Source organism: Budorcas taxicolor, chromosome 1, assembly GCF_023091745.1.
Source record: "Budorcas taxicolor isolate Tak-1 chromosome 1, Takin1.1, whole genome shotgun sequence".
Classification (NCBI taxonomy): domain Eukaryota; kingdom Metazoa; phylum Chordata; class Mammalia; order Artiodactyla; family Bovidae; genus Budorcas; species Budorcas taxicolor.
In genome coordinates, this window is record NC_068910.1 from 142,473,597 (window position 1) to 142,761,954 (window position 288,358).

General features: G+C 41.2%; 1 protein-coding gene across 2 annotated transcripts; it reads right to left on the reverse strand.

The window, feature by feature from the left end:
* Positions 1-6,344: 6,344 nt before the first annotated feature.
* TPRG1 (tumor protein p63 regulated 1) lies at positions 6,345-212,343 on the reverse strand. 2 transcript variants are annotated; one of them, XM_052647359.1, is made up of 6 exons: positions 212,227-212,343; positions 129,761-129,994; positions 119,263-119,354; positions 94,627-94,803; positions 26,416-26,569; positions 6,345-6,705 (listed from the first exon to the last, which is right to left on the reverse strand). In XM_052647359.1, the coding sequence occupies exons 2-6, from the start codon at positions 129,983-129,985 to the stop codon at positions 6,511-6,513; spliced, it is 843 nt and encodes a 280-aa protein (XP_052503319.1). In that variant the 5' UTR covers positions 129,986-129,994; positions 212,227-212,343; the 3' UTR covers positions 6,345-6,510. The 2 variants fall into 2 exon arrangements, with proteins under 2 accessions (XP_052503319.1, XP_052503323.1); XM_052647363.1 differs by lacking the exon at positions 212,227-212,343 and adding an exon at positions 130,107-130,172.
* Between the last annotated feature and the right edge of the window lie 76,015 nt (positions 212,344-288,358).

Genomic DNA, 288,358 nt, shown 5'->3' on the forward strand with positions numbered 1-288,358 from the left:
CTCCAAACTCACCATCTGCTTTCCGAGAAATTTCTTGCAAATTCCATTTAGCTTCACTGAAGAGGAGATTTGTGAGATGTTTACTAAGAACTTTCAAAAACTGAGTGTAAGATAGCTCATCAGATACAAGATCTAGGCTCAGAAGCAACCTGATGACTTCACCTCTCATATTTCACATGGCAGGCCTGAAATGAAATAGAGCTAACATTTTTTTTATTTTTTTGTCTTGACTTTTGAGGCTAAAGGGAGGATTTTGGAGAAGATATCATAATTCATCCCTGTGACTGTAGAATTATCTGAAGAAGTGGCTACATTGGAATGGAATAAGGTAAGAATTGATCAAATCTCAGTCACTCCCAAGGCCTTAAACTGAGTTTTTTGTTAGCGTCTGAAGATGCAGTGTCTGCAGAGAAATCAGGAGGCCTGGCCCCGCTAACTGCCTTCGGGTCACGTTGTGGGGGGTGCAGACCAAAGGTGAGTTTACACATCAGTGACTAAAGTTTCCTGCCACTAAGCATAAGAAGTCACTCATGAGCAGCGTCCCAAAACCACAGCTACAGGATGTGGGCACAAGCCCTTGTATAATTGTTGGCCAAGAGCCAATGAGCATTCATCCCTGCGCAAATACTTGGGCTTTTTTGTTGTTGTTAACCTTTGAAAACCACAGGCATTAGTCTCTCTCTTTCTTTCCCTTTGGCACAAGTCATATTCTTTTCTCCACCTTGGTCTCTTGTGTGTAAAGAATTTCTGGGGGAGCTTTTAAGCCTGAATTTAATACGTTTGCACTCCCCTCTCTTGCCCCACAAAATGCCAGGCAGAAGTAAAGCTGCCTTACAAAATATCTGCTGGCTTCCGCAGCTTTGTTTGGTCTTTTTAATCAGATAGGACATCAGAGAGTTCCATGAGTGACCTTAGCCTTTTAAGAAAATACAAGTAATTTCTGGAAATTCCCCCTAAACAACGGTGACCTATTGTTTTCTCATGTCAGAATTAACCCAGAAGCTATGATACACTGATTTAGATGACATGCCTTTTTCTGGGAATGGAGATATGTAGAAGGACAGTGGGGCTGGAATAGGAGACTGAAAGCTTTAGAGTTTAATTCCATATCGCCAAAAAGCCACCATCTGTTTTTGAGCAATTTCTTTCCAATTTCTAGGCTTTTGCTTTGTGTTCTGTGAAATGAAAGCAATGGATTAGATGGTTTCTATGTTTCCTTAACCCCAGGGCTCTGAATTGGCTTCCTTAAGAATGCTTCAGCAAAGGGACAACGAGAGGAGGGCTCAAAGCAAAAGATCCTCATAAATTGGCTTCTCTTTTCTGCCTTAGAGGATGGCCAAGGGGCAGCCTCTGAAAAAGCCCAAGTGCCCACTGGAAGCCTAGGTGTGGTGATTTTTGGCAGTTTCTCTTTTTGTAAGTGTTAAAGAATGCATTAGTTTTGCTTCTGTAACCCCAATTCCCCATATTCAGATATGGAAACAAGTTGAATCTACTCCAGCATGGGAATTTTATTTTTAAATAAAAGAGATAGCAGATCACTTTTACTTAAAGAGACAGAAGAAGAAATTTCTAACCATCAAAACTGCCCAAGATACATCAGAAGACTATGAACAATCTGTCAATTGTTCAAATAGTTTCTGAATGGAGATTTACTGGAAATTTTTTAGTGGAATTTCTTGAATGGATAAAGAACAGATAGAGAAGATGGCCAACCATGACATTTTTATGATGATATGCTTTATACTTAAGGCCCCTTGTATCTAATCTTATTCCCAATCAGACCTATGTTGCCCCTTTGGGAAAATTTACTAGTATAGTTCAGATAATAGCCTGAAGGAAAAGCCCAGGGATACATATAGGTCTCTTGGTTTGTGGGTTGTGGCTGGTTGTCCATCTTATGGACAAGAAACCCAACTGTCCACTGGGAATACCACACAGCAAATGGTAAAAAAATAGTAAGTTCATGCATGTTTGCGTGCTAAGTCACTTCAGTAGTGTCTGATTCTTGTGACTGTAGCCCACTAGGGTCCTCTGTCCATGGGATTCCCCAGGGAAGAATACCGGAGTGGGTTGCCATGCCCTCCTCCAGGCGATCTTTCCCACCCAGAGATCGAACCCACATGTCTTATGTCTCCTGCATTGACAAGTGTGTTCTTCACCATTAGTGCCATGTAGGAAAGCCCCAGAAGGCCCATAGTGACCAGAAAAACAATTCCCAGAAGAACTGAATTTAGTTCCCTTGGATGTTGTCTGAGGTTCTACACCAAAGTGGCATTGCTCTACAGGCAGACACTCAATGGTTTTTATTTAATAAAATAATTTGACTTCATTTCTTTGAATCCTCCCAAGATCTTTATGAAGTAGGCAAAAGAGATAGCATCATCTCCATTTTACAGATGAGGAAATTAACCCTTAGGAAAATTAAGGTAATTTTACAGGGTCTTACATGACTGATTCAACTCTTTCCAGACAAAAAAGGGTGTTTTACCTAATGATCGGGGCTTCCCTGATGGCCCAGAGGGTAAAGGGTCTGCCCGCAATACAGGAGACATGGGTTTGACCCCTGGCTTGGAAAGATCCCTTGGAAAAGGGAATTGATATCCACTCCAGTATTCTTGAGTGGAGAATTCCATGGACAGAGGAGCCTGGCAGGCTACACAGTCCAGAAAGTTAGAGAGTCAGATGCAACTGAGCAACTATCACTACTTAATGATTAACAACAATTATTTAAAGAATTATAAGGTCTCTGGTTTTAAAAGATTTTATCAATCATCCCTTTAGCAATCCCTTTCACAATATTCACTTTAGTCCCTCCTCTTGCTGCTGCTGCTGCTGTGTCGCTTCAGTCGTGTCCGACTCTGTGCGACCCCATAGATGGCAGCCCACCAGGCTCCCCCGTCCCTGGGATTCTCCAGGCAAGAACACTGGAGTGGGTTGCCATTTCCTTCTCCAATGCATGAAAGTGAAAAGTGAAAGTGAAGTTCCTCAGTCGTGTCCAACTCTTAGTGACCCCATTGACTGCAGCCCACCAGGCTCCTCCATCCATGGGATTTTCCAGGCAAGAGCACTGGAGTGGGGTGCCACTGCCTTCTCCTTTAGTCCCTCCCAGTACATGTCAAAGAGCAATGCTTCCCATCCTTGGGCATTTTTAAGTATAAGGAGTTCTTTCTTATCTTAAACTGCCATCCAAATCCCTGAAACCTCTTATCCTCTGGTCATAATTCTGCTTCCCAGGTCCCACTTACCAGTTTCTAGAATATCCCACAAGACGGTCTGTATGAAATATGAAGACAGTTCTTATGTCATCTCTGAGATCACTCTTCTCACACTAAACAGCTTTGGTACCCTATTGTTACAGACTGGACCTCAGGGTTAAGAGATATCATTCTCCTCTCATCTTTTCTGATTTGCACTATATCCTTTCAAAGGTCATTTGGGAACAGTCCAACTTAGAAAATTCAAAGGGAATGAATATGCAGAAAGAAGTCAATTGTCAGACTCATCCTTAAATGGTAAATAAAGAGAATGTGCTGGACCTTTCATAGACCTCTGCCAACAAATGCCACTATCTTGAGGCAAATGGGGATTTTCGGGCAGCACTGTTAATAATAATTTGCCAATTGTGCCTGCTTCAGAACCACTGCCAAAGCAATCCAACGACTTTTCATTCCACTACTGTTGACAGGACAGCTAAGGATTTCAACATTTCCTTTTACAGTCTGAATAGAAGTTTCCTGCCTTGGGGACTGTAACAATATTTGCCATCATGAGGGGAAAAAAAAATGTGGGTCCTGGGAAGTGGAAAGAGAGGGAGAGAGGTACTAATGGAAGTAAACAAAGATAAAGACAAAATCAAACGAGAGTTATTCAAGGTTTGGATTTTGAATGCCTCCATAAAATTGATGTTTGTGAAACATCAGAGGACAAATCTTTGAAACTGAGGAAGTAAGGAGGTTGAGGAAAAGACTTTAAAGTTAGACTTCACATAATCATCCTCTCCCCCACCAAAAGCTGGAATTTTTAAATTGAATACCAGCCAAGGTGTCTCAACTTTGGGTCTTAGGACAAGCAAAAAGCTGATTATGTTAATAATATATAGAATTCAGCATTAAAAGTCTTTTTTCAAAATAATTTAAAAATACAATAAAATTGAAAAAAAGTTTAGAGATGAAAACAGATGAGATAATCTCCTGAGTTGTTTACAATTAGACATAAGTCAAGGAGAGACAAAGAGGAAATATGAGAGAAAAGAAAATGTAAACAGAATGAATTACAACAGTGTTTTTAAAGAACATGCTTCTTATCCCCTCTAGAATCCATAGACATTCCACAGAAGGCACTTCTAAGACCCAAAAGACAGGAGGTCAGTGGCATTCTCATCTGTCTCAACCACAGTGGTCTTACTTCTACCTGTTTTACATATTGGGCATCTGAAACAGATTCATTACAAGGAAAGATCTGCTATTGAAAAATAATACATAAGAACAATCAATCAAAAAAGAAAAAAAAAAGCAAAAAGGAAATGAGCCACTGAAAGTTATTGATCATGGAATAATATGATCAAATTGTGTTTTTGGAATCTGGCAACAATGCAAAATGAATTAGAAGAGGCTCAGCCCTGGAAATGATACAAACTAAAAGTTATAGCAATAATCCAGCTAAACAGAATTTAAAATGTGATCTAATAATATACCTGTGAGAATGAAAAGGAGAAGAGAATATGAAAAATTTTGAAAGAATAAACTTTAGTTTGACATCTCGGCATAGGGCTTAATGCTAAATATGGTCTGTTTGTCCCATCTCCCTTAATTTATATGGTGAAATCCCAATGTGATGCTATTAAGAGGTGGGGCCTTAGCTTATGAGAGCAAACCCCAAATAAATGAGATTTTGTTGTTGATGTTCAGTCACTTAGTCATGACCAACTCTTAAACCTCATGAAATGGGGAGCACACCAGGCTCCCCTGTCCTTCACTATTTCCTAAAGTTTGCTCAGATTCATGTCCATTGAGTCAGTGAAGGTATCTAACCATCTCATCCTCTGCCAATCCCTTCTCCTTTTTCCTTCAACCTTTCCCAGCATCAGGATTCAGTTCAGTTCAGTTCAGTTCAGTTCAGTCGCTCAGTTGTGTCCGACTCTTTGCGACCCCATGAATCGCAGCACACCAGGCCTCCCTGTCCATCACCAACTCCCAGAGTTCACTCAGACTCACGTCCATTGAGTCCGTGATGCCATCCAGCCATCTCATCCTCTGTCATCCCCTTCATCCTCCTGCCCCCAATCCCTCCCAGCATCAGAGTCTTTGCCAATGAGTCAACTCTTTGCATGAGGTGGCCAAAGTACTGGAGTTTCAGCTTTAGCATCATTCCTTCCAAAGAAATCCCAGGGCTGATCTCCTTCAGAATGGACTAGTTGGATCTCCTTGCAGTCCAAGGGACTCTCAAGAGTCTTCTCCAACACCACAGTTCAAAAGCATCAATGCTTCGGCGCTCAGCCTTCTTCACAGTCCAACTCTCACATCCATACATGACCACAGGAAAAACCATAGCCTTGACTAGATGGACCTTAGTTGGCAAAGTAATGTCTCTGCTTTTGAATATGCTATCTAGGTTGGTCATAACTTTTCTTCCAAGGAGTAAGCATCTTTTAATTTCATGGCTGCAATCACCATCTGCAGTGATTTTGGATTAGTGCCCTTATAAAGGAAGCACAAGAAAACTCTCTTGCCTCTTTGCCTATAACGGTATAGCAAGAAATCCGAGCCCCAGAAGAGGGCCCACACCTGACCAGGTTGGTACCCTAATCTCAGAATTCCAACCTCCAGAACTGTAAGAAATAAATTTATGTTATTATCCACCCAGTCTGTAGTAATTTTGTTATAGCAACCCAGACAGACTAAAAGAGATACTATATGGAATGTATTTGGCAAGAAGATTAAAGACATCAAAACTGATAACTGTGACTATTAAAATCTCATAGAGAAATCCAGAATTTTGAAGAAGCTGAATATAAGTGGCTACTGATATAGATGATCAGCAGACAGAAATGCAAAATTGAATCTTAAAGAAATACCAGGGATGGGACTATGAATTTGGAAGTCATCCTCATAAAAAGGAAACTGAAATAATACAGATTGAGTTCCCAGTGAGAGAGAAGATCAGGATCCAAGGGCTGAAAATAAAGACCCAGAATGTGCCCACATTTGGAGGACTGAGAAATAAGAACCCAGAGGGTCTGCCCTGAGTGTATGATCAGGTATTTATTTGATAATGTTATCAATATACTTAAGTGAATTTATTTTCTGATTTTTAGAAATTTCATAAAAGATCTGAAGTGTGCATTTATCAGTCTAATCAAAGTTTTTGATCTCCTAAGATACTAAATATTTAAAATCATGTGATACCATTTAAAAGTAGTTGATTATTTCAATCTAAAAATATGGTGAGCTGAAACAGAATCTTCAATAATCATGTAGCTATGGATGATTTCTTTATCCACCAAAAAGAGTATCAAAAACCAATACTCCCCCGGGCAAGGGAATAGCCAAGTTTGTTTCGGTTTCCAATGAATGACATTAGCCCAGTGTAGGTCTCAATCAAAATGGGTTCAGTGAGCACCATCAATCCCTTTCCTCTTTCAGATTCAGTGGAATTCTTGTGGGTATTCTGGATAGCTGGAACAAGCTTAGATGTGAACGCAGACAACTGAAGAGGAAAAGAAGACACAGAATTAGTGAGTGCAAAGTAGATCCAGAGACACACCCTCCCCAGCCAGTCCTCACAAAAGTTGACTGCTCTCCTGGAGCTGCACTTATTCTTACTACTTAAACAGAAATCATTTCTTGGAATTGTTAATATTGCTTCTGTTAGTCTTTTAATAGATTGATCTGTTAATAAATTTTGTACATAATAAAATTAACTGCTGCATCTTATTTATTTTTCATCATTCATAACTTGTACAACATTAAGAAGTCAGTTTAACAAATATTTGCTGATAGTCTAGTATGGATCAGACACCTGTCATGTACTGCTGAAGATTCAGACAAGTGAGATATAGCCTCTGCCCTCATAGTGTGTGTGTCCCTTCAGCTGTGTCTGACTCTTTGTGACCCTCTGGAATGTAGCCCTCCAGGCTTCTCTATCCATGGGATTCTCCAGGCGAGAATACTGGAGTGGGTTGCCATGCCCTCCTCCAGGAGATCTTCTCAACCCAGGGGTTGAAACTGTGACTCTCACATCTCCTATATTGGCAGGTGGGTTCTTTCTTTTTTGCCACTTTATCTATTTTTTAATTGAAGGATAATTGTTTTATAGAATTTTGTTCTTTTCTGTCAAACATCAATAAGAATCAGCCATAGGTACACCATGGCTGATCTCTCCCAAACCCCCTTCCCATTCCACTTCCCATCCCACCCTTCTAGATTGTCACAGAGCCCCTCTTTGAGTTCCCTGAGTCGTACAGCAAATTCCCATTGGCTATCTATTTTACATATGGTATTGTAAGTTTCCATGTTACTCTTTCCATGCGTCTCACCCTCTCTTCCTTCTCTCCCCAGGTCCATAAGTCTGTTCTCTATGTCTGTTTCTCCATTGCTGCCCTGCAGATAAATTCATCAGTATCATCTTTCTAGATTCCATATATATGTGTCAGAATATGACATTTATATTTCTCTTACTTCACTCTGTATAATAGGCTCTAGGTTTGTACACCTCATTAGAATGACTCAAACGTGTTCCTTTTTATGGCTGAATAATATTCCATTGTATATATGTGCCACAGCTTATTTATCCATTCATCTGTTGATGGATAGGTGAATGTACTTATTATATGCAGGGTACATCACGAGAAACGCTGGGCTGGATGAACCACAAGTCAGAATCAAGATTGCCAGGAGAAATATCAATAACCTCAGATACACAGATGACACCATCCTTACGGCAGAAAGAGAAGAAGAACTAAAGAGCCTCTTGATGAAAGTGAAAGAGGAGAGTGAAAAAGTTGGCTTAACGCTCAACATTCAGAAAACTAAGATCATGGCATCCAGCCCCATCACTTCATAGCAAATAGATGGGAAAGCAGTGGAAACAGTGGCAGAGTTTATTTTGGGGGGCTCCAAAATTACTTCAGGTGGTGACTGCAGCCATGAAATCAAAAGATGCTTACTCCGTGGAAAGAAAGTTATGACCAACCTAGACAGCATATTAAAAAGCAGAGATATTACATTGTCAACAAAGGTCCATCTAGTCAAGGCTATGGTTTTTCCAGTAGTCATGTATGGAAGTGAGAGTTGGACTATAAAGAAAGCTGAGCACAGAAGAATTGATGCTTTTGAACTGTGGTGTTGGAGAAGACTCTTGAGAGTCCCTTGGACTGCCAGGAGATCCAACCAGTCCATCCTAAAGGAGACCAGTCCTGGGTGTTCATTGGAAGGACTGATGTTAAAGTCGAAACTCCAATATTTTGGCCACCTGATGCAAAGAGCTGACTCATTTGAAAATACCCTGATGCTGGGAAAGATTGAAGGCGGGAGGAGAAGGGGACAACAGAGGATGAGATGGTTGGATGGCATCACCAACTCAGTGGACATAAGTTTGGGTAAATTCCGGAAATTGGTGATGGACAGGGAGGTCGGGTGTGCTGCAGTCCATGGGGGTCACAAAGAGTTGGACACAATGAGCGACTGAACTGAACTGCACTGAACTGTTGATAGACGTCTAGGTTGCTTCCATATTCTAGATGTTGTAAATAGTGCTGCAATGGACATTGTGGTACATGTATCTTTTTCAATTTTGGTTTCCTCAGGGTATATGCCTAGGAGTGGGAGTGCTGGGTTGTAAGGTGGTTTTAGTCCTAGTTTTTTAAGGAATCTCCATACCATCTTCCATAGTGGCTGTATAAGTTTGATGAGTGGGTTATTTACCACTGAGCCATCGGGGAAGCCCACACAGCAGTGGCACTATAATAATATAAAAGAAATGAACTTGTAATGATCATACAAAGTCCATGAAAATAAACAGCAAAAACAGGCACAAGACATTAAAAAACAAAAAACAAAAGAAATCATATATGGTTAGAGGATCAAAAATGACTTCCAAAGAAGACATTTGAGACAATCCTCTAAGGGGTGATAGAGTTTCAGCAAGTGAAATGAGGTTAAAGAGGGTCTAGCTGACTGCTGCTGTTTTTCTAACCCAACATCCTTCTCTCCATTTGAGATTCTTCTACAGATAAGAGTGCTTCAGGGCTTCCCTGGTGGTCCAGTGGATATGAATCTGCCTGCCAATGCAAGAGACACAGATTTGATCCCTGATCCAGGAAGATCATGTATGCCACAGAGCAACTAAGCCCGTGCACCACAACTATTGAGCCTGTGCTCTAGAGCCCAGAAGTCACAACTACTGAAGCCATCACACCTAGACCTAGTGCTTCACAGCACAAGCTATCTAACCATCTCATCCTCTGCCACCCCCATCTCTTTTCTTTCTCATTGCACAGAAGCCACTGCAATAAGAAGCCTGCCCACCACAACTAGAGAATAGCCCCCACTTCCCACAACTAGAGAAAAGCCTGCACAGCGACGAAGATCCAGCACAGCCCATAAATAACTAATTTTTAAAAGATTAAAAAAGAATGCCTCTATTTTCCTTTGGAGAGCCACGTTCTTCCATTTAGTGCAAATAGCTTAAGTGGAGCTGGCTTTAGTACATGACTCAGTTCTAACCAATCAGAGGAATCCATAGGAGATTGGTTTAGGTGTGGGCACATGACCAATGCGGCTGTGAGACATATCATCCAAGTCCAGAGGTATTCATGGTCATTTTGGCCACACAGTGAAAGCCTGACTGAGACTGAAAACAATAAAAGTGAAAGACCTAAGACGTGAAGACAAGAAAAATTCTTCACAAAGCCATCCGAGTTACTAGATCAGCCTACCCTGAATGTTAAGTTAAATGAGTTAAAAAAAAAAAAAAATTCACTCTTTTGGTCAAATCAGGTTGAACTGGGTTGACAGGAAGGTAATTCAGGGAGCACTGCAAACAAAGATATAAAGAAGGGAATGAATTAGGAAAGCCCAGATCTTTGTATTTCCAATTAGCTCATTTATATCCATTAACTCATTCCAGTATAAGCCACTAAGATAAGCAAACGAAGGTATCATTATTTCCATGTTAGAAATCAAGGCTCAGAGAAAGTAAATGATTTTGTCCAGAGTTACTCCATTTTCTGCACAATGGTAAAAAGGAATATTAGGAACAGGAAACTATTCACAGTGTGATCCAAATATGCTTTCTAGTCAACTGGCTTGCAAGTCTAAATTAAAACTTTCAAAGTATATTCCAATATCCATATAAGTCATTATACATATTCAACCAAGTGACCAATGTTTTTCCTTTTCTCCATGAGGAGGGCCAATCTTTGCTTTGAGGGACTAATACAGAGTGATGACTCAATGAAGAAAGAGAAGCCTGTAGTTGTTACCCATAATCACATTTTCAATATACGTTTTATCCTGGACTGTTAATTTTATACCAAATTGCCCTTGGGCAAACCACTTCTCCACTGTAGCCTTAGTTTCCTTGTTAGTAAGAAAACAATCTAAAATTTAGAATATATCCATCATGACTATTTGACCTAGTCTATAATGGACAAGGGACTTCCCTGATAGCTCAGCTGGTAAAGAAACTGCCTGCAATGCAGGAGACCCTGGTTCGATTTCTGGGTTGGAAAGATTCCCCTGGAGAAAAGATAGACTAACCACTCCAGTATTCATGGACTCCCCTGGTGGCTCAGATAGTAAGGGACCTACCTGCAATGCAGGAGACCTGGGTTTGATTACTGGGCTGGGAAGATCCCCTGAAGGAGGGCATGGCAACCCACTCCAGTATTCTTACCTGGACAGAGGAACCTGAAGGGCTACAGTCCACAGGTCTACAAAGAGCTGGATAAGACTGGAATGACTTAGCACAACACAGCACAGCACAAAAGGAACAAAAAATAGGAAAGAAAGAAAAGCCATGCAAATAAAACTTGTGTGATTTACTTGTTCTTGTACCTTATCATAAATTCACTTCTCCTTCATGAGCCTCAGCTTACTCTTTTGGAAAGAGGCATTGGAATCTATGGTTTGGGGCTAATTTTGTTGTTTAGTTGCTAAGTCATGTCTGACTCTTTGTGACCCCATGGACTGCAGTACGCCAGGCTTCCCTGTCCTTCACTATATCCCACAGTTTGCTCAAATTCATGTCCACTGAATTGTTGAGGCTATCTAACCTACTCATCCTCTGACCCCTACCTATCTCCTTTTGTATTCAATTTTTCCCACCATCAGGGTCTTTTCCAATGAGTTGACTCTTCACATCAGGTGGCCAAAGTATTGGAACTTCAACAACTCAGAAGTTAAAAAAATAGTGACCTTATGATACATAATATAAAGTTTGCTAGAGTGCATTGATATCTGTGGGTTTTCAATAAAGTAATAGTTACCTAATTAGATAATGTCAAACCTCAATTTAAACTCACTTCCCTGACTAAAGAATCTAATAAATAAGTAAGGTTTTTCTTGTTTACCATTAATATCAGGCTATAGTGACAAAGACAGACAGAAGTTACCTCTTATTATTACTCCCAGCACCCTCTTTAAGACCTTAGAATGGATTTAAATATTACGTGTTACTGAATGAAACGAACTGTAGTCATATAGCCTGGAAATTCTAGAAAGGAGGACATCATTCCTCACAGAACACTCCACCAGTGCTTTGGTGACTGGATAAGAAAAACAGCAAGTGTTCTTTCTTAAGCTTCCAAAGAGAAAAGCAACATGGGAAGAATGAATTAATTCCAATAACAGGAGAATTTAATTTAATTGCTATGTTTAAAATCACAAAGTAACCAAGGTCAGAAGCGATCTTAAGTGTACAGATTCCAGTCATTCATCTATTGTTTTATTTGCCTTGCCTCATACTCTCTAAGAACCTACATTCCTCTACATGGACATACCCACCTCACAGCAATCTAACCATGTCCCCGCCATCACTGAGTATAGTCGGGGAAAAAAGTATATTTCCTTGCCCAAAACTAATGGTTAGATTTTGGAAGAATCATTTAATCTCCCTGGATCTTAGTTTACGTATCTTAAAATGGGAAAATAATAATGATGGTAAATACCAACTTCATCAGACTATTGTATGAATCCCAGTGAATTGCTCAAAAATATTTTAAAGCATACTATTTATAGCTGTAAATATTATCTCAGGCAAGAAAGAGTTTAGATTCCTTAGTCCTACTCCTTTCGATTCCAGACTTTGAATGCCAGTTTCCTTAATATGCATCATAGGCTTGAGAAAGTATTTTTTTTAATCTTGTGATATGCCCTATTTTAAAGCAATAAAAATTCCCTGGATGCCAAAGGATATATATTAAATTCTATTCAGAAACCATGATTTCAAAAGACATGGGTTGAGCATCAAAGTATCTCTTCCAAGGTATTTATCAATTATAAAGAAAAATACTAAATTTACAAAGGAGCGATCTGGCATACACCATCTTAGACAAATGATTCGGGTTAATATCTGTAACAAGGCATACAGGGACAGTGAACCTGCAATACGATGCAGTGAAAGGTCACAGCATCACTGCTGCAGTATTTGTGCCCTTAAAAAAGTAGACTTCAATCTAATCATGAGAAAACATCAGCCAAACCCACCATGAAAACATTCTATCAAAAGCCCCGAGGTCATGGGGAAAAAAGGGAAAAGAAAGACTGAGAGACTGCCACAGTTTGGAGGAGAATAAAGAAACAGAATAATAAAATATAACATGGAATCTTGGATTGAATCCTGGAGTACACAGAAGACATTAGGAAAAACAAAACAAAAAGCTGATGAAATTTGGATAAGGTCTGGATTTTAGTTAATTGTACTATGAAAGTGAAAGTGTAGTCACTCAGTCATGTCTGACTCTTTGTGACCATGAACCAGGCTCCTCTGTCCATAGGATTCTCCAGGCAAGAAGAGTAGAGTGGGTTGCCATTTCCTTCTCCAGGGGATGTCCTGACGCAGGGATAGAACCTGGGTCTCTTGCGTTACAGGCAGACTCTTTACCATCTGAGCCATCAAGGAAGCCTTGCTACAGTATAGTATTGTACTGTTGTTTTACTTCTAGGTTTTGATACCTAGAAGTATTTTGTATTATAGTTATGTAAGTTTCTAGAAGAGTTTGAATGAAATTCTAATATTTAGGAAAGAATTCATGTTCTTAATTTTCTAAAGGGATATAGAAAAAAATCAGTCTCGATACTTTTTGAAACTTGTTTCTTAGAACACTACATTCCTTTATAGTTTGGGTCACCATATCATACATTATTCAAATCAGAAGTCTTTCGAAAAGCAAGAAAATGCTATTATTAATAGTATTAAAAAACCACACATGGCTGAAGTCTTAGGGAAAAGTTAGGGAAGAAAAGCTACAATCACATCAATCATAGCTGCTTTATTTTTATCAGTTTTATATATTTGGGTTCTGAGAAAGGTTTTCTTTGTAGAAAACTTTTCCTTTAAAAAAAAAAAAACTCCACTGTATTAAGCTTGCCCAAGAAACTCCACAAGGAGTTATAATGCCCATGCTCTTATTCATCTTTCACAACCAAGCTCAAATCCTTTCTCTTCCACAATGCCTTCCCAAATAGTCAAGGCAAAAAATACTTTTTATTCCATCACATTTCATATATGCATCTCAAACATTTCATCCAGTTTTCTGAGAATCAGAGTCACAAGTATGGCTATTCATCTATACAACTAATCTAATATTTCTCTACCTTGGAATTATTGCTATTTGGGGCTAGGACATTATTTCCAGCAGGAGAGTATGTCCTCCAGATTTTAGAAAGCTAAGCAGTAGCACCTCAACCCCAGGGGTGACAATCAAAAGTGTTATCCACATATTGCCAATGTCCCCTAGGGATAAAATCGTCTCCTGCTGAGAACCACTGAACTAAAGGAAGTATGCTGCTGCTGCTAAGTCGCTTCAGTTGTGTCCGACTCTGTGCGATCCCATAGACGGCAGCCCACCAGGCTCCACCGTTCCTGGGATTCTCCAGGCAAGAACACTGGAGTGGGTTGCCATTTCCTTCTCCAATGCATGAAAGTGAAAAGTGAAAGGGAAGTCACTCAGTCGTGTCTGACTCTTCACGACCCCATGGACTGCAGACTACCAGGCTCCTCCGTCCATGGGATTTTCCAGGCAAGAGTACTGGAGTGGGGTGCCATTGCCATCTCCGAAGTATAGAACATGATATATCATGAGTATTCAGATCAAACAGATCTGGTCTTACATTGCTAATGTGGTTCTCACTAGCTGTGTGATCTTGGGCAAGTCTAACCTCTCTGAATTTTATAGTTCGTCTTCTATAAAATAAAGATATTAATAGCATCAAGCACCTTCCAAGGAGTGGTGGCTGCATGGGCACAGGAGGGCTGAGAGGAGCTACTCCATGTTCAAGGTCAGGAGGGGCAGTGGTGAGGAGATAACCCCTTGTCCAAGGTAAGGAGCAGCAGCTGTGCTTTGCTGGAGCAGCCGGTAAGAGATACCCCACGTCCAAGGTGAGAGAAACCCAAGTAAGATGATAGATGTTGCAAGAGGGCATCAGAAGGCAGACATACTGAAACTATAATCACAGGAGGCTAGTCAATCTAATCACATGGACCACAGCCTTGTCTAACTCAATGAAACTAAAGCCATGCCCTGTGGGGCCACCCAAGACAGGCAGGTCATGGTGGAGAGGTCTGACAGAATGTGGTCCAGTGGGGAAGGGAATGGCAAACCACTTCAGTATTCTTGCCTTGAGAACCCCATGAACAGTACAAAAAGGCAAAATGATAGGATACTGAAAGAGGAACTCCCCAGGTCAGTAGGTGCCCAATATGCTACTGGATATCAGTGGAGAAATAACTCCAGAAAGAATGAAGGGATGGAGCCAAAGCAAAAACAATATACAGTTGTGGATGTGACTGGTGACAGAAGCAAGGTCTGATGCTGTAAAGAGCAATATTGCATATGAATCTGGAACGTTAGGACCATGAATCAAGGCAAATTGGAAGTGGTCAAACAGGGGATGGCAAGAGTGATGAACATCGACATTCTAGGAATCAGCGAACTAAATGGACTGGAAAGGATGAATTCAGCAAACTAAATGGACCGGAAAGGATGAATTTAACTCGGATGACCATTATATCTACTACTGTGGGCAGGAATCCCTTAGAAGAAATGGAGTAGCCATCATGGACAACAAAGAGTCTGAAATGCAGTACTTGGATGCAATCTCAAAAACTACAGAATGATCTCTGTTCGTTTCCAAGGCAAACCATTCAGTATCATGGTAATCTAAGTCTATGCGCCAACCAGTAAGAAGCTGAAGTTGAACGGTTCTATGAAGACCTATGGAGAAGACAATGGCACCCCACTCCAGTACTCTTGCCTGGAAACTCCCATGGACAGAGGAGCCTGGTAGGCTGCAGTCCATGGGGTCTCTGAGAGTTGGACATGACTCAGTGACTTCACTTTCACTTTTCACTTTCATGCATTGGGGAAGGAAATGGCAACCCACTCCAGTGTTCTTGCCTGGAGACTCCCAGGAACGGTGGAGCCTGGTGGGCTGCCGTCTATGGGGTCACGCAGAGTCGGACACGACTGAAGCGACTTAGCAGCAGCAAAATGAAGACCTACAAGACCTTTTAGAACTAACAGCCAAAAAAGATGCCCTTTTCATTATAGGGGACTGGAATGCAAAAGTAGGAAGTAAGAAACACCTGGAGTAACAGGCAAATTTGGCCTTGGAGTACGGAATGAAGCAGGGCAAAGGCTAATAGAGTTTTGCCAAGAAAATGCACTGGTCATAGCAAACACCCTCTTCCAACAACAAAAGAGAAGACTCTATACATGGACATCACCGGATGGTCAATACCGAAATCAGATTGACTATATTCTTTGCAGCCGAAGATGGAAAAGCTCTATACAGTCAACAAAAACAAGACCAGGAGCTAACTGTGGTTCAGATCTTGAACTCCTTATTACCAAATTCAGACTCAAATTGAAGAAAGTGGGGAAAACCACTAGACCATTCAGGTATGACCTAAATCAAATCCCTTATGATTATACAGTGGAAGTGAGAAATAGATTTAAGGGACTAGATCTGATAGAGAGTCTGATGAACTATGGACTGAGGTTCGTGACACTGTACAAGAGACAGTGATCAAGACCATCCCCATGGAAAAGAAATGCAAAAAAGCAAAATAGCTGTCTGGGGAGGCCTTACAAATAGCTGTGAAAAGAAGAGAAGCGAAAAGCAAAGGAGAAAAGGAAAGATATAAACATCTGAATGTAGAGTTCCAAAGAATAGCAAAAAGAGATAAGAAAGCCTTCCTCAGAGATCAATGCAAAGAAATAGAGGAAAAAAACAGAATGGGAAAGACTAGAGATCCTTTCAAGAAAATTAGAGACAACAAGGGAAGATTTCATGCAAAGATGGGCTCAATAAAGGACAGAAATGGTATGGACCTAACAGAAGCAGAAGATATTAAGAAGAGGTGGCAAGAATACACAGAAGAACTGTACAAAAAAGATCTTCACAACCTGGATAAACATGATGGTGTCATCACTCATCTAGAGCCAGACATCCTGGAATGTGAAGTCAAGTGGGCCTTAGAAAGCATCACTACGAACAAAGCTAGTGGAGGTGATGGAATTCTAGTGGAGCTATTTCAAATCCTGAAAGATAATGCTGTGAAAGTGCTGCACTCAATATGCCAGCAAATTTGGAAAACTCAGCAGTGGCCACAGGACTGGAAAAGGTCAGTTTTCATTCCAATCTCAAAGAAAGACAATTCCAAAGAATGCTCAAATTACTTCACAATTGACTCATTTCACACACTAGTAAAGTAATGCTCAAAATTCTCCAAGCCAGGCTTCAGCAATACATGAACCGTGAACTTCCAGATGTTCAAGCTGGCTTTAGAAAAGGCAGAGGAACCAGAGATCCAACTGCCAACATCCATGGGATCATGGGAAAAGCAAGAGAGTTCCAGAAAAACATCTATTTCTGCTTCGTTGACTATGCCAAAGCCTTCGACTGTGTGTATCACAATAAACTGTGGAAAATTCTGAAAGAGATGGGAATACCAGACCACCTGACCTGCCTCTTGAGATACCTATATGCAGGTCAGGAAGCAACAGTTAGAACTGGACATGGAACAACAGACTGATTTCAAATAGGAAAAAGAGTACTTCAAGGCTGTATATTGTCACCCTGCTTATTTAACTTCTATGCAGAGTACATCATGAGAAATGCTGGGCTGGAAGAAACACAAGCTGGAATCAAGATTGCCAGGAGAAATATCAATAACCTCAGATATGCAGATGACACCACCCTTATGCCAGAAAGTGAAGAGGAACTAAACAGCCTCTTGATGAAAGTGAAAGTGCAGAGTTAAAAAGTTGCCTTAAAGCTCAACATTCAGAAAACGAAGATCATGGTATCTGGTCCCATCACTTCATGGTAAATAGATGGGGAAACAGTGGAAATAGTGTCAGACTTTGCTTTTAGGGGCTCCAAAATCACTGCAGATGGTGATTGCAGCCATGAAATTAAAAGACGCTTACTCTTTGGAAGGAAAGTTATGACCAACCTAGATAGCATATTCAAAAGCAGAGACATTACTTTGCCAACTAAGGTCCATCTAGTCAAGGCTATGGTTTTTCCAGTAGTCATGTATGGATGTGAGAGTTGGACTGTGAAGAAAGCTGAGGGCCGAAGAATTGATGCTTTTGAACTGTGGTGTTGGAGAAGACTCTGGAGAGTCCCTTGGACTGCAAGGAGATCCAACCAGTCCATTCTAAAGAAGATCAGTCCTGGGTGTTCATTGGAAGGAATGATGCTAAAGCTGAAATCCAGTACTTTGGCCACCTCGTGCAAAGTGTTGACTCATTGGAAAAGACTCTGATGCTGGGAGGGATTGGGGGCAGGAGGAGAAGGGGATGACAGAGGATGAGATGGCTGGATGGCATCACTAACTCGATGGATGTGAGTTTGAGTGAACTCCAGGAGTTGGTGATGGACAGGGAGGCCTGGTGTGCTGCAATTCATAGGGTCACAAAGAGTCGGACACCAAGCGACTGAACTGAACTGAATAGCATCAAATTCATAAGTTGTCTACAAAGATTAAACTAACTTTAATAAATAAGGATTTGTAAAAGCTCTATGCACATGTGCTCACCTGCTAATGTCTTCCAGGAATGTTTGGGGAAGAATATAAGATTAATCTGAAACTTGGAGTCATATTGCAAAGACATTAAAGGAAGCCTCTTGCCAATAATCAGTGTTGTCAATAAATAATTAACTACATCATCATCTAACTATGATTTCTTAAAGTCCAAAGCTCAGTTCACCTCAGCTTTTCCATGGGTAGTACCTTCTTGGTTGTCAGGATGCCTTTCCACAGATTATATATATATATATATGAAACTGGGTTACAGAATTTCTCCCCAGTCCTCATCGTAAGTTTTATTTCATGAGAATTCTCTGTGGCCTCAGAATCAAAATGCTGGAAGGAAAAAGTTGACACTATTTTACATTCAGTGAACTTGGCATTTCACTCAAGTAAGATGCCCTTCATTTCTAATCATTTCTGTGAGCTCTTTAAGAAGAAGATGGACCGTGAAGACAGAGGGACAAGATGGGCATGGAGGAGAGGCAGACAAAAGGCCAAGTCCCCAGGCTGGCTCTTGAGCATTTCAAACACCTGAACTTAATCTGTGTGACAGAAACGTGGTGTCATTTGATATGAATGCCACCAGCCACATACTTTTCTTTAAAAGCTTTTATACGCCCACCCCTGGCTCCCTCTTTTATTCCAGCCTCAAAAGCCGAGGGTCAAGTTTTAACATCTCCGATTACAGAAGGCCTGTGTGCTGGTTAGGGTAAAGGATAGGTGTGTGGTGTGTGTGTGCGTGTGTGTGTGTGTGTATGTGTGTGTGTGTGTGTGTAATATTCTTGACTTTACAGTGATTATTTACCAGCTGAGTGACTGGGCCCCTGGTTTGCTTCAGGTGCTGTCTGCCAGCAGTTCACTGCCCAGAGTCTCAGTTTTCCTTATTACAACCATCTCTTGCTTCCTGTTTACACTGGGTAAAGAGACCAGGTTTCATGCCTGCAGGCCCACATTCCTTTGCTGAGCAGGTTTTCTAAGCCTCAGGCTACAGGTTTCACCCTCCCATTGTAGCAAGTGAAGCTTGTTGAAATAAAAAGTAAGTCCATCCAACACCCAACAATGGAAACCACTTGGGAAGTCGCACAACTGAACACAATGTTTATATCATCCTTGCACGATTATTTGGAATTATCTTTATAGATACACTGTGACTGTGAGTATGTTCAGGAGTATAGAGCAAAAAAGGAGAATGAGGCAGAAGCTTTTTTCCCTACAAATTCTAATTTCTTTCCTCATCCTATTCCATTTCCCCAATCCTCCCCATGCATATATGCACATGCACGCACACACACATACACCCACACACTTTAGCTTAAGTAAATGACTCTTTGTCCAAGAACATTTTATACATGTTTGTAATTTGCAGCTTCTAATCATGTATTTTTTTACTTAAAATGTCTTTCTGCATCTGCTTTTATGGCTAAATCACTCTTGAGTTTCACATCAAATGTTTCCACATTTGTTAACTTCTGGACTTATCTATTCTTTTTGCTGGGCTCTAATAGAATGCTTTGATTATATCAACAGTATTTGCACATTAAATTATAATTTGTTAAGTACCATTTTTGCATTCTCCCTCTAGACTATAAATGTCTTGAGGGCAAAATCTGTTTTACTCTTCTTGCTATCCCAACAATGAGGGCTTCCCTGGTGGCTCAGCAGTAAAGAATCTGCCTGCCAATGCAGGAGACACAAGTTTGATCCCTGGGTTCCAAAGAGCCCCTGGAGAAGGAAATGGTAACCTATTCTAACATTCTTGCCTGGGAAATCCCATAGATAGAGGAGCCTGGCAGAATACAGTCCATGGGGTCACAAAAGAGTAGGACACAACTCAGCAACTAAACAGACAACAAAATCCCATTGATTATCCACTGCATTGCTCTGCATATATTAACAGTATGCCAGGTGGACACTTAACAAATATTTGCTAAGGAATGCCATGGCAATTCAATGGTTAGGACTCAGTGCTTTCATTGTCAAGACCAATGAAATTAGTCATTCAATTTAGGTTCAATCCTAAGTCAGGGAATGAAGACTCCAAAAGCCGAGCAGCCAAACAATTAAAATAACAAAAATTAACAACTAAATAAATATTTGTTCAGTCTATGTGGTGGGAAACCAAGGGGTTAAGAATATAAAGTTACATTTGATTACTAAAACATTGGTTCAGTTTCATAATTCCCTCAAAAATAAGAAGAAAGATGCCAGACAAAAGTAAAAAAGCGTTGTCTGTAGCTCACTTTGATTAGGCAATAGAGCATTCATGATCTATTCACTATTATTCTAAAGCTCTGGACGCAATCACTAGTTCCTCTCAACAAGACTCTCCACACAATCAAAGAATCCATTAAGACAATGTGAAATCAAGCACAGTTATCAGTTAGATCCTTGATCTATAATTTGCTTAATAAATACCACTCTGTAACCTGTCTTCACTGATTAAACTCACTTTAATTGTTCCTGCAAATTGCAAGCCCACCAAGCTTCATATAGATTAGAGAATATAACACAAGATTCCTTTAACTGCCCCTTATCAATCATGCCTCTAATTATGGGTAGCCATAGCGATGGTGACTTAAGTTGATTTTCAAAACATGGAGATAGTCTTGACGGTTCAAATTGGTCAAGATTCTGACCATTTAATTGGGCCTACGTAAGTGTCCAAAAAATGACTTCTTGATGTCAGAGGGCCAAAAACTCCACCCTCAGATCATGCTGATGCTGCCATTTTCTGAATATGCTTCCGAAGAAGAAGTAGTTAACTCAGGTATTCCTGCATGGAACACGGATCACCTCAGCTTTTTCTTGCCTCCAATCACCTTTCTCCATGCCTCAGACCACCCTGCTTCTTTATCTCATAAATATCTCAAGCCTCTTGCATTTGGGGAGGGCAGATTAGAGATCTGTTCTCCTTTCTTCTTTTTGGTTTCCTTGTGAAGAAATCCTTTCTCCACAGAAAACCTCAGCATCTAAGCATTTGGCTTGCTGTGCACTGGGCAAATGAAACTAATTCCGTAACAAATGGTTAAAAGAAGAAAGACACAGCTAGAAGTTGCAAATATAAAGTGGATGAAACAATTAAGAATAACTGACCTTGGTTGTAAAAATATGATATCATATCCTACCCTATCATGTATCATAGCAGCGACTATGAATATGCACACACAGAGATGTCTTTCTGGTTTTTAGGCATTTCCTTGAGTATTAACAAATTATTTGAATGTGGAAATACAGTTATTATTATAATACCTCAGTCAATTCACTTAACCACTCTAAGAACCTTCACTTTTAAAGTGGAGATAGCATTCTGACCTCAAAGAGTTTTTGTTAGTTGAATTCCATGAAAACATGCAGACTGTAATTAATAAATATCATGTAATTACAAAATTCATATGAAATTATGTCCTGTAATAATAAAAGCAATACCAAAAATGTTATTTTCTATTTTCACAACTGTTTTATACGAGTAATGCAAAGTATGTGAATGCACAGATTGAAAAAGTAAGGCTTGGAGGTAAGCAAGAATCTGGAAAGAGGCCACTTGACTATCATACTTATCAGATGTAGAAATGATGTCGAGTTAGTGAGATAGGTAAAAGAAGTAACGAATTTTGACATAGTATTTCATAAATTGATGGGGATTTTTTAGATCAGTGCTGAAGGACTTAGAGACAGTATAAATTTGAATTTGAATGCAATTTACCCATTAATGCTCCTTCCTCAGGGACCTTTCAGCCCAATCCATCCCATGACTCAGTTTTGCCCCAGTGTTGAATGATCTGACACCTATATTACTAGTTCAACTTTCTCTCCTGAGCTTCAAACAGACCTAAATTTCTAACTTCCTGGCAACCAGCTCAACTCCACATGCCATGAACATGTCAAACTCAACATGTCCTAAACAGAATCCCCACACCTACTCTTCTTTTAGTTTTCTCCATTTAAATTAATGGACTCACCAGCTACCAAAACAGACTACCATCTCTGACTTCTTCTCATTCACCTACCATATTCTATCAGTTATCTTTTTCCACTGATATCCTGAATATCTCAAGATTTCTTCATCTCTCTCCATTCCTAGCACCCCTAATGTAGGGTAGGTACTTGTCTGTACCATATGAGCCAATACAATTACGGTGAGAAATACACAAGATTCAACTCCAGCTAAGCTGTCTGTGTCTAATACACTCCATGCACTTTCAACTGTCTGCACATCTTTGCATCTGATCCAAAATTCTTTTTCAGTTCTTTAATACTTATTTTAAGATCTTTGTATTTTTATCTGCTTCCTCTTATTAAACAATGCCTTCCACAAAGGCAAGAATCTTGTCTCATTTATATTTGTATTCTTAATCACAATCATAATAACCACAACTTGTAGGTACTAGAAAACAATTGTCAAATAAAGAAATTCCAAGTGCTGTAGAGTAAAAGACTCTGAGTAAAAATTTAAAGAAAAAAAATGAATTTTATAAATGTACTTTTAAAAATAAATTATTCCATTAGATAGTAAATCATTTGAAAATTTTGACTGTGGAGGGCTCAGTTCCACATAATTTCCTCTCTTCTGCCATTGTGGGTTTCCTAAATTGAATTAGGAAATTCAATTAGCTTTGAGCTTCCCTCAAAGCTCAGTTGGTAAAAAATCCACCTGCAATGCAGGAGGCCCTGGTTCGATCCCTGGATTGGGAAGATCCCCTAGAGAAAGAATAGGCTACCCATTCCAGTATTCTTGGGCTTCCCTTGTGGATCAGCTGGTAAAGAATCTGCCTGCAATGTGGGAGACCTGGGCTCGATCCCTGGGTTAGGAAGATCCCCTGGAGAAGGCTACCCACTCCAGTATTCTGGCCTGAAGAAAGAGTCAGACAAAGAGTCAGACATGACTGAGTGACCTTCATTTTCAAATTGAATTAAATTGTTTCAGGTATTTCATTTAGTTATGCACTTTCACCATATTCTTTTACTTTTTCCTATTTCATTCACAAGAGAAATTAAAAAAAAAAATTAGTTTAAATCACCCTTCAAAAATTGTATTATACCAAAATATTCATATAAAAGGAATTCTATATCCCCAGAATTACTATTCTTATTTATACTTTTGCATTAACATAACTGAGAATTAATCAAAGCCAATTTTGGAAAAAGTCCTAAACACAAATAACTTTTTGACATAAAAACCAACAACAAAAGAGAAACCAAGACACAAAGAACTGGATCAGAGCAGTCATCATCTCATATCCCAGACTGAGATCACTTGTTTTCTTAGAGATCTGGGACTCAGGGTGGCCTTTGACTAAGAAATGGTTTGGCAAATGAAGGTTCCAGACTGTTTATAGGAAGAAAAGGAGACTTTGAAAGAATAGTTGAATGAGAAAATCCTTAAAGAAAATACACTTAACAGATTCACAAAGTAGTTTGATTGACTGAAAACCAACCAATCAATTAACCAACCACTCGCCCTGTTCATACTCATGTATGCATATGTGCACATGCACGCACACACACACACACACAGACACACACACACACACACACACACACACACACACACACACACACACACACACCCGCTATTCTTACTGCTATCTAAGGAGAGCTATTTGAACCTCAAGTTTCCCTTGGCTGATAGAAAGTCTTGGGCAAAATGTAATGTTCCAGTCTACTAGCTGCATTCATGTATATTTACTGTTACTGTTAAGTCACTTCAGTCGTGTCCGACTCTGTGCAACCCCATAGATGGCAGCCCACCAGGCTCCCCCGTCCCTGGGATTCTCCAGGCAAGAATACTGGAGTGGGTTGCCATTTCCTTCTCCAGTGCATGAAAGCGAAAAGTGAAAGTGAAGTCGCTCAGTCGTGTCCAACTCTTAGCGACCCCATGGACTGCAGCCCACCAGGCTCCTCCGTCCATGGGATTTTCCAGGCAAGAGTACTGGAGTGGGGTGCCATTGCCTTCTCCACATGTATATTTAGGAGGTAGTTATTCTACCACAACCCCTTTTTAAAACTTTCTATTTTATATTGGAGTATAGCCAATTAACAAAGTTGTGACAGTTTCAAGTGAATAGTAAACGGACTTAGCCATATGTATACATGTATCCATTCTCCCCTAAGCTCCCCTCCTATCCAGGCTGCCACTTAACATTGAGCAGAGTTCCCTGTACTATACAGTAGGACCTTGTTTTCACTCCCTCTTGATATTTTATTTTTCATCTTCCTTTTAAAGTATTCAATTTTATTTCTATATGGCAGAAAAAAATAAAGCACTATCAAGTATTACAGCCATGCAGTGGTATTTCTCTGAAGGTAACAGAACTTGTTTTTTAGTCCTTTACCCTGAATTTCTTCCAGCAAAGAACACTCAGAGAATAAGTTCTTAAACATACCAGGTATGAGAAATAAGAGAAGACTTGGCCCAGGAAGTGATGGATGCCATAACCAAAGCAGGTGGTATTTATTTTTGACTTGTAATAAAAAAGAGTGACTACTACCTCAAAATATATATTATATTAATTATTAGAACCAGATTCCCTTTAAAGGCAGGAAATGGCTTTGGAAACATACATTATTAAGCTCTTTCAGTGGGATTAACATGTATAAAAAAAAGAGAAACATAAATGACTGCATTTTAATAAGGAAGAGGGAAAGAACAGGAGTTTGGGGAAGAACAAGAGCAGGAAAGAGAAGACGAGATTCTGAAGCAATGCATCTGTGCCTTATTGTTAATAATGTCTTTTAAAAATAAGAAGATCCAATATTCCATCTGAAGTTCTGGGCATTATTGTGATGCAAATTTCTGTTGTATCTCCCAGAAGTTCTCAGTGAGTCTTCTCTCATGTATATGTCTTTGTGACAGTGTTATGTTGTTCTATATGACTTTGGGTGGTTAAGAGTCAGACTAGGGGCTGATGTTGATGCTTGCGTTGAGGTATGGTGAATTAGGAGAGTGACATAATCCACACAATAAACTAATTTAGTGCCTTCAAGTGATTGACATCAGAAGCAAACCTTGAGACCATAAACCCCTGAAGACATCTACATAAATCTTAAAAAGACCCTTGCCTTTTGCTGAGAGCAGAATGGGATTCTAGCCAACTTCACTTACGTGTTAGAGGGAAAGAAGACCCCCTCTAGCCTCTAATCACATACATTTTGCCTCAGATCCTTTTTGTAAAATAATGGTTTTATCCATTAAAATTGTTTGTTTATACACATACATACTTGCTTACATGAAGAAGTGTGTTTAAAATAAAACATGAAATGGAATATAAGCCATCCAACCATAGAAGGACTTAAATGCAGATTGCCATATTTTAAATTTATAGCAAATAAAAAATTATGATATTCTAAAATGATGGACAGCCTATAAAGATAAAATAGAAAGGACAGAGAAGGCAAGAATTTCGAAGCCCTTATGTATATTCTTATATATATCTGGTTTTGTTGAAAATATAAAGGCTGATTTTTCACTGCATTTATAGCTCTGTTTTACTTTCTGACTATTCAGAGTGTCCAAGGACAGCTTAAGTCTCCCTAGGAAAGTTGAAATAATAGTAGAAGGGGACCTCTCAGTCATCTGAGACAAATATAAAATCTACTTGGGAAGATGAGATTGAAAGATATAAAAATACTCTTAATTTCTTTATAATTTAACCTTACAATGGCCCAGTGAAGTTCAGAGGAAAGGCAGTTATTCATTGTGTCCATTTTAGAGATAACACTACCAAGGCCTGGAGGAAAAAAGTGATTAAACATGATCACCGAGATATATCTGACTTCCTACTTTACACTATTGTACAATCCTTCTCTGAATAAAATAATTATAAGTTAATTATACACAGAAAAATCTATATATACTATAAGCAATAAACATAGATGAACACAAGTATTGCAATTTTTCAACAATATTACACTATAATTTTTGCTAAGAAATTAGCAAGAGGAAATCGCATCATATGGTTAATATAAATACTATGCATTTTTTCTAATATAAAACAGCTCCACTATTTACTAAAAAAATTCTATAAATCTATCATAGCTTTTGTCTATATAAAACCCACGTTGCATCTTACCATTTTTTTTAACAGTACATGTTTTTAAAGCACATAGATTCTCCACAAAAACTAATTTAAGAGTGATGCCCAAGCTGCCTCCTACCTTGCAAATTTCGAGAAACTTCTCACTTGTGTCTTTCATAGGGTGCTCAGTGAAGGTAGCAAAAGGCATCTCAGTGGACCACGGATTCCAGCGGACTAACAGTGACTGTTGCTCAGGACTCCCCCAGTAGATCCTGAGGCCTTCTCCTTGTCTCCTGCAAGAAAGAAGCTTTCCCTTAGATTAGTCATCTTCATTGCTACTGCTAAGTCGCTTCAGTCCTGTCCGACTCTGTGCGACCCTGTAGACGGCAGCCCACCAGGCTCCCCCGTCCCTGGGATTCTCCAGGCAAGAACACTGGAGTGGGTTGCCATTTCATCTTCATTAGATTAAACCAAAAAGAAAAGGATGCAAAGGAAATGTACTACCCCAGTCAGCCTTTGTATTGATGCTGAGATAAGAGGCTGACCTACCAACTAGCTGAATTCTTCCAAGGAATTTAAGAGGGAAGAAAAGGATGGATTTAGTCTCAAACATGATGAGTGAGGGACAGAGAGGCCTGGTATGCTGCAGTCCATGGGGTCATAAAGAGACGACTTGGCAACTGAACAGCAGCAACATGATGAGTTCAAGGTGTTGTTGAGAATTCTGTAGGTTAATGCTTGATTGGAAACGTTACTCTGGTGTTCTGGACAGAAACCAAGGCTGGAAATAAGCATACTGAAGCTATGCCAATATTCTGATGGTCAAAGTTAAAAGAGAAAGGAAGAAAGAGTCAAGGTGGCAGGACAGGAACTGAAACATGGAAGACATAGTCAACATGGGAGATGGTTTCAAGGAGAAGGAAGATAATAACAACTAAGGAATCTACCACGCAGTAAAACCAGGCAAGAAATGACTGAGAAAAGACACTGGGACTTCGGCAGTAGAAGGGTATGTTTGATCTTTAAGAGAATTGATGGCCAATTCAAAATGCCCTGTGACCTCAGCTTTTATGTCTCCTGGTTCTTTATTTTCTGCACACATTTCATCCACCAGAATTGCAGCAACAAACATGCCAGAGCTCTGCCTGGTCACAGTTCTGATCCACAGTATGTGGGAGGCACCACTATCTTTTAGAGGCCAAGCCCATTTAGTAAACCCAAGCGCAGAGTAAGAGAAAGTAGGTTTGGGAGCGATGATAGGAGGGGAGTTGTGGGAGTGGAATGTGGTCTCATTGAATAACAAGTCTATAATCTCTGTGGCCTCTTCTTTTTGCCTGTACCCTTCAGAATTTTCTGTTGTGGTTTTAGACATTTCTGAATGCAAAGAGGTCCCTGGAGGTTAAGCCAATCTCAGGTGCTTTGCATTCGACAAGCTTTAAAACTAAGTTACCTATAATTCTAAGCAGCCCCATGGAACATCACAGAGCTCTCATTTCTTCTAGAAATTAAATCCTCGGATCTAGAAGGAAAAACCAGAGCTCAACTGTGATGCCTTCACAAAGCTGTCACTTCCTGTATTAAGGATAGATTCCTTTGGGAATGTCATTGTGGTTTCCAAATGTTTATCCATGTAGAGATGTGTATAAACACAATCTCACACCTACATATAAAACACCCCGACTGGCCTCAGCTTCTTTTTACAAAAGGGAAGTAAGAAAACAGCCTGAAACATTCTGTTGCCCAATTCTCAGATTTTTGATGATTCTATCTGAAGGCTGATATCCAGCCTTTTTTTTTTTTTTTTGTCCTTAATCCTTTGCCTGGGAAGGAGAAAAAAAAGAAAGAAAGAAAAAGAAGAGAGAGAAAAATTAAAATATCATTGAATATCGCTAAAGTTCCCTTTTTGCTGGTTCATTTTCTTAGCTGCTATACTGGCTTCCTTGATAGCTCAGAGGGTAAAGAATCTGCCTGCAATGCAGGAGACACAGCAGATGGGGTTCGACCCCTGGATACAACAGATCCTCTGGAGGAGGAAATGGCTACCCACTCCAGTATACTTGCGTGAAACCTCTCATGGTCAGAGAAGCCTTGCGGGATTCAGTCTATGGGGCTGCAGAAGAGTCAGACACGACTGAGTATACACACTGATATTTATCTCCCCACCCCACACCCTCCCGTACTTTACTTCATTCCTTTTTTTCCCCGGCCTGATAATAAGCCTTAACCTCAATGAATATTCTATGCATGCTGGTTAATGAAGCATTCTGGCTTGAGTCCATTAAAACAACTTGCATGATACAATTATTTACTACTTCATATGTCAATTTATGTACTAGGTGCAATTTTCCTTTTATCCAAAGGGGATGAAAATTTGCCAAGATAGCTTTCCCAGTAAACATAGTCTATATTCTTTCACTTCAGGGAAACCGCCAAAGGAAGTTTACTAGCATGAAATTCAAAAGGGACTCTATTTCTAAGCAACTGATCAATTTGAGTGTGGCAATGCCTTTCAGACATGTAGCATACTACTTCTAAATAGATAAGTTCAGCCAACCTTCTCTCCTGAGCTCCAGATGTGGTAGCTGGGAAGAGAAATCTACAACTGAGCAGTTTCTTTAAAGGTAAAACTAGATGGTATTTCTCAGCAAATCTTTTAGAACTAGAGTTCCATAAAAATCTATCATATTCTGTCAAATATCATTAAGGCAACTGTGGAGAATACAACCAGGAATGCTTTATTAAACAGTTATATGTGGTACCATGGGAGTGGTCATCCAAGGGGAGAGAATAGAATAAAAAATGCTATGAACAGGAAGTCAGGGAGTGCTGTGGAAGAGTCTTGATTTTGACACTTAATACTACGTCACTATACCAGTTCAGTTCAGTTCAGGGGCTCAGTCATGTCCAACTCTTTGCAGCCCCATGAATCGCAGCACGCCAGGCTTCCCTGTCCATCACCAACTCCCGGAGTTCACTCAGACTCACGTCCATTGAGTCCGTGATGCCATTCAGCCATCTCATCCTCTGTCGTCCCCTTCTCCTCCTGCCCCCAATCCCTCCCAGCATCAGAGTCTTTTCCAATGAGTCAACTCTTTGCATGAGGTGGCCAGAGTACTGGAGTTTCAGCTTTAGCATCATTCCTTCCAAAGAAATCCCAGGGCTGATCTCCTTCAGAATGGACTGGTTGGATCTCCTTGCAGTCCAAGGGACTCTCAAGAGTCTTCTCCAACACCACAGTTCAAAAGCATCAATTCTTCGGCGCTCAGCCTTCTTCACAGTCCAACTCTCAAGCTCATTTCTCTTTCTGAATCTCAATTTCCCCATCTTTCCTTTAGGGTGTCTCCATGTGGTGATATTTTATGACCTCAGTAACTCAGTGTAAATGGTGTAACAGCTATTGTCATGATGCTACTAGCATTACCCTGTCAAGGACATACAGGATCTACAAGAAACCTATGGATCGTGGCTTCTTAGTTTAGGAGCATCACCTTAGCCCCACTGAGAACACATCTTCTGCTGCAAAACCCTCACCCAGTATTGTTCCCTCACTCCTCAGGAACTTTAGCACCTACCACAATGCTTTACAAACATGGAAAAGAACAAATCAGGCACCATGCGGTGGGACAATAGTTTAACGTTTATGAACTGTAGAATCTCAGAGCCAGAAGGGCTTTTGGAAGATAGAACTGAGTGCCTTCTTCCTGGAGATGAGAAAACTGAGTCTCAGAAAGGACTAAAGCTTGCCTGAAGCATCACTACACACAGTGGTGACCTGGTGAGAGCCCTGGTCTCTCAAGATTCCATTTAGGGGTCTTTTCACCATCCTGGGCTATAGTTACAAAATACATCCCAAGTTAAGCTCCTGCCATTACACAATGCAGCATCATTTCCAACAGACACAGAGGTAAAAGAATTGCCTGAAGGAGCCAGCCATAATCTGTGGGCACAAAGCCTGCCCAGAGATCCCAGTTAAAGGTCAGAAAGCCCTGTCTCAAAAGGAGCCATAAACTTTTATATACCATTAACATTAGCAATTATGAGATTATAGGAAAATAAGTTAGCCCTAGAAGTATAGGGGGAATTTATAAAAATGTTATGTCACCAGGGTGAGAAGACTGGGTCTTTCTCACTGAGCTGCTCTGTTCAAATTAATCAACATGGGAGCATAGTCCCAGATAAATAATGCCAAAATCAAATTATTTAGCAAAGAAAATTTGATAGCCTTTTCAAAATCATACTCTAAGGGTAAACCTTGGCTTTCACTAGTTCTATGCCTTTGGACATTTCACACTACCTTTCTGATATTTCAGTTCACTTCAGTCACTCAGTCATGTCCGACTCTTTGCGACCCCATGAATCACAGCACACCAGGCCTCCCTGTCCATCACCAACTCCTGGAGTTCACCCAAACCCATGTCAGTGATGACATCCAGCCATCTCATCCTCTGTCATCCCCTTTTTCTCCTTCCCCCAATCTCTCCCAGCATCAGGGTCTTTTCCAATGAGTCAGCTCTTCACATGAGGTGGCAAAGTATTGGAGTCTCACCCTCAGCATCACTCCTTCCAACGAACACCCAGGACTGGTGTCCTTTAGGATGGACAGGTTGGATCTACATGCAGTCCAAGGGACTCTCCAGAGTCTTCTCCAACACCACAGTTCAAAAGTATCAATTCTTTGGTGCTCAGCTTTCTTCACAGTCCAATTCTCACATCCATACATGACCACTGGAAAAACTATAGCCTTGACTAGACGGACCTTTGTTGGCAAAGTAACGTCTCTGCTTTTGAATATGCTATCTAGGTTGGTCATAACTTTCCTTCCAAGGGATAAGCATCTTTTAATTTCATGGCTGCAATCACCATCTGCAGTGATTTTGGAGCACCAAAAAATAAAATCTGACACTGTTTCTACTGTTTCCCCATCTATTTCCCATGAAGTGATGGGACCAGATGCCATGATCTTCGTTTTCTGAATGTTGAGCTTTAAGCCAACTTTATCACTCTCCTCTTTCACTTTCATCAAGAGGCTTTTGAGTTGCTCTTCACTTTCTGCCATAGGGTGGTGTCATCTGCATATCTGAGGTTATTGATATTTCTCCCGGCAATATTGATTCCAGCTTGTGCTTCTTCCAGCCCAGTGTTTCTCATGATGTACTCTGCATAGAAGTTAAATAAGCAGGGTGACAATATATAGCCTTGAAGTACTCCTTTTCCTATTTGGAACCAGTCTGTTTCATGTCCAGGTCTAACTGTTGCTTCCTGACCTGCATACAGGTTTCTCAAGAGTCAGGTCAGGTGGCCTGGTATTCCCATCTCTCTCAGAATTGTCCACAGTTTATTGTGATCCACACAGTCAAAGGCTTTGGCATAGTCAATAAAGCAGAAATAGATGTTTTTCTGGAACTCTGTTGCTTTTTCCATGATCCAGCAGATGTTGGCAATTTGATCTCTGGTTCCTTGCCTTTTCTAAAACCAGCTTGAGCGTTTGGAAGTTCACAGTTCACGTATTGCTGAAGCCTGGCTTGGAGAATTTTGAGCATTACTTTACTAGAGTGTGAGATGAGTGCAATTGTGCAGTAGTTTGAGCATTCTTTGGCATTGCCTTTCTTTAGGATTGGAAGGAAAACTGACCTTTTCCAGTCCTGTACCCACTGCTGAGTTTTCCAAATTTGCTGGCATATTTAGGTAACCACAATTTCATGAGGGACAAGAAGATAATAGATGAAAAAATATTTTGTATGCTGGAAGGTTCTGTCCAACTAGCAAATATTAAATTCCTATCATGTACCATAATGCTTACTGGGTACTGTTAGAGGCATTCTTTCTTTTTTTTCTTTTTTTGTTTATTGACCCTTATAAGCAATTTTTAAAAAATATTTTGATAGAAACAGGTGAAGTTCACCTCAAAGGAAATAAGATAAAAAATATGACCAGGTTTAATCAGAACATTATCTGAGTCTTCAGCACAGAGGAGGTGCTAAAGTCTTCTATGTGTTACTTCACCTATTAATCCCTTTTCCTCCATCTGATTCTGAGTCCCAGGGTATTTCTTATGTGTTCAGCTTCTGCTTCCTATAAGTGTATTGATGTATAATTTCCTGTGCATGCTCAGTCACTTCAGTTGTGTCTGACTCTTTTCAACTTCATGGACTGTAGCCCACCAGGCTCTTCTGTCCATGGGATTCTCCAGGCAAGAATACTGCAGTGGGTAGCCATGCCCTCCTCCAGGGGATCTTCCCAACCCAGCAATGACGGAACCCACGTCTCTTATGTCTCCTGCATCGGCAGGCAGGTTCTTTACCATTAGCACTACCTGGGAAGCTCATATGATTTTCTACTTAGACTTAAAATCCATCAGAAAGACTCTCATTCACCTTATGACAACTTTTCAATTCTGTTCTTCAGACTGAATAAGCACAGTTCTGTAAAACTTTTCTAATAGACTAAAAATTATCTTTTAAATCACCTTAGAGATGGTTCTCTGCAACATTCCTAAGTTGTCTATCTTCAATTCCACGATTTAATCAGCAAATTCTCTCTGCGGTATATTATCAGGAGTAGAGAAATGGATAGGGTTCAATCCCTGAACTCTAGTGAAAGTGAAAGTGTTAGTCACTCAGTTAAGTCCAACTCTTTGTGACCCCATGGACTGTAGCCCGCGAGGCTCCTCTGTCCATGGGATTCTCCAGACAAGAATACTGGAGTGGGTTGCGATTTCCTTCTCCAGGGGATCTTCCTGACCCAGATATCGAATCCAGATCTCGTGCATTGCAGGAGGATTCTTTATCACCTGAGCCACTAGGGAAAGTCTGAACTCTAGAAGCCCATGATCTTTTACTTTCGTCTGCTTCCCAGGCCTAAACAGGCACAGAAACCTGAATGTCCCATTACAGAAGCACAGAAGTTCACCTATCACAACTTTTTGTGTTACCGCTTTTTGTCCTCAAAGAAACCAGCTGGATCTGGCCTCCATTACCCCAGAAGTGGAAACAAGAAGGTTAATATATATTTCACTTCTGGTAAATTTCAAAACCTCACAGAAAGGTACAGAAGTAGAAGAAAAAACCTATTAGGACTCAAAAGAACTTGGTGGAGGAAGAGGGTATATAACAGCTAAGGATTGTTAGGATCCTAGTATGACTGAGTTGGAAGGCTCTTTAGAGGTGTGTTTCTAGTCCTTGCATTTTATAGACATAAAAACTGAGGGCCAGAATTTTCAAAGACCAGAGTTCTTCCTTTAGTCATGTTAATTACATGTTTGACTCAGTGACTCAGACGCAGAATTCTACTCAAATACAGTTGCAGGCAGGGTGGAAGGCCCAAGCAATTACTGCTTTAAATCATCACAGCAGCCCAACAGATTTTCCTCCTCCACCAAAAAAAGCAAAGGCATATTGAATAGAGGAGGCTTATACAGGAGAAGCTATCCTACAAGGTCCAAATGACCAATCATAGAAAACAAATATGGTTTAACAACACAAAAAGGAGTTCAAGTTCAATGGAGGGAAACCTTGCTTCAGTTACAAGCTTTTTGAGACACGACTTATTTTTGTCAGAAAGACTCCTCTCCTTGAAGTCATTTTTAGCTGAGCTAGAAAAACATGCCAACCAGTCTGGGTTAATTTGCTCATTCCACACATTTTTTCTGTCCTCGGAGAAAACTGTGCATCCTTTTACACAATGTGATACAGTTAACATCCTTCCCCAGGACGCCCCCACCCTTGCAGCTTCTATCCAGGCTTTCACAGATGCTGTGCTGAGGTATAAAGTATCTGTTCAAAGCACCGAATGAGGAGGCCAGTCCTCAGGAGAGACATGGCGGCTTCCATGACTACCTCGTCAGCCGCCCCTCCTTCCTACTCATCTCCAATCTCAAAGCTCCACCACAGAATTAAAAACATAGCTCCAGGCAGCAAACCGAGATTTATGAGGAAGCGCAGACGTTAACTCTTGCTCTAAACGCAGGGCGTGTGCTTGTAAGTAGGGGTGAGCAAACAGAGGGAGGCCGCGCAGGAGGAGCGGGGAGGGCGGGCAGCCAGGGGATGAGGGTAGTTCAGAACAACACAGTGTGTTTCCTAAATGGCTCCTTTTCCCTACCTCCCCGTCTGTATTGTTACAAGGCAGGCTTCTAGGCCCCTGAAACGTTAGTCCCTTGCTTATTCAATCTGCACAAAAGCAGGCGGCCGGGGTTGGCACCCTGGAGGGTATTCAGTGCTCCTCTGTTCAATGAATGACCTCAGACGAAATATTTTCCATGACAAGAACCCAAAAGACGCTGGCACAGAGTCAGACAATAAGATCTGCAGAACGTGTTTACATTCTCTCCGTGTCCCCAGGCTGTTCCAAACCCATAGGCAGGTGCTGCCTTTATCTGCTCTCTTTGCTCACCTGGCTCCCTCCCACAAGTTTCCAGAGCCTTGGGCTCAGGGAGATTAACCATTTATTGGCATGGGGAATCAAGAAAGTTTGTTTCATGACAGAGAGGTCAATGATAAAGCAATAAACAGACTAACAGTGTCTATAAAGACAGAACTCAGGAGTAGGGGGGTGCTGGGATAGTAGTTCTGAGTACAGTTAGGAGGCCTGCATTCAAAAGATGGATCTATTTGCTGAATAACTTAAAACATTTTCTTTTGTCTGGGCTCCAAGGGTCCTCCGTGAAACCAGATAGTTGAACTAGATCATTTCTGAGGTTCTTTTAAAGCCCAATAAATTATATCTGTGCAGAAAGACCAAAACAATATTTATTACAGTTAGGGCTTCCCTGATGGCTCAGCAGGTAAAGAATACACCTGCAGTGCAGGAGACACAGGTGATGCCGCTTGGATCCCCAGGTCAGGAAGATCCCCTGGAGGAGGAAATGGCAACCCACTCCACTATTCTTGTTTAGAAAATTCCATGGACAGAGGTGCCTGGTGGGCTGTAGTCTACGTGGTCACAAAGAGTTGGACATGGCTGAGTCCAACCATACCACACTTTCTGAATGCTTGTATCCCCACAGAAAAGTGAAAGTCGCTCAGTTGTGTCTGACTCTTTGTGACCTCATAGACTATACTGTCCAGGGAATTCTTCAGGCCAGAATACTGGAGTGGATAGCATTTCCTTTCTCTAGGGGATCTTCGCAACCCAGGTCCCCCGCATTGTGAGCAGATTCTTTACCAGCTGAGCCACAAGGGAAACCCCTTGCATCCTCCCAGAACGTCTGTGTTAAAATCCTAAGCCCAAGACGATGAAATTAGGGACTGAAGCCTTTGGGAGGTTAGGTCATGAGGGCAGAGGTCTCAGGAATAGGATTAGTGCTTTTATAAAAGAGGCTCCAGAGAGGACCTTCATCCTTCTGTTACATGAGGACACAGAGAGAAGGCATCATGTATGAGTCAGAAAGCAAGCCCTCACTGGATGCTCAATCTGCTGGCACCTTGATCTTGGACTTCCCAGGTTCCAGGATTATGAAATAAATTTGGGTTGTTTACAAGCTACTCAGCCTTTGGTGTTTTGTTATAATAACCTCAAAAGACTGACACTCTTATTATCAAACAATAAAGGCATTGGATTAGATACCCTCTAGAAGACACTCCAACAATGCACATGTCTAGCATTTCTGACCAGAAAGAGACGAGGATTATCTCCTTGTAGGTTTCACTTAAATGACATACAGAAATATTTTACTTTCCAGAACTGATATGAATGGATTATTTGGATGGATATCATTTTAAAACATACATTCTTATTTTCTTACACAGTTTATATTAAAAATATCTAATTCTTTTATGGCTTAATAAAAATCATCATGAACCCTAGATTTTAAGACATAAAAGGGATTTAATATTTGTGTGTGTCCTATGTCCTTCACTGCTTAATTTTGCCAGAACAGAGACTGAAGTATAGAAGGGTACCTAGGCGAATATTCAGACCTCCATAATACTTTACTATCCTCTAATGTTTTCCTTTAAAAGGTCAATTGTTATATATGAATAATAAGGCTCTTACTCAAGCTCTAAAAGAGTCTGGACTGCTAAGTTTATTAGTTCTTATATCAGCTGTCTCTTCTCTCACCAGCAGGCAGTCATTTCTTGCTGCTATCAATATTCCTGACTCCAGCAGTTCTTTCTAATTTGCTATTTCTATACTTCTATTGACAGGCTAACTAGGAATGCATTCCTATTGAAGTCACAGGTAAATAATTAAACAAACAAAAAACCCTCTTTCTCAGGCCTTTTCCTAAAGGGAAATGTGCCCATTTTATAACAGAAGGTTTGGTTTCACAGATGCCACTTAAATGGAAAGTTAATCCCATAAAGTAGAGAGTAAATTAGTTTTAGATAAAGGAGAAGAAACTGGCTCTTTTAGGCTTGGACACCTAAATGCTCATGTTTTAGAAGTTCCATTTGGTGCTCCATGCTTGTCAGGGTGAAACAAATTGTGATCCTAGGATTCAAAATGATAACCTGCTTGCCACTGATGAAAATGACATGAAATTTGTCATCCTTAGAGACATACTCTGGTTGACTGGTGTTATATTCTTTACTAGGAGCCTCATATGCTGATTCTTCCTTCAAACCTTTTAGACTATAACTCCCACAATATTTAACAGTTGCTCTGAATGTCAACTTTATCAGCAAATCCCCATTAACATTCCTCTATAATGTTCAGAGAAATTATTCTGGATAAATTTGTAAGTAAGACTGAGTTAGGAACAGTCCCTAAGAGTTGAATCAAAGAAGTTTTCATTTGTTTAATACATGTTTACTGATCTTCAACCTTGTGCCAAGTACCATGCAAAGAATTTGAAGAACACATAACAAGTCTTCAAGAAACTCTAGAACAGCTTTGTAAAGTAGGTGGTCTTTAAGCTGGGGTTTGATGGATGTGAGGACTTTGATAAGTCAAGAAGGTGATTGAAAAAGAATAGCATTAAGTACACTGAAGACAGAGGAAATCCTAAGAGCTAAGATCCAGTTGGGCTGAGAGTAGAGGAGAGAATCAGAGAAACAGAAAATTTAATGTATGTGTCATGATTTGTATTTTTATAGTGTTCTTATTTCCAGATGTGCTACATATAAGTCATATGAGTAATGGAATATCACTAAACCATGAAAAATAATGAAATAATGTCATTTGCAGCAACATGGATGGACCTAGACATTACCACACTCAGTGAAGCAAGTCATAGAGAGAAAGACAAATACCTTTGATATCACTTGTATGTGGAATCTAAAAGGAAATGATACAAACAAATTCATTTAAAATAGAAACAGACTCACAGACAGAGAAAATATACTTATGATTACTAGAGGGCAAAGGGTGGGGATAAATTAGGAGTTTAGGATTAACAGATACATACTACCATATATAAAATAGATAAACAGTAAAGACCCACTACATAGTGTAGGAAACTATCAGTATCTCGTAATAACTGATAATGGAAAATAACCTGAAAAAGAATACATTTGTGTATATATATATAACTGAATCACTTTCCTGTACAGCAGAAACTAACACACTTTTATAATATTAAAATGTTATGCTATAGATAACAGCCATACCTCTATCAATTAAAAAAAAAAGAGGCATTTATCCCAACCAGTATTAATTCTTCAGTGCTTTGATGCTTTTGAATTGTGGTGCTGGAGAAGACTCTTGAGAGTCTCTTGGACTTCAAGGAGATCAAACCAGTCAATCCTAAAGGAAATCAATCCTGAATATTCATTGGGAGGACTGATGCTGAAGCTCCAATACTTTGGCTACTTGATAGGAAAAGCCAACTCATTGGAAAAGACACTGACGCTGGGCAAGACGGAAGGCAGGAGGAGAAGGGGGAGGCAGAGGATGAGATGGTTGGATGGCATCACCAACTCAATGGACATGAATTTGAGCAAACTTGGGGAGATAGTGAAGGACAGAAGAGCCTCTCTCATGCTGCAGGCCATGGGATCACAATGAGTAGCACATGACTTAGTGACTGAAAAACAGCTGTTCATTCCCCCATAAGCCAATGTAAAGACAGCCATTTTGGAGCTCACATTTTCATCTGTACTCTCTCTTTATCTGAATTAAGTTACCCTCTGCTTTTCACCACAGTGCTCACACAACCAGCTCAGAAAGTTAAAGGGACTTCCCGATGCCTCTCAAATATAGAAATACTTTCCCAGCCTGACATTCAAGGCCTCAAACAGTACAATATTGGAAATGAAACAGCATTCATTTCCGGTACTTAAAGTCAGACCTCCTCAAGTCTCTAACCAAACAATTCAGCTTGCTGAGCCAATCTTACAGCATTTGTGGTAATTTCACCAATATGAAGTGATTCTGTATCCTTGTCTTATATTTATCATCAAATGAATTGGGATCTGTTCAAAAAATAGAGTTGTATGTCCAAACCATGGCGATTGCCTTCACCATATCCATCTCATAATACATGGCCAACCAGTTGTGAAATGAATAGACCCATGGTCTTCACTGTTAAAAATACCAATCACAGCACAGTAGAAATATTCATGCCTCAGGCCAGATTGATCTGGCTGCTGCTTCTTTTTCCTTTCATTACTTTAGATTTCTGAATTTCGTAGTTCAAAAATAAGCTCTTAAATTGGTCTCTGTTTGTTTAAAGAAGATGGGGAAATCTACCCATTTTGAGATGTACATAAAATGAGATTTTTTTAGAGGGATGCCCAGGACAGAAGGACTTGTATTTTTGCTTACAGACTGTCTGTCTGTGATCCTGATCTGAAAGCAGTGTACTGCAGATGCTGGCCTGCCAGCTCCTTATCGGGCCTCTTCTGTGCCAAGAAGCAGCCATGTGTACAGAGGAGAGGTAACTCTTACAAAGTTACCAAGGAAAATGCCACGCAATAAAGGAAACAATTTTGAGTCAACTCCTTCTCTTATCAATTGGGATATTTGGCAAATTGTGTTTCCCTCAGGTTTGTGTAAGTTTTTGTCTCCTTTCTAAAAAGGAAGTTACTTTTGAGTGCCCCAAATAACCAAGTTTCAACAAGCACAGAGCTAAGTAAAAAAAAAAAAAAAAGGTTTCTGAGAAAAACAGTTCCTGAATCTTATCTGTTTCCATTTGCTCTCAAGAGAGATTGAAAGTAGATGGTCTGGAATATATAAAAGAGCAATTAGAGAGACCAGTTATTACAAACTTCCGGCCCAGCTGTCCGTGTGCTATCGCCGTGCTTGGTCGTTGTTGTGTCTGACTTTTTGCGACCCTTTGGATTGTAGCCCTCCAGGCTCCTCTGTCCGTGAAATGTTTCAGGCAAGAATACTGGAGGAGGTTTCCATGTTCTCCTCCAGGGGATCTTCCCATCCCAGGGATCAAACCTGTGTTCCCTGCATCTCTTGCATTGCAGGCATATTCTTTACAGCTGAGGAATTGGGGAGGCCAGCTTTCCATGGTCCTTTGGGAAACAACCACAACCAGGGCTTCCCAAGAAGTCAGCAGGCACATGAGACTCTGACAGAACACAGAAACCCAGATTCTCTCCTAACGCTGCTCCTTGGCTCATGCTCCAGTGGCTGCAAACACTTTGCCTTCTCCACTTCGGAGGAATTGAAATAGAATAATTTCAAGACATCTTATTAATATGTCATATACTTATTTTTCCCTTTAAGTTGATGAAAACACTTTCTGGGGAAGTTTATTTATGGTGTTTAATACAGTATGTTTTGTGGACAAAGCAAAATGTCCATCCCTAATTTCCATACACAAATGTAGTCCACAATTAACATCACATTCCCTCTTGGTTACAGTGAGCTATTTAAACTGTTCAGCAAGAACTGGGTGGTCAATGACCCCTTCCATCCCTGCCCCAAAGGCACATATTCTACCTATCACAAGTGAAACAGACAACAACAACAAACCCATGGTATTTAATGAAGCACTTTGACATAATAAAAGAAGTCACAAAGTTTAGAGAATGAAGTCCTGGGTTCAAACTTCAGCACCTTGATTTACTACATAGTTTAAGGAAGTCACTTGAATCCTCATGTCTATTGTCTGGTTTGCGGAATAGAGGCTAAGAATGCCTACTTGGCAGAACAATTATAGGGCTATATGTCGAGTATCTGGTGCCTCTCTACACGGGTTTAAAGAACAAGCTCTGAAAATTAAATCAAAAGAAAATATATTTCTGAATTCTCCTGTACTCCTGCTAGTTTCTTTTGTAATTTTGTAAAATCTACCAAATCATAATTTGATGGGGGAGGGTGTGTGACAAAGAAGGAACATGGTGTAAAATACTGAGCTATGTACAAAGTTGAGAAATTCTAGACATTTCCTGAAATATGACTGATTTCCCCACATTCCACAGTGTATATTTGCTCTGAGGTCAGTGAGGTAAGGTTTACTTGGGGTTTCTGATTTATCTTCATGTTGCAATAACACTTCACATACATGTGAGCTTGGGGTTTATGATTTTATTTTTATTTAAGATTCACCTCAGCCACATAACTTAATATTTCCACCCAGGCCCAGAGCAACGGTACAGATAGAACCCTGAGATCCTCCTTATTTCAGTCCTGGTGTTCTGTCCTCAACAGGGCGGCTTTGCATACATGAGAACGATTGGCCCATCTTCCCAAATTCCATCTACAGGTGTGCACCCCAGATGGTCATCTCTTGGTCCCTGCTCAGGCACAAGCCCACATCCATTGGCAGCATTGCTCTTAGGAGGACAAACCCATTGAAGAGTCCACACAGGCCCTGAATGCAGATGCCAGGCTGTTTGGGCCAAGAATTCTGGCACCTCAGGTATACAGAGCAGAGTCTAAAACAATACTTGACAAACTTCAATATTTATTTGAGTCATCTAGGGACCTTGTTAAAACAGGATTCTGATTCAGTGAGTGGAATGGGTTGTGAGGGTCTAGGCTGTATTACTAATAAGCTCTCAGGTGATCCTAACACCACTGGTCCTAGTAACAAGTTACTGGGAGGGAGGGACATGGGCTATGGGTAGACCTATTCCTTTGGCCCTGAAGGCTCCTCACCCTGTAGGGATGGGCCCAACTAGATAAGGATCAAAGAAGAGCTGACCATAGTGAGGACCTAGGACAGGAGTCTGGGTTGGCTAGTGGAAGACGCAATGATTTGTCCATAACTGCAAGGCAGGAATAGAAGAGAAGAGGGTCCGTTCTGTTGGTAATCTATTTTTGTCTTTTTGCTTCTTTAGCCCCTAATCGTTTCCAGCTCTTGCGGCCCCATGGACTCTAGCCCGCAAGGCTCCTCTACCCATGGATTTTCCAAATGAGAATACTGAAGTGGGGTGCCATTTCCTCCTCCAGGAGACCTTTCAACCTAGGGGGTTGAATCTGAGTCTCCTGCATTGCAAATGGATTCTTTTTACTGCTGAGCCACTGGGGACGCCCTTGGTAATCTACAGGTCAAAGGAAAATCCAAAGGCGACAATGCAGACAGTTTTCTTAATCATATAATGGAATTATCGAACAGAAGTCTGCAAGAAAGTTCATTTTTTCAACAATAGAGTTGAATTAGATTTACTTGCTTCTAATTTGAGGCTTCCCTCGTGGCTCAGATGGTAAAGAATCCACCTGCAATGTGGGAGATCTGGGTTCGATCCTTGGGTTGGGAAGATCCCCTGGAGGAGGTCATGGTAACCCACACCCATATTCTTGCCTCGAGAATACCCATGGACAGAGAAGCCTGGTGGGCTACAGTCCACAGGGTTGCAAAGAGTCAGACATGACTGAGTGATTAACCACAGCACAGATCTGCTTGAAGATTATTCAGATGTTTACAGTGATACAACCTCATATAACAGAAGGTCCTTAATGTGTGTCTGTGTGTGTGTGTGTTTTCTAAAACAACAGCAATGACAACAAATGCCTCATTCTTTCAACTGTTCCTCATTTGACAAGGTCAAAATTCCCTGACCACCCCAGCTGCCCTCCTTTGAATGCATTTTCAGTTTTCCAATGTCCTTATTAAAGTATGAGACCAAGAAAGGAAAACAATACACCAACAGTGATTTAATCACTGTGGTATACACTGTGACAGCCCTCTACATTTTTCTAGAGGCTGTATATCTGCTAACTTAGCCAACAACGACATTAGCTGTGCTGGTGACTTATCACATGGCTGACTTATTACCTGGAGTTTACCATCAAATAGAGTTTCTAATTTCTGAGTCTTTTTCACACCTGCTGCTGCTAAAATATTTTGTGAAGAGTTGATTTTTCAAACTGACTTTGGAGAAAGTAGACATGGAAAATACAGCTCATAGTTGAATTCCTCCTTTGGCACCTGATCTTTCATAAAGAAGCTTTTGATCAGAAATTATAAGGCAGAACAAATAAACACTTCTGATGACTTATTTAGGCTTAAAGCTCAAGGCAAAAGCAAAAGGAATTCAATGTGCTACATTATGGTAAGAAAAATATTGAATTACCAGCTTATCATAAATGTACATCCATTTTAGAAATAATGCTTGAAATAGGGGAAATAGAGCCCCAAACAGGTGAGGGAAAGAGAAAGAGAGAGAGAGAGCAATCTCCTATCCTGACCAGAGTTTGAGAAATGGCTTAGGTATAAAAAAAGAGATAGTTTAAAAATGAAACCAAATAAATCATCTTCCCACAACATAATTAGGAGGTGGCAGAACATTTCAGTGCCTGACAAATTAATTCCATTTGCATTATGAGTCTTATTCAAAATGCTATAAGAGCCACAAAGACAAAGTTGAAGCATGGTCTTTAATTAATCCTGCATCATGCCTAATACAGTAGTGTACTCCCTTGGGAACTTCTAATCATTGAAATTAAAATCTGCACGTACATGCAATCTCTTAAATACGCTTCCAGTCTAACTACAGCTGCCTTCTACCATATTTCCACATATTTCTACAGAGAGCAAAGAAGAAATGAGTCTCAAAACTCAAAGTAGCTTCTTCATAATAATTTAAAGGTCAGACAGACCAAGGCTCTTTTAGTAATCAGAGTGATGCCCAACAGAGTTTATGTTAACTAAGTACTGAATATTAAACAAAAATGAATTTTCATTTAAAGCCACAGAGACAACGGAGTTTTAAAGATGTAAAGGGTTGAATTCTATCTTAGCAATAGTATTGTTCATTCAGTAAATGTGAGCTCAGTTCAGTTCAGTTCACTCACTCAGTCGTGTCTGACTCTTTGCAACCTCATAGACTGCAGCACACCAGTCTTCCCTGTCTATCAGCAACTCCTGGAGCCGGCTCAAACTCATGTCCATTGAGTTGGTGATGCCATCCAACCATCTCATTCTCTGTTGTCCCCTTCTCCTCCTGCCTTTAATCTTCCCCAGCATCAGGGTCTTTTCCAATGAGTCAGTTTTTCGCATCATGTGGCCAAAGTATTGGAGCTTAAGCGTCAGCATCAGTCCTTCTAATGAATATTCAGGACTGATTTCCTTTAGGATGGACTGGTTGGATCTCCTTGCAGTCCAAGGGACTCTCAAGAGTCTTCTCCAACACCACAGTTCAAAAGCATGAATTCTTTGGCGCTCAGCTTTATTTATAGTCCAACTCTCACATCCATACATGACTACTGGAAAATCCATAGCTTTGACTAAATGGACCTTTGTCAGCAAAGTAATGTTTCTGCTTTTTAATATGCTGTTGGTCATAGCTTTTCTTCCAAGGAGCAGGTGTCTTTTAATTTCATGGCTGCAGTCACCATCTGCAGTGATTTTAAAGCCCAAGATAATAAACTCTGTCACTGTTTCCACTGTTTCCCCATCTATTTTCCATGAAGTGATGGGACTGGATGCCATGATCTTTTTGAATGTTGAGTTTTAAGCCAGCTTTGAGCTCAGCGGGACCAAATATTGCCCAGCAGCATTCACTGCATATAAGCCATGGAAATCCTCTGCATTAGGTTGTTCATAGTCTACTGGGAAAGATGTATGTGGTCTAAGAAAGAAAGGAAGAGAGCCACAAAAAGAAAAGCAGAGAGTGAGATTATACTTAAGTATCAGTGAATCCTGAAAGAATAATTGGAATATGAATGTATAATAAGAAGTGGGTACCCATAGATGAGAAAGTTTATTCCAAATAGAAGGGTATGATATAAGGGCATGAATGTGGGAAAGTATTGGACTTTTTCTACTTCTCACTCCAGGCCGGATGAATATTGAGAATTGTCCTTGCACTTAAGTCTTTAACCAGTTGCTCCCTGCTCTAAAATAAGCAATAAACTCTCTCTCCCCACTGCCTCCATTGTGTACCTGTGTGTGTGTGTTGAAAGATTGAGGGCAGCACAGAAAAGGGAAACATTCATGTTCTGCATGGAGGCACATACTATGTACATGGCAAACTCTCTCTGGTTAAGTCATGGCCTGTTATAATCGGAAACATGGCTGCTATTTATGCACCAGACAGTTTACACTCACTGCCTACACATCTTATGGCAGTCTCTCAAAGCAGATATCACTTTCTATATTTATGAGGAAATTGAAATGCAAATAATTCACAAAACCTAGTTGAAAGTTGTGAATTATCATCTTTGGTCTATTTGACCTCAAGGCCTATGTGCCTCCCCCACAGCTCACTCTCCACCTCTACAAAAGTGGTAGAGGGAGGCTGGCAGTAGGTTTTACCCAGCCAAATTCCCCACAAAAATCATGTAACATGCAGAGGTTTTCAATAATATTAGCTTGTCAGAATAATTCTGCCTTTGCTCAGTCTCTCCAACTCAAGAAGTTACAATGGATCCCAAGCACAAATTTTACTACCTTGTATGGTGATGTTGGGGCCTCTCTGATGGCTCAGACGAATAAAGAATCCGCATGCAAAGTGGAAAGCCTGGGTTCTATCCCTGGGTCAGGAAGATCCCCTGGAGAAGGGAATGGCTACCCACTCCAATATTCTTGCCTGGAGAATTCCATGGATGGAGGAGCCAGGTGGGCTACAGTCCATAGGTTGCAAAGAGTTGGACACAACTGAGTGACTAACACTTTCATGGTGATGTGGCAGACTTCCCATGTGGCACTAATGGTAAAGACTCTGCCTGCCAGTGTTGGAGATGTAAGAGATCCATATTCCATCCTTGAGTCAGGAAGATCCCCTAGAGGAGGAAATGGCGCACACTCCAGTATTCTTGCTTGGGAAGCCTGGTGGGCTACAGTCCATGGGGTCACAAAAAGTCAGACACGACTGAACATCTGATCATATATAATAATGTTACATCATCAATCTGGCTATTCCATAATTTAGAATTAATTCCAAGAAAGAATTTGCTTTTTCTTTTTTTGTTTTTCTTGCTTCTTGTTTTTCCCATCTGTAGGATCTCATATATCCCTGCAGAGGCAACACAATCTGAACACTGAATCCCAAATCTCCTCCACTCTTATTCTTCTCTAGAAACTTAAACTTCAGTTAAAATCACCAGTTAATCCTCCATGGACAGAACCAGCTGGTGGGAAGGTTAAACTGATAATGAGACATTCACACATGTATATCATTCATTTGATATAGTATAGTTTGGGCTGAGGCAGAAAGAGGAAAGATGACCTCAACAGAAGTAGGTTACCTTTATTCAGGCAAGGAGGGGCGACAGTCGGCCTAACGACCGGGCTGAGCGCGGAGAGGGATCAGGGAGGCTCCATTTTTATAGGGAGGTTTGTGGAAGCGATATGACAAACATTAATCAGGTGGGATGTTTTTGGTATTCTTTAGTTGAGATGGCATTTGTACTTGGGCAGGGGATGATAAGTCTTCTGTGCAGGTGTGGGGGTGGAAGTTTTCTGGACAGGGGGTGATAAGTCCCAGATAGATGCAACCGGCCTGGAGCATCAGGGTGGGAGCTAAAGTTCTGTTTTGTTTTCTCCGAAGATAGATGATCAGCAAGGGCCTTTGAAACCGTTGTTTTCTTTTCTAGGCCCAAAAGACTCCATATATATATATATATATATATATATATCTCCAGCTATCCCTTGTTTTTAGATCATTGCATCATATTCCCAAAAGAAATTATAAAACATTGCATGGAAAAAGTTGTATGTTCCAGTTTGACCTAAGCCTACTACATATGGCTGAAGAAATCAACTGAGAAGTTGGACTAGAATCAAGTAAAAGAAGGTATTGAAAACTACACAAATGAGTTTATCCTTATCCTATAAGACATGATCTGATAAACAACTAGAAGCCGGGGAAAGCTTTCCATAAGGGTCGAGATATGAACTTGACCACGGTATTAAAGATTAAGTGGTCCAAACTTGAGAAGTAGGATGGATTTGAGAGACTAACAAGTAAGAGAGATCAGTTACAAGTGTCTACATGAAGAAATCATGAAACCTGGATCAAGGCAGTAGCAAAAGAAAAAATTAAAAAATTGTTTTTTTTTTTAAAGTACACTTCAGAGTCAAAGGTAATAGATTTGTGACCTCAAGTCGGAAACATCCTTGAAAAATCGTTTAGTTCACCCTTCTCTCAACTTTCTGATGGTCCTGAGGTTTTCATCTTCAGGGAGTAAGGAGATGGTGATGCCCTTAACCGTAACAGCCAGCGCAGGTCTGGGGAGAGACGCAGACTCTGTTAAGTTTGCAGAGTCCGTGGTGAAGCAGGCCTAACCTTGACATCCCTTTGTTTCTTTTCCTGTTACATCTTTCCCCACTCCTTCAGCCAAACCCGCTCCAGGAGTGAAAAGGCTCTTCACCTATCTGTGCCCCCGATCTGAAGGCCCTCAATTTCCAATGCATAAGAGAAAAAGGAAGGTGGCTGGTTCCTGCACACACAATGCCACCAGGGCCCTTCCGTGTGTGGGAAAATAGAGGTGGGTGATGAAGGCTTTCCATCCACACAGTCCAGCTTCCAGCTCTGTGGAAACTGGGAGCCAGTCTAGCTAGGGACACTGCCAGAGGAGCCCCACATCACCTCATTTATAACCCGGGGAACAGCAAAACAGATATGGGTGGTACGGAATCTCTTCTCACAATCTGGCTTCAAGTCGCCAACTTTAAAGAAAAGAAATTCCTCATGAATGACATAAACCAATTACAGAGCTGCCTAAACCAAGCCCAAGTTCTGAAACGGAGGCCACAGTTTCCTATTAGGCAGGGGGATCTGAACAAGGGCCAAAACAAGCACCTTTGGTACCCTAGGATGCCCAAATTCTGGGCGCTCTCATAGGACAGTCCAGCACTCCACCCTGAGGTCGCGACTGCCATCATCTCCTCAAGCTGAGGGTGTCTGCGTGCAGCGCTTTGCAGCCTCCCTTCTATAGTAACCTGACGGGTTTCTTTGCTCATTGCCATGTTGCTGGACTGTCTTGTCTACTATCTTGCCCATCACCAAAGGACATGTGAGAAAGGACTGAGATTTGGATACTCAGTCACCTTAGAGCATTCTCTCCGTTTTTGTAAATGTGTATGTTTTATTTGACATAAAATTTTTTTCCAGCCTAAAACCATTATAAGTTTGAAGAATAGGGAATAAGAAATTAAGGTGGTGGTAGATATATATTAACTGATCACCTATAATGTGCCATGATCTTTATGTTGTTTCTTTTAATGCCTCACAACTTGGTGAGCCATGTATGATTATTCTGGTATTTCATAGATAAGGAAATTGAGCATCAGGGAGGTGAAGGAAGTTTTCCAATGTCACCCAGGTAGCAAGTGGGAGGAGATACATACCAGCTCCAAAGTGTGGTGCTGCTGCCAACCTAATATAATTGCTATTTTTACATAAAATTTAATGGGGGAGTGAAAAACAACTAGCAAGTAGAGAGAAGCAAAAAAGCAAAGAATAAGGAAAATTACATCTAATCCCACCACCCAGAGATAATCACTCTTAATATTCTGTTGTAAATCCTGCAATTGCAGAAGTTTTAACTCCCATTTTGGAGCTCTTGCACTGATGCTGCAGAAAGCTTTCAAACAAATTACATCTTTTTGTTATATTCAGAATCATCAAGAAAAATACAAAAGAGATATCTTCAGAGTTTTTAAAAAGTGAATTTGAGAAGTAGTCAACAAGGCCTACAGTATCTTTGAATGCTGCTGGAATCTGGAGAATTAAAAGCATCGGTGTTCTTTGAGTATCTGTCTTCTAGAAACTCCCATGAAAGGGAAGCCATGAGTATGTAGAGTTCACTGGGAGGTCTCTGAAACAGCGGCAGATGGGTCCAGTGTGTCTTGCAGAAGCTTGTTTTGTGACTATGGCCAAGAAACAATGCCCCAGGCTACAATTTGTCCATCTCCCAATTGGTGTTTATCACTTACCCTGCTTAATGATCAAGGTTGTTTTCAGGAGTTCATGAGATAAATATTTATGAAAGCCCTTTGAAATAAACAAAGCACTATGCAAATGAGAGGTAATTGTCAAAATCGCTAATAATTAAGCACTTGACTTCTGAAATGAAGATTTTGCCAAGGGGTTAAGGGAGCCATGATACTAGCCCTTTAAAACCTTAAACCATAAATTAAGTGGCAAAACTGTAATCACAATGCTACCATAATAAAATCATACCTTTTTGTAGGTACAGAATATGGATAGTAATAATAATGATCCTGATAATAATGATGACTCATACCTATTCCCTTTGGCATCATTTTTCAAACACTTTGTAAATGATTTGCATGGCTCTCTCAATTAATCCTCAGAATAACCTTTGTCAATGTACATTGAAAATGAAAGTGTTAGTCGGTTGGTCATGTGTGACTCTTTGTGACCCCATGGACTGTAGCCTGTTAGGCTCCTCTGTCCATGGAATTCTCCAGGCAAGAATATTGGAGTGGGTAGCCATTCCCTTCTCCAGGGGATCTTCACGACACAGGGATCAAATTCGGGTCTCCTGCATTTCAGGAAGTTTCTTTACCAACTGAGCCACCAAAGAAGCAAAATCATCTCATGAAAGTGACAGTGGCTCAGTCGTGTCCAACTCTTTGCGACCCCTTGGACTATACACTCCATGGACTTCTCCAGGCCAGAATACTGGATTGGGTAGCCTTTTCTTCTCCAGGGGATCTTCCCAACCCAGGGATTGAACCCAGGTCTTCCTCATTGCAGGCAGATTCTTTACCAGCTGAGCCACAAGGGAAGCCTAAGAATACTGGAGTAGATAGCCTATCCCTTCTCCAGCAGATCTTCCCGACAAGAATCGAACCAGGGTCTCCTGCATTGCAGGTGGATTCTTTACCAACTGAGTTATCAGGGAAGCCCAATTATCTCATAGTACTTCATATGTATTCAGTGCTGTATTAGACATTTAAATAGTCTCAATTAATCCTTACAATTCTATGAAATACAAAATAGCATCATCTTCATTTTACAGATGAAGAAACCAAAAGAAAGAGAATATCAAAGACATTCTGAAGACTGTATAGTTAATAATAACGAATGTGAACGTAAACCAACTCTCCCAGAAGGTTGGGAGTCCAGGCTCTTAATCAACATTGAAGCACAATCAGGAAAGAGTCATAATCATTAAAATGAAAGGTGATAAAGACCCAAAAGAGGACTCAACAGTGGAAATGGAAAGGGTTAGGTTTAAGAAATGCAGCAAAAATAAACTTGACAGAATTTTAACAACCTGATTAGATTGGCAGGAATAAGGAGAAAAAGTTAAGATGAGTGGTTTTTCAAGCCTGGATAATTGGGAAGATAATGAGGCCATCCTCATAAATAAAGACCTGCAGAAGAGAAGCAGATTTGCTGGGGGAGCATAAGACTGGGGGAAGATGATGTGCTGAGTTTGAGATGCCCATGGGGTACACAGGTGGAGACAGCCCAGGGGAAGAAACGCAGGTGCGAGTGCCTCCCATCACTGGGCCCCTACACTTGCTGAAGGTCCAATCAGCTATTTTCAGCCTAGGTTTTCAGTCTTAGTCTTACCGTGCACTTTGGTGAGTGACATGGGATAAAATTTTCCATAAATGCTTAGAGCTGGAAAAAGAAAAAAAACTCACACAGACACAGGCACCCAGAAATTCAGCCACTGCATAATAAGCCAGAGACTTTTCCAAAACCGCCTTAAACTGCTTATTTTCAAAACTCAAAATATTAGGCACAAAAATCGGTGGCTTGATGCAGTGACATCTGAGTAATTCCTTCCTTCCCTGCAGCAAGCTGCCCTTGTAAAGATGAATTTGCTCCTGCATGGTAATGAAATCTGTTTAGGAATTCTGAACGTACAAGTTGGCTCAAAGTTATTTCCACTGCTCAGGGTTTAGCCCAAGAGGGCCCCTGACCTGTTTGAGGTAGAAAGAGAAAAGAAAGTCAAAAGAGGATGATGGAGAATAGTCCAAGGTGGGCAGAAAAAAGAAGAGGTGAGATACAGAAGCCTCAGAGTCCTTTACACAGCTGGTTCTGTGTGTCAGTTACTAGGGATTTATGGTCATGGAGTAGACTGTGTTTACTCTTCCTAAAAATAAGGATAAGCCCAAAACTATATGGTAGAGAGTATGTAACTTTTCGTATTAGTTCTTTATACTATATTAACCTCTCCTTGCCTCCTGCAATGTGTGTTGACCTTTGAAATTTTGTTGTTACTTCTAGCTGCCATCTCATTACAGATTCCAAAAAGAACTAAACAAAATGTCAGTTTTTCACAAACAGCAACATCTGCTTGTTACATACAATGTATTACTCACTTAAAAAAAAAAAAAAAGTGTACCAGTATACAGCTACACAACATTGTAAGCCAGTTATCCTCCAATTTTTAAAAAACATTATTGGTTCAAATTCAAAAAATTTGAAAACTAATTTTACTATTTAGCTGAACTTTGGACATGTACACACATGTACACACACATTTTGCACAGCAATCTCTCTTTTTCTGTCTCTTCTCCATCTCTTTTTCTGATATAAACTTTTTGTTAAAATCAAAATGCTCATTTCCTTGAGTATAGAGTTAGGTGTTAAAGTCCTATTTCGTCATTGTATACTCAGTTCTCTAAATTAATTTCCCCATCCTCCCACTTAATTCTTTTTCTTTAAAAATCATACCTCAAGTTGGGGAAAATTTTATAGAGATGGAGTTAAGTTTTCAAGATTTGACTTATCATTGAAAATGCTATATCTTAAACACTCATTAGAAACCCCTGGTGATTTTTTGGGGCAAGGTTAACTCAGTATCTTCAACCAAACTGACAGTGATACTGAGCGATAACTATGATACCCGTAGCACTTAGAACAACAGTGAAGCAGACCAGCAGCTCAGAACACTTCCCCTTCTGAAATCATCAGTACCCAGAGCAAACTGCTCAGATATTAGAAATGCTTTCTTGGAAAAATCACAGTCATAATAATACACTTTGGACTTCTTGGGCGGGGGCAGCGGGAGGAGTGGGTCCTAAAATATTTGTTTCGTTTCTCATGCTATCTTCTGCCTTCCACTTTCCTTCTCATTTGTGCCGATAGCCAAAGTCTATCATCACAGTATTAGCTGAAGACCACTTAAAACAAGCATTTTAATCACTTTCAGCAAAGTTTATAGTCATGTTCCTTTTATAGAATCTTAAGAATTTGGTGATATCTATTTGGAAGGAATGATGCTAAAGCTGAAACTCGAGTACTTTGGCCACCTCATGCGAAGAGTTGACTCATTGGAAAAGACTCTGATGCTGGGAGGGATTGGGAGCAGGAGGAGAAGGGGACGACAGAGGATGAGATGGCTGGATGGCATCACTGACTCAATGGACGTGAGTCTGAGTGAACTCCGGAAGATGGTGATGGACAGGGAGGCCTGGCGTGCTGCGTTTTCATGGGGTTGCAAAGAGTCAGACACGACTGAGTGACTGAACTGAAGTGAACTGATAGGCAAATTATTATTTATTTATTACTAAAACCACATAAAATATTACTTTCATTTGAATTCTAGAAAAAATATACAAATAAGTTAAATGGTACCAAAAATGAGTAAATAATTGACCTTCTGGCACAGAGAGTTCTAAGATCTGGTACTCAGTGACATGTATATTCACAAATAAATTCACTGAGCTCTGTCCATGAAGATAGCTTGTTGCTGCTGCTGCTGCTAAGTCGCTTCAGTCATGTCCAACTCTGTGCGACTCCAGAGATGGCAGCCCACCAGGCTCCCCTGTCCCTGGGATTCTCTAGGCAAGAACAGTGGAGTGGGTTGCCATTTCCTTCTCCAATGCATGAAAGTGAAAAGTGAAAGTGAAGTCACTCAGTCGTGTTAGATGTGTATAAAAGAAAGTTAAGGCTCAGCCCATCAGCAAGTGCTCACAATGGAGCTATAGAATAGTTAAGACATAAAGTTAGACAAGGAATACTGATGGAGTCAGAGAAGATAGAAGTTAATATGGTTGGAGTTGAACCTTCCCTCATGGAAAATATGATTCTCAGACCAAATTAAAACCTATGATAACACTTGCATACGAATACATGTTCGTCCAGCAGTATAGGATGTGCTCTGAAGGCCACAGAAGAACCACTAGGTATGTTTCTTCTCTCAATGCCTTGCATTTAAATTAGATGTAGAAAACAATTGAGAACAATTAAGGTTCAACTCTGGAGAAGGCAATGGCAACCCACTCCAGTACTATTTCCTGGAGAATCCCATGGTCAAAGGAGCCTGGTAGGCTGCAGTCCATGAGGTCGCTGAGTAAGACACGACTGAATGACTTCACTTTCACTTTTCACTTTCATGCATTGGAGAAAGAAATGGCAACCCACTCCAGTGTTCTTGCCTGGAGAATCCCAGGGACTGGGGAGCCTGGTGGGCTGCCGTCTCTGGGGTCGCACAAAGTCGGACAAGACTGAAGCAACTTAGCAGCAGCAGCAGCAGCAAGGTTCAACTCTGTGATACACAGCAGGTTCTTTGGGCTCCTGTTTGTGTCAGGGTCTGTTGATTAGTGAACCAAAAGTCATTTGCAACCTTTTCCTTTAATATCTAAATCGAAAAGTTAAAATACTTGATTTTTCTGCTCAGGAATGGGACACACTTCTAGACAACGAGATTTAAGTTGAATTCCCCTAGGACAACTTTCTCTTCAAAACGAAAAGGCAAACGTTCACCAGGAAAACATTCTTTGCCTCTTCTTCCTTCCCCTTTCTTCCTGTCTAATGTGCAGAAGTGAGACCAGGAGGTCGAGCACCATCTTGCCCATGAGGTGACAAGCAGGGATACTGTGGTCTTCAGGTAAAGGACAACAGAATGGGAAGATGAAAGGAGGTTGAATTCTTGATGGCTTCAGGGAGCCATCATAGGTGCAAGCCCTGAATGTTTAAGTGTTAAAGCCACTGTTAATCTTAATAACTACAAACAGTCCCTACAACTAAACCATTCAAGTTCATCTGAGGGAAAATAAAGAATATATTATAAGGATGCAGAGGTCTTTTCCCAAACCTGGTAGAGAAATGCAGCCTGGTTTCCTAAGAAATAGAGAAGAGAAAATAGAAAGCTGCCCAGGAACCCAGACGACTAGTCCATCTCCCTCTGTCCCAGAATATATAGTGTTTTATGATTAAACTTCCCTCTTTGCAGCCTCCTCATTATTCTCTCTTTGGAAAAAGACCAGAAATTTTGCTCTACACCCATACACATGGCTGGCTTCCAGTTCTAAGTTTACATGTATTTTCTCATCCTACACCCAATGCAGTTCTCAATCCCTACCTAGTGTCTCTCAGTCCCAATTCTAAAGAGAGGGAGAATATGATTGGTTCTTTCTTGGAAGAAGTATCTGCTCCCATGGCCTGGGTGTGGGGAAACACAGAATAAAAATGTATTCACTTAGTTACAGTCAACTAAGGCTGGCACTGTTCTACATGCTGGGGATACAGCCATGAATCAAAACAAGTCTTAGCTATTGAGGAGTTCACCTTCTGGCTCATGCAGATGGGAGAGAAGAAAACACATATGTAATATGTGGTGGAAATATGTGGTTTAAAGCAATATAAATCAGAGTAACGCAAAAGATCAATAGGACAGGGGGAAAAATTTTTTTTTCCCTATAGGATGATCTGAGTACTGGGAAGGTGACATTTAGGCCGAAAGTTGAAGAAAATGAGGGACTGGAGCATGTGCTATCTGGAGAATGGTGTTCCCAGCAGAGAAGAGCAAATGCGAAGAATCTGAAATCAGAGCATTTGTTTGATGTTTTTTAAGAAGAACCAAGGAAGCCAGTGTATCTCCAGCAGAAAGAAGTAGGAGGAAAATTGCAGCAGAGAAGTCCAGTGAGGGGTCAGACCATGACTTCTGGAAGCCCGCCTTGGAGAGCGGGGCCCCCACACGAGCGAGGCTGATATGGACTAGACCATAGCTCTACTGTTGAGCCATTTCAGGCACGTCCGACTCTGAACCATCCCATAGGCTGCAGCCCGCCAGGCTCCTCTGTCCCTGGGATTCTCCAGGCAAGAATACTGGAGTGGGTTGCCATGCCCTCCTCCAGGGGCTCTTCCCGACCCAGGGATCGAACCCATGTCTCTTCAGTCTTATGTACTGGCAGGAAAGTCTTTACCACTAGCGCCACCTGGGAAACTCAGACAATAGCCTTCAGAAGTATACAAAATGGCATTAATGGAGGAGAGTACTTAAGAAAGGCAAATCATGTGTGGAAAGTCAGGGAAGTCTCTATGGAGAAAGTACAGGCAGAACTGAATAAGGGACAGATCAGGGGCTGCATGTGCTTCCCAGGTGGCGCTAGTGGTGAAGAGCCCACCTGCCAATGCAGGTGACTTAAGAGATGTGGGTTTGATCCCTGGGTTGGGAAGATCCCCTGGAGGAGGGCATGGCAACTCACTCTAGTATTCTTGCCTGGAGAATTCTATAGACAGAGGAGCCTAGTGGGCTGTAGTCCATAGGGTTGCAAAGAGTTGGACATGACTGAAGAGACTTAGCGCAGCACAAATGGGCTGCAGAATCAGAAAGATCTGAGTTCAAATCCTGTCTGGACCACTAAAACTGTAGGACCTTGGGCAAGTGAATTATCCTCTTTGACCCTCAGGTAAAATACGTTAAAGGATTGATGTTTCAATGAAATAAGTTAAATTATGCATAGCGCCTGTGATATTTACATGCAGAGAGTCTATGAAGAAAGAGTTCAATGATCAGAGAACTTTGGAGAACACTTCTCTCTTTTAGACTTTCTCAGTGAATATTAGTCTAATAACATTCTGGATGGGTATCAAGAAAATATCTTCGACTTTATTTAGGCTGCTATGTCAATTTACTTGGAGCACCAAACTCATCTCTTATGTGTGTGATTCCATGGAACACATCAGGCCTGATATTGTGGAAGGGCCCTTCCCTCTCTGACTCCTTCAGTGACTCACTAAGGAGCCCTGCAGCACCATGGACTCACCTTCCACAGATCTGCTGGGTTCTGGCAGGTATCGGAGAAAAATGTTCACAAGTCAAGCCCGCCAACCTTTTCCAAACTACTTGTAACACCTTTCTTCTCCTAACAACATGACAACCAGTATTACAGAAGAATAATAAAGACCATCCTTAACAAAAAGTGGGGAATTTGAAAGGGAAAAAAATGAGAACAGAGGATAAGGAGAACATTTTCTTCCTAAAATTAACGGGACAACATTGATCCAAAACTTGGGAACACAAGTGGGACCATGTCGGATACCTGTCCTTGTAATATCTATGCATGCATCGTTTTTCTGTAAAATGCCCTTGATCTGCCCTGCTTTTAATACAGCTCTGGTCACAGGATAAGGAAGAAAGTCTCCAGGCATCTTGTCTGTTGCAAAACATAAAAAATGGCAAAGTGTCAAGCATCAATTCCTCTGTCCAGATATTTTATTTATTTTTAACAAAAGCCAGATTTAGATCCTGGGTCTGCTAGTTTCTAGCTCTGTGATTTAGATGAGTCACTTAATCTCCCCACACCTTACTTTTCCTGTTTTTAGTAAGAAGAAAATAATTTTTATCTTCCATAGCTAACATGAGGATTAAACAAAACGGTTAGTGGTGGGGTAGGAGCAGAGTGACAATTCCTGGCCATGTTCAGTTTTAACAGATGTTTATGGAACGAGTGACTGACTGGTCACTGCTAACCATTCCCCATCATGAAAATACCTTCCCTCTTGGTTTTCATGACTCCATCCAATACTGTTTTTAAGGATATTGTTGAGAACATCAATTTCACAGTCAGTGAACTGCATCCCATTACTCTCTAGTAAAACATTTAAAATAAATAAATAAAGCACTCTAATTTCATAGCATTAAAATTGCCACACAAAAAAATAAAATTGCCAAGTCATGTTATAAGAAAATAATACTTTGTTTATTAATTTTCATTATTGGTGTAAAAGAATGATTTATTGTCTTTTTGAGAGAAAAGACAGAATAAAACCTGAGTCATATAGGCGGCATTCCCAGTCTTAAACTCTGAAAGAAACTGAATACCTATTTAATGGATCTGAAATGATTAGCAGTCCATCAGATCTAAGATGTCCCATTACTCTAAAAATAAAAATAGGAACAAACATGAGGCACAAATAATTGAGGTATGATATAAAAATGGAAATGAATGGTTGAGGAACTCCAAAGGTTTTAATAATTAATACATAAACCTGGCAATTTAAATTATGGGCAAGGTAACTTAGACCCAGTATATTAATTCAACTTGAGAGTGGGTTGACTTAAAGTTTCCTTTTTAGATATGCATGATTTACTCAGTAATAATAATAAAAGACAACCACAAAATTCCACATACACAGCATCACTCCCTCTGAACCAGCCCTAGCATGCCAGGTTGCAGAGCTCTTAAACCCACACACCAAGAGTTTAACTTGAGCTTGGCTGGGGGACTTGGACGAGACTTTCACTATTCAGACACAGAAAATATTAATTATCATCAAATCTGTCATTATCTTCCCATCCCCTCCTCCACATCCTCATCTCACCTATCTGATACTTTTTCCCTCCAGCCAGCAAAATGAAAAGCAGTGATTTGCTGAGTGGATTGTGGTTTCACTCAAAAAGAAAAGGGGCCAGCTGTGTATACCTATTCAAAGTAATCAAAACAAGGAGATGGGAAAGATATCCTTGAAGAGCCCTAAGGCAATTTTTGTTGAAAATCCAGAAAGTATGATTTCTTTAGAGCAGCTACGAAAAAAAGATAGAAAGAGGGTAAAAAGAGTGTGTGTGTGTGTGTGTGTGTGTGTGTGTGGCGGCGGGGCGGGGGGGTGGGGGTTGGGTAGTGGCAACAAGGGACTAAAACAGAAAGACGGAGGGAGGAAAGGAGAGAGAGAGAGCAGAAGTTAGAGAGGAGATGATGGGGGGTGGGGCAGAGAACAGACCAGGGAGAACTAAAGAAGAAGAGTAAGAGAGAGGAAAGAAATCGGAGAAAGGAAGCAAAAGCAAAATGAGGCTCAAAACCACGTGTCTTATGCCCTCTCCCCTACTCTCTGTGACTTCTGAACTACGTGTCCAGGCAGATAGAAGTGTCCAGAAGCAGCAGTCAGAGTTGGCCTGGCATCCTGAAAGAATACACAAACGCCTACAAGATATGATTTCAGGAGCGCCTGGGTGACCCACTGCCCAAAATAACACCATTCATCCACTGGCTGATGCCTAAAATTCCACTGCTCATGCTTCATTTATTTTGGAAAGCGCTGTGATGAACACTGACATTGCCCTGGGTTAGGGAACTCTTTCAGCCTATTTGCAACCCCTTCTAATCTCCTTGTGAGTGACTTTCAGAACTTTTTCTGGATGCTGGTTTGGACCCAGGGATAAGGAGAAAAAATATGAAGCTAATAGATACATGAACAGGAAAAAGAGTCAAACCAGAAAGCTGAAGTCATGGAGGACAAAAATTTGCCTACTCAACTAGCGTTCAATCCTTATGACGCCTATACAGTAATCATTTAGTTGTATGGCCATTCCCTTCTCCAGGGGACCCTCCCGACCCAGGGATGGAACCCAGGTCTCATACATTGCAGGCAGATTCTCTACCATCTGAGCCACCAGGGAAGCCCATTTAGAAATTAAGGAAGATGAAGAAAATACCAATTAAATTTTGATTTTACATTTATAAAGTTATATATGGTCCTTACAGGCTTTTATTAGGTAAGAAGCAGTATTCCTTAGTGTTTAGGAATAAAGACTTTGGGGCCAGACTCCTAGGTTTGAACCCAGATCTACAGCTTATTAACTGGGCTGCCTTGGACCAGTTACTTAACTTCTCTGATGATCAATTTCCTTATTCATAAAATTAGGTTAATTAGCAGTATTTACCTCATAGGATATACGTAAATGTATGTGAGGACTTTGTAACAGCATCTGGTTCATAGAAAGTCCTATTACATGTTAGCTATTGTGTCTGAATTGGGTCATACACTGATTCCTGAAGACTTGACTGACAAAAGGAGCTTACTCATCACTCATCTCAAGGGCTGGAGATCACTTTCTCTAAATCACATGACTTCTCAGAAGAAAATGGATACTTAATAAAACTGGTTCTGACTAGAATGGGAGAAGCGGAAAGTGGTTGCTGGATGGGCAATAACAGTGGCTGCTGCATGTGTTATACCCATTCATCCTATTATAACCCTATAATGCTGACCACATCATCCCCATATTACAGAGAAGCTATGGCTCAGAGGGGTTAACTGACCAAAGGTAATGGAAAGAGCAATGATAGGCTCAGTACTTTAAACCAGGCTGTTTGCCAGTCCTATGTTCTCTCCATCATGACCATCAGCTCCTCTTTAATGGAAGGTCCAAGGCTTTTCCTCCCCATTGGTGTAACTTTTCCTTAGCCCCAAGGAGGTACATGAGGGAAGTTTTTATGTCCTTGTTTCTATGCTACAACTTAGGAGAGTGCAAAAAGGGAGAAAGTGGATATGCAGGACATAAAATGGAGCCACAAGTTCTTCAGTTCTTATTACTAATATATTTATTCAATAAATCAAGCCTCGTCTCACTAAAGCCATTCATATTGTTTTTTCTAATAGCTTAAAAAGCATTATAGGTATCTTAAGTGCTTATGAACAAGGAAGAAATGCTATAAGTTTTGATGCACATTTGACAGCCCTTGACTCATTTTTCTAATACTTTCCATGAAAATAGGTGTTGTTGAGTTTTCTTCTTCCTGAATTAATTTTACATTTTACCAAGAAATCATTAGTTTCCTTTCAGATGTCAAATATTTTCCCATGGAGTTGTTTGTAGTGTTCCCTTACCATTCTCTTAACCTTTTCTCCAGAAGTGGTTGTACTCTTTTCTCGCTTCTAATTTTATCTATTTCTGTCTAACATTAGTGATTTTAGTGCCTAATACTCTGCTTTCATATTCGTGATAGCTTTATCATCCTTGTTTGACTTAAAATGAATCAGGTTCTAGACAATTTGTATGTTTATTCCGCTAACTTCTAGTGTTATTTTTTCAATTTCTGGTTTCTCAGTCCTTTTCATTTTACTTTAATGTTCTTTCTCTGTTTTATAAAAATGAGAATGAGGTGATTTTTAGATAGTTTCTCTTCTGTAATGAACATAAGCAAAGCTTTGCTGACTAGACCACATTTCCCTTTAGAATTTACTGTATCTCATAGGCTATGGTGTATTTTTTCCTAACTAATTTTTCATTTAAAGTATGATTCTCATCATATATATATATATATATATATATATATATATATATATACATACTTTCTCTTATACTCTGCTAGTCTAGAGCAACACAAAACTAAGTAGAACCCAGTTCACAATCTAAAATATCTTCAAGTCCAGCATGGCAATACTCCTGTAAACAGCTGATAACAATATAGGGTTTATATTAAAAGCAAAACCCCTAAGTAGCAAAAGAGAAGATGTGCTAATATCACTATTCCTTCTTATCCTCTGCGATAGGAGTCCCACCCAACCATACAGATCGCAGAAAATGACTGCAGATTCAGGTCAGAGATTTTCCTAAGAAAACCCTGTGGTTTAATAGAAGATTCAGAATAGTCTAACTCCCTGTTTCGAAACTTCCTCTTCTAATTGCTCAGCCTATGTGAAGGACTGGACCCAGTCTACCCTTTTATTCGCAAGTTGCCCCCTCTGTAACTTTTCTTAAACACTTGGCTAAAAAGGAATCACTTCTCTGCACTGTTCAAAGTCAGGTTGATAATGTCCCTAGACACAATATGAAGTAGCAGTCAGGTGATCCTGCCTCAGTGTGATGAATTAGCCTACGTGAGTTCTCCTCCAGACCAGACAGTTTCCTTTGTTTCTGTAACTGATTCAGTGAGGTTACTCATACTACCTTTCATTGAGGGTTTACTATATGTCAGATATTGTATTCAATACTCTATATACATCCTCTAATTTAATCCTTACATCTACCCTTTAAACACATAAAAATATGCCTATTTTATAAATGAGGAAAATAAAACTCAAAGAGGATGAATAACTTACACAAGTTAGTAGAAATTCCTCTAAATAGAAAGTACCAGAGTTACAATTTAAATGTAGGTCCACCTAACTCAATGGCAGTGCTCTTAGCCACTAAACTATCATTCCTCTCTCTGCACCCTAGTCATGTTGCAAAATATATTAGAGAACATTCTGGATTTCCTGAAATCTGCAGATTAACCAGGTGTGCCCTCTGCCTTGAACTGAATCACCCAGAGGAATGCTGGACAGGACAGAACAGGGCCTTGCTAGAAGCTGCCAAGGACTATGGCTCCACTATACTAACTGTCTGCCTTCTAGGTCAGGGATTGACAAACTAGGGCCTGTGGCTGAATATGGCCCACTGCCTGTTATAATTTTATAAAAGCTTTATTGGAGCATGGTCATATCCATTCATTTATATATTGCCTATGGTTCCTTTTATTCCATAACAGCAAAGTTGAGTAGTGTAATAGACACTGTATGGTCCACAAAGTCCTATATATTTATTATCTATTCCTTTAAGTAAGAGGACAAGCTTGCTGACTTCTAGCCTAGAACATATTTGACCTCAGTTACATCCTGAAAGGTTTGACTTCTGGAATTCCATTATTTTATATTATGTACACAGTTCCTAAGACCCTGAACAATGCTTGGCACTTTTCTCCTTTCACAGTGCCGTATTCAACCTGATGGAATGACCACATGGACTATAATGAGATGGATGGAGACAGGCATTCCTCATAGCATCATTTACCACGTTATTGAAATGGGACATCATGGGCCTGGATGAGCCATCTTCTCAGTCTGTAAGTCAGTCCACTTCCCAGCATCAGCTTCTGGACCCCATGCTGGACTGGAAGACCCAAGACGCCTCCTGACCTCCAGGCCCCTGCTGCCCTCCTCCCCACCTGGAGGAGTGGTGACCACTACCCAAACGCTCACCTTGGAAACACTCTCTCTGATGACACAGATGATAAGTTGGTTGCCCTTTGAGGCTCTTGAGCCTCAGTGCCACAGCATCATTTTAACTCCATACAGATAACCATCACAGAAAGAAAAGACACCAAGCCTAAATCAAGCAAGTAGAGATAAGAGGGAGGGCATAGCGATAGAGGTCTTTGATATAAAGGTAAGTCCTGTGTCAAACAGCCTGAAGACACAAAACCTGAAAAATAATATGTTCACAAATCAGAAGCGTGTTTATGAAGAACTAAAAGCTTCCATTTGGCTACAGGGGCAAAAGAAGCAATGACAGGACAAATCTGGCAAAACAGAAGAAGGCTGTCAGAATTATAGCTGATTAAACAATGAGGGAAGCTGCCTGAAGATGTAATGAGTTCCCCATTTCTGAGCATGTCAGAGCAGATAACAATTTCCCTTTGCCAACTAGCAGCAATTCCCAAATGGACTATGGAACTGGACTAGGAAAGCTGGAAATTACACTCTAATTCATTGGTCCGTGAGACCCATGCTTCCCAGTGCATTTGTTTTGATGTTGCCAATATATAGTTTTCCAACAGTTGGTCTCCCTGATTGATAACTGGCTTTCCGCACTCGAAACTATAAATTTTCATATAGTCTTCTATATTCTGCCCATTGGTTAAACATGTGCTAACTGCAGAGCCCTAGTAAGTGACACATTCTGATTTGGGGAAGCTTGAGTTACAAAAGGACTTCCCAGGTGGTGCAGTGGTAAAGAATCCACCACTAATGCAGGAGGAGCAAGAGACTTGGGTTCAAACCCACTCCAGTATTCTTGCCTGGGAAATCCCATAGACAGAGGAGCCTGGAGAGCTACAGTCCATGGGATCTCAAAGAGTTGGATAAGACTGAGCTACTGAACATAGCACAGAGTCACCAAAAAAAAAAAAAAAAAAAAAAAAAAAAAATTAAGGAAAAAAAGCTTGCTTCTAACAGAATAGAGCTATAGTGTATTCCTATTTTTAACTTCATCCTACTCTCTGCATTTTTTCTTCCACCAAACTATCAGACAACCCAAATCAATTTGTCTCCTTACTTTGAATGAACTCTTTCTGAAACGTGCATGTGGTTTTGAAATTCCCCAAAGATCTGAGTATGAGGTGTTGTGTGTGCATAGATCTGTGTTGAAGGTGTCCCTTCATAGCCAGATAACGATATTGAGAAAGAACAAAAGCAACATATAACCTGGCCCCCATCTCACATTCAGTGTCTTGAAAGCCCTAAGAGGGCTGGGAACTGTAAGAGAAACTGCCCTGGTTGGGCAGAAAGCCACAAGGCTACATGTTTCACACAGACCTCCTGTTCCATGTTATTTCCTCTCTACCTTTCTGTTGCCAAACCACCACAGTTCAGCTAATTCCTCCTTCAGCAGCGTCTCACCCAGCGCTGCAATTACAGTGGAGACAGAAATGGAGTTGGAAATGAAGTAATAAGGAGGCAAAGAGAGGAGGCCACCATGATTCATCTCTAAAGCATCTGGGGTCATTAAATATATGTATGCGGTCCAGGAATCACTAATTTTACCTACTAAGTGAAAAAAAAAAGAGGTGGGGGGGGGGATGAAAATTAGGTGTTTGGAAAAAACCCTGCCTCTGTTGGTCTCCTCCCAAGGAAGCAGTTTGCTTAAGGGGGCAGGTATATGTTCCAAGAAGAACTCCAAACCTGTCATCATAAATAATCCCAAGGTATTATTTAGAACATCCATAAGCCAAGCCAAAGAATTGTTAACAATATCTGGTTTTTACACTTTACAGTGAATACACAAGATCTTTTTGCCCTAGACAACAACACTTTAGAATGTGCTTGAAGCTGTATTTGACCACTTGTCCTTTGGCCTGAAATTTTCCAGGAGGGAAGGAGGAGGAACTATGACATCATAACCCCAAAATTTTGCTCATGGCCCAGTTTTACAGAGTTTGCTTATTTTGCTTTTCAGTAGTTACTCAACACTGAATTCCATGCACTTCCCCTGACCAGCTTCTCCTGACTGCTGTATTCCCTAACAAAAGTGGCATCATCTTCCTCACTGCTCAGACTTCCAATCGTTGCTATTTTTAACCCCTTTTCTCATTCTCTTCCACTTCTGCAATTTCTATCCCAGCTCCCACTTCCAGCATCAAATCAAGGTCCACTGCGGTGGCTTCTTCATAGCTGTCACCCTCTCTTCATCCTCACAGCCATTCAAAGGTCCAGGCTCATCCTCTCTTACCTATTCTATTGCAGCAGCCTCCTAACTAGCAGCCCCCCGCCCCCATCCTTCTCTCCCCATTCCTCCCACTCAGATCTCTCTTCCCAGTGTTCCCTGGATTAACAATCATATAAACTTCTCCAGGGGTCTTACTCGAGTAGAATTTCTTTTTCCCACTTAAATGACTCCCATCCAATCCTTAAGGTTTATTGCCTTTAAGAAACTTTCCATAACCCCTTAGTTACATGAACAAGATATGCCTCTCAGTACTGATACCTGCATTAAATTAATTGTATTTGCTTCTCCTTCTTGCTGAAGATTTTGAGGTTTGAGATTGTCTATTTCTTTTCCTTTGAATTCTCAGTAGTTTATATACTGCCTGACCTACACAGGGCACTTCAGAAAAGTTTTGTTAAATGGATGCACTTCCTCATTTATAATTCAATAGTAGCTCCATTGCCACCAAGAAAGCACAAATACTTTATGCTGGTATCCTGATCCTCCCTTTTTTATCTGGCCTCATCTCTAGGCTTGTCATTCCCTATGTCTTCATTATACTTAATAAAACTGCATCCACTCACTCTTCTCTGTATTTCCTTGCTCTTTCCTGACCATGTGACTTTATTTTTGTTGTACCTTCCACCTGGACCACCCTCTTCTCCTAATCCTCTCTTTACATCCCAGTTCCCCACCAGTATCCTAGCTCCCTCCTTCAAAGTCATGTCATAAACCACTTCCTTTATGTTCCCCAGATAGAGCCACAACCCTGTGAATTCTCTCTGGTGTCAACTCTGCTCCAACAGCATAAGCTAACCACACCTTAAAGCATAGCTGGCCATTTGCTCAAATTGTGTGCCTCTGTGCTCAGTCACTCAGATCTGTCAGACCCTTGCGACCTCATGGACTGTAGCCCGCCAGGTTCCACTGTCCATGGGGTTTTCCAGGCAGGAATACTGGAGCGGGTTGCCATTTCGTACTCCAGAGAATCTTCCCAACTCAGGGATCAAACCCCAGCCTCTCATTTCCTGCATTGGCAGGCGGATTCTTTACCACTGCACCAACTGGGAAGCCTTATATTCAAATTAACTATTGCAAAACACACCCTTTATAGCAGGACTGTGCTACTTAGCTCTATGTCACTACACCAGACATATTGATATGCACATATTCATGTCCAATGCATGTTTATTCTATTTAAACAAATCACTTGAACCTGGCTTGAAATATTACTTTTGTGCATGCTGCTTGGTGTCTGAGCCAAGTTATCAAGTAGAAGCTTGATTTGGAGTAGTTCAGTCAAAAGAGAAAAGGCCTCGGGACTCCCTATAGTTGATGCATTTTCTATTCTCTTCTTAGAACAATCAAATGGTATAAATATGTACAGTGCCTTAACTTCAGTAAACTTTTGATAAATGAATGGTTTTGTGGGTTAAAATTATTACAGTCAATAATAAACTTCACTTTTGTACATATATAAAAATTTACTACATTTCCAAGATATGCTCTTAGGAAAACTTACTGGCTTCTATTTGTTTTAGAAGAAGTATAGATTAAAATTAAATGGAAGGTAGGAATTGATAGCTATTCATATGTTCTTAAATATGATTTAAAAAATTAGTCAACTCTCTCCAAATATATTAAAATTGATGAGAAACACTTACTGCCAAGGGGAGGGACGAGCCTTATTCCTTAAAAAAAAAAAAAAAAAAAGAGGATATAGCAAATCCTGGGGATTCTTTTGCAAAAATTTGGACCAATGGTGAAAGCTTACAGAAATTGCATTAGAAAATATATATTCTGTTAACATGGTTTTAGAGAATTCTCGATGCTACTACCTAAGTCCCACACCTTAATTACTACTCTCCCCACCACACACGTGAGAGGCATTCAAAATCCAAAATTCAGTGAGTCCACCATCTCTTTGTGTCCATGTTCTAAGTTCTGCATAATATGAAAAGCTCCAAGAAAGATTGGCATTGACCATGAAATTTACCCAGACACTCCAAAAATATGACAATTATATTTTTTTCCTATTTCAAAGAAAATAGTATTTTATGTAATGGGACTTAGAGACTGGATTCCATATTCATTGTTAAGACATTTCCCTCTAGTGATTATGTGATGTCTCATTCACCCAATATCTTCACTTCACATTAGTTACCAAAAAATTATCAGAGCTTGGCAGAAACAGGTGAGAGTAATGGCCCTCTCAGACTCCTGAGTTGGTCAACTAGCCCTTTCTCTAAACATCCCTCCAAAGATCAGAAAAAAAAAATAGAGTGGAAAAAATTTTTAAATAAATGATTTGAGATATAAAGGCATTTGGGGTACAAAATAATCTGTCATCAGGCCATCTTCGGCTTACATCTTTTTTTTCACTGGCTTTCAGACAAATGCAACATTATTTCCACATATGAGTAGGCAGACATAGCCTGAGTCATCTTTTTTTGTGCTGGTCAATGGAAAGATCCCAGGGGCAACTTCTAATATGCCTGGGCACGTTTAAAAATTCTGTGGGTGTCTCTAAGTGTGCTTTTAATTCAATGCTTTTTAATTTTTGAAAGATTTTTGGACCATTTTTAAGGTCTTTGTTGAATTTGTTACATTATTGCTTCTGTTTTATGTTTTAGATTTTTGGCCACCAGGCATGTGAGATCTGAACTTCCCAAATGGAGATCAAATCTGAACCCCTTCATTGGAAGGCAAAGTCTTAACCACTGGACCATCAGGGAAGTCCCCAGTGCTTTTTAATTTAATGCTGAGAACAGTTCAGACCCAAGCTAAGGGTCACCCCAATGCAAACACAAGGTGTGAGAGAGGGGGGCTCAGGGAAACTTGAAAAGGCCCAGACACAGGGAGAATTCAGTTCAGTCCAGTTCAGTTGCTCAGTCGTGTCCGACTCTTTGTGACCCCATGAATCACAGAATGCCAGGCCTCCCCGACCATCACCAGCTCCTGGAGTTCACTCAAACTCATGTCCATCGAGTCTGTGATGCCATCCAGCCATCTCATCCTCTGTCGTCCCCTTCTCCTCCTGCCCCCTATCCCTCCCAGCATCAGAGTCTTTGCCAATGAATCAACTCTTGGCATGAGGTGGCCAAAGTATTGGAGTTTCAGCTTCAGCATCAGTCCTTCCAATGAACACTCAGGACTGATCTCCTTTAGAATGGACTGGTTGGATCTCCTTGCAATCCAAGGGACTCTCAAGAGTCTTCTTCAACACCACAGTTCAAAAGCTGATTTTCTATTCTAGGCGGACTAGTGAGGAACAGAAGTAAAGAGGAGGGAAGTACTGGGAGATTCAGCAGATGAGTGTATCAACTGTTTATTTTAAAATATCCAGGACTAGAAACCTGAAATGGCACTATTTGCAGCCTCTACTACTGGAAATGTAGCTCAGCTGGTAAAGAATCCACCTGCAATGCAGGAGACCCTGGTAGGATTCCTGGGTTGGTAAGATCCCCTGGAGAAGGGAATGGCTACCCACTCCAGTATTCTTGCCTGGAGAATTCCATGGACAGAAGAGCCTGGTGGGCTACAATCCATGAGGTCACAAAGAGTCAGACACAACTGAGCAACTTTCACTTTCACTACTGGAAATGGACTGACTGACATGTTCCATGTCTCACTGGGACAATGGTAGCAAAACTGGGTTTAGAACTCAAGTCTCCCAAGTCTTTCTGTGACTTCCAAAATTACACTGCCTATTACATCCTAGAAGTGCAGTTACCCTGCAGAGAATGGAGATGAAGGAGGATATAGGAAACACTTGATTTTCAAACTCTTTGGTATATCTTTCCTCATTTAAATAAGATGTGCTTCCCACAGGATCTAAACCCCTTGTTTTCATGTAGCAGCAACTGCTTCATTATACTGCAGCTGACACTGTACTTGTCTAGCTCTTTAGCCACACTATAAGCCCCTTGGGGCGGGGCGGGGGGGTTGGGTGGTGTGGAGATATATTTTGCCTATCCACAGCTCAGCACAGTGTTTAACATATAATAGGAACTCAATAGTTGTTGAATTAATGAACTGATTCTTCATTTTGTATAGCTACAGAGAGGTTCATTTTGTGTAGCTACAGAGAGCTATGGCCAACAGGTGACAGCTTCAAGAGGAGTTTATTTCAGGAAAGATAAAGAAAGATCTTTTGATCTTTCCAATACAGGAAATGATCATTTGAACCAGAGCTTCTCAGAGTGGGAGAGGCAAAATGAGACGTTGTGAATTCTCTTTTACCAGAAGCCTGCAAACAGAGACTGGATAACCACCTATCCAGTTTGCTGGAAAGAAGGTATCTGCTTTGGGTGGTCTCCAATTTAGTGATTCTGTGATTCTATTCCATTCCAGATCCCAGGCCTCATCATTTTTCTAAGACAAGAATCTCTAGTGCCATCTTCCTGTAACCTGGGGTACTTGGTAAAGGTCCATCCTTGCCTAAGCTGACTAGTGAACTTGCTGATCTTAGTTAGTATTGAGGCTCTGCAATTAATACCAAAACAACAACGAAAAGTAACTAAAACCCTACTCAATTTATCAATAGAGGTATAAGGTTGGGAAGCCACTAAATCTTGCACAATTAACTTGATTTGAGTTAGAAGAATGACACTTGCTCATACCCCATTAGAGGCACAATGCAGACATAATAAACAGAGGTCTCAATATATATCAGTGGAAGAAAATATAGACCAATCAAATCTGAAAACTTAACAGAACCTTACAGATCACCTGAACTAAAATCCTCATACATAGAAAAGGAGGCATTTATAATCACACAGCTAGTGCCTGGTAGAATTGGCACAGAATCCCGCTGATTACAAGGGCAGAGTTCTTTTCATTACCCAGTGCTGTGAAGCCCACTATAATATAACACTTAATTATACAGGTTCAGAAATACAAGTCAAAGCAGATCCCAGTGTAATAATAGATGCTAAAACTACATATGGGGAAAGCATGCTATAACATGGTTAACTTATGATGTAAATAAATTATAAAGGGATTGATTGCACTGTATTTTTCCCATCAAGGACTGAGCTGTGCTCCAGTATCGTGTAGCTCATTTGTGCTATAAACTCCAAAACACATGATCTCGTTAAGAATCCAAACCAAATGAAAGACGTGGGGCATCAGGGTAGATAAGAAAGACGGAGTACACAAGCACCAGGCTTTGAATATACTAGCTTATTTAGACTGACCAACTACATTACAAAGTAGTTATAATTATTTCTATTTTTAAAGATGAGACTGGGACTGAGAGACATCAACAGTTTAACTTCTGGTCTTACTACCAGTCAATAATAGAGTCAGGATTCAAATTCACATTTATTTGGCTCTCAAGACCAGGCTCCATCCCAAGGGATCAGGACACCCGTCACCCATGACTTTGTAAAGGAGTTTGACTTAAATAAATAGCTTCCCCACTTTTGGACTTAGATAATCTCTAAGGCTCATTCTAGTTCTAGAAGTTCTCTGATACAGCCTCCAATATTCAAGATTCAAAAGAAGTTCTTATGTATATTCTACCCCAAAATAAATAATGTATCACATAAGCATGCACTATAACCAAGATATCTAGATTACTTTCTTTTCTATTTCCTGCAGGGACGCATTTAGCGAAGTTTATCTGAAAGTTGGCACCAATAGAGGGTCTTCAGTAAAGAAGCAACATATTCACAGTTTCTTTACTTGCATGATGGGCAAGCTTAAGTGAAACATCTACCCTGTGCTGAACTTTGGAAGCTGCTGCAGCTTACATAGACATCATCATACATGCAGGCTGGAGTCAGCTAGTGTCGAAAGACAGAGGCCATCAAATGGATGGAGAACATCTCAATTCTATACATTAAGGCCCAAGACTGTTCCTCTACTTTTGGTCGAACTTATCTGGGGGGCATGTGTTCATCTATTTCTCTGTGACTGTGCTGGGTCTTCGTTGATGTGCTCTGGCTTTCTCTAGTTGTGTTTAGCAGGGGCTACTCTTCAGTTGCAGTTCGCAGGCTTCTCATTGAGGTAGCTTCTCTTGTTGCAGAGAATGGGTTCTAGCGCAAGCAGGCTTCAGTAGTTATAGCCCAGGGGCTCTAGAGTGCAGACTCAGTGATTGTGGCACACAGGTTAGTTGCCCCAAGCCCTGTGGAATCTTCATGGACCAGGAATCGAACCTGCATACCCTGAATTGGCAGGTGGGTGCTTAACCACTAGGCAACCAGGGAAGTCCGGGTTGAACTGATCTTAGAGGATAGCCCATGTAGAGAAAACAGCCCATCTCTTCAAGGCAGTGTAGTTTAGTGAAAATATCCCAGCCTAGAGGTCAGGAGACCCAACTCTTCGGTTTACTGAGGACTTCACCAAGACAACTTCTCTTTCAAGTGAGCCTCAGTTTCTTCATTTAAAAAATTAAAAATTAATCAGCCCTACTACATTTATTATGACATTCTCTGTGTGTGTGTGTGTGTACATGTGTGTGTGAATGCAAATATTGAGTATACAAAGGTCTTGCAGATTCCAGGACACTAAAATATCGGAAACAGACATTCTCTCTCTAGTCAAAATTTTCCCTGACTCATTGATTAATTCAACTCAAAAACAGAGATGAGATTTCTTTTGTTGGCTTTATCTTTATTTCTTCAGCATCCCCATGATAAGAAAAGTCTAGGTTTTGGTGTCATAGGGATCCTGTGTTTCATCCCAGATAAAACACTGGCTGGCTTTGTGGCCTCAAGGATGGTTCAGATAATCTTTCCCTTCTTCAGTTTCCTCATCTGTAAAATGGGAATAATATCACCTTGCTAATGGTGATATTTGAATTCACAATGACATATCTAGAGAGCCTAAAGCAGTGCCTGGCCCACAGTGGCTGTTTAATAAACTGTAGCAGCTACCGTAATTATTTACCACCCTCTTCAAAGGACTGGTGACAAACAATGAGAAAGGAAAATTCCTCCCTCCTGTACCAGTCCCAGCCCTATGAGCCCTTACAGCTGTGTCATCCACTGGCCATGAGGACTAGGGCATACACTCAGCACTCAGTGGGCCTTGAAGCCCTTCTGCCATTCCTCCTCCATAGGCCACCACTTCAGCACTTCTGCTGCCACCCAGCAACTGCCCAGAGGAACTGCATGGATATCAGAAAACTAGAATTTAAAGAGATTGTTATTTGAAAATTTTATGATACAATGAAAGGAAAACTTTGTTAAAGGGCTCTTCCCTAGCAATAACACTAGACAAACGTATGAGGGATTAAATGCTGGGATCATGTCAAATTTAAAACTCTTGATATCCAAGCACATTCCCTTCAATATGGTATGACTGCTGTAAAACCACCTGATCCTTTTCTGTTTTTGCTTCAGTATATCATTATTATTATTTTTAAAGGATACTCAGTTAACAATTTCAAATTATAGAATTTTAGTTTGGAAAGACACCTGGAAGATTACAGACTGTTCTCTTTGCTCTCCAGATGTTTGAGGAATAGTCCAGAGAAGAGAGAATATATTATACTAGTGTCAGGGAGCTCATTTATGAAAAGTCAAAACTCTAATTCTACATCTATCTTCACAGCCAATGTGTCTGTCATTCCCTAGATGCTTCTAAAAAGCAGAGTCCCTGTTTTCTGATGACATACAGAGAAGAAAGCCTAAAATGCTAGAATTTACAGGCATACATCAGTGAAAAACCTTTTTGGTTATTTCTCCTTCTTTAGGTTCTGCTCTCAGCTTTGCCACTGGGGGTCTGGGATACAGTCTCCTAAGACCACAGTTTACATCTATAAAATGAGGAAGATTGAACCAGATATTCTAAATTACTTTCCAACTCCAAAAACCTATATTTCTTATCACTCATGTATTGAATTATGATAATGGCACGTTGAAAGAATTTAAATACATCATAATTAGCAGGTTCTTCTGCATCAGAAGAAACAAATCTTGAACTTTGACCTGGCCGAGTGTCCCCAAGTCCCCATCTCAAGTCATTCCTCCAGACGGATTTTCACCAAAACAGACCCTACATAGCCTGGCGGATCAGCCCAATCTGCTGGACAAGGCTCTTCTCACCTGTATTTAAGCTAGTACACATCGGTAACATTTCTTCTTTTTTATGGGATCTGTTTCAGTGGATATCCTAATGAAAAATGGCATCCAAAGTGGTAAAAACAAAACAAAAAAATAATACATTGCTGGTGATTAAGAGATGATTCAGAAAATCATGAGGAGAGTCGCAGCATGTGACCTGTGCCACATGCTGTTAAGAAGAATGTGTTTTTAAGATGGATCTTGATAGGAGGACCAAAAACAGTGAACCTTGACCTGGAACCTTAGAGTGATAGCCTTTTTATTTGTGTTTGTGCTTATACCTTGTTTTTCGCTATGTGTTCTCCTTTGTGCTTTGTTTTGAGTGCTTAAAAAAACTAAGGACGTTAATGAAGAATTCCTAAAGACAGATGATTCCCCGAAAAAGTTATAAGATTTAATTGCTGAATCCTAATACTCTCATTCAGTGAAAATGGAAAGAAAATACATAAAATAAAAGGATTCTCCCCATAGAGAGATCTTAGGAGAAGACCATAGGAAAAAAATTGGTGGGGCCTGAAAAACCAACATTCACACATTGATTATGAGTAGCAAGATTAAAGTCAAGAATGTCTTATGTCTGAAAGATCCAAATTCTCTACCTTCCCAGACTCTGCAGTTAGATTCCAGAAAGAACCAAGCTCTTTTTCAGAGAACTGATTTTTTTCTTTAAAGCCAAATCCCTAACTCAGATTCTGTTTGTGCTTCAGATTTCTGCCACTGTGACACTGAAGACCAGAAGCATTTCCCTTGAAGAAATGCAGTGTCTATAACACTGATAGGTTTTCTTTCTCGCCGAGCAACAGAATTTAGAGAACCTCAGGCTGGATGCCCCACACTAAGTGTGTAGTGAGTACAGTGTAGGTTTTGGGGTGGTTCTCAAACATTTCCCAGAAGGGATGGGATCCTGCCCTCTGCAGGAATTACTAGGCAATAACTTCCTAAGGAGTTATTTCTCATTTAAATATAACCTCCTGGCAACCAAATATTTACCTAGAAGAAATTGGGAGTGGCCTTGTCCAATCAGGCACCTGGGTTCAGTCCATTTCTCAAAAATAACAGTATTGTGGCATTTGGGGAACGCCTTCACCCAGAAGTTTGCCAAGAAATAGTTCAGCAAAACCCCACCATCCACCCATCCTTGTCAACACGCCTCCCAGGGCATTATGAGTGAGTGGACAGCACCGCACCCAAGATCAAATCCAGAGCATTCTTGGCATAGGTCCCCAAAGGCAAAGTCAAGAGCATGTGTGACAAAATCCTTGTCTGCTGCCCAGTTCATCATAGTATGCGATGTAACTTGATACTTGGTGAGGATAGTAGGTCCAGAAACCCCAAGCAATTCTGCTTTCAGACTTCATCTCCATTTAAGTGAATCTCAAGTGGCTTTGCTCCACTGGAGTCTGAGGCCACTGATCAGTGTTGCCTGCAGAGTATGCTACTCAGATTCTCATTTAAGACTTCTCCTTTCCACACCTAGGCCAAGCATGCAACCCCTCTCACCAGGACTGAGTCAAGGATCTGATCATATGTTTCCAGTGTTCCAATCCATCCCACACACAACTGCCTGGTCTGGCCACGTACTCACCATTCACTGAGTACACAGTGATGTCCCTGCCACACTAATGTTCCACAGGCTGTAGAGACGCAGATATACAGAAAACCTCTCCTGCAATGAGAACTTTTAGACTCCCACTAGCCAAACAAAGGGCTTCCCTGGTGGCTCAGAGGGTAAACTGTCTGCCTGCAATGCAGGAGACCCAGGTTCAATCCCTGGGTTGGGAAGATTCCCTGGAGAAGGAAATGGCAACCCACTCCAGCACTCTTGTCTGGAAAATCCCACTTCTCCTTTCCCCTTCCTTTCTCCCACCTCTCTCCTTACCCTTCAGCCACCTAAGAGACTAGTCATGGTTTCTGAAACAATGTTTTAGACTTGCATCATCCTGCCTTTTGATAATACTCTCCCCCCTGTCTATCAGCACTGTTCTCTAACCAAATTCATCTGTCTCTTGAGCAAAAATTGCAACCTTAAAGAAAAAAAAAAGCCTTAGAATTGCTTCAATAATACATTGCTTCTGTCTTTCACTTAGGGTTTATTGTGTCAAGTGTCCTGTGAAAATTAGTTTTCTATATAATTACTCTCCTTTCCCTAAGGATTCATGATCATTTTTCAGATATGTATTTGCTGTCTCTATATCTTTAGTGGAATGTTTATATTTGCCGCCTACTCTATGAGTTTGGGCTCTTTTCTTCCTTTCACAAAAGAACAATGAAACAGCCAAGTCATACTGGAATTTCACTCATTTTGTGACTTTTTAATTTATGGAGTATTTTAATAATGGAATAATGTGTTCTATTTTTTTCAGTTTTTTTATGCTATGTGCACTGTAATGGACATGTATATCATTCACTTTTAATCTGTGTTACTAATGTACTCTTCATCACTTTCTAAAGTCCAAGCATTTAATAAAACCACAAACCCTTGCCTTAAAAAAAATAATTACTCTCCCCGTTCCTAGTTAGAGCTCAGGCCATCTGAGGGCAAGACCAATATATAATTCATCTTTCTTACCCTACAGAGACTACTAGGCACTGTCTTTCATTTGTTGAATCATTACATTAAAACTACTACAGTTAAAGCTTGTTTCCTGAATCTAGATGTAGCAATATCCAAATTACATGAAAGAGGAGGGGAAAAAAATGCAAGGGAAACACATCAAGTCTGTGTGCGAGTGCTGCCTCACTTCAGCCATGTCAGACTTTTTGAGATTCTATGGACTATAGCCTGCCAGGCTCCTCTGTCCATGGGATTTTCCAGGCAAGAATACTGGAGAGGGTTGCCATGCTGTCCTCCAGGGGATCTCCTCCAAGGATCAAACCCGATCTCTTATGTCTCCTGCATTGGCAGGTGGGTTCTTTACCATCAGTGCCATCTGGAAAGCCCACAAAGTCTGTAACTACGTTCAATAGCTGAAATGACTTTTTAACTAAAAAATCCAAGACTATTAATTACTTAATGTTCTTAATTATAATTCAGGTTTTATGTTAAAGCTGGTTTCCTCTGCCTGCTGCCCCATTACCAAATGGTATTATAAAGAATATAATACTAGGTGTTTCAGATGACCAGGCATTGCATTTAAGGTCACTTCTCTATGCAAACCTATAGAGTCATCCCTTCTTATACATGCCTCCTGCTTGGTTTGAATGGGGGTCAGGTGGCCAGGAGTACTGTCTTGTTCCTAAGAGCATTTTAACATGTGCTTTCCCTGCTTCCAGAAATAAACCTGAATCACCTGTTAACAGGGCTTAGGTGTTTTGAAACCAACTCATCAAGTTCCTATTTCCATCAGAAAATAAGTTCCAGGTCTTCGTTAGTTTGCCATGTAGTAACGGGCCCTGAGTAAAGTAAATGATCATCAGTTCTTTCCTGTGAAATTTACAGCATAGACCTGCAGCCCTAACTGCCCCACTCAGTGACTCAGTAGCTTTTCAGGGAGTAGCTATCTATTGTCGTTGTGCTCAGTTGCATGTGATTATTCGTGTCTCCATGGGTTGTAGCACACCAGGCTCCTCTGTCCATGGAATTTTCCAGACAAGAATACTGGAGTGAGTTTGCATTTCCTTCTCCAGGATTTCTTCCCAACCCAGGGATTGAACATGCATGTCTTGCATTTCCTGCATTGGCAGGCAGATTCTTTACCACTGCACTACCTGGGAAGCTCCTAGCTATCTATTAGCATTTTGCAGTACTACAAAACATGTATAGAGAGTGTTATCTTCCTAATAGAAAAAGAAATTGGAAAGCAAAAGGAAACGAATATGTTTGGAGCATCTATCACAGTCACCAGCTTGGCTCTTCTCAATGTTTTCATTTAATTCTCTATAGCGTGGATTTTATTAACTCCAAAATATGAACTACGTGTCTGTGTCTAGGGAGTTTGGACTAAGAGAAGATCAGGGGGGTAAAAAGAGGAGAAAGAAGAAGAATATGTCAGTCAAAGCTAGAAAAATTGTATCAAACACCAACTCTTGCCTATTTTCTCTCTGCACTTTACATCTTTCCCTAGGGTCTGCAAAATGAATGCACAAAAGTTCAAGTTCTGCCACCAATGATAAAACTTTCCCAAAACAAAAACTGTCAATGGTCACAATGTTCCTTCACTGTCAACAAGTTCTTATTGTTCTCATTTCACAGCAGAAATGATGGAAAGATAGTTATAAAATTACTGGCCCACAAGATGGCAGAGACCTTGAAGATCATCTGATTTTACCCGTTTTGTTACATGGGGGTAAAATAAGACTCTGGAAGAGGAAACAACTCTCTTTCAAGGACACACAGAACATTGAAGACAATATAGGGATAAGAATTTAGACTTTCTCATTCCCAGCCCAGTAAAATCTCCATGTTGCATTTTAAATAGCCACATTCATTTAACAGATTGACAAATGGCAAGTGCCCTTTATTTTCAGAGTGAATGAGATAAAAAGAGCACTCCCCATTCTCCCCCTTACCTCTCCATGCCTATATCCATTCCATCCACCTCTCAATACTCTGCCGCCTCCATTTCTTAACCTAAAACCCTCCTCAAGAACTCACATGAACTTCATAGGACTCTTAGTTTGGAGTCAAATGCCATAGCATCAAGAGTCACATCTGATCTTATCCCCCAAATCTGTTTCCATCATCACTAATAAATCCTTGTGTTTATATAATACCTTTCTCCAAAAAGCCTCGGATGATTTATGAACATTATCACATTACACAATAAGTAATTATCCTAAGAGATAAGTGAACAATTTGGTTCATTTTATACACTTGAATCAGAACCATTTCCCAGCAGTACCAGAAACAGTCCCACAGTTTAGAGCAAGGGCTTTCAAACTAGCTTTAACTCTGAACCTCTCTAGGAAATGCCTGCCAATGCAGGTGACAGATACCAGTTGAATTACTCTAACTCTTCCAAATGCCATAAGCTCATCAGCATCTAAATTTGAAACTCATCTCCACATTGGTGTCCCTTGGGCCCTCTTGTTGACTTGTTTATAGTTCCACAGAGGTACCAGGCTCTCTCTGTCTCTCTCCTTTACATGAACTATTTTCTCCCTGGACCACGTTCTGTAACCTCCTTCACCTTGTCGCCTTCAGTCCCAGCTTCAGAAGCCCTTCCTCAGAGAAGCCTTCCTTCATCTTTACCCTCCAATTTAGATCTAAATCCTCTAATAAAGGCCCTGATCACCTTCATGGGGAAGGCTGCCTGTTCAACAGCCTCCAGTGTCCACCTCTTGACCTGCTTGCCCTCAGGTGACAGCCACCACTTGAGTGTGAGCTGGACTTAGTGATTTGCCTCCATTGAATGCAACATGGTGACGAACCGTCCCTTCCAAGATTAGGTTCCCTAAACACGGTGGCGTCTATCTTGCTCACTCTCTCATGTTCCTTCTCACTCCTTCCCTTGTTCCCTGTAAGGAAGACCAGCAGCCATGTATGCTGTCAGTAGTCTTTGAGAAAGGCTCACATGGCAGGAACCCATCTCTCTGGCCATCCGCCTGTGAGGACTTGAGTCTGTGGACAACCACTCGAGTGAGCTTGAGATGCCATGGCCCTAGTGATCTGAACCACAGGACCCAGCTAAGGCGCACCCATACTCCTGACCCAGAAGCAGAGAAATAATAAGTGATTTTTATGTAATGCTACCAAGTTTTGAGGTGAATTGTTACACATCAGTCTATAATCCACACAACCCATATATCTCTTCTTCAAAGCATTTTCACTGTTGTAATTTTCTATGTATCAGTATGATGATTTGACTGCCCCCTTGACTGCGAACTCCATGAAGGCAGAAACTCTCTCTTTAGCACAAGGGCATCACAGTGCCCAGCCTAGCAACAGGTAATGCCAAGTGCTCAGTAAATGTCAATGGTGCAAACAGTTTGTTCCAACCATTGACTTTTCCCTGCGTGAGTAGCCAAGCAGCCACCCTAGATAATAAACATGAAGAGTGTCTTCCAATTGCAGGCTCACAGCCCTTCCCTCTCTCCCCCTCCCATACCAAGAACACCCAATTCGTCCATCACAGGCAAGAGATTCTACTGCAACCAAGTCTTCACACCCATGCCCTCCTTTTCACATCCACTGGCCCAGTTCAGGCTATTATAATTTCCCAACTCTACCCTCAGAGAATCTAAGCATCCCTCCCTTAGCTGGCCCCTTTCCCCAGTTTCTGTCTCTTCCAAACCGCCTCTTATATTGTTGCTCCCTCCTTAACTTCCCAAAGAAAAATGCCGATCATTTTCTCTCTCTCCTAAAAGCTTCATCATCTCAGGTCTTAAGATGACTAAACCCTAAACACCTCATATTAAAAATACCAGATAATATCACTAACATGTGGAATCCTTAAAAAAACAGGGGGGTGGGGGGTGGTACAAATGAACTTATTTACAAAACAGAATTAGAGTCACAGATGTAGAAAACAAATTTATGATTACCAGGGGTAAGAGGGGGAGGAATAAATTGGGAGATTGGGATTGACATATAATATACATATATATATGTGTGTGTGTGTATATATATATATACACACACACATATATATACATATATAAAGATAAAGATATATATATATATATATATATATATATATATATATATATACACATATATACACATACTGTGTGATGCTAAATCGCTTCAGTCATGTCTTACTCTTTGCAACCCTATGGACTGTAGCCCACCAGACTTCTCTGTCCATGGAATTCTTCAGGCAAGAATACTGGAGTGGGTTGTCATTTCCCTCTCCAGAGGATCTTCCTGACCTAGAGACTGAATCTTTGTCATTTTCATCTCCTTGCACTGGCAGGCAGGTTCTTTACCTGGGAAGACCACTATATATGCACTACTATATATAAAATAGATAACTAATAACAACCTGCTGTATAGTAAAGGGGATTCCACTCAATACTCTGTAATAACCTATAAGGGAAGAGAATTCAAAAAATGAATATATGCATGCTGCTGCTGCTGCTAAGTCGCTTCGGTCGTGTACGACTCTGTGCAACCCCATAGACGGCAGCCCACCAGGCTCCCCCGTCCCTGGGATTCTCCAGGCAAGAACACTGGAGTGGGTTGCCATTGCCTTCTCTGGAATCTATGCATATGTATAACTATTTTACTTTGCTGTACACATGAAACTAATACAACATTGTAAATCAACTATACTCCAACAAAAATTTTTTAAAATAAAAATAAACACCTCATATCATTATCCGAAACCATTCGAAAACTTCCACCGTACCTTCTTAACAGCTGGGACCCTGCCCCACAGGAGACCTGGCAAGATCATGCTAGTTGGGCATTTGTCTGCTGATGCCTGGACAACTCCTCACTATCTCTCTGCCCAAATTCTGCTCATCTTATAAAGACCTGCTCAGATTCCACCTTCCCTCTAAGACCTTCCCATATCTCCCAGGAGAAATTCTCTCCCCTTCTCCTGTGCCCACAGCACTATTGGCTTTTCACTGGAGCACTAATCAAAGCCTGGTTAAAACATTAGCACATATGTGTGTCTGCCATCCCATGAGATCATAGACATCCTGGGGACAGAATCCAGGTCTTGTCACCTTGTCATCACGCCTGCCACGTGGCTGGAGCTCAGGAAGGACTTGCTGAATGTAATCGAATTACTACTTGGAAAGAACATACATTTAGGGAGCCACTTTTTATTTTCAAACTGCTACTGAGAGGGCAGATGATTAAATCAGTGACTTTTTCTTTCTTTTTTTTTAAGCAAAGAGACCACAAACCACCTTTGAAGCCAAGAAAAAGATGTGATTGGAGGGAAATGAATCGCTATGTTTAATCTTCCACTGAGTTTGGATAAACAACAAAGTGCCAGCTTCCACCAGATCATTTCTTTTTAATTAAAAGTTAACCAGATTCTTTTGGAGCACTCAGTTTTCTGGTCAAGTCAACAAAAAGCTACCAGTGCCATCCACTCCCTCCCTTCCCCTGTCCTCCACCCCCACTCCTAGAGTTAGGCAACCCTTGGGGGCAGCAAACACTTCAGCTGTTTGCTCTGCGCTCATAATTAGATTGTCTAGACAGGAGATGTTGCTGGAGCAATAGGAAACTATTTCACAAGGTGTTCTGCAGAACCACACTTATAACAGTGATTAGGATGCACTGACAGACGCGAAGCCAGCAGAATCGGCCTGGGCCACGAGCCGGCTTCCCCCAGAGCAGAGAAGAGGCCCTTTGAAGCCCTTGTCTGAGAAAGAGATGCCAAATTAGGACCCTGGGGGCATGGAGCAGCTCACTGGTCTTTGGATCCAAAGGAGCAAGACTGAGGTGATGGGGTAACGTCTGGAATGCCCTCCTCTCTCGTGCCTTCTCCTGCTATACTAAGTCAACAGTGGGCAGGCAGCTCCCAGCCCTTGTTTTCACAGCATCTCTATAGACAGTATGAGTGACCGCATCCAGCAATTCCCAGCACAATGCAAATTTTAAGCAGCATGGAGAGATAAATGTGCAATGCCTACTCTTTCAAGGAGGCATTTCTTGGCCTGACCGTCCCCCTCAGGTTTTGTTGGCATGTCAATGTGACAGCAATAATATTTTCTAGCAGAAAATCTTTTGGAGACATTTTTCATAGGAGTAATTGATTAGGTAAAATTATTGAGCCCTCTAAGATGAATGACTTTGGGAAAATTGCTTCATCGATAGAATACCACAAAAGCACAGGATTTCAAGACTAAAAGGAAAAACGAGTCAAAATTTTTTCAGAGATTTAGGAACAAATTGAGAGTTTGGGAGTAACATATACACACTATGTGGTGATTTAGTTGCTAAGTCGTGTCCGACTCTTGCAACCCCATGGACTGGGGCCTCCCAGGCTCCTCTGTCCATGGGATTCTCCAGGCAAGAATCCTGGAATGGGTTGCCATTTCCTTCTCCAGGGGATCTTCCTGACCCAGGGATCAAACTCGGGTCTACTGCATTGCGGGCAGATTCTCTACTGACTGAGCTATGAGGAAAGCCCTCATATACATACTGCCAAGTCACTTCAGTCATGTCCCACTCTGTGCGACCCCAGAGACGGCAGCCCACCAGGCTTCCCCGTCCCTGGGATCATACTACTATATATAAAATAGATAAGCAATAAGGACCTACTATATAGTACAGGTCACTATAGTCAGTATTTTGTAAAAACCTATAAGGGAAAATCATCTGAAAAAGAATATATGTGTGTGTGTGTGTGTGAATATATGTATGTGTATATATATATATATATATATGAATCACTTTGATATATACCTGAAACTAACACAACATTGAAAATCAGCTACACCTCATTTAAAATAAAAACATCTGAAACATTTGTAAGTGAGGAAACTGAAATTTAGCAAGGGGAGGAGACTTTTTTGATCAAGAAAATAGATCAGGACCCAGATTCCTGAATCCTAAACCAGTGTCTTTCTCCCAAACTTATTATAGAAGCTCACATCCTTCAAGTGCTTATTACACACCACATATTTTTCTAAACATTTTATATGTATTATCTCATTTAATCCTTAACATAGACTGAGATATATACTATTACCCTCACCAGTTTCCAAGTGAAGAGACTGAGGCACAGATTGTAGTGTGACTTGCTCTAGGCCACCCAGAGCAGATTTGGCTCCCAGATAGCCTGACTCCAGAACCCGCTCTCTAAGCTCTCAGTTCAGTTCAGTCACTCAGTTGTGTCCGACTCTTTGTGACCCCATGATTTGCAGCATGCCAGGCCTCCCTGTCCATCACCAACTCCTGGAGTTCACTCAAACTCAAGTCCATTGAGTCGGTGATGCCATCCAGCCATCTCATCCTCTGTCGTCCCCTTCTCCTCCTGCCCCCAATCCCTCCCAGCATCAGAGTCTTTTCCAATGAGTCAACTCTTCATATGAGATGGCCAAAGTACTGGAGTTTCAGCTTTAGCATCATTCCTTCCAAAGAACACCCAGGACTGATCTCCTTTAGAAAGGACTGGTTGGATTTCCTTGCAGTCCAAGGGACTCTAAGCCCTTGGCTATCTAAACTCTTAACTCCTCATTACAGACTTCAGATAGGAATAAAGGTCATGAAATGGAGGCCATTTATTCACAAAAATTACAGTGCATTTGATAGCTAGTAGGAATTACCTGCATGACAAAGGATTTGAGATTAGAGGATCGCATGTTTCAGACCTCACCATGGGCTTCCCAGGTGGTGCTAGTGGTGAAGAACCTGCCTGCCCATGCAGGAGACGTAAGAGATGTGGGTTCGATCCCTGGGTCAGGAATATCCCCTCTAGAAGAGCATGGCAACTCACTCCAGTATTCCTTCGTGGAGAATCCCATGGACAGATGATTCTGGAGGGCTACCATCCAGAGGGTCCTACCAAGCTGAACAGGACTGAAGCAACTAAGTGCGTGCACACACACACAAACACACACACACACACACATATCATGTACCTACATGTTAACAAACAAGTCACTTGACCACTCAGTTTCCTCATCATTATCTCTTGTGGGCATATTTTTTTAAATGGGAGTCTTATCAGGTAAGTGTGGAGTTTTAGAACTCTTTTAGTAATGATTATTTTAATACTTTACAATTTACAAAATACTTTCACATCCACCATTTAAATCTATAGTGACCTATGAGTTAGGACTGACATGGAGTTTTATAATTGACATCTTATAGATCAGAAATTGAGAGTCCAGGAACTAAAGTGAGTTGTCTAAATTAAGACAGTAAGAAAATTGGTGCAGTTAAGATTGGTCATGGTTTAACCTTATGGTTAATTTCATAGAAATGGAGTCTTCCTCTCCCTCCTTCAGTTTTCTAACAGGTTACAGATACAAGATTATGAAAATTAAATTTTAATTAAAATCTGGGAATGAATCCAATTATGATAGAAATAAGATTTAATGTTCTCATCTCAGATAAGAGACAATAAGCTCTGTACTAGTACAAGAAGCTATGTACTAGCAACTGGTTAAGGCAGTTTTACCCTGTAAGATAAGCCAGGCCTTTTGCCATTTCCTGGTTTTCTGTCTGATGAATGCTCTAATCTAAAGAATATCTTCCTTCATCTCACACATAAATGATCTTTAGCCTCTAGTTGTCTCTTCCCATCACCTTCTCACTTCACCTTGAGCCAAAGGCAAAACAGTGACTAAAACAAAACAACTCTGTTTTGTAAGCACCAGTATAAGGGATATGCTGGCACATGTTCTGCTCAGTTCCAAAAGACCTCTCTGTGGCTTAAGAGAAGAAGCTATATTAACAAGCATGGCTGTCTTCACCCAGAGGAACAGACAGGAGGAAAGGAAAGGAGAGAAGACAAAAAATACAGAGGCAAGATCAAAGGGAGAGAAACAGGGGTGGAAAGAGAAGGCAGGGGATAGAAGGGGAGGGAGGAAGAGGGAGGGGAGGAGAGGAAAAAAAAAGGGATCAAACATTATTTATTAAAAGAAAGGAACACTGAACGGGGAGTTGGAAGAATTGATTTTGAAACCCAACTCTAATATTAAATAGTTGCTTGTGCCTGAATCTCTGCTTACCTCTCCTGGTCTCACTTCTCTCATCTCTAAAATGTATTCAGTTTGTACTATTTATTCTTGGTGTTGAAGGTTAAATGGCACAGGGGAGGTAAGAAGTGAAGTGAAGTGAAGTGAATTGGCTCAGTCATGTCCGACTCTTTGCAACCCTGTGGACTGTAGCTCTCCAGGCTCCTCCGTTCATGGGATTCTCCAGGCAAGAATACTGGAGTGGGTTGCCATTTCCTTCTCCAGGGGATCTTCCTGATCCAGAGATCGAACCCAGGTCTCCCGCATTGCAGGCAGACGCTTTAACCTCTGAGCCACCAGGGAAGCAGCTCCTGGTAAATAAGCATTGTCAGTATTACCATCTACATTCTTCTCCAGGGGATCTTCCCAACGCAGTGATCAAATCTGGGTCTCTTGCATTGCAGGCAAATTCTTTACTATCTGAGTCACCAGGGAAGCCCGCTAATGTTAAGTCATTTGCGTTTTCTTATAACAAAACAATTTGCTCACTCTGTTCAGAGTGAGCCAGTTCAAGATTATTTAGCAGCTGATTTTCTCTTGCCTCTTCCTCTTTTTCCTGCCAGCTACTGGCTGACCTTTAACTTAAATTAGTGACAATGTCCAATCAAGAAGGGCCAACTTACTTGGAAATAAAGGTAACAATCAAATTAATCTACTTAGTTCCATTCTAACAAAAACTTGTATCTGGGGAAAAAAGTCAGAACTTGTTAACACCTGATATCTCTAAGGCATATTGTAAAGCTCTTCTAAACCATTGCATCAGAACTCTGCTATAAAGCTATTAATGAAGCAAAATGACAATATGAATGACTTTTTGATAGATGAGGAAACAAAGTTAACCGTTGTAAAATTAGAACTGAAATCCAGCACTCTACCCCTACTCCAGAACTCTACCATGGATGTTTGCTAAAAAACAGCAGAACTTTAAAAACCATCCCTTCATCACACTGTTTCTACCCCAGGGTCCCAGAGAAAGACCTTTAACTTTTAACAACATGCCAGCTGCTGGCACAAGCTTTCTTACTCTAACCCCAGAATGAAAAGCTGAATAAAACTGCACAAATTAATTAAGAAGGCTGGAATTACACCAACTTTCTATAGCAATAATTGGATGCCTCATAGGAAATCAAAGCATGCCATAAAAAATGAAATTCATCTGAGAAGACTAATGAAAGAAGGGAGGTAAAGGATGAGAGACTGTGAGAAGAGTATGAATATGTAGATGTCTTACGTTTCACATGGAGATTTAGTATACACTGAGGAAGAGGGCATATCAAGTAGAAGCATACTTTTTACAAAAACATAATATAACTAATAATGGTAATTTTAAGCAAGTTTAAAAATGAATGATAGATATTGAAATCATACAGAGTCTGTTCTTTTGTCACTATGGAATTATGTTAGAGATCAATATAAAAAGATACCTTAAAATGACCATCAAATTCTTGCACCTGGTCTTATGAACTGGATATGTTTCAGTGTCTCCTAGTTTATAGTCTATGGGAACTTGAATAGAATTTTTATCTTACTGAGGTGTGAAAATTGTATAAATCTTAACTATATTGAATTGGTTCATAGTGTTTTTCAGGTCTACTATATCCTTTGACTTTTCTGTATATTCATTCTATTAATTTTTGAGAGTTTGATATTGAAACTTCAACTAAAAATTTAATTTTTCTGGTTAAAAAAGTAATTGTAATATATAGTGGAACTACATGTGCCTTGTTCTGTATTTTCCAGGTTTCTTGTAAATGTGTTAGCATATTTTCATAATTTAAAAAGCATTTATAAAAAAAATTATAGGGATGAGTTTATTATTGAGAAGCAAACAGATAATAATAAAAAAAGATAGAATTAAGAATGCTATAAGTTATAGTCACTAGTAGAAAAAAGCTATAAACTCTCTTGCTTAAAGAAAAATACACTCAATGGAAAGCAAAGGAAATACAGAAAATATGGTAATATGTTTAGAAAAATACAATAATCTAAAAATCAAGATGACAGAACTAAGACTGTAATGGTCATATTAATATGTATAAAAGGGTTAATCTTACCAATTAAAAGACCCTCAGGTTGGATAACAAAGTAAAATTCAATTATATGTTGCATACAAGAACACATCAAAAAATAAACCCCAAAAATTTAAAGTAAAAATCAGGCAGAAATATATGAAGAAACTTCAAACAAAATGGTCATAAGCTTTACCATATTTAGCAGACAAGATCAAAAACAAGGAAAAAAGTAAAGGAAATTTTTATAATGAAAAGATTAAAATAAGGATTCAACATCTATCAATGGTCCTACATCAAACAAGACAACACAAACATTCATAATATAAAAACACAAAGTAAAAAAACAAAAAAGAAAAATTGTATTTAAGGAAAATTTAATTCTTCTCTCAGTCTATGACAGATCAAGTGGCCAAAAAATTTGACTAATAAATAGTAGGCAAAGACAGATAAAACACAAATAGTATAATGATAATGGATATATAAGAGCAATTTATCAAATTCTACACAAAAAAAGCAGAGACTGTACACTCAAGTATTTATGAAATGTTAATAAAAAATTAAGTATTGAAATGTAAAAATATTTAGTAAATCCCAAAGAGTAGAAATAATAGAGAAGACATTTCCTAAACAGTGTAATAAAACTGGGAATTCATAGCATAACTCAAGGGAATAGGCACATGTTAGTCAAATTTCTGAAAGTTAAACATCAAGGAAACATTTGAAAGCATTTAGAGAATATATAGAGCAATAGCAGTTCAAATGATTGTGGACTTCCCTTCAGAAATTATGGAGGCCAGAAAACAGTGGAACATCTTAAGAATGAATGTTGAAAGAAAAAATGTTGGAATCCTCTAACTAAAGAAAATACTCCTTAAGAAAAAAGGCTGAACAAAGATTCTCCCCAGCCCTCAAAAAATAAGAATTTTTTTCATAGTAAATTACATTACAAAGAAATGCTAAAAAGTAATTTTTCCTGTATAAGTAAAATGACATCAAAGAGAAACTGAATCTTCTGGAACAAATAAAAAGCATAAGAACTGAAAACATGCATAAATATAAAAGATAATTTTGTTTTCTAATTTCTTTGAAATACATATGATTTTCTGAAAGCAAAATTTATACTATTATCCTTTGGGGTTTGAAATTCAATAAAAGTAATATGCATGAGAACTGCAACATAAAAGGCAATGAGGAGGGGATGAAGAAATAGAAAATAGAAGAGGGAGACTGAAAACGAGTTAAAGTAGCCTTAACTTCAATCATATCAAAATTCCATAAAATGTGAAAGGACTAAACACTCCAGTTAAAAGGCAGAGACTATCAGAACAGATTAAAAGTATGACCCAATTTTGTGATCTCAAAAAGAAAAGCATTCTAAATATGAAGAGAGGAAGAAAATAAATGAAAAAATATATACTAAGCAAAAGTAAGTATAAAATGATAGTGTCAATAATAATAAGAGATATAAAGTAGAGTACTAGAAAGAATATTGTCAGAGATAGAAAATAACATTTCATAATTAAAACAGGCTCAATTCATCAAAAAGACACACCAATCATGAATGTGCATTAATATAACACGGACTCTTAAAATACATGAAGCAAAAAAAAATTAAATTAAATAAAAGATACAAGAGAAAATCCCACAATAAGAGCAGATTTTAACACCCTCCTTTCAGTTCAATTCAGTTGCTCAGTCGTGTCCAACCCAGTGCAACTCCATGGACCATGGACCATAGCATTCCAGGCCTCCCTATCCATCACCATCTCCTGGAGTTTACCCAAACTCATGTTCATTGAGTTGGTTATGCTATCCAACCATCTCATCCTCTGTCATCCCCTTCTCCTCCTGCCTTCAATCTTTCCCAACATCAGGATCTTCTCAAATGAGTCAACTCTTCACATCAGGTAGCCAAAGAATTGGAGTTTCAGCTTCAACATCAATCTTTCCAATGAACACTCAGGACTGATCTCCTTTAGGATGGACTGGTTGGATCTCCTTGCTGTCCAAGGGTCTCTCAAGAGTCTTCTCCAACACCACAGTTCAAAAGGATCAATTCTTCGGTGCTCAGCTTTCTTTATAGTCCAACTCTCACATCCATACATGACTAACAGGAAAACCATAGCCTTGACTAGACAGACCTTTGTTGGCAAAATAATGTCTCAGCCTTCTAATATGCTGTCTAGGTGGGTCATAGCTTTTCTTCCAAGGAGTAAGCGTCTTTTAATTTCATGGCTATAGTCACCATCTGCAGTGATTTTGGAGACCCAAAAAATAAAGTCTGACACTGTTTTCACTGTTGCCCCACCTATATGCCATGAAGTGATGGGGCCAGATGCCATGATCTTCGTTTTCTGAATGTTGAGCTTTAAGCCAACTTTTTCACTCTCCTCTTTCATTTTAATCAAGAGGCTCTTTAGTTCTTCTTTGCTTTCTACTATAAGGGTGGTGTTATCTGCATATCTGAGGTTATTGATATTTCTCCTGGCAATCTTGATTCCAGCTTGTGCTTCTTCCAGCCCAGCATTTCTCATAATGTACTCTGCATATAAGTTAAATAAGCAGGGTGACAATATGCAGCCTTGACGTACTCCTTTTCCTCTTTGGAACCAGTCTATGGTTCCATGTCCAGTTCTAACTGTTGCTTCCTGACCTGCATATAGGTTTCTCAAGAGGCAGGTCAGGTGGCCTGGTATTCCCATCTCTTTCAGAATTTTCCACAGTTTATTGTGATCCACACAGTCAAAGGCTTTGGCATAGTCAATAAAGCAGAAAGAGATGTTTTTCTGGAACTCTCTTGCTTTTTCCATGATCCAGTGGATGTTGGCAATTTGATCTCTGGTTCCTCTGCCTTTTCTAAAACCAGCTTGAACATCTGGAAGTTCACAGTTCATGTATAGTTGAAGCTTGGCTTGGAGAATTTTGAGCATTACTTTGCTAGTGTGTGACATGAGTGCAATTGAGCAGTAGTTTGGCATTGCCTTTCTTTGGGATTGGAATGAAAACTGACCTTTTCCAGTCCTGTGGCTACTGCTGAGTTTTCCAAATTTGCTGGCATATTGATTGCAGCACTTTCACAGCATCATCTTTTAGGATTTAAATAGCTCAACCGGAATTCCATCATCTCCACTAGCTTTGTTTGTAGTGATGCTTCCTAAGGTCCACTTGACTTCACATTCCAGGATGTCTGGATGTAGGTTAGTGGTCACACTATCATGATTATCTGAGTCATGAAGATCTTTTTTGTACAGTTCTTCCGTGTATTCTTGCCACCTCTTCTTAATACCTTCTGCTTCTGCTAGGTCCATACCATTTCTGTCCTTTATCGAGCCCATCTTTGCATGAAATGTTCCCATGGTATCTCTAATTTTCTTGAAGAGATCTCTAGTCTTTCCCATTCTCTTGTTTTCCTCTATTTCTTTGCGTTGATCACTGAGATAGGCTTTCTTATCTCTCCTTGTTATTCTTTGGAACTCTGCATTCAAATGGGTATATTTTTCCTTTTCTCCTTTGCTTTTCGCTTCTCTTATTTTCACAGCTATTTCTAAGGCCTCCTCGGAGAACCATTTTGCTTTATTGCATTTCTTTTTCTTGGGGATTGTCTTGATCCCTGTCTCCTGCACAATGTCACAACCCCCTGTCTATAGTTCATCACACACTCTGTCTATCAGATCTAGTCTCTTAGATCTATTTCTTGCATCCACTGTATAATCATAAGGAACTTGATTTAGGTCATACTTGAATGGTCTAGTCGTTTTCCCTACTTTTTTCAACTTAAGTCTGAATTTGGCAATAACACACTACAGTGTATTTAAAAGAATTAAAGTCAAAGACACTATGTTCTCTAAATTAAAATTCAATAATATTAAAATATTAAGAAAAACTCAAAATATTTGGAAATTTGTCAATATGACTCCTTAAGTACCTGTGTGTCAAAGGAGAAATCACAAGAAAAATATTTCTAAGTGAATCATAGTATAAGCACAACATAGCCAAATCTGTGAGATGTAGTTAAAGCAGCTATTAGAAGGAAATTTATAAATTTAACTGATGCTTTTGAACTGTGGTGTTGGAGAAGACTCTTGAGAGTCCCTTGGACTGCAAGGAGATCCAACCAGTCTGATCTCCTAAAGGAATCAGTCCTGGGTGTTCATTGGAAGGACTGCTGTTGAGGCTGAAACTCCAATACTTTGGCCACCTGATGCAAAGAGCTGACTCACTTGAAAAGACCCTGATGCTGGGAAAGATTGAGGGCAGGAGGAGAAGGGGACAACAGAGGATGAGATGAGATGGTTGGATGGCATCACCGACTCAATGGACATGGGTTTGGGTAGACTCCGGGATTTGGTGATAGACAGGGAGGCCTGGCATGCTGCGGTTCATGGGGTTGCAAAGAGTCGGACATAACTGAGCAATTAAACTGAACTTAACTGAACTGAAATGCTCACATTATAAAAGAAGGAAAGCCTAAAATCAATGTTTTGGGTTTCAAATTAAAAACTTAAAAAATAAAGTAAGCTGAAAGTAAGTGGAGGAAAAAATAAAATAGTAAAAATCAATTAGAAATCAAGCAATCATGATCATTGGCAAAGTGAAAAGCATATTCTTATTAAAAGCAACAAAATCAATAGATTCATTCACAGAAAGAAAACAGAGTCTGCAGATCACTGATATCAAGAAAGAAGACATTAAAGGGATAATAATGGGATAGTAACAACTTTTAGCCTTTAAATGAAACACCTTAAACAACAAATTCCTGGAAAAACACAATTTACCAAAATTACCATGGAAGGAAAAATAGGAGTAACTCAGTATGTATAAAACAAAGTAATTTAGTATCTAAAACTGTCCCACAAAGAAATCTCAGGCCCAGAAAACTTCCCTTGTAAATTTCAACAAACATTTAGGGAAGACATAACACCACTTATATGTAAAGTCTTTTAGAGAATAGAAGAGAAGGGAACACTTTCCAACTTCTTTTATGGGACCAGCATAATCTAAATACTTGGCAAAGACATCTAAAAGAATGAAAATAATAGACTAATATCCTCATGAACATAGACACAAAACTCCTTAGTAAAATATTAGCAAACTGAATTCAACAACATACAGAAAGGATAGTGCAGTATAACTAACTGTGTTTGTCTTAAGACTGAATGGCTGATTTAATATTTGAAAATCCTATTAACAACAGAATTTTAAAAATTAAGCAAACTCATGGAGAAATAAATATGTGTGAATAAACAAATTCTTTAAAAATGAAAATTAATAAGATGGGAATAACTCCAGCAGATATTAAAATGGTAATAAAGTACTTTAATAATTAAAAAGCATTTTGCACTCTAATAAAGAAATAAGTGAAATGGGTAATTCAGAATAAACACAAATACACATGATAAAAATACAATATTTATTGGTAAAGAGGAGAACTGAATAAATAATGTTGAGAAATCTAGTCTGCCATCTGGATAAAGAAATGAAGTTGATGGCTTATCTTTTTCCTTACTTAAGATAAATTCCAGATGAAACATGAATTTAAGTATTTTAAAAAATAAAAGTCCTTGGTGGTCCAGTATCTATCATATAAAATCAACACACAGAAATCCCTTGCATTCCTATACACTAATAATGAGAAAGTAGAAAAAGAAATTAAGGAAACAATTCCATTCACCATTGCAACGAAAAGAATAAAATACTTAGGAATATATCTACCCAAAGAAACTAAAGACCTATATATAGAAAACTATAAAACACTGATGAAAGAAATCAAAGAGGACACTAATAGATGGAGAAATATACCATGTTCATGGATTGGAAGAATCAATATAGTGAAAATGAGTATACTACCCAAAGCAATTTACAAATTCAATGCAATCCCTATCAAGCTACCAGCCATATTTTTCATAGAACTAGAACAAATAATTTCAAGATTTGTATGGAAATACAAAAAACCTCGAATTGCCAAAGCAATCTTGAGAAAGAAGAATGGAACTGGAGGAATCAGCTTGCCTGACTTCAGGCTCTACTACAAAGCCACAGTCATCAAAACAGTATGGTACTGGCACAAAGACAGACATATAGATTAATGGAACAAAATAGAAAGCCCAGAGATAAATCCACACACATATGGACACCTTATCTTTGACAAAGGAGGCAAGAATATACAATGGAGTAAAGACAATCTCTTTAACAAGTGGTGCTGGGAAAACTGGTCAACCACTTGTAAAAGAATGAAACTAGATCACTTTCTAACACCGCACACAAAAATAAACTCAAAATGGATTAAAGATCTAAATGTAAGACCAGAAACTATAAAACTCCTAGAGGAGAACATAGGCAAAACACTCTCAGACATAAATCACAGCAGGATCCTCTATGATCCACCTCCCAGAATTCTGGAAATAAAAGCAAAAATAAACAAATGGGATCTAATTAAAAGCTTCTGCACAACAAAGGAAAATATCAGCAAGGTGAAAAGACAGCCTTCTGAATGGGAGAAAATAGTAGCAAATGAAGCAACTGACAAACAACTAATCTCAAAAATATACAAGCAACTTATGCAGCTCAATTCCAGAAAAATAAACGACCCAATCAAAAAATGGGCCAAAGAACTAGACATTTCTCCAAAGAAGACCTATGGATGGCTAACAAACACATGAAAAGATGCTCAACATCACTCATTATCAGAGAAATGCAAATCAAAACCACAGTGAGGTACCACTTCACACCAGTCAGAATGGCTGCGATCCAAAAATCTGCAAGCAATAAATGCTGGAGAGGGTGTGGAGAAAAGGGAACCCTCCTACACTGTTGGTGGGAATGCAAACTAGTACAACCACTATGGAGAACAGTGTGGAGATTCCTTAAAAAATTGCAAATAGAACTCCCTTATGACCCAGCAATCCCACTGCTGGGCATACACACCGAGGAAACCAGAATTGAAAGAGACACATGTACCCCAATGTTCATCGCAGCACTGTTTATAATAGCCAGGACATGGAAACAACCTAGATGTCCATCAGCAGATGAATGGATAAGAAAGCTGTGGTACATATACACAATGGAGTATTACTCAGCCATTAAAAAGAATTCATTTGAATCAGTTCTGATGAGATGGATGAAACTGGAGCCGATTATACAGAGTGAAGTAAGCCAGAAAGAAAAACACCAATACAGTATACTAACACATATATATGGAATTTAGAAAGATGGCAATGACGACCCTGTATGCAAGACAGGAAAAAAGACACAGCTGTGTATAATGGACTTTTGGACTCAGAGGGAGAGGGAGAGGGTGGGATGATTTGGGAGAATGTCATTCTATCATGTATACTATCATGTAAGAACTGAATCGCCAGTCTATGTCTGACGCAGGATACAGCATGCTTGGGGCTGGTGCATGGGGATGACCCACAGAGATGTTATGGGGAGGGAGGTGGGAGGGGGTTCATGTTTGGGAACACATGTAAGAATTAAAGATTTTAAAATTAAAAAAATAAAAAAAAAAAAACAAAAAAACAAAAAAAAATTTCACAAGACTTTTGTCCTAATATTTCCACTTGTGGAAATTTACATTACAAATATATTTGCATATTTATGCAAAGTCCTGTTGTTGTTGCTGTTATCAGACTCTTTGAGATCACACAGGCTATAACCCACCAGGCTCCTCTGTCCATGGGATTTTCTGGGCAAGAATACTGGAGTGGGTTGCCATTTTCTTCTTCAGGAGATCTTCCCAACCCAGGGATTGAACCCTAGTTTCCTGCATTGGCAGGCAGGTTCTTTACCACTGAGCCACTAGGGAAGCCCATAGCTTTGCTTGTAGTGGAAAAGATTAAATGCCCATTAATATAGGGCTAGATAAATAGATTAGACTTGAAATGGAATATTTTGTAATATTAAAAGACTGAAGTTAATCTTTCCACGATTATATAATAGTGTCTCCAAGGTATATCTTTGGGTAAAATAGCTTGAAACAAAGTATTTTATGATATGTGTACCCACTGTAAAATAATTTGTGATAAATATTTGCATTGATAAATATTATAAATATATAAAATATACATATATGCATGAAAGACAATTTTATCCTTATATATTTACAGACTATTTCTCAAAGGGGGAAAAAAAACATGAAAGTGTTGATTATCTCCTATGGAGATAATTCCGGAAAACTTAAGGTTTGGGATAGGAGAGAGATACTGACAGTAACTAATTTTTATGCTGTTTAAATATATGTTTACAATGTGCATAGGATATTGAAAAATCCACCAGTTCAAAAAGTTAGTGAACTGAATCAATTGTTTCTAACATCCATGAAAAAAAGAAATAAAAAATAGGTCTTTGATATGATATGCTTTATAAAAAGAAAACCAATCACTTGATCAACCTATGCTTTTTTTCAGTATTTTAGATTTTTCAGTTCTTACTACATACTAGGCCCAATACCAGGTACTTGAAGAACAACAATGACAATAATCAAAGATACCTGCCCTCAAAGAGCTTACAGTTCAGAGGAAGATGGCTATCCTCTGGCTCAGACTTAAAATGTCAAAGAAATTCAGTTCCTTCTGAGCCCGTCTCAAGAATTGACTCAGTTCAGCAATCCCCTGCCATAAACCTCATCAGGTCTCCTGGTAACTGTCAATACCTCCAAGAGAGCTGGTGTCCCCTCCACTCAATCTCTTGAAAGAGACTTCTTTCAAGAAGTGCTATTAGCTCTCATGAGTTCTGTCCATTACACTTTAGAGGATAATTTAATTTCCTAGAGGCATTTCACCTTTTCCCACCTTCATCTCTTTGACTCCTCTCTTCCTTCTGCTTGGCATATTCTTCAGCTTTTGTTCTTTGGTGGCTGACTCCTACCCCAAGTCAAATATTGCAAGTGCTTCTCCAGGAAAGCTTCTCTGATCTCTGTCATATGAACTAGGTGAGTAACATGTCTTCCATGTCCCTCCAGCTCTTACCACTTTACATCCAACCACTCACTTGTCAGGTACTCATATTAAAGTACTATGTAAATTGTGAAATGTTAAAATCGTATCCATGAACATCTGACATAGAGTAGGAACTCAGGATTGTTTGATAAATTCAACTACAGCTTCCCTGTTCTCCCCTGGCTTCTCCCAGGTTACAGGGAGAACTGAATTTTGTGATTGTTTTCCCTGCATGCCCCACCCCCACTGCACCACTTTCCCGAGTCTAAGACATCACACTCACTTGTCCAGTGACATCGCAGGGAAGGAAAACTTGCCCAGGCAGATGCAATAGATAGCACTCAGGGGGATCCTCTGCAACTGCACACAGCAGAGCATGATGAAGTCATATTTGCAAATTAAGAGAGTCTTCTCTGTGATCAGCAAAATCCTCTCCTTCTCATTGTTCCAGTGGTCTATCCTGTAAAAATCATAGAGAAGAAAAGTTGATGGCATAATCTTTCCAAATTAATCATCTTCACTGAAACATTTCTGCTAACACAAAAAATGATGAGGTTTATCACCTTGGAAGAAAGAGGAGTTGAAGAAAGTCATCCTCTCTCTCTCTCTCATTCTGGCCCCGTGACCAAGGAAGGAGAGAGGCAGAGGATCCCAGGAAAATGTTTTATGCCCACAGAGCTCAGAGATGATTATCCTTGACAGGTTCCATCAGGGGAATAGCAAGATTGTATCACATTGGCAGTCAACTGATTCATGCTCCTCCACATCTTCCCAGTTCTCTACAAAACCTTCATGGAGCCCATTCTTCTCAAAGGACACGAAAAATATCCCTTAATTTCAGCTCAATCTGGACAACCAGGCATTGGTTTATGCTAATCTTCAAAGGTCAAATTGCTGAATGAAGATAAAATGGAGACTTGAATTTAGGTTCACTGACCCCCCACCCAAGCTATTCTATCATACTGAGCTCATTCTATCATTTTCCTGTGGTGGAAATACAGTGAAATGAGTGAAATATGATTCTTACCAGCCAAAGACAAAGCAGATACTAGGTAAGTGTTTACTGAGTTGACTTGCATCAGTTTTCAGAGTCTTTCAGGGTATGCAATGAAATATTCTGAGAGTTAAGAATCTATTCAACAGAGAGAACAGAGAGAGTGAAAGCAGTGGCTTATTTTTTAAAAAGTGAGCATGGTCTGAAATTCCTCTCACCCGCAGCATTTGCTATCTGTCTGCTAGAGCCTTTGTATATAGCACTGCGTGACTTATATTATAACTTTTTCAGTGCACATTTGTCTTCCTAAGGAACTGGAAAGGATGACTGGGCTTCCTTGGTGGCTCACATGTTAAAGAATCTGCCTGAATTGCAAGAGATCCAGGTTCAATCCCTACGTCGGGAAGGTCCCCTGGAGAATGGAATGGCTACTCACTCCAGTATTTTTGCTTGGAGAATTCCACAGACAGAGAAGCCTGGCAGGCTACAGGTCATGGGGTCACAAAGAGTCAGACACAACTGAGCGACTGACACTTTCATTTTACTTTCAAGAGACTGAAAAGAATGATTTGTGATTGATACATATCTGAATTCCCACTACAAATCATCAATCTAATGTAAAGATTAAGATTGGTCACCCTGTTCCCATCCATTCTCACACAAAACCTCAGTGCTATTCTTAAAATACAAAAGGAGTGATGTTACCTCCCTGTTGACTTTGTTAAATGGCACCCTTTCAATTTCAGGATCAAATCCAATGGTCTGGCGTCTGCCCAGCACCATCTTATGGTAGGCTGAGAAAACTCGATGTCCAAGTCATGTCTTGAATGCCTCATTCAAAGATTTCCTAAACTCTGATGTAAACTTGTATCCCCATTATATTTTTTCAAAGCATTCTGATCCATTTTCATTTTCAGCTCTTACCAGCATTTGTAAGAAGAAATGATACATAAGAGGTTTAGTAACTGATACCATGTGAATCTTGACAAGTCAGAATCGACACCAAAGTACAGAGGCTAGGGCAATTCCAGTGATTATGGTCTAAGAATTATCCCTACGTGTGTGTGTGTGTGTGTGTGTGTGTGTGTGTGTGTGTGTGTGCATGCGTGTGCGCACGTGCACACACACACACACTCCATGAGGGCAGAGACTGTACAGGGCTATTTACTCTGTTCCTGTCAAATAGCCTGCAATAAATAAATATCTGTTGTGATAACTGATTGCCAATTGTAACTCTTTTGGAGGCCTTTGGGTCGGCTGAGTGTGGGGGTGAAAACATCCAGCTCTACTAATGACGAACTTTGTAAGACTGGACATTGAGTCTGTCTGTAGCTCACATTTCTTGTCTGTGAAATGGAGACAGTACCATACTCATCTCATAAATGTGGGGAGAGAGGATTCATGGGCAAACTTCTCAATCAGTGGTTCATAAAGGAGCTGTTACTATTTTTGGCAGGGAAATGGAAACCCACCGCAGTATTCTTGCCTGGGGAATTTCATGGACAGAGGAACCTGGCAGGCTACAGTCCATGCGGTCACGAAGAGTCGGACACGCCTGAGCGACTTAGACATGTAAGTGACTAGGTGACCTTGGGTAACCCAATATATGCCCTTCCTCAACATGGTTCAAAGACAGGGAAGACAAAGTTAGGAGTTAAATCAATGGGAGGAAGACCAGAAGGATACATAAAGAAGAGAAAAGGGGAGGTGAAGGAGGTAGAAATATTGAGAAACAGACATAGAAAGAAAGGACCATGAGGCTGTGGCCTTATTATCTTCTGGCTATTATGCATGTACAAGGGTTAGCTTTGCATCTCCCCACCACCCTTGGAAGAAGGTCACACCTAAAGTCATTCAGCTGGAATATGGAGGTAGAGTTAGTGATGTAGAGTCAAGATATCCGGTTTAAATCTTGGTCCTATGGCTTCCATCCACTCCAACAATGCTGCAAGACTCTACTCCACCAAGAGAAGAGAGAATTCTCGATAATCTGTTTAACACTCTGGCTTAGACAGAAAAAGATGAGGATTCTGAAATGTTTTATCAGCTATCTACATAAATTTCTCTAAATAGATTGTATCTACTTAGCAGCAAGTTATAAGCTGTGCCTAATAAACCAGGCTTGTTTTTAGTCTAAAATATCCTCAGATTTTGGTTGAAGGTTTTACTGAAAATGTCAGCACTCCATAATGAGATTTATTTTAAAAGGTAAAGGATGGATTCAGGGGGAAAAAAAGAGAGTTCTTTTTAGGAACACAGAGTGCTCTGCTGTGACACAGACTCTGCATAATTTTCATGTTGGGAAAGTTGGAATCCAAGTAAACACACAGGCTTATAAATAGTTTGGGGCCACCATCTCTAGCTTCTGGGTGGTATATTTATTTATTTAGACTTCAATCACACCTTTTCTTCCCAAAGAACTCTTGGAGAAAACACTGAATTTTATATTCCTAGTATTAATGCACTTTAAGTTTGGTGGTAATGTTCAAAACAAATATAGGAATAAGAATATCAATAATGATTCTGTGCAACTCATGGAGGATCACAAAGCCCTTGAATACCAATGCTTTTGTTTAATCTTCCCAACAATCCTTTGGACTAGATGCTATTAGCTTCATTTTAAAGAAAAAAAACTAAGGTCCAAAGACCATTACAATAATGACTTTCCCAATGCTTTACACAGAGCAAACAGTAGTTCAAGGACCTGAAATAAGTATGGAGGCAGCAAATGCAGGCATAGTGTTAGCTTTCTCCCTGGGACCACGAACAGTCAAATAAAGGACTTTTCAGCGTGGGGTACAAGTGTGGTAAAAGCCACCTCTGGAAGGAGCTGCTGTGATGGTCTATACCCATCCTGGAATCATCACCTCTGTGAAACAGCATCCGTGACCATCCCCTCCAAACCTTGACCTCTTCCAGCATTCTCTATCTTAGGGGAAAATCCTCCTTAAAGACTCCAAGACTTAGGAGTCTTTTTTCTCTCATTTCTTCACCTCACATGCTAAGTCCTAAACATTCTACTCCTCAAATACCTCTCAAAACCACTCACTTCTCTCCATCCTGACTTTCAACATTCTAATCCAGTCTTCCCACATCTCCTGCCTGGACCACTGCAGTTCCCTTCTCACTGGGCTTGGGCTATTAGCCCCCTGGACATGGTTCATCTACACATTTTAGTTCCTTCCCAGCCTCATCATGATACTGCAATGAGGCAGACCATTTTAAGAACAAATTTGGTCTTTACCTCCCAACTCTGGCTTCAAATACTTCAATATCTTTCCATGGTTCTTAGGAGACATGACTAAAAAAAAAAAAAAAAATCACCTAGTCTGAGGTTCTGCAGAGTTGGACCTTACCTATTTCTTCAAGGTCATTTCAGGCCAAGCCTCTGCACTCCTTTCTCCGGGATCTTTTTTCAGTTTCCAGTTTCTTCAGTTTCGCCATGCCGAGTCCTCCTGAAGGGACTTTGCCCGTGTCATTCCCTCTGCCAGCCATGTTGCTCCTAACCTTCTTTACCTACTTAACTCCTGCAGTGCTGAGCCCAATTACTCCTCACTCTGGCAAGCTTTCCCACCTCCATGACCACTTCTCCTGTTTCTAATATGTACTTTCATAAACTTCACATCTCTCCTTCACAGCACTTATCCCAGATGCAATTTTATAGTTATTTCTGTGATTATCTAATTAATGTCAGTCTCCTCTCCTATACTGTAAACGTCATAGACTCAGGTCTTATCATTCTGTCTCCAAAGTAGTAGGTTTCCCCAAAATAGTTCTGGAATGAATGAGTGAAGAAGTAGCAATTCCTTGAGACGGTAGCATTGAAACACATACGTTACTCTGTGTAAAACAGATAGCCCCTGGGAATTTGCTGTATGACACAGGGAGCTCGACCGAGTGCCCTGTGACAACCTAGAGGGGTAGGAGGGGTGGGAGGTGGGAGGGAGGTTCAACAGGGAGCAGACGTGTATACCTATGTCTTATTCTTATTGATGTATGGCAGAACATACTAGTATAAAGCAATTGTCCTCCAATAAAAAATAAAAAAATTTTGGAAAGATTTATCAGTTCTTGTGTAGTACAATCTATATGCTTTGCCTCATGCTGCTTCAAGAATCTCATCCTTTGGTTCACACATCGAAATGCTCCCCCATAAAACAGTACGTTTCCAAAAAATAGATGACAAACCAGTAACATTGGGGAAATGTTCATACCAAAAGGATGAGGAAAAGCAGAATACAAAGTAGCACCTTCAGTGTACTTCCAATTTTGTAACAATGATGACAAAAAAATACGTAGATCAAAACGTGAACACTGATCATTTCTGAGTGGTAGGATTTCAAGTGACTTTCGTTTCTTCTCATGCTTTCATTGATGATGAAAATCACTTAGTCGAGTCCGACTCTTTGTGACCCCATGGACTGTAGCCCACCGGGCTCCTTTGTCCATGGAATTCTCCAGGCAAGAATACTGGAGTGGGTTGCCACTCCCTTCTCCAGAGGATCTTCCCAACCCAGGGATTGAACCTGGGTCCCCTGCATTGCAGGTGGACTTTTTACTGTCTCAGCCACCAGGGAGGCCCCATGCTTTCATTAATCAAAGTTTAATTTTTATAATAAATGCTCTACTCATATGATAAAAGAGATATATGTTGTTAGTTTTCACTGAAATATAGTTGATTTACAATTGTGTTAGTTTCAAGTATACAGCAAAGTGATTCAGCCACACACACACACACACACACATATTTCTACATTCTCCTCCATCATAAGTTACCACAAGATGTTGAGTGTATTTCCCTGAGCTACACAGCAGGTCTCTATTGACTGTTCATTTTGTGTACAGTACTATGTGTATTTTAATCCCAAACTCTTGATTTATCCCCTTACCACTATCCTCTTTTGTAACCATAAGTTTGTTTTTTATGGCTGTGACCCTATTTCTGTTTTGTAAGTAAGTTCATTTGTATCATTTTTTTTTAGATTTCACATATAAGCAATATCATATGACATTGTCTTTTCTCTGACTTCACTTAGTGACATCTCTAGGTCTTATGACAATTTCTAGGTCCATCCATGTTGCTAGAAATGGCATTATTTCATTTGTGTGTATGTGTGGCTGAGTAATAGTAAGATATTTAAAAAAATAAGTAAAAAATCACCTATCCTTCAAGTTTTCATATTAAATTCTGTCTGTTTAATGGTGCCTTCGCCTCAGTTCCCTCACCCCTAGTAGATTGCATCTCTCGTGGTGCTAGTGATAAAGAACACACTTTTCAATGCAGGAGACATAAGAAATGAGGGTTCAGTCCCTGGGTTGGGAAGATCCCCTGGAGGAGGAAAAGGCAACCCACACCAGTATTCTTGCCTGGAGAATCCCATGGACAGAGGATCCTGGCGGGCTACAGTCCATAGGGTCGCAAAAATTTGAACACACGCTCTTTAAATACACACAAGCATTTAGCAGTGCCTCAGTTGTGGCCTCAGTCACAGCTTTCTGTACTTGTCTTTCCATTTTCCCCAAACTTGTTGGGAGACCCTCTGGTGTAGAGACAGTGACTGAGCCCTGTGTGGGTTCCCTCGCTGTGCCCAGCACAGAGCCAAAGAGACAGCAAAGTCTTAGCAAATGAGCAGAATGTGGAATAAAAAGCTAGAATCATTAGGTTCATCCCCTCAGCGATGACAGCTTGTCTCTGCTGGCAGTGGACTGGCCACATCCTCCCGTCACCGCTGTTCCTCAGCACTAACTTCATTTTCCTTCTGCTGGAGAAGGGGCCCAGACTTCATGAAAACCAAGATCCTGGTTGCTCAGGGAGATTTGCAGTTTCCTGGGACTACAACAGTTTGGCCAGCAGAGGGCAACAGCGAACAAGCAATGACAGGCAGGACCTATCTGCATAAGCTTCTAGGACCCCCCACCCTGTTGCTCCAACCATCCCAGATGCCTTGCCAGTGGCCCAGCCCTATGCCTGACAATACTCTCGGCAGCTCTTTTAGGGCTGTCAGATCAATTTTTATTTGGAAAGAGCTTTCTCCCTAAAATATTCTATTATTCCCTCAAACACATACACTATGCACACACACACTTATACACACACATACACACACATACCCCACTCATCAGAGACATCTTCCCAGATACTGAGTACAGTGATTGTACCTGATTTATAAATCAATCTTCTTTCCTGTGTCCTTCCAGCCTCTTAGCATAACCAGCCCTTGAAAGAGGAAGACAGCATCTTGGCTAGTCAGAAATCAGCAACTCAGAAGGAAAACACTAAATCATTCATTCCACACATATTCCCTAGCACCCACTGGGGTTCCAGGCCCTGAACAGAATCCAGTTTGGGTTTGCTATTCAAACACAAACAGATGAAAAATGCATGGCATTGAAGCAAAGCAATTTCCCTCCCCCTGAGTTAAGTGAAGTCTTATAAAACCTTTAGCTAAATAACCCACATGCAATTCTTTCAATCATTTGGTTACTCTCTCCCCAGGCCTCTCCAATTTGTTTAAAATAAGGGACCCTTCAAGTAAACACAGTATTCTAATAAAAACCCGATGTCCACAAACCTTCTCTGTTCCCTTCCCCTGACTTGACTTCCTGTGGTTCATTTTTTCCCACTATCCCATGCAGCAGTCATGAACCAGGCCCTGTGCTAAGCTACTTGGAATACTGAGAAAAGCATTCAGCTCTTAAAGAATACACAGTTCTCCACAATATGGGGGAATTGCCTAAGGAAGAGTTCATACGCTGTGAGGAGACTGGATGATGAGAAGACAAGTCCACAGACTCAGGTGTCTGGATTCTCAGCCCATTGTCCACAGAGATGAGTAGAAGGAACCCCAGGCATCTATTTGATGCCCTTAGAGAAGACTCTCTTATCAACTTTTCATTCCCTGCTGTTTAGTGAAGGTCTCAGTGTTGGAAAACCACAAGTTGCAAGGTACGTATGATTCTCTGAAGGTGCACAAAAAAGGATCTCAGGAATATTTAGTCATTTCTCCAATATCTCTTTAACATGTATCCACAATTCTTTTTCCCCCTGAGTAAGAGAAATCCTACCATGAAATGTCATATTGCTCCAACTGATTGCTTCCCTGGTGGCTCAGTGGTAAAGACTGCCTGCCAACGCAGGAGGCTCATGTTCAATCTCTGGTTTGGGAAGATCCCCTGGAGGAGGAAATGGCAGCCCACTCCACTATTCTTGCTTGGGAAATCCATGGACAGAGAAGCCTGGCGGGCTATAGTCCATGGGGTCGCAAAAGAGTCGGACACGACTGATTGACGAACTCTTTCACATTTAAATGGTTATTATCACCACTTTCCAGGTGGAGGAACCAAGCCCCAGTAAAGTGATGTGCATCTAGCACTAATGATAGTGCCATCTGACCCCCAGCCCAGGCCATGTACATTTCATCTAGCTGCTTCTGCCACTTACTTTCCCTATCCCACAGGCAAATGTGCCCTCCCTAGCACAGGACAGTCAGGAAGAAGATATTTTAAAAGCCACACAAAAGAGAAGACTGGGCACACCCCATCCTTCTCTCTTTCCCACACAAGGACTGGATAGCTGTTGAACAGCTCCGTCCTCCAGGGCACACCAGGCGCTAACAAGAGGCCCACCCCCTGGGGGGCTTCTCTCCTCCCCTCCTCCCCCGAATTTACTTCAGGGGATTCACTTGATCCAAAGCCAAAGAAGCTGGCAGGAGAGGAGGCGGCAGAAAGAACAGAGGGACAAGATACAACAGATGCTCACATCTTGCCACCTCCATTGTTTTATTCTTTTAAATGGGAAAGACATTTGCTTACTGTATGTATTATTATAGCTACATCTCCTTGGGTGCAGGAGACACAGCCCACATCAGGCAAGTCCAGGAAGAAGAGATGGGTTATAAAAATACTCTGAGCAATCCCACAGAAATTCAAGAACAGGAACCAAAGCACAGTTGGGCTTTAGGAAACCTGGAAAGTCACGAGGAATGAAATTTACTCTCTGGGGAGCTGCCTCATGATGTCTGTGTATCCTTCTACACATCTCATCTGTTTCCGACTGATTGGTGTGCTCCTTCTGCTCACTGTCAAGGTTTTTCTCCTTTTTAGTTCTACCTTGCCTGTGACCTTTAATTCTATCCTAAGTCCTGACTATACATGAATTTTCAGATCTGCTCTCCTAACTAACTGGCTTCTGTAGCCCTAGTTCTCCCAGTTCAGACTCTCAAGGTAGGGGGATCTTTAGTGCAGGTGATTCCTTTGGGTCCCACATCAGCTAACCAGTTTAGCTTCTATTTCTCCAATCAGCTCTGGCCAGGGGCTGAAGTTATGTAGGAGAAAACAGGAATTGCCAGTGAGAAACATTTTATTCTTCTTTTCTAGAATTGTTTTAACTATTCTAATTCCTTTGTCTTTCCATAAAAACTTTAGAATAGTTTCATTTATATTTACAAAAATCTTGCTAAGATTGAAAGGAATTATGCTGAACTTGTATGTCACATTTGTGGAGAACTGACATCTTTACAATGCTGATCCTTTAAATCTATGGATTTGGTATTTAGATCTTTGTTTCTTTTATCAGCATGTTGTACCTTTCAGCATGTAAGTCCTATATATATTTTATTAGATTTATACTTAAATATTTTCCCTTTTTTTGAGTGATTATTAATGTTATTGTATTTTTATTTGTTTTTATTCTAGTACATAGAAATAAAATTGATTTTTAATTTTTATTGAAATAGTTTTTATATGTTGATTGTATATCTTACTAAAGTCATCTATTAGTTCTGGAAAATTTTTGGTAATTCTTTGGAATTTTCTTCATAGATTACTATTCCTTCTGCAGTTAGGGACAGTTTTTATTCCTTGCTGTTGGATCTGTATTCCTTTTATTTCCTGTCTTGCTTTATTATGCTGGCTAGAACTTCCAGAACTATGTTAAATGTTGGTAGTGAGAGTGGACATAGCCATTTTGTTCCCAGTCTTAGGGAGGAAACGTTATCTCTTTCCCAAAAGAGTGATGTTAATTATAGGTTTTATGCAGACTTTCTTTATTAAATTGAAAAGATTTCCCTCTGTTATTTTTTTTTTTTTTACTATTTTTGTCATGAATGAATGTGCTGAATTTTGTCAAATGCTTTTTCTGCATCAATTGATCTGATCATATGATTTTTCTTCTTTAGCCTTTTAATATCATGGAGCACACTGATTAATTTTCTAATACTGAACCAACCTTGCATCCCTGGAATAACCCCACTTGATCATGGTATATACTTACATTTTTTTATATTGCTGATTTCTGTTTGCTAATGTTTTGTTAAGAATTTTTACATCTATATTCATGAGGGGTATTGGTCTGCAGTTTTATTTTTGTACTGTCCTTGTCTGAATTTAGTATCAGGTTAAAACTGGCATCATAGAATGATCTGGAAAGTGTCCCTTTCTCTTCTATTTTCTGGAAAAGAAAAAAAAGTGAAAGTCACTCAGTCCTGTCTGACTCTTCGCAACCCCATAAACTATACAGTCCATGGAATTCTTCAGGCCAGAATACTGGAGTGAGTAGCCTTTCCCTTCTCCAGGGGATCTTCCCAACCCAGGGATCAAACCCAGGTCTCCCAAATTGCAGGAGGATTCTTCACCAGCTAAGCCTCCAGGGAAGCCCAAGAATACTGCAATGGGTAGCCTATCCCTTCTCCAGTGGATCTTCCCGATCCAGGAATTGAACTGGGGTCTCCTGCATTGCAGGTGGATTCTTTACCAACTGAGCTATGAGGGAAGCCCATTTTCTAGAAAAGATTATGTAAATTGGTGTTCAGTTCAGTTCAGTCGCTCAGTCATGTCCGACTCTTTGCAACCCCGTGAATCGCAGCACGCCAGGCCTCCCTGTTCATCACCATCTCCCGGAGTTCACTCAGACTCACGTCCATTGAGTCCGTGATGCCATCCAGCCATCTCATCCTCTGTCGTCCCCTTCTCCTCCTGCCCCCAATCCCTCCCAGCATCAGAGTCTTTTCCAATGAGTCAACTCTTCGCATGAGGTGGCCAAAGTACTGGAGTTTCAGCTTTAGCATTATTCCTTTCAAAGAAATCCAAGGGACTCTCAAGAGTCTTCTCCAACACCACAGTTCAAAAGCATCAATTCTTCGGCACTCAGCTTTCTTCACAGACCAACTTTCACATCCATACATGACTACTGGAAAAACCATAGCCTTGACTAGATGGACCTTAGTCGGCAAAGTAATGTCTCTGCTTTTGAATATACTATCTAGGTTGGTCATAACTTTTCTTCCAAGGAGTAAGTGTCTTTTAATTCCATGGCTGCAGTCACCATCTGCAGTGATTTTGGAGCCCCAAAAAATAAAGTCTGACACTGTTTCCACTGTTTCCCCATCTATACTGGCAGTCCCCTAAATAATCGAGACTAACTTTAAAAAGAGCCTCTTGATGAGGGTGAAAGAGGAGTATGAAAAAGCCGGCTTAAAACTCAACCTTCCAAAAAACAAAGATCATGGCATCTGGTCCCATCACTTCATGGCAAATAGATGGAAAAAAAGTGGGAAAAGTGGCAGATTTTATTTTCTTAAGCTCCAAAATCACTGTGGAGGCTGACTGTAGCCACAAAATTAAAAGACATTTGTTCCTTGAAAGAAAAGCTATGCAAAACCTAGACAGCATATTAAAAAGCAGCAACATCACTTTGCCAACAAATGTCTGTATAGTCAAAGCTATGGTTTTTTCCTGTAGTTGTATACAGATGTGAGAGTTGGACCATAAAGAAGGCTGAGCACCAAAGAACTGATGCTTTTGAATTCCAGTGGTGAAGACTCATGAGAGTCCCTTGGATAGCAAGATCAAACCAGTCAATCCTAAAGGAAATCAGCCCTGAATATCCACTGGAAGGACTGTTGCTGAAACTAAAGCTCCACCTGATGTGAAGAGGTGACTCATTGAAAAAGACCCTGAGGCTGGGAAAGATTGAGGGCAGGAACAAAAGGGGATGACAGAGGATGAGATGGTTGGATGGCATAACTGACTAAATGAACACGAATTTGACCAAATCCTTGGAGACAGTGAAGTACAGGGAAGCCTGGTGTGCTACAGTCCATGGAGTTGCAAAGAGTTGGACTCAACTTAGCGACTGAACAGCAACAACAAGTTTAAGTTACTGGGCAATTGTTTCCAGAATCTATTGCCTTTCTAATAATGTGAACATCTTTTGTGATATCTTTCAGTAAGACAGAAATGCTTATAAGCATTTGGTAAGCGTATTCTTAAATATGGTAAGCATATTCTAAAACAATAATATTAATAATGATGATGCCCTGATGTTATTTCCTTGGTATAAATTCTTCTGTCATGACTGATTTCAAGATAGCAAGGTGAGGTCACAGGAGCTGGGATTGGAAGAGATGCATACAGCTGGCCATCTTGAGTGGGAGAGCTGAACACAAAGACTGCATCGGGGGATGAAGAGGAGCCAGTGGAAGGCAATGGGAAGCGACAAGGTGTTGGCAAACTGGGAGTGTATGCTCTAACTGAAAACATTCAAATTCAGATTTAAAAAAAACTGAGCAGGGTAGAAATGGCTTATGGCTCTCTAATTTGTGACTCCAAAACGAAATACATGATCCAGACTCCATAGTCTAGCCTTTGAATTTCTTTTTTGTCTGGTTCCTTTCAAGCCTTTCTAGCTTGTTTTTTGTCCTCTGAATTGTTCACTGTAATCTGGCCACATTGAGCTGCTTATGGTTCCCTGAGCCTGCCTCAGTTATCGCACAGATGCCCCTCTTTCCTGGGATATTCTTTCCCATCCTATCTTTTTGGAAATTTTTCTCCCTCCCTTAATCCTGGTTATTCTCCTGACCTATGTCAACAATACAGACACAGTGAGTTCTGAGCTCCCACAAAATTATTTGCCAGATTGTGTGCCAGCAAGTACCATACTGTGCTGCGTTTCATTTACACATTTTCCTTCCCCACAAGACTGAGAGTTTCTTGAAGATGGAAATTTTGTCTTACTTATTTTTTTTTATATTCATCATTTAGGACAGAGTTTGGCTTATGTAAGGAGCTCAGTAAACACACAAATGTATATATACATGAGTCACTATTAATAATTATTATTATTATAAAAGCAAACTCTTGGGTGGAACATGCTGCTGCTGCTGCTGCTAAGTCGCTTCAGTCATGTTCAACTCTGTGTGACCACATAGACAGCAACCCACCAGGCTCCCTTGTCCCTGGGATTCTCTAGGCAAGAACACTGGAGTGGGTTGCCATTTCCTTCTCCAATGCACGAAAGTGGAACATACTATATGCAAAAAATTAATGTAAGCATTGTATATATATTAAATGATTGAATTCTTAAATTAATATCCTTCTTTACATACCCACTTTATAAGTGGTAAAATTGAGGCTCAGAGGATGTAAAAGACTTACATACCAAGGTCACATCACTAATAAGTGTTGGAGCTGGGCATTTAGCTGTATCAGGCTTTATCCCACCTCTTGGCCTTTCTTGACTCCTCCTAAATTCTTTAGCAGTCTTAGAAAAACAAAAACACTTGCAAGTATGTTTGTGACCGCAGTGACTAAATGCCCTCACTGTCCTGTAATTCAAGTTACTCAGGACCATTAGTTATCTGAATGATGCTGCTGCCAGGGAGGAATTTAGAGAGAAAAGCAACATGTTTAATTAGGTGGTTGTTGATAACACTGACCCAGGATAAGTGGATTCTGGCAACAGAGGTGCTTTTGTTGCTGCCAGAGTCTTGCCACTGGTCATTAACATCTTGATAGATTTGAGGCCCTTTTCAGCCTGAATGCTTTCACCCAAGGATGGAGGAAGTGTCATTGGGCTTTGAGCTGCTTGGAGGCCCAGGGTAATGGAGGCAGGGCTCGATGGATGGACCCCACTAGTGTCAGTGAAGTTTCAAGCAGTAGATGTCTCTACCCAAATTAGATGCAAGTCAAGTTCACGTTGGATTCTGAGCCCTACCACATGTCAGACATTGTACTAAGTACTGAGAGGTAGGCAGAGATGGGTTTGGACAAAGGTGAGCCCTGACTTAAGCAGTGCTTTCCTCAAAATGAACTATATTATGTTGTAGAAGGTGAGCACAGAGAAGGAAGAGAAAATTATTCTCACTGAATCACTGTGGAAAGGTTTTATGGGCATACTATCTCTGAAGGACAGGAAAGGTCTGAATGAACAGAAGGGAGAGAGAGCATCCCAGACAGAGCAAAGTGGATGAGTACAATCATGAGGCCAGGGCATTGTGTCAGGAACTTTAGGGGATCAGCAGGCAGTTCCATTTGACTGATAGAATTTATTAAGGGGCATAATAATAAATAAAGCTGGAAGGGGAAATTCAGTCTGTGACATGTCCTAAGTGAGAGAGGAGAGCACACAGCACGGTACCAGGGGATGAAGAGGAGCTAGTGTAAGGTTCGTAGCCAGGGTAAGATCTTAAAGAGGCAACAGAAGGGCATGTAGGCAGCGAGAATCCACTGATGTCCTCAGAGCATGACAATGAATGTGACCTAGACTGATGCTTCCCAGAGGTGAATTACAGGAACCAACTGGGAACCCTGCGAAAATGCAGACTCAGGTTCCGCATGACTGGGGTGGCCCTGCATCTCAGCACTGCTAACAAACTCCTAAGTACTGCTGCTGCTGTTGGGGTGATTCGAAGACCACACTTTGAGCAGCAAAGTCTAGAAGAGACGGAAGTATGCAAAAATGAGTGGGGTTGGGTAGGAGATACATTTCAGGTTGTTTATTTGCATTTCACATTTATTATTCATGAATGAAATGTTCAGCAATCCCTAGTTTCACAGTTTGTTTGTTGTTTGGTTTGTTTGGTTTGGCTTTTACTTTTTAAATTATTAGTAGCAGTGCTTTTCATTACAAAACTAGCTCAGTGCTCTCCTAATTAGACTATGACAAGGTGAAGCACCATTAACCTTAGCCCAACAGCAGTAGCCGCCATTCCCTACAGGTACCTGACTTTTTAGTTGATTCTGGGGAAAAGACTAAATAAGATCAAACGGACAGCACAAGGCCAGAAAGGTATGGAGAGGAAGAGGAAAAGGTCTCGATCCTGCCCAGCAAATCTCAGTCTTCCTGCCTGCTAACAACAGACAGTCAACAAAGAAACAAGACACAGGCCCAAAGATCATTTAACCAGTTTAAACTGTGGTGATGACTGTGTCGGGAGATGAAAAATCACAAAAGGCAGCAAGAGCAGAGTGATGAGTAGACAGCCTGGCCAGGAGAGAGGTCCCGTGAAGCCAGGTCCTCCTGTGACCCTTAATAAGTAGTTGCCTTTAGATAGGTCATTTAATCTTTGGGTTTCTTCATCCATAAAATGAAGCCAATAGCTCCGCCTTGCTTTCTCCCACAGGTCTGTTTGAGGATCAAATATGAACTCAGGTGTGAAAGCAAACACAGGCACTGCTTTGGAGATCAGTGAACTCAGCGGCACCCTAAACCTAAGAAATGGTTCCTGATCTCCTGGGGCTCAACATTGCTTTGCTCCCAGGACGCCCCCCTCCTCTTTTATATGAACATACACCATGCTTATTTCTTCTGGGAAATCATTCTAAATTAAGCAGAAATGCCCTGCACACTTCCACTCACCCCACCAAGCCCAGGAAATAGAGTTGAGTTTATCCATTGAGTTACAATCTGATAAGGGGCACACATGGAATCTGAGCACAAAGGCAAAACAAAGAATATTTTTGCAAAAGGGAGAACAGCATAATGCATTGGAGCCCTATCTCTGCTACTTTAGAGCTGTGCTAGTCTTTTTTAAATGTTTTTATTAAATATAGTTGATATATAATGCTATGTTAGTTTCAGGTATACAGTAATTCAGTTATGTATACACACACACATACATACATACGTGTGTGTGTGCATATGTTTAGTAACCTATACTGGATAAGAGTATAAAAATTATATATATATACATATATATATTCCATTATAAGTTATTACAAGATATTGCATATAGTCCCTGTGCTATTCTGAATATTTTATATATATTACCCTTTGATTTCTTCATCTGCAAACTGGAGATGATGTTTCTACCTAAGACAATTGTTATGAAGATTGAATTAAATGAAGAGTAATTTTTAATCTATAAGTTATTATATAAATATTACTTATTATTTTTTGTCAAAAACAAATGGAGAATGTCGTATATATTTTCATTTCTCTTTCCAACTGTGAAATATTACTCTGGCCTACTGCTAAATATCCCTTACTCGGCACTTCAATTTTAAAAGAATAATATAAACCATCACACTTGTGTAGCCATTCACAGTTTAAAAGTAACTGTCTAATACTTTACAAAAATTACATGATAACTGAGAAAAATATGAGGAAAAACCTAAGAAAAATTCCATTTAGAGATTATAAAAATTATATAAATTATAGCAATATAATGGCAAGCACATAGAAAGCACTTATCACAAAGTGCAATTTAAGTGCTCAGTAAATGTTATCTATTAACATTATAGCAATCATTGACAAAAATGCATGGAGAAAAGCTGGAATGATATATACCAAAAATTAACAGTGGCTGTGCTTCTTTCAAGAGCAGAGGATTTCTAATTGATTAAAAGACTGTACTAAAGCAAATTCACTAATTTTAAAAAAATGGAAAGCCTATTCAAGTTCACCCAGCTACACTGATCATAAGCAGCAGAGTCAGGAATCAAGCCCAAGTTTTCTGATTCCAAATTCAGGACTCTTTTTATGACACTAGGCTGCTTCCTTGACTTTATCTCATTTTACTGTCTATCTGTCCAACATGGAGAGCTGGATTTGGCTAAAGCCATGGATAAAAAGCTATGTGAGTTTCAGGAGAGATAGGCTATGAAACATGCTGAAAGTATTTTCCACGAAGATGAAGAGCAAGAGTTACTTGATCCCAGCCACTAGAGGCAAGTCTTCTCATTCAGGAATAAGAGGAATAAGAACAACAACCCCCACCACCACTTCACACTAATGTGTGTGGAGTGAAGATCCCATCTCTTCCCACCTCCCTAAACACCGCAGTCAAAGACATCTTGAGTACTTTTGACTCAAGAGCCACTTCATTGCCATTGTATCACACTTTTTGAGACTCCATAGAGTGTCAAGTTGTTCTCTTGGGGCTGGCTTAATGGATCACTTCTAAAAGGGTACACACTATTTATTTTAAAAGTCCTTTCCCAAAGGACCAAGAAAGACAGTGCAAGGAGGAGATAAAGTTGAGATAAACATCATCCTGTCTTTATAGCTATAGAGGCTTATAAAGTTCCTAAACCGGCTGGGCTAAAAACTTGAGTCTCACTTGGAGTCTCTTTGCTTCATGCTATGCTAAGTCACTTCAGTTGTGTTCAACTCTTTGTGACCCTATGCACTGTAGCCCGCCAGGCTCCTCTGTCCGTGGATTCTCCAGGCAAGGATACTGGAGTGGGTTGCCATGCCCTCCTACAGGGTAGGAGGTATCTTCCCCACCCAGGGGTTGAACCTATGTCTCTTCTGTCTCCTGCACTGGCGGGTGGGTTCTTGACCAGTAGGGCCACCTGGAAAGCCCTTCTTAGGCCATTCTTAATGGTTTCAGCTAACTGGGATCCCGCTGAAGTTGACTGCATCTCATTTTGCTTTTGGTCTCCTTTTGGTCTCTCATCCTCCTTGTATTCTCTACCCAAATGCCTTCTAACCTTTGTTTTTCCAATTCTGCTGAACGATATATTTATATAAATTTAGAACATCACAAAGAAGCTCACCTGAACTAGTAGAAAATGCCTTGACTGGCTTAATGTTATTTCATGCCCTTATTTCATATGTAGATAGACCTTCTGCAACCTTGCAGCCTCTGTCTGGCATTCATCTTTCCTCAGTCACCTGTCCAGACTTCATCCATTCATCAGTGAAAAGATGACTCTTTTGCTGAATTGGATAACAGTTTTTGAATACTGGAAGAATATATTTTCTGAGCCTTTTTTGTGTTATGACAATATCATAGCCACATACACACTTTTAAACTTAATCTGCATCATTAGCGTATCCTCGACTACTTTCTTAAGTTTGGACAATTAACAAAACAATAAAATCAAACTCTGATCTCTAGAGCTTGCTTATTTCCATGGTATAATTGTTGCCACCAATTCCAAGCTACCAGCATGACATCACTGAACATGCAGTTGGTGAAAGATGAGCACACTATCACATATTATTTCCACCACACAAATAGAATAGGTAAAAATAGCCCCAGGTTTCCCAGGTGCCACTTGTACTAAAGAATCTACCTGCTAATGCAGGAGATGTTAGGGATGTGGGTTTGATCCCTGGGTTGGGAAGATTCCCTGGAGGAGGGCATGGCAAAGCACTTCAGGATTCTTGCCTGGGAAATCCCACTGACAGAGGAGCCTGTTGGGCTACAGTCCATGGGGTCACACAGAGTCAGACTCAACTTAGCAACTAAAACCACCACCACCTATACTAACTACCTGAACAGCAAGAAGATCAAACCAGTCAATCCTAAAGGAAATCAACCCTGAATATTCTTTGGAACCACTGATGCTGAAGCTGAAGCTCCAATACTTTGGCCACCTGATGCAAAGGACCAACTCATCGGAAAAGACCCTAATGTTAAGACTGAGGGCAGGAGGAGAAGGGGGAGGCAGAGGATAAGATGTTTGAATGGCATCACCAACTCAATGGACATGAAATTGAGCAAACTTAGGGATACAGTGAAGGATGGGGAAGCTTGGTGTGCTGCAGTCCATCAGGTCGCAAAGAGTTGGATGTGACTAACTATTGAACAATGACAACCTAAGTTCAGTTCAGTTCAGTTGCTCAGTCGTGTCCGACTCATTGCGACCCCATGAATTGCAGCACGCCAGGCCTCCCTGTTCATCACCATCTCCCAGAGTTCACTCAGACTCACGTCCATCGAGTCCGTGATGCCATCCAGCCATCTCATCCTCGGTCATCCCCTTCTCCTCCTGCCCCCAAACCCTCCCAGCATCAGAGTCTTTTCCAATGAGTCAATTCTTCGCATGAGGTGGCCAAAGTACTGGAGTTTCAGCTTTAGCATCATTCCTTCCAAAGAAATCCCAGGGTTAATCTCCTTCAGAATGGACTGGTTGGATCTCCTTGCAGTCCAAGGGACTCTCAAGAGTCTTCTCCAACACCACAGTTCAAAAGCATCAATTCTTCGGCGCTCAGCTTTCTTCACAGACCAACTTTCACATCCATACATGACTACTGGAAAAACCATAGCCTTGACTAGATGGACCTTAGTTGGCAAAGTAATGTCTCTGCTTTTGAATATACTATCTAGGTTGGTCATAACTTTTCTTCCAAGGAGTAAGCGTCTTTTAATTTCATGGCTGCAATCACCATCTGCAGTGATTTTGGAGCCCAAAAAAAGAAAGTCTGACACTGTTTCCACTGTTTCCCCATCCATTTCCCATGAAGTAATGGGACCGGATGCCATGATCTTCATTTTCTGAATGTTGAGCTTTAAGGCAACTTTTTCACTCTCCTCTTTCACTTTCATCAAGAGGCTTTTTAGCTCCTCTTCACTTTCTGCCATAAGGGTGGTGTCATCTGCATATCTGAGGTTATTGATATTTCTCCCAGCAATCTTGATTCCAGCTTGTGTTTCTTCCAGTCCAGCGTTTCTCATGATGTACTCTGCATAGAAGTTAAGTAAGCAGAGTGACAATATACAGCTTTGACACACTCCTTTTCCTATTTGGAACCAGTCTGTTGTTCCATGTCCAGTTCTAACTGTTGCTTCCTGACCTGCATTCAGATTTCTCAAGAGGCAGGTTAGGTGGTCTGGTATTCCCGTCTCTTTCAGAATTTTCCACAGTTTATTGTGATCCACACAGTCAAAGGTTTTGGCATAGTCAATAAAGCAGAAATAGATGTTTTTCTGGAACTCTCTTGCTTTTTCATGATCCAGCGGATGTTGGCAATTTGATCTCTGGTTCCTCTGCCTTTTCTAAAACCAGCTTGAACATCAGGGAGTTCACGGTTCATGTATCTCATGGCTTGGAGAATTTTGAGCATTAGTCCAAAAAAGATGTCCTTTTCATTATAGGGGACTGGAATGCAAAAGTAGGAAGTCAAGAAACACCTGGAGTAACAGGCAAATTTGGCCTTGGAATGAGGAATGAAGCAGGGCAAAGACTAATAGAATTTTGCCAAGAAAATGCACTGGTCATAGCAAACACCCTCTTCCAACAACACAAGAGAAGACTCTACACATGGACATCACCAGATGGTCAACACCGAAATCAGACTGATTATATTCTATGCAGCCAAAGATGGAAAAGCTCTATACAGTCAACAAAAACAAGACCAGGAGCTGACTGTGGCTCAGATCATGAACTCCTTATTGCCAAATTCAGACTTAAATTGAAGAAAGTAGGGAAAACCGCTAGACCATTCAGGTATGACCTAAATCAAATCCCTTATGATTATACAGTGGAAGTGAGAAATAGATTTAAGGGCCTAGATCTGATAGATAGAGTGCCTCATGAACTATGGACTGAGGTTCGTGACATTGTACAGGAGACAGGAATCAAGACCATCCCCATGGAAAAGAAATGCAAAAAAGCAAAATGGCTGTCTGGGGAGGCCTTACAAATAGCTGTGAAAAGAAGAGAGGTGAAAAGCAAAGGAAAAAAGGAAAGATATAAGCATCTGAATGCAGAGTTCCAAAGAATAGCAAGAAGAGATAAGAAAGCCTTCTTCAGCGATCAATGCAAAGAAACAGGGGAAAACAACATAATGGGAAAGACTAGAGATCTCTTCAAGAAAATTAGAGATATCAAGGGGACATTTCATGCAAAAATGGGCTCGATAAAGGACAGAAATGGTCTGGACCTAACAGAAGCAGGAGATATTAAGAAGAGGTGGCAAGAATACACAGAAGAACTGTACAAAAAAGATCTTCATGACCCAGATAATCGTAATGATGTGATCACTAATCTAGAGCCAGACATCTTGGGAAGTGAAGTCAAGTGGGCCTTAGAAAGCATCACTACTAACAAAGCTAATGGAGGTGATGGAATTCCAGTTGAGCTGTTTCAAATCCTGAAAGATGATGCTGTGAAAGTGCTGCACTCATTATGCCAACAAATTTGGAAAACTCAGCAGTGGCCACAGGACTGGAAAAGGTCAGTTTTCATTCCTATTCCAAAGAAAGGAAATGCCAAAGAATGCTCAAACTATCGCACAATTGCACTCATCTCACATGCTAGTAAAGTAATGCTCAAAATGACAACCTACACTACATTAAAAGGGTTTTTACTATTCATGATTCTGAAGATGGAATACTGATTTGAAAGCAGACATTCTTTAAACCACTGATGAGCAACCCTGGATTTCTCATCTCCCCAGAAGAAATTGAAAGTTGATATACACAAAGCTCAGTCATTTTTGTCACATATGAATAAGTGTTATGCTTGAAAAGAGTCTTGTGTGATTGGTAAAGTTGGGGAAATTGGTATATATTGCAGCCCCTGAAACTTATAAGAATGGATGGTCTTATTCCATTAGAAAAACAAGTAAAGGGGACAAGAGTAGCCTCAGGCTCTCACCTTTCTGGGCCTGTGTATTTATACATTTGTTTTGTTTAGTCTTGCTGTTGTTATTTTGGAGGTTTGGTTTTAGTTTGATTATTTTTGCTGGGTTTTTCTTTTTTTTTTTTTTTTGCTGCACTACAAATGAACAGAAGAGTTAAGTGTGATAAGTCATTCAAAACCTGTATGCATGTCTTTCTTTTGACAAACAACTTCCTATCTTCTGCCTGAACAGTCAGTGTCTGGGACCTCATTCATTTAGACCAGATGCCTGAACATCTCTACAACTGACACCTCTTTCCATTACAAGTAGGCAGTCTGATCAAGCTATAAGGATTAACAGGCAAAGGAAAGTAACTGGCAATGTCTTACTCTGGTAGAAATGTCTGAAATCAGATCTTCTCTTGAAACTTGCTTTTGATGGAGGGTCATGGGAGAAGTAAAAGAATTTTAACCGACAGGATGACCAAAAAAGAACACAAAATCACTACCATTTACAAAGGAGAAATGGGTTTCAGTGCACACAGGAGGAAAGCCTGACAGCAAATAAGCATATGTGACTGCATGAAATTCTACATGCATGGGATATACACATTATTGTTGTCCTTAATATAAATGGATACCACCAAATGAAAGCAAAACAGAAAACCAGTTGCTGGAAAGTGCTTTCCAACTCTTTGAGCTTCCTATTAGGTTCAGAGCTAGGTACAAAACTTGAGTCTTGGGGGTAAAACTGTTCATATTTATCTAAACACTGCTTGGTTCAGCATTCTAGTTGATATTAAAGCAAGCACACAATTACGGAGATAAGCCTCAACACAGATCACACAATCAGATTTATCTTTGGATAGCTGACATCTACTGGCTATAGTAATCACTAAGCAAAAGCATTCAAACAACTAAAAAAACAGGTCAAATAAAATCAAACAAAATAGGCACTATTAAAGAAATGAGAGAAATGAGAAAGTCACTCAGTTGTGTCTATCTCTGTGATCCCATGGACTCTGTAGTCCATGGAATTCTCTAGGCCAGAATACTGGAGTGGATAGCCTTTCCCTTCTCCAGGGGATCTTCCCAACCCAGGGATCGAACCCAGGTCTCCCACATTGCAGGCAGATTCTTTACTAGCTAAGCCACAAGGGAAGCCCATTAAAAAAATAACTGATACTATTACTAATATGTGAGAGTTCACACAAACATCCACCACTGAATTTGAAAGACCACATTTGTGCATCCTTTCTTATAAATGAGATACATTGTAGAAATGAATTAGTTAAGTGTTTACCTCTGATGTGACCTTCAGAGTTTAAGTAGACATCTATCCTAATCAAGTCAGGCTTTTCATTTGCACAAGTCATACTCTACCCTGCGAATGAGAGGTGGAGAGTGGAAAATAATGATGATAGAGATGGAAATGGATAGATAGAAATAAAAGCAGAGGCTACAAACAACAACAAAAACTAACTATTGGCTTACTAATACTACTGTGAACAGAGAAAGGACACTGATATGCGTTGAAAAGTCATATGTGCTGGGGATTTTGCTAAGAATTTTATGTTATCTCATTTAGTCATCTAACACCTCATCAAGTATATATCATTATCTCTAATTTATATATTAAGACACTGCTGCTGCTGTTGCTGCTAAGTCGCTTCAGTCGTGTCCGACTCTGTGCGACCCCATAGATGGCAGCCCACCAGGCTCCCCCGTCCCTGGGATTCTCCAGGCAAGAACACTGGAGTGGGTTGCCATTTCCTTCTCCAATGCATGAAAGTGAAAAGTGAAAGTGAAGTCACTCAGTCATGTCCGACTCTTCACGATCCCATGGACTGCAGCCCACCAGGCTCCTCCGTCCATGGGATTTTCCAGGCAAGAGTACTGGAGTGGGGTGCCATTGCCCTCTCTGATATTAAGACACAAATACTCAGAAATTGTCAGGTTGGTTTTCAAAATTCATTTTAATTCAAATATTGGAACCCATTTGAAACAATGATATCATGTGATGGTCAGACAGATGGAAACAAGCTATTTGGTTCTGCATTTCATTGATTATGGGATTTATTCTGCTTGCCTGGATGATTAAACATTCCAGAGTTGCCCTCCTAAAACTTAATCAAAGAAGATGTCCCACCCAGAGGTGAAAGACTAAATGATTCTTTACTCAAGGTATAGAAGTTGCTGAACTTTTCTGCTGAAACCTCTGGAGATCATATTACCAAGAAAACTTACTGAACTCTGAAGTGGAATTCTAACTGCATTCTCCTCTTAATATTATGGATTCTGCAGAAGAAAAGACATGCCTCTTACCCTTATTATGAGTATATTTTACCTATTATTGTAAAGACCATGACATTCTTAATATTTGCCTGGTGGGTTAAGTAAAGGTCACATAGACACTAGAGTTTTGGGGGAGGATAGAAAGGTAACCATCTCCATGGTGTCTTTTGCAGTGAAAACCCCTGTAGCTAACATTAAAACTTGAGAGTAAATAGAGCAATCAAAAAACTGACAAGGATGTAAGTGTTAGATTTGGTTTTTATCCTAACTCTGAACAGGGGGCCTGTCTTTTTTTGGCAGTGGTGGGGAAGGGGTTACATTTATTTATTTTTAAATTTTTATTTTGTGTTGGTGCATAGCTGATTAACAATGTTGTGCTGGTTTCAGATGTACAGCAAAGTGGCTCAGGTATACATATACATGTATGTTCTTTTTCAGCTTCTTTTTTTCTCATTTAGGTTATTACAGAGTATTGAGCGGAATTCCCTATGCTATACAGTAGGTCCTTGTTGGTTATCTATTTTAATATAGTAGTGTGTACATGCCAATCCCAATCTCCCAGTCTATCCCTTTCTACCAGGTGGCCTGTCTTTATCCTACATGATATTTCCTAGTTTTTTGCTCAAAATTCAGATTATATATGTTGACCTCACCCATCCTCTTTCCCAACCCTCCCTTCCACTGTATCCAGAGTGGGCTGGTTAGTAGCATGGCATGATTGGTGAGAGAGTGCTTACAAGAGACAGAGATTGGAACAGCGAGCTCAGTTAGGAGGCTAATGCAATGGTCCTTGTGAGAAATGGTCATGCCCTGAGTTAAAGTAATTGCAATGACAGTTGAGAGAAGCAACTTGCCTGGGAAACAGCTGTAGAAGTCAAACTTGGTCATAACATCAGCCATGGGGCACCACAAGAATTTACTCTCCAATAGGAGAGTAATTGATGATCTCTCTGTAACCAGAAGAAATTCTTCCAGAAATTCTGCCCATCTATTCTATTATAGTATTGTCAAACCAAAGGCTAGATTTCCGTTGCCCTTCACTTAGTCATAATTACTCACTCTGTCAAGAGCCAGAAGCCTTGAATTGTCTCTCCAGAAGTCTTGGTAATATGGCCTTTCAAGTCTTCTATGGCGGTCTCAATGGCCCCTGGCTGAGTAGGAAGAAGAAAATACCTAGTTTAGAGAAGACTGAGTCCCCTTCATTGCTTATGACCAGTTACTACATCCCAGCAACTCCTCCAGAAAGTTGACCAGGAAAGATAGTTCTTGGAGTAGCCTGTTGGTTGTTGGCACTCCCTGCCAGAGAGCTTAGTCTTGAATTCTGGTATTTACTAAGCTGCTCTCCTTGCACGAGACAAAAGGGATCCAGGTCCTATAAGCCTTTCATAATCTTACCCTCACTTGTTCAAAGAAATTAGGATTGCTGTTTTCAGAGGGCCAGTTTTTCTGATAAACAAATATGTTTATAATGAAATTCAATGCATTTAGCAATATCTACTTTTTTCTTAATCAAACTTTTCTCTCTTCAAACAGTACATGGCAGTAAAACATTAAAAAAAAGAAAAAAAACCCAACCTCCCAATGTTCTGACTATAATTCTGGTTCTGGGAAATGAACTTTTTTGTCTCCATACGTCTCTTTCTTCACCATTCTCCAAGCAGGTATTCCTACTATGAGCCTTCCTCTAGTTTAAAAATCGATTGACGTTCCTTAACAAGAAATTCACTTTCCTAGTGGCTGAGCAGTAAAGAAGCCTCCTTCTAATGCAGGAGACATAGATTCAATCCCTGGGTCCAGAAGATCCCCTGGAGAAGGAAATGGCAACCCACTCGCATATTCTTGCCTGGGAAATCCCATGGACAGAGGAGCCTGGTTGGGGAGGGGGTGGGGGCGGGGACGGCACTGTAGTCCTTGGAGTCATAAAGAGCTGGATGCAACTTAGTGACTAAAGAAGAAATTCATAGACCCTCAAGCTTAGCGATTCTTAAACTTCAGTGCACATGAGAATCACCTAAAATGTGTTTTTAAAATGCAGATTTCTGGGCACTGTCCCCAGAGATTCTGATTCAGTAGTTCCGAGGTGGGTCTGGGAATTTTCATTTCTATCAATTTCCTGGGTGATGATATTGGTGTGGGACTCTACTGTAAGAGTCATTGTTCTCTAGGCAGTCACTCCCAGCCTTTGTTACTCATCAGAATCGCCAGGGGAGCTTTGGGAAATTCTAATGCCGAGGCTGTACACCAGGCCAATTATATCAGATACTCAGTGGGTGGGATCCGCATAACAGCACCTCAGGATTTTCAAAAGCATCTCAGGTAACTCCAGTGTATAGAACCACTACAGCTCAGGGCTCATCAATTATAAGCCATTTCATTTTATAGGTGGGGAAACAGGGGTCTGCATATGGAAGTAACTTGTCAAGTTCCCCCAGCTAAGAGGTGACAGACACAAGACAGGAAACCTAGACATTCCACCTCCAGGCGTACAACACAGTGCTGACCTCATGCCCAAGCCTGGAACAAGCATGTTACACGCTCTTGTGTAGTCTCTGTGTAATAGGGATTTACACTAAACACCTAATCGTCCACAAATATTAGCACTCCTAATCCTCCTAGTTTGAGACCGTTCCTAAAAGGAAACAGGGACACTAGCCTGGCCAAGACCCATTCAAATATATTTTTCTCCCAGCGGTGAGTGGGTTGTAGGATTTGGGGTTGCTTGTTTTGTCAGTCTTTGATAAAAGGCTTTGAAAAATGTTGACCATAGAGTCCATTGGTTAAGAAAAATCTTACATGAGTCCACATGTAAAATATAGGAAAAGAAGTGAAGAATCCGCCCGCAATGTGGGAGACCTGAGTTCGATCCCTGGGTTGAGAGGATCCCCTGGAGAAGGGAAAGGCTACGCATTCCAGTATTCTGGCCTGGAAAATTCCATGGACTGTATAATCCATGGGGTCGCAAAGAGTCAGACACGACTGAGTGACTGTCACTTTCATACTTTCACTTTTCCCCCTCCCTTCCAATTCTTTCCACACAGTCCAAGTCTTCCTGGAATTTGCAGGACAAGTACTGAGAGTTGGGTGACCTGGGTTGATACTTCAGATCTGTCATGAATAAGTTCTTTGACCTCTAGACAATGATTTACTGTCCTTGGCCTCCATTTCTTTATCTATAAGACAAATGAGTAGGCTGAACCAAAGCTTTCCAAGCCAAGCTGATGATCCAAATCTCCTGGAAATCTTTAAGAAAATAGAATCACAGCCTTTACACCGAGAGAGTCTGACTCCTCAATTTTAACAAGTTTCCTGCTGAGTTGCACAGTCAGCCAGTAGACTGAATGATTTCTGACTCTTTTGTCATTCTCTGCTGCTGGTTGAAGGGCTGTGGAAAGCTAATACAGCACCCCAGGCCTGCTGAACCTGATGTGTCATGAAATCAATAAGTTCTGGGACATTCATTAAATATGCTTTGTGCTCCCATTGACACAGGAGGTTGTATCAGCATCACTGATCCAGTCCCAGGTGGCTCAGATGGCAAAGAATATGCCTGCAATGAGGGAGACCTGGGTTCAATCCCTGGGTTGGGAAGATCCCCTGGAGGAGGGTATGGCAACCCACTCCAGTCTTCTCGCCTGGAGAATCACCACGGATAGAGGAGCCTGGCAGGCTACAGTCTATAAGGCCGCAAAGAATCAGACATGACAGAGTGACTAAGCACAGCACAGCTGGTAGGACTGGTCTATGCTTCATGGAAATTTCCTGGGATTCTGTGACAATTCTCTCATCTCTCATCCTCAGCTCTCCATGATGCAGCTTGACTCTACCAGGATCGATGGTCAAAGTTCTCTGAAAAATGATACTTTCTTTGATGATTCATCATGGCTATTTTTCCTGTCTCTCTTCCTTTATCCGTGTAATTTCTTCTTCAAGCTAATATAACTTGGTAGTGAAACTAGTACTTTTCAGAAGAAAAAAAATTAGAAGTAGAATTGAAGAATAATGAAATAATCCTGAAATAAGCATTTTGTTGAATGCTTTTATACCAGGCACTTTGCCAAAAATAGGTAAAGACAAATAAAAGAATGTAGAATTTTTCAAAACTTTTCTTGTCTTTTCTATGAAAGGCAATCAGCAAAATCCATCAAAATGATCTATCCTTTGATCCACACATTCCATTTCTGTGAAGTTATACTACTGAGACTCTTGCATATGTACAAAATGACATGTGCAAAGTTTCCTCTGCAGCCTGGTTTGTGGATAGCAAAAATTCGGAAACCATGCAAAAGTCTAGGAATAGGAGACTCGTTAGGTATATCATAAGACACATACATGCAATGAAATATGATAAATATGTAAAAAATGAAGAAACATACTATGAAGCAAGGGTAAATATGTCATCATTTGTGTAAAAAAGGGGAGAATGGATAAGTATAAGTATTTTTGTTTGTACACACCTAAAGCAACTCCAGTACTTTGGCCACCTCATGTGAAGAGTTGACTCATTGGAAAAGACTTTGATGCTGGGAGGGATTGGGGGCAGGAGAAGAAGGGGACAACAGAGGATGAGATGGCTGGATGGCATCACGGACTCGTTGGACGCCAAGTCTGAGTGAACTCTGGGAGTTGGTGATGGACAGGGAGTCCTGGCGTGCTGCGATTCATGGGGTTGCAAAGAGTCGGACATGACTGAGCGACTGAACTGAAAGCCACTCTAGAAGGATACACAGAAAAGGTTAACAGGCATCCCCTACAGGTAGGGAAGGAAGTGATGGTGGACACAGCGTATAGAGGTGTTGTTTTACTGTGCATCCTTGTGTGGATGCTCAACTCTTTTCTACCCTATGGACTGTAGTCCACCAGGCTCCTCTGTCCATGAGATTTCCCAGGCAAGAATACTGAATGGGTTTCCATTTTCTACTGCAAGGGATCTTCCCAACCCAGGGATCAAATCCACATCCTCCTGTACTGAGCCTCCTGCATTCCGGGTGGATTCTTTACTGCTGAGCCACCAGGGAAGTCCATTGTTTTACTATATACCTTTTCAAAAGTTAAACGTTAAAAGTAAACTGGAACAGTTTGGAAATCTCTGAAATCCTGTCCGGGTACTCACTGCCTTAGTTCTCACCTTCAGTAGAAACATCGATCACGCCTTTATGGAACAGTTATGCATCCTGTCCTGATAAAATATTTTACTCTTCTCCATTTGTTACTCTTGGTTACTATGATACATTAACTTCAGCCATTTAGTGTCAAAAATACAATAAAGTGTGTGAACCTTTTGACTTGTGTCCAGGCCAAGGTTTTAAATCTCAGCCTTTCTGGTTGAGACCCTCGTGAAGTCACCTTTTCAAGTCACCTTGTCATTCCACAAATCAGTCTACATGCATTTGTTAGATAGATGAGATACCATTAACTGTAACAGCTGTTTGGAAATGCCTAAAACATTGATAACATTGAAGAATAAAAGACTCTACTACCATTCTTGTTGTTAATACTAAATAGAAGGGAAACCTTTGTACCAGGATCAGGGGATCAGATGATTACTGCAGTGGAACGATTAGCTCTGAGACTCCTTGCAGCCTGAGACTCAAAGGAAAGTATATTGGAATGATATGTACTCATCATCTGATCAAATAAAGCTTAGCAAGAGAGTACACATACATTTCTAATTCTAAATTTTAAGAAAAAAATCACTAGGGGGATCCTTTTTTTAAGTCACTACATGACATAATGAATAATAACTTCTCTGATGTCTAGCCCTAAATAGTTTCAGTCAAAACAAATGTGCTGAGGAAAGTTCAAGGACATAAGTATTTGTTGTTGTTGAGCTTATTTTATATTGGAGTATAGCTGATTAACAATGTTGCAATAGTTCCAGGTACACAGGAGAGTGACTCAGCCATACATATAAAGACCAGCCATACATATAAAGACATATGTGTTTGTCTCCTTGCATTTCCTTGAGCTAGACTAGCCTGGGAGTCAATTGTCACACAGACAATATTCATGTCTGCTATTAATATTTTCCCTTGTAATGGACACTTTAGCCAGACAGTGAGAAGAAAGGACAGAGTAGAAATGAGTGCTCCTAGGGACTTAGACACAGTCAGCTCTCTCTTGCAGGTGTCATCATCCTCAGAAAGGGTTTGCTTTGTGGTACATTCATAAGGTAAGAAACCAGTTCTGAGTTGGACCTGATTCGTAAAGCCTAGGCAAATTTGTCTCTCTCTGAAAATGAAAGAAATGCTTCTTATCTCGTAATTGTTAAGGATCCATGCTCAGATAGAAACACCAACTTTTATTACTATCTTCAAAGCATTTCAGTGTAAGGAGGGGAATCCAGAAACCTTCTGCCCAGTGAGATATATAATTTCTAAGCCAGAGGGAAGCTCACACAGACAATAACAATATAACTAATATATTTAGTTGTTCCCAGTACAAGAGCAAGACACAGGGAAGCCTATAGTAAGAGAAGAGGGAAAAGGAGAGAGTATGAAAGCCAAATTAGTGTCATGAAGGCAATGACATCTTGCCACACAATGGGAAGTCTCAAACCTGCTTATTAAAGTCTCGTTCCTCACAATAGAACACAGGCTATAAAAAGGCCACGGGGAACCAATAATTAAATATTAAAAGATCAAATAGTTTTAGTCCCATTAGTTTGTATGTAATTTACATTCTCAAGTATAAATTTAGAGATAATTCCCCATCTCTAATCGCTTTCAACTTTCTGATAAGGTATCTGCAAATATAGAGTCCTACAGGGAGTTTAAATATATCTTTCCCCATGCAGATCAAGTATTGTTCCTTTCATAAGAAGTTGCTTTTGAATATCACTCTCCACAACTAAAGTGATTATCATAATATACCTCAAGTTATTAGCCTTGAGGGGTACTTTTGTGGAGAGAAGGCAGTAGGCCATTTTTAGACATGTCTAAGCAATAATAGCAAATGAACAAAAGTAGGAGGAAAAGGTTATCCAAGCAGACTGATAGCAACTGGTGGAGGCCCTCATTATGTGACTCCTCATTCACTGTCCAAGGTCAGAGGCAGTGGATAGGTGGCACAAAGTGCCAGGAATCCTGGGTTCCAGGCCTGCCATGGCCCCTAAGTTGCCAAAGAAGAGAAGTCACATCAGTTCTGTGTGCCCTAGGGGTAGGATTAGATATTCTCTGAGGCCCTTCCTGGCTCGAAGCAAGAATGTCGCTAAGCTGTATCGGAAGGGCAAAGTCGCAGTAAATAAACATTTGTCTGGAAGACAGAGGAAAGAACGCAACAACACAGAGTGACGCATAAAATAACGTAAGAGGTTTAAGGGACCAGATTAACTTGTTTTATGACCAGATATTCAGAGATGTGATCTAATGCACAATGTTATGATGCTAAGAATGCCTCTGGTTTGCCCTAAATTGTCATATGTTTCCATATCCAACCTGAAACTCATATAATTGATCCTCCCTCTTATTATAGCATTAGGTGTCCACATCTGGCAGCTAAGAAATTGAGTCCATCTGCCTCAGTGAGCCAAGGAATAACTTTCCCTTCCAAGTTAAAAGATATGAACAAAAAGCAGCCTAAATATACAGCAAAACTTAAGTAAATTGGATTACATTTCCATGATACTTCTCTGGTGGCTCAAATGGTAAAGGATTTGCCTGCAATGCAGGCTATCTGGGTTCAATCCCTGGGTTGGGAAGATCCCCTCAAGAAGGAAATGACTACCCATGCCAGTATTCTTGCCTAGAGAATCCCCAGGACAAAGGAGCCTGGTAGGCTACACTCCGTGGGGCTGCAAAGAGTCAGACATAACTGAGCACCTGAGTGCACACAACAGATGTAACCCAATGTTTTGCACAATAAAATGTACATGTAAGAAAAAAGTAAGAAAGGATATTCACCAAAATGTATAAAAGCATGTTTATATATTTTCGTTAGCTTTGAGCTGTGGAATTATAAACCATCTCCAGTGAAATTATTTTAAAACCTTATAATAAAATGCAAGGCCAAGAAATTTTTCTACTCAGTCTTATTGCTCTTCTGCATTTGTTACATAGCCTTAAAATTCTTACACTGTAATAAATTGATTTCTTTTAAATCACTGCATGGGATCAAGAACTATGAATGGGAATTGGAAAACATCAACTCTAAACCCAGCTTTGTTCTTATTAGCTTCTTGGGCAAGTCAGTGTGCACTAAGTGTTAGGACTTCAGGTCAGCCACTGCCCCTCTCTGGTTCTTAGTTGCCACTAAAAATGAGAGTGTTGACTAGCAAATTGGTGTTCAATGTGTGATCTGTGGACAGAAACTATGAGTATTTCCATAGAGTGCATATAAATGCAGACTCTAAGGCCTCATCCCAGACCAACTGAATCAGACCAATATTCTAACACGCTTTCCAGGTAATCTGTTTGCATGACAAAGCTGAGAAACACTGCACCAGATCATCACTGGACTAGAGCTCCCTTCAGCTCCAAGAAGTGATAACTTGTGATGTGATGAATGTTTCATAGGTCTGAGTCATTCAGTCCTGGTCTGATTTAATTATCCCTTGAGAAAATGAGTTAGCTTCCTTCATGTAAATCTCTTTGCTGAAATAAATAAATAAATAAATAAAAATAAATCTCTCTGCTGCTACATACCCTATATGTCTACATTTATACCTTACTTTAGAGGTCATGGTGAGGTCATGAGCATCTTAATGCCATTCTTTATTACCACTTACAGAAATGTGAATGCCAAATTAACCAAAAAAAAAAAAAAAAAGAGGAAAAAAGTATTTAGAATAGCAAGAGATGCTGTTTATGAAATGTTAATATATGTGTCTTACACTTTATTAAGAACACTTTAAAAAGTAGCCTATTTAAACTCTCAGATAAAACTGACGTTTTATCCATACTTTGAAGAGAAGAAATTTATGTATACGTATATACCACACACACACATCTCCCATTTCCTCAGCTACCACCACATCAACAGATCTGTGGTTTACAAGGTAGTAAAACCATATCATTCCTTTATTCATTCAAACTAATATTTATCATTGCCTCAGTCGAACCCATAATCTCATTTTCATTATCCTAGAATGCATTAAAGCACATTCATTATACTCATGTGCTAAAAAACAAGAAAGAAAGAAACCAAGAAAAAAAAACCTCTTCGTATTCTGTCTCTTAGTCTGATGGAAAGTGAATGCTGACTGCCTTGGGAATGTAGCCCTCAGTTACCTCCTAAAGAGCCCTCATGTCTACTTCAGACTCGCTGACAAAATTAGAAGAAGGTTTTCCTTCCCAAGCTCTTGAGAACTTAAAGTTGTTTTCTATACACCTGGTGGAAAAGATGTTCATCACATGAATCAGAGTCAGTAATAGAAAACCTTTACTAAAACATCCTAAGTTCAATTGTACTTTATGGTAGAAAGACCACTGGACTTAGAAGATACAGAGTCTAGCTACAGCTCTTACACTAATATCATATGACTTAGTCACTTAACCCCTCTGAAGCTTCTATGCATTTACTCCTAAAACAAGACTGATAAGCCTTTCTCTGCCTACCTCACAGTGCTGCTCCAGGGGACTTTCTCTCATAAGCTACACAGAGCCACACAAATAAAAGCATCATGTAAATAAATAAAAAAAGTTCTGTTGTAACTTTACAAGAATTTACAGAATCCTTGTAAACCAGATCTGTGTCAATTTAGCTAAGCTGTAACTACATTTTCTAGAATTCCCTTTCTTGTCTGCTTCCAAATTAGTGTTGGCCACAACAGACATTTGTGTCAGACTTGAAAGGCAGAAGTGAAACATCAGTCGTGTTCTTGCTGAAGATCAGGGCAGCCAATCATACCCCATTGTTCAGAGCTGCTGAACAATGCCATCTCTTGTTTGCTTGATGGCATGAAAGGGGGTGGGGGAAGCCCCTGGACCTATAACTTCTTTTGTTACAGTCAGACTTCCTCCCTCAGAGCCTCCTTCCCTGAACTGAGTAAGTGTGCAGCTCACTCGGTGGAGAACACTGGCTTTTCCTGAAAATGACTCACATCTTCAAGTCCAAACTTGGTGGGAGAGCAACACAGGTTCCATTTTTCTGTGATGAGTGCTGCTGGATCAAAAGGAATTCTAATTTGTCCATGTAGGTTCCCCTGTTCCCAAGTTCTACTACACAAGGGCCAGCTGGTTGATGTATAGCACCTCCAGACCCATCAACAGAGGCAAAGACAACAGCTTTGCATAGATTTCTCAGGCAGCTATCTTAATTGTACCAGCTTCCAATGATACATCTCTTATTCCATATCATTCATCACTGTTCTTCTCTCCTCTAACCCTGATAGCTACATCATCACTATTAAAAAGATGGATATTCTAAGGGATGCTTTGATTTTTATCCCAGGTATATCTTACAACTAAACTTTGCATATTCAAAAAAGTTAATATGCTTTGGAAAACAAGCCATTTGCTTTACATAGGCAAAAACACACAAACACACACATAATAAGGAACATGCCAGTAATTTGCACATATGAATCACTGAATATAACTAAGACTCACTGAATATAGGTAATGTGGATATATGTTTTCAAACACACACACACTGAGTCTCTTTAGTTACAACTTTATCTTAACCAAAGTTTAACTTTAAAAGCTAGAAAATCCAAGTTTATTAATTAAAACATTATAAATAGCCTCAAACTCTTAGCCACCACTTATGTAGGGGTTGAGTTGAAAAAAAATGTCAGTAAAGAGATGCTCCAGGTACCCGTGAAAATTCAGGTGGTCTCTGCTGCCACAGTGTACAATCCGCGGTTTATCCTCCAATTGTTTATAGCCTAGCCTATAAGCTCACTGCTGGTGTGTTGACAAGAAAGTTAAAGCATTGTTAAAGTAGATCTATAAACAGGAAGAAGAATTCAAGACAGAGAAAGGTACTAGAAACCAAGGATGTTTCTACTTGATCCAAATGTGAGAAGTCTGAAATATTTTTAACATTTGGATCTATAAACACCACCCTCATTATGCACCCATCTATTTACTACCCAGCTTTGATGCACAAAGAAGAAGCTGAGTTCCAGACTGCGACTCTATACTTGAAATGAAGTGCCTGCCCCTACACTGTACTACCAGCATGCCCTGTATGCCCTTGAGGTTCAGGTATTCTCGGCAATGCTTTCTATCCCATCACTCATGTCTTTTCCTAACATAGAGCAAATACTCCCTCTGGGCTCCCAGCTTTATATTCTTCTAGCAAGTCTGGTTTTCTCTTCATGGAGCATTAACTTATTGAGGTCAGGTTTAGCAGGAATACAAAACTTAGGAGCCAAAGACCCATGGGAACTGGAGGACTTGCTTCTCTGGTGGTCAAAATAGACCCATAACTTCTCTGAAATTCAGATCCTTCACCTGGAGCGTGAAGATAAAGATCCCTACTTCACAGTTATTGTAGCTATTACATGAGATAAGAAATGTGAAAACTGTTGATAAAATGTGGTATATGGAAGAATATTAGGATTTTAAAGAGAAGTCTTATGCAGTATTTAAGAACACTAATGGTTTTATGATTTTACCCGAGTGACGAAGTACTTCCGTGAGAGATAAGGCTTGTGATAGGGATTCGGGTAGAGAGCTGATTCAACGACACTTGGCAGCCTTGAAATCTGCTTTGGCGCTGGGACCTGTGTTTCTGGCTCCCTCTCCTCCACGGACAGCTGATCCATCTCAGAAGGTTGGTCATCTTCCTCTCGCTTCAGAGACACAGGCTGGAAACCCTCAAAGCTCCCAATTCTTGACATTTCTTTAGCCTAAAACAAAGAAACAAAATTCTCAGGGAAAAAAAAAAAAGTCACCTGTGTCTTAACTATGGTCAAAAAGCCCATGATGAAAAACCAAAGCTCCTGAAACTGACAAACCCACCTCACGTTAGCTGAACAGATGCACTGACGGATGGAGTTCGGTAACAGAGACTCTGTGAACATCAGGGGACATTTACCAGGGGAGAGCAGCAGAGATTTTCTGGACAGAAAAAAAGAAGCTACAAGTAGTTTCATTTTCCCCATCTTTAATTCCATGGAACGGGAAGGTAAACAAGGAAAGAAAAATATGAAATTATTATCACTAGACAATTTCTCTTCAAGTTTTTGACGTGTTTTTTCTTGAAAGTCTACTAGCCTGTGAGCTTATTTAGGAGTTAAAAGCAATGATAATGCACTTGCTTATGTACTTCTTACTAATAGGGCACAGAAGCACTTAGAACTGAGTGCTTTCTTGTAACTGAAAAATTGCAATTCTAAAAATGTATCCTCAAGAACATATTGTACAACACAGGGAATATGACCAATATTTTATAATAGCTATAAATGAAATTTAATCTTTAAAAATTGTGAATCACTACATTGTACATCTGCTACATATAACACTGTACATCAACTATATTTCAAAAGAAAAATTTTAAGTAAAAAATAAATTAAAAAATAAAAATGTATCCTAAAGAAATAATCTAGACATGCCGAAAGATGTAAATATAGAAGGTCATGCATTACAACATTGTGTCTAATAGAAAAAAAAACATAACTTCAAGTCTAACAGCAAAACATTGTATGTAATAGCAACATTAGACACTCACACAACATTGTGTCTAATACTAAAGATATATATAGTGAAACTAAGTATCCATCAGCAGATAATTGGCTAAGACAAGAGTTATAGTGCACAAATACAATTTGGTCATCAGAAATGTGAGAATATATTTTTACTACAGAATGATGTCCAAAATGTAATGCTAATGGAAAAAAATAAGTTATAAAATATTATGAAAATGTTATTCAAATTTGTTGCAATAATTCAGAAAGAAGGAAGGGAGGGAGGGTGGGTGGGAATGAGGGAGGCAGGAAGGAAGGGAAGAAGACATAATACCTGAACTTGCGTACATATATACATGTATGGTAGGACAGAGGTTAGGAAAAAACTCTAAAAAGAAGTAAAATAAAATATGAACAATGATCATCTCTGAAAATCTAGTGGTTACCAGTGGGGAGAGGGAGAGGGGAAAGGACCTGATAAGGTAGGGAATTAGGAGGTATTGACTACTATGCATGGGCTTCTCTGGGAGCTCAGTTGGTAAAGAATCTACCTGCAATGCAGGAGACCCGGTTCAGTATCTGATGTGGGAAGATCCGCTGAAGAAGGGATAAGCTACCCACTTCAGTATTCTTGGGCTTCCTTTGTGGCTCAGCTGGTAAAGAATCCACCTGCAGTGCAGGAGACCTGGGTTCAATCCCTGAGTTGGGAAGATCTCCTGGAGAAGGGAAAGGATGCCCATTCCAGTATTCTGGCCTGGAGAATTCCATGGACTGTATAGTCCAAGGGGTCACAAAATATTGGACAAGACTGAGTGACTTTCACTTTCAACTACTATGTATGAAATAAAGAAGCTATGAGGACATATTGTACAGCACAGGAAATATAGCTGATATTTTATAACTATAACTGGGGTAACCTTTAAAGGTTGTGGATCACTATATTGTACACCTGAAATGTATATAGCATTGTATATCAAGTAGACCTCAACTTAAAAAAGACAATGATTGTCTCTGAATGAGTTACTGCTACTGCTACTGCTGATAGAGTTACAGGTGATTTTTATTTTCTGTTTTCATAAGTCTCTGGATGCTTACAATGACTACCTCTGACTTAACATAAACAGAAACACAGTAGATTCACTAATATTTTGTACATTAAAAGAAGTATCACAAAGCAAAACAAAATAGAAGCTACATGCTAGCCTAGCAAAAGGTGTCCTTAACCAAGTGACCTTTCTCAAGCTGAGGCCACATAGTTACGGCTACTGTGCACACATGCCCAATGCTATGACGGAGGAAGTTCTCATGCCCAGCGTCACCATGGGACTGGGAATGCCATCTTTGTCTTAGGGCTCCTTCCCACAAATTCCATTTCCTTCCTCTTTGTGAAACAACAGAAAGTGAGAAGCAGCGCCTGCCGGGAGCCAGCACGGGAGATCCCACCCATGACAAGGTCATGCAGAGAGGCCTGATGTCAAGGCAAGTCAGGTCTCAAGGGGTCCTCTGTCTGAGCATCTACCCTGAAACCAAAATCTGTCTGTTTACTGTCTGCTATACTATACTCTTCTGACATAACAGGGGGCTATCCTCGAAAGAGTTAATTCAGAGCTCCAGTTAACAGTCTCCTGCATATAAAAAGAATGTCTCGGTTTAAACCCCTTTAATGGCTTTCTAACTTATCTGACCGGTCTTTACAACTTGTGGATTGTTTACAGCCCCCAACCGTGAGAGGCATGAAGCTCAAAACATCTTAAAGATATAGAGCCTTTTAGAGCTAAGAATTCAGAGAGGCAATGGCACCCCACTCCAGTACTCTTGCCTGGAAAATCCCATGGACAGAGGCGCCTGGTAGGCTGCAGTCCATGGGGTGGCTGAGGGTTGGACACGACTGAGCGACTTCACTTTCACTTTTCACTTTCATGCATTGGAGAAGGAAATGGCAACCCACTCCAGCATTCTTGCCTGGAGAATCCCAGGGATGGGGAAGCCTGGTGGGCTGCCGTCTATGGGGTTGCACAGAGTCGGACACAACTGAAGTGCCTTAGCAGCAACAGCAGAGCTAAGAATTAGTTTGGTGAAGGGTTCCATTGTTGAGTTAATGTTTGCTGCCAGGCCTCCATATCCTTTATCTTTTAGGCACCTGGAAGGATATTAATCAACGTAATTGGGATGCAGAAATAGGAATATAGTAGTTTTGATGTTAGCAATACTAGACATTTGAGTTAATGAACTTTCTCTTTGTTATAAATCACTGTACTCCACTTCTTGTTATAAATTGTTGTGTCCTTGCCATGTAAGAATGTAACTTTTTTTAGTGCTTTCTGAGAGTGGCACCAGACTTTGGGAAGATCAACACTATTACCCTTATCAGAAAAGGGCTGTAAAATGTTAATTAGCATTCTGGCCGGAAGATGATGTAAATCACCTAAGACTTATGTATACAACTAGGTATGCAGAGAAAAAGCCTGGTCTCGATAAGAGTCAGGGCTGTTGACACTGTATAATTTTGTATTATCCATTGATCTCTATGTACAATCAAAAAGTGAAAAAAGCTTTTCAAACAATAAAGGATGGACCAGTTTCTTAGACCAGCTTCTCGAACTGGTTTCTTGGAAATCTGGCTCCCCCCATATCGAGTCTCTCTCTCTGTCTCTCTTTCTCTGTCTCCCTCTCTCTCCTTTTCAGGCTGAATTCCCATCTGGGCCGTGGAGACTCTCTGAGGCTACTTACTTTCCCTGGCTTCTAAGATCCACGCGAGAGGGAGCCCAGGGCGGGGCACCCTCCGCTATTCAAGTGGGCACTGGTGGCCTAACCATAGATGGTGCAAGTTCCTTCTCTGGAACTTTATTAGCTTTCTGTGTAAACCAAGTTATTCAGCCTCTTTTCTCCACTGAGTTCTCCTACTATACTATTTCTTCCTAATCTCTTTTACATTTCTAAATAAATAAGTTTTTCCTCGCCTACTCCATCTCTCCTTCGAATTACCCTGGATCCACCAGGGCTGGACCCCAGCAAGTGCCTACGCACAGCAAATTACATTATTGAAACTGGGAATAATTAAAGTAGTCAAGGACGGTAAAATAGTACTAGCATATAATTTATTGCTTAACCCTGGACCATGGAAAAAGCAAGAGAGTTCCAGGAAAACATCTACTTCTGATTTATTGGCTATGCCAAAGCCTTTGACTGTGTGGATCACAATAAACTGTGGAAAATTCTGAAAGAGATGGGAATACCAGACCATCTGACCTGCCTCTTGAGAAACCTATATGCAGGTCAGGAAGCAACAGTTAGAACTGGACATGGAACAACAGACTGGTTCCAAATAGGAAAAGGAGTACATCAAGGCTGTATATTGTCACCCTGCTTATTTAACTTCTATGCAGAGTACATCATGAGAAATGCTGGGCTGGAAGAAGCACAAGCTGGAATCAAGATTGCCAGGAGAAATATCAATAACCTCAGATATGCAGATGACACCACCCTTATGGCAGAAAGTGAAGAGAAGCTAAAGAGCTTCTTGATGAAAGTGAAAGAGGAGAGTGAAAAAGTTGGCTTGAAGCTCAACATTCATAAAACGAAGATCATGGCATCTGGTCCCATCACTTCATGGGAAGTAGATGGGTAGACAGTGGAAACAGTGTCAGACTTTATTTTGGGGGGCTCTAAAATCACTGCAGATGGTGACTGCAGCCATGAAATTGAAAGATTATTACTCCTTGGAAGGAAAGTTATGACCAACCTAGATAGCATATTAAAAAGCAGAGACATTACTTTGCCAACAAAGGTCCATCTAGTCAAGGCTATGGTTTTTCCACTGGTCGTGTATGGATGTGAGAGTTGGACTGTGAAGAAAGCTGAGCACCAAAGAATTGATGCTTTGGAAGTGTGGTGTTGGAGAAGACTCTTGAGAGTCTCTTGGACTGCAAGGAGATCCAACCAGTCCATTCTGAAGGAGATCAGCCCTGGGATTCCCTTAGAAGGACTGATGCTAAAGCTGAAGCTCCAGTACTTTGGCCACCTCATGCGAAGAGTTGACTCATTGGAAAAGACTGTGATGCTGGGAGGGATTGGGGGCAGGAGGAGAAGAGGACGACAGAGGATGAGATGGCTGGATGGCATCACTGACTGGATGGACATGAGTCTGAGTGAACTCCAGGAGGTTGTGATGGACAGGGAGGCCTGGTGTGCTGCGATTCATGGGGTTGCAAAGAGTCGGACACAACTGAACAACTCAACTGGACTGAACTGAACCCTGGATACTTCTGAGCATGAAAAAAGTGCTATTAACACTTATGCTAGGATGATAGGCATAAAGCAGCATTGTCTCAGGCAAATGTGGACATAGTCACCCTGAGGGGCTTGAATGGAGGGAACACATGGCTGGTCAGAGACTCACAGGCAAAAAGCCCTCTGCTGATCACATGACAGGTTATTTCCTCTGATTCTCCCAGCAACCCTAGAATGATGGATTGGTTCCCATCTCTCTGAGGATCCCAGAGTTGATGGGATGCCACCCACCCAACCCCCACCCCATCCATGGCACAGGTGGTGCTAGTGGTAAAGAACCTGCCTACCTATGCAGGAGACATAAGAGACTTGGATTCAATCCCTGGGTCTGGAAGATCCCCTGGAGAAGGAAATGGCAACTCACTCCAGTATTCTTGCCTGGAGAATCCCATGGACAGATAAGCCTGGCGGTCCATAGAATCCATAGGGTTGCAGAGAGTCAGACATGACAGAAGCACCTTAGAAAGCATACACGCATCCACACACGCATCCCAGGGCATGCTTGGAGAGGAGAGAAAGCACCTGGACTCCCACTCAGGACTCCCAACCACACTCGAGGTCCACAAGCCTGCATGATGCACGCTGTCTCACAACAGGAAGGGCTTCACTGTGTTTTCAGATAAGTTTTTCAAGTTATTGCCCTGTGAGAAATACAAGGACACGCATGGAGAAGCAGGAGGATTTGTGTGTGTGTGTGTGTGTGTGTGTGTGTGTGTGTGTGTGTGTGTGTGTCTGTGCGTGAGAGAGAGAGCAAGCACAGAGGCACTGTAGCCTCCCTGTTAGTTGCATGCTCTATTTTTGCAGGTCTGCCACCTCTTACAGAGGCTTTTGGAAGGAAGTGTGTTTCTAGAGTTCCCTGTAACCTGTGAAGGAAGATTTGTGCCTTTGGGAAAGGAAAGCCTGCTTCTGTATTTGCTGCACTGTGTGAACTGGAGCCTAACAACAGACATCTGTGTAAAGCTCCAGTGCCTGGAAAACAGAGGGAGGATTTAATTAGCACCACTTCCTCTCCCTCAGGCTGTCTTCTCTGGAAACACTCAGGGATGAGAAGTTGAAGCACTTAGAGACAGAGCTTTTGAGATCCAGGAAAGAAGGAAACTCTCCTCCGCTCCAGTTAAATTCTGACAGCCGTGAATAGTGGGAACATAGCACAGAGACCTCAGTCCAGAAGGAGTCCAGCTCTGTTTCTGGGGACATATTCGCCAGGACAATGAACTTACCTCCCTTTAACAACTTCCAGGATATAAGAGAAGTGTCACGCATTGAAGCAGCCCCCTCTATGCCACTTGCCCTGATGCTGTTTATTCCCAATTCAATAAGACATTGCATCCTATCTCTGCTTAACCATACTATATACATTGAAATACTAAAAGCTTTGTGCCTGGATAAATTAGGCTGCCTCATATCAGACCCATCCAGAGCCATTTAGAGTTGAAAAGGATTATTGTTCCCTAAGATTGCCTAGTAAATTGATCTTAGCTTGTGGTGCCCAAGAGAGTCAAGGCAGAATAATTTCTTAGGGAAGCAAAGGGTCAAGGTTTAGAAAAGAATTTCATCCATATTTTTTGACCTGATTTTCTCATTTTACGGAATTCATATCAATGGAGGAAACAGACAAAACAGGCTTCATCTTGAAAGCAGGACTCCATCTTGGGCCGGACTGTGGACTTTGAGCTATATGCCCAGTATCTATGGAAACGACATACCAACTGGAAAACCAGACTCTCCGCCTCCTTGGAAGAGCCCCAGGGCTCGTACCTAGACTCTCCTTCACCTAAACAAATACCCTAATTACCTGTGTAACCAAATAGAATCATAAATTCTATTATGCTTATTGGGGTATGACCACAGGCCTATTGATAAATGTCTCCTGTTAACTACCTAGGCTTAAGGTATATGAATCACGGGTTAACTTTGATTGTATCTTTCTTTTCCTTTGTTCAGACTGCTGCTGCTGCTGCTGCTAAGTCACTTCAGTCGTGTCCGACTCTGTGCGACCCCATACAGGGCAGCCCACCAGGCACCCCCGTCTCTGGGACTCTCCAGGCAAGAACACTGGAGTGGGTTGCCATTTCCTTCTCCAATGTATGAAGGTGAAAAGTGAAAGTGAAGTCACTCAGTCGTGTCCGACTCTTCACGACACCATGGAATGCAGCCTTCCAGGCTCCTCCGTCCATGGGATTTTCCAGGCAAGAGTACTGGAGTGGGGTGCCATTGCCTTCTCCGTTGTTCAGACTAGTTTCAGAGAATTTGGGGAGGTGGGTTTGAGCACGTACCCTTAGAGTATATAAGTTTTTCACAAAAAGTGGTCGGGGTCCTAGGCTAAGGCCAAGACTCTGCCTTGGGCCCGCCAGTATAATAAACTGCACTCCACTATCTGCATTGTCCTTCTGAGTAAGTTTGTTTCCCAGAACGCATGTCTACAATATAATGACACATCACCAACTCAATGGACATGGGTTTGGGTGGACTCCGGGAGTTGGTGATGGACAGGAAGGCCTGGCATCCTGCAGTTCATGGGGTTGCAAAGAGTCAGACACGACTGAGTGACTAAAAAAAAAAAAGAAAGAAAGAAAGAAAGGAAGTAAAGCCCTACAATACTAATTGCATGTTCTAGGCAGTAATGAAAAATTGGAAACCCACTAAACACCCAATGGTCAAGGAATTTCCTAGCTACCTAAATGACACTGAGCAGATCCTGAAAATAACAGCCCTTAAAATAATTTGTACAAGCACTACAGCAGCACGGAGTAAAGGATGTATCACTTGGGACAAGAAAAGCAAAGAGATTTTCTGTGGTAATGATTGAATTGTTTTTATGTTGGTAAAGACTAGAGGGAAAATATTTGTATGTATCGAGGTAGAGGGATAATAAGTGAATTTTTGCTTTAAAAAAATTAAATCATGTTAGCACTCCTTTTGTAATAAAATATATGAATAAATCTGTTGGTTCACAAAGTCAGGAGCTTCCTGGGTAAAATCTGAAACTGGCTCCTGTACAGAAAGGGCAAGAAGAGACCAAAGAGAGAAGCAGACCACTCCAAATTGACCGGTGGCAGAATTCATAAGCAAGAGAACTTACCAAGTCTTGTCTTGGGTGGCCACAAGGTACGTGAATCTCCACACCCACCTGCTGGAAACTTAAAAGCTTATAGAGAGGCCTTAACTGGTCCAGCCACATCTTCAGTCCAGATGGTCTCAACACCACATTGCTCTCTCAAGGCTACCTCTGGACAAGGGCTCCCACTTTGGGGATGGTGGGTGAAAGGTACATGGTACATTGCAAAGATGTGGTGGAGGGTCCATTGCTCAGTTCACTTACTGGTCAACTAGTCACCATGCCCTCTGGAGGACCTCCTCCAGCAATGTCAAATAAATACGTAAAGAAGTGCCACCCTCTCTTTGGTCAGACAACAAGAATTGTGTCTTATTTCTCAGCTGCCAGAAATTTCAGAGCTAAATTTAATATCATATTGCAGTAAATAACTTATTTCTGGATCCTGGTCTGCATATGCCTGCCTCCTTCAGTACCTGCTATTGTATCTGAGACTTTTTCTAAGAATATTTCAGAAGCATATAGAGCCTAAGTGATAGCTAGAGAATTGTTGCCTAGTCCAGTTCCTTCATTTTGCAAGGTTTGGAACACTGATGTAAAAGATTTGCCCAGGGTCATACAGCTAAATAGATTCAAAACATGAAATCAGACTCCAGGACTCTAGTCTATCGCTACCCATTGTAACATTTTAAAGAGAAACAGTTATCATACTTACAAACTGATAAACTGAAAATGCTTTTGCCAGCTGTCTACAGCCAGTCAGGCTTCTTTTGCTCTGAGATGGGAGAAACAACTCCCACAAATCAGGCTTCTCCAAGCTTTTCCCCATCAGCAGCCCACAACTAGCCCTGCAAGGTGAAGCTTCCTCCTTTGCCTGACATCAGACTAATCTATCCATACACATAGGGGCACAGTGATTGGGTCCACAGAACTTGTAGGGGCTCAGGAAATGTTTTAATGTATTTTAAAATCATAAGCAGAGACATCACTTTGCTGACAGAGGTACGTATGGTCAAACTTACTGTTTTTCCAATAGTCATTTACATTTGTGAGCGTTGGACCATAAAGAAGGCTGAGAGCTGAAGAATTAATGCTTTCGAACTGTGGTGTTGGAGAAGACTGTTAAGATTCTCCTTGGACAGCAAGGAGATGAAACCAGTCAATCCTCAAGGAAATCAACCCTGAATATTCATTGGAAGAACTGATACTAAAGCTGAAGTACCCCAATACTTTGGCCACCTGATGTGAAGAGCCAACTCATTGGAAGAGACCCTGTTGCTGGGAAAGATTGAGGGCAGGAGGAGAAGGGGACGACAGAGGATGAGATGGTTGCATGGCATCTCCAACTCGATGGACATGAGTTTGAGCAAACTCCAGGAGATGGTGCAGGACAAGGAAGCCTGGCGTACTGAAGTCCACTGGGTCACAAAAAGTCAGACATGACTGAGCAACTGAACAACAACAAAAATCAGAAGAGAAAAATTAAATTTCATGGTCAAAAAATTGTTTTCATTTTTTCTTGTATCAGAGGAAACAATGAAATTTGTAGGCCACCCCAAATCCATTGCATTTTGGCTAAAAAACAAACTAGATTATGCAAGTCATAAGATGCTGAACTATGTACAGTTATAGAAATGTGTTTTAACAGTGATATTATTATGGTAGAGACATTCAAGAAGGAAAAGTTTTAGGCCCACAGAAGTCATAATGTGGACCTGACTTGACTCTATATCCTGCTACTCAGATTTGCCGCTTAATAGTTCATTCTGGGGCTCCATACTGGACTGTCGAAGCTAGAAACATCCCCACATTCTAGCACTTTCCAATCTCCTTATGAGACTGTGGGTTATCAGTGGCAAATCCATTTGCCCTGGCTTCACTAATCAAGGTTGTTTAAGATTTGCATGTCCTCTGAACAGCCTGTAGCCTATGTGAAAAGTGGTTTGCTGAGATGTTTTCCAGGAACTTAGAGTCAGTTTTTTCCAGTTCAAGTTGAGCTGGATGGGACTGGCTAGGACCACTGACGCTCCAACTGGGCATATGCAAGTGTCCATCCACTTGGGGACCTTTTGATGCCGGATGGCCAAGACTCCACCCTCAGATTTAGGCTAAGTGCCTCCACCATGAGCATGCCTGTAGTCTAGTTGTACCTAGTCTAGTCTAGTCGTATGTGTGTGTGTGTGTGTGCGTGCATGTGTGTGTGATCAGTCACTCAGTTGTGTCTGACTCTCTGAGACCCCACGGACTGTAGCCCACCAGGCTCCTCTGTCCATGGGATTCTCCAGGCCAGAACACTGGAATGGATGGCCATTCCCTTCTCCAGGGGATCTTCCCAGCTGAGGGATTGAGCCTGAGCCTGCCATACTTCCTGTGTTGCAGGCAGTCTTTACCCTGAGTCGGTAGCCCAGCTGCATGTGCAAAGAATGCCGATTGCTGCATCTTTTTCCAGTCACCTTTCCCCACACTTCTCATACTCCCCATATCTCCAACCGCCCCACTTCTTTATTCCTCATCACATAAATACTCAGAGCCCCTTGACTTGGAGAGGCAGAACTGAGTCTGGCTTGGTTGCCTTGTGAATAAACCCTCTCTTTGCTGCAAACCTCAGTGCATCAGCATTTTTACTTGCTTCGTGTCATACGAAATGAACCTGGCTCTGTAATACTCATTCTGGAAGATTCTGTTCCACTATCCACTGAAAGATTTCTGTCCTATAGACAAATTGTACAATCTTAAAGTAATTATTTTTGCTTTCTTAAAATCAAAGGGAGATCCGGAATTAATCACCCTCTAATAAATATAGGTTTCCCAAAGAAGTAGATGAATAACCATCCTAAGAACTTATAATCAGCTTGAAAGGAGTCACTGCTTCCACTGAGGGGCCACAAAGCCAGCCAGAGGTGAAGAAAGGGGGAGTGTATGGACTTTTTCCCTCTCACAAGAGTTTAATAAAGAACAGTTTGTATGTATCAGAAAGCACCATTTTTTTTTTTAGTTTTATTTATTTATTTGACTGCTCTGGGTCTTTGTTGCCATACTCAGGCTTTCTCTGTTTGCTCTGCATGCAGGTTACTCTCTAGTTGCAGGGTGTGGGTGTCTTATTGCTGTGGTTTCTCTTGTTGCAAAGCATGGGGTCTAGGGCATGTGGGCTCACCAGTTGTGTCTCACGGGCTTAGTTGCCCCATGGCATATGGAATCTTCCCAGACAAGGGATTGAACCCATGTCCCCTGCATTGGCAGGCAGATTCTTAACCACTGGTGCCTGGGAAGTCCAAAAAGTATCATATTTCATATTTCTGATCAAGACAGCAGGACTGACATTATATAGATCCTGGTAAAACTCAGGAGTGTTTCATGGTGAACTACTTCCTAAGGTCATGTACCCTCCATTTCCTCAGCACGACTTTTGCTCTTTGTCCATCTAGTTTTCAGAATTCCTTCCTGGCTTCCTGCTCTCTCTGCCACTCTGGAGAACCTGTACAACCAGCCTCTCCCTTGCTCCCTTTACTGTCTGTCTCCTAAGATCTCTATTAAGTTTCCATGGGATTTATTTATTTTTTAACCCTATGCATCCCTAATGCAAAACTATTTTATTGTGATTTCCACAAAGCTTTTGAAATATGAATAGCTACTTGAGTGTTCCCAAGACCATCCCTCTGGACCCTTGGAAAGATAGATCACCTCGTTAGAGAGCACCAATCTATTCTAACCTCCACATTTTGTAAATAAGGAAACTGAGGCCCCAATGGATTTTGTGTCTCCTGAACCCTCAGTTTAGTTAATTTTTTGAAAATTAAAGACAATAAAGAATGAAGTTGTGGCCACCACAAGATTAAAAATATAGTATCTTGAGGAGTACTTGTGGACTAACCAGCAGCTTAGAAAAGTATATGGTTTATTAATAAGAGCTGCTTCCCACATGCAGGTGAGGTGGTTCTGGGCTGGGGAGGAAGTCCACACTTGAGTTCCTGTGGCTTGGGTTGCATTCAAAGATATCAACTGTGTTTTACTGATGGTGACATTTCTATCCACACAAAGGGGTTAACATTCTCAAGGCACAGCCCCAAAATAAAAATCTGCTTTTAATTCTGACATTTCGTAATTTATGTGAATTTATGTGTGCAGCCTTTCCTGAGTCTCTGTGAACAGCCAAGGGATGTGCAATGGATACACAACAACCTCAAAACTCTCCAACAAACCCTCCCCTGTGCCAGTTGAGATAAGAAGATTGTCAAAGAGTTCTTCACAATTTCGCATTTTGTACATTAGTGATAACATGCCAGTGGGGCTGCTCTGTGTCCTGGGGAAAAGTGGACTTGATGGAGGGTCTCTTGCCTCCCAGCTCCTCCTCTGCCAGGCAGGGCTCTGTGGTCTGTTACTGGAGATTTTACTCAGTGGAGGAGGGGGGCGGGGGGGGAGAGGAGAATACAGGACCAGGATAAAGAAACATGGCTCCCCACTCCCTCACTGGTTAGTGATAGTGAAAGTCATTCAGTTGCATCTGACACTTTGCCACCCCATGGACTACACAGTCCATGGAATTCTCCAACCACAATACTGTAGTGAGTAGCCTTTCCCTTCTCCAGGGGATCTTCCCAACCCAGAGATAGAATCCAGGTCTCCTGCATTGCAGGGGGATTCTTTACCAGCTGAGCCACAAGGCCCTGGGCAATTTCTTCTCCTTCTCCGCATGGCAGTTTCTTCATCTACAAAATGGGGAGCCAGACTTTATGGTTGGCAAATGTGCACTCTTGAAAATGACTAACCAATTTCAATCAAAACAAATTTCATTTATCTGTTTCTGGATTTCTTCTGAAGCTTTCATTTCAGGAGAAAATATATTGAAGTCTGAAAGTTGTTGGACTAAATTATTCCTCCCAGTGCATTCACTCTACAAGATTTCATTTTTCTCCAGTGCCCAGAAGATTCCAGATCTAAGCCTACAAATGTTCCATATAGTTTCCCCTACCCCCTCTTTAGCTGAGCATGTTAGTTCCCTGTGATTCAAATGTGAGGTCAAAGAAGGATTGGGAAGGCAGTCATGAATTTGGGCACCCATTGTGGAGAATCTGGGGTGTTTGGCCTCTGACTTCCTCTAATGAAAGCGGGTATGCACAGTGACAGGAAATACTAGCAACACCCACAGTGGAACATTGGACACTAAATCTGTGCCAGGGCCAGAGATAGCCTCAAAACTTATTCTTGCATTTTAGAAGGAACAAATTTAGAGGTTTTCAGAGCTTCTCACACAAAATGTTAATTTTTAAAGATATTTCCTCAAAAATAATATATGGAAAAATTGATTAGGATAAGGATATTGATTAGAGAATTTGGAAACATTAGATTCCTTGAAATTAACTTTGCTCATTTCCATGAACACTCCACCATCCACCCAGTCCAGGTTACAACGATGCTGGCATTCTTAACTTCTGTAGTGTTTGTCATGTTGCTCTGTAATCACCATTTACTCTCCTGTCTTCACTCCTGGGCTGTGAACAAGTCTGGAGCAGAGACTGTGCTACCCTCCTCTTTAGAGACAGCACTTGGCATGGGATGAATGAGTTCTCAGATGAATGAATGGATGCCCTGCTTTTTTCTCTATCAGGTCTGAGACCTGAGGGCAAGTCTTATGTCTGATCCATTGTTATTGGTACATTGTCTTATACATCATCCATGAAAGTGAAAGTGAAAGTGAATCACTCAGTCATGTCTGACTCTTTGTGACCCCATGGGACTGTAGCCCACCAGGCTCTTCCATCCAAGGGATTCTCCAGGCAAGAATACTGGAGTGGGTTGCCATTTCCTTCTCCAGGGGATCTTCCTGACCCAGGGATTGAACCCAGGTCTTCTGCATTGCAGCCAGATGCTTTACCATCTGAGCCACCAGGGAAGCCTTGTCATCCATGAAGTGAAGTGAAGTGAAGTCGCTCAGTCATGTCTGACTCTTTGCGACCCCATGGACTGTAGCCCACCAGGCTCCTCAGTCCATGGGATTCTCCAGGCGAGAATACTGGGTTGCCATTTCCTTCTCCAGGGGATCTTCCCAACCCAGGGATTGAACCTGGGTCTCCTGCATTTCAGGCAGATGCTTTAACCTCTGAGTGCTCAGTAAATGCTTATGGACTGAGTAATGAAGTTCTTTGTGAGGCACGAATGGAAATGGCTCTGAACACATCCACTTACAATCAGACACACATCGAAATACATGCCACAGCTCAGAACCTAGTGGAGGTGATGGAAAGAGAAGTGGAAACCTGCAGACCTGATAGAGCCAGAATAAGAGAATGTGTGCAAACACAATGGAAACAGGAGATGGAAGTAACAGGGGTGAGTGGAGAAAGAGTCTGGAGAGGGTAGAAAGTTAGAGCTATGGAGAAAGGTGCCTCGGGGCTATCTGCATCTTAGAGGGTGGGTGAGGACATTCCTAGCAAAGGTTCAAAGGTATGAGATGTGAAGAGGATGATGTGTTTGAAGGACAGAGGGCTATATGGTGTATGAAACTCAGATGTCAACTGCCCGCCTCCAGCCCCTACCTACTCTGGAATAGCTGGTTGAAGTGAAGTGAGGTCACTCAGTCGTGTCTGACTCTTTGCGACCCCATGGACTATAGCCTACCACACTCCTCTGTCCATGGGATTTTCCAGGCACGTGTACTGGAGTGAGTTGCTGTTTCCTTCTCTAGAGGATCTTCCCAACCCAGAAATCGAAGCTGGATCCCCTGCATTGTAGGCAGACACTTTACCATCTGAGCCACCAGGGAAGAGCTGGCTAACACTTGGTTAAAACTATGGGGCCCTCTGACAGTATGGAAGTCTGAAATTCTCCTGATAATCCTCTGTATTCCCTTCTCTCTGCCATCACGCCTCCATCTGTGCTGGAGTAGGTCCCCCACAGTCACGCCAGATGCAGTCTGGGCTCAGTACTGTAAGAATCCACTGGCCTCAAGAACTTCACGAGGTTAACAACTTCCTTAAAGATTTAGAGCCATCATGGAGGGGTGAGTCACTCTGTGTATAGTCCAACTTTGCTCCATTCATCTATTTCTTCTCTCTTATCGGGATAACAATTTTTGCTTTGTGTGTGTGTTTATATTTGAAATATGTATGTATTTTGTTATCATATAATCCTGCAATCCCACTTCTTGGCCTATATCCAGAGAAAACTCTAATTCAAAAAGACGCATGCACCCCAATGTGCATTGCAGCACTATTCACAAGAGCCAAGTCACGGAAGAAGCCTAAATGTCCACTGACAGATGAGTAATAAAGCAGATGCAATATACATATATACAATGGAATACTGCGTGCTGTGTGCTTAGTCTCTCAGTCCTGTCTGACTCTTTGTGACCCCATGGACACAGGGAAGAAAATTTGAGTGGGTTTCCATGCCCTCCCCTAGGGGATCTTCCCAACCTAGGGATCGAATCCAGGGATCCCACATTGCAGGCAGATTCTTTACCATCTGAGCCACCAGGGACTGGATCAGTGACATTGATACAACCTCATATGTGACATAGGTAACCAATAAGGACCTACTATATAGCACAGGGAACTATACTCAATATTTTGTAATAACCTATAAGAGAAAAGAATCTGAAATACACACACACACACACACACACACATGCTGGGAGCCAACACGGGAGATGCCACCCATGACAAGGTCATGCAGAAGAGACCAGACGGGCAAGGTGGATCAGGACTCGAGTGACCCCCTGGACCTGCTCAGCATCTACCCCCAAACCAGAATCTGTCTGTCTTACTGTTTTATGCCTTTCACCAACTCCTCTGACATTAACGGGGGGCTATCCCCGACCACCTTTCTCTAAAGGAAATCAGCTTAGAGCTCTAGTTAATAAGTCTCCTGGGCATAATTGGAGTGTTTCAATTCAAACCCCTCTGATGGCTTTCTAATTTGCCTGACAGGTTTATCCAGACTCTTACAACCATGCATGTGATTGTTCACAGCCTCCCAACTATGAGAGGCACAGGAAGCACAAAACATTCTAAAAATATAGAGCCTTTCGAGGAGTTAAACATTATTAGAATAGTACTGGTGGAGGGTTTCATTGTTGAACCAATGCTTGCTGCTAAGTTTTCATGTTTTTCATTTTGTGCCTGGGAGTGCATTAATTAATATAGTTGATATATAGAAATATAAGTAGTAGCCTTGGTATTAACAACATTAAACCTTGAGTTAATAAATTCTTTCTTTGTTATAGCCCACTGCACCTTTGCCCTATAGGAATGCAACTTTATCTAGTGCTTTTGGAGAATGGCGCCAGACTTTAGAAAAATCACCTTTAGAGAAAATAAGCTTTCTGGTTGACTAAGCTTTATCAGAAAAAAGGGTCATAAAATGTTAACAGGCCTCCTAGCCAGAAGATGATGTAAATCACCTAAGACCTTTATATATAGAAAGGTATGCAGAAAGAAAGCCTGGTCTCGATAAGGGTCAGGACTGCTGACCCTGCATGACTCTGCATCTTCCATTGTTCCCTGTGTACAACTTAAGGTATAAAAAAGCTCCTTTTGAAAATAAAGTTGCGGGCCTTGCTCACTGAAGCTTGGTCTCCCCGTGTCATTCTTTCCTTCTCTCTCTCTCTTTCTCTTTCCTTTTCAGGTTGATCCCCTGGAGCGCAGAGGCTCTCTGAGTTCACTTTCCTGCCCGGGCTTCTAAGATCCTCTCGAGAAGGTGCTCTGCACCTTCGCCACATCGAGAGGGCGCCTGAGGCCTTCGTGAACAGAGCAAGTCCTGTGTAGGGGCTTTATTCGATTTCCTGTAAACCAAGGAATATCAACCTCTTTTCTTTCTTTCTCTCTTTCTCTCTCTTTCCTGATGCCAATGCCATTCATCCTGAGGGTATCCCTGGATCCTGCTGGGGCTGGACCCCGGTACATACACATATGTATAACTGAATCATTGTGCTATACACCTGGAGCTACAAATGTAGCTCCAACAATACTTCAGTTTAAAAACATGAATGCCTACAATTATGTCACTTATAAATATGTATTCTTTGTTGAAACATACTTATCTATTTTATTCACATACCGAGGTCTCTCAGGTTTTCTCCTTCAACATCCCCAAATAAATGGAATTCCCCCACCAAGATGAATTCTGGAGGTAGCTATCCATATAAACCTGTACAGGGGTTTGTGATTCCAGGAACACCTGACTGGATTTATATGTCTGAAAAAGTAGAAGAAAGCCAAGCAATAAGCCACCATCAAGGACAGTGACTTATCTCAGGTAGGAGCAGAAGTGTCTGATTTGCCTTTGGCCTGACCGTGAGGAGCCTGGGGCAGAGAAGGGATAGAAAAGTGGCAGCCTTGTCCTCCTGAGGAGGAGGATGGGTGCATGAATGCTAAGCCACTTCATTGTGTCCAACTCCTTGGGACTCCATGGACTGTAGCCTGCCAGGCTCCTCTGTCCATGGACTCTCCAGGCAAGAAAACAGAGTGGTTGCCATGCCTTCTCTTCCAGGGGATCTTCCCAAACCAGGGACTGAATCCAGGTCTCATGTCTCCAGTAGTGGCAGGCAGGTTCTTTACCACTTAGCACCACCTGGGAAGCTGAAGAGGAGAATGCTGCTGCTGCTGCTGCTAAGTTGCTTCAGTCGTGTGCGACTGTGTGACCCCATAGATGGCAGCCCACCAGGTTCCCCGTCCCTGGGATTTTCCAGGCAAGAACACTGGAGTGGGTTGCCATTTCCTTCTCCAATGCATGAAAGTGAAAAGTGAAAAGTCAGTCGTGTCCAACTCTTCGCGACCCCATGGACTGCAGCCTACCAGGCTCCTCCATCCGTGGGATTTTCCAGGCAAGAGTACTGGGGTGGGCTGTCATCGCCTTCTCCAGAGGAGGAGAATAATAAACTTTAAATCACCAGCTTCCCTACTCCCTCAAAAGAAAGAAAGGAGAAGCACTTCAGGAATTAAACAGGTTAAAAATGTACTTTGGGGGTCCTAAAGCACTCAAATAGTTTGGTTTGTTTTTTTTTTTTCTCTATACAAGTGAAAAAGAAAGGAGCAGAGCAGTGAAAAGAATTGACCAAGCCCAAATCATTCAGCCTGCAGCAGTTTTACTTTTTTTCTCTCCAAAGTAATAAGATCCCAGATTTTGAATCTTCTGATTGAGAATGCTTAGAATTCTGGTGATAATATTTAGAAATTCGAGCCAGCCTCTTTCTCAGTTACTGGGACATCTCAGGGGAGTGTGTGGGTTATGTCTACCAAGGATTACTACCTATCCAGCACTAATCCTGGTCCACGGAGGGGCACTAGCCTGCATTCCTCAGCCAGATATTCCTGGCTGGAGCTCTGTTTAAGGAAGTCACCCCAAAGCCTGAGTTTCCTGCTAAGCCAACTGCTCTGCTCATGAACAGATTTCATGAAATTCAAGTAAAGACATTTAACTAAGTGCTGACAACAGTCTCCCCTACCCTCCCTACTACCCAGCCTTTGTTGTTTTAACAGCATTCTTATTATAAACATTTCTACTGAAGTAGGACATGCACTCAAAAACTCATAAGTGTGCAGGTCAGTGAAGTATCATCAAAATAAACACACCCATAGAACCATCACATTAGTCAAGAAATACCATATTACCAGCACCCTGGTGGGTGATGGAATCTGAGATCACTGCCAGACAGTTTAAATATCATCTAACTCAACACCCTCATTTTACAAATAAGGAAACAGATGCTCCCATGGGAGCAGGTAAGTGATTCCTCTACAGGTCTGCAGGAGTTCAGATCATGAAGGTCTTGCCTACCATGCTCAGGAGTTAGATTTTATTTAGAGGACAGTGGGGTAGGTGGCCAGTGATATGATCTGATTTGTATTTTAGGAATATGAGTCTTCCCTTTGTGAGCTGCACACACTTGAGAGAGCAATACTGAAGAGAAATCAGTTAGTAGACCTTTATTATGATAGCCAAGAGGTGGATTAAGGCTGTGGCAAGGAGTGGAACAAAGTAGAAAATTCAGTACCTACTAAGGAATTAAAAACTGTAGGACTAGGTGCCTGATTGGTCAGTATCAAGCAAGAAGAGGTTATCAGGCAGCTTTCTGACCTGGGAGAATGTAGAGCTGTGATTCCCTGCACTGAGGTTGGAATAAAAAGGAGAATCATATTTACGATAGAGGTAAAAAGATAATAAGTTAATCTTCAGACAAGAAGAATTAGAAGTACCTGATGGCTAACAAAGAGGACAGATCTAGGAGACAGCTGTATAGATAGAACTGGGACTTGGAAGAGGGATATGACTATAGATATAGATACGGGAGTCATAGATTTACAAATTATGATTAAACAATGAAAGCAAAGGAGATTGCTTATTGACAGCATTCAGGGTGATTTCTGGTAAGCATCACCATGTTAATCAATATAACAGAATTTATCATACCTTAGAATAGTACCTGTCAACTTGCTTTAACTTTCAGCTTCCTCACTAGCACGCAAAATCCCTTATGATAATGATAAGGTGTTTTGTGTTTTCTTTTTTTTTTCCTTCCACTACAGTTACCTTAGCACTGAGTAGAGCACATGGAAAGCATTATGTACCAATTGAACAAATGGATCCATAATAAATATCCATACTCCATGGAGTATGCATGGCAGAAAATGCAAAGGAGATTCATTCCTAGAGAGTCTCTCCTCAGATGTGATGGCACCAGACATAACAAGGGATGATTTGAAACCCTTTCTTCTAAACCAAGCTCCAAACTCACCAGTTCCTTCAAGCAACTTAGAAATGCAATTGGTCCTATGCTGTCCAGGCACCACGATCTTTTTTTATCAACCAGTTCTTTAATCATTGCTTGTAACTGGTCTCCATGAGCAGATCGTGAGCTCCATGAGTGAAGGAACTAAGCCCATCTCTGTCCCCTTGGATTCCCACAGAACACTAGACCTGTGTTTGGCACAGTGATCTCAGGCACTGAGGGTGTCACAGAAGATGTTGGCACCATGGGAAACACAGAACAAGGAGAAACTCACTTCACCTGAAAACACCCTGTGAGGTATGTGACAAATATGAAACCTTCTCCTAAGGGCTGGAAGGAGGGAACAGAGGAGAGCCTGTCTGAAAACCAAAGGGCAACATTCTTCCAGGAGCAGACATTTGAAAGGGGTAGAAAAAGACCAGAAAGGAGAGCCTCTAGTGTCACACAAACAAGATTGCTACCTTCTCATCTTGTGGGCCACCAGGACTGAAGAACAATGTGCATTTTCAAAATGAAATATACGTGGAGTTCCTAAAATGTTGAATGTTAAACAAGACACCTCATTAGACAATAATAAGGGATGTAAGAAAGTGTTAGAGAAATACTCTAAGGCGACTTTGACCCATTTCCAGTCCCCCCAGGTGAGAGTGTAAATACCTGAAATTCAGTCTGTTCTACAAAAAGATCTACATAGGTCCAGAGAGTTCCACCAGGGAGAGAGAAAAGATAAGAGAACTAGAACAAAGGAGTAGCTCTCAAGAAAATAATGAGGGCTAAGGAACAAGTATGGAGCAATGAAAGCAGTTCTGTCTCAAGAGTGACATTCAGATTCACTATAAATGATGTAAGTGGACAGTTCCGAATGCTGAAGAATAAAAACTGTTCGTTCTTTAGCATTATAGTATATACAGTGTGTATATATATACACATACATACTCTCTATAGTTTCTATGGGCTTCCCCAGTGGTTCTGCAGTAAAGAATCCACCTGCAATGTAGGAGACACAGGAGACCCAGGTTCAGTCCCTGGGTTGGGAAGATCCCCTGGAGAAGGAAATCCCCTGGAGCAACCCACTCAAGTATTCTTACCTGAGAAATCCCATGCACAGAGGAGCCTGGCAGGTTGCAGTCCATGGGGTCACAAAGAGTTGGACACGGCTAAGCACACGTGCATACACTCTATATATGCACTGTATACATAATATATATATACTCACTATAAGTGAAGTGAAGTCGCTCAGTCGTATCTGACTCTTTGCGACCTGTGGACTGTAGCCCACCAAGCTCCTCCGTCCGTGGGATTCTCCAGGCAAGAATACTGGAGTGGGTTGCCATTTCCTTCTCCAGGGGATCTATACTCACTATAGCATATTTTATATATAGGTTTTATTCTATTCTATTTTATTCTATTATCTTGCTGAAGGTAATTAGATAATAGACACAGATGAAGAACAGTAACAACCATCAAAAAAAGCCCTTTTCTTTTTTCTGTATTTCAGCAAGAAAACAAAACAAAAAATATGTGCCTAAAAAACAGAATTATATTCACATATAAGTGCATTATATTAGAAAGTGAGGATAAATGTATATTTCTGTGTGACCTGCTACTATTACCATTAAAGCAATATAAGCCAGAATAAGTAACAAATGCACTGAGAAAATTAAAATACTACCTTGATAATCAGATTTCCTTGGTCCTATGAATGTGTTTCTCAAGGCTGACTTACTGGTTAGAGATAATGTTTGGTTTTGACCAGCCTTCCTATAAAAGTATGGCTTTACTCAGAGTGATCAAGAGAGGGTAGAGTATGGACCAGGGAAACCATGATTAAGTGTGGTCAGTAATGACATCTTCATATACAAGCGTACACATATGTAGGAATACTTTACTACAACCTCTTTATCTGTGAAAATGTGCACGAGGAGACCTGCCTGACTTACTATCTGAGATATTTTTGTAAAGATCAAATTTTTTAAAAAGTTGTGAAAGTGTTTTGTAAATGATGGAGTGTCTTGATCTTCAGTCTTCTGAAGAGCAATTAGTATATTATCATAGAAAGAGGAGGCAAGAAAATAATACTTAAGCAGTGTGGTTGGCAGTCTCTGGAAGATGCCAAAGGGAAAGTAACATTGTCCAAAGGTTTTAGGGAAGGTTAAAAAGCCTCTTGATGACAGTGAAAGAGGAGAGTGAAAAACTGGCTTAAAGCTCAACATTCAGAAAACAAAGATCATGGTATCTGGTCCCATCACTTCATGGGAAATACATGGGGAAACAGTGGAAACAGTGTCAGACTTTATTTTGGGGGGCTCCAAAATCACTGCAGATGGTGACTGCAGCCATGAAATTAAAAGACGCTTACTCCCTGGAAGAAAAGTTATGACCAACCTAGATAGCATATTCAAAAGCAGAGATATTACTTTGCCAACTAAGGTCCATCTAGTCAAGGCTATGGTTTTCCCTGTGGTCATGTATGGATGTGAGAGTTGGACTGTGAAGAAGGCTGAGTGCTGAAGAATTGATGCTTTTGAACTGTGGTGTTGGAGAAGACTCTTGAGAGTCCCTTGGACTGCAAGGAGATCCAACCAGTCCATTCTGAAGATCAGCCCTGGGATTTCTTTGGAGGAAATGATGCTGAAGCTGAAACTCCAGTACTTTGGCCACCTCATGTGAAGAGTTGACTCATTGGAAAAGACTCTGATGCTGGGAGGGATTGGGGGCAGGAGGAGAAGGGGACAACAGAGGATGAGATGGCTGGATGGCATCACTGACTCCATGGACGTGAGTCTGAGTGAACTCCGGGAGATGGTGATGGACAGGGAGGCCTGGCGTGCTGCAATTCATGGGGTCGGAAAGAGTCAGACATGACTGAGCAACTGAAATGAACTGAACTGAATTGAAGTCTATATTGACAACGTTGAAACCATTGGCAAGATGTGGGGTGATGGTGAGCAGAGGCCATGTATTTAGATGAGGGATGTTCCAAACTATCCCAAAAGGCCATCTTCCCACTCAACCTTGGGGACCAGATTGAAACCAAAGCCCACAGGGCCAGAATTTGATGTTACCCAAGTTGCTTGCACACACACCTCCTTATGTCAGTTCCTGCTCTAGAGTGTTCCTTTAGAGTGTAAAAGCAGTGAAAAAACATCTATGGCTAATAGAGGTCCTATTTTAATGGAGAAACTCAACTCAATGGATAAATTTGACCACTTCTTTGAACTTTGTTGAGATAAGCGTCACCAAAATAGATTAGTTCAGAGTATTACTGTTAGGCAGTATCTCTGCATCTGAGAACTTCAACTATGACACTGCATGGTATTTAAAGAGATCACTGAGAAGTTTGACACATCACCAAAACATATTCCCTGTTATCCACAAGGGAAGTTCCGTTTTTCTTTCTTTATGAGCTGGGACCAGTCTATAATATGCAATACATTCTGAGTGTATGTTATCCATTACTTCTTCTCTTGCATCTCACCAAAAATATTAACAGGTAATGCCAGATTCCAAACCCCATTAATGTTTGACTGTAAAAGTCAGTGATTCTCCTACCAACCCCCAGCCAGTGGATAAACTTGCTAGAAAATACTACAAAGAGGGCTTTCTTGTTGAGAGTGACTGAGAGTAGAATCTCGAATTTAGGAGTGACCTTATGTAGCTCAACATCACATCCAAGAAGCATCTCTAAACTGGTTGCTTTGATTCTCGATTAATGTTACTTATCTGTAGACTTAGATCTCATGACCAAGGAAGTGGAATAAATTGGTACATCATTAGAAACTGCACTGGTATACTTTAACATATGAAATAAAGAGATCATTTAAAATAAGTGATATAGCTACCTATCCTTTTAACTCATGATTTTCCTGTAGCAACTCTAAGTACATTCTTTATGCTAATGCCCTTTTTAAAATAGTGACACTATTTTATTTATAATTTATTTTTAATCACTAAACTACCTAATTGTAGTTAGATAAAATATTTTGTAACTGTTATAATTCACACTGTACAAATACAATAGAAGATACACAGTACATCTTTTAAAGTTATAAAATAGGACATACCATGATTTTAGTTTTTATCAAAATAAAATATGGTTATATGTAACTTATACAAATGTATTCAAGAATATCCACACAAAAATGTTACCAAAGGTTTTCTCTGGGTAATTTGGATTATATAGGTGTTTTTTATTTCTTTTTTACTTAATTATATTTTCTAATTTTCTACAATGAAAATGTTATAAAGAAGATGAAATAAGAAAAAAAATATTGATACTAATCAGAACATTTGAAAACACAAAGATTTTTTAAGTACTCACATTTTCATCACAAATTACCTGTTCTCCAGTATAAGAAAAAACTAAATTGTTTCATAGAGTAAATACATCAAAATTCAGGCCTCAGAAATTTTCCAGAAATTAAAGTCAAAAGACTAAAATTCATACCCAGGTATTTCCCTGTACATGGATAGTTGCATTTTGGGGCAACGATTTTCACCTGCCTACTAATACACCAAAGCTACATTCAGGAAATAAAATCAAAGAAGAGAGATGGAGAAAGATAATGTATCTTGGGCAAGTTTTATCACAAGAAGTTATGAAACTGCTATAAGAGCTAAAAAGTTAAAAACTCTTTATGTAAATTATGTAATGAAACAAGGTGGGAGAAATATTTGTCTTAGAGAGATAAGTCCAATGCACCTCTAGTGAACAGATATTCTGAAAACAAAGCCCTTAGTTACAGAGGGACTGGACAGAATAATTTGGCAGAAGTTCTAGTTTTCCCAGCAAAGGGTCATAGCAACTGACATGGAGTTGGAGAGGGAAGGGATGGCAGTGACCCTGTTTCAGAGTGACCTGGGAGGGCGGTCATTGAGAGGCTGTGGAGGGGAGCCATTCCACAGCACCCTAACCTTGACCTAGGCCAGCTTCAAAAACTGGTCTGAAACAAACTAGAGTAAAACAATTTTCCCTTTTCCTCCTGTGTTATGCCAGAAGAACTATAATCATAAAGCAGCCCATCTTTCTTGAAAAAATGTCAAGAGCAAATGCCCAGCCAAGGGAGTCCATATCCCAAAATAGAGCCCTAACTTCCTTTCAAGCCTGCTAATCCTTCCATGACTCCTCTGACATGGGTGCTTCTTGAAATACATTCTCTCTCTCAATAGAGATGACACTACTTATGTTGACCAGATGTGTTTTTGTTTTTTTCTTTCTTTTTCTTTCATGCCTTTTCCTCAATTTTTGTAAAACTTTGATTATTGTTTGTTTTCCATTAAGCTTCAATCCTGTTTGGGAGTTCAGCCAATCAGTAGGAGCAGCTAAGCCCCACAATTTAATTTCTTCCATTGGAACCTCAAAAGTGTCTTTACTTTTGATTTAAACAACTTTGTGGGTGATCTGTCAAGATCACTCACCTACAACTCAAAGACATAATAATGTTTGGAGAATTAATTAAGTCATCCTTTCCACAAGATAATGGATAAGGAAGAGGAAGGACATAAATTGATTCATTTGGTGTAATCAGTTCCTGTATTAGGAAGTAGGCTGGCACAGTAAGGAAAGCTTTGGAGTCAGACAGATCTGGGCTTCAATCCAGACTCCACAACTTACCAGCTGCCTAAGGTTGGGTATCAATTTAAAAATCTTGAGCTTCAGTTTTCTCAAACGTGAAATGGATCCAATATTTAACTTGTAGGATGATATAAAAATTAGATGAGCTAATGGATCGAAAGATTTGGCAAAGTACATAAAATATAGTAGGTTTTAAAACATAGTTTTAAATGTTTGAGGAAAAGGAAGGCCAGAAGGAGTCTAACAATCAACTGAATCTATTTTAGAGCAACTTGAAAAATTGGAAGAAATCTACATGATAATCATGATGGTGGAAAATGCCTTAACGTAATAGGAGTTAGGAACCTGGATTTAGATGCAAGTCATGTCTTCTCTCTGGGCATTGTTTTTTCACCTATGCTAGGAGAGTACTGGGCTTCCCTGGTGGCTCAGATGGTAAAGCGTCTGTCTGCAATGCGGGAGACCCGGGTTCGATCCCTGGGTTGGGAAGATCCCCTGGAGAAGGAAATGGCAGTCCACTCCGGGACTAGTGCCTGGAAAATCCCATGGACAGAGTAGCCTGGTAGGCTACAGCCCATGGGGTCGCAAAGAGTCGGACATGACTGAGCGACTTCACTTTCACTTTCAGGAGAGTACTGAAGCACTTGGCTCCCATGATTCCTTCCAGTTGTGCTAGTCTAGAACTCCACATGGACCTGATGGGAAGCCTCCATTCTAAGTCAAGGTGAAGAGCTAGGAGGTTATCTACAAAGCATCTGCAAATATAAAAAATAATTAGGCTAGAATATATTTAATTTTATCTCATTTATCCCACTAGAAATCAAAACTTTCGAATCCTTTGTTGCATGTTTAAAGAAAAGTACATCTTTACGAGCATCCTAGATAAGAAATCAGTAAGAACAAGACCAACTTATTAGCTTATTTTTGCTTTTTGTACTTAACAGGCAAGGAACACTGAATGATAGGAACCTCTTTCTTGGTTTCATTAGCCATTTCCTCTTAAGCAATGAGACTGGCACTTCAGAGAGGACTGACATTCCTAGGTTGGGGCATCATCCAGCTACAACTGGTCCACCCAGAGTAAACCTTTCCCTCCCACCCAACAAATCACAACACTGTGAGCAATAGTCTCATCTCTGAAATAACCCAGTCACAGCTTCCTAGATCCGTGCATATCATAAAGCCTTCCACTCAGAATTCATCTCATCTAGAACAAGGGATTTTAACTTTGTCAATTAACTACATGACCACACTTCAAAAAGAATAAAACTAGATCTTCTTGCATGGCGTTTCGAACCTAGAAGAGATTATGATTTAAGCATCAATCCTAAATTAGAGACATTTATTCGATCACACTATGTGCACACATTCATGGTGGAATATTACGCAACCCTTACAGATCACATGTTAAGATATTAAATGACAGACAAAAATTCATAGAATAACACTAAGTGAAAAGTAGGGCCCTAAGTTGCACATACCCTATGGTTTTATTTTCAAACCAAAATTTTATGTAAATATGGAAAGAAAAATATTAGAAATTAACATATTTAAGTGTTAAAGGCAGTTTATCTTTAAGAGGGGGTGGTTGTAAATGACATCATAGAGTAGGGATTCTCCAGGCAAGAGTACTAGAGTAGGTTGCCTTGTCCTCCTCCAAGGGATCTTCCCAATTCAGGGATTGAACCCATGACTCATATGTCTCCTGCAATGGCAGGTGGGTTCTTTACCACTAGTGCCACCTGGGAGGCCCTAGACAAATATTAATTGACATGAAAAAATATATTATTATAAAGCAGAAAGTTCAGTTCAGTTCAGTCGCTCAGTCAGGTCCAACTCTTTGCGACCCCATGAATTACAGCACGCCAGGCCTCCCTGTCCATCACCAACTTCCGGAGTTCACTCAGACTCACGTCCATGGAGTCAGTGATGCCATCCAGCCATCTCATCCTCTGTCGTCCCCTTCTCCTCCTTCCCCCAGTCCCTCCCAGCATCAGGGTCTTTTCCAATGAGTCAACTCTTCGCATGAGGTGGCCAAAGTACTGGAGTTTCAGCTTTAGCATCATTCCTTCCAAAGAAATCCCAGGGCTCATCTCCTTCAGAATGGACTGGTTGGATCTCCTTGCAGTCCAAGGGACTCTCAAGAGTCTTCTCCAACACCACAGTTCAAAAGCATCAATTCTTCGGCACTCAGCCTTCTTCACAGTCCAACTCTCACATCCATACATGACCACAGGAAAAACCATAGCCTTGACTAGATGGACCTTAGCCGGCAGAGTAATATCTCTGCTTTTGAATATGCTATCTAGGTTGGTCATAGCTTTTCTTCCAAGGAGTAAGTGTCTTTTAATTTCATGGCTGCAGTCACCATCTGCAGTGATTTTGGAGCCCCCAAAAATAAAGTCTGACACTGTTTCCACTGTCTCCCCATCTATTTCCCATGAAGTGATGGGACCAGATGCCATGATCTTCATTTTCTGAATGTTGAGCTTGAAGCCAACTTTATCACTCTCCTCTCTCACTTTCATCAAGAGGCTTTTCAGTTTCTCTTCACTTTCTGCCATAAGGGTGGTGTCATCTGCATATCTGAGGTTATTGATATTTCTCCTGACAATCTTGAATCCAGCTTGTGCTTCTTCCAACCCAGGATTTCTAATGATGTACTCTGCATAGAAGTTAAATAAGCAGGGTGACAATATACAGCCTTGACACACTCCTTTTTCTTTTTGGAACTAGTCTGTTGTTCCATGTCCAGTTTTAACTGTTGCTTCCTGACCTGCATACAGATTTCTCAAGAGGTGGGTCAGGTGGTCTGGTATTCCCATCTCTTTCAGAATTTTCCACAGTTTATTGTGATCCACACAGTCAAAGGCTTTGGCATAGTTAATAAAGCAGAAATAAATGATTTTCTGGAACTCTCTTGCTTTTTCCATGATCCAGCAGATGTTGGCAATTTAATCTCTGGTTCCTCTGCCTTTTCTAAAACCAGCTTGAACATCAGGAAGTTCACGGTTCACATATTGCTGAAGTCTGGGTTGGAGAATTCTGAGCATTACTTTACTAGCATGTGAGATGAGTGTCATTGTGCGGTAGTTTGCGCATTCTTTGGCACTCCCTTTCTTTGGGATTGGAATGAAAACTGACCTTTTCCAGTCCTGTGGCCACTGCTGAGTTTTCCAAATTTGCTGGCATAATGAGTGCAGCACTTTCACAGCATCATCTTTCAGGATTTGAAATAGCTCGACTGGAATGCCATCACCTCCACTAGCTTTGTTCGTAGTGATGCTTTCTAAGGCCCACTTGACTTCACATTCCAGGATGTCTGGCTCTAGATGAGTGTTCACACCATTGTGATTATCCATAAAGATCTTTTTTGTACAGTTCTTCTGTGTATTCTTGCCACCTCTTCTTAATATCTTCTGCTTCTGCTAGGTCCATACCATTTCTGTCCTTTATCGAGCCCATCTTTGCATGAAATGTTCCCTTGGTATCTCTAATTTTCTAGAAGAGATCTCTAGTCTTTCCCATTCTGTTGTTTTCCTCTATTTCTTTGCATTGATCACTGAAGAAGGCTTTCTTATCTCTTCTTGCTATTCTTTGGAACTCTGCATTCAGATGCTTATATCTTTCCTTTTCTCCTTTGCTTTTTACTTCTCTTCTTTTCACAGCTATTTGTAAGGCCTCCCCAGACAGCCATTTTTGCTTTTTTGCCTTTCTTTTCCATGGGGATGGTCTTGATCCCTGTCTCTTGTATAGTGTCACGAATCTCACTCCATAGTTCATCAGGCACTCTATCTATCAGATCTAGGCCCTTAAATCTATTTCTCACTTCCACTGCTTATAAAATGATATTAAAAATCGCCCACACATGCATTGGAAGCACATGTACCAAATGTTATAAATGATTAGCTCTGCATGACTAGCTTATGGATGAGTTTTACTTTCATTTTTGTATCTTTCTAAATTTTCCCAAATTTTTGGCACTGAGCATACATTATACTTACGATTGAGGGAAAACCTTTTTCAAGGAAATCTACCAAGTGAATATAAATCAAAGTCCTAGGGTTATGGGTACAAAAGAAATTGATCGAAATAGAATAAAAAATCAAAGACCCCAAAAAGTGGTGGATAAAGAAGCAATCATACAAGAAATCTCATTCAAAGGTTTTGTGACAGAAGAGGCTTCGGAAGGCCTCCATCCTAGTCAGAGATTACTATTCCTGTGGACTATGGAAACATAGTGGCTTTTAAAGTCTATCTAATAATTGTTCAGCCCTACCTCCTTAAAGAAGGTTTCCCTAGCTACCAGAACTCATTTGCAACACAAGGACCTTCTCAGCAAGATGAAGCACCTCAACATGATGCAGATGAAACATGCACTGTTAAGGTAAATGCCCTTTCCCTCCCAGGGCACTATAAACTCCTCTAGCTAAGAAACCATCCTCTGGCTGCTTTATATCTCACCCTTCTGCCAAAACTGAGTGTTCTGAACAAAACATGCTTAGCAAATGTGTATGACATACACGAGATACGGTATGGCAGAAGGACAAGGACAGAGGAGCAAGGGAGACCTGGCGGTAACCAACTGAGTGCTACCAACCATTGGATATATGGCGTTAAACTAGTATGAGAGATTGTGGTGACTTGACAATGAAGAAACAATGATAACACAGGCAAAGAAGTACTGAATTGATAAATGTTCATTTATCTATGGGGATGGATGTTAATGATTCTTTGGACCCATTTAACTTTTCTTATTGTGTTACAAGCCATACATAAAAGCCAAAGAAAGAAAAGAAATCTGTCCTTAAACCCACCATGCTGAGAAAATGAAAGTGGATCATTTTGATGTATATCCTTTAGGACATTTTTGACATTTTTCTATAGATAATGTCATTTTTTCTACTTTGAAAACTGAGTTATACTGTAAATATCATTTGAAAAGCTGTCCTTTGCACTTTATGCATCAACAATGATGCTGACAGTGACAATGATAGTAACGTTTATTAAGCACTGACTGTGTACTGAAACTGGGTTTTAACAGGATTGGCTCATTTCACACTCACCAAAGCCCTGTGGTCCAGGTATTTCAATGATTTTCATTTTACAGATTAGTACACTGAAACTTAGGCTTTCTAGATGGCACTAGTGGTGAAGAAATCACCTGCCAGTGTAGGAGATGAAAGAGACGTGGGTTCAGTCCCTGGGTTGGGAAGATCCCCTGGAGAAGGGCATGGCAACCTACTCCAGTATTCTCGCCTGGGAAATCCCATGGACAGAGGAGCCTGGTGGGCTGCAGTCCATAGGGTCCCAAAGAGTCAGACTGAAGTGACTTAGCATGCACGCATGCACACTGAAATTCAGAAAGGTTGAGAAATTTGCTCAAAATTGCACAGTTAGCGATAAGAGCTTGAAGTTGGTCAAATATCTCTCTGATCTCAGGCCCCTATTTTCCACCACTGTGCCATACTACTTAGTTCATGAACAATGTCTACAACAGCACATTAGTGACTGCATAGCATTCCATTATATGGTCATCCATATTTACTCATCCCTTACTAGTCACTAATTGCTTCACTGTTGCAGTGACTATGCATTGAAGATCCTTACAGGTGCAATTTTTCATAATCCTTAATTTTTTCCTCTGTTTAAATTCCTAGAAATGAGAACGCTGAGTCAGAGAATTTGTAGATTTAAGGTTCTTGATATATATGGCTAAATTACCCGTCCCAGAAATGTTGTAGCTATTTAAGTCTTAGCAGGCCATGAAGCCTATTTACATGTGGAATCTCTTAAAAAAAAAATTCATAGATACAGAGAACAAATTGGTGACCACATGACTACATGTGGAGGGTGAGGGGTGGGCTAGATGGATAAAAGGAGTCAAAAAGTACAAAAGGTATAGACTTCCAGTTACAACATGAATAAGTCTTGAGGATGTAATATATAGTATGATGACTATGGTTAATAATACTATATAGCATATTTGAAAGTTTTTGAGAGTAGATCTTAAAAGTTTTCATCACAAGAAAAGAATTCATAAGTATGTGGGTGAAGAATAACAACCAGACTTATTGTGGTGATCAATTTCCAATATATACAAGTATTCAATCATTATATTATGTACCTGAAACCAATATAATAGTAGATGCCAATTTTATCTCAATATTTCAAAAATTACAAAATTTTTTTTAATGATATAAAGTCCATTTTTCTGCAGATCAGGAGAGGACTTATAATTTAAAGTTTTATTCTTGGCAATAAATAATTTTAATAGTTCAATATTTGTCTTAATTTGCAATATTTTTTTTAGTTGTGAGATTGACAGCTTGGAGGTGTGTATTCTAGACATTTTTATTAGTTTTGTCTTTGTCTTATTGATTGTCAAGAATTCTTCATTTGTTAAATATATTAACAATCAAAGGAATGTTTATGGCATCAACAGCTGTTAATGATTGTACTTGCACTCCTGAGGCTTATAGGCATGAGTAATGATGATGTTAAATTTTCAACATGGACATATCCATTATACAGGTTTATGTATTCCTAACTGTAGAGCAAAATGAACTGTACCAGCTGGTTTCCAAGTTATAGATCTGAATTGCCTCATTCATGCACTAATTTTGTTTACTGCTGCTAAGTCACTTCAGTCGTGTCCAACTCTGCGTGACCCCATAGACGGCAGCCCACCAGGCTCCCACATCCCTGGGATTCTCCAGGCAAGAACACTGGAGTGGGTTGCCATTTCCTTCTCCAATGCATCAAAGTGAAAAGTGAAAGTGAAGTCGCTTAGTCGTGTCTGACTCTTCGCGACCCCATGGACTGCAGCCTACCAGGCTCCTCCATCCTTGGGATTTTCCAGGCAAGAATACTGGAGTGGGGTGCCATCACCTTCTCCGAATTTTGTTTACAGGAAGATCTTGACTTGGATACTCTACTTTTTTCCTTATACAACTTAGATTAACCTTCAGTATGAAACTCTACATGGCACAAATTGTTTCATTTAATTTATTAATTCAAACACATTTTGGGGGGAACTTCTCTGTGCCAATAACTGTGCTAAGGGAAAGAGAGAGAGGTAGAAAGTAGAAGAAAACCTACAAATATAATGTCTTTCTGTTTTGAAGAGCAAATATAGGTGAAAGAACCAGATCTGCAAATAGATAATTGAAAGATGGCCAGATAAAGCCTAGAAAGTAATCTGTAAAAAGTGTAGTAGAGCGTTCTAGGGGCATCACAGTGTCACACTGAGCTGTCTGGATACATGCAATTTGGACAAAATAAAGCAGACACCAAGGACCCAGTGTGACCTGCTGCTGAAGGATAAATGCGATCTTTTACTCCATGAGTTTCCTTCTGGTACCATCATGGATGGGACAGAACATCTGCCACCAGGTAGGAGGGTGGCTTTGGGAGAGGGGGAAAATGGTCCCCCTTTACTTTGTGTAAAGTTTTTTATTCTGGGCATTGAGGACAAACTGAAATTATAATCAAATAATCATAGTTTAGATATGTTGTTGTTCAGTAGCCAAGTCGTGTCTGACTCTTCACGACACCATGGACTGCAGCATGGACCAGTCCTCCCTGTCCTCCACCATTTCCAAGAGTTTGCCCAAGTTCATGTCCATTGCACTAATGATGCCATCCAACCATCTCATCCTCTGTTGCCTCTTCTCCTTCTGCCTTCAATCTTTTCCAGCATCAAGGTCTTTTCCAATGTTTCAGCTGTTCTCTTCATGTGGCAAAACATCGGAACTTCAGCTTCGGCATCAGGTACACAAAAATGAGATTAGGTGGCCGTTGAGAATCTGGCCTCAGACACATCGCTAAACCACTGAGAAACTGAACTTTCTTTACCCAAGGACACCACCAGCTGTATTCAGAATAATAGCCAACAACTGCAACTTTAGGTACTCAAGGTCCCACTTTGTAATTATTAACCATTTCAGGCCCCAACCAATCCTTGCTTAACAAGCATTCTCCTTTCTCATCAGCTGCAATTGTAATTCTTGACAAACAACTTATGTAGCTAACCGTGGCCTTGCAGTTTTTGCCTTTATAAGCTTCCTCCATTTTGCAATCCAGCAGAAAACAATTCAGGCGCTTCTTGAATCTTTGTCTTCCAGGTTGCAGTTTTAACAAACCCCAAATAAATGTCTGTTTATTTCTAGCAAGTCTCTGTTACTGAAATTTTTGTTAGTAACATGCATTGTTCAGGGCTGTGTCAAAATAACATGTGTTTCACTGTATCCCTGAATATAGAGTAGCAATATCCTGACCCAGAAATGTGTGGCTGGAGCTCCATGTAAGCAAAGAATTTTAACAGTGTATCAGCCTCAGGTGGACAGAAAGCAGACAGTATTAAAGATGCACCATGAATGTCAATAAGTAGACATAAATTCACCACTAGATGCAGAGATTGGTGTGAGAATCAGTCCAAGATTACTGGCATAAGAAAGTACATTCCTATCTTCCAGAAAACAGATGGTTCAACCAGAAGCCCTGAGTTGACCGTATTTGGAAGTTTCAAGTTTCCACTGATGCAGATGCTGGGTTCTAGTTCCCTCCCAGGGCCCCAGACATCCTGCATTTGGTATAACACACCTGCAGTTTAGGGCACATACCTGAGAAGTGTGAATTCCTGGGATTTAGGAAAGGTCCATAAACAATAACAAAAATGAAAGTTTCTAGAGCTTGGAGTTCCAAAGCTGTACGTGATCTCCAAAATTAATCTGTTTAGTATGAGGCAGTGGCAGTGAAGAAAAAAGTGAATTCAACCTTTTGGACCCAGGTGTGAGTTTCATCTGGTATTAGTTTGCTGTGTGATTTGGGGCAGATGATTTCAACCCCCTGAAAAAAAATGTAAGACAAAAAGTTTACCAGGACTACCTACAGGTGTGTGTGTGTGTGTGTGTGTGTGTGTGTGTGTGTATGTGTGTTGGTCACTCATTCGTATCTGACTGTTTGTGACCCTATGAACTGTAGCCCATCAGGCTCCTCTGTCCATGGAATTCTCCAGGCAAGAATACTTGGAGTGAGTTGCCATTCCCTTCTCCAGGGGATCTTCCCAACTCAGGGATTAAACCTAGGCCCCCTGCATTGCAGGTGAATTTTTTACTGTCTGAACCACCAAGGGAGTCCCACTTACAGGCGTAGGAGAGAGAAATACCCTGGAGTTACAATCTCTACAAAAGTATATTTCTATCATCTTTCTCTCATCATAAGAGGGGCAGGGGAGAAAAGCCTCTTTCTTTCCCTCCTGGGTTGTATCCAATTTCTCTGGCTCTATTTACAAATGGGATTCTTGAAAGAAATTTACCAGCACCAATTCCCTTTCTCTCTTGAATGCAGCTCATCTCTCTGACATCAACTCATCTGCCTCTCAGCAACATATGTACCATCCAACCCCTCTCTTCTCCTTGGATACCTCCTTCATTTGGATCCCAACACACATCACTGTCTCCTAGTGTTCACCCTCCCCTTCCAGTGCTCCTCCTCCATCTCTTTTCTTGGTTGCCATGGAACCGGAGGGAATAGAGAGTGGTAAGAATGGTAGGAATGGTCTGCTCCAGAGTGCAGACAATAAAGGGATGATGTGTTGTCTATAGAAAAGGTAACTGAAAAATGTTTTTCATTATTGCCATGTGCTGGCGATTCTAAACAACCTCAGTGAAAAAATCCTCTCTGCTGATGGAAGACCACCTTCACCATGCCCTTTCCCCTTTAGTGCATGCTAACTAGATCCTCCCCACTTCCCTAATCCAAAACTTTATAGCACCTCAAAAGTCAGCCCTTAAACCTCTTCTCTCTTCCGTCTACATTGACTTCTTTGAAGATCTCATTTATTTTTATTGCTGTAAATAGTATGTATCTATTGATGATGACCACTTTTTATCTTCAACTCAGATAGCCTCACTGAATCCAAGGTTCATATATTTAGTCACTACTCAGCATCTCCAGTGCCTTCCTGGCCAAAATAATCTCCTGATGCTCTTTCAAAAACCTGTTCCTCTCACGTTCTTCTCCATCTCAGATGAAGACCGCTCCTTCCTACCATTTGCTCCACAAATTCTTGGAGTCATCCTGGTCTCCTTCCTGTCTCATTACTCCCCCTGCAATCAATCAAACACAAGGTCTAAACGCTTGTCAACACCTCCGCCATATCCGCTTGTCCAAGCTTCCACAGCAATCATCTGGATGATAGGAAAAGGTCAAAGCAAAATTAAAACTTGTCATTGTAAGGAGTCTCACAGAGCGTCTGGGTTTAATCCCTAAAATGACACTGTTAACACTTCTACTTAGGGCTGCCCAACACAATTCACTACAGGTAGTAACCAGTGAAAGAGTTAAAGCCCCAGAGATCACTGGCCACCCGGCCTTGTGCACACTGTGTCCCCTTTCTGAGCCTCAGTTTCTCTATTTTGAATAAGGTAATTGCTTAAGTGTTCTTTTCAAGACCCTTACAGGCAGAAAGATACTAAGAATATATCAAAGAGTGCTAAAAATTACATAACATTGCAACCCACTGCATTGTGGTGGGCCCACAGGGATGAATATTAGCACTGTCATAACAAACTCAAACAGACACACACGCACACACACATCCGCAAAAGAAACATTTCCTTCCACAACCAAGAACGATATAACCTTCAGAGCATGAAGAGAAAAATGATAGCCAAAATTAGCATCTTAAAAAAATAAACTACATAATCACTGAAGATGAGATTTTCCTAAAACTGTAGAACAATGAGACATAATGATAGCTGTCATAAGAGAGGAAATTGCAGGAGTCAATTTGAAAGGATTTGGGAGTGTTCCCTCCTCCCATTGAGATTTGGTTTTCCACATACCTCAGTAAGACAGAAAAGCTAAAATATTTCCCTAGGGCCATTGTGATCAGTGCCTCATAACACTGCTGTTGACATTAAGAAAGTGTCATTCAGCCCCAAATGAAAGCCAGAGCACGCATCAGACTCCATATCAGTGTTCAGTTAACAAGGCCCCTTTATGTACAAATTCTCATTCGTCCTCTAAAAATAGTTTGATGAAGCCTAGATATCTCTATGAAATCTCTCTGTCTCTCAGATGAATTCAAAATATCCCTCCCAATCTCCCTGCAAGAAAGGAGCACCTCTTCTTGGCCATTTGACAGCTTAGGAAACACATTCACTTCTCTTGGCTTTTTGAGATAAGGTGTGACCTGCCAGGGCTGAGGGGTGGGGGCCCTGCAGAAGAGGGAGAGAAAAGGAGGCATCAGATCTAATCTTGGCCTAAGTCTGCAGATCAAACTTGAACAAATCGCTTCAATTCACTAAGCCTCAGTTCCTAAGCCACTGAATAGAGAAAATTACTCCTATCCCATGATTCTTACAGTGCAGTTAAGATCAAAATCAATAGGGAGATAAGTGTGTCAGGGGATTTTATAGGCTGAAAAATGCTGGTCTACAAATATCATCAACCCTGAGCAGTAAGGAAAAATGGGACACTTTTTTCATTGGGTCACAGAGAATATGAGTCTAGATGGAAGTACAAGGCAAGGGTGGAGGGGAGCTGAGATACAAGTCGGGGACAAGATAAATCAGTTCATAGAGAGAAGCCCCATCTCTTTATAGAACCAGTGAAAAGCCATCTGGCCTTACCTGGCTAGACTCTTGCCGGTACTCAAGGATGTGTTCTTCTTGGATGAAGGGGGCCAGACCACAGACAGTGGCCAGGAGAGGTGTGGTTGGCTCAGAGGAAGCCAAACAAGAGGGAGTTCTTGTGCTCTCAGCCCACTCAAGCTGAAAAAATCTTGCTCACCGACAGGGCTGAGGGTGATGTGATCCACCTTCAACAAAGGGTCAAATGAAAAGACTGGGGATGTTTACAAGGAGGAACTCCACCTGTCAGAGGTGGGGAACTAGGTTTGTGGGAGGGGCCTTTCTTGTTCTACAATGACACACCTCTCTCTTCTGTCCTGTCTCAAGAAGTCCTGGATTTTTCTGCCTACTCCCTCTTTAATTCAACTCTCCTGATGGGATGGACAGAAGCAGACTGCCATCCACTCCTCCCCAGCATCTGTGTGCTTCCCCTTCACAGTAAGAAAGCTTAAGCTTGAAGACTATGCTTCTTTGATTAATGTTAATAAATAAACATTATTTATTAATGGATTGATTTTTTGGATATTTATGATTTTGAGCATCGTCATCGCTTTCAGCTCGGGAGAGGAGAGGCATGAAGAGCAGTATGTCTATGAGAACAAACACAAACTCTCTGGTCAGAACTTGCCACATGACACTTCTCCTTTTAAGTGGATGTCCCTTTTACTAGACTGTGAGTTCCTTGAGAGCAAGGACCACGTCTTATTCTCCTATAGATTCTTCACAATGCCCAACATGCGGCAAGCACTTAATAAATACATATGGAATGATCATTTAGTATCTAGTTAGCTAGAGGGGTGGGATGGGGGTGGGAAAGAGGTTCAAGAGGGAGGGTATATATGCTGCTGCTGTTGCTAAGTCACGTCAGTTGTGTCTGACTCTGTGCGACCCCATAGATGGCAGCCCACCAGGCTCCCCCATCCCTGGGACTCTCCAGGCAAGAACACTGGAGTGGGTTGCCATTTCCTTCTCCAGTGCATGAAAGTGAAAAGTGAAAGTGAAGTTGCTCAGTCGTGTCCAACTCTTCACGACCCCATATATACTTATGGCTGAATCATGCTGTTGTACAGAAGAAACCAAAACAACATTGTAAAGCAATTATCCTCCAATTAAAAATAAATATATAAAGAAGGCCTAATGATAGGCAATGGGCTTCCCTGGTGGCTCAAATAGTAGAGAATCTGCCTGCAATGCAGGAGATCCAGGTTCAATCCCTGGGTCAGGAATATCCCCTGGGGAAGGGAATGGCAACCCACTCCAGTATTCTTGCCTGGGAAATCCTATGGACAGAGGAGCCCAGCAGGCTACAGTCCATGGGATCCCAAAGAGTTGGACACAACTGAGTAACTAACACTCAGTGATAGTAAAGAGAGGATCAACGTATAGATTTTCTTTAAGTTTTCATTTGATTTATGAAAATACTTAGCTGATGCTGCTTTCATTTGATTCAATAAATGAAAACATTTCTTTTCAAAACAAATGTGCATGCATGGTAAATCACTTCAGTCATTTCTAATTCTTTGCAACCTCATGCACTATAGTCCACTGGACTCCTCTGTCCATGGGATTCTCCAGGCAAGAATACTGGAGTGGGTTGTCATGCCCTCCTCCAGGGGATCTTCCTGACTCAGGGATCCAATCCATGTCACTCAGGTCTCCTGCACTGGCAACTGGGTTCTTTACCACTAGCCCCACCTGGGAAACCCAAACAAACATTTCTCTTATAGAAAAAAATTAGTATCTATTTAATGAATCCTGTTCTGCCATTTAATGGCTTTGCAACCTGTGGAAAGCCATATATTAACTATTCTAAGCTGATATTTCTGTAAATCGGGGATATCATTCCTCTTTCCAAGATGCAGATGCAATTTGCAAGGCATCCTATCAAAATGAATATAGGATAAGACTTAATATGGCAACACTTGCTAGAAAATGTAACTGAACATTAATAAATTTTTCTGAGGGATTCCTTGGTAGCTTGGTCTTCGCTAGTGACTCAGATGGTAAAGAATCAGCCTGCAATGCAGGAGACCTGGGTTCGATCCCTGGGTTGGGAAAATCCCCTGGAGGAAGAAATGGCAATCCACTCCAGTATTCTGGCCTGGAGAATTCCATGGACAGGGAACCTGCTGGGCTACAGTTTATGGGGTCACAGAGTTGGGCATGACTCAATGACTTTCACTTCACTGGTAGCTCAGTTGGTAAAGAATCTGCTTGCAATGCAGGACAGCCAGGTTTGACTTGGAGAAGGAAATGGCAATCCACTCCAGTATTCTTGCCTGGGAAATCCCATGGACTGAGGAGCCTGGCGAGCTACAGTCCATGGGGTTGCAAGAGTCAGGCACAATGATCTTGAAACCCAAATAAGAGTTTACAACTTAGAGAGTCAGTGTAAAGTAAAATATGAGCTATGAAGAGAATCATAGGTCCACATGATTTTTTACAAGTCTCCACAATGTCTGTGACTTCGCAGGTGGTTCAGTGATAAGGAATCCACCTGCCAGGGCAAGAGACACAGGAGATGTGGGTTCGATCCCTGGGTTGGGAAGATCCTGTGGAGGAGGAAACGGCAACTCACTCCAATATTCTTGCCTGGAGAATCCCACGGACAGAGGAGCCTGATGGACTACAATCCATGAGGTCGCAAAGAGTCGGACACAACTGAGCAACTAAGCACCACATGTACAATGCCTGTGATGTAATCAGTTTATGCTTTCATTCAGCAAGTAGTTAACTGAGCAAGGACATTGACCATTATCAGTTCTCAGAGCAGACAAGCATAGGAAAATGAACTAGACATAGTCTCTGGCATAAGGAGCTCAGGAAGATGAAATATATAGACAATGATGAGCACCTGAGATGAGAACAAGAGCTGTGGGAAGCCACAGGAAAGAGCAGTCTCCAGACGCTTCATAGAGGAAGAGGCAGCCTTAGCTCTAGGGGTTGTAAAGAAGAGCTGGAATTTCAACAAGTGCCGATGGTGGAGCTGGATATAAATGTTAACTGTGAGATGGACTTAGCCACCATTCCCTGACCTCACTGATTTATGTCCTTCCTTAATATAGACTCCAGGATGAAAAGCGTTTCACATAACTGGTATGTAGGTCACACCACTTACACGCCACAAAACTACAGGGCAATTAGAAGTAATTGCGAGACAAATACTGTTCCCACTTGGCTCCACGCCTCTTTATGATGGCTCAGGATGGGGGAGCAAATAGAGAAGGAGCATAAAGATGCTGAATCCCAGCCTGATCATTTAAGAGTGGGACCAACCGGTGCATTGCTATTGAAGTTACTGCTGTATCGAGTTAGTTTGAAGGGCAAGAGACTGTGAAAAAACACCGCAGGTCCATGTGGCAGCTATCTAATGATCACTGGGCTTCCAGGGGCTTCCGAACCCTCCTCCCAGCTCCTGCTACGCTCCTGTCACAACCGACCCAGCAGGAACTGAGCAGGAAGTGATCCATCCAGAAAAGAACATGAGCAGAAGAAAGAACATCACAGAAAACACAGGCTCTGGTTCCTCGTCTGCCACTCGTGGGGATCATCTGCAATAGCTTAGTCTTCCCCAAGCCTTGGTTTCCTCTTCTGTGCAATGGGAGTTATAATGCAGATCCTACTCCCATCCCTGGGCGAAATTCTGGAGGTGATGCCAGCCCTGTAAATGCCAACATTTAGACGTGAATGGGCAGTGCTATTATGATGGGACATATGATGACACAGGGGATTTGCCTCGTGTCTTCTGTTTCCAGTTATATATCACAAGCCATGTACAAATCTCCCGGTGGATGAGAATATAACCACCAGTTAAGGAGCAGAGAATCACAGAAAATGTGTACTGGGTAGGCACTTAGAGATCATTTCTCTTGGAGCGTCAACCCTTCTGCCTCTTCTGCAACAGCCATTATGACTGGTTCCCCTTCCTCCCCTATTTCAATCTTGCACTCCCTGGCAGGGAATGTAGGTTGTTTCTTGTTTGGGTAAGGGAACACTAATTTATTAGACCTCCTCCCCGCCTGCCATTTTTCAGATGGAGACAGAGAAACACCCCATGTACACACAGCTGGCTCTCATCCTGGCCTCTGCAGGGCTGTTCTATTTCATACGTGCTGGGGGCAGCAGATGGGCAAGAGAAAACATGAGGAGGCATGGATCTTCACTATGTCTGAACCAGAGCCCCCTCCACTCTAGGTTCCACCCCCCCCCACACACACACCCTGGTGCAGAGAAGTATTGGTACATAGCCATGCATCACCAGGGTAAATAGATTCTGTCTATAGGAATCCCACATCCCCACTCCCCAGCTATGCGCTTTCCCCAGGAGTCTTTTGGGAAAGAGGAACACAGCGATGATGAATAGATCCAGGCAGCAGATCCAGCTGAAGCAAATAGGAACCAGCAGGCCAGTTATCAAGCAGAAGTATAATGAATATATTATAATGAATTTCTCCTTCTCTGGAGTTCCAATAGCGCGTAGCAGGCATCACTAGTATTATTCTTAATTGTGGTTACTTTCCTCTCATGATAGTAGTTGTCTACTTTCTGTAAAGGTAGGGGTGATGTTTTAAACATTCTTTTCAGGATTTAGTATAATAAAGGAGCTAGAGGTACCACCCAGTAAGACAACAGAGGTGCCCAAGAGATGCCTGATAGATGGAAGAATAAACAAATGCATGAATATATAATCTACTATCTCCTTTCCCGGCTCCATGAGGTCTTGACGCCTGAGAGATGACAAGCAGGAGAAAGAAGCAATAAGCTCCCCTGTGATTTTGACATGGAACTGAACTCAGCCCAAAGCGTCTTTTTCCCTCTCTCTATTTACTCTGGACAATTTGTCCTTTATCAGATGACCTCAAGTCTGGTTGGAAATAGGTGTATTTTATTGGAAAATATCATCCTCTTCCAGTTTTGTTTTGCTGAACAGACACTTGTCTGCTTTGTTGTATGTTGTGCATCCAGTAGGACTCAGACAAGTGGCTTCAGCTTTCTAAACTGTTTTGTTTCCTCCATTCAATTATTCTTTATAATCCTTTTCCATCCTGCTCCTCACTCTTATTCCCAAGTTCCCACTTAATCCACAATGAGAGGGCACAATTGTGCTGTTACTCAGCTTCAGGGTGAGAAAGAACATGGGAGCTGGAAGGTCTGAGATTTAGATCCCATTTGTCACCAACAAGTAGTGTGACCTTCCACCAATCACCTTTGCTATCTGGGCCGGCTTCTCTTTTGCAAAATAACATTTGCCACAGAATCTAAAAGCAATTGCTTGAAACTCTCAGGGCCCCAAGCTGTAGTCACCCTTGTGCTATCTTCCACCTTTAGTGCAGCTTGGGAAGACTTCTCGTTTTTGGCTTGGGTTGGAGGCAGTGGTCTGGTGTCTACTGGCTGAGTGAAGTCCCTTCCCTCTCTACCTCAGATCCCCACTCCACACCTTGAGCCACCACCACCACCCAGAGCAGACTCACAGGACTGCAGTCTGAAAGTGGCACAGGCCCTGGCATACAGAAGGGCCCCCTGCATGGTTTTGCTCTGCTGATACCATTTTGAGAGCCTTGATAATTCCAGACCACTGTATCTGCCTCCTGAGAAACCTGTATGCAAGTCAAGAAGCAACAGAACTTTACATGAACAAATGACTGGTTCAAAATTGGGAAAGGAATAAGACAAAGCAGTAAATTGTTGCCTTGCTTATTTAACTTATGTGCAGAGCACGTCATGAGAAATGCTGGGCTAGATGAATCACAGGCTGGAATCAAGACTGCTGGGAGAAATACCAGCAACCTCAGATATGTAGACGATATCACTCTAATGGCAGAAAGTGAAGAGAAACTAAACAGCCTCTTGATGAAAGTGAAAGAGGAGCATGAAGAAGCTGGCCTGAAACTCAACTTTCAAAACACTAAGATTGTGGCACCCAGTTCCATCACTTCACAGCATATTAACGGGGAAAAAATAGAAACAGTGGCAGATTTTATCTTCTTGGGCTCCAGAATCACTGTGGATGGTGACTGTGGCCATGAAATTAAAAAATACTTGCCCCTTGAAAGAAAAGGTATGACAAACCTAGACAGCATATTAAAAAGCAAAGACATCACTTTGCCAACAAAGGTCCATATAGTTAAAGCTATGGTTTTTCCAGTAGTTATGTATGGATCTGAGAGTCTGACCATAAAGAAGGCTGAGCACCAAAGAACTGATGCTTTTGAACCTTGGTGTTGGAGAAGACTCTTGAGAGTCCCTTGAACTGCAAGGAGATCAAACCAGTCAATCATAAAAGAAATCAACCCTGACTATTTATTGGAAGGACTAATAGCTGAAGCTCCAATACTTTGGTCACCTAATGTGAAGAGTCAACTCATTGGGAAAGACTCTGATGCTGGGAAAGACTGAGGGCAGGAGGAGAAGAAGGCAGTAAAGGATGAGATGGTTAGATAGCATCTGACTCAGTGGACATAAATTTGAACAAACTCTGGGAGATAGTGAAGGACGGGGAAGCCTGGCATGCTACAGTCCATAGGGTCACAACGAGTTGGAAATGACTGAACAACACAATAATTTTTGAACGAAGGGCCTGCATTTTCATCTTGCACTGGGATCTCAAACTGTGTCAACATTCCTGCCACTCCTTTTCTACCCCCACTACCCCAAAGCAAGAGAACTAAGAAGCCTTGCTGCTGCTAAGTCGCTTCAGTAGTGTCCGACTCTGCGTGGCCCCACAGACGGCAGCCCACCAGGCTCCCCCATCCCTGGGATTCTCCAGGCAAGAACACTGGAGTGGGTTGCCATTTCCTTCTCCAATACATGAAAGTGAAGAGTGAAAGTGAAGTCGCTCAGTCGTGTCCGACTCTTAGCGACCCCTTGGACTGCAGCCCACCAGGCTCCTCCGTCCACGGGATTTTCCAGGCAAGAGTACTGGAGTGGAAAAGGAAAACAATGGCACAGCTCTGCCAGATAGGGATGGCTGTGAAGGGACTGCCCAATGCACAGCCTAGCTGTGGAACGCCCTTCCTTATACATATACAACCTAAGAAAGGACAATGACAGGAAACTTGCCACAGGCCCCACCTCTATCAACACCTTCTTTCTTGAGAGCCTCCGGAGCCTGACTCAGGCCAAGGAGTGGCTCACCATTCCTGCTAAGCACTGGGCTCCTCCCTGCTTTCAGGTGGAAATGCAGGTTGCCTTGGACCAGACACCACCCAGCATCACAGAGCTGGGCAGGATCTCAGAGCAGAACCCAGGCAGCTATCACAACCCACCTTCCGGCATCAGTGAAAAAAACTGCCCCAGGTTAGAGAATGGACTGACTCAAGTTCACACTGTGAGTCAGTTTCCCAGGCTGCTTTTGGCATTAATTCTCTTTAGGATATCTTCCCCTTTCTATATACTTGCGACCTGCAGAGAAAATCAAACAAACAAACCACCCTGTTATTCTGTCACACAGATAACATACCCCCACACCCAATGCAGAGAGTTACAGAGTCTGATGCTCAATTTATATTGGCCAAATTAAATGAAAGATGACCCTGGTATCTTAAAACCGTAACAAGATGAAATGATCTCCTTGGCTCTCTTCTGTCCCAAATTCTGCTGAGAGCCTCAGTCATTTCACATGCCTCAGTGGGAAAGAAATCTAAGGAGGAGGCAAAGCTTGACAAAATTTAAACATGTGAATAAAGAGTGTGTGATAAGCTACAGTGCAAACAGAGACACACTTTTGAAACATTGAGACTTGAAGGAAAATAGGAAGAGCACTAGTTAGGATGAAAGGGATTATGCACCTGTGTGGGCACAGAGAATTACTTCCGGGTCTTAGTTCACTAGCTCTCTGGGTGTTCTTAGGCAAGTACATCTCTGGGAAAGTTTCTCTCTGGCCTTTGGCTTCCTGGTCAACCACCTGAGGAAACTTGGACACGCTCTCAGTGAAGTCCCTTCGAGAGCCGGCATTTTGTGTTTCTAAGTAGCCACTGTTATCACCTCCATATCAGTGTCAGGACTTTCAGACTGATTTGCAGAGGAAGATTACCTTCCAGAACCTAAGTTAGTGCAAAATAATGAAAGCAGCAAAAGAATTCAATTCAGAAAGTTGAGTTCTGGCTATCGGGAGTGATCCAGAGAAGAAACTGCTGTGGAATTCTGATCCAAAGAAAGAACACATTTCTGAGGGACAAAAGCATGCTGGGGTGAGTATCTGAGGAGGGACCTTGGGCAAGGAGGCTCCCATTCCCCAGTGACTCAGTTTGGACTGGCCGACCCCTCCCCCGCGAGCACAGTCACTTGAGCAGTCTGGTCACTCTGCTCTGCTGGGATGAGTGATGATGAAGAGAACAGAAGATTCTAAGGGTAAGACCATGTTACTGAGCAGGTCTGAACAGCAGACCAAGGTGTTCTTAAGTTTCACATATATTATGTTTTAGGGACCATGTTCTATGATTGTCATGACATTTGAGGAGTTCCTGTGAGCTGTATCCAGATGGCAAACAAGACAGCCTCAAATAGCCTCCCCAAGTCCCATGGGGAAGGAGAAACCCATGTGCCTTTTTGTCTGACTCAGTCCCTGGCCCAGCCACACTCCTGCCATGTGAGTGATGGGGCACACCAGCAACTTTCTGTGGCATCTGAACCAAAGCTAGAACCACAGTGTGGGCTTTGTGACCCAAGTCTCAGGCCAGACCTTCAGCACAGGGCATCCTTCAGGGCCAGGACCGCGACAGACAGCCCTGAGACAACATCTGATGTGTGGGCAGAGTCTGTACCACTGGCTTGAGAACTTGCCATTAAAAATGCACATTAAATAGGAAAAGGAGTACGTCAAGGTTATATATTGTCACCCTGCTTATTTAACTTATGTGCAGAGTACATCATGAGAAACACTGGGCTGGAAGAAGCACAAGCTGGAATCAGGATTGCCGGGAGAAATATCAATCACCTCAGATATGCAGACGACACCACCCTTATGGCAGAAAGTGAAGAGGAACTAAAAAGCCTCTTGATGAAAGTGAAAGAGGAGAGTGAAAAAGTTGGCTTAAAGCTCAACATTCAGAAAACTAAGATCATGGCATCTGGTCCCATCACTTCATGGCAAATAGATGGGGAAACAGTGGAAACAGTGTCAGACTTTATTTTGGGGGGCTCCAAAATCACTGCAGATGGTGACTGCAGCCATGAAATTAAAAGATTATTACTCCTTGGAAGGAAAGTTATGACCAACCTAGATAGCATATTAAAAAGCAGAGACGTTACTTTATCAACAAAAGGTCCGTCTAGTCAAGGCTATGGTCTTTCCACTAGTCATGTATAGATGTGAGAGCTGGACTATAAAGAAAGCTGAGCACTGAAGAATTGATGCTTTTGAACTGAGCTGTTGGAGAAGACTCTTGAGAGTCCCTTGGACTGCAAGGAGATCCAACCAGTCCATCCTAAAGGAAATAAGTCCTGGGTGTTCATTGGAAGGACTGATGTTGAAACTGAAACTCCAATACTTTGGCCACCTGATGTGAAGAGCTGACTCATTGGAAAAGACCCTGATGCTGGGAAAGATTGAGGGCGGGAGGAGAAGGGGATGACAGAGGATGAGATGGTTGGATGGCATCACCGACTCAATGGACATGAGTTTGAGTAAACTCCAGGAGTTGGTGATGGACAGGGAGGCCTGGCTTACTGCAGTTCATGGGGCCACAAAGAGTTGGACACAACTGAGCGACTGAACTGAACTGATTTCTGATTTACTAGATGAGAACCCCTGGGGTGGGCCCAGGAATCTCCGTATTAGGAAGTTCTGCCATATAGCTTTTCTGCACATAAAAGCTTGAGAAGTAGAGTGTTTCACTTTCTCAAACTACTCTTAGAAAACTCCAACAGGGAACAGACTATGAAAAACTCAGGGACAGGAGCTTAGAGACTGAATCCATTCCTGCTGCAAGGAGGCAGTGGTGAAACACACACAGCTGGATGGTAAGCAGAGGGGAGTGTGTGATAAAGTTAGAAGACAGGTAATTTGTACGTAGGTGACCCAGAGCCCTTTAATTTCTGTCTTGCCCTTAACTGTAGGATGCAGGAGCTCCTAGGTGAACTTTGAATTTCAGCACCTACATCCCAAATCCTTAGCTGGATTCCTATGCTCTCACTGCCTGATTAAACACAGGAGAAGTACTTGCTTAGCAACAATAATAAGAAAAAAAGATACAAGGGACAGGGGCCAGAGCCACCTGCATGACATGAAGGTTTACAGAAGAGAAAACCTGAAGGCTCTTGTGAGGGGAAGGAGGCTGGCCATCCATGCCTCTTAAGAGGCCCCCCGCCACGTTCAGGGTGTGGAGCCAGTGAGGACAAGCTTCCTCTCCCTGGAGTTTTCGTAAAGCACCCAGGTGACGTGGAGACTGCAAAGGGAACCTGCCACACAACATGCCATATCCGTTTTCAGAGGGTGTCAACACCCTCCTTCCCACACCTGCTATTCCCAAATATCACAACCTGACTTTTTTCTCCAGCCTCCTGTCTTGATGATGACGATTAAATATTCATGGGATGCTGTGATGCCAGCATGCTTTGTGAAATTTCAGAAACCTTTTTTTTTTTAACTGAAACATTTCTTTTTTTCTTTCAGCTGATCCCAGTTTTGAAGAGAGGTAGAAAGAATGACAAATGCCAGTAACTCAAAAACTAGAAACTGTACCAGAAAAGCTAGCATCCTAAGTTTTCACGATTGTGTTTCCAGCCTACAGTGCCCCACTTTAAGAAGAAGAGGAAAGCACAGAATCCAGAAATCAGAGATCCAGGAGTTGTTCCTACTACAAAAGAATTCTTCATTTTACCATGGGGTTCATTTAAATAGCAAACTTCCCAACTCTAGGTGAAATATTATATGAGCAAATTTATTTATGTATGTATTTATCATTTAATTATTATGCAAAAATATGTTCACCTTATTTGAAAAAAAAGTATATATTCTGAAATCAGAGTCTGCTAGCTAAAGGCATCATCTTATGCAGTGGCTTTCAAAATGAGCTTCAGGGAGCCCTGGGGTTCCTCCAAGATGCCTCTAGGGCCACCCTGAGACACAGGCTGGGCCTGCAAGGTGGAGCAAGGTAGTGCCCATCTCAGATTACCCAGCACAATTCTACTCCCCCCCAGGTATATATCAGAGGTACATGTAATGTTTAGCTTCTAAGAAGTTGAGGGAAGGTATCCAAAGCACTCACAGAAGCCTAATTCCTTAATTTTACATTTTGGAAAACTAATACAAAGACATGATTTCCCCAAAGTCATATTACATTTTAGCTTCAGTCCAGTGTTTCCTCTTACACTGTAACTTGTTGCCCCACAGAACACTCAAAATCGGATTAAGGAAACCTGTTTGTCTCCTAGAGACATTAGCACCTTAGTCTGAAACTAGTCAATCATTAAAATAACCAGAAGAACCAGCTCAGAAATAATCAGAAACTGAAGGTAAATTGCAAAACATTTTCTTGCAGAACAAGCCTGACATTCTCAAAGGTCTCCAGATGAGCTGGATAATGTCAGTGTTGATCACAGCTCTGTCTTGAATCACAACACAGATAACTTGAGCTAGCACCTTCCAAAATGTTATTCAAAATACCAGCTAAAGCAAGGTGCCTCCATCAAGCTGAATCGATGCCTCAGTGAGAAGTAGTCACACAGAGGAAAAAGTAGTAATGAGAACCTTATGTTGGATCAACTTGTGCCCTATATTTATTTATTTCTAATTATTTAACAAATACCTATGTGTTGCTTGCTCTGTGCTGGGAACTGTCAAAAGCGCCTTACAAATATTAATCATTCCATTCCTATAAAAAGGCTGTGAGGAAGGTACTATATATCATTGCCATTTTACAGGTGAGAAAACTGTTTACAAAGAGGCTGTGTGTTGTGCTTAGTCACTCAGTGTCTGACTCTTTGCAACCCCATGGATTGTAGCCCACTAGGCTCTTCTGTCCATGGGGATTCTCCAGGCAAGAATACTGGAGTGGGTTGCCATGCCCTCCTCCAGGGGGTCTTCCCAACTCAGGGATCAAAGCCAGGTCTCCTGCATTTGCAGGCGGATTCTTTACCAGCTGAGCTACAAGGGAAGCCCCACAGAGAGACTAAGTGACCCTTAGTCACAACTAGTACACGGCTATTCAGAGTGACAAGTCTCAAAGACACACCCCTAGGTCACATGCAACACAAAAGGTGCTATATCACACTTCCCCAAATTTACTCCAAGACCTCTAAAAGCAGAGCCTATTAGAATCTGTGCTATCAATATCATTATTGGGCTTCCCAGGTAGCGCTAGTGATAAAGAACCTGCCTGCCAATGCGGAAGACATGAGACGCAGGTTCAGTCCCTGGGTTGGGAAGATCCCTTAGAGAAGGAAATGGTCAACCCACTCCAGCATTCTTCCCTAGAGAATCCCACGGACAGAGGAGCCTGGTGGGCTGCAGTCCATAGGATTGCAAAGAGTCACACACAACTACAGTGATTGAGCAATATCATTATTAACAATCAGCTGATAATATCATCTAATATTAACACCTTTTACTCTGCCAGCACTGCATTAATATTAATCCTTACAGACATCACAAGTCTGTTAGGAAGAAATCATCGTTAGACCCATTTTGCTGCTGAGGGAAGAAACACAGAAAGGTTATGAAATATGCCAAAAATCATGGGAACCTAAAAAGGTAGAATTGGAATTCAAAAGCAGATTTATCTCACTACATGATGTGTATCCTAGCAGAGTTCTTTAATTGACTCCTGCAGATTTGTTTGTTTTGCCCACAGTGTTTTTACAATTTTTTTGAATGAGATGCTAAAATCGACTAATTGAGAAGCTTCAGTGAAAAATCCAGAATTGCTAGATGCTTCCCTCTTTAGAGGAGGTTTCCACTTCTCCATCATCACACATCCAGCCAGCTTCCTGTCTTTATGCTATTAGCCTGCCTCCTTGAAGCACTTGAGCTTGAGTCATTGAGCAGGATACTCCAGGAGATTCCAGAATACCTCCTAAGAGGCACTCTGCAAGTGATCCCTGGCAGAACCCTCAGACTTTTTCAAACTTGAGAAATGTATGGACCCATTTACAAGGAAAAAAAAAAAAAAAACAGTGACATGAAACCCTGAAATACATCAAAAACCTTTGAGAGTCAGCAGAGCCCGATTCAAAAGTCACTATATTAAAATGTAATCGCTGTGACCTACACAGATATTTTCAACTGCACACCATAAAAAGTGATACAACTTGTCATTTCTATTAACACTGAAATAACACAAAAATTTAAAGCTTCTTGATAGCATAATGCTTTCAAAGGTAATCATCCATGATGTAACCTGTATCAATCGTTTGCTTCTTTTTAGGGCTAAATAATTATTCCACTGTTTGGCTAGGCCAGATTTTGTTTATCCACTCATCCATCTAGGTTTGCCTGGGGCTGGGGGAAGGGGGAGTAGGAGTGATGCTTAATAATTATGGATTTCCTTTTGGGATGATGGAAAAGTTCTGAAAGCAGATAGACAATGGTTGCACAACATGTCAATACATTTGATAGTTAAATGGTAATTTTACATTATGTGAATTTTACTGCAATTAAAAAAAAACCTCTAATGGCACATGAAACTTCCAAAAAAATTGACTTCAAAGAAACAGAAATCAAAGTTAATTTATTTAAGTTCCTTATTTGATAGATTTACATGTACTCTGATCTTTTTTAACCTAGAAACTAGCATCACTGATATGAACTGTTAGAATCTCATTGTGTTTACTTTAAATCCATCTGCTCAATTCTCCTAGCTGTATCTTCTATTCTTAGCAGTCTGGATTAAACTGTTTTCAAATGATTTCTGAGGCTTTCTCATCTCTGTGTCCTCACACATCTGCTTGACTTAGAATTTGAAATGCTGCCATACCAACTATCAAAGACCCAGGTAAATACCATTACCTGGTCATTACTAGAGTCAGATGTAAACATCACTTCTGATACAACTTACTGTATCATTCTTGCCCCACTCAGAAAAACTCTGTGTTTCCTCATTACAAACCAAACTGAGTACAAAATTATTATCTTGTCATTTAAAACGATTAACAATCATGCCTCATCTTTATTCCCCGGTATGTCCTTTCATATACCATATCTTCCATCCAAACCAACCTGTCACCATTCCCCAAATGTGTCTCATGCACTTCCACACCTGAGCCTTTTCTCAGGATGTTCCCTCTACCTGGAGCCCCTGCATCTAGAGGAAGTCTTCCCAGCTCTAGTATTCCCAGCTGACCTCTCCACGGAACTTCCTCCAATCGTCACCATCCTGCCACAGCTCAGGTGCTACCTGCCTCGATTTTGACCCTTTACATTCTTTCACCTCTTTTCCAGCATGAACAGTCTATCTCATCGTGAAATTATTTCCAGACTGTGGAAATATATATTTTAATCTGGGAACTCTTTGAGAGAAGAACTGTCACATTAATCATGGTAAGTACCATCATCTCTGGTATATAATAGGTGCTCAATTAACATTTATTTCATGGAAAGGAATGCCATAAAATGAAACAAATACAAGGTAAAAAAAAAAAAAAAAAAACAGATAAAGAACTGAGGTGCAATCATTGCATTTAACCGTACTGTCAGGATTTTGGCTTCCCAGATGGCTCAGTGGTAAAAGAATCTGCCTGCCAATGCAGGAGACACCAGTTTGATCCCTCCGTTGGGAAGATCCCCTGGAGGGGGAAATAGCAACCCAATCCGGTATTCTTGCCTGGAGAATCCATGGATATGGGAGCCTAGTGGGCTACAGTCCATGGGGTCATCACAAAGAGTCGGACATGACTTAGCAACTGAACACACATGCATGTCAGGGATTTTGAGCCTAGAAAATAAAATCTTTTGTATAGTCACGACACCTGAAAAAAAAACTGGGTTGGCCAAAAAGTCCATTGGGGTTTCCATAGGATGTTATGGAAAAACTCAAATGAAATTTTTGGCCAACCTAACAGTTGGTGTGGAGAGGCAGGCAGATGCGGATAAGAACGACAGAAGGATGAACTTACTGTCTATTAAGCTGAGAGGGCAAGCGCTCTGCTGGGCATTTGATGTTTTTGTATCACTGGGTTCTCACAAGATCCCTCCATCTGATGGCTGAAGATACTGAGGAGAAACAGGAGGGAATGTGCAAGTTGCCCGAGGTCACACAGGTACTCTAACGCCTGTCTCCCCATACTGTGCTGTCTCCCCACTCCACACTGCTTCTCTATAACAAAAGAAAGGGCTGCGAAGACAGGCCAATTCCCGCTAATCTTGCCCTCCATGGTGATCTGCCTCAGCAGCTACATGCAATTTTAAAAGTAATAATAAACGCTGCTACTGCTAAGTCGCTTCAGTCGTGTCCAGCTCCGTGCGACCCCACAGATGGCAGCCCACCAGGCTCCACCATCCCTGGGATTCTTCAAGCAAGAACACTGGAGTGGGTTGCCATTTCCTTCTCCAATGCATGAAAGTGAAAAGTGAAAGTGAAGTCGTTCAGTAAGTGTTCAACTCTTCATGACCCCATGGACTACAGTCTACCAGGCTCCTCCGTCCATGGGATTTTCCAGGCAAGAGTACTGGAGTGGCTAATACCGCTTATATATCAACCATGTACTCAATGAATAGGCACTTTACACACACTGTCCTAAATTTTCCAACCATCCCATGAGGTGGGCGTTATACATATCATTATGAGGAAGGAAACTGAAGTCTTTACGTGTTCAGAGTCATGCCACAGTACAAAGCCAAAGACCCTACCCAAACCTCTATGGGGTGCCTTTTCTCAATAGATTCTGGCCATAAGGAATTCTCACCAAAAAAAAAAAAAAATTTACCCTGGACGGAATCAGTGTTTTGAATATGAAAGACACAAGAATTTTCCATTTGGTAATCTGTATTTTTATCCCCAGAGAAGAACAGACATGGAAACAGTTCTGGCAGGTGAAGAAGTTGGGACAACACCAGCATCCCAGCGCTTCCTCTGAGCTTTCACCTTCCCCTGGAGTTCTTTTATTTTGACTCCCGTTGCCACCACCAAGTCAAGTCCCCATCTCCTAGGGCTGGGGAGGCAGATAGGATAAGAGAGAAATACTTTCCCTCTTTTCCTCTCAGCTCAAGGTAAACATAATCTTTCTCCTTGTTTTTCTTTGCACAACTGAGACAGGCTGACATATTCAAGATGAAATTTATCAAACACTAAGAAAAACCTAAATGTAAATAAAGAAAATAAAAAACAGCACAAAATAGATGACTGGTCCTAAGACTTTTAATGAAAGAAGGAGTTTACTGAGCACCAAAGTCCATTGCACTCCCAAACATCAGCACAAATAATAAACCAGCATCAGCACATTGCATGGGGTCCCACCCACTTCATGGCCAAGTGGCACTGTCTTCCAACTGTGAAGAAAAAATCACCCAATCAAATCCCCAGAATCAACTCACAGACTGCCTAGGGGCCTCCCACTCAGTTTTATTCTTTCAGAAAAATCAGCTCATAGATCATTTGTCAAGAGGAACTAACTGACATTCTGGACATTTATAAGTCCCAACGAGGTCTGCAGCCCTTCTCAGTTGGGGCTGACAACTCTACCCACTTCCTTCTCGGCCTTCAGTTGACCCTTTCACCCATCAGCCCACCCATCCACCAGAGACGTGTTCCTTTGAAATTTGAATTTTAGAGTTTATTATGACATGAAGCAGAGAGTAGCAGTATTTGAGAAGGCCACCTCCTACACTCCTTTGCAATGCTCACAAGATTTATGACAGTAGGTCTTCACAGCTCACAAAGTCCATAGAAAAACATTCTATCCAAGCATCACCTACCACAACAGTTTACCCCCAGGACTGTGGGTATGAATCTGCGGGACCTGAAAGAAGCAGAAATCCTGCTTCTCATTTCCCAACCCACAGTGCACTCCTAAGACCAAGAATAACAAGAGGACTGAAAAACACCATCCACTGAATCAAATCATTCCTCTTTGGGACTCATGGCTGACTTCAGGTTGCTGGTAATAACAATGACAAGAACACACAAATATCAGTATTGGCAAGAGCAAACACTGCTGCCTTATATTAGCCTATGAAAGCTTCTCATCTCTCTTCTTAATTGGGCTTCCTGTCAGTTCTAAGGAAACACCAGAATCGGTCCTTCTTCTTACCAGCCTATTCTTCCAGAATTCTCTCTCACTTTCTCCCATATTTCCCTTCTCTATGACCCTGATACACCATGTTTGCTTATGTTTCTCTATTTTTGTCCTTCTGATTCCTTCTACCTGAAACACTGCCTCGATGTTTTCCTTTATCTGATTTAATATGCCATTTTTGGAGACCTATTCCCTGAAAAGCTTCTGTAATTTTCAGAATTGGTTCTTCCCTTGCCATCTCTTTATCTAAAAAGCTGGATAGAAGCTTTATTGTCTTTTTTAAATGCATTGCTCAGATGAAGTACCATTTTAAATATTTTTGAAGAGTATACTTTGATTTAACATTGAAGCAAAAAGTTGTGAGCACAGGATGGCCCAGCCCCCAGGGCAGTAGGGTGTAAATGTGGTGTGAGCGGAGTACATTTTTATCATTAAAAGAATAACTGCCAGCCACTCTGAAGGAAATTTTGGAGACAATAAACTTTATTATCTTAACTTTCACAATAATTCCTTTTAAGAAGAAAATTGCCTTTGTCTAGGGCAAAAGGAAAAAAACACCTTGATAAGCTCTTAGTATAGAAAATGTGCTTTTGAGGACAGCTTCAAAGAAGTGGGCAAACATCTACAGTGAAAATGAGAGTAATTTGGTTTTATTCTTCAGGAGAGGGAGAGAGAAAAGAAAACAACAGAGCTGTGGAAAGACGGGGGAAAGTCAGAGTCCAACAAGACAGCAACAAGCTTTTCACTTTAGTAATTAACTATTACTAAATAAAAAAGGCCAGTGTCATTCTCTGTCGTTGGGGATGATGGTTTAAGAAAGGTAATGCCTGCTCTTCCCATTTGATGGTATTAAAAGACTTCATGTCCGCTTGATTTCTAGGAGCCTCAGTTTCCCTAGTCGTCCAAGGGAAATAACAATCAAATCTAGTTCACAAGGGCTATTTGGGGGACTGAGTGATACACATTAGTAAGAACAGTTTGAAAACCAGGAAATAGTGATAGTTACTATTCTCAGTATGAGATGGTTTGAGGGTGATGGTGAATGACTATGACATGACCACATGATTTCCCTTCCATCATCAAAGTTGTGGGCAGAGTCTTTGTCTTATAAATGTGGTCCCTGAGAACCAAAAGAGTGATGTCACATTAATAAAGTTCTGCAGTAATTAGATCATTTTCTTTTTGTGTTTTGCCATGACCCACGGTGTGCGGGATCTTAGATCCTTAACCAGGGATCGAACCTGAGGTCCCTGCAGTGGAAGCACAGAGTCCAAAGCACTGGATGGCCAGGGAAGTCCCTGAATAATATACTTTTAATCCATTTGCTTATTTAGTCAAGCTTTATTAGTCTATATAATATGCATTGCACAATACACGGCACTAGTAACGCAGTCTTTGGTGCTATTAGACAGATCAGGTTCCCCACAACCAGAAAGGAGAGAGGATGAGATCTTCTGTCATGGAGACCCAGCAGGCTCCAACTCATCAACCTGGCCCAGGGAGGAAGATGGAGAGTACATCCACAAAACAGGTCGGCTCATCCTCCGAGGATGTAGCAGTAAGGTGCTTTGTTTGTGCTTTATTTTAAAGGAAACGTTTTCCCAGAGGGTAAAGGATTTCTGCCATACTCCCTAAGCAGTATAATCACTTCCTTCTTTGCTTTTTCACCAAAAGCATCAACAAGCAACAAGGACAGAAGGTGGCCGGAACCTGCTCTGTGTGTCTGCCTCAAAGAGCCTCAAGCCAGAAGGAGGGTGCCCCTCACTGAGTTCCTGGCATTTGATGTCCAGTCTGGAAAGGAAGTGTAGCCATCTGCCCTGGACTCTGTTGAATAGATAGAGCTCATGGACCATTTGCAACAGAAATAACCTCTCTAATGCAGCCTAAGAAATGATCGCTTCAGGGTCAGAATAAAGCCCCATAGGATGGCAGAGAAGAGAGGATGAGAGAAGCAGGTCAGTGCCTGCTCCTCAGGACCCAAGACAGAACCATGGCTGGCTGAAGCTGTGTTCAAGTTTCTCTCTGACACACCACTGATGCTGGTGAGAACCAGAGAACCAGGTTCAAGGGGCCTCGTGGAAAGCATTGGCTCCAGTGCCTTCCATTTACAGATGAGGAAACCAAGGCTGGAAACGAGAGCGACAGCAGGTAAGCAGCAGAGCCAGATTCAGAGGAACCTGTCTCTCCTCTCACTGCCCTAATAAGAGCCTGGTCACTGGGTAAGGACAGTCAGAGAAGGGCGGTGGTGGTAAGTGACCGTCTCAGTGATGTTCTGCATAAGGAATCATCCCCACAGCTTGAGAACCCCATCAGCAGACCATCAACAGGCCTCCAGATAATACAGTTTACGTCAAAACAACTTTTATTTCCTGAGTGTTTTCTCAGCTGTGCCTTAAAATAAAATATATGTGTCTAATCTCATCCAGCTCTATGCTGCCTGCTGCCATCAGAGAACAGTGAGGAAGTGCTGATAGAAAGAGGCTGCAAGAGTGTGAAACTGCTGGGAAGCTAGGGGAAGGGTGGCAGCAGCGGAGAAAACCATCGGACAAGCTTAGCTGGGCACATCTCCCATGAATGTCATCCTGGCTCGGCTCCTGGCATGGTAGGAGAGGACAGGGTGTGGCCTGATAGACCTGGTCTCATTGTCACACAGAGCAGGTGTTCCCCATCACTAGAAAGGACATCCTTTCAGGGGCTCCATCACAAACTTTTAAAGGTATCCCTGACTTTCTTTTTCTCCCATTTTTCATCCACTCGATCACTAAACACTGTTGGTTCTGACTCCATAATAGAGCCTATGTTGGTTTCCTGGTGGTACTATAACAAATCACCACAAAGGTAGTGGCTTAAAATACAACCCAATTTCTTTTATTTTACAGCTCTGGAGGTCAGATGTCTGCATTCTGTCTCTAAGCTCTAGAGGAAAATCTTTTCTTTGACTTTTCAAATAAGCTTCTAGAAGTCAATTCCATTCCTTTTTTCATGGCCCCTTCCTCCATCATCCAAGCCAGCAGCAGACCATCTTCTCTTCCATCCTCATGTTGTCCTTTCTCTTTCTTATTCCACTGTATCCATCTTTAAAGACCCTTTGATTACACTGGGTTCATCACATAACCCAGAATAATCTCCCCACCTCAAGATCTTTAACTATACCTATAAAATCCTGTTTGTCTTAAGGCTTTAGGAAAAGGGACCAGGACATGTTTAGGGGCCAGTATTTAGCCTCCCACAGAGCCCAACTCTGATTATATTCTCAGCATTTCTACAGCTACTAGCCTAATCTCATCCTCCATTATCACTCATCTCCTTTATTGCAGTGTCTTCCTAATATTTATCTGCTTTTGCCATCCTTCAACCAACACTACTCTTTCCCAACACACATGAGCTCTTCTAGAAACAGCAGTCAGAGTGATCTATTTGAAGTGTAAGTCAGATCATGCCAAACCTCTGCTCCGTGTGCTTTCTGATCTCCAAGGCCCCCGTGATCCAGCCTTGCGGGCCAGGTGCCTGGCCACTCCCTCCCTTTGCTCACTCTGGCGCACATGCACCGGCCTCCATGTGGGTCCTTGAGTTTCCCAGGTGCACCTGTGCCTCATAGCCACTTGCACTCGCTGTTCACTCTGCCTAGCGCACACCTCTCCAGATCCTCCCCTTATGTCCTTCAGGTCTGTGATGAAATGTCACTGTTTTAGTGGGACCTACCTTGACCACCCAACTTAAAATAGCAAAATCATCATAATACAGCCACTTCTTTCCTCTCCTTTCCTGATTTATTCTTCTTTCTATTATTTGTCTCAAGCTGGTATACTGCAGGATTTACTTATCTGTTATTTTCTGCCTCGATCTGTCCCCACCACACAGAAATATACACTGCGTGAGGGCAGAGATTCCTGCCAATTTTGCTCACAGCTGAAACACTAGCCCCTAAAAAGTACCTAACACATAGTAGGCACTCCACAAACATTTGATGAATAAATGAATGAAGGTTCTTAACCTCTCTAAGTCAATGAATGAAGTTACGTGTGAGCCAGTCTTTATGCTTATAAAATGGGAATAACAAAATCCATTTTGCACATGGTTCGGGAGGTGTTTTGCACATGACTTCTGTTTTCTGTCCAGCCTCCAACCCGTCTTCCTGTTTCTAAAGACTATCTCATGATATGAGTTATGGATGAGATGAAGTGCCTTCTTCCCATCCAAGAAAAAAAGTCTCCCTCTCTTTATTTCCAGGCATTTGTAATGGACATATGACCAAGATTTGGCCAACAGATGCTTCTAAGCAGAGACCTAGCTTTGGAGGGATAACGGGCTTTACTCCCAGTCACTCTGGTGTGGTCCAGGGTTATCTAGACATGGCGCTGTCTTGGTTAGTCAGTTATGGCTGAAAGACCCTCCTTGCACTGAGGGTTTTCTAATACGTGATCCTCCCGGCCCTCGAAGACTGCCTTGGCTTCTGCCAATGGTCCAAATCCGGTGCTCCTACTTCTCAAAGCAGTCAGCCCTCTCTGGCTTCCAATCAGTTCTTCCTTCCCCTATGCTAGTCAGAGATTTTGTTGCCTGCAGCCAAGCCGCAGTAGTAGACTTCAGGGGGAGACCTGGAATAGATTCTGTTGGCACCCAACCCAGATTCAACCTGCTGACTGGAACACCCAGCTTGCAGCTCCTGAAGGTATGTAGCTAACAGCTTACACACAATGGTACTCAAAGAACTGGCCTGGGCTGATGGGAGCTGACTCCCCAGAGACACTTGAGAGGTTCCCATTCCTCACCCCTTATATCCAATGACTGACTGATCCAAGGGTCAAGAAGCCTAGACCTCTTGCTTCAATGTGGAACCACTCTCCTGGGTGAAGTATCCTGAATCAGACTGACGCTTGACGTCACCTGAGAGATCACATGTTGCCTGGCTCTCCTCTTCCCTATCTGCTCTCCTCATTCCTTTGGAGAGTGTCCCACCCCCCCCCCACCCCCCGAGGAGCATGCCTTCAGTTCGCCATGTGCACCCAAATCCCTTCTCAGATTCTAATTCCAGAGAACCTGAATCACGACAGATCTCGACTAATAGCCAGATGAAGAGAAAGAAAATATTTACTTGGAGCAATCCTAGCCAGTGCCTGGCACAGAAAGGCCCAATCAGTGCTAATGACGAAAGTCAAAGCCTGGCAATGGTAAACTCACTACCTGATATGACCTCACACCCCGTCTATATTGTGCTCTGACCATCAGAACAAATAGTTTCCTTAAAAGATGTTTCCCTGTATACATCCCGGTCCTCTGCCCTGTCTCTCTCCTCTAGAGCCATCTGAGGCACTCCTGATACCACTTTCATAAGACAGCTGTGCAAATAATAGAGCAGCAATCCTGCTCCTTCCAAGGTGTTCTCTTCACTGAAGGAACATTCCCAGTCAAGCAGACACAACTGTCCCACCATCACACAGTCCTTTGGAAAGAAAACTGCCCTTGTACTATCTTCAGTGAGTGATGGGGGTTCCCTCTGGGTTTAGGAATAGTTGTATTTATAGGCTAGAACCTGCTTCTGGCCAAAGGTGCAGAAAGTGCCCACAGCCTAACAACTGCCAAAGTATAGGCTAATAAGCAACTATGGAATGACTTGAAGAACACCATCTACCCAACCAGGGGCTATGGTAATTAGCCACAGTAACCAGATTCTGCCTTTCCAGGTTATAGAACATGGAGCCAATGGGGCAGCTTGTAGAATACAAAGGACAGACCCTAAGAGAAGCAGAAGCTGACAGAGTAGCTGGCTCGCATTGAAGATAAAGCACAGATCAAGGCAAGTGTGTCCTGGCTCCCACAGTCCCTAGAGCAGATCTAAGTCACTCTTGGGTGCAGACCACCTTCCCCTTCCAGGAGCTATGTCGACTATTGGTTACGGTTTGCCTGGCTTCCAGTAAACCCAGAGGCCTACTTCCATGCATGTGTATGTCCTTAAAAATGTTATTCAGTGATCTGATATAACTGGGGTTGAGTTTCCTTTTTTTTTCTTTTTTTTACAGCAAAGAGAGCTTAACATCTCAGTTGTTGTTCAGTTGCTAAGTGGTGTCTGACTCTTTGTGATCCCATGGACTGCAGCACAGCAGGCTTCCCTGTCCTTCACTATCTTTGGAGTTTGCTCAAACTCATGTTCATTGAGTCAGTGATGCCATCCAATCAATTTATTCTCTGTTACCCCTGTCTTTTACACCCTCAGTAATTAAATACAAACAAATATCCTATTGTAAAGCCCTTTGCAATGCTGTGGTTTTAGCTATATTTAGGGTGAGTTTTGACTTCATAATACATCTCCAACATACTTACATTATATAGTGAGAAGACTGCTGCTGGATATCAACTCTACCTCTTAAGTCAGCTTCTTCCGCATGGGTGAGTGCTTAGTAACACAGTGTCTGGGAACTGTGAAACCCACCTGCTCTTCTGAACGCCTGAACTTATTGAACCCCAAGGACAAGCAGCACTAAGGGACTCCTTTTGGAGGCATGCTTTCCATTTGAATCATCGGTGCTGATCTTTGTCCAGACATCTTGAGAAATGAATGGGAGCCAACACTGGACTTTTACTAATTGAAAATTGCTCAGCAGTTCCCATCAGAAGATTGGGGCTTTTTTTTTGTTCCTGAGACAAAATAGAAGAAATCTAACCCTAACCCTAAAGGAGATCAGTTCTGGGTGTTCACTGGAAGGACTGATGCTAAAGCTGAAACTCCAATACTTTGGCCACTCATGTGAAGAGTTGACTCATTGGAAAAGACCCTGATGCTGGGTGGGATTGGGGGCAGGAGGAGAAGGGGATGACAGAGGATGAGATGGCTGGATGGCATCACCGACTCGATGAACATGAGTTCGAGTAGACTCCAGGAGTTGGTGATGGACAGGGAAGCCTGGCATGCTGCAGTTCATGGGGTCGCAAAGAGTCAGACACGACTGAGCGACTGAACTGAACTGAACAGAAGGCATTGTCAGAGATGGAAGGTTCTAGAGAGTCAGTGTCCTCATTTTGCAGGTGGAAAACTGAGATTGTAGTATGAGTGACTTAGCCAGGCTCACCTGTGTGGGAGCTGGAGAGCCAGAGCACTAATACAGATGTTATAACCTCTAGCCTTGCTCTCTCCATCAACATCCACTTTCCTGCCCCCAGGGATCTATGGAGGATGCTGAACAACCCCAGACTGTATGTGAGTACCACTGCACTGTGTTTGGGCTTCCCAGGTGGTGCTAGTGGTAAAGAACCCACCTGCCAACGCAGGAGACGTAACAGACATGGGTTGGATCCCTGGGTTGGTAACATCCCCTGGAGGAGGGCATGGCAACCCACCCCAGTATTCTTGCCTGGAGAATCCCATAGACTTACTGATTTTCATTTGAAATTAGCCCAGGGGGTGGGAAAAAAGTTGCATCTTGTCTTAAGGAAACTTTGCTGAGGACCCATATATCTTCTATATCTGTACGGGTTCTTCGAAATATATTGAAAATCCACTGAGAAAAGTAATTATTGATCATGTACTGTGAGTCAGGTTCCAAACCAACACTGAAGGCTCCTTCCTCCCTTAACAAAGGGAGACGAGTGTCAAAACCAAGTCACATCTGAGTGAGGTAAGTGAGCAGCAGACAGTGACTCGTAGAAATCCACATAGTGTACAAAGGTCCTCCCACCTCACTGCTTTTCATCAAGGACTATAGGATAAGCTTCATTTCCTCTCTCCCTAATAAGACATAGAACAGCGAGCCCCATGGACTCTACAGTGTGACATTCACTCAGCTAATGTTCACGGAACTTGGTACTGAGTACATAAAAGGACACTGGCCAGTGTGTCCTCAGGAAAATAACAATTGAACTTAAGCAATGCAGGCGAGAGTCGGTGCTGAAGTAGTTGTTCAACCATGTGGAAAATTCTGTGTACATAATCAAGTCCTGGGAAAAGTCTGAGTGGAAGGTAACATCTTCTTGTGAAAACCTCCAAGAAAAGGTGGGGGCCTGAGTTGGAAAGATGTGGCAGATGTCAGCTGCCAGATGGCAAGAAGGAGGCAGTTCCGGACACAAGCTTGAAACAGAGAAGCTAGTGTGGGAAGGTGAGAGCAAACTGACCCCATCATGCAGAACGAGTGGGCAAGGCGCGAGGAAAGACAAGGAGCAGGAGAGGGAATGAGAGGAGGCGCTGTGGAGTGGGTGGCATTTGTGTTTTGCCTCTGAAAGTGTAGATCTGAAAGGGCAAGAAGATAACTACTTAGGGGGAACAAAGCAGCTTTTGGCTACGGGTAGGGGGGCGGGGCGCGTCACTCTTGATCAATTCTCCCACTGAAATCCCTCTTCTTACAGCAAATGCCATCCAGAGGCTACAAGGCTTTACAGAACAGCAAGACAAGCAGCTTTCCTTAATTCAGCCACTCATTACAAGGTCTTGACTGCTTTCCCAAAGTGCAGTTCTCAGAATAAAGGCAACAAATTACATGCCATTAGCAAGAGCCAAAAAATTCCCTCTCAAAACTCCATCATAGATGGTCTGTGGGCCGAGGACGGCATGTATGCTGCACATACTGAATGTGAATTAGTATATTGGGCAGCAGATAAATGATGCTTAATAGGCACTGCAGAGATGGCTGGTCTCTAGTCACCTTCCTACATGTACCCTTTTGCAACTAGAGCCAGGGACCAAGTGATATAGGTTTCGTGTTTAAGAAAGTTAATTTATTAATATAATGGGGGTGAGCATAAAATAAAGTTTAATGTAAGCAGCTCTAATGAAAAGCATAGGAAAGAAGTCAGTCTTAAAAGGCTACATACTATATATGATTTCAACTGTATGACATTCTGGAAAGGCAAAACTTGGGAGACAATAAAGAGGTCAGTGGTTACCAGGGAGTGGGGAAAGGGATGAACACAGAATGTTTTTAGGGCAGTAAAACTCTAATGCAAACTCTGTGCTTTGGTTGATTATGATATGTCAGTAGAGGTTCATGGGTAATCGGTGGTAACAAACATACTCCTCTTGGAACAGCGGATAGTAAATGGGGGAGCCACGTGGAATGGCAAGGAATACATAGGAAGTCTCTCTATCTTCCTCTTAATTAAGCTGTGAACCTAAAAGTGCTCTAAAAAACAGTATCTTTTAAAATGTCAAGAATAAGTAGCATAATTTTGTCATTAATTTAAAATATAGGAAAATATCTAGGACTTAATATATGAGAAGGACAGGATGTGGTTAGCTCTAGGATCAGAACAGGAAAGGTCACGTTAGTGAAGGGACTGTCCACAGCGGTAGGTACTAAACTATGTTTTGCTGGGCTTTAGTATTGCCCCAAAGCATCTACATGCACCAAGGAAGGGAGATAGAGGGTGGGAGACAAATCTTCAGGCTCTAAACTGTCCCTTCTGCTTCACCCTGAATATCTATGGCTTCAGCTAGTTTACATATGGGTTCCATGCTGCTGCTGCTGCTGCTGCTAAGTCGCTTCAGTCGTGTCCGACTCTGTGAGACCCCATAGAGGGCAGCCCACCAGGCTCCCCTGTCCCTGGGATTCCCCAGGCAAGAACACTGGAGTGGGTTGCCATTTCCTTCTCCAATGCATGAAAGTGAAAAGTGAAAGTGAAGTCACTCAGTCGTGTCCGACTCTTAGCGACCCAATGGACTGCAGCCCACCAGGCTCCTCTGTCCATGGGATTTTCCAGGCAAGAGTACTGGAGTGGGGTGCCATTGCCTTCTCTGATGGGTTCCATAGGAGACTTCAAATAACTAAAGGGTCTAGAAGCTTGAGAGCATACGTATAGACACTTGTCCAGATTACTTTACCACTGAAACCTGATCCCATATTTTCCTGCTAACTCATCTTATATAGACTCATTGCCTTACTCAGACATTCAGTCTTTCATGGCCTGGCCTCAACCTTTTTCCAGCTTTTGTCTATAACTTCTTTTCCACATTCCTTACTTATCAACCAGATTACCTAACAGTTTACACTCCTAAAATGGTGCTTTTTAAGATACAATTATTTGCCTACATATCAGGTTCTTCCATTAGATTGGGAGCTCTCCAAGTTGTTTTCAGTCACTCAGTCGTGTCTGACTCTCTGTGACCCCATGGATTGCAGCATGTCAGGGAAGGGCAGGCTTCCCTGTCCTTCACTATCTCCCAGAGTTTGCTTAGACTCATATCCGTTGAGTCAATGATGCCATCTGAACATCTCGTCCTGTCACCCCCTTCTCCTCTTGCCTTCACTCTTTCCCAGCATCACGGTCTTTTCCAATGAGTAGGCTCTTCACATCAGGTGGCCAAAGTATTGGAGCTTCAGCTTCAGCATGAGTCCTTCTAATGAATATTCAGGACCGATTTCCTTTAGGATTGATTAGTTTGATCTTGCTGTTCAAGGGACTCTCAAGAGTGTTCTCAAGCATCACAGTTCAAAAGAAACAATTCTCTGATGCTCAGTCTTCTTTATGGTCCTGCTTAGTGCTCTTCAAGGACAGGAACCATATTTTGTTCATTATAGGGAGAAAAGTGGGCCCCTTCTCCAAACCGTTGGTTGAGCAAACGTTCTCATTTGAACTGCAGTGACCAGCAGTTGCCACCAGATGGCAGTGTGCGGACACTTTTCCCTTACCAACCAGAAGGGAGGGGGAAGGTTAGGGCAAATTGCCTTTCATCTCTGTCCTTGCAGACTGACAAACAAATCTCCGCAGACATCAGAGCTTGTGACTGGGCAGGAGACGTCACATGGTGAATCAGAACCTCAGGCGGCTGCTGTATTCCCTCGATACTGCCTCTCTCTGAAAACTTTCCTTCTGGAGGATGAGAACGGATTATTCTAGTCTGTGTTCTAGGACAGAGGAACTTGGAGTTGAGTTTGATTGTCACAGGCACACGATGACCATCTTTTCAACACTTAGGAGAAATGGCCACCAACACCCACTGATTGCTGTCATCTGTTGAGGTTTCTTAACCTCCTGCCCAGCCCCACCTACTACGCCCAGGCAACAAGCAGAAGTCAGCCAAACATGCCGGCTAACTTCTGAAGACAGCGGCTTCCCCAAGCTCCTGCCTCCTTCCGCACTGGAGAATCCTGGATGATCAGCTCAGGAGACCTTCAGGTGCTCTGAGCCTGCAGCCCCTCACCGCTTCACTACCTGGGGACCCTGTGCTCTGCTCTGGAATGTCTCAGAAGAAAATGGCTCCCAAATAGAAGACAGCCCCAGGCCAAGTGAAGAAACAAGGAGAAATATCTCCAAAGGACCTTCCAGACTCGAAGTGCCCTGGTACAAAAAGGGCCTTACCTTTTCACTTCCTTCTGTTTCTGTAGGCCTCTAATCTCACCACAGTCCAGGAAGGCAGGAGCCTTCCCTTCTTGCTCCTTTGAAAGCTTCTATGTTGTGTCTCCCATCATCTAAAATGCTGTAGCCCCTCTAAACTTGTCCTGTCCCTACAGACTTCTCCTTTTCTTCACTGCTAGAGTAGAGAGTATAATTGGATATAAGTCAAGAAGATTCTGGAGAGTTCAATTTCTTTTAATCAAACAAGCTCCCAGTTCTAAGGGGATCTCCCTGAGATGGGTCTCACTGCTAACTCTGCTCCACCTTGAGCAACACACCTCATTCAGTGGATAGAGGGGTAGTTAAGACCCAAGCTCTGGAGTCAGCAGATGTGGGTCAAATTCTGCCTCTGCCACATCCTAACTACTTGACCTTGGGTGAGTTGTTCAACCTCTCCAAATCTTAGCTTCCTCATCTATAGAACGGACGAAGCATCTACATATCTCAGAGGGATGTTGTGCTCATTAAATAAGGCTTGTAAAGTATTTAGCACAGTACCAGTTCAAGGGGCATTAAATAAATGCTCGGACTCACTATTAGCATTAACAGAAATACCCTGCAGAAGACACAGCTCGCTAGAAGTAATTCTTGGTGTGATATGCTAGAGAAGGAAATGGCAACCCACTCCAGTATTCTTGCCTGGAAAATTCCATGGACAGACGAGCCTGGTAGGCTACAGTCTATGGGGTCACAAAGAGTCGGACACAACTGAGCCACTTCACTTTACTTTACTTCACATTCAGCAAAGCTGCAGAAACATCTAAAGACTCCAAAAGCTTTTCATAAATCCTACTGGGACCTATCCCTTCAATGAGATCCGTTTTGCTTTTATTTGTTTAGTTTTTTATTCAGTAGGATCTAACTGAGCTTATAAGCTGTGGCAAGCTCAAGGGAGGCCGGGAAGGTACATATAAGACAGCCTCTGTCCTCAAAGAACTCAGAGCACATTGAGGAACCCACCCATGAGCAATTATAATGTAGTGGGATCTGTGCTTGAACCTGGGTAAACACACCATCCTGCAGATGCAGAAGGAGGGAGCCTGAGATCCAACACATCTTGCAAGGCATTGTCAGCCCTTCATGCTCTAACTCTAGCCTTCCTGGCAGTGTCTAGTCCAAGAAATAATTGTCTTCCTGACAGTACACTGTGGTATCTCAGCTCTCTAACCATGGCACTGACTGTGCTCTCTTAATGCAATGTCCACCTGCCTGGAAAACTCCTACCAGCCCTCTAAGTCTCTGCCTAAAGATAGCAACCTGTGAGAAGTCTTCCTCAGTCACCCTAGAGAGACTCGAGGGCTTCTCCACAGCAACTGTGAGCTCACGGAAAGTTGGGGCAGCATACTTCTACCTTGGTATCCAGCACTTGACTCAGTGGCCAGTGCCAAACTGGCATTCAGCAGTGACGGTGCACAAAGAAACCCGCCTCTGTGCACCACGCTCCCCAGCCCCTTGTGACCAGCACTGCCCTCCTTTCAGCCAGTACAGGGAACAAACCAACCCACTGAAGCAAGGGTCTACTGTCACCCAGATCCGTTATAGGAGCTCTATACTGTTACAGAAAAGTTTCTATTGTCATCCAAAGTTTCTTTCCTTTTAATGCCCGCCAGTTTGGGCGTGGTTTTACTCTGTAGAACAAAGCAGAATAAATAGGTACATATTCTCTTCAACATAGCAACCCTTCAAATATATGAAGACATCAGATAAATATAATGTCAATATAAAACCCTCATTTGTGTTTATTCCTTTTCAAACACACGCAGCTAATTAAGTCATCAACACACATTTTTTAAGTGCCTAACATATGCTGAGTACTTCATAGAAGCTTTGAGCATCATAAATTTAGTCTTGATATTTTCAACACCATCAGCATATACATACCTATGTTTTGATTTATTGCATCGTGTTGGTTTCATTTCTGTGTTCTAGGTATCCTAGATCATTTTAGATACTAATGCCTCACTATTATTATTAATATTGCACTAATTTATTAAAAATATATGCCATGTATACATTTATATAGGCTTCTTTCTAGATACTCATATTGAGCTGAAAAGGTAAGTAACCATCTTGCTTTTTTACAGGTAATGAGATTGAACCATCAGAGATTAAGCCCTGTTCAATGTTATCTTGCTGACAGGAGTCAGAGACAAAAGACAAGGTCAGCTCAGCCTTCTTCCCGGCCAGGGCTCCTTCCGCTCTATGTGCAACGCCACTTCTTGGTGTCAGTCTGCTGCGTTTACTTTTCGTTTTAGTTTGGTGTCATCTGCAAATTTGGACATTTCTCCTTCTAGAGAATCTTTGAAATCATGAGTGAAAAATATTGGCGAGAACAAAAAGGCTTCAGTCCTTGCCAGAGATCACTTTCGAGCTGACATGGAGCTGTTAGCAACCCTTAAGAGACATTTTTATTACCCAACTGTGAAACCAGTGAATACATGACATGATCCTGCTCATATGTCACCATCTTATGCAAAAATCACTTTACAGGAGGCAGTGTGAAATCTGTTGCCAAAACTTCCTCACCCTACTGATTTACCAGTGTAGTGGCACAATAAGAAAAGGGAATGTGGTGTGTCTAGCACGACCTGTTAGTGGTAAACTTGAATGAACTTCTAGCAATCAGAGCCTTTGCTTCAAAATGCCCACAAATCAATTGTGTAAGGTTCCAAAATTTCAGCAGAAACTTAGATGAAACTCATATTCCCATCTTCAGTGTTTAGTCCTGTGTTATGATGCCAAGTAAACCCCTTTATTCACAGGGGAAACCTTGTGAACTTGTCAGAATATGATCTGTTCCCGGGGCTGTTGACAAGCATCCTCAGTGACACTGACTGCTCAGTTTGATGCAGAATGTCCCACTTCTTCATTTTGATACATGATGTTACATCTGTATTTCATGCACCTTTTTCTTTCATTGCTTATATGTCACTTGGCAGGCTATTTGGCTAAAATTTCCTAACCCCCAAATTAAAGGCTAAAAGTGACTTCAAATGGTAGGAATAAATTGTTGTCTAAGAGGTATGTGGATCTCAGAAGTTCACTTACAGGAAACATCTTTCTTGCCCCTTGTATTTCCAGTGCCAGGAGCATAGTAAGCACTCAAGATGTGTTTGTTACAGCAAATGGGGAGGAGATACAACAACTTCAGACCAAAAAATACAAGCATGAAAATATGTATACCTTTAGGAGAGGGAACTCCAAGTTTTAAACTCATACTAAAATGTATGTGACTGATATGAGAAACTTTCTAGACACTAGGTCTTGTTGGAAGACTGCAGGAAGAGTTCTGGAAGATTTTTAAAGCAGGATGGAAAAGCCTCAGAGAGAGGAAAGGGAAGGGGAAAGTAAAAGGGCCAGGAGCTACCCTGAAAGCAATAGAATAAGTTATAATGTTGGAGACAGAAGCCCAAGGTACAAGCTCTCAGTGTCTATTGTTAGCTGTTTGCCATCGAATAAGTTTCACACCTTAACAGAGCCTCAATCTTGAGGGATGTGACAGAAATACAAAGCCACATCTCACAGAAGTGTGTGAGCATCTAACGAGATTAAAAATATGAAAGTACTTTATCAAATCAGCGTCGCTTACACCCAAATCTGTGTTGGGGTCGGCCTGAATAAAAGCAGTGAGATCACAAGAGAATTGTGAGGATGGATTAAGAGATTGCTATGTAAATGTGAGCTTTCAGGCAAACTTGAAATGTTTCCCACTTAAGAAAAATGTTGAGCCTTACCAGGTTGGGAAGCCAGTGCTTATGCAATATTGGAGCAACTGAGAGATATAACCATACAAGCATTCCTCCAGCTCCAAGTCCTCTAGTCAAATAAAACTGAGCACATCCTAAACTGAACTTAGAATTTTTTTGCTGAGAATCAGCCATCCTAATTCTGTTACTGATAAAACTGTATCCTAAGCCACTTAAGCCTGAAATTTGTGTCTTGATAGTTAACCTTCTACCAATCTAAGGACAGTTGGGGTGGAGAGAATTGATGCATGTAACTTTTATCCTTAGACATCTTTGCTCTGATCCCTAATATTCTCATCTGTTGAATGGAAACAATTCCACCTGCCTTATTGGGTTTTAGCATTTTATGAGAATCAACTGATTCATGTAAAAGTTTTTTTTAAAACTGTAAAATCCTCTGAAAATAAAAAGGTATTTTTTAATATTTGCAATAGTGTAAGACTAATCCTGGGATTTCCTGGTGACTAAGTGTGATAAAGAATTCACCTGCCAAGCAGGAGATATAGGTTCGATCTCTGGGTTGAGAAGTACCCTGGAGAAGGAAATGGCAACCCACTCCAGTATTCTTGCCTGGGAAATTCCATGGACAGAGGAGCCTGGCAGGCTTCAGCCCTTGGGGTCGCAAGAGAGTCGGACATGACTTAGTGACTAAATACCAAGACTAACCCTAGAAGACTGACTTTGTCTAATCTGCACAAAGAAAACTGAGCCCCAAAATCTGCCATTTAGTAATACCAAAAGATATTGGTTCAAAAAATTCTGAGTACCACCTGTGTAATTGTTCCACTTGTTGTCTAGCTAAATAGCTTGAATCTATGGAGTTTTGATGCTGAAAGAATTAAGGAAATCATTACCACATTAAAGGTGCAAAAAATTTTTAAATATATTAATGAGGTGGTGAGAAGTGCACTGACAGTGAATTCAGACTGGAAGTGTTTAGTTTCCCTAATTAAATGGAGCTAATGAGTTTCTGCACGGAGCCTGAGCGCTGGGCTAAACAGTCTAACAAACCTTGGATTTCTATGATCTCAATAAGAAATGACCAACTGGCAGCTAAAAATAACCTGCGTCACGGAATGACTCATCCTTCACACCTTTGGGTGGAAGCTCTGCATCAGAAGGCAGAAGGAAATCGCAAGCACTCTGCTGGGCTGAAGTCAGATCCTTTGGGGTCTTCAGAAGCTGCAGACTCCTCATGACAAGGGATCTTAACATCATGTCATGATGAGGCAAGGAGAATCGCAAAGTGAATGCTACTCTAAATCACAAATCAGGGTTAGGAAAAAACTGACAAAGAGGATTTGGAGTTAAATTTAATCGACATTCATTGAGCCTGGAGGTGCGGAGTAGTATCAGTTCAGTTCAGTCATTCAGTCGTGTCCGACTCTGCAACCCCATGAATCATAGCACGCCAGCCCTCCCTGTCCATCACCAACTCCCAGAGTTCACTCAGACTCATATGCGTTGAGTCGGTGATGCCATCCAGCCATCTCATTTTCTGTCGTCCCCTTCTCCTCCTGCCCCCAATCCGTTCCAGCATCAGGGTATTTTCCAGTGAGTAAACTCTTCACATGAGGTGGCCAAAGCATTGGAGTTTCAGCCTCAGTATAAGTTCTTCCAATGAACACCCAGGACTGGTCTCCTTTAGGATGGACTGGTTGGATCTCCTTGCAGTCCAAGGGACTCTCAAGAGTCTTCTCCAACACCACAGTTCAAAAGCATCAATTCGTCAGTGCTCAGCTTTCTTCACAGTCCAACCCTCACATCCATACATGACCACTGGAAAAACCATAGCCTTGACTAGGTAGACCTTTGTTGGCAAAGTAATGTCTCTGCTTTTGAATATGCTATCTAGGTTGGTTATAACTTTCCTTCCAAGGAGTAAGCATTTTTTAGTTTCATGGCTGCAGTCACCATCTGCAGTAATTTTGGAGCCCCCCCAAAAATAAAGTCTGACACTGTTTCCACTATTTCCCCATCTATTTCCCATGAAGTGATGGGACCAGATGCCATGATCTTAGTTTTCTGAATGTTGAGCGTTAAGCCAACTTTTTCACTCTCCTCTTTCACTTTCATCAAGAGGCTTTTAGTTCCTCTTCCATAAGGGTGGTGTCATCTGCATATCTGAGGTTATTGATATTTCTCCCGGCAATCCTGATTCCAGCTTGTGTTTCTTCCAGTCCAGTGGTTCTCATGATATACTCTGCATATAAGTTAAATAAGCAGGGTGACAATATACAGCCTTGACATACTCCTTTTCCTATTTGGAACCAGTCTGTTGTTCCATGTCCAGTTCTAACTGTTGCTTCCTGACCTGCATACAGGTTTCTCAAGAGGCAGGTCAGGTGGTCTGGTATTCCCATCTCTTTCAGAATTTTCCAGAGTTTATTGTGATCCACACAGTCAAAGGCTTTGGCATAGTCAATAAAGCAGAAATAGATGTTTTTCTGGAACTCTCTTGCTTTTTCCATGATCCAGCGGATGTTGGTAATTTGATCTCTGGCTCCTCTGCCTTTTCTCAAACCAGCTTGAACATCTGGAAGTTCACGGTTCACATAATGCTGAAGCCTGGCTTGGAGAATCTGGGGATGGTCTTGATCCCTGTCTCCTGTATAACGTCATGAACCTCTGTCCAGAGTTCATCAGGCACTCTGTCTATCAGATCTAGTCCCTTAACTCTATTTCTCACTTCCACTATATAATCATAAGGGATTTGATTTAGGTCATACCTGAGTGGTATAGTGGTTTTCCCTACTTTCTTAAATTTTAATCTGTATACAGAGACATACAAGGTATACCTCTGCCCTCCTCAAACAAGCTTTCTAACAAGTTAAGGAAATAGATACAATTTTTAGAAACTAAAAGACAATTTAGAGTATCCTCAGTGCCTCCATGGTTTCTCCAGGTATAATCAATCTCTCTACATAGATTATGAAGCCATTTAAGATATACCCCCACCTTGAGCTTCTCAGACATGGTGTCCTCTCAGACCTGTGTGTGTGTGTGTGTGTGTGTGCACTGCCCCCTTTGCCTGAAATGCCCTGTTTTTGCCTCTGGCCTTGGAGAATCATCCTTAGTGGGGCTGCCTAGTCTGCAAAGCCCTTCCTGATCACCCTATCTTGTCACTCTGTTGCTCACAGTTCCTTAAACTCTCCAAACTCTTTCCCACCTGCCAGACTTCCCACTTTCCCATCTCTCCCATTCTTATTCCTACTCAGTGCTCAGGTGTCCACTTAAACTCAGCACAGAGAAGCATTGCTTGATGTCCCACTACATCTAAGTCAGGTCTCATCTTATTTTTCTGCTAGAATCCTGTTTTCTTCCTTCATTATACTTATGGCAGCCTTTAAGTGAGTAATAAATAATAAATTGTGGCTTAATGTGTTTGCCGGCTTCCTTGTGGCAAGAATGGATTATTTACCACTACCTCCCTGGTGCATACCACTGTGTCTGGCACACAAGTAATTTTTAAGAGGATAAATGAATTTCTCCATTTTGCCCTGATCCTCCAGAATACCTTAGAACACTGAAAGAATATTATCTTCCAGTACTCCGTTGTCTCAGTCACGGTGCAAGTGATTCCTGCCTGGAGCACATCCAGTAAAACCTATAAAAGTTTCTGATTTACAGAATAGTTGCACAATGAGGGTATCAGCCTCCTTGAAGTAATGATTTTCTCTGCAAAATGATGCAGATAGCTGGAGGCACGAAGCTTTACTTCCCCACTGAACTGAAAGCATCACAAGATTCTTTGAAAATTGCTATCTATGAATTTCCCAAGGGGAGGCTTTTTAGTAAAGCCCCGTGAAGTCTGGTGAAACATCACTCATCATCAGGTAGGATCCTACCTGGTCCTAAAACAAGCCCTCTCCAAAAAGTGTGCTCTGTGTGATACGGACATAGTTAAACAAGTTCGAGAAGAGCAGCCAGGCTCGTAAAGAAAGGGACTCAGTGCTGTACCAGACAAGGAAGCTGAAGGCACAGGAGGTGCTAAATGAGAGTAGAGAGTGTTTGCAGGGTGTCCGATAGCCTCTTATCACTCAATTCAACTTTGGCTGTGTATCTCAGAAGAAAGGCTCCAGGTGGGGAGAGGTTTGTCTTTATTTAATATGAGGAAAATCTGTTTCACAGAATTGTGCAGAAGAGAATGGGCTGCCTTAGAAAGGGCTGACGTTTTGCACAGAAAGGATGCAAGACCAGAATAGTAGAACAATGGAGGCTGAATCTGTAAGAGACATGACGTATCTAAATGGACAATGAGGATGGTATCGAACAGGTGATAATACTAGTGGGCATAGTTGATTGGCTCAGGTGTATGCTTAGATATTTAACCTCCACAGCATCCTAAACTGTGAGGTACTCCTATTACCCTCTACTTCACAGATGAAGAAACTGAGGCACACAAAACTTAAGCATGGGCCTTAGGTTACCACACCAGGAATGGAATCAGGATTCAAGCCCAGGTTCATCTGACTCCAAAGCCCATGCTCCAAAGACTGCTAAAATCCCTTGCAAATCTAATATTCTGTGACTTTTTTGCATACTGAGATATCAAGAAAAAAATTAATAAACCAGTCTCCAGTGCAACTAATGAAGCTGAGTCCTTTGCTTTCTCCCTTCCATTGTCCTCCATTGGAATTCATATGCTTGTGAGAACAGAGCCTCTAACCGGGTTTCAAGTTTCCTGTGTGTCTCTGTGCGTATGTGTGCATAGATCTGACAGGGCTAGTTCATTTCAAGTAACCGAGTATGTCTTTGGACAGCTCTTGTCAAGATCCAATAGAAGAGCCAATTCCAAAAATATGTTCCTTTAGTGGTTTTTTAGGGTTCTCTGCTCTGCACGGATTGACAATGTGGTAACAAGAGACATTCTGGAGACTGGATTTAATGCAACCATATGCTAGACAGAATGAGAACCCATATTGCAGCAGACCAGCCGGTACATTTCCATGTTAACAGAAGCTTGATTGCAAATTACATTTAGTCTCAACAGCTCAGTTCACTGCACACAGATGCCATGGGGGACTGTAAAGTTAGCGAGATGTGGGGGAGTACGACTAACATTTTTTTTTTTTTGAAAAAAAAAAATCCTTCAGCTGATAGAATGCCAAGGAGCATCAGCGCTGATGCTGAAAAGAAAATGCTGCTATATTTGTTTTGCCAGGAAAGGAAAAATAATCATTGTCGCGAGTTGTTAGTCAAATTATGAATACGAGCTCGGCTGGTAATTGTCTGATAATACAAACAGTGATATTAGGGCTGTCAGAGCTGCATGCACTGTTTGACAGCTAACATGTACACGCTCTCTGAATGAGGAGTTGGTTCACTGATTCCAAAAGTTAAGCAGACAGAAGGGCGGGTGATGGAGGAGAGTTTCCCCAGGATCCTGGCTTTATATCCAGGCCTGGATCTGGGTCAGCTTCCCAAAGTGTGGCCAGCATCTCCCCCATGCAGAGATGGATTTGCAGAATTATAGAAGAGCACAAAATGAGTCTTGGTTGCAGGTCTGTCTCTTACTTTCCATGCAACCCCGGGTAAGTCATTTAACCTCTCTGGGCATAGGTTTTCCCACACCTAAAATGGGGTTGATAATACTCCAACAGGTCCTGTTCCCAAGGATATGGTGCAGCTTGTATGTGAGCATACAGTAAACACATGCTGCTCTATAAATGTTGGGGCTATAAGTTGCCTACTTGGCTGGGTTTCTTTTTGTTTCCATTTTAAGAGTCGAGCTGAAATGATTTCTTATCCATTGTCTCATGGCTGGAGCAGAGTTTTTGTCCAGGCATGAGCACTTTTCAGTTAGAATCATTCATCTACTTTCTTTGAAGAGTCTAGATACCCTGCCCCTCTCACCTAGAACCTATCATTGACTCTTTTATAACATTCATTTCCCATCAGGAAACTAGAAAGCTTTCATCAAATTCCATCAAGGATGCAGTATGCCTTTATTCTCTCCGCCCTCCTGTTCTCCAGGTTCCAAGCTGCAGTAGAGACTATTCTGTTCAGTAATACATGTTCCTCCCTGAGCCACTAATTACCAGAACCCCACTGCAGCTAAGAGTGGCCATGGGCAAGTTTCTGGCCATAGGAACATGAGCAGGAGTGAAGTCTATGGCTTCCTCTCCTGACCTTTAGTCTTCTTGCCTCATTCTCTTTCTCCATCCGCTAGCTGAGTGGCAAAGACTCAAGAACCTGTGGAAGGACAGAGTCACAGATGGAAGTGAATTGGGCCCCTGAATGACTGCCTGGAGCATAAGTACCTGCCAATCTAGTCTAGGCTCTGAAGTGAATGAGAAAATCTGCTCTCTTGATCCACTGAGGTTCATGGGTTGGTTGTTAAAATAGCTAGCTTGTATTAAAACCCAAGTGGTCATCTATTTTATCTCACTATACAACATGTGCTGTTACCAGAAACACAGTGAGCATCTCATCAAATACATCCTGAACACTCCATGCCCTTCCATGCCTCCAAGCCTTTGCTTATATGCGATGTTTTCCCCTGCTTCCCTCATTCCCCTCAACCCCACCTGGATGCTTTTCTACTGAGCAAGCTCTCACTTCCAGGGTTCAGCTCTGAAGAACCCATTCATATGGAGTTAATTGCTTGCTTTCTTTGGATTTTCACAAAATTTGTATAATCCCCTTGTTGGATTATGGGGCTTCCCCAGTGGCTCAGATGATAAAGAATCTGCCTGAAATTCAGGAAACCTGGGTTCAGTCCCTGGGGCAAGAAGATCCCCTAGAGAAGGGAATGGCTACCCACTCCAGTATTCCTGCCTAGAAAATCTCATGGACAGAGGAGCCTGGTGGAGTCCATGGAGCTGAAAAAGATTCGGACATGATTGAGCAACTAACAGTGGTTGGCTTGTAGTGGTATTATGCTGACATATATCTCCCTCCCCTTAAGGCAGAGAATCTGTATCATCAAACCCTTAATGAATGCACCTTTCCTCTTTTACTTCTATTTTCTTTCTTCCACTACCTGTGGGATGAGGTGCCCTGGAGCTGTGTCTTCAGCTTAAAGATGAAGGGGCACAGAGGCAAATGTAAGCACCTCTTAACTTTATGAGCTGTCCTCCTACAACTCAGGAAAAGAAAGATCACATCTTGCTTTCTATGCATCCACCTTCCAAGGCCTGCTCTTTATACCTAAAGAGATTTGAGGAGGAGGATCCTGGCCTGAGAAAGTCCTTAGAACATGTGGTGGGTATGAAGGATGTCCCTATGAATGGAGGCCTCCTCCCTCTCCCTGATCATCCTGCCCCCCTCACCTTGCCACCCCACTGGGATCTCTACTGATGATCCTTCAAAAAGCAATAGGCAAAGTTATGGCCTCTTCATGTCTGAGTCCAGCTCAGCCTGTCAATCAGGGCTGCTTGGAAGATACACATGTAGAGTTCTGTTCACAGCAGGGTGAGATGCTCACATCAAACACTGCTTTGTACCACTTAAGGACACCCTGCTGAGTTCCAGCTCTAAGGGAACAAGTCTGTCTTGTTTTTGTTTTTCCACTGACTGTTGCTCTTGTTCCTTGTTTTGGTTTGGAATCTGTTTCCCTCCTACCACTTTGGAGTTTTCTGAGACTGGTTTATTTTCTTACCTTCTTCTATTTGTTACTTTGGGTTTTTATATATGTCGCTCTCACAGCCATCCACATAGGCAATAGCTATTTATTTTTAGTTAACTCCTAAAGAGTGCTAGGCGATTCTCCATCAGCAGTGAGGCAAAAGGATGACAAAATTAGGGTCCTGGTTTGAGAATGAGCTGGCTCAGACTGTAAAGCATCTGTCTACAATGCGGGAGACCCGGGTTCGATCCCTGGGTTGGGAAGATCCCCTGGAGAAGGAAATGGCAATCCACTCCAGTACTATTGCCTGGAAAATCCCATGGACAGAGGAGCCTGGTAGGCTACAGTCCATGGGGTCGCAAAGAGTCAGACACGACTGAGCGACTTCACGTTCACGTTTGAGGATGAGCAACCCAGCTGAGTTCCAGCTCTAGCACCTGGGACTAATCACTTCAGCTTAGTCTCTTGGTCTCTAAAATAGGAATAAAAGTATAAATGTAGTTCCTTTAGACTGTAAACTCGATCAGAGCAGGGATCATACCCATTTTGTTCAAAATTGAACATACTCAGTGCTTGGTACGTTGTAGGTCCTCCATAAAGATTGTTCAGTGACTGACTGGCTGTTGCAGAGACCAAATAAGGTAATAGACATAAAAAAAAAAAAAAAACCCTATAAATCCTATAGTGCTACACACAGGAAAGTGTCAGTATTGCACAGATGGGGAGTGCATGGACTATCCTCAAACTGAGAGCTACTTAGCTATTTTAAGATATTGACAGATACTTTAGTTAATGTGTTTCAAATGTGCATAATATCCTTGGAGTGGCCCAGGGATGCAGTTCAAATAGGAGACAAGGCAGAGAGGTAATTTCTGAATCTCTTAACAGAGATGAAGAAAAGGCAGCCTGTGTTAGAGAAGACTGTAATGTTCCTAAGCAGAAGAATTACACGTCAGAGGGGAACCTTACGCTCACTTGTTCTAGCAAAACAGGTTTTATTGGCTGGCCAAGGTCATTGGAATCTAGAGTTGGAGAAGAATTCTCTCGAAGACACATTATTGCTTAATGTGTTTTATATTTATTTATAACCCCACCAAGTCTGAAAAATGACTTATGGCAGAACTTGTCCAAACAGACAATCCCAGCTGACATTTGAGTTGGTCCCATTTCTCATCTCATATATGGGGGAATGAAGAAACTGATGTGTCCAAGGTAACTCAGCTAGGTGATAGTCACTGCTAACTGCATTGATCAGTAAATATGCAGGTTGATACTGAAGCTTCAAGAATCTTCCCTAATATCCGCTCTCCAGGAGTGACTCTGCTCTCCGTGATCTCTCTCATACAGATCTGGTATTGTAATTGATAATATACTCATCACATCGCCCCTTCTCAATGCTTCCCTGTCCCAGCATAACACATATGGGTTGTCATCTATACCAGGTAGCAGTGGGGGAAGTGAGAAGGCTAGAGATACTCTCCTAGAACTGTAAGCCTGTGTCCTGCATGAAGTTCACTAAGCCTCCACCATAATATACTCAGTCAATACTGAAGGAAGTGAAAGAGAACGGAATCACCATTCCAGACTCAGGACAGAGAAATAAATAAAATATAGTCTCCAGCCCTTAAGAAGCTTAGAATTTATTGGCAGATATATGCAATGCACACAACTAGAATGTAATTTGAACATTATAAGAGACTCAAGTACACAGTCCTCTGAGAGCTCAGGCATTATGCTGGGATGTGGGATCAAAGAAGACTTCAGAGAATAGGAGATATTTGAACTGGGCTGTGAAACATGCGTAGGATTTCCCCAGATGGCCAGAGTCAGGGAGAAGGGTGCTCTAAGGAGAAGAAACAACAAGTTCAGTGACCAAGAGGGGTGGACACATGTGGCAATGATAGAGGGCTATGGTTCATCTGGGATGACTACCTAGCATCTTCCAGGAGGTGCTCCAGGTAAAAAAATATTCTATGGCCAATAATTATGGGAGATGCATCCTGTGTTCCTATTTAGAAATTAAAAATGCATATTTGTCTATCAAAGGCTCTAAGAAATAAATTAGGAGGCTATATAGCCAGTCCAGAGAAATAGAGTGGAAGGCCTGAAGAGGGACTGTGGCAGTGCATACAAAAAGGAATATATGTGAGAGCGATTTCAGAGGACAAAGATCCAAGATGCACCAAATGCAGAAGAGAAATGGATTTAAGAGGATCTGGTTTTAGCTTGTTGGACTTTCAGTCCAACAAGATGGTAGATGGTAGCACAATTTGAGAAATTTTTGCGGAAAATAACACAGACCTTGTTTCAGTCCTGTTGAACGTGAGCTGACTATGGGGCAATCACATGAAGATGTTAGCAGATAGCTGACAATTCAGGTCTAGGTTCCAGAGGTGATTCTGAAGTTCAAGAAGATGCTAGACAACTATTATAACCTTTATGGAAAAGATCAAGCACTGGACAGGGCACTGGATTGGATAAGATCCAAAATCCCTTTTGGCCCAAAGCTAGTATGACATTATGGCCAGAGGGCCCTGCTAACGAGTATAGACAGTCCAGTCTCTGCCTAATGATCAAGTCCAAGAGCATAATCTCTTGCAGCTGGTCATGGAAGGAATGACTACAGAGGAGTTTGACATCGGCACACATTTCAGTGAACAGAACTGGTTTTAAAAGAGATGTCTTTTGCTAGTAAAAGTCTGTAACGACCCTGTAAAATGGCTCCATTTGTTTGATCCTGGCCTCACTGGGGAGAAACAATGGAAATACAGGATATGCAAAAAACATCATGGAAGCACTGTGTTCCTTGCAAATGCAGTTTATTGACTTTTCCTAGTATCCATGCAGCCTGGGAGAGTGGAGACAGTCCTGGGCTGAAAATCAGGTAGCCGAGGTCCTGACTATCTCACTAAATCACTTCATGTCCTTTGGAAAATTCCCTACCTGCTATGTATCTCTATGGGTTTCCCAGGTGGCTCAGTGGGAAAGAATCTGCCTGCCAATGCAGGAGGAAATGGCAACCCACTCCAGTATTCTTGCGGGGATAATCCCAAGGACAGAGAAGCCTGGAGAGCAAAGAGTGAGAAACGACTGAGTGAGCACACGTGCAGTTTGGGGTTTTTGTCTATTTAAAAGGATAAATTTTTTAAATTTTTATTTGAGTACAATGTTGTGTGAGTTTCTGCTATACAGCAAAGTGAATCAGTTATGCATATACATATACCCCCTTTTATTTTATTTTTTTATTTCTTTTTAACTGGAGCATAATTGCTTTACAATGCTGTGTTAGTTTCTGCTATGCAACAACTTATAGCTCCTCAGCTATAAATATACATATATTCCCTTGAGATGGGTTTATTTTGTGAAAGATAATATTAGCAATGAAGACCACCTGTTCTAAATATACATCTTAAATTATCGGAGTCTCAAATGGCCCTGGACACTGAATCACAGGATAGACTCATTTGCAGATGGGAAACCAAGTCCCAGGGAGGACAGGTGACTTAACCAAGATCAGACAATAGGAAGCTAAGCAGCGTCAGCAGATAGGAATATGTTCTTCCTTCTAAGTACTGCTGCTGCTGCTGCTAAGTTGCGTCAGTCGTGTCCGACTCTGTGCGACCCAAGAGACAGCAGCCCACCAGGCTCCCCCGTCCCTGGGATTCTCCTGGCAAGAACACTGGAGTGGGTTGCCATTTCCTTCTCCAATGCATGAAAGCGAAAAGTGAAAGTGAAGTCACTCAGTCGACTTAGCGACCCCATGGACTGCAGCCCATCAGGCTCCTCTGTATAGTACTCAGTTAGTCAGTCAGTCAGTTCAGAAGCTCAGTCGTGTCCGACTCTGTGCGACCCCATGAATCGCAGCATGCCACCCCTCCCTGTCCATCACCAACTCCCAGAGTTCACTCAGACTCACGTCCATGGAGTCAGTGATGCCATCCAGCCATCTCATCCTCTGTCGTCCCCTTCTCCTCCTGCCCCCAATCCCTCCCAGCATCAGAGTCTTTGCCAATGAGTCAACTCTTCGCATGAGGTGGCCAAAGTACTGGAGTTTCAGCTTTAGCATCATTCCTTCCAAGAAATCCCAGGGCTGATCACCTTCAGAATGGACTGGTTGGATCTCCTTGCAGTCCAAGGGACTCTCAAGAGTCTTCTCCAACACCACAGTTCAAAAGCATCAATTCTTTGGCGCTCAGCTTTCTTCACAGTCCAACTTTCACATCCATACATGACTACTGGAAAAACCATAGCCTTGACTAGACGGACCTTTGTTGGCAAAGTAATGTCTCTGCTTTTGAATATGCTATCTAGGTTGGTCACAACTTTTCTTCCAAGGAGTAAGCGTCTTTTAATTCCATGGCTGCAGTCACCATCTGCAGTGACTTTGGAGCCCCAAAAAATGAAGTCTGACACTGTTTCCACTGTTTCCCCATCTATTGCCCATGAAGTAATGGGACCAGATGCCATGATCTTCGTTTTCTGGACCCCCAAACATCAGTCATCACATTGAAATTAAAAAAAAAAAAAAAAAAAAAAAGACATTCCTATCAACCAGGAAATTCTAAGGGATTTAGAAGCTCTATATCAGAAGATCAAAAGATGCTCTTATTACTTCTATCACTCAAGAAATTACAAGGGTTTTAGCAGCTTTATGCCAAGAACCAGGGACAAAAACTAAACAATGTATATTTCTTATTATGCCACAGTAGCCACGCTTGACTTAAGCAAGTGTCTCCTAATTGACACTTCTGGATCTGGTTCCTCTTTCAGCTTTTCTCCCCACAATTGACATTGTTATCCTCCTGTCGTGTCACTGATCCTCCCCCTCCCCAATCCCACAGCACACAGGGCAAGATCCAAATCTTCATCTTGGCATTCAAAGCCCTTTTGGATCTGGTTGCACTCTGCCTTTCTAGCTTTATTTCTTCTACTCCAATATTTGTATCCCACATCACTGGACTCATCGCTAAATCCTGAACACATGCAGGCCTTAGCCTCACACTCTGCTAGGCCATTCATCTGTTTCCTTTGCACTCGCATAGTCTCATGTTTTCCTTGTTTTCAAGCACACATTTTTTTTTTCATAATATTGTGATGTTTGTACTTGTGTATTTGTTCCACTTCCTCATTAGATGGTCCCCATGTCCAACCCCCACAGTACTCAGCTCAGTGCCTGGTAAAGTCTTAGCCAGAAAATAACACATTGAGGGGGGAAAAAGGTGCATACATTGCACCAAAACTAAAGACCACCATACTCAGAGACAAAAACCAACTACCATTGGCTAAAGATGAAAGGATTTCCATGTAGCTTCAAATCAGAGCTGAGTAGCTGGTTCTCCAGACAAGCATTTGGAAAAACGGTTTTACCTGTTCTCCCTCTTGTCTGTGCAGTTGCCTAAGTTGCTTTGAAGTCTGTAAAATGGCCAATATCTCCAATCAGAGCAGTGTTTCCTTTCCAGACAGGAAGGCTGCTGCTAAAGAGAGAAGCCACGCTTGTTTTTGAGGTCTGGGCTGCAGCGGTGACTCATCCAGTAAAGCCAGAGGCTGTCTATTTTGATCTTTCTATGTTCAGAGTCTATTTACGGTTGTAATTTTCTTCCTCTCTCTTTCTCCCTTCCCGCCTCTGGTGACTTATCGGAATGGTCACACACATTTGACAAACGGAACCTGTATAAGGAGAGAGTGAGCAGGATGGAACAGGCTTTCAGCTAAAGCCCAGGAATGAATGCTTGTGTTTACAGCTCTGATGATAGGGTTCCGGTAATGACTTGGCCTTTTTCTCCCTGATTGAATATTCCCCTGGGCCTGCCAGTCTGGGCTCCTGTTATTTAATGAGGACATTGGAGCACAACCTCAAGATGTCTGCAAAAATGACCTTTTCTTTGGGCTTATTCCAAATGCAAAGAAAACTAGAGCCCCAGTTTAGACAGGCACTTCTGGAATACAGCTTTGGAATCCACTCTTTCTCCCAGAAGCTTAGAATCACACTCTCTCACAGCCAGAGCGAACCATAGAGATGATCTGGTTACCAGTTTTCATTCCGCTGATGGAGAAATTTAGGAACAGAGGAAAAAAGCAAGTCATCATAAATCACCAGGCAGGCATAGTCACAACAAACTCAGGCTTGAGACCTGAGACTCTAAGTTGTAGTCAGTGTACTTTTGAATGGGTCAAGATAGAAATTAACAGCTGGCTAAATGGTGGCTTCCAGGATGGAAAAGCTTCTCTTAATTTCCCCTGTGTGGTACCATGGCAGCATTGTGTTCTCCTTCAGCTATGCTCACAATGAGAGACTAGTGGCACAAGCAAAGGAATTAGCCTCTAACTATAAACTCAGTGTCACAGCTTTAAAAGCCAATATAGAATTAGCATAAGAGTCAGTTGTGTGGAGTCTTAACTAGGACAACCTTTGAGATCTCAGATCTTCCTTACTCACTCTACATTTGCATTTTGGCTTTATCTGCAAAATGGGGAATTCACTTCCTGACTGTGAACATCCTTATAAAGTTTAAATGAGAAAACATTGTCAGTAAGTTCTTGATACTATAAAGCTCTGCTCTACTTGTGAAAAGGATTATTATTACGTTGTTAGACTCCTACTTGTAAGGTCTTATTTTTTTCAACATGGTGATTTCATAGTCTCCTATGAAAGAGACCCCTTAATTCTAAATGAAAGAATTTGAAGATAATTTTTTGCTATAGATTTTCCCCATGCTCATTGTAGACTATCTGGAAATCCAGAAACATAATTTTTTTTAAATCAACTATCTCATTACCCAGCTATCGCCACATGTTTTCACTAGGTCCAAATTATTATAATTTTGCCTTTTTTATGAGTTTTTTCCCTAGGTCATTAAATATATATAGTATATAGTTTGTAATATATATATTGCATGCCTTTCCATCAGAATGCATCATAATATATTTAAATGACAATTATTTTTTAACATTTAAGTAGTTTATTAGTGATTTTCTTAACATAAGTTTAAAGACTGAATGTAGCCCAGCTTGGAATTTCTCTGAGCCATCCTATAAATAGGGTGACCATATGTTCTCTGGTCCAAAACAGGGCATTTTCTTGGAGTAGAAAGTCATACTATTGATAATTATGGAGTGACAAAAAGTGTAAATCTGAACTGTTTTGGGCAAAGTAGGACATATGGCCATGCTAAGTACAGTCATAAAGAATTTTAGAAATATCACTGTCCACAGGCAACATTACATAAGGTCAAAAAAATGCACACTCTAGAATCAGGGCATTTGAGTCCAAAATCGAGATCTACCATTGTTAGCAAAAATAACCAAATGATGCTGAACTTCAGTTTCTTCATTTTAAAATATAAGCTATTACCTACATCTCAGATTTACCTGCATTTGAGTAAGAATGTAAATGAAGGTCTGTTGTAGCTGAAATAAACTTGACAGTTCAGAAGGTGTTTTTTTTTTTAATGGTATTAATGCAATGAAGCTGGGTTCTCTTCACATCAGCATTCTTCATGGGGTGTCCTAAACAATTCACATTCTGCCTGAATATGCAAATGATTCCTCCAACAGGATATAGGATAATAAACCACTGACCCACACAAGGAGAATCTACATTTGCCCTTAGATGGATCTCATTACACTCCACATAAAAGGACAATTAGAGTTCTCTTTAAAGCTGTCCTTTAGCTTTATTAATTACTAGTTGAAGTAATAGTTTACAGTTTAGAAATCCTTTGACCATGTGAGTTCTTTATCTTCTGATGATATCTGGGTCACTGGGATTATACCTATATGGCCTTTTCTAGTCCTTTGTTAAGAAAGAAAGCACAAAGAACATGATTTTAACTTTTCCAAGTATCCATACTATACTTGTTATTGTTGTTCAGTTGCTCAGTTATGTCCAGCTCTTTGCAGTTCTATGGACTGCAGAACTCCAGGCTTCCCTGTCCTTCACCATCTCCCAGAATTTGCTCAAACTCCTGTCTATTGAGTCAGTGATGCCATCCAACCATCTCATCCTCTGTCATCCCCTTCTCCTCCTGCCGTCAATCTTTCCCAGCATCAGGGTCTTTTCCAGTGACTCGGCTGTTCGCATCAGGTGGCCAAAGTATTGGAGCTTCAGCTTCAGCATCAGTCTTTCTAATGAATATTCAAGGTTGATATCCTTTAGTAATGACTGGTTTGATCTCCTTGCTGTCCAAGGGACTCTCAAAAGTCTTCTTCAATACCACAGTTCAAAAGCATCAAATTTTGGCTCTCAGCCTTCTTTATGGTCCAACTTTCACATCCATACATGACTACTGGAAAAACCACAGAGCTTTGACTATACAAACCTTTGTCAGCAAAGTAGTATCTCTGCTTTTTAATACATTGTCTAAGTTTGTCATAGCTTTATATAATTTCCAAATTCCTAATGAGGAACAATGCCTGAATTCACTGAAGCCTCATAGTTTCCTTCTGGCAGGAAAGGAACTCTGGGTCCCAAAAGCAGTCAAATGGTTGTCTTTTAGTTGGGTTCTTTTCTCTGTGAATTAGGAGAGACTATGGTGCTTTCGACTTAGCAGCAGCAGCAGCAGCAACATGGTGCTTATAGTTGGGCTTCCCAAGTGGCTCAGTGGTAAAGAATCCAGCTGCCAATGCCGGAGATGCAGGAGATGCGGGTGTGATCCCTGGGTCGGGAAAATACCTTGGAGGCAGAAATGGCAACCCCTTCCAGTATTCTTACCTGGGAAATCCCATGGACAGAGGAGCCTGGCAGGTTACAGCCCAGAGAGTTGCAGAGTCAGACACGACTGAGCATGCACCTACCGCCATGGTGCTTAAAGTCTATGAACTAAGGCATCCAAGATCTGGACATACATCATCATCACAGAGCTGACCTTTGCAGTGATGGCTTGATTACTGCATTGTGGATACACCTGTCCTTGCCATAAGCATCAAAGTATCATTTATTAGTTCCATGTTCAACTCAAAAGTTTCATTATCACTTTCATAAAGAGTACCTTAAGTATTCATCTTTACCAGCCTCCTTCAGGTATATGTACATTTTTATTTTCTTCACAGTGCCTCACACAATACTTTGTACAGAAATAAGTGTTTGATCAACACTTGTGAAATGAGCGATCAATTTCCATCTCCTCTCCATCGCACACTTGAAACAACCACACTGCCCCTGCTGTTTAGTTGCTAAGTTGTGTCCAATTCTTATGGCCCCACACACTATAGTCCTCTCGGCTCCTCTGTCTGTTTGATTTCCCAGACAAGAATCCTGAGGTGGGTTGCCGTTTCCTCCTCCAGAGGATCTTCTGGACCCAGGGATTGAACCAGCATCTCCTGCTTGGTAGGTGTGTTCTTTACCACTGAGCCACATTGGAAGCCCTGAAACAACCATACCTTTACAGTAACCCCAACTCTTACTTTCTCCTTCACCTGTGCTTTAGTGACAGGAGCAATAAACTCAGAGTTACAACAACGGAGTTTAGATGAGAGTGAAGCTACAACTCTTTCCTACAGAAGAATTTCAATTAATAAATGTAGGAGGAATAAAAAAAACAGAAAATGGCCAGAATACCACAATAATCGTGCAGGCAGGCAAGATCAACCAACAGATGCTAAAATCAGTTGGTGAGAGTTTGAATAGAAACACGGTATTTATATCTTCTCATTTATAGTGGAGAAACCCAGCAGGTGCCATAGTTAGCAAGTGATCAAGGTTAATGCTTCCAATAGTACCTATCAATGTAATCTGACACGCCTTGGGAAAAGTACATCACCTCTGCAGTATTCTTCCCAAGTACGGCTTCAGTATAATAACAAGAAAACAACAGACAAGCCAGAACTGAAGGCTAGTCTACAAAATAACTCAGCAGTACTCTTCAAAAGTGTTAAGATCATGAAAGACAGGGAAGAACTGTGAGGGGCTATTCCAGGGGGCAGGAGACGAGGGAGACGTGGCAATGACAGTCATGTGGGAGTCAGAAGCGGATCCTGGGCAGGCACCAGGGCATTCATGGCAAAGTCGGTGAAATCTGAATAAAGTCTGCACTTCAAGGAATAGTACTGCACCAAGGTTCATGGCTTAATATTGATTATTGTTGTCTGGTTATACAAGGCATTAATTAGGGGGAGTTGGGTGAAATGCATATAGGAATTCTCTATAGTATGTTTGCAACTTTTTGCAGCTGAAATCATCCCCAAATAAAACTTTAAAAAAATAACTGAACTTGAGTGCTAACACTGCTACCATCCTTGGCATGTCCTTGGGTAAGTCACCTAACCTCTGGGACCCTCACATTTCATCATCTCTAAAGTTAGAAGAACAGCCCTCATATTTTGTTAATGTGAGTTCAAAAAAGAGATAAGGGAACTAAGAGCACTTTCACAGTTACAAAATTCTTTTAAAAAGTATTTTTATTATCATTTACCTCCAACACCAACACCAACACCTCCCCTCCCTTAGACTTTTTATGCCTCATCCAGCTAGGGTTTCTAGAACAATACAGGATGCCCAGTTAAATTTGAATTTTAGATAAATAACAGATTTTTGTAAAAGTATATATCATGTGATAATTGAGATACACTTAAAAACCACATGTTTATTTATCTGGAATTCAAATTTAACTTGGTATCCTGTGTTTTCACTTACTAACTCTAGCAATCCTACCTACACCCAACTTCCATACTCTGTCCCTTTCTTTAAAACAGCTCTTCCTTCCTTCAGTCTCTCTTTCTACAATGCCAGTGCTCTTGGCTCTGAGCAAGGATTCCACCTGTACACTATGGCAGTCCATGCTCCAGGAGAAACCCATGAAGGTTAGTCAATAATGAGATTCTGACTCTGGCAAAGCAAGCTCATGGGGAATGTACACTCAGAGGAATCTCCTCTCTCTGACTTGCAATTGTGAACATTTTTAACTCGTTAAGGTATTTTTATGATCCACCCTTCACAACAATCCAGTGATAGTCTGATGCACGTTTTTAAGCCACAGGGAAAAATTGGAAACACCAATAGCCCAAGTGAAAGACTACCTCTCGGGACTTGTGGTGTGGTTTTGGGGAAGGAATGAGAGAAGGACAGCATTTGAACATAAAACTTGCACATACATCAGCTCACCATATGGGGAAGCATGACTGCCCTTTGTTCGCTAAGAAACTGAGGCTGAGGGAAGATGGAGAACTCATTTGCTCTCAAACTCGTAAGGAAATGACTGTCTTTTTGTTTTAGGCCTTTCATTGTGTTCACTTCTCTTTCCTCTTCCATTGCATCTGATCATCAAGGTTCTGCTCAAGGGCCACCTCTTTTTATGAGTACTCACCCCTGATTCTCCAAAGCAGGTTTGTTGTTTTTTTTTTTTCACTCTGCACATTACACTGAAAAGAATTAAGACCTTTATCTGAAGTATAGGCACATACATCCACATTTGATCTCCTTTTTTGGCTTTGAGGGTCAAGATTGTGTCATGTTCATGTCAAGATTCCCTACAGTGACTCCATGCAAAGGTAAGGCTTTCTAAAGTGGGGGTTGAGAGGCCAAGTCCTGTTCAGATTAACCAGAAACTTGGCCCATTGGTAACAGGGTTACTTCTACAGCTACAGTTTTAACATCAGTAAATAGCAGCTGTTTATTCACATATATAATCGCCTACACAGTTTCTAAGATCCTTCCAGTTTGACTCACTGAGCTCCAGGACCTTGATGTCTGACAGAGCAGGCATCTAAGTAATGGTCTTGTGCTGTAAAACACCTTCCTGGCTACTGATAACAACTCCCCATATCACAATCTTTCCTGTTGGCTGAGACTCCCACATTCCTTCTCCCGAACTTGGAGGCATATCAGAAACATTAAAAGCAAGGGTCATCTTTCGAGGATGCCCCAGGCTCCAAGGACACAACTAGTGAACAGTAACAGGTTTTCCATGAATCAGCAGCCTGAAATCTCAGGGTATCTTTTCCCCCAGATCAGCTTTAGGAAAGATGTTTGCTGCCTCAAAGGGAAGATGTAGTTTAATTCTAACCAACAGTACTCACAAACTTTATGTTTATATGTTGCTTTACAGGATATTACTGCTGGATGTAGTAAAGTAATACATTTTGTCTTTTAGGGTTTTATTGTTGTTGTTCAGTTGCTAAGTTATGTCCAACTCTTCGCAACCCATAGAGTTCAGCATGCCATACTTCCCTGTCCTTCACGATCTCCCAGAATTTGCTCAAACTCATGTCCTTTGTGTCAGTGATGCCATCCAACCATCTCATTCTCTGTCACCCTCTTCTCCCCCTGCCCTCAGTCTTTCTCAGCATCAGGGTCTTTTCCCATGAGTAGGCTGTTTGCATCAAGTGGTCAAAGTATTGGAGCTTCAGCTTCAGCATCATTCCTTCCAATGAATATTCATGGTTGATCTCCTTTAGGATTGACTGGTTTGATCTCCAAGGGACTCTCAAGAATCTTCTCCAGCACAACAATTCGAAGGCATCAATTATTCGGTGCTCAACCTTCTTTATGGTTCAACTATCACATCTGTATGTGACTACTGGAAAAACCATAGCTTGGCCTATACAGACTTTTATTGGCAAACTGATGTCTTTGCTTTTTAATATGCTGTCTGGGTTTGCCATAGCTTTCCTTCCAAGGAGCAAGCATCTTTTAGTTTCAAGGCTTCAGTCACCATCCACAGTAATTTTGGAGCCAAATGGAAACCATGCGAGAAAGAGCTATTCTTTCCTCACAGTGTTAGGGAGACATCAAATAAGACACAACTAGCGACTTCACTTTCACTTTTCACTTTCATGCATTGGAGAAGGAAATGGCAACCCACTCCAGTGTTCTTGCCTGGAGAATCCCAGGGACGGGGGAGCCTGGTGGGCTGCCGTCTCTGGGGTCACACAGAGTCGGACACGACTGAAGCGATTTAGCAGCAGCAGCAACTATTTATAAAGTGAACATCACCAGCTAGGTACCAAGCCTTCGCATGTATCATTGAATCCAAATACCCTTGTAACTTTGGTATTACAGTCCCCATTTGAATGATGAGGAAGCCCATGCTCAGTAAGTTTAAGCAATTTGTACAAAGTCATACCTCTAGGAAATGATTGGACTGGGATTCAGACACATTGCTGTCCCACAGATACTTTTAACTACACACTCCCCACTTCTTATATGAAAATGCTTTAGAATCACACATATGAAAGAATTTTCACTTAATACTAACAACACACTAGGGGATATACAGGCAGATATTTTTATCTCCACTTTATAAATAAATATAGATCAGACCTATTTTTGTACAGCTAGTAAACTGCAAAATTAGGAGCCAAACTCATTGCCTGGTTCCACAATCAGATTCCATAAACTAAAGAAAGAGGCATACAGCTCCCTAGGCTATACAGTCAGACTTTGTTGTTTATCTATTCTATATATAATAGCTTGCATCTATGTATAACTGAATTGCTTTGCAGAAACTAACATAACATTATAGATCAACTGTACTTTAATGAAAATTTTTAATGTAAAAAATGAATAAAAGGTCTTGCAAGAAAGAAAGGCATAACCTTCAAGCGCTGTCTGAAAGTAAAATGGTACATATTTTTTAATACTAGAAGAAGGTCATGCTACCTTACAAGACTATGGCTCTCCCTTCCATGTGTCTTATGAGTCAAATTGACTTATTTCTTCTAGAACAAGGAATTTTCCCAATGTCAGCACCTCATAGTCCAGAATGGGTTTTTCTGTCTCATGTATCATTCCCCCAAACCTAAATTGCCAGCAAAGTCCTGCTCCCAGAAATTTTATTATCTGTAATGATGCTCTAAACTAAGGGAAAGAGCCGAGCTCTGTTCCAGGCATCAGCCGTGCTCATCATGCTGGCAGGGAGAAATCCACCTTTGTCAGGAAAGTTAATCTGATATGAGACAATAAAGATGAACACAACAAGGGGTATGTTCCCACAGAAGCACTTTGCTGATCATGAAAGACACTTCAAAAATAAAACAAAATAGAACAGCCACAAAAAAACAAACCAGAGGCTCCATTTTCTGGGCAGACAATGAAATCTCTCCCTGAAGAAAATGTAAATGTCTGCCGTGAAGAATCCTACAAAAGAAAAGGGTGGTCTTCTCAGAGATCTGAGGTCCTGGAGCTCTAAGAATCTTAATGTGGGGCTGGAAGGTGCTGCTTCCTTTGTGCCTTGTGATTAAGAAGACACACGAATAGGGAGATCGAAGAAAGATTAAGTGGGAGAGAAGCTGCTTAAAGGAAGCTGTAGCTGTTCATTTTGTTGCCAACCCACCTCCCCCACCTCTGTGGGCCTCAAAAAGCAGGAGAAGGGAGAAGGTGGGAATTAACCAACTATAAACAAACAGTGCTGGAGAAGATCATATAGTCTGGCAGGCCCAGGCCTCAACGAATAATAAGCACTTTCATTTATGTAACACTTTACAGTTCACAGTATACTTCCAGTTAGGTTATTTCTTTTGATCCTCAAAAAGAATAAGGGAAGTCAGCTGGGATTAGAATCCTCATTTCCTATGAGAAAAAACTGAAACCCAAAGAAGGAAAGAAACTTGGCCAAGGTTACACAACTAGTTTGTAGCAGAATAAGAATTTGAACCACTTTCTCTGACTCTAGAATATAGGTTCCCTCCCTCCCCACCCCACATGCAGCATTGTTATCATAAAGTAAAAGCTGAAAACAGGAATACCCATTGTTTGAGTACAAGCACACTTCTGTACATAGTTGCATAGAAATCAGGTAAATGAATAATGGTAGTGGCAATCTACCTTTGCCATCTAAGATTAGAAAACAGAGGGCAGAAGCAAGCATTTAGTACAGGCAGGTACCTAAAAGATCACCTACTAAAATGAATCAGAGTGCATCATTTAGGATCTCATTGCTAGAGCTACTGTTGCTTTGGTAGAAAGTTTATTTAACTTTCAAGCTAACAAACTAAATGTCACGATTTCCTTAACACGGGTCTTCTATACAAAGATTGGTCTAGTCACTGCCACTGTTCACCCGTTCAACAAATATTTATCTTGCTCTGAGCCAGTTGCTGACCTTCCCAAATTGAACGTAAAAATATTCCAGTAGGTAGGTTCCATGGAAGAAGATCTAAAAGGATCATTATTTTTAGCTCTGATTGCTGCTACTGCTCCTAAGTCGCTTCAGTCGTGTCCGACTCTGTGAGACCCCAGAGATGGCAGCCCACTAGGCTCCCCCGTCCCTGGGATTCTCCAGGCAGGAGGTAGGTTCCAGGGAAGAAGAACTAAAAGGATCATTATTTTTAGCTCTGACTACAAAATAACAAATATTTAAGATAAATATTTTCCTCTCTGTGAAATGAGAAGGACCTTGCCTCTTGCTACCAGGAGTTAATAGAGACAACTTATTATATTGTTTGCCTGTATTTTGTATAAAGTCTTTTGCTCTAAGAAACTCAAAAGAAATGTGCATTTATGAAGCAAGTAAAAGAGGAAATCTTCAGCTGAGGGGAAGGGGTGGCTGGGGTTACACATGAGTAATCCAAGCGCGCCTGGTCTTTGTCTCCAGCCTTCTGCCAGAGCCCACTTAGGGAACCGCTGCTTTATTCCCTGTACAAAAACAAGCTCTCATCCTACTCTGAGCTCCCAGTGCACATTGAACCTGCCTCTCGTCTAAGCTCCTGAGTCTTATTGTCAAAAGAATTTTCCTGCCTGATCCCCTCCCCTACCCCACTAGACTGAGCACGACTTGAGGACAGGCCTCATGTTTTATTTCGCATCCCTACTCCAGAGCCTTGCCCCTACTGTCTCTGACATTCTGAAACTGACTAATGTGTTCTGAATAACTGTATGAGTTAGCAAGTGAGAAAATGAACAATAAGTATCTTTAAGAAGGAGGCAATATTCTTGAAAACTCTGATCAGAACAAATACAATGAAATAAAGATAATATTCTGTGGCATCTAACGCATCTTGAAACCTAAACCAGCATAGGTTAACATCTCTATTTTGTAAATGGAGGAGACACCAGCCTCAAGGGTCCTGCCAAGACTAGCAGGTCAGGGTCTGGATGAGAGGGAACCAGAAGAATATTTCCCAGGAACATTTTCAGTCCTTAAAGAGCATGGCTGCTATCAAGTTAATCAGTCAAATCCTCCTGATTACCAGAGGTCAAGAGCACAGGCAGCAAACCATGTCTCTGCTGGCTTAGGCCAAGGAAAGGCTTGATAGAGTGCCAGAAAATTCAATGAATGTTTTACCTTACAAATGCTAAGGAGACAACATGTTCCTTTTAGCATTAATTGCTTAATTCAAAAGAAGCCATTTAGAATCTGAGTCTGGTCTTTTTCCTTGATGAGCAATTTCAGGCTGCCTATCCAAGCTTTTGTTTGTTGGGAGGAGAGAGGAAGAGAAAGCATTTTGTGAAGGCATTTTAATTTTCATATTTAATGAAACAGATTGGGTACCAGGTTCCTTTGGTTTTATTTTTCTGTTCCCTGAATACCTTCTTGTGTATTACATATTCTGCTGGAGCTTCCTGCAAGAGCTTTTCGACATTTCACGAGTTAAGGCTGTCAAATGTTACCCACGGAATCAAATATATTTCTTGTGCCAATATTCGGTTGTTATTATTATTGTAACAGACCTATCATAAATCTCAAAGCTGAAGAGAAAGGGAACATGTACTGATGTTTCCCCATATTCTCTTGAGCACATAAAATGATATAACTCTCTGAAGTCCTCTTTTTATTGCTGCATCTAAAAGGCTTTGCATTCTTCAAAGAATAAATTTTTGAAGAGGTTATTTCTTCTTATTAAAAGAGAATCAATCAATCAATCAGATATTTCATTTGCTTTAGTTAATTAACAAAAACATAGAGAAAAATGCCACTGGATTGAAGTCAAGAGTCAAGCTCACGCATTTGAGCTGTTATTTATTACAGTGCTCTCTCTCTTTCTCCTTGATAAAACGAGGGCAAAGGCTTTGTCTGTTTCATTCATAATTAGAACAAAACAAGAACAGTGTCTGGACCACAATAGGGGTTCAATCAATATTTGTGGAATAAATGAATAAGATAATTCAGTGATTTGATTTGGTTTTTCTCAACTTCCTCGTTTGTGAGAATACCAAAAGGATTAAAATAATGTCGGTGTTTTCCAGTTTGTGTAGTTATTGTAAGGATCAAAAGAGCTAAATGATGGCTTTGTGAAACTGTTGAGTTATGCACATAATTAAAGAAACAGCATTATTAGTAATAATAGTGGGTCTGCACCTAATCAGCTTCTGTGACCTTGGCCAAAACATTCCAGTTCTCTATGCTTTCATTTCCTCATCGACAAACAGGCAGGATTGGACTCAATGATCCCTAAATTTCTTTCCAGCTCAATCAAGTTCTTTAAACCAGTCAACAAATACTTATCTTGTACCCACTCTATGCAAAATACTTGTCTAGGAAAAAAAGAAAAAACACCACAGAGTAATAGAGATTTCAAAGAAAAATGAAAACACTAACTTTTCTAAAATACTTCTTCCTGGTTAGTTGTTTGAAATATAAAAGCAGCTATTGAGGGAAGAGCATGGGAAGATGTGAAAAGAAGATTTCACAAGAAAGAAGTCATTTGGGGAAATCAAAAATTGAGTTAGCTGCTGGTATGTATCTTGTGGAGATCATCCTGACCTTCCAAATGGCTTGTGCAACAAACTTGGATTTGACATTTGGTGTTGGCTTTTACCATCTACCTAATGATAAATATCTTTAAAAAGAGTAAGAGTATGCTGCATAAAAATGTTCAGAAAAATGTACATTTGGGGGGAGGGGAAGCCAAGGAAAAAGCAGCATCAAATGTGCTATCATGATTTAAACAAGCTACTTCCTTGGACTGTGTGGATAACTCAAGGCCATTCCAGGCACAGAAAGGATAAGCATCTTCACAGCTCTCAGGGAAATTCATTGAATCAAAGAGTCAGAAATCTCCTCCAAAATTCAGCTGAGCTGTAAAGGAAACAACCCATCAACAAATGGAGGTTTACATAGATAAGATTCTATAGTAAATTAAACATTTAAGACCACAAGTATATATACAAAATACCCTCAATGATATTTGTAAGATTATTCATAGTAAGTTAAATATTCCTCTAATATAACATGTCCAAAATTAATTTCATACTTTTAATCCTCAAGCCTACTCATCTAAATTCACCATTTTATCTATACAAACTGAAAAACACAAAAGCTTTTCTTGATTTCTGCTCCCTTAGCTTGTATGCCCAATGATTTGCCAAGCTTTATTTTTATAAATGATCCCCACAAAGTCCAAAGAAGGGCGCAAAATGACCTCTAAGTGGAGAAGTGTATTTGTTGGAACACTCCAGGTTATGCCTCAATAACAAATAACCCCTGGAATATCAGTAGCTTAACACAGCAAACATTTACGTCTTGCTCATGTTAGAATTTGATGTAGGCTGGCTCTATTCAGTGGTTCTCCTAAGCCATGATTCAAGGATTCAGTTGCTTTAGCTTTTTAGCATGTTGTAGAAAGGGAGACAATATATGAAGTATTTTCACAGGCCAGGCTCAGAAGTGATTTACATCTCTTCTGCTCACAGTCTATTGACTAAAACTCAGTCACACAATCTTCATTTAATCCTTAATCCTAATCAGTCACTCAATTCTAATCTAACCTTAGGGAGGCTGAGAGATGTAACCTTAAGTTGTGTGGTGAACTCAGTCACAGAGACTGATAGCAAAATTATATTATTATATTATCATATAAAAGAGACTTTCAGTCACTAAGATTCACAAACACTCAGGGTTCTCTACCTGCTGACAAAATCCACTCCTAATTAAACTCTCCCAAAAATCCTTTTGATTTCATCACATAAGAAAATAAAAATGTCTTTCCTGCCACCTCATTCTGAGATAAAAGATTTCTGTGCATACAATTCTGTGCCGTTCAATAATTTACCTTTAGCATTCCCTCAAGTGTTACCCTTTCTACATCGCGGAATAAAATATGAACAGTTCAGTTCAGTTCAGCTGCTCAGTTGTGTCCAACTCTTTGCCACTCCATGGACTGTAGCAGGCCAATCTTCCCTGTCCATCACCAACTCCCAGGACTTGACCAAACTCAGTCCATTTAGTCAGTGATGCCATCCAAGCATCTGATCCTGTGTGGTCCCCTTTTCCTACTACACTCAGTCTTTCCTAGAATCAGGGTCTTTTCCAGTGAATCAGTTCTTCGCATCAGGTGGCCAGAGTATTGGAGCTTAAACATCAGCATCAGTCCTTCCAATGAATATTCAGGACTGATTTCATTTAGGATGGACTGGTTGGATCCCCTTGCAGTCCAAGGGACTCTCAAGAGTCTTCTCCAACACCACAGTTCAAAAGCATCAGTTCTTCAGTGCTCAGCTTTCTTTATAGTCCAGCTCTCACATCCATACATGACCACAGGAAAAACCATATCCTTGACTAAACGGACCTTTGTGGACAAAGTAATGTCTCTGCTTTTTAATATGCTATCTAGGTTGGTCATAGCTTTTCTTCCAAGGAGCAAGCATCCTTTAATTTCATAGCTGCAGTCACCATCTGCAGTGATCTTGGAGCCCGAGAAAATTAAGTCTGTCACTGTTTCCACTGTTTCCCCATCTATTTGCCATGAAGTGATGGGACAGGATGCCATGATCTTCATTTTTTGAATGTTGAATTTTAAGCCAGCTTTTTTACTCTCTTATTTCACTTTTATCAAGAAGCTCTTTAGTTCCCCTTCGCTTTCTGCCATAAGGGTGGTGTCATCTGCATATCTGAGGTTATTGATATTTCTCCCGGCAATCTTGATTCCAGTCTGAGCTTCATCCAGTCCAGCATTCCACATGATGTACTCTGCATATAAGTTAAATAAGCAGGGTGACAATATACAGCATTGCCATACTCCCTTCTCGATTTGGAACCAGTCTGTTGTTCCATGACTGGTTCTAATTGTTGCTTCTTGACCTGCATTCAGCTTTCTCAGGAGGCAGGTAAGGTGGTCTGGTATTCCCATGTCTTGAAGAATTTTCCACAGTTTGTTGTGATCCACACAGTCAAAGGCTCTGGCATAGTCAATAAAGCAGAAGTAGATGTTTTTCTGGAACTCTCTTGCTTTTTCAATGATCCATTGGACATGGGCAATTTCATCTCTGGTTCTTCTGCTTTTCCTAAATCTACTTGAACATCTGGAAATTCTCAGTTCATGTACTGCTTGAAGCCTGTTGAAGTACTGTTGAAGACTGACAGTCACCATTACTATCATTACCCCTCCATAGCTTGGCCTCAAGCTGTAAAACCAAAAATGTGAACATATGTGACTTTATGTCATAGCATCTTTCTCTTATGACTCTAACTAAATGGCGAAGTCTTGAAGACAAGAACCAGTTTGTGTTTCAGTGCATTTCTCAATACTTCATTCACTGTCTTATGTGTAGTAGGATTCTTGAATATGTGCTTTAGACAGTATACCCTATGAACTCATGCTGAATTGGGCATAGATATCACCTTCAGCAGAATTTTATATCTGAACCTATAATAGAATTTTGTATCTTCAAATCTGTCCTATGTCTCCATGTTGATTCAAATCTTATCTTAAAGTCTCTATTTCCAATCTGTCTCCTATTTCATATAGTTGTTTAGGAATATCGATGACAAAAAGTTTATAGACCATAAAGTAAAATGCATGACTATTGGCAAATTCTTATCCCTGTGTTTTATTATTCACCTCTGGAAGTAGAACATAGCAAACCTGTCATAGCAAATCACCAGGTGGTATATAACTCAAATTGGATATGTTTTATTGTCACACTTATAGTAGGGGAAAATATTTTAACCACTTTACACTTTACAAGCTTTATTACAGGCCATCTAAGGCAGACTAGCTGTTCTCCTTGAGGGAAGATACCAGAAGACTCTTGGGGGTAATTCAGCTCCCACCTCCATGAGAGCTACCATCAATCAACCAAGCTGCTCCTTTGTGTATCCTCTGGAACCAAGGTGGGCCGTTTAACTTTTGCCTTTAAAATACTTAAATGGGTAAGAAGAGGAGTTCATGTTATACTGTAGACCAAGCATCCTCTTGTTATTCTAAATTATTCCCTTTAGCATCATTTAATACATATAGAGACAGTGAAATCAAATGTCAAAGTAAAGATTGCTTTCAAAAAAATTCAAGTTGAAAATATTCCAGATTTGAACAATAAGAATTTCAATCTATTATCAAATTCTCATAGAGAAATCAAGGTTCCAAAATTAATATCCTTTATTATTTTAAGTTTTGTGCGAAGAGACGAAATCTTCACTACTGCTTTTTCATTTCAGCCAGAGGGTCGGTTGGCTCAGAACCCTGGACAGAGCCTGAGTTCCTGTATCATCCTCAGCCTGGACTCTCTACTTCCTTAAACGCCTACCAAATTAAATTAATCTCATCAAGCCTTTCTCATGGCCCACAAGTTTAAAATACCAGAAAGTTAATAGATACAAATGTTATCACAATGTCTGCTCCACATTCTCAAAATCTAAAAACCACAAGCAAGTTCCTAGTCCCAAGAACAAAGCTTTCAGTCCAAATGATGCCCTAAATCTCATGGTACAGAACACTGAGACATGTAGCTGCTGCCAAGGCACAAATAGGTAACGAGGATCTCCTGAGCAGAGGAAAGACAGAAACATGGCATCCACACATTTCAGCCTTACCAGTCTCTTTGTTCAGAGTCTATGCTGAACAAACCTTGGATCTTATACTTGGTCAGAATAAAAGTCATAAAACTAAGGATAAGAGAACTTCTCTGGTGGTCCAGTGGTTAAGACTCCACACTCCCAGTGCAGAGGCCTGGGTTCTATCCCTACTTAGGGAACCAGATCCCACATGCTGCAACTAAGTGTTTGCATGCCACAACTAAAGATCTTGCATGCTGCAACTAAGACCTGGCACAGTCAAATAAATACATAATTTTTTAAAAAAGAATAAGATATTTACTTTAATTGCCTACAGGGACAATTCATTTGTGCATACTCTCAACTTTTCTTTAGAGACTGCCTTTCTTGCTTTTTCATCAAAGTTTAGAAATTTTCAATGGTAGCAGCCCCAGGCATCAGTCATTGAGTTTATTTGTTTCTTTGTTTTCTTCAATCCAACATACTAAACCTCTAAAAATATCCACCTTTACCTTGAACTTACGCTCCTGGTTTGTCAGCACTGGGGGGAGAGCTGACAGAGCCTCCACTCTCTATTTTTAGCAAGCATTCTAAGCACAGTGGCTATGGCCAACGCCTCTGGCGATAACTGCACGTCCCATATTTTGCAGTAAGCACCTTTGCTATAGACATTTTGACCACAGACATTTCACTGCATAATTAATTGGTCTTAAGGCGGTTTTGCTGTGAAAGATAAAATAATTGGTTGACAGTTTTTGGTTTGACAGTTTAGTTTTAGCTGGTTGAAATGTGTTAGCATTTCTTCCAGTTAGTAACTTTACTGATGGCTTTACTGAACTGATAGATGATGATGATTTAGACCAAGAATTGATTGCTTACTTTGAAACACACTGTATCAGAAGAGAAAGGCTCAGGCTCTCAAATGCTCGGAGTTGAACCCATATTTCCCATAGAACTCCAGAATGTCTGTCAACAAACATGTGACAAGATGCCAAGAACAAACAATAGAATACACAGTTCAGTTACAAACATGCATCCTAGTATTTGGAACTGATTTCTCTCTTATTGAAAGAAGAAATTTTAGTGAAAAAGAAAACGTGCGATACCACAACAGAAAATAAATCAATAAGCCAAAAAAAAAAATGTTTAAACACTACGAACAAAAGACTTCAAAAAGAAATGCCCATAAGATAAAATTATTTATTTGTATGATATTGCCGTGAAAACTATACATGTTGAATGTATTCATATATTATGTATTTTGCAATGGAATCTTGTATATTTTGTTATTCATATTTCATGTTCCATTATATTCCTTTTAATTTCCTCTTTTATTTTTCATGATTTTCTCTTTTACAGCCAATTAGTTATGCAGCAAAAATGCTTGCAGCAAAGATGCTTAAAGAAAGTACAAGAACCCAAACATTGATATTTGAGGTGTGTTACAGCAGATATCATCATTTACCCTTACCAACATAGGGACCCCATCATAGAGAAAGTTATGAAGTCATGAGTTCTGAGTTTTTGAACTGCACTTATTTTCAACCAAACCTGGTCTGTCCATATCTCCCAGCATTACATGGTCACATTTTGAACGTGCTGTTCCATCAGATTAGTATTTATATCAAGCCTGGACACCATCTCTATTGACTTAGTATTTTCTCCTTTAATATGACTCTGTGTCTGGCACAGTTGAAATGCCCTTTGAGGTCTCACAGTTTCTCACTTGCCTCCCAGATACTCGACTCTGGCCCAAGGAGAGTGTGACATGCCACTGCCAGCTCCAATAACTCCTCATCTGTTAGCATGGCCTCCACTCTGCCTGCTGTGTCCAGAACTAGGACAGCTCTGGCAGCCAGGCCACAGGTTCCTTCTACTACTTGCAAACTTGGATGCAGTGCAAATCCATGGGGTATGGAACCTGGCTTCCCCAAGGATGAAGTACAAGAAGGTGTCTCTGTAATGAGAAGTTTGAGTGACAGGTGGTTGTAAGGAACTGATTAATTCCTCTCCCCTCCTCCTTCTAGAGGTGACCATGTGATTGAACAACCACTGGTGATTATTTATGAAAATGTGGACAGCTTAGTCACTCCCACCTTATATTTGCTTACCTCTTTTCCTCTTTTCCTCATTCTCTCTGCCTGAGATTGGACCTCCCAGTGAAGTATTTGTATTAAACTTTGCCTCAAGTAAAGGAAGCAAGACTGTTTGAACTGGAAAAAGAGAGATTTCTTTAAGGGAAAGTTTGAGATCTTGGAGAACAGTCAAACTGATATGAAAGAAAACGCGGGTCCAGCCAACTCTAACTTCTCTTTGAGAAGTATATTTTCAGCACTATTTTTATTAAATTGTGTTTAAAATATGTAAAACATAAAATTTGCCATCTTAAGTGTACAGTTTTTAAGTGTACAAGTCAGTAGTGTTAATTACATTCACGTTGTTGTACAACCGATCTCAGAACTCTTTCCGTTTTGTAACACTTAACGCTGCACTCACTCTCTGTTCCTCCCTCCCCCCAGCCTCTGGCAACCACTATTCTACTTTGTCTCTATGGATTTGACAGGAAGTGACTTAGCAGCAGCAGCAGGTAGCTCATATAAATGGAATCACAAAGTATTTGTCTTTTTGTGACAGGCTTATTTCACTTAGCAAATGTCCTCAAGGTTCATGCACGTTGTAGCATGTTTCAAAATCTTTGCTTCTCTTTACGGGTGAATAATATTCTATTCTATGAATATACCAGATATTGTTTACTCATTTACCTGTCAAAAGACACTTGGGATGCTTCCCCTCTTTGGCCATTATGATTAATGTTTCTATGAACCTGGGTGTACAAATCTTTAAATCTTGCTTTCACTTCTTTTGGGTACATAGTTAGAAGTAGAATTGTGGGATCATATGTTAATTCTATATTTAATTTTCTGAGTAACTTTCATGCCATTTTCCACAGTGCCTGCACTACTTTAATTTTCTGAGGAACTTTCATACCATTTTACACTCTTACCAACAAAGTGCACAAGGGTTTCAGCTTCTCCACATTTTGGCCTAAACTTGATATCTCTGTATTTCTGTATTTATTTATTCTATAGTAGTCATCCTAACAGGTGTGAGGTGGAATCTCAGTGCAGTTTTTGTTTGCATTTCCCTGAAAGGGATTTTTAAAAGAGATTTTTCAGTTGTTAGTAGATTCAAACAGGTAATGAGTCCAAGGAAAGTCTCACACAAGAAGAGAGGGGTGATGGTGAGAGTTAGAACTTTATTCTCTTCTTTATCCCAAAACCAAATAAATTCCAAAAAATGATAAAGAGTAACAGAATTAAGGGAGGTTGATCTAATGCTAAGGCTAACACCTAATACAATTTAGACACCATGTCTAACCTATTGTAACTTTGTGGAATTTAGTTTGAACTTCTGTAATTTTAAAGCCCAGACCAATAATCCTGGAAAAATTCACAGTGCAGGGAACCATTGGTCAACTATTAATACTTTAAAGGTTTGTATAATGAAGCTCAACTGCACTGAACAAATCTATGCCTTCTTCAGTCCAAGGTAAACTGTACCAGTGGAAATTCAGCTGTATAATAAAATATAAGCCAGTGCCAATCCCTTGAGGCAGCTACACACAAGAATTTGGCTTATCAAAGTATCAAAGCCTACACCTATTGCCCTAGCTATTGTGTAAGGCTCAATTTCTCCTGTAGGCAATTAAAATAGGCTCATCTTTTCAACAAAAAGTTCTGAAACAATTGGATGTCCACTTGCAAAGAAATAAAACAAAAAGAGCCTAGATCACAACTTGTACCTTATACAATATTTAACTCAAAATGGATAATAGACTTAAATGTAAATGTTATAAAATATCTAGAAGAAAAAAGGGCGAGGGGAAACCTTTATATTTTTGGAATAAGCAAAGAGTTATTAGATAAAGCATAAACCACAAAAAAATTTGATATGTTGTACTATATCATCTGTGGGAGAAAGTATTTCCAAATGATATGTCTGATTATGGACTTGTAGCCAGAATATATTAAAAACTCTCAAAATTCAACTACTAAACCAAAAAAAAAAATTTTTTTTAAGGGGTAAAACATTTGAACAGATAGTTCACCGAAGATGCAAAAAGGGCAAGTAAGTCATGCAGATTAAAATCACAATGTAATACCATTATACACTCATTAGACTTACAAATTAAAAACAAAACTGACAATACAAAGTGGAGCAGGTCAGATTCCTCACATATCTTTGATGAGAATGTGAACTGTTAGATCCACTTTGAGAACTGATCTCACAGTATCTTATAAAGCTAGACATAAATCATACAGTACAGTAAACTTATCCCAAGGTATTTACCCAAGTAAAATGAAAACCTGTGTCCACACAAAAACCTGCGTGTGAATATTTATAGCAGTTTTATTTGCAGTCACCAAAAGCTGGAAACAACCATAGTACATACATATGATCAAATAAATACAATCAGTAATTAAAAGGCACAAACTACGGATACATGCAATGCCACAGAGGAATCCCACATGAATTATTCTAAGTGAAAGAAGCTAGACTCAAAAGGCTTCAATAGTTTTGATTCCATTTAAATGACATTCTTGAAAAGCCAAAACTAATAGGGAGAAAAACAGACCAATAGTTGCCAGGGGAGAGGGATGGACTACAAAAATACACTGAGGAATTCGGGGGAGTGAGAGAACTATTCTATACCGTGATTGTGGTGGTGATTAGAGGCTAAATATTTGCCAAAACTTGCAGAAGTGTATACTAAAAAAATACATTTTACTATTGTAAGTTTTTCCTTAACTTTTTTTAAGTGAGCAAAACAGTTCTTGTAGAGCAAGTATGCCTCTCAATCCAATCACTTAGGTGTGAGTGCATGCATACTTAGTTGCTCAGTCGTGTCTGATTCTTTAGGACACTATGGACTGTAGCCTGCCAGGCTCCTCTGTCCATGGGATTCTCCAGATGAGAATACTGGAGTGGGTTGCCATGCCCTCCTCCAGGGGATCTTCTCAACCCAGGGATCGAACCTGTGTCTCCTGCATTGTAGACGGATTCTTTCACCACTGAGCCCACCAGGGAAGCCCTCACTTAGGTGTACTATAATATAAAGATTCATTTTCTATAATCCAGTTTAACATTCCTGTCCTGTGTTTCTATTCTGCTAGGTTGGTAGACAAACTTACTGTCTTCCTGAGACTTATCTCCCTACCCTTGTCTCTCCCAAGCTCATGCCATAGTTACGACTCCATACACAAAAGCGAGGTGAGAGGACAATGTGAGTTACAGTCATAAGTCCACAGGAGTTGCTCTATCTATTGTCACATGGTAAATGGCTCATTATAACTGTTTAACTCTCCATTGTTTCCCTGTTACTCTTGGGGAAAGGGAATTTTTCTTACAAGACTAACTGGGTACCAATTTTCACTCTGTGTTCTGTACAGGAGGTAGCCGTTTCCTCTTTAGGATCTGGTTACTGCTCCATCAGCACTGCTGGGAAGCAGCAGGGAGGGGTCCTTCTGCCCTCTGGATGACAGAGCTCTCTGTGTCATTCTTTCTCTCTCTCCCTCTCCCTTTTCTCTCCCTCCCTCTCCCTTTTCTCTCCCTCTCTCTTTCTTTCCTCTGTCCCCTCCTAGCCCACAAAGCCTCACAGGCTTACAAAGTGCCCAGAGGAATACTCTGCTCTCTCCTCTGCCTGCTTCTGGCCAAAATACTTTGTATATATCCTTAAATACCAACCTTTTACCTACTCCACAAAACTCTCAAAGTTCCCCTGAGGGCTTAGGCTTTTCCATGACAAATGTCAGAAAGACAAGCAGGCTATTTCTGAGCTCAGCCCTTTTCCTCACTCCTCTGGGGCCATCAAGTACTGACTTAATGACAGAGGTGCAGCAGAAGGGAGGGGAGAAACACTGGTAGGGGGAAAAAAGCAGATTGATAGCTTAAAATATTACTCCACCTCATCTGGATAAAAAAATTTAAAGGCAGTACTTTTATTGTAGTTTCCTTTACAGGAAGATGAAAATACCTGAGTGAACAAGGTACCATAAAAGTTGAGATTTGATTTGACATAGTTAAAATTACATTATAAAATTATATTATTCCAAAAAATTCAGAAACAGAATCATTTCCGAATGTAAGGAATAAATGTGTGAACCAACAAGTGAAAAGAATGTGCATAAAATCTTACTAAGAAAAATTGTGGTTCTATCAGTATTCTGGACAGTTGTTATGAAGCAAAAAAAAAAAAGGAAGAAAAAAAAGAGAAACAGATTCTAAAAGCTAAAATTTATGAAAACTGTGCTGCCAAACGTTAAGTAAAAAATAATCAGTGAAAAAGACTAATTAATTCACATATTACATGTTCTCCTTTTTTAATCTTCCCCAATGGTAATCATGTACTTTTGAAAGGGACATCTGGAAACCTAAGCTAACTGAAAACTATTTTTTTTTTCTAGCAAGCAACTAGCCAGGAATCTCCATATTCTGAAAGTTGCTGTCAGCGTACCCCTCCCTCCAGCCCCAGATGAAGTCAGCCTGTCTTGGTAGCAGACAGTCCAAACAATCCACACTGGCTCTGTGGGCAGAGCACCATCTCCAGATGCCCAGGATTCAGGAAAGTTACTGTTCAGACATAATAAAGCCACATACTATATAAGCCAGTGACTTGCTGGTGGATTAGAGGGACCACATTTAGTTTGGTAGGCAGCCATCCTGGTTTCCCCCTGGGTGTATATGGTAGAAGTGAGGTGGTGACTTCCCCATCACAGAAAGTACTCAAGCAAGCAATAGATGAGTTTGGAGGACACTTTGCAGAGAGTCAAAGGCAGTTGATCTAAATGACCCATAAAAACTCCCACCGCCATAAGACCTTAGGATTCTATGAAATTCCCTGCTTACAAAGAAGTGAGAAAAAAATACTACACATGATGGGAAACTCTCTTCCTACTTGAAGCCTGGCTGACACCATACAGAAATGAAAATAAATGATACAATATTCAGGAGTTATATAACCTGAGATATAAATGAGAGTGTACAAAATAGGGAATATTTTTTAACTTTTTATTTTATATTGGAGTATAGTTGATTAACAGTGTCATGATAGTTTCAGACACACAGCAAAGTGATTCAGTTATACATATATATGTATCTATTTTTTCCCAAGGGAGTATTTTTTTTAATATACATCAACTCAGTAAAACACTTGTAGTGATATATATGATTCTTCATTTGAAGTAAGTTTATATTCTATGACTGTTCTGGGATTTTATCATTTTCTGAATGCAGGAGAACAAGAGACCTTTTTAATTTGTGTGTGTGTGTGTGTGTGAGCACGCTCAGTCATGTTCGATTCTCTGTGACCCCCTAGACTATAGCCCTCTGGGCTCCACTGGCCATGGCTAAAATGTCATATGAGTCACTGGGGAAAAAAGGTTAAATGTATGGAATTTCTATAGAGGAATGATGTTGCATTGCTTTCAAGTCTTCATGTTGTTGCAAAGGTAATGACAAAGTAAATCAATAGAAAAAAACCGTAATTTGTAATAGATATATTATGAAGAAAAAGGTATGTTTAAGAGTATTTTTAATGTTTTGAGCCACTAGGTTGAAAAGAACTAATATTTTCATTTTGACCAATTGCTCTCATAAGAAAATACATTAAATGTATTCAGATGGAGACACTGTTTCCTGCCTTTAATCAATATATATTACATATAGCCTGTGTGAATTTCTGTGAACCCCCAAAATGGGATTAAGTCAGTGAAATCCTCCCTTTACATTCTTCTCTACAGTAGGTCACGTGAAGAAATCGAGTCTTGAAAGTCACGGGGTGCCGCTGTGCTGTGTGTGCTTGGTTACATCCGACTCTTGCGACCCCATACACTATGGCCTGCCAGGCTCCTCTGTAAAAGTCACTGGGTGGTGGCAGGCAAATGGAAAAATCTCTGTATCTTTTTGCTCAATTTTACTGTGAACCTAAAACTGCTCTATTTTTTTTTTAAGTATACTAAAAAAAAAAAAAAAAAAAAAAAAAAACTCAGGAGATTATATTTTACCTAGATCTTTCTAGGAAGCAGATACTATTTTTTCAAGTTAAAAAAATTAAATTGTGGGCATTTAAATCATTTCCCAAAAAAGCTATTTTACTATTTTTAAATATTACTAATAGAAGAACACTAGGAAAAAAACTTTAAGAACAAAAGAAAATTTTAATTAAAAACAACCAAGAACTAGACTGAGACAACAGCTCCGCATGCCACCACCTAAGTGAGTTTGCGTTATTAGCTCCTTTTTCTAGACTTTAGCTTCATTAGATGGAAATTGGGACAGTGATGACCACCTTTCCTTACCTATAACGACAGGAACACAAAAACCTTTTGAAAGCAACAAGGCCATATACAAATGTAAGTAAGGAAGAAAGGAAACAGCATGCTTTAGGAGTTATTCATTCATTCATTCATCCAACAAATATGTGAATTCCCAACATAAGCCAGGCTCTCTGCCAGGAGCTGGGAATTTCATTATAAATGAAGCAGACAAAACTGAAAACTTTCCAGAGTTTACAGTGTACTGGAGAAGACAGTTGCTAAATAATCACACAAATAAATGTATTTAAAACTGTGACGCTTGCCACAAGGAAGAGCTAAAGGTAGGGTGGAAAATATATCGTGATGGGTGACATGATTTAGATGGAGACTGGGGGTCCGGAGTAAATGAATCAAAGAAAAATTTCTCAGAGACTTCAAGCCTGAGGAGCTGGCAGGCAAATGTTTGAGGAGAAGAGATTGCAGGGAGTATTCCAGGCAAAAAAAAAAGCATGCAAATGCCTTGAAGTAAAAAAGCTTGACATATTCAAGGCACTAGCAGAAGGCAACACCATTGGTGGTTTTTGTATTCTTGCTCTCATTATAATAATCTCATACTATTTTTGAGAATGGGTTTCCCTGATAGCTCAGTTGGTAAAGAATCCACCTGTGGGAGACCTGTGTTCGATTCCTGGGTCAAGAAGATCCCCTGGAGAAGGGATATGCTATCCGATCCAATATTCTTGGGCTTCCTTTGTGGCTCAGCTGGTGACGGATCCACCTGCAATGCAAGAGATCTGGGTTCGATCTCTGGGTTGGGAAGATCCCCTGGAGAAGGGAAAGGTTACCCAGTCCAGTATTCTGGCCTGGAGAATTCCATGGACAGTCCATGGGGTCACAAAGAGTCAGACACAACTGAGTGACTTTCACTTTCACTTTAATTTTCGTTTTTGAGAATAGGCTAGAACAATTATGAATATTGACACACTAATTTCTACTTAGGCTAAGCTTCAACAAATGTTTCCAATTTAGAATATCTCTATAACCAAGGCAAACTCTGAAAGACATTTGAGATATCCTCTATTCTGTAGGCTTCAAAGACAAAGTCAACCTGTTAGAATTAAGAATTTTAAAAAGAAAATTGATAAACCAGAATCTATCATGAGAAAAGCTAAGCAACCCAAAACTATAACACATAAACAACAGCTGAAGTTCCCAAGGCTGGTGGTGATGAAAAAGAGAAAACAAAAGAGACACAATCTTGATCCCATGTACCTACTCAAGCTTTCATGTGGATAAGAGGAAATGTCCACTATTTTGAATAGACACCAGATGATTTCACAGCTAAAGTTTGCAGGAGGGCAGAATGTTCCTCTGGCTTCTCAGGTAGCACTAGTGGTAAAGAACCTGCCTGCCAATGCAGGAGACATAAGAGACATGGGTTCGATCCCTGGGTTGGGAAGATCCCCTGGAGGAAGGCATGGTAACCCACTCCAATATTCTTGCCTGGAGAATCCCATGGACAGAGGAGTCTGGCGGGCTATAGTTCATAGGGTCACAAAGAGTCAGACATGACTGAAGTGACATGGCACTCACATAATATTCCTCAGTATATAAGAAAGAACTGGATAAGAATGGGAAATGCCTAACTGTACAGAGGGAAGAAACTGCTATTCCTCTGGAAGCCATAAATAAATCATAAATGTAAGTACAGATTATATTGCCCCTTGGGGACACTTAGAAAAAATTCAGATATCTTTAAAGACCAATGTAGTAAACAACCTCTTAAGTGTCCTCCAGCATTGAGAGATGCCATTGAAAAATGTCACCTTAACAGAAAGATATAAGAAACTATTCTCAGTAAAAGAGAAGTCTCATCTCCCAAAACTCTTAATCATTTAAGATACTGGCACTGTGATCATGAATGAGGTGGCCTTAATACCATGGCCATCAGACAATTGTAGAGAGTTCTGTAAACCATAAATAGTTTCAAAAAAGTGTTTATCAGTGGAGAGACATTTTTTATTCATCAGAAGCCTTCTTTAGCATTACCCATGGAACAACAGACTGGTTCCAAACAGGAAAAGGAGTACGTCAAGGCTGCATATTGTCACCCTGTTTATTTAACATTTATGCAGAGTACATCATGAGAAACGCTGGTCTGGAGGAAGCACGAGCTATAATCAAGATTGCCGGGAGAGATATCAATAACCTCAGATATGCAGGTGACACCACCCTTATGGCAGAAAGTGAAGAGGAACTAAAAAGCCTCTTGATGAAAGTGAAAGAGGAGAGTGAAAAAGTTGGCTTAAAGCTCAACATTCAGAAAACGAAGATCATGGCATCCGGTCCCATTACTTCATGGGAAATAGATGGGGAAACGGTGGAAACAGTGTCAGACTTTATTTTTTTGGTCTCCAAAATCACTGCAGATGGTGACTGCAGCCATGAAATTAAAAGACGCTTACTCCTTGGAAGGAAAGTTATGACCAACCTAGATAGCATATTCAAAAGCAGAGACATTACTTTGCCAACAAAGCTCCGTCTAGTCAAGGCTATAGTTTTTCCAGTGGTCATGTATGGATGTGAGAATTGGACTGTGAAGAAAGCTGAGCACCGAAGAATTGATGCTTTTGAACTGTGGTGTTGGAGAAGACTCTTGAGAGTCCCTTGGACTGCCAGGAGATCCAACCAGTCCATCCTAAAGGAGATCAGTCCTGGGTGTTCATTGGAAGGACTGATGCTAAAGCTGAAACTCCAATACTTTGGCCACCTCATGCGAAGAGCTGACTCATTGGAAAAGACCCTGATGCTGGGAAAGATTGGGGGTGGGAGGAAAAGGGGACGACAGAGGATGAGATGGCTGAATGGCATCACCAAGTCAATGGACATGAGTTTGGGTGAACTCTGGGAGTTGGTGATGGACAAGGAGGCCTGGCGTGCTGCAATTCATGGGTTCGCAAAGAGTCGGACATAACTGAACGACTGAACTGAACTGAACTGAACTGAATATGGGTTTGGAAGAATCAGTTTTATGATGAAAATTATGGTAGGAGGTAAGAACCCCAGGGTGGTTGGCTTGAGCAGAAATGTTCTATAATAGGTCTGGGAAAAAGTTGCTTTATAATTTCTCGAGGTGGGTGGGGATGGGATGGAATTAGAGTCAGAGCAGGTGCTGAAGGTGGAAGAGCTATGCAAATGAAGGTAATGGGGCAGAAGAAGACATTTAGCATGAGATAAAGAGCAAGGGTGACCCAAGAGAGGAGGTATGTTCAAGAAAGTGCAAGAATTAATTGTTTGATTGTTTGTTGAGTGAGCTAGTCTGGTGAAAAGGTAAGCTTTGCTACTGAAAAAATAAATACTGATCCAGCCCTTAACCTTAAGTTTCTGTTAGTCTTCTGATCATATGAATATAGTCCTTTATTGGTACAAATGAGGTATTTGCTCTGGGATGCCCTAGAGCTTTTCTTAAAGAATCAGGCTGAGGATGAGCCAAGGGCAAGCCCTGACTTTATTTATGTTGACTTAAGTGAACTGAACTGAACTGAACTGAAGTATGATTAGGAGACAAAATGGGACACAGAGATAACAGAGATTTTATCAGGTCATCTTGCTGATGAAATTTTTAAAGGTGATATGCTATGTCTCTCCTTAATTTTCCCTCCCAAATCCACCCCAGGTGGGGGACTGGAACATTAGGTAGTATTTACTGAGTGTCTGTTATCTGCCAAGTAATGCATAAGTGTTTTGTTTTGTTTTTTCTCAATACAAGCCTATAAGATAAATGCTATTCTCATCTTACAGCAGAAGAGGTTAACTTCTTTATTCATTTCATTTAGTCATTCATTTACTGAGTCAACATACATTAGTTAAGCACCTCTTATGTGCTATTATGGGTGGGGACATCTACCCAGTATTCTGTGGGGGAAACTGCCAGGAACTACTATAAAAGTCACCTATGGTATCATCTGTCCAGTACCTCTTTTTCTGAATAGTACCACTTCTATTCTGGGAGATCTTCTTCTTCCAGTCTATCTATATGTATCACTAAAACTTCCATTTTCTCATCTACCCCCTATTCCCTGACCACAAGAAGTAGTCAACTAAATTTTGGGATTTGGAACTAAGAGCAAATCAAAATAAGGCCTGGTTGGTAGCTGAAAGCTATGAGATGAAATATTGAGGAGCTGAAATGGGCCGTGATTTTTGCCAGCTGCAGGAAGTCCGTAGTGAAAGGGAAAACTAAAGCTGACAAAGCGACAAACAGCAGAGACGCGAGACAGAGACTGGGTCCTGAAGGCACTCATATATCTGCTCGATTGTTTGCCCGTCTCTAGGTGTTCACCTTTTCCTGAGTCCATGAGTATATCCCAAGATGCTAAACATGGAAGATATAAAGATGAAAAACTCACAGTCCCTGCCTTACAGCACTTTTAAGAGGTGCTTCATAAGGACACGTGTATGGGCATAAGTTATTATGACATTATCAGTGGGGCGGGGAGGTGACCCCCTACATTGTGTATCTGAATCAGCCAACTACTCATCCTTTGCAAAATCTTAATCCATTTCCTCCCTCCACACATGGGCATTTCTGACTAAGAACCTGGCTATAGTGATGCACAGTAATTGATACAAGGTCAAGGGATCTGCAAACATTTTCTATAAGAGACCAGATGATAAATATTTTGACTTTGTGAACTACATAGACTCTGTCACGGCTATACAGTTCTGCTTTCATAGTGCAAAAGCAGCCAATATTTATGTGAATGATCATGCCTGTGTTCCAAAAACAAATCATTTCCACTGGATTTGGGCCATGGGCCATAGTTTAACAACCCTAGCTCTAGGTGTTTGGAGCAAAGTGAAGTTCAGAACCATGATGTGCAGTGTTAATTGATTGGTAGAACTACGTGTCAGGTGCTGCAGAAACTCAGATGAAGTAACATACTGCGCCATGAGCATCAGGAAGGTGAGAGCTGAGCTGAGTCTTTAAAAGAAACACAAGGCGGAGTTAACCAGAGCAAGAAGGGATGCCTAGGAAGAGAAGCGTTAACAAATGCAATGAGCTTTGAGAGACCCTGGCACTTGAGAGACTGCCAATTTAGACCACCACTGAGGCAAAAGTAGAAAGGAGAGTAGCAAAAATAAGAAAATGGAGAAAAGCAGGGAGAATATTCTTAAAAAACTGAACATACTAAGGATATCTAAACATACTAAACATACTAAAGTTTATCCTGAAAGTTTTAGGGAGCCACAGAAGAATTTTAGGAAGAAATCATCTGGCTGAAATCATCAGACATCATCTGATTTTTTTTTCTTTAATAATCTTTCAGGATGATAGAAAGTAGAGGCAGGAATTTTATGTAGAAAAACACTGCAGTTGTTCAGATGTGAAGTGATAATGGTCTGAATTTAGACAATGAAGTCAATTGAAGCTTTAGAATCTATAGGATACAATTTGGAGTTAGGTTACATGCAAGATCAAGAGAAAAAAGGCAACTGGGTGGAGAAGAGGGGATAGTCATCAACATTGAAACACTTAGGATATGGTGAGTTCAGTATGGGACATGCTGTGAATGAGATGCCTGTGGCAGATTCAAGGAAGGAGAGTTACCCAGCGTCTAGCAAGGGAGATCAGCTTTTACATACATCTGCTTACTACATATGACCCTATGAGGTAGGTGCTGCTTTTATTTCCATTCTGCAAATGAAAAAACTGAGGTAAAGGAGAGGCCAGGGGAAATGGTTTTTACAATCATTCCAACTGGATTATAGAATTAGGACTTAATAGAGGAGAAGGGCTTCCCTGGTAACTCAGTAGTAAGGAATCCACCTGCCAATGCAGGAGACATGGCTTCAATCCCTGGGTCAGGACGAGGAGACCAGTGGGCTACAGGCCATGGGGTCGCAAAAGAATTGGACACAACTTAGAGACCAAGCAACAATAACAACAAAATATAGGAGCAGGTGACAAGTTCATTTCGGAATAGTGAGTAGGATGAGAAGAGAAGGCTGAGGCTGAAATCCGAGGAACAAAAACTTGGAGGAGATGAGGAGACTAGTGACTGTGGCTATTCCCAAGAGCCAGAATGTCTGAGTTCAAACCCCAGTTCAGTTGCTTATTAGCAGCTGCGTGATTTGAACAAGCCATTTAGACCCATCCAGCCCAGTTTCCCTATCTGCAAAGTGAGAATACTATAGGCCGTATCTCCTAGGTTGTATGCATCAAAGAAAAGGATGTACATAAAAATCTGACCAGATACAATGGCAATAATGAATACTCAAGAAATAATTGCTGGGCTTCCCTGGTGGCTCAGTAGGAAACAATCTGCCTACCAATGCAGGAGACACAAGACTCGCAGATTTGATCCCTGGTCCAGGAAGATTCCACATGCCACAGAGAAACTAAGCCTGAGTGCCACCACTATTGAGCCTGTGCTCTGGAGCCCAGGAACAGCAACTACTGAACCCACATGCCCTAGAGCCCATGCCCCACAATAAAAAAAGCCACCATGGTGAGAAGCCCTTGCACTGCCAGAAAGAGTAGCCCCCACCGCCCACAACTGGAGAAAAGGCCTGTGCAGCAACGAAGACCCATTCCAGCCAAAAATAAAGGAGTGTAATTATTTTTAAAAAAAGAAATAATTGCTTTTATTGTTATTACTAACTTGTAAACGAAAAAAAAAAATGAGTGGTAAAATATGCAGGTCAGGAAGCAACAGTTAGAACTGGACATGGAACAACAGACTGGTTCCAAATAGGAAAAGGAGTACGTCAAGGCTGTATATTGTCACCCTGCTTATTCTATGCAGAGTACATCATGAGAAACCCTAGGCTGGAAGAAGCACAAGCTGGAATCAAGATTGCTGGGAGAAATATCAATAACCTCAGATATGCAGATGATACCACCCTTATGGCAGAAAGTGAAGAGGAACCAAAAAGCCTCTTGATGAAAGTGAAAGAGGAGAGTGAAAACGTTGGCTTAAAGCTCAACATTCAGAAAATGAAGATCATGACATCTGGTCCCATCACTTCATGGGAAGTAGATGGAGAAACAGTGGAAACAGTGTCAGACTATTTTTTAGGGCTCCAAAATCACTGCAGATGGTGACTGCAGCCATGAAATTAAAAGACGCTTACTCCTTGGAAGGAAAGTTATGACCAACCTAGATAGCATATTCAAAAGCAGAGACATTACTTTGCCAACAAAGGTCCATCTAGTCAAGGCTATGGTTTTTCCAGTAGTCATGTATGGATGTGAGAGTTGGACTGTGAAGAAAGCTGAGCGCCAAAGAATTGATGCTTTTGAACTGTGGTGTTGGAGAAGACTCTTGAGAGTCCCTTGGACTGCAAGGAGATCCAACCAGTCCATTCTGAAGGAGATGAGCCCTGGGATTTCTTTGGAAGGAATCTTGCTAAAGCTGAAACTCCAGTACTTTGGCCACCTCATGTGAAGAGTTGACTCATTGGAAAAGACTCTGATGCTGGGAGGGATTGGGGGCAGGAGGAGAAGGGGACAACAGAGGATGAGATGGCTGGATGGCATCACTGACTGGATGGATGTGAGTCTGGGTGAACTCCAGGAGTTGGTGATGGACAGGGAGGCCTGGCGTGCTGCGATTCATGGGGTCACAAAGAATTGGACACGACTGAGCGACTGAACTGAACTGAACTGAAAACAGAAAATGTAGGAATAGGTACAATCCCAGATGCTAAGGAAAGAGAAACTTCAAGAGACAAGAAATATACAAAGCATCAAATACTATAGAGAGGTCAAGAAAAACAGGTCTCAGATCTGTCTGATTTGCCTCTTCAAGGTCACATGTGGAGGAAGCAGCTAGATGGGCTGGTTGAATAGAAAGAGTGGGTAGTGAAGACACAGAGTCAGTCATAGCCAAGTAGCTAAGTATACTCTCAAATGGTTTGTAGGTGAAGGAAGCAAGGACTGTTGGCTAAAGGAGGTTATCAGTGGAATATAGGTTTTAATAACTATGGGTTACTTAGGTAGGAGACATAGGTAATTTTCTATGCTGAAGGGGAAAAGCAAGTAGTGAACAAGATATTGAAGACAAGAAATTAGCAGAGAACTGTTAGAACAAACGGCTTGAGAAGGAAGAAATCCAGACCTTGGGGGGAGCTGACCTGAAGTGTAAAGAGACAGCTATTTGACAGAGGCAGGTATAGACAAGATAATGAATGATCCTAGATACAGTTCTCATCTGAGAACATCAACATCATTGTGAAGATACAGTACATTGTTGAGTGATAGAGCCATAGGATAGAGTGGTTGAGCCTCTAAAAATTCTACAATGTCTATTGTAGTAAATAAAAAGAGGAAAAATTCTAGGTACATAAAAGACTTTACAGGTGTCACTAATGACCAGACTGAGGTTGAAGCCATGAATTTATAGTGGCTTCAATTTATAATCCACCCCCCCCCCCCCCCCGCCAGTTAGTTCCATCGTCCAAGTGCAGAAACAGAGGAAACAGAGTTGATCAGAATGTACAGTGGCCAACAAAAGTGATATATATTAACAAGAATTGCCCCCTAGGCTGGACAGAATGATGGGCAAGGAAAACAGAGAACTAGTAGGTGAAGGAAGGTAGGCATCAACAACCAAACAAGTGTCAAAAGCCTCAAGGAACAGCTGGAGTGGGTTAGGGGTGGAAAGATAAAGGTCTGTGGTCAAAGGACGAGATACTGACATTTGTGAAAGTCAAGGAATTGGATAGCCCTCTGGATAGTAACCACTCTGCCAGGGGAGGGCCCAGGGAAGGAAGGAGAACAACCAGCTCTGTGCCTGGGTCTCCAACGAACGTGCAGAAAGATGAGAATGGCCACAGTTGGCAGTGAAGATGAGGGTGGAACATGAATGATTTGGGTGGTGTAGCCAAAGACTATGTTTTCTGAGAGAAAAAGGAAATAGGAAGAAGAATGATTTGGAAGCAGCAATGTGGGGCATTGGAAACAGTTGCATTCCTCTAATGTCAGGATAAGAGTTAAGGAAAATATGTTGGAAATTCAGGTAAAAGAACTTCCAGGCAAGTGGTACCCCCTGGGAAGACAACTTTCCATAAAGACAGAAGATGGAAAACTCAGTAAAGAGACTAAAAATATGAGTTTGTCAGCATGGACAGGCCAGCTTCAAGGGAGCAATGTAAATGGTTGAAAGGGATATATGCAACAGGGAAACGGAGAGGAATGAAAGGGCAGAGATGCAGGGATGTGCCCAGATGGGCAGCAATGACCCAAGGGCATGGTTGCCAAGGAGAGCCATGATGTGAACACTGGCAGAGCTTACTGCCTTCAAATGTCCAAAAGAAACTTTGGAATAAACTTGTTTTGATGCTAGAAAACCATGGCATTTGCTCAGGGTTCCAAAAACCCTGTTGGTGAAAATATGATGCCTCCAAAATAATCTTTTTCTGTGTGTGTAGGGCAGGATTTTCTTTTACCAAAAACAGAGCTTGTGGTAGACACGGCAGTGATTTCACTACCAAATAAGAGGGCACAGATCTCTCTTCGTGGCACCCGCTGGACTGATTCAGCCAAGTGTCCCAGCTTGCTGTGCTGTGCTTAGTCACTCAGCCGTGTCCGACTCTTTGCGGCCTCATGGACTGTAGCCCATCAGACTCCTCTGTCCATGGGGATTCTGCAGACAAGAATACTGGAGTGGGTTGCCATGCCCTCCTCCAGGGTCCAGCTCATCTAGTCTCCAAATAATAAAGCTTATAAAGCTTATATTCAAACCCTTATCTAATGGAATCAAAGTCTGTGTTTTTTGTATTAGCTTGCCTCTATTTGAAGTAGACTAACAATAACTATCTGTTTCTCACAGTCACTACAGAGAAAGAACAAATGAGTTAAGACTTGCAAAAGTAATGAATTGTACTAGCAGAGATACACCGTACAAATATTAAGCACTATCACCAAATGGGGCTTCCCATGTGGCGCTAGCAGTAAAGAACCCACCTGCCAGTGCAGGAGACATAAGAGATGTGGGTTTGATCCCTGAGTCAGGAAGATCCCCTGAAGGAGGGCATCGCAACCCACTCCAGTATTCTCACCTAGAGAATCCCAAGGACAGAAGAGCTTGAGGGTCTATAGCCCATAGGGTTGCAAGGAGTAGGACACGACTGAAGCAACTTAGATCATAAGCATGCACTATTACCAAATAATTTCGGATGTGACAGTTTGAGATACATACTGTAAACAAAATATGAAGTGCAAGAGTGGGGTAGAGAGGCTGGGCCAAGACTCATGCGGAGTGACTCAGCAAGGGTTCTTGGAGGAGGTAAGATTGGAATTGGCCGTTGAATATGTTTCATTTTCCCCAAAGATTCCTCTCTTCTATATCCCCAGGCATACTCTGCTTAACTCCATTTCAACCAAGCTGAGGAATTCTGTCCAGTAGAGAATAGGAGGAAAACCAGAAAGGCCTCCTTCTGCTCACTGGAGCCAGATATGGGATGGGAGAGCAGAGCCCACCTACCTCACAGGCCATCATCTCCCCTTGGCAAAAACACTCCGTGCTGCTCCAGCCCAACTCCTGGGGCCTGACCTCTTTTCCAAGCCTGTGGTCAGCCTGCTTATCGGGCCTGACCTCCTCCAGCTGGATCTTGTTTTTGACTTGGCTTCTTTTTTCTCAGCTGTTTCCATTTTAGGTCTCTGTTACTGATTCTTGAAAGTGAAGTAGCCAAGCTCCTTCCCTCTGCCCAGGTCAAGGCAAAGTGATTGTGTTTGGGCACTGTGGACCTAGGTGGGACCAAAGTGTCCATCATTGGCCCTCTGGTACAGCCTCACTGGAGTACTGCCGGGCCTCCTCTAGGATTCTGGAACTCAGAATCAGAGGATAGGTAACCTAACTTGGTAAGAACAAAACGAAGAGAGACTCAACATGAAGTTAAAGGAAAGTCCAGGGCCAGAGGGTGTAGCTCCCTGAACATCCATTGTCCATCTTCCTTCCATTTTGAGCAGTTGAGCTATGGAAGGCCATTACTGTACAGCTTTTTTCCAGCTCAAGCTTCAGCATAGACAGAGCCAGAAGCTCATCAATCCTGTCACATAAACAACAAAGACACACAGAAACCTCTTCCTAAATTTTTGCACCACAGATGCGGGGATGTGTCTCCACCTCCAGGAGCAAGTGGCTTCCTGGAAGGCTTGAGGGGATTAAAGAAAGCAAGACTAATTCTCCCTTTAACCCAGTGTCACACCACCGCCCTGCCCGCCCTCCCCCTTCCCACCCACAACCCCTCCTACTCCCTAAGGGGTGCCATTTTGGAGCCAAAATCCACTTTGTCAGCGCAAGAGCAGCCCTGCCTTCTCTTGCTCCACACACCATGTGACCCTGGAGAACCTCCAGGGCATATTTCATCTGGCATCAGTAACTAGAGGTCACCATGACCCAGGACTTCCTGCATTCTCAGGCCTGGCAGCGGCTGCCAAAGCCAGCCGTCGTGGGGGAAGCGGAGCACCACTTGGGGGGGAGCTGACCACGTGTGGTGTTGCCCGCCTCAGCTGCCAGCAGACAGCAGCACTGGTTTTCCACTGCCGGCCATTCATTGGACTTGGCCAGCTTCGTTCCTTCCCTGGGACCAAGTCAACAAGCTGAGACCAGAGAAGCTGCAGCGCTGGCATGCAGAGTAAAGCCATTTCTGTTTGCGTGCACACCGTGGGCAGCAGCTGTGCTCCATGGCCCCCAGAAATGCCGATTCCTCACCAGTCCTACCTGCTGGGCACTGCGATGGGTCAGGGTTCAGAATTCCCAGGGATTTTTTTTCCCCTACATAAGAAAAAACAAATCATAGAGACCAGAGATTTCATGTTCAAAGACAGTGAAGGTGAACGTCTAAGGCCAGGCTGGGAAATAATTTTAAAATCAGTTTACAGAGTCCTCTTGCATGCAAGAAACATAAAGTTTTAGGGCTAGAAAAGATCATAAACCAACCAAGTTGGTGGTTCTTTGTCCAGTTTGGTAAAGAGACTTTTGAGTAACTGATGAAAACAACTCCCTTCCTGCCCTAAAATAACCCATGGACACACAAGACTCTGCTCACAATTTGGGGAGTTCAGGGACTCCTGGAGCCCATCTGTGGAAGGTCTTGTCAGTCTCCAGCACCATTTCCTTCCCACTCAGCCCTCTCACTTTGCAGAGGGAAAATGTTAGGCCCAGGGAGGATGTGGACTCTTGTAAAGTTCAAGGCTAGAAGTGGTTCTACCAAACCCAGACCTTCTATTCAGATCTTGCTAATAGATTGCATCATGCCCTCTCACTCTGGTGCCCCTCTTCCATTTTTTTTTTCTTTACTCCTTTTTTAAAGTGATTTATTTTTAATTGAAGGATAATTGTTTTACAATATTGTGTTGGTTTCTGCCATACATCAATAGGAACCAGGCACAGACATGCATATGTCCCCTTCCTCTTGAACCTCCCTCCCTCCTCCTACCTCATCTGACCCCTCTAGGTTTCTTTACTTTCATTGCCATTCATTTTCTTCATTTTTTTCTCTTTTCACCTTCTTTCTTTAGTCCTTCTCTCTTTCATTCTCAAATTCTTTCTCTTTGAACCTGTATCTTGTGTGCTTTCTCTGACTCCATTCTCTTTTCTTACTTTCTGCCCTGTTCTTCAGCACTCAATCACTTGATCAGTCCTAGCTCTGGAGGCCTCTGAATAGGTCGCCAGCTCCTGGTGAATCCAAAGATACAACGTGTAAAGCAAGGAAAGAATGCAGTTGTAGAAAGTAGTCAAATCCAGGAAAAAAATATCTCTCTCCAAATCTTCAGCCTAGATCTAGCACAAGTGGGTCTTTTCACTCTTGGTACAGACAAGATTAATACAAAGGGGGAGAAATATAGAAACTAATCCTGTAGATCAGAGGTTCTCAAAGTATCATCCTAGGACCCTTAGGGATCTCTGAGACTCTTAGAGGGGGTGTATGAGATCAGACTTTTGTCACCATAATGCTAAGGTAAGTCTCCACAATTTTCACCGTGTTAACATTTTGAATTGTTAACAAACTCAAAATTTTCTGTAGAAACCACAGTTGTTAAAAATTTCTGAGTTCTCAGAACATATCAGGGCATTGAAACCAAATTGGATTCATGGTCACTGTACTCTTTATTGCCATGAAAAATAGTCTTTTACAAAAGTAAATTTTATTTAAGAATTTCCTTAAAGAAACAGTTCAACTTATTTAGTTTATTAGATTTATAATGTTGAATATACATCTTTTTCTATGCCAAGACAAAATGAGAAATGGGTATAAAACACTTTTGCTTCTATTAAAGCATAATAGTTGTCTCAAAGAAATGTAGTTAGGCAACTGAGATGTAAGCTATACCAATAACCTTTTCCAGTTTGAACTGGAAGAATGGCTGACAAACTGTAGTTGTTTAAACCTTATTGGCAGATATTTTCTTAAAAATGAACAAAATGAGGATGTCACTTCAAGGGCAAAACTGACATGCTTTTTGCCAATCATACATTCAAGTTTTTGATCAAAAATTAGAATGTTGGGAAATGAATATCTACCACCATAAACTTAACCACTTCACAATGCTTAAAACTTTTCTGATGACTTCAGTAGGTAAAAGTAACAAATGTAACTACTTGAATTTTGGAATAAAATTGTCAACATTTGAAAAATTGGTATAAGTCAGTAAACCAATGTTTTCCAAATGACCAATACATGATGTTACAAAATCATGCATGGGAAAAATATCTATTTGAAATGCAAAATAGATTAGTAGATTTTAATATATCTGAATACCAAATGTTCATTAATATGGTTCCAGATTCCACAATGTAACTAAACTCTAAGAAACTACCATATATTGAATTTTTGATGTAGTAGCAAAGAAAAATGTCTACACTTATCTGAAAACTCTGCTAAAATGTTTTACCCCTCCCCAACTGCAGAATTTCTTCATCTCCTTTAACTAAACAGCATATTATTGCAGATTGAATGTAATAGAAGATTAAAAAAATCTACCAGTCTCAGGCCAGCCTTTAAAGAGACTTATAGAAATGTAAAGCAATACCATACTTTCTATTGGAAAATATGTGATTGGTGAATTTGAAACAATTTCTCAATTTTAATTTCTAATATGATAATATGAATAGGTGTAACCCACATAGAGTTTGCCACACAGAGCCAAAACATCTCTAGAGTCCTCAACAACCTTAAAAAAATACAAGAGTCCTGAGGCCAAAATGTTTAAGCGTCACTGCTATAGACTTTCTAGGAGGGAGGAGAGATAAACCAAGGCAGCACTCATTTGCTGAGCATCTAATATGGGCAAGGCTCAGTGCTAAGTACTATGGGGGATCCAGCTCTTACAGACCTCACAGTCTGGTGGGAAGATAAGACTTTAGGATCAGTAACTGCACCAGGACCACAAGAGTACCACTGGAGAGGAGAGATGAAGTGCCACCAGAGTTCCACTTGGGATAGAAGGAAGAGGATCTAGAAAAGTCTTCACAGAGGAGAGAACCATCAAGAAGCCCAAATAGAAACTGAGCATTTAGAAAACAAAACCAAAAAAAGGCAGAGGGCTTGGGGAAGGGCTGTGCCTGCCAAGCAGAGGGAAGTACAAGGGGAAAAGAGAGCCGAAGTTTATTGGGTGCAGAGTAAACATTTCATTAGGACCAACTGAGATACACTGTACCAAATCTCATACGAAGAAGTCACTTATGCAGTTGGTACTCTTGAAATGTTTGTCAGATGAATCTCCATATGAAAACAATGGTTGACTAAGCCATGAATGGGCTTAGCTGTGTCTTATCCAGTCCACTTCCCACAGTTGGAGGGAGAAGTTTTTATGGATAAAGCTGCTAGGAGGCCAAGAGAAGTGAGATAATTCATACGAATGGCAGAGCTGGGCACTGACCAAACTCCCCTCTCCTGGTTTCAAGGTCTCCTTCACCAGTCAATTTCTTCTGAACTCAAGTACTGGCTAGAATTCCTCTGTCCCAACTTGGAAATGACACTGAATGAATAAAGACGAGACAGACACAAGCTTTGAGATTTATCATTTGAAGCACTTCCTCAGAACACCCACACCCTGAATAGGAGCAATGAGAACTCAGAAATGAAAACACACTGCTCCTGTCCTCATAGTCTCTTGAATAAGACGTTCAGGGGAGAGAGACCCATCTGACTGTGACTCAGAGAGAACAGGGCTACTCTGTGTACAGAGCACAGAGGGGACCTCTGTCTAAAGGATGATGGAGCTTTCAAGAGGGGTGGAGAAGATGGGAACCATTCAAGAGACTTTTAAAGGATGAAGATTGATTAGATACTCTACAGGTACAGAGCACTCATTCACCAATTCAAAGACTCCTGAAGAGCTGTAAGTCTGTCTTCTTTGTCCCTGGGTCCCTAACAGTCAGCATTGTGCCTATCTCAGCAGAGGCATTCTGTAAACGTTTGATGAACTGCTCTGAATGCAAGGGTGAGGAAGAGCTATGCTACCAATTCTCAATTTTTTCCACCTTTATTAAGGTATTTTTGACATATATGTAAGCTTAAAGTGTACAACACGATTTGAAACACATACATATTGCAAAATGATTAACACAATAAAGTTAGTTAACACCTCCATCCCCTCAGATAATTATGATTTTCGTTATGTGCAGTGATAACTTTTCAGATCCACTCTCTTAGAAACTTCGAAGTATGCAATGTACAGTATTGTTAATTATAATTACCATGCCATACATTGGATGCCCCAAACGTGTTCCTCTTATTGCTGCAAGTTTGCTCTTTGACCACTTCTCCCCATTTACCCCACCCCTCAGCCCCTAACAACCACAATTCTATTCTCTATTCCTCTGAGTTTGAGTTTTTTAGATTCCACATATAAAGGAGAATGTAGAATATTTGTCTTTCTCTGTCTGACTTACTTCACTTAGCATAATGTCCTCAAGGTGAATCTATGTTGTTGCAAATGGAAGAACTTTATTCTTTTTAATGGCTGAATAATATTCCACTGCAAATATATATCACATTAATATCTTAATGAACACTTAGCTTTTATTTATGTCTTTACCAAGGTAAATAATGCTGCAGTGAACATGGGAGTGCAAACACCTCTTTAAGAGAGTGATTTCATTTCCTTTGGGTATATATTCAGAAGTGGAATTGCTGAATCATACGGTATTTCTTTAGCATTGCCCTTCTTTGGAACTGGGATGAAAACTGACCTTTTCCAGCCCTTTGGCCGCTGCTGGGTTTCCCAAATTTGCTGACAAATTTGCTGACAGGACTGTAAGAGGTCCATTTTCATCCCAATTCCAAAGAAAGCCAGTGCTAAAAAAATATTCAAACTACCACACAATTGCGCTCACTTCTCATTCTAATAAGGATATGCTCAAAATCCTTCAAGCTAGGCTTCAGCAGTTCTTGAATTGAGAACTTTCAGATGTACAAGCTAGGATTAGAAAAGGCAGAGGAGCCAGAGGTCAAATTGCCAACATTCGTTGTTGGATCATAGAAAAAGCAAGGGAATTTCAGAAAAACATCTACTTATGTTTCACTGACTTCGCAAAAGCCTTTGACTATGTGGATCACAACAAACTGTGGAAAAGTCTGAGATGGGAATACTAGATCATCCTACCTATCTCCTGAGAAACCTGTATGCAGGTCAAGAAGCAACAGGTAAATCCAGACATGGAAAAACTGGCTGGTTCAAAATTGGGAAAGGAATATGACAAGGCTGTATATCATCACCCTGTTTATTTAATTTATATGCAGAGTACATCAAGAAAAATGTCTGGCTGGATGAGTTACAGGCCGGAATCAAGATTGCTGGAAGAAACAGCAACAACCTCAAATATGCAAGTTCATACCACTCTCATGGCAGAACGTGAAGAGGAACTAAAGAGCCTCTTGATGAGGGTGAAAGAGGAGAGTGAAAAAGCTGGCTTAAAACTCAACATTCAAAAAGCTAAGATCATGGCACCTGGTCCCATCACTTCATGGGAAATAGAAGGGGGAAAAGTGGAAGCATTGACAGATTTTATCTTCTTGGACTCTCAAATCACTGTAGATGGTGACTGAGGCCATAAAATTAAAAGATGCTTGCTCCTTGGAAGGAAAGCTATGACAAACCTGACGGAGTATTAAAAAGCAAAGACATCACTTTATCAACAAAGATCCATATAGTCAAAGCCATAGTTTTTCCAGTAGTCATGTATGGATGTGAGAGGTGGACCATAAAGAAGGCTGAGGGGTAAAGAATTGATGCTTTCCAACTGTGGTGTTGGAGAAGACTCTTGAGACTCCCTTGGACTACAGGGAGATCAAACCAGTCAATCAAGAGGAAATCAATCCTGAATATTAATTGAAAGGACTATTGCTGAAGTCCCAATGTTTTGACCACCTGATGCAAAGAGCTGACTCGTTGGAAAAGACCCTGATACTGGGAAAGATTAAAGGCAAAAGGAGAAGACAGCAGCAGAGGATGAGATGGTTAGATAGCATCACCGACTCAATGGACATGAGCTTGAGCAAACTACGGGAGAGGACAGGGAAGCCTGGCATGCTACATCCATGTGGTCACAAAGAGTTGGACACAATTTAGTGACTGAACATCAGCAATGATTAATGATGTTGAACATCTTTTCATGTACCTCTTGGCCATTTCTAAGACCCAGTTTTGAGTATGCCACACATTATGTATGCTCTGGTCTGACTCCACAATCTTCCCTTCCCCACCATTAGAAATCTTGTCAGTTCTGGGGACCCAAATCTGCCACTGCAGGCAGCCTCTCCTTGACTGGCAATCAAAAGGTAGAAGGTGTTCAGTTTCACTGCAGACAGAGCTTTGTAGACAGCCAGGAGAAATGAGGGAGAAGCCTCTGCAGATTGAGTCTGTTTTACCTTTGAGCAGTCTCTCTCATCTCTTCTCAGCATGCAGGGGCCTAAAGAACTGCATTGAGCCAGAATGCAGTTGAGACTAGACATGAGCCAGCATCTCTGCAAGAAATGTTACAATCAATATACATGACACAAGACTGATATGAAGCCCTGGAACTGGGGAAGCAGCCTACAGAGCTGATGCTGATCATCTCCTAAAGTCATGCACTATGCTCCTTCAGAATGGATGGGCGTGCTCCCCACCTTGACCAGAGTGAAGAGGAAGGTTTCAGTGATGGGTGACATCAAGGGATTAGCGCTCCCTAAAGAACATATATTATGTATTTCTCTCACTGTATCTATCAGCACTTTCTGTGCAGAGATTCTAGTCTACCCATCATCTCCAGAAACACCCATATTTAAAAAACTTTCCCCTTTAGGGGTTTGGCTGCCAATACAAGTGACACCATAAGAGAATTAATTACACCTGGATGAACTTTGGTGCCATAATGCGCAGAGCGGTGTTCCTCAGAACAAATGACACAAACTTAAGATGCAGGCAAGAGTCAGTGACGAGGTGGAGAGATTCCAACAGGATAAATGGCAAGCCAGTTCCAATCCCATGGACTTGAAGCAGTCTGGTCAACTCAAGGCTTCTGAAGCACCATTGAAAGGGGAATCTCAGAGCACTTTCAATAGATTTTTATCAACAAAGCTTTAAAAGGGGGATTCAGAGGTATAGTGGAGTGAATAGGAGAAGCAGGGGCAGTTACGGAGGGTTTGAGAACTTATAAGCAAGAACTAATTGTACTGTAAAGCATCTATTTATCCTGTGAGATTCAGGTAGAAGGTTACCTGTCCTGGACCCCTACTTACTCAGGTGAAATGAGGCCCATCTCAGCTCATCTCACATGATACCATTTGCACCATCCTCTTATAACAGACATAATGTGTCATAGTCATCTATTTCTAAGACTGTCTCCCTACAGGACTCTGATGGATCCTGAACTCAGGGACTTGTTGGAATTATTTTTGTGTCCCAGGGCTGGAGCCTAGGACAGAGCCTGTGTAGTAGGAGCTTAATACATTTAGAGGCTGTATTTTAAGTGAAACTCAAGTGACAAATTGAAAAATGAACAATCGATTAGAAGTGGAAGTAAACCTAAACAAAACCAGTGTCCCAAGGGGTGCTCCAACCATGTCTTTCTATTGGTCTGCTTTCTTCAACAAGAATAATACTCTTTCATCTTGTGGCTAAGTCGCTTCAGTCATGTCCAACTCTGCGCGACCCCATAGACAGCAGCCCACCAGGCTCCCCCATCCCTGGGATTCTCCAGGCAAGAACACTGGAGTGGGTTGCCATTTCCTTCTCCAGTGCATGAAAGTGAAAAGTGAAAGGGAAGTTGCTCAGTCGTGTCCAACTCTTAGCGACCCCATGGACTACAGCCTACCAGGCTCCTCTATCCATGGGATTTGCCAGGTAAGAGTACTGGAGTACGGTGCCATTGTCTTCTCCAACTGTTTCATCTTAATTAAAAACAATTAAAACAGCTCCTGAAGGCACAGTAAATTTCAATCATTAAAGAAATAGACTTTCATAAATATAGAGAACTGAGGTTATGTTTGTTTTGTAAAACAAATACCTTTAAAAACAGGGGAGATATTTTTAAGTGTGTGAGCTTCAAAATTCCCAGTACCCAACATATCGGAAATTAGTGGCCTGAACCCAAAATACAGATGGTTTCACCCATCTTTCATTGTCCATCCACATCCTGAAAATTACAGGAAAAATTCTTGCAATAAAAGATCACATTAAAGCTGCAAATTCCAATCAGTCAGGTCCCAAGATTTAAATGGGTTCCTCTTTGATTTCTAGGTAAATATTCTAGGTAAATATTTCTAGGTAAATCCCTGTAAGCCCTCAAAATAAGAGACCATTTTATTCAGTTCACAGAAACAAGCCATACAACACACAATAAACTGTCTTTTCAATAAACTTATGAAAATTTGCCTTTTTATAAGCCAACATTACTATTCCCCTGTTCTCCTGGGTTATGTCTGTAAGGTCACTCTAGCCAGAGCTCTCTCTGAATGTCAAGGGCTACTCAATTAATCTTCTTATTTGCAGAGATTTGAAAGAATTTAAGCAAGGTTAAAAACTAACACTAAGCAAATGCAACTAAACTCCCCACTCTTGTGCAAATTCCACCTGCATTCTGTTCCTCTTCCCTCTTTCCCCGTCTTTTCACTATTAGCACTTTGTCCCCAACTTCTCCTTTTCTTTTCTTCTCCTTCTCTTCCTTTCTTTCTCTCTTTCTTATTCACCCTACTCTGCTCCCTTCCCATTACAGAGGGTTTGGCTTTGGGGCATCATTCAATTACCCTGGAATATTTGATCTATTTCATCCAAATGACTGGGTCTTCAGCATCCTTCTACTTACTCCCAAAAGTGAAGAAAGAAAAGAGAACATGATGAAAATAAGGACAAATTGTGTTTCTCAATCTAAGTAGATTGGCGGGACTAAACATACAGGGAGAAAGTGGATGTGGTTAGATCTTCAGTTTGACAAGTTCTATCCATTAAATAAAACACGTAGCACTTCCTTTCATGCTACAGACACTTAAAAATGTTCATTGTTTCTATCATCTTAATCATTAGCTATGCTGGTCAGTCCTATCCGCAGCTTATGCTAAACAGTCGGTGGCAGTGTCTTGTTTATATAATAAAGCAGTGAATGTTTGCTCTGAAGCTGGGGAGGGGACTGGATATAGAACCCTCAGTCCTGCTATGCAAGAGTGCACTCCTCTTAGCGGAAGGCCCACTCCCCCTCCACCACACAGAAGCAGATAAGAAGTAGGTAATTGGCAAGTATCTTAAAAAAAGAAGAAGAAGAAGAAAGGAAACATAACAGAAAGGAAAGGAAAGGGAAAGATAGAACTCGAGGAAAACCAACATTAGAAAAGAGAAGCCACAAACTCAACACACACAAGTATTAATACCGAGGAGTTAATAGAGGATACAGACATTGAAGATTAATGATTCATATCTTTGGAAAGATTAAAGAGGCTATCACCTCCATGAGAAAGTAGCAGCTAGAGGCTTGGTTCTCAAAATGTGGTTCACATCACCATGACCTGGGAGCTTGTTAGAAATGCAGAATCCCAGGCCTGTCCCCAGAATGACTGAAATAGAATGTGTATTTTGACAAGCCACTGCCTTGGAGCACTGTGCTAGAGGGCTTGGCATGGGAAATTTTAATCACTGGAAGAAAATGATTAGCAGGCAGGAATAGATTTAGCTGAACTGAAAATTAGTGAGTCAAAGCCCCAGTGGAGATGGTTTCTTTCAGTATGGCATCTGAGCTCTCATTGCCAAAGCTAGATTTAATAGATTAAAGGAAAAGATAATTTTCTTAGAACCCTGTACTTAGTATGTAGTTGGTAGTGAAATAAGAGAGCAAAATAAAGACATATTTAGGATCGCAGAGATTCAGAAAAGTTACCCTGGGGAGCAAGGGATGGGGAGTGGATGTTGATGGGGGAAGAACTGTGCGAAGCACAAAGAAAATGAATCAAAGCCTAAACAGTATATAAGATACAAGAAAGAGTAGTGAGTAAATGAAGTAGAAATCCAAATTAGATTTAAATAACTCCTGATGTGCGATTTTAAATTATTTATAACTAAAATCCCAGGTAATCTCAAAATGGAAGTTGGCAGAGGGGAAAGGGATGAAAGAAGAAAAAATTACTTAGATTTAGGTCCCAACCAGGAGAGAATAAAGGTATTGAGTAACTATTGAGAGTAATAGCAAAGTATGTTTAAAAGTAAATGTCACAAAAGACTTCAAGCTGCATGATTTCTCTTATATTTAACTCTGCTGCTGCTGCTGCTGCGTCGCTTCAGTCGTGTCCAACTCTGTGCGACCCCAGAGACAGCAGCCCACCAGGCTCCCCCATCCCTGGGATTCTCCAGGCAAGAACACTGGAGTGGGTTGCCATTTCCTTCTCCAATGCATGAAAGTGAAAAGTGAAAGTGAAGTCGCTCAGTCGTGTCCGACTCTTAATGACCCCATGGACTTCAGCCTACCAGGCTCCTCCGTCCATGGGATTTTCCAGGCAAGAGTACTGGAGTGGGGTGCCATTGCCTTCTAAAAGTCCAACTTACTCCACAGTGGCAGAAAGCATAACACTGAGTACTTGGGGCTGGAGAGGGTTGGGTGGAGTGGGAGATATATTATATGGAAAGTGGTACAAAGTATTTTAGGAGTGATAAAAAATATTCTATATCTCAATTGTGGTGAAGACTAAATGTGTATGTAAACTTGTCAAAATTCACCAAAGTACTCTACCCTTAAAATGGGTATATTATATTCTACATAAATGATACTTCGATAAATTTGTTTTTAAAAATTCATGGTGTCACATATACAACTGCAAAGAGTAAGTGTTTAAAAATTAGATGTACCATTTCCAAAGCACAAGAAGAATAAAGTGGATAGGAGGCATCTTGATTAACTCAACAGATACAACTGGTGAGAAAAAAATGCATAATGACAAAAATAACTAACATTTAGTTGGTACTTAACTCCTTCACAGGCAATGTTTTAGATACTTTACATATAATAATTTCCTAATCTCTGCAACAAGTGGCTCAGTGGTAAAGAATCTGCCTGCCAAGCAGGAGATGTGGGTTCAATCCCTGGCTTAGGAAGATCCCCTGAAGAAAGGAAATGGCAACCCACTCCAGTATTCTTGCCCAGGAAATTCCACAGACAGAGGAGCCTGGCAGGCTACAGTCCATGGGGTCACAAAAGAGTCAGATATGACTGAGCGACTAAACAGCAAAGGTAAGTCAATGTGTTTACCCTGATTATAGTTATCCCATTTTATTGTTGAAGAAACTGAGGCACAGAGACCTTAGGGAAGTTCACTAATGTTCAATGTCTAGCATAAGAAAGCTAAGGTTCCAAGCCAGGCCATGTAACACTTCCCTCTACTGCTTTTCATAAGAAAGAGAAACAAAGCAAAATGAAGGGAACAATTGCAAAAAATGTCATTAATCAAGCAAAAGAATGCGTAAAAGGTTCCAACTCAGTATAAATACTTACTTTTGTTGGTCCAATACTTAAACCTACCTTCCAGATGGCTCTTCAAGAAGCTGAGGAAGTGAATTCCTAGCCCTTATTGGGAGGGGACTATGTATTGGGACTCCCAAAAGTGGATGAACCAGAATTAGAACATCAACAACCATCCACTGTGAGTGAAAGAAACGCTAGGCTGGCCTGAGCTACAGCATCCGGTTCCTGGAACTCCATAGCAAATACAAAGATACACACACGCAATGTGCAGAACATTCATACCCACCATGCCTATTCCCGCAGTCATCTTTCCCTTTTGTTCCCGGGTACAACGGGACGTGAATTGCCTGTCTTTGGACACTGAGAAGAGCTCACTCCGGAGTGGCTTCTGGATGGAGTTACCTACCCTCAGGCATCACATAGCCTCCATACTTCACCTGTGGGGCCATGATTTACTTGCATCCCACTTTCCGACAGAGTCTGTCACTGAGTTTTTGCTTTTCTCTTTGTTGAGTCTGTGCAGTACTACTTTATGATTTATGTGATGGTGGACAAAATCACTGCAGCTATGTGTTCTCATTTGTTAAACAGCATCATAACTCTGCCCTTAGAGAACTGTCATGAAGAAAGTGCTCGTAGCTGTGTTTGGTAATGTGTACATCGGTGCTATCTCTTCCTGCTATGTAACATTTTTATTAAGCAGCTAATACTTATGAGGTAATAGAAATGACAAAATTGTGGTTGCCTTCCTCCTAGGATATAAAGTCTCTCCTGAAATATTTGGGTAAGATCATCATATTTGTGGACATCCCTGATGGCTCAGACGGTCAAGGATCAGCCTGCAATGCGCAAGACATGGGTTCAACCCCCGAGTTGGGAAGATCGCCTGGAGAAGGGCATGGCAACCCACTCCGGTAATTCTTGCCTGGAGGATCCCCATGGACAGAGGAGCCTGGTGGGCTACAGTCCATGGGGACACAAAGAGTCAGACACAACTGAGCGACTAAGCACACAGCACATCATACCTGTAACAACTGTGTAGATTTACTAAGTACCCTGTCTTCTCAGCATCAGGCAAAGTTATCACAAAAAGACAAGAAATAACAGCTCTGTAAAACTCACCTCAGCTTAGACCGTGTCACAGCATTCTGTCTGAGAAAAGTGAAGAGAGGTAGCCATTCTGAGAGCCACACGGGGCGAGGCAGAAGGCTTAGCTTAGGAGAAGCTTTCCCCAGAGACTGATTATAAATGAAAGAAGCTGCATTTAGCCTAATTAAGCAAATATTACCTTAATTAAGTTGAGGAAAATGTGAATTGTAAAGGTGGAGAAGATGCTTGGACTCTGCTCAGATTCTTGTCAGAGAAAGGGATGAGGAGATCTTATTGAGGGAAGCATGATGAACGACAACCTGAGAGGAATTCTGAGGTAAGCTTAAATAATAAAACAGCCAAGTGCACTTTACAAAGTTATCTTCTTATTTTTTATGATAGAATATATCATCAGGAGAACATTTTTTGATTTAGCAAATCCCCTTGACAAGCTCAAGTTTATGGGTCATGTCTATTTGTACACTTTACAAAGTTACATTTTTATTAATGGATTGATAGGGTCTGTTATTAGAATATTTAATTAAAAGTACACTTACAGTGAATACCAGTTTCTGGGCACCTACTAAGTCCCCGCCGTGTTGTGTGTTTAACAACCCTGTCAGAGGTGTCACTATCCTCAGTGTACAGATAAGGAAGCTGAGGGCCATAGAAAAAAACAAATCTGTTCGAAGTCACATAGGCAACGAACAACAAAAGCAGGACTTGAAGCTGGACCTGTGATACAGGCAATGGCACGTTTATGATTCCTTGCTTAGAATTTGTCAGTAGTGACTTGACACAGGGTCTTCCCTGTTGGATCAGACAGTTAAGAATCTGTCTGCAATGCAGAAGCCCTAAGTTCCATCCCTGGCTTGGGAAGATCCCCTGGAGAAGAGAATGGCTACCTGCCCCAGTATTCTTGCCTGGAGAATTCCATGGACAGAGGAGCCTGGCGGGCTACAGGCCACCACGGGGTCACAAAGAATAGGCCATGACTGAGTGGCTAACACACACACATACAAACCTGGCATAGGCCTTTGGGACGTATTTGTTTAATTAATTGGCAAGAAAGCAATAAATTCAGGAGATGAATAATGTTAAATTTAGGAGATTATTTCAGATCAACTCCAAAAGCCTCATTTTCCAGAGCATAAAACTTAGATACAGAGAAGAGTGACCTGTCTAAGGAACAAAGTAAGTCAGTGGCAAAGCTGATACGAAAAGTTAAGTCTTGTGATCCCTGCTCCAACTGTTAGAATAAATCCTTGGACAAGACCACGCACCGAGCCCGTGAACTAGTCTTTCAGCAACAGTGACCATGAGGTGCCCACCCTGCCTTTCCCTCTCCTTCTCTGGGTTCTGCTAGTTCTCCTCTGTTGCCTACAAACCCTCTAGAAGAAGTCTCATGACTGCCGCTCTAGCCCTAGTTAGAACCCAGTGTTCCAGCCAGAGTCATCAAAGTTTCCAGGCCTCTGTCTCCAGGGGTGTGCTGGTTTCCAGGCAGCGTCAGTGAGCAGTGTCTCGTCCCCAGCTCAGTGCCACCCTTGGTCACCTGGGCCCCAGCGCTTCAGCTTTTGCCAGGAATCTCACAAAATATTTTTTAAACAGATCTGCCAGCTTCTACCACCCTCTCCCACCCCAGTCCACAGTGAACCCCAGTGCTTTTATGGAAAAAATAAAAGAATGAAACATGCCACCTTCTCTCTTTTTCTTGTCTTTCTTTTCCCAGACTCTGTCCCCACCCAACTTCATCTCTCTCCCCCTAGTTATGTATGTGATGAGACATAAATACAGATAGATATTTGCTCCTTGCGTGCATGCATGAATGTGTACAACTGCAATAAGGATGTTGTAAGTAGTCAAATATTTTGTTATGCTTGGTATTAATTTGCTGGACTTTTTAAGGGTCAGTCACACAGTTAATGGCTACTACAGCTGCATTTATAAAAGTTCTAACCACCGGAATTTATCTCTTTGAGCTCAAGAAATTCAAAGTAAATTATAAAGCTTGAAACAGAATCTATCCGATCAAATTGCAGGGAGTGATGGAGCACCTGAGAGTATTTGTCTCTGCTTCTCAAGTCCCATAAGATGCCGCAAGCCTCGAACTAGACTTGGAATCAGTTGTAGGGGCTCCATTAACAGGGATGTATACAGATAAAGCCCAGAAGACTTCCTGCAACCATGAATAGTTAGGCAGCAGAATTCGCCAACTACTATCTGGGCTTCTGACAAGAAGTCTAACAGGTTTCTAGGTTTGTGTGTTCCTGGATAAAGTATATTTTTTAAAAAAGTTCCATACATTTATCTTTCCTTGACTGATCCTCTCAAAAGTCATGTAAGGCCCAGGTAGGTTAATTAATGATCCATCCAAAAAACATATATTCAGGGATGCAGAGTCAGGCAAGGACCCACGTCTTCTCATTTGGAGCAGCATGGCTTTCCTGTGTATATACTTAGATGCAGATTATCTTTTCACCTATGAAACACACCCTTTCTTATTTTACCCTTGAGTATCCCTTTCTTGTCACTCACCACTAACAGACTCCTCCATGAAGAGACATATACAGTCTACCGCCAGACTCTTCTGTGCATGGAATTCTCCAGGCAAGAATAATGGAATGGGTAGCAGTTCTCTTCTCCAGGGGATCTTCCTGACCGAGACATTGAACCCAGGTCTCCTGTATAGCAAGGAGATTCTTTACCATCTGAGCCACCAGAGGAAACCAAGCTTACTATCAAATGGCCTCCAACTCTTTACAAATGAGTTTAATCCCCTTCTAAATCTCTTTTGATCTCAAAACAGAAATTAATTTAACCTAGATGACTCCCAGGAAAATTCCAACCTCTACAGACAGATAAATAATGCTGCAAAAAAGAAGTTTCATCAACATGGAATTACAACCAAGAAAACCTAAAACGCATAACACCATTAATGTTCTAGGACACTCTGTAAATTTCAACATACAGTTTTCACAAGGAAAGAAATAGTGGAAGAGAAGAGAGTTATATTGTGTGTGTATATATGTATATGGTAGTTTTTTTCGTGGAAAAAATATTATTACATCCCTACATTTTAACAAAGCTTGAGAATAGAGAGGTAATCTTTGTTACTAAAACTTCCCTGGTGGCTCAGACTGTAAAGCGTCTGCCTAAATAAAATGCAGGAGATCCGGGTTCAATCCCTGGGTCAGGAAGATCCCCTGGAAAATCTTGCCTGGAAAATTCCATGGACGGAGGAGCCTGGTGGGTTACAGACGATGGGGTCACAAAGAGTCGGACACGATTGAGTGACTTCACTTTCACTTTGTTCACTTTCTTTGTTACTAAAGGATACAGAGATACAGAGTAAATCCAGTGATGTCTTCTTAGTCTGTATATTCACAAAATTTTCTGCAGCATTTAAGATTTTACAACCACACTGTCTTTTTTTCCTTCTATTATTTCATTCAGTCATGAATTTTGGATTGCTCATTCTGTGATTTTTCCTTCTATTATTTCATTCAGTCATGAATTTTGGATTCTCATTATGTGAGGACACCTCACCAACTGAACTATATTTCTTGCCCCTGTACAATGACTCCTCAACCTGCCCTGACTTGTCTTTTCACTTTCCTTCTTAAATTCTAGCTGTCTTGGTACCTCTGTTATCTTTACTCGTTCCTTCTTTTTTTCTTTCTTCAATGACATTAGCCAAGGCTAGTTGTTTTCTCTCACAATAATCCATCTCCCATGCATTCTCCTTCCGGCCCCTTTTTACTCATTCTCCTAGCTAGTTGGTGACCTCCAAAGAGTCGGACACAACTGAGCAACTGAACAACAAAACCGCATTGCCACTTCTCTTCTCTCAGCCATGTACCAGTAGTTGTTTTCCTAGATTTGTCTATTTATTACTTGCCATTATCTCAAATACAGCTCATCCAAAGTGTACTCATCACCTTCTCTCACCAGCTCATCTCAGTTACGGTTATTTTTCCAGTTAGTCGGCCTGAAAAACTGGCATCAGTTCTAACTTACTCTTCATCTTCACTTCTTATGATCTGAAGCTTGCCAAACACTGCAGTCTGTTTACTTCTCTCTATGCCTGCTGCCGTTACCTTATGAAAGCTTGCTGGTCCATGTGTGAATTTTGCAGTGGCTTGCTTTGTGGCTCCTCGGTCTCTGGCCTCTTACCCCTGCCAGAAATTCTTCCTTCAACACCATTTTCAGCATGTTACTCTTCTGCTCAAATATCTTTAATGATTCTTCCTCTCTTAAATAATTCTGAAGCTCCCTGCCCGACTTTGAAGGCATGCCATATCATGATCTAACCCTGTTGACTGGTTTAATCCAAATACTACTCTACATGCACTTTCTGATCTATCCAGAGTGGCTTTTCTAGTCCACCATAACTGTGCCTCACACCTCTTTGGTTTTGCTCACATAGCTCTGATTTTCTGGAAGTGCCTCATTCTTGACCCTTGAAGTCTTGAAATTCAATGTATCCTTCAAGACTTAACCCATGTTCCTCTTTCTTTGGGAACCTTTCCAGGTCAGTCACCAGTTTGCTCCTAGATCCATCCTCTGCCTTCCCTTGTGCTCTCTGTATCATTACTAGGAAGCTAGACTCCTCTGCCCTCCAGATTTTAGGTAGTTTTGGCCAGGACCCATAGAAAAAGAGAAAAGGGGAAGAGGAAGACAAGCAGCATTTTTCTTTTCCTTCTCTTATGCTTCCTGTGATGTCTCCAATGATGATTACATCCCCTCCTTGGCTACAGCTAATATGGACAATCCCAGCTTCTTAAGTCTGGAAACAGCAACTTTTTTCTTTGGTCTTATCATGTGAAAGGTGGTTCTTGTTCTTTAGGTTGCCTCAACAGTCCCTGTTTGGTTTCTCAGCTCTTCTATCACAGGTATGACTAATTCCCTACACTGAAATTCCCCCTTTTTAAATATTTAGCATTTCTCTTTCCCTCTCCAGACTTAAGCAAGGTTGAACTAGATAATATGAAATATCCTTTCTTGCTCTAACAGTCTTTGTTTGTTACCACATAATGTAGCCCTTTCTATACAAGGGCTAGAATTGCACAATATGATTATTCACTCATTCAACAGATGTCTAATACATATATATATGTATATATTATACATGCTATATATATATAGTGCATTCACCCACATCAGGTCTTGGAGATTGAAGGGAGGGCACAAAAGACTGTTGGGTAAAAAGCGTTTATACTCTTGGAAGTAGGGAATGGTATCCACAAACAAGTTAAGTACCAACATAAGATAGTACTTGGATAAAGGCAGGGTGAATGCAATGGAAAATGATCATTGTCCATATTTAAACTTTTTGTCCTAAGTTGAGGTTTTAAATATGTGCAGAGAAGATGAAGTTTATGTCCAGAAGGTCATTAAATATCAATTGGTTTCTTTTCTCACTATAGAAATTGCATATGGTATTACTGAGAGATGGGAAAGTATAGAAAGTCAACCAAAACCAAGAAAATCAAAAAGCTTTTAAGGATCAAACTCCAAGTAATCCTTTCAAAAATTATTAGTAGGATGCATTGCTATTGAATTAATAATGAAAAGAGATCCCTAAATTGAAAAAATATTTATTCAGCATTTATTTTTAAACTATGCTAGGTACTTTTGAGAAAAAGCATAAATCATGTTCTTTGCCCTTGAGACGTTTACTTAGAGTCTAGTATGAGACACAAACAAGTAAACAAACAATAACATATAGCATGATAATGATAATCATGGCTACCTAATATGTACCAAACATTACACTACTGCTTTACTTAAATTATCACAACAAACATTTTTGCAAACATTATTATCATATATCACATATTACGTTACAGGAAAAAGAATAAAAGCATAGACTTAGAGAAATTGAAACCTTGTTTAAATGACACAGCTAGTGTGTGCTGGAGCCAAGGTATTTAAACCCAAGTACAACTAAATTCAGAGTCATGAATCACTAACTACACAATACCACAGAATATATCTGTCACTACCAGATCATTGTCCTTAATAAAACCATGAATTTATATAGCAATAGTGGACTTCACTGGTGGCTCAGTGATAAAGAATCCTCCTGCCATTGCAGGAGACTCAGGTTCAATCCTTGGGTCAGGAATATCACCTGGAGAAAGAAATGGCAACCCACTCCAGTGTTCTTGCCTGGAAAATCCCTTGGACAGAGGAACCTGGTGGGCAACAGTCCATGGGGTCACTAAAGAGTCAACATGACTTAGCGACTAAACGACAGTGAGGATTTATAGACAGTAAAACAAAGGAGCTTAGACTACAATCTAGCTAGAGAAAAGAGCTTCATGGCTGATCTCATTTTTTTCTTCCCTTATTCAGTAAGAGGTATGTGGGAAATTAAGAATGCATCTGTAGGACATTCTGATTATAGAAACACACTTATAAGGAGAAAGATTTCAAGAGAAAAGTAATGAGACCAACAGCAGTCTTTGGAGTAGATTAGCCGGAGAAAGCTTCTGTGGTCAACTTTGTTGAGAGTCCGTATTGGCTTTGCTTAAGGAATATTGCGTTAAATTTGAACCCACTATATGTCTAGTTCTGTTCAAATGCAAAGCTGACAGTGCAATTTCTCAGTTCTCCAACTAAAACAAAGTCCAAGAAAACATCTGGTTAAGTATGAGACACTTTGCATTTCAACTAACTCATACTAAGTGCTTGAAAACTTTAAGGTGTGAATATTTCTTACCAACAGACAGACTTGACTGGAACTTATGTTTCTCTATTGCCACTTTTAAATTGAAATATAATTAACATACAATATAAAGCAAAAATCTTAAATGTTCAGTCCATTCTGTCCAATTAGTTTTGACAATTTTATGTACCTGTATAGTCACTCTCTCAAAGTATTGAATATTTTGCCATCCCAGAAAGTTCCTTGTATCCTTTTCCAGTCAATTCTTTCCAAGGAGGAACAACTTTCTGACTTCCAGCACCATAGATTAGTTTCACCATATCACCCTTATGGCAGAAAGTGAAGAGGAACTAAAAAGCCTCTTGACGAAAGTGAAAGAGGAGAGTGAAAAAGTTGGCTTAAAGCTCAGCATTCAGAAAACGAAGATCATGGCATCTGGTCCCATCACTTCATGGGAAATAGATGGGGAAACAGTGGAAACAGTGTCAGACTTTATTTTTAGGGGCTCCAAAATCACTGCTTCCCTGGCGGCTCAGAGGTTAAAGTGTCTGCCTGAAATGCAGAAGACCCGGGTTCAATCCCTGAGTTGGAAAGATCCCCTGGAGAAGGAAATGGTAGCCCACTCCAGTACTCTTGCTTGGAGAATCCCATGGGGGAGGAGCCTGGTGGGCTACAGTCCATGGGGTTTCAAAGAGTCGGACACGACTGAGCAACTTCACTCAAAATCACTGCAGATGGTGATTGCAGCCATGAAATTAAAAGACGCTTACTCTTTGGAAGGAAAGTTATACCAACCTAGATAGCATATTCAAAAGCAGAGATATTACTTTGTCAACAAAGGTCCGTCTAATATGGTTTTTCCAGTAGTCATGTATGGATGTGAGAGTTGGACTGTGAAGAAAGCTGAGTGCTGAAGAATTGATGCTTTTGAACTGTGATGTTGAAGACTCTTGAAAGTCACTTGGACTGCAAGGAGATTCAACCAGTCCATCCTAAAGGAGATCAGTCCTGGGTGTTCATTGGAAGCACTGATGCTAAAGCTGAAACTCCAATACTTTGGCCACCTCATGCAAAGAGCTGACTATTTGGAAAAGACTCTGATGCTGGGAGGGATTGGGGGCAGGAGGAGAAGGGGACGACAGAGGATGAGATGGCTGGATGGCATCACCGACTCAATGGACATGAGTCTGAGTGAACTCCAGGAGTTGGTGATGGACAGGGAGGCCTGGCGTACTGCGACTCATGGGGTCGCAAAGAGTTGGACATGACTGAGTGACTGAACTGAACTGAACTGAGACTTTGCATAGAATCAGATAGCTTTATATCCGCCTATGTTGTTACCTTTCAGAATATTTCATTACTTTTTATTGCTAAGTAGCATTCCATTGAACAAGTATACCACAATTTGTTTTCTTATTATCCTGACTTGGACATTCGCATTGTTCCCAGATTTTAGCTTTTATTAATCGGTTTACTAGAAACATTGTTGCTTTTTAAGTTTTTTGTGGACATTCATTTCATACATGTTGGGTAACTATGTACAGATGTAATTGCTCAGTCATGAGGTACATCTGCATTTAATTTCATAAGAAATTACAGAATGTGTCTCCATAGCCATGTACCATTTTACATTCCCATTAGCAATGTAGGAGATTTCCAGTTGCTCCACATCATCACTGACATTTATTATTGTTAGTCTTCTTGATTTTTGCCACTTGTAGCTTATCTCTTTGTGGTTTTAATTTGTAGTAAGTATGTGATTGTTAGCTAATAATATACATTCTTTTGTGAAGTGTTTGCCCATTTTTCTACATTTTAAAACTTTAACTTCTTTTCTAGTCTGATTCAATGCCACAATATTTAATATGATAGCTTAAGTATTCACCTATTGATTCCAGAATAAACAGTGATGGCCTAGATGGCCTTTATAGTATCTACTTGGAAATTAGTGGGCATGTTTTGCTTAGGTGCATTATTTTGCCACTTTCACTAATAATATGCGCATTTAAAAGCCAGAAAGAAGAGACCATTAAGACCAGGGCTCAACAGAAAAGTTCCATGGGGAATCATTAAATGATTTACTAACCAGCTGCTCATGGTGATGAGCCCATTCTGTTTTATTAGGAAAGGTTTTTTGTAAAAAACAGTCCTGCGTGCCTGCTAAGTCCCTTCAGTCGTGTCTGACTCTTTGCAACCTTATGGACTGTACCCTGTCAGGCTTCTCTGTCCATGGGATACTCCAGGCAACAATATTGGAGTGGGTTACCACACCTCCTCCAGGGGACCCTCCAGACCCAGGAATCGAACCCATATCTCTTACCTCTCCTGCAATAGCAGGCAGGTTCTTTGCCACTGGCACCGCCTGGGAAGCCTTCATAGTCGTAGTGACAGATAATATACATATCTTAAAAATAAGTGATATATAATCAACAATCTAGGACTTGTTGAGAAAAGGGCAAACTAAAGGTGATTCAAAGACCATTACACATATACGGAGGTTTATGAAAGTGAAAGTCGTTCAGTCGTGTCCGACTCTTTCCAGCCTCATGGATTGTAAACCTGCCAGGCTCTTCTGTCCATGGAATTCTCCAGGCCAGGAGACTGAAATGGGTAGTTGTTCCCTTCTCTGCAAGATCTTCCCAACCCAGGGATCGAACCCAGGTCTCCTGCATTGCCAGAGGATTCTATACCATCTGAGCCATCAGGGGTGCCCAAGAATACTGAAGTGGTTAGCCTATTCCTTCTCTGGGGGATCCTCCTGACTCAGGAATTGAACTGGAGTCTTCTGAATTGCAAGTGGATTCTTTACCAGCTGAGCTGGGAGGTGTATACCAATACACAAAAGTCTACATGAAAGTACTCCCACTTTAAAATCTAGAACTATCTGAGTCCCTATTAAAATTAATAGGGACTGTTGTGGATTTTAACCAATTGAATATAAGAATCATCAGTTCAGTTCAGTCGCTCAGTTGTGTCCAGCTCTTTGCGACCCCATGAATCGCAGCACGCCAGGCCTCCCTGTCCATCACCAACTCCAGGAGTTCACCCAAATCCATGTCCATCGAGTCGGTGATGCCATCCAGCCATCTCATCCTCTGTCGTCCCCTTCTGCTCCTGCCCCCAATACCTCCCAGTCTCAGGGTCTTTTCCAATGAGTCAGCTCTTTGCATGAGGTGGCCAAAGTATTGGAGTTTCAGCTTCAGTCCTTCCAATGAGCACCCAGGACTGATCTCCTTTAGGATGGACTGGTTGAATCTCCTTCTTTTTTCATGTACTTGCTAGGAAGGAAAGTGATAATACCAGGCTTTAAGAGTCTGTGGCCTGCCTGAACTCAGTTCCATAAAGACTCCTTTGTAAAGATCCAGAAACTGATTATATTTGTGGGAACTAAAGCTGGATTATTGAGTACACAACATAATTAACAGATTTTGAACCTTAGAAACCTTCATTATGCTAAAAATCCCACATCATCTTCTGAAACTAAAAATAAAAAAATAAAGTATGGCTCTATTTATTAATTTATTGCAATAACTGCATCATCTCTGCCTTTGAATACTCCTAGGCTAATGGAGAGCTGAAGCATGATGCAGAGAAAGATTCATAATAGTTTTTCTTGTAGGGAAATCTCTGCATGTGGACATGTATGCCACTGTGAATGAAACTTTCTATACCTGTGTGATTGCCTCTTTCAAGCACTGTGTGCCCATGTCGGGCTGTGTGTGTACAGACTACAGACTGGTGTTTCTGGGCATAGTATCATGCTTCTGTGCAGGTATGTAGACACCACTGCATTGCTGTATTTCTGCGTGTACAAGAAAACTTACACTCTGCTGAGTATATGGTCAATAAACAATATAAATATTAAGGATCTAATAATTGCAAATGACATTAAATCAAACTGAAAATCATTTAAGTGAAAAAAGAAATTTACTGACTCATTTAACTGAATTGTGCAGAGTTAGCTTTAAATTCCCATTTGGGATGGGGAGAAGTAGGGAACCACATGTAGTGGTGACTAATTCTTAACATAGTGCTGCTAAGTAAGAATGCCTAAGATTCCCTGACCTGGAGTTCTTGCTTTTGGTTAGCTGATCTGGGAGCCTTCACTGAGTTCCCAATTTGAAACAGTGGCCACCCAGGGAATCAAACTTCTTTAAGCCCTAATTTAATTTCCTGCCATATTTCTTGAGTCACTGGCTTGGCTCTTACTAACTGTAGATAAGAAAATCTGTTATTTTTCTCAACACTAAAACTCTGGGGTCCCTAAGTACTCAGATATCTTAAATTTTAGGCTACAGATAGAACTAGTTTTTAGAGCTAAACTGTCTTGTCATTCTCCTTCCTATTTTTTTTTTACTGTATGTTTATATAATTTAAATTTTTATTGAGATTATTATTGATTCACAGATGGTCATAAGAGAAAACACAGAGATATTCCCCAAGATACTTTTCCCATTTTCCCCATTAGTAACATTTTGCAAAATTATAATATAATCAGAATATGGGCTGTGATATAATGTGTGAATCTTATTCCAATTCCTCCAGTATTACTAGTGATTATTTTTGTGGTGTGTGGTGTTTGTGTGTGTGAGGTGTGGCAACCTTTCTTCCATTTAAATTCCTTTATCATCCTCACTTTTAAATATTATCACCCTGAGTTTTAGACGATGTTAGAATTTTCATTCTATTATCCTTTCAGTTCAGTTCAGTCACTCAGTCGTGTCCGACTCTTTGCAACCCCATGAATCCCAGCACGCCAGGCCTCCCTATCCATCACCAGCTCCTGGAGTTCACTCAGACTCACATCCATCCAGTCAGTGATGCCATCCAGCCATCTCATCCTCTGTCGTCCCCTTCTCCTCCTGCCCCCAATCCCTCCCAGCATCAGAGTCTTTGCCAATGAGTCAACTCTTTGCATGAGGTGGCCAAAGTACTGGAGTTTCAGCTTTAGCATCATTCCTTCCAAAGAAATCCCAGGGCTGATCTCCTTCAGAATGGACTGGTTGAATCTCCTTGCAGTCCGGGGGACTCTCAAGAGTCTTCTCCAACACCACACTTCAAAAGCATCAATTCTTCAGCACTCAGCTTTCTTCACAGTCCAACTCTCACATCCATACATGACTACTGGAAAAACCATAGCCTTGACTAGATGGACCTTAGTCAGCAAAGTAATGTCTCTGCTTTTGAATATTCTATCTAGGATGGTCATGACTTTTCTTCCGAGGAGTAAGCGTCTTTTAATTTCATGGCTGCAGTCACCATCTGCAGTGATTTTGGAGCCCCAAAAAATAAAGTCTGACACTGTTTCCGCTGTTTCCCCACCTATTTCCCATGAAGTGATGGGACCGGATGCCATGATCTTCATTTTCTGAATGCTGAGGTTTAGGCCAACTTTAATGAAGAGAGGGATAGTCTATTGTATGCACTCATATTTTTGCCCTTTTTGTTATTTCTTTCCTCCCTAATACTCTCAAGAATTTCCTTTTTTCTGGCTTCCTTTCTAATTGAAGCAGTTTCTTTAATTGGTCTTTAAGAGTAGGCCTACTAGCGTCAGATTTTCCTAAATTTTCTTCATCAGAGAATGTCTTAATTTCCTATTTTTTAAAAGGATAGTTTCACCTGATAAAAGTATGCTGTTGACAGTGCTTTCTTTTAACACTTGAAAAGGGCCTCTATGGCTTCATATGAGAAATCTATGGCCGTTCAGATCAGTGTTCCTCAATAAGAAATGCCTCACTTCTCTCTTTTTTGAAAACTAGAGATTTTGTTTTTAGCTTTCAGTTGTTTAATTGTGAAGTGTCTAGTGTGGCTTTGGGAGAAGTTATCCTGCCTGTGATTTGTTCAGCTTCCTGAATATGTTTTAAGTTTCTGTTTTTGCCAAATTTGGAGACTTGTAAGATGTAATGTCTTTGAATACACTTTCATGCTCATTCTCTTTTCCTCTTTTCTGAAACTCTGATGTTATGACTGGTGATATTTTTTTATTGTCATATACAAATCCCTGAGGCTCCATTTTGTTTTCTTATTTTCAAAAAAAAATCAGAAATACTGATTTCTCATGTTCAGATTGGGTGAATTCTATTGATGTGTTCTCAAGTTCTCTGATTCTGTTCTCCATCACTTCCCTGCTTCTATTCAGTTCATCCAATAAGTTGTTTTTGTGTGTGTCTGACATTTTATCTTTCAGTTCTTTAAATTCCACTTAGCTCTTTTTTGTAAATTCCATTTCTTTGCAGAAGTTTTCTAGTTTTTCATTTGCTTCAGGAGAATTTGTAATTGGTGCTGTGTTACTTTCGTGTGGCTGCTTTCAAATCTTTGGCAGATAATTTCAACATCAACATCATATTCATCTCCAAGTTGGTGTCAGTTGATTGTCTTTTTCAAACAAGTTGTGATTTTCTAAATTGTAAGTATGATGAGTAATTTTCTGTTGTACTCTAGACATTGTTTTTATTATGTTAGGGGAATCTAGGTCCTATTGCAATCTTTTTAGATTATCACTTTGTAGATTAAGTGATCTTTGTAGATCACTTTTTAGATTAAGCATGCAGATAGGTCCTGGCCTACTTTTTTGTGCTGTGGTTCTAGCACAAAATTATTATTTTGTGATAATGCAATTTGCATAGTACTTTCAATGTTACTTTTGTCTGTTCAGTTTATGTGACGTTATTGGGGTTGGTCCCTGCTAGTGCTAGCTGAGGTGGTAGATTTCACCAGTCTGGGCCACTGAGTGCCTCTTGCTGACAGAGGGGAGTTTCAGGCCTGTGGACACCAAAATGGTCTCCTGTCCAGGCACTTGTTGTGGTATGTTTCCGTGCTCCTCAGGTCCCCAGTATTTTGGGGCAGGAAATGGGAGTCTCAGATTCTTATTCTTAAAGGCTTCCCAGGCAAGGCCTCTTCTTTAGGCTGATTTTTTCTTCCTGCTTCCTCCCACCCACCCTGATGTCCCTGGGGAAGGGAGGAAATTCTCAAGTCAGTCTAGCAAGCCCATTTCCCTCAGTTGCTCCAGATCAGTCCCTCTTGCTGGTGATATCCAACACACCTGATGTTGTCAGAGAGACTGCCATTTAATCTAGGGAAGAAGGAGCCTACCTCTGGGCTGCCTTCTGCTGCTAAGGTTGGAGGTCAGGAAATCTTGGGACTCCTTTTTCTGTTTCTGTGGAAGGGGGGCTATGTGTTTTTCCCTCCAGTCCTGGGTTTGTAAGTGAGGTCTGTTTTTCTTACTACCTTTTAGAGCTCTCCTTTTGGTTGCCTGTTACTAAATAATGTAAGAGGGTTTACATGTGCTTAGCAATGAGGAATACAATGTATGTCATCTTCTCCAGGTGTCATTCTCTTTTCACCAATAAACCAGCTTTAATCTTAGCTGGTCTCTTTATTATAGAGCTTTGACAGAGGCCACATGTTAGCCAGTAGACTTGAACATCATGAAAAGTATTGTGTACTTTCCAGAAGAGTGGAGGAACTTTCTCTGCCTTTCATCCAACTCAGCCACATCTACTTTTCTTGCTGTTGTTGTTCAGCCACTTGCAACATCTCCCTTTTTGAATTAATTTCTATATCCCTTAGGACCATGACATAAGCAAAATGAACGGGCTAACTAAAATTTTTAAAGGATTTTATTGTAAGAAGATGGATCATTCTCAGAATTGAAAAAAAGGGGGGAACATGTGAAAGAATCAGGTTTGATGCGCCATAAATAGGCAAGCCCAGAAGTCTCAGTAAGACAAACATCCTGAGAATTTCATCAGTCTCACCACTGAAATAAATGAAGAGGAAACCTTTTTTTTCCTTTTGGGGGTTATACTATAAGACTCAAACTACCAGAAAAAGGAGACCCTTTGCCTATATTTGTCATAAACTTAATCCTTGATCCAAAGAAGGCAGAGCTCTCTGATTAACAGCCTTTCTAAGATGATGCATGAGGGAGGAGAGATAATTCCTTAAGAGAATTTTACAGGGCCCCATCAGTCCCTTACACTTACTAATTAGTTCTCTTATTTGTAGTCTTGTCTAAACCCCTAAATTCTGCCACTACATTTTCTTCTATAATATAGTCTAACTAATTGATCTTGTCAAGATTCTTAACATTCCAAGTGATAGAAATTCAACTCAACTTAGCACATGTATACAAAGGAAAGGCATTGACTTAGATAATTAGGAAGTTCACAGGAAAACCTCAGCCACAACTGGCTCTAGTGATTCAACGAAGTGACTAAGATCCAGCCACTCCTTCTCTCCGATGCTCTCCACTCCTTGACTCTTCCTCAAATGTAGGATACGTTGGCTCCCTACCATGATTTCCTGTCACAAGATCTTCATGACTTGGTACTCCTCTAACCTTACCTCCTGCATTTTATAAATCTGACTTCCGATCCTGGCAACTCAGACTCCACATATTCCACAAAGATGCTGTACCCGGAACCTCTTGTCCACCCGGCCCTAGAACCCATTGCTTACCCTACTAACTTCTCTGATCCTCTCCTTCCTGAAGCTGGGGAAATTCCCCTTCCTCCCTGCAGATTTGTTAAATTCTAAGTTACTTCTCATGAAATTTACATGATGTCCTAATTTGTCCTTATGGATTGATCTAAGGATACAATGACAATAATAGGTAATGTATAAAAGCCTCTGGAGCCAGACCGTCCAGGTTAAATCCCAGCTACACAGCTAGACTGCATGCCATTAGCGAGATTATGAAACCTTTCTGTGCCTCAGTTTCCTCATTTGTAAAACTGAAACCAGCCGATCCTAAAGGAAATTAACCCTGAATATTCATTAGGAGGACTGCTGCTGAGGCTGAAGCTCCAATACTTTGGCTACCTGATACAAAGATCTGACTCACTGGAAAAGACATGCTGGGAAAGACTGAAGGCAAAAGAAGAAGGGAGTGGCAGAAGATGAGATGGTTAGATAGCATCACTGACTCAGTGGACAGGAATTTGAGAGAACTCTGGGAGATGGTAGAGGACAGAGGAGCCTGGCATGCTGAAGTCCATGGGGTCTCAAAGAGTCGGGACATATTTTGAGACTGAACAACAACAACAACAAAACTGAAACAATAATACTGTCTCTGTCACAGAATTTCTATATTTACTTGAGTTTATACATGTGAAGTGCTTAGAACTGTGCATAGTAGTCTTTATTTTGATTTCTATCATTAAGATCTCCTTATATGCTAGACACTTGGAACTATGTCATGTAATGCAACAGTCCTGTGAGTTAGAAAATATCATTATCCACATTTTAAATATTAGGAAACTGAAGCTTGAAGTGGTTAAATAACCTTCTGAGGTCACAGGGCTAGCAAGTGATGAAGCCACAACTGGCACATATCTGTTCTGGGACATCCTAATGATCTTGGAGTTTCAGTGCCAGTGCTCAGAGGGGCAAAACTAGATATGCTCACAGAAGGAGGATTGTCTATACAAGACTTCCTGAGTCTGTTGGCTACATCTTACTCATGAACTGGTCTCTGCACATCTGAGTCTTTTTCAAAGTCTCTGAGTGTGTCTTCTAGTTAATCTATTTTCAGATCCGTTTCACCAAATCAGCCTGAGCAGCAAAAGCATAAATCACCCACTGCTTCCCCAACCTAAGGGATAAAAACTGAAGGTGTGTTTTAAATACAGCTGTTGTAAGTTAGCCACATTCTGGATAAATTAGCTTTACAGGCCATCTATTGCTTTCCTAAGGAAGCATCAGGAGAAGGCAATGGCACCCCACTCCAGTACTCTTGCCTGGAAAATCCCATGGACAGTGGAGCCTGGAAGGCTGCAGTCCATGGGGTCGCTGAGGGTTGGACACGACTGAGCGACTTCACTTTCACTTTTCACTTTCATGCATTGGAGAAAGAAATGGCAACCCACTCCAGTGTTCTTGCCTGGAGAATCCCAGGGACGGGGGAGCCTGGTGGGCTGCCATCTATGGGGTTGCACAGAGACGGACACGACTGAAGTGACTTAGTAATAGTAGTAGTAAGGAAGCATCAGCTTAAAAAAAAAGAGAAAACAGCACTAAGCATTAGTTTTATTAGAACAGTTTCATGATGTGTGCCTCTTTGTTGAGGATTCTTGTTTGTGGAGACTACATCAATCCTAATAGTACCTTGACCCTTCTAAATTCATTGATTCAGTATGATACTTCATGAGCCCCACAGAGTGGTCCATATACAAATATGTATGCATACAGAATAACTGAGTCAGTTAGGTTGGGTGTTTGGTACTATGCTTTAATAGCTATCTAAATTCTTCACATTCTACCTGACTATTACACTGTCAACTGAGGCCAAACTACACTGTGGAGACTCTTTGCGTCCCACGATTATACTCCTTGAACACACAGAAGTAGTCCATTATTAAACTGGTCAGAGCTGGCTTCAAGAAAGCAAAACATGGGGTGATGGAAAGATCCCAAGCTTCTAGGTTAAAACCTCAGCTCTAAAAATATGTAAATCACTTGTCATCTCAGATGCCTCATTCTAATATGAGTTATATAGGTGAGGGTGGTACTAGTGGTAAAGAGCCTGCCTTCCAATGCAAGGGATGTAAGAGACACAGGTTCGATCCCTGGGTTGGGAAGATCCCTGGAGAAGGAAATGGCAACCCACTCCAGTATTCTTATTTGATAAATCCTTGGACAGAGGAGCCTGGAGGGCTATAGTCCATGGGCTCACAAAGAGTTGTGTCCAACTGATTAACAAGGTGAGGATGTGTTCAGTTCAGTTCAGTTCAGTTCAGTCGCTCAGTCATGTCCGACTCTTTGCAACCCCATGGTCTCCAGTACGCCAGGCCTCCCTGTCCATCACCAACTCCTGGAGTTTACTCAAACTCATGTCCATTGAGTCGGTAATGCTATCCAACCATCTGATCCTCTGTCGTCTCCTTTTCCTCCCACCTTCAATCTTTACCAGCATCAGGGTCTTTTCCAATGAATCAGTTCTTTGCATCAGATGGCCAAAGAATTAGAATTTCAGCTTCAACATCAGTCCTTCCAATGAATATTCAGGACTTATTTCCTTTAGGATGGACTGGTTGGATCTCCTTACAGTCCAAGGGACTCTCAAGAGTCTTCTCCAACAGCTCAGTTCAAAAGCATGAATTCTTCGGCACTCAGCTTTCTTTATAGTCCAGCTCACATCCATACACGGCTGCTGGTGTATTAGGTAATCTCTAAGCCTCCTTTCAACAGTCTATGAGTACAGAACTTACCATCCTGGTAATGAGTAGCCCAAACCAAATGAGTTTCAATTAATACTTTGGGGGTCAAGAGAAATTCCTGACATATATATATATTCTTATGTTAATACACATGTAGAAATATGGACTGTGCTTCAGAAATGAGAGTAACTCTTTTGTTTTTGTTGTTTGCGCTTTTAATTCATTTTCTTGAAATATAGCTGATTTACAATGCTGTATTCATTTCTGCTGTACAGCAAAGTGATTCAGTTACATTGGGTTGGCCAAAAATTCATCTTACAGAAAATCCTGAAGGAACTTTTTGGTTAACCCAATACATATATCTATATATATATATATTCCTTTTCATATTATACTCCATTATGGTTTATCACGGATATTGAATATAGTTCCCTGTCCTATACAATAGGATCTTGTTTATCCATCCTATATACAACAGTTCACATCTGCGAATCCCAAAGTCCCAATCCTTCTCTCCCCAACTCTCCCCTTCCCCTTGGCAACTGCAAGGCTGGAGAATAACCCTCTCTTGTCTTCTATCAGTGGGTCCATCTCTTCTGGCATTGCATTTAATGTTTTATTTCAGTGAAATTTCTGCCCACAGCTGTTCACACTTTCTACCTTGGGCCACACAGAAGAGGGGTTGAAGGATTCACAGAAGGTGATGGGATGGTAGAAACGAGGCCACAAAATGTGTGAAAAGCAATCCTGTCTCTGCAAGAAGTAGCGTGTGTGATCTTATTATCATTCCTGATGATTTTCTTCTTTTATTGCCTCATGTCTAGACAAAATAAAACTGCTGCAGGATTACAAAATAATTTCCCATCCAAAAATCTTTTTCACAGTATAGCCTAGAGGGGATATTTTCCACTTTCATGATTTAGACCTAGAGAGATATGGTACACAAGCAAGCACCTCATGGCTGAAGCATACATCATATGCTGGCAACACATACAGTAATAAGCCCAGGGCCTCAAACGCCACTGTGTATGCGACATTTTTTAACTCATTCACTGATTTCCAAGGAATATTTTCATCCACAGCCTGTATTGTGCTCCCAGCAACTCCCCAGTCCTAATGGGCCCAAGAGAGCTTACAAAAAGCACTATAGAGGTGATGTCAAGCCGTTTACTTAGCAATGCTCCAAGGAGGAAGCTAAAGTGATTAATTCTTACACTGCAAAAATTACCCTTCTGGGTGGGGCAAGAAGGGGGAATCTCAAGAGCCCTTGGAAGAGTAAAGAGTAAGCAGGGATAAAAGTCTCAGGCAGTTGAGATTATATGTCTTCTTTGATATTCACATGGCACTGATGCTTTCCAAAGGTTCTGCCATCATATTGATTAGTAGCTTCAGACAGGGCAGCTCCAAAGGAGTAGGAGTGAACAAGAATAAAAACTTAAAAATCTGCCCTAGTCCACATATATTCAAGCTGTTCATCTGTCAGTATTGAGAGACTGTCTCCACCATTCCAATTAGGCTTGTCTGGGCCTCCATCATGTTCAAAAACCCATAGTAGGCTTTGTCATGAGAAATCCAACATTATAAACCAGCAGGAAATTTAGCATACGCATTATTCCCTGGTGACTCAAACAGTAAAGAATCTGCCTGCAATGCAGGAGACCTGGTTTGGTCTCTGGGTTGGGAAGACCCTCTGGAGAAGGAAACAGCTACCCACTCCTGTATTCTGGCCTGGAGAATTCCACGGACAGAGGAGCCTGGCAGTTTACAGTCCATGCGGTTGCAAAGAGTCGGACACGGCTTATGCATAACCATTAATTATGATTCAAAGGAAATTACGTCATCACAGAGAGTTCATAAGAAAGAGTTACTTCAACTGCAAGGCGCCTTGGAGCTCTATTCATTCATGTTCTCAGCATCCGCGCATGTGTGTGTGTGTGCTCATTGGCTCAGTGGTGTCTGCCTCTTCCGTGACCCCATGGGCTATAGCCCATGAAGCTCCTCTGTCCATGGAATTCAGGCAAGAATACTGGAGTAGGTTGCCATTTCCTGCTCCAGGGGATCTTCCTGACCCAGGAATCGAGCCTGAGTCTCCTACATCTCCTGCATAGGTAGGCAGACTGTTTACTGCTGAGCCACACAGGAAGCCCTCTCAGCATTTACTGAGGCCTATTTATTGGGCTCGGCTCTCCTCCAAGAAGGAATTGCACCCAAGTGAGAGAGAGAGAAAGCATAAACTGGCGTACGGGAGTATTGCAACAACGGGAGAATGCATGAACTGTCCTGCTGGGCCTCCTCTCATTCTGTGCGCTACTTCTCTGTGTCCTCTGGTTGCTTCTGGGAACCCTTCCTTAAAACTGGCTTCTCGAAAGCTGAATTTTTGCTGTTGGGTCTGCTTTGGGAATCCCAACCCAAGTAGGAAACGTTAGGAATTTTTTAGAAAGAAGATGGGAAAGGAAATGACACTAAAGGTAAATCAGTCTGCTCTGATGTTGGTGCCTTTATACTGGGATTTGGGAGATACTATCCTGTAGCCAACTGGAAACCTTGGAGAAGTACCTCCTATTTCTGTCCTAAGTGTCCAAACACAGAACTTTTTATTTGGTCCAAAGGAACTACATAACTCAATAATAGGTAAGATTTCACTAGAAAAAATAGGTTATTTAGGACAAATAGATCTTTATAAAACATCACACATATGCATACGTCTCGGTAATATGCATGTCAAATCTCTCACTTTGATATCAATTTTTATAGCATCCTTCTCCATCTCACTGGCCTTGACATAAAGAGCCATCTATATTTTCAGAATAAAATAAAATAAAACTGCCTGGATTCCAAGATCTTTGCCCTGCCTTAAAGAATTATATATTCTAATCCATTTTTTTTCTTTCCCTCTGAGTTACAAGACTCAGGTGTTTTTGTATCAGTTTTTCTTAGTGGTAGTCTGAGGTGATGGTGAGGCAGGCAGTTGAAAGTGTTGACTAATAGCCATAAAACCAAACTTTGCCTTCCCTGGGCAGCTTCCACCTCAGGGAAAACAGAATGGAAAATATATTTAAACTTCAAACTTTTTAGAGAAACCAGTAAATCTTTTTGAGAAGCTTTAAAAAGCTTGTTGTGATGTTTCTGTTACACAATCTTTGAATTTTCCCTGGTTTGTCTGATGAATCATTCCCTTCTCACTGTATTTCCCTGCTGAGTTTTTGACTTAAAGAATTCCCTGCATAGCTACTCCCTACAACTCAGGCCAGGAAATTTTTCCTAGATATTTCCCAGAGACACAACTAGCTCTGTCTCACATATTTAATTGTTGGATCTTTGCAAGAGTCCTGAGAAGTAGGCTTGATTATGCCTCTTAGCGAATTGCATAGTGTTCTCTGAGTCCACACGGGCTGTGGATAACTCAGTGCCCAAGCGTAGCAGAATTTACCAGTCATCTTTGTCTGCGAACTAGTGGATCCTGAAATTAAATCTTGCTGTCCCTGACCTGGAAACTCAGTGTGTATACAAGGAACCACCGAAACCCAGCCAAGACTCAACTGGGCTTTTGCCTCAGTTTCTTCAACTTGCTGGCCCCCACACCCTGCCTCTTCTCAAGGCCTTAGGAGTCTGGTAACCTCCTGCCAGTTCCATTCAGCCCTGGCCTCTCTGGATCCTGCCTCTCCACCTGACCTCAGGCAGCATCCTCCTGCTGCTGGATTTTTCTCTTACTGACCCCACCTTCCTATTTAGCCTTCCCATTCCACCTCTAACCTCTGCCTCAGCTTGGTGTGGCTCCTGGACCCTTGAAGGCAGACCACAACCTGCCCAAATGCCAGGCCCCTACAGCGGATGGGTTGTCTCAGCCTCCAACCATTCAGTGCCAGGTTGGTACCCTCAGATGTAATCCATGGATTATGATGAAGGTATACCCAGGAACCCAGCATTGTTGCAGCCATCCTACAAATAATGTTTCACTGTGTGGATATACAATCTAATATTTTGGGATTAACAGATACAAACTTATATAAATGTTTAATTGAATCACTATGCTGTACACCAGAAACTTACACAACATTGTAAATCAACCATACTTCAATAAGTTTTTTTTTTTTAGGAATTACCTGGGGATCCAGTGGTTATGCTTCCCAGGTGGCACAGTGGTAATCTGCCTGCCAGTGCAGGAAACACAAGAGACATGGGTTCTATTCCTGGGTCGGGGAGATTCCCCTGGAGTAGGAAATGGCAACCCACTCTAGTATTCTTGCCCGGAAAATTCCATGGATGGAGAAGCCTGGCAAGTTAAAAGGTCATGGAGTCACAAACAGGTGGACACAACTGAGCGTGCACACACACACACACACACACACACACACATACACACACACACACACACACACACTAGTGGTTAGGACTCCAAGCTTCCACTGCAAGGACATGGGTTCAATCCCCAGTCGGGAAACTAAGAGCCTATATACTGCTATGTGGCCAAAAAAATAAATAAAATTTAAATTAACAACAGAAGAATGATCAAAATTCTATAGTTTAGCAGAGAATTATTCTCTGTTGACTCCTATCCCATGCACTATACAAATATTTTCCCATTTTATAGATTAAGAACTGAAGTTTAGAGAGATCAAGAAATCTTCCTGTATTCCCATTATAACTGACAGTCAAAATTGAATCCAGATATCTAATTCCAGTATTTGTCCTTTGTCCCATTTATACCACAAAATGTATAAATTATGATCTTATTATTTAGAACATTTTGAGACTTAAAGCTCTTCTTTCTTCTAGTGGGGAATAGCAATTATACAAACCATTTGCCCTTGAAGAAGAAATGAAAAACTGGATCTGGATATAGATAAATCTACTGTAATTCTTGCAATAAAATGCTGTGCAATTGATAATTAGATTGCATCACTGCTGAAAATAAGATTATATTTGTTTGGGAAGTCCTTTAGTGTTCTTAGAACTGAAATATCACATTTGCCATACAGGATGTCTATCTGTAGTACCTCAAAAATATATATATGAGCATTGATTAAAAATAGACCTTAGCCAGTGAAGGGCACGGTTAAATAAGCTCTCTAAGGGTACGTTTCTGCATGGGTTAGATAAATGAGATCTTCCAGGGTAACAGAGTTTTATTTGGTCATTTTCCTGAAATATTAATGAATATTCTGCTTGCCTGAAAGAGTTCATTTTCTTCACCCAGGACGAGTATTACACTTTCAAAGAGCAAAAGCACTTTAACATAAAGTATAACACAGTGGCTCTTTTACAGTGTACTACCCTGGGGGCTCAGCAGTAAAGAAGTTGCCGGCCAATGCAGGAGACGCAGGTGTAATCCCTGGGTGGGGAATATCCCCTGGAGAAGAAAACAGCAACTCACTCCAGCATTCCTGCCTGGGTAATCCCATGGACAAAGGAGCTCGACGGGCTGTAATCCATGAGGTCTCAAACGAGTTGGACACGACTTAATGGCTAAGCAGCGTTATAGATTTATAGGAATGGGCTCTAACCCTCTGTTCTGATAGTAGTCTGCTACCTCTCAGAAACACCCAGTGCTCTCCACTTTCAACACAAGTCCAAAGAGTCTGTCATTCTAGTTTCTTCTCAAGACCATGACCAACTGACGTTTTAAAATTTCTTTTCCACCTCATGTATTCTTGACCATAACTCTCTTCTACATACTAGCTCCTTCCTGCCTTTGCTATGCCTTTCTTAACCTGGGTCTCCTCTCCTACTCTTTACCATTCTTACATATAAAAAACATACCTGTCTTTCAAGGCTCAACTCAAATTCCTTCTTTTGCGTGATGTTCCATTTAATCTCTCCAGCTCTGATGTCCCTGTGACACTTAGCTCTTTCTTATAGTACAGGTCACAGGCTACCTTGTGTTTGTTCATTTATGTCCACGTCTCCTCTCTTTCTTTGCTGTTAGTTCTTTGAGGAGACGAACTGATTTTAGACATGAAGATTCATTTATTTTTCCAACATTCCCTAGATATCCGCCTTGTGCCTACTAATTATAGAAAACATAGACACCAGGAAAACACTGATATTGGATCATGAGAAAGAAAAACAAGAAAGTTTTGAAAAAAGTTAAGTTCCTTGTGTAAGATCCCTCTCCAGGGTATCTCTCAAATGCTGTAGATGGCACTCGTCATTCAGAGACCTCAGCATTTCGAGAGCGAGCTGGTTCTCTCCTCTGGTAATGAAAGTCACTTCTCGTAATGACATCCTTGTGGAAACTTTTGGCTCCAGTCCGCAGCCATCTTTGGATCACAACCCAACTACTAGTTTTAAAGGGCAATTCAACCACTAGCCCCAAGCAGAAATGCCAATGTCACCGTGCCCTTCTCCAATTCAAAAGAGTGGGCGTCATAGAATTCCAGGGCCATTCCAGCACCGAAATTGAGGTGGTGAATGGCATGCTCTCAATATACACAAGCCAGTCCCTGGAGGAAGTTGTCGCCCAAAAAAATTTCAACAGGCTAAGCACAGGATTGACTTTGGTGACAGTCTGCTTCTTAGTAAATCAACAAATTGTTCTTTCACCTGGGGAAAAAATGAAAAATAGAGAACACTTAATGTCGCAGAAGGTCAAACCCCATAAAAGGCCCATGTGATATGTGATCCAAACTTGCCATGTTGGCAGACGGAAAAACTGAGGTTCAGTAAGAAATGGTTTGCTCCGGGTCACAGAGGAAGCCAGGGGAAGCGCTGAGAGCTGCTCCACAACCAGACAGCCCTGAGTCCTAGTCTCGGGGTCTTTACAGTCTTCTTTTTGTGCCTCTTTTAATTTGTACCCTCTCCATACTTTTTTCCTCAGAGGCAGAACCTTATTTTTGTAAAAGCTCAGACTTTATTATTCCTTATTACATTCAAACCAGTATTTTATGCTCCAGATTTACCTTATCTCTTATTTTGGATTTAGTCTGTGTATACCCTTGCCTCTTTATAAGCTGGACCCATTTAATTGTGATCTGAGAAGCCAGGTGAAATAGAAAGACCTTATAGTTAGTAGCTGCCAAAGTATTCTCTATGGGCTGACAAAGCAGAATAAGCAGCGGGTGGACAGTGTGATCGGTGTCTCCAGTCACAACTGGCGGTGGGAGCCAGGCCTACTCTGGCTGGCTTCCATCGTTCCTCTTGTGTAGATCTTTGGGCCGAGACCAGGGTTCGGTGCCATTCCTACTGGTGAACCCCCATGCATCTCGTGCAAGCAGCTACCCTTCTCTCTGGGCAATGTTTGCTTCTTCCTTTGTAAAATAAGCTTCCTCCCAGCCATGGCAAATTATATGTTATAATACCATGCTCTACCTAAATGCCAAAAGAAGCTATTTAATTTTCTATTTTCTCAGGCAAGACTGAGTTCATTTTCACCAGGGGTTATCAAGTGTGCTGTCAGCAGCTGAGATGTAAAGTCAGAAGGCCTGGACTTGAAAGCCCAGGTCTGACACCTGCTAGCTACATAACCTTTCTGGGATTCTATCTGCTGGTCTGCAGACGTAAGAAGACAGACACCTTCCTCCTTGTTCTTCATTCAAAACCCACTCACTGAAAATCTACAGTGGACCAGGTTGGCATGAGGTTTTTGAGATATAGCTATGTAAACAGTCAAAGTTTACATGTAATCAATAATTACATGTAATCAATCTATATAAGTTATGAAACACCTGGTAGATGAAAAATATTACCAATATTTTTATTCACCTATCACTTAAAACTTTTTATATGGCTAGCAGATTTACTCAGAGAAGGCAATGACACCCCACTACAGTACTCTTGCCTGGAAAATCCCATGGACGGAGGAGCCTGGTAGGCTGCAGTCCATGGGGTCGCTAGGAGTCGAACACGACTGAGCGACTTCACTTTTACTTTTCTCTTTCATGCATTGGAGAAGGAAATGGCAACCCACTCCAGTGTTTTTGCCTGGAGAATCCCAGGGACAGGGGAGCCTGGTGGGCTGCCATCTATGGGGTCACAGAGAGTTGGACGTGACTGAAGCGACTTGGCAGCAGACTTACATGAACCAAAGGGGGATAAAATAAGTGCTAAGATAGTAGAAAACTAAATGCAAACAAAAAGCATGAAACTAGCAAAGAAATGTATTCTTGATAGTTCAAAAAATTCGTAAAAGTTGTCACCATGTCATCAAAGTTCATTCTCTTGACTTCCTGATACTTATTTTATGACCTAAGATATTTTTCAATTTCTAAAGATGAGACTATTTTAGTTTTGCAATGTTTAGAGCCTCTTAAGGACATAAACAGCCCTGACACTCATAACTTCACTGAAACCCACTCAATTCACTTCAACCTTTGTTTACGGAGAACCCCAGTGCGTCAGAAGCAGGCCTCTAAAGTTGGCATTAATGACCCAGATGCTTCTTGGGAGGGGACATTGATTTTAATATCAGAATCCAAATTATTAGGCTTGAGATTTATATCTGGTTTTGTATCTGACATTCAGCATTCTAAGGAAATAAACAGACCTCCAGCAACAAGGACAAGATGATTCAGTGTGTAAAAAGGAGGACTCTGTGCAAGGCAGTTGCAGAATCTGCTAGATTTGTCTCCCATTTGAAAGCCCACCAGAGAGCAAGCTCAGGTGGTCCAAAAGAAATTATACTCTCTTCTGCCACCAGAGGGCCCCACCACCAGGTAACAGAATAGAAAATTGCCAGCATCTGAGAGGACCACTGAGACTAGGGTGTTCTACCTAGGAACTTGAAGGTGACAGTTGATGCCATGATCACCTCCCCTATGCCCTCTGCATGATTTTGGTTTGCTCCCTAGTTAAAAGCGGAAGTATCTCCCACATATTGGATGCTTAATCCTCACAGTGTTTGCGTGTGAGCTCAGTCATGCCCAACTCTTTGCAACCCCATGGATGATAGCCCACCAGGCTCCTCGCCCCATGGAATTTCCCAGGCATAAATACTGGAATGAGTTGCCTTTCCTACACCAGGGGATCTTCCTAACCCAGGAATCAAACCTGCATCTCTTAAATCTCCTGCATTGACAGGCGGGTTCTTTACCACTGGTGCCACCTGGGAAGCCACAGTCCTCACAGTAATCCTGCGAATGAGGCAGGCAGTATTGCTGTTTTCCTCTTACAGACAAGGAAACTGAGACTGAGCATCGTTAACAATTGCCCGAATCACACAGCTAGGAAGGGACAGATCGGGATTTGAACAAAGAGTATCTGATTTCACAGTTCAAATTCTTAGCCAAAATGCTGTTTTCCCTGTTACCTGAATAACTTTAGCAGCTTTTAGCTCATCATCTTGGATGTGGCATGAGTTCAGAAAATGTAAGGATCATGCATAGTGAGACTCCAGCTTGTGGAATGATCAGTTTCTAGGGGAAGGAGCTCTTCCTTAACCAAGTGAGAACAAGCAGAGAAGGGAGGAAGGGAGAGACAGTAGAGACCAGTGCTGTCCCGAAATAGATGTGGCTGGCCTGCACCGCAGCACCCCCTCCCTGACACAGTATTCATCCATCACATCTAGAGCTGTGATGCTATCCAGATAAAGGGCAAAGGGGTCCCAGTTTGACCTGCAGCTGCTTTCAGCCTAAACTTGAGTCAAGTCTGGATAAGCCCAGACTTATACAAAGGGAATGCTCAGAACTGAACAAACCCAAGGAGTCTCTTGAGAAATAAATCAGTCTACGGAATAGCTGCTACAACCCGG

Coding starts and splice junctions, on each gene's coding strand:
- TPRG1 (XM_052647359.1), bottom strand. CDS start 129,985: ATGTCAAGAATTGGGAGCTTTGAGGGTTTCCAGCCTGTGTCTCTGAAG. Junction 119,355..129,760: donor GGAAGTACTTCGTCACTCGG/GTAAAATCATAA, acceptor CTTCCTACTCAG/CCAGGGGCCATTGAGACCGC. Junction 26,570..94,626: donor CCTGCGATGTCACTGGACAA/GTGAGTGTGATG, acceptor TCTTTCTTGCAG/GAGACAAGGAGAAGGCCTCA.